The sequence below is a fragment of the Xyrauchen texanus genome, chromosome 33 (genome assembly GCF_025860055.1).
Source record: "Xyrauchen texanus isolate HMW12.3.18 chromosome 33, RBS_HiC_50CHRs, whole genome shotgun sequence".
In the NCBI taxonomy this organism is placed as follows: Eukaryota; Metazoa; Chordata; class Actinopteri; order Cypriniformes; family Catostomidae; genus Xyrauchen; species Xyrauchen texanus.
In genome coordinates this window covers 23984039-24229760 of record NC_068308.1, presented here as the reverse complement: position 1 = coordinate 24229760, position 245722 = coordinate 23984039, and the positions used below count along the sequence as shown (strand labels likewise).

Genomic DNA, 245722 nt, shown 5'->3' with positions numbered 1-245722 from the left:
CACCGCCCCCTGAGCAGGCTCCCAACAGACTCGACGGCTGCTTTCTTCAAAGCCGCCACCGCAGGCGCCACGCCCGGCCGCTCCCTTCCTGCCGGAACTCCACGCCGAGCTCTCTAAATCGTGGAACGCGCTCTCTCGGCCAGGATTCGATCCCACGCCTCCACCTCTCTCGCTTCAGTGGACGGCGCCGCCGAGAAGGGCTACTCTTCCATCCCCCGGTCGAGGATTCGGTAGCAGCACACCTTTGCCCGCCCTCCGTGAGATGGCGGTCTAAGCCAGTGCTCCCGCCTAAGGCCTGCAGAACTACTTCCGCCTGTGTTGGCCGCGCCTATTCCGCCGCCGGCCAAGCCGCATCTGCTGTGCATTCCATGGCCGTCTTGCAGATCCTCCAAGCAGACCTTCTTCGGAATGGGATGAGAAAGGCAGGCACCCAGAGGCTGTTACAGATCTAAGGAGCGCGACGGACCTCGCCCTTCAGGCCACCAAAGCTGCAGCTCAAGCCCTAGGGAAGTGCATGGCCTTGCTGACTGTAACCGAGAGACACCTGTGGCTAACGCTAGCCGACATGGGAGAAGCTGAGCGCTCCACGCTCCTCAACGCCGCTCTCTCCGTCCGGTCTCTTCGGTTCCACGGTAAGTGGCATTGTTGACCGCTTTTCGAAGTCCAGAAAGCCACCCAAGCCATGAATCTCTTCCTGCCTTCGCCAGCTAGCTCCTCTGCAGGCCGCCCACGTAACCAGCCTCCTGCACGAGCATCTTCACAGCGCCCAGCTCAACAAAGCCAGACTTCCCAGCGTCGACAGGGCGGCCACCCCAGATCGCGCTCAGACAGCCGCCGCAGACCGCCGCCCCGCGGGCCTCGGCCTAAGATTGCGCTTGAAACCTGAACAACCGAAGTCCTCCTAGCTTTGTTGAAAAACGACGGCTCAGTCCCGCCGGCCAGACCACCGTCAAAGCTTCAGCCCCTGTCAGTCCCCTTCTCTCAGGCAACTACAGTGGTAAATTCAGCAGCCAACAAGCCGGTGTTACTACCCGCTTGCTCTAGCACTCAAACGCCGCTTTTCACGGCGACACAAAAAGATCTTGTAAAGAGCAAACATGTCTTATGTGTAGAAAATGTGCCCACAATCCAGTGTTCACCCCTACACACAAGCATTACACTTCCCGTGTTCCTATCAGAGCACACTCACATAAAGCGGGCACAGCCCGCCGAAGTGTTAGAGTCAATAAACGCGCCCACGCAGCCCGCAGGCGCTGCTCCCTCTCTGCCCGCTCTGTCACACGGCCAGCAAACACCTCTCTATGTGTAAGTCCCGTGCTCGTGACTATGCTCGCAGCATCACTTACCAGATGTGACTCTTTCCCCATTCATCTCAATCGGAAGTCACTCACAGAACAGCATGTCCCTGCTGTCTGCGAGCAGTCATGCATAAGCACAATAAGCGGCCACACATTCTGTTCAGCCCGCTGTGTACGGCAATCAGGGCTGACTCGGCCATTCACCCTCTAGCGCTACGCTTCAAAGCGTGGGAAGCTATCCCAGGGATATGCAAATGGGTGTTAAGCACAATAAAACAGGGCTATTTGCTACAGTTCGATCGCCGCCTCCCCGCTTCAGGGCGTGCTCGAAACTACTGTGAACACGGAAGCAGCCTGCATGCTTCGCTCAGAAATAGCAAACCTTCTGTGCAAAAGGGCCATAGAGAGAGTGCCGCCTTCACTGAGCTGAGTCGGGGTTTTACAGCCGTTATTTTCTTGTCCCCAAGAAAGACGGCGGCCTCAGACCAATATTAGATCTCAGGGTTTTGAACAAGGTGCTTGCAAAAAGACCGCTCAAAATGCTTACAATCAGGAAACTCCTCGCGCATGTGCACCAGGGGACTGGTTTATTTCTCTCGATCTGAAAGATGCCTATTTTCAGATTCAGATAAATCCCCGTCACAGGCCATTCTTGAGATTCGCCTCGACGGTCAGGTTTATCAATACACCGTCCTTCCGCTCGGCCTGTCCTTAGCACCCGTGACTTTCACGAAGCGCATGGATGCGGCGCCGCACTCCTGCGGAGTCAGGGCTTGCGAATTCTGAACTATTTGGACGATTGGCTGATTTTGGCACAGTCATATACGGAGCTTCTGTCTCACAGGACAGTTCTCCTCAGTCATCTGAACAGTCTGGGTCTTGCAGTCAATTGGACCAAGAGCTCACTACAGCCCAGTCAGGCAATTTCCTTCCTTGGAATAGAACTAGACTCTGTGGCAATGACGGCTCGCTTATCTACACGGCGCGCGCTAGCAACTAGCCGCGTCTTTTCAGATGAACAGCCTCACGCCTCTGAAAAAATTTCAGAGAGTGTTAGGTTACATGGCCTCAGCCGCAGCAGTACTTCAGCTGGGTTTACTGTGCATGCTCCCGCTTCAGCATTGGTTAAACACCCGCGCGTCTCACCGGGCATGGGCCACAGGCCGCCAGCCGATCAGAGTGACTCAGACCTGTATATCAGCTCTGCAGCCTTGGACGGTGGCCGAATGGTATCAGCGGGGAGTGACGATGGGAGCTGTATCTCGCCGAAAGTCATCTCGACAGACGCGCCCAACACGGGTTGGGGCGCGGTCTCGCGAGGGCTTGCCGGTTTTCAGCCTATGGTCAGTTCAGGAAAAGCTCCTTCACATAAATTGTCTGGAAATGATAGCGGTCGAGTACGCCGCCGGCGCTTCCTCCCGGTCATTCAGGGTCACCACGCCCTGGTCCGCTCGGACAACAGATCTGTGGTATCCTATCTAAACCGTCAGGGTGGTGTCAGATCCAGGAACCTCTTCCATCTGACAAAACGCATACTAAGTTGGTCCCAGGGCCACCTGCGCCGCTGAGGGCGACGCACGTGCCAGGCCACCTGAACGACGGCCCAGACAGACTGTCCAGAGACAATGTTCCCCCAGGGGAATGGTCCCTGCACGCTCAAACAGTCCAGAAATTATGGCAAATATTCGGCAGAGCAGAGATAGACCTCTTCGTGTCAGAAGAGAACTCTCACTGCCCAGTATTTTTCTCAAAGCGAGGACGCAGCTGGCCCAGGACTGGCCCAACCACCCGCTTTACGCCTTCCCTCCCGCCTCGCTATTGCCACAGGTAATGCAGAGGATCAGGAAACGCGTCACTTGGTGCTCCTCATAGCCCCGCTGGGAGAATCAGACATGGTTCCCGGAGCTTACGCAGCTGTCACTGACAGCCCCGTGGCCCATCCCAGTGAGAGCAGATCTCCTCTCTCAAGCTCGCGGCACGATCTGGCATCCCCACCCAGAGCGCTGGGCGCTGCACGCTGGGTGATCAACGACTACCCGTCGCTTTGCCAGAAGGAGTAATGAACACTATCATACACGCTAGAGCCCCTTCCACGAGAAGACTCTATGCGTCCAAATGGTCGGTGTTTTCAAAATGGTGCACCGACAGAGACCTGGACCCACGGACATGTGGGGTGTCGTCACTGCTCGTGTTTTTACAAGAGCTGTTGGATAAGGGCAGATCCCCATCCACGCTCAAAGTGTATGCGTGGCGGCCGTCGCGGCGTTCGCCGAACCCCTGCATGGCCAGTCATGGGGAAAAACGAGCTGGTCATCCGCTTCCTCAGGGGAGCTAGAAGGATGAACCCCGCGCTCCCATCGGTTCCTATCTGGGATCTTTCTGTAGTTCTCGAAGCTATGAAAGCCCCCCCTTTCGAACCGCTTGAATCCGTGGATTTGAAATACCTTTCACTCAAAACCGTTTTTCTGACTGCCCTGTCATCAGTTAAACATGTGGGAGACCTTCACGCGCTGTTTGTCAGCGCTGCGTGTATGGAGTTTGGACCAAGTGACTCCAAAGTCATTTTAAAGCCTAGACACGGCTATGTCCCCAAGGTGATCGGTACTCCTTTCAGAGCACAGATTATTTCCCTATCGGCTCTGCCAGCATCCGATAGCGAACGCGACACAAATCTCCTTTGCCCAGTCAGAGCACTGAGATTGTATACTGCGCGCTCCGCCTCTTTCAGACGCGCTGAGCAGCTTTTCGTTTCGTTCGTTCAAAACTACTAGCGGTTTAATACGCTACAGCTCCCCTGGTGAGCTGCACTAATGGGACACATTCCACACAGACCGGCACCGCCGCTCTGTTTGTCCCTTCCCACTATGTGCTTATGTATCACACACACACTGACCCGCACTCTTGCCGGCCAAATATTATTTCCCCACTCACAAGGGCTCCCCCGGGTCCCCCCACCCCCCTGGGGCTCATGCAGTGGACGGCGTTGACAATGGGTTCCCGTAACGTAAGCTAGCTTACGCAATACGAGAGAACCTCTCGTAAGAGAACGTCTCGGTTACCTACGTAACCTCGGTTCTCTCTAGATGAGGGAACGAGTATTGCGTAGCTGGCCGTGCTCGCGCCACGAGCGATTTTCGCTTCATTCAATGAAAACCAGGGTTCCAGCCTACGAACTGCGCTTATATGCACCCTAGCCACGCCCATTCTGGCGGGCTTTGGGACAGTGAGTGCGCGGGCGCCTCTCATTGGGCGCGAGTTCAAGCAAGTTCGTCTATAGGCTGCAGCAGTTGCCGCAGAGCAACCAATGAGCTCGCTAGCTAGCCCGCTCAAGGTCTGCAGTTGCTGCACTGCGTTGACAAATGATACAAAATTAAGGATAATTTTTTGGCTTCAATATCTCAGAAAAGATTAATCTTTCCGTAGCGTAAGCTAGCTTACGCAATACTCGTTCCCTCATCTAGAGAGAACCTAGGTTACGTAGGTAACCGAGACGTTTCACTCCGAATTTACTGTTGTGCTCGGCCATAGTTTTCGGTCGGCTGGCTGCACTGCGAAATTGATCAAGAATTGTATGATCCGAAATTTTCTCCTGCCTGCACCAAATCTGAAGCTTTCATATGCAACGTACGTCAGAAATTACTGCAGCATGGCAACACACGTTTCCTCTCTCTTGGTCCAGCTCTTGAAAGAATACTACACATTTCAATGGTCTGCGTGCATACTTTCTTTCTCAAGAAAAATGCCCAAAGTTTCGTTTCGAAGAAACATTTTTGGATTGGCTTTGCACTCAAGTAAGCAGTCACTTTTAATCATGCAATGGAGATAGAGCAAGACCACATATCTGCCACAGAAGTGCCTTTGCACGGACCTGAGAAAAGTCTTGCAGGCCAGGCTGGAGGAATCTTTCATACTCTCAGACATTAAAACTGGATGCTGGATGCCCTGGTTGAAGCTGGTGGCATGCGAGCAGTTGATTTCTTTGTGCAGTCAGAAACTTTTATTCAGCATCATTGAATTACCTCCAAAATGTGAGCCGCTCATTGGAGAACACAGAAAAACTTGAGTGGGCCCCACTGAGAGACATCCCAGAGTGGAAAGACATTCAGAGCCGCCTTGAACAATTCTACTCCATGAATCCCCGCTCTCAGTTTGACTGACTCTTTGATTAGTGGGCTTGCATGAAATACATTGTCACTCATAGCATCACTGAGTGAAATATGTACAAGACGGCCGTGTCTGAGAGATGGACAGATGTTTTTCGTGAGCTGGAGAGCAACATCATCAACTTCAGCATTTTATGCCTGCCTGGGACATCTGCATCTGTGGAGTGTGTGTTCTCATTAATGATCGCAGCATGGACACCGGATAAATCTTTTAAACAAGCAGGAATCTGGTCACCCTATTCATTCACATATTTCAAAATATTACACTTTCATATATGTAAAATATAATTTCCTAAATGACAGTGTCATTTTATATAGCCAATATGCCTAAAATAAATGAACAATGATTGTAGAAATATTTTTTTTTGGCCATATATCTGATTTCTGTATTGGATTACATGTCTGTGTAAGTGGTTTTGTGTTTATTGTGTTGTGTTCACAGAAGTAGAATGTGGAATATTCTCAATAAGCTTTGTTAGAGAAAACAAATGTATACTTCTTGTTTGCAGTAGTCTTTAAATTAATGATTGCAAGGAAAAAAAACACCAAGGTAGGCAATTACACAAAATGTTTATTTACACAAGTTATGTCAGTAAGATGAAATAATAGACAATACAGTAACCAAACTGTATTTAAAAAAAGTAACCAAACCTTTTATGAATGAAATGTTTTCTGATTCTGAAGGATGCATTCCGCCTTGATGTGGGTTCAGAGGATCATCATCTGCAGCAGTAGCATCTTTGTCATCATCAGGACCAGCACAACACCCCTCTTCCTCCTCAGGAAGTTTAACAGATTTTCATGACTGCAATGTTGAGGAGAATTGCAGTAACCAATACAACTGCACGGCTTTTAGAGGTGTACTAGGATAGGCTGTCACCTTTCTGTTTTTTTAAATCCCCTTTTCTCCCCAATTTGGAATTCCCAATTCCCACTACTTAGTAGTTCCTCAGGGGCATGACTGAACCACTCTTCTGCAGTGGTGGCTGGATGCTGCACAGGTGTTAAGAGTTATTGGCGAAGAGGATATGCGCTGTCTCCCAACAGCCAGCTGTCCTCCTGGAAAGTTGCAGAATTGGCCCACGCAAAAGAGTCATATATGCTTCCAGGCCATTTTGCCACAATGTCATTGAAGACCCCCTGTGATCACAGACTACTTGAACATTAATGGCTGGATAGCCCTTCCTTCAAATGTACAAGGGCTCATTCACCATGGTACTTGCCACTGGAATCAGGGTGCCATTGATGATGCCAGTCACTCTTGTGATGTTGGCAATATTATGGAACTGTTGATTGGCCAGCTGCATTTCTTGAGGAGTTTTGGGGAAAGTCAGCATGGTGTCCATAAGCTGTAACAACAAAGGTGTTTCTGCTGTCACAGCCTTGTTGACCGAAGACTTGTTGAGCTCCAGGCCATCACCAACCACCTCCAACATAAAACCTCTCACATTACTCAATCAGCACTGGTGCCCCTCAGGGATGTGTGCTCTCCTCCACTGCTCTTCTCCCTGTATACAAATGACTACACCACCATTGGCCCCTCTGTCAAGCTCCTGAAGTTTGCAGACGACACTACTGTCATCAGCCTCATCCAAGATGAAGATGAGTCTGTATACAGAAGGGAGGCTCACTGGTGTAGTCAAAACAACCTGGAGCTGAAAAAGCTGGATTGATTGTGGACTTTAGGAGGAACACCCAAACATTGAACCCCCTTCTAAACAGCACTGTGGCAGCAGTGGAGTCATTTAGGTTCCTGGGCACTACCATCTCACAGGACCTGAAGTGGGAGACCCACATTGACGCCACTGTGAAAAAGGCCCAGCAGAGGTTGTACTTCCTTCTCCTGAATCCTATTACTCTGACTGCTTATAATAGTCCCATAGTGTTTGGATGGAGCTGTAAACAGGGCCTGCTGGCTAAACCATGCTATAGCAACAGATAAACAATAAAACAACAAAATGCAAAAATCTATTAAATGGATGTAAAAATAAAAAAGTAAATAAAATGACAAAGAATAGATGTGAATGTCATTATTCCAGAGGAAACTATTAATGAAAGCATAGATAATTGTGATAAATAATTTTCTTGTAAACACATCTAAAGAAGTGACATTATCTAGATTAAGTAAGTTAAAATATGTCCCCATAATTATTTAGCTCTTTGTTGATTGATTCCCAGGAATAACTCATTTACTAACAATTATTTTTGATTGCTAAGAAGCATTTTAAGTTTAATTTTAATTTGCAATATGTATCTGACTCCCATAATAACACTTAACAGCTCCATTCAGATTTTGATTCACAGATAAAGCTCAGTGGGACTGATGGGTTATTTTTAGAGGGTCTATCAGCATCCTTCGGATGTGGCTGTGGATTGACAGGACCAGTAGGATGAAGGAAGGAGGGCCTGGATCTAGACCACTCACCCTCACCCACCAACCCAGCATTCCGAGAGAGAGAGAGAGAGAGTGTGGGAGAGGCTGTTCTCACTTGCGCCCACCCCCTTTTGCTCACCCCACACTTCACATGCTTTTGACCCATGGGGTGTGTATCTGGGTTGACAGAAGCTCTGCATGCAGTCAGGGCCACTGAGGAGGACTAAAGGTCCAGGGATGGGTCAAAACTTCTGAAAGAAACCAGAAACATTTTAATAGAGACAATTTAGGACAGAGTGGTGGCAGAGGAGGTAGTGGTGACTCTTTCAGGAGGTGCACCATGGGGTTTCCGATTACAGGGAGGAGCTGAGCACCAAATGCCCCTCCAAGTGTCAAAGGTAAGGGGGCATGGGATTGGAGAGGCTACCTGGTAAAAACGGAACCATGTGTTTCATTTTAGTGACTGGTTTGTGAAGCTATTAATAGAAACACTGTCTTTTGATTGCAACTTCTAACCATGAAAGAAGACTTTAGAGGCTGCCACACGTCATTGTTCTCAACCACATCATGCTTACCAATTGTCAAAATGTGTCTATTTTGTGTTTTAGCTTTGTAAGATGCAGAAGTTTCTAAAACAACAATGAAAACAATTAATTCTATTGTAGCAGTACTGTAACATAAGAAACACCAAAATCCATGTTCCAGAATTGCTCAGAAAAGTACAAAATTATTCTTCATTTTTGAAGCCCACATCCTGAACCTGTGTAAAATAATAATTTTAGAATTAATTTTGTCAATGTCTATTAAGTTTAATGTATTCCTCACTTGTGTGTGAGCCCTTATTTAGCAGAGCAGATGGGCTTGAAGTATGTGTGTAGCACCTGATAAGTCTACTTGAGTGCAGGTGTTATTGAGGACATTTTCTGTTAAATGCTCACGTGTGCTACGTTTTTGTGTTATTCATGTGGTATGCCTTCTTGGTAAAACAAAAACATTTTCAATTAGAGGCTATTTTTAATTAAATATACATATTTATATTAAAACATATTTTTCAGGACCTGAAGAAATGCTAATTAAGATAGAAACAACACTTACATGTCTTTTATTTATTAATAAGGCCAAACATTTAAGATAAAACATACAGGCATATTATCTTTTAGACTATGGGCCCCAGATTACTTCTTTTATCTGTTGATAAATGCCTGTTCAAGAGCCATATGTCTATGTGTTGCAAGCATGCCTACTCCATAGATAAACCTGCAAGGTTTTCACAGTGCACTTCTTCACTCTTATCTAATTGACAGATTTTTGTTTGGCTTCCTATGGAATCCAGATCTTTCAAGGAAGCATTCTCACCGAGCTCTGTCTAAATTAGATGTTATTTCAGGACTTAGTAGAATTACAGCCACAGTATCCACCTATAAACACAGAATTCCACACGTGCTAAGCGACAACTGTGCAATACATTTTCCCTGATCTAAGTGCTATTTTGGATGGATGAGCTATGGCAAAGACTGTCTAGTCTGCTCTTGAATACTTTCCATCCTAATAGGACAAAGTTAGCCATCACAGAGTGATGGCCCTGGCTTTTGTAAATTCCATGAAAAATATGTTTTGTACAGCACTATAGGGAGTTTCCCTCCTTCTGTCATTACACCTAAGGTCACCTCTGCAGTTTTATTTGTTTCCATTTGCAGTGTGGCCTTTTTCCATGCCATCTCTCATTTAATTGAGCTGTTCTGATCCTGCAGGAATTCTGATTGCTACATTTAAGCAGATGGAGAATGACCTCAGTGACACTTACTGAGCTTTTAACTTGTGAAATGTTCTGGCAATCTTTTGAAAATGCTTGAAGACATAAATCGGGTTCTCATAATTGTAACCCGCACACACACATACACACACAAGATAAGACAGTCACAATGTATGTCAAAACTGCGTTTATTTGCAGGCAAACAAAAGTACAGCACGGAAAATCCAGAGGGAGAATGGTCAGGGTAGCGTAGGGTCAAAAGCCGAGGAAACAAAGTCGAGTAAGGGGCAAATCCGGGAGAGAGTGGTCAACGAGAGTGGGGAGGTCGAAGCCGGGAAACAGGATCAGAGTAGACGGGACTAGTGGGAGCAAAAGACAGGGGAACAAGGGGAGCTGGCAAGCTAAGAGGAGGACAAGAGGAGATCAAAACTAGACGAGACTAGCGTGGGAGGCAAAGACACGGGAAACTAAATACAATAACCAACAACCGTGAGACGAAAGGGTAGTGATATATATAGGGGCGAGTGCAGGTGTAAACCATGACAGGTGATGAGACGAGTGCAGGTGAAACTAATGTGCAGGAGTGCAGATGACGCGAGTGCAGGTGGTCATAATGTTCTGGGGGATTGGAAACGCGTGATAAACTCGAGGAAGGGAGATTGCCTACGAGCATGTGAGCGAGTAGGAGCAAAGTGGGTGTGAGGGCTCGAGCGAGCAAAAAGAGTGTGAAAAGCTCGAGGGGGCGGAGCGAGGGAGTGAGGTCGAGGGAGTGTGCGTGTGTGTGCTAGACGATGCGGGGAGAAGCAGAGGAGTGGGGTTCGTGACAATAATTCAGTGTATTGTTTGTAATGTAAATGTAGTTTGCCATGCAGATACTTTGAATCCTTCTGTTTCTTATATGATGTAAAGTGGGATCCAAACATCATAGACCAATTGTGAAAAACCTTAAATTTTGTACTTTTGAAATATAATACTTATTTTTCATCACAAATTATATTATCAGCAAAACAATTTGAGTGAAAGTTCCAGAATGTTTATTTATAACATAATTTGAGAAAGTCCCAAAGAGCATATTGCGTGCTTCAATGAAAGAAAGGAAATCTGACATTTTGTTAAAGGAAGGGTTCTCCCAAAAATTATCATAATTTACTCATCCTCATGCCATCCCAGATGTGTATGACTTTTTTGTAGAAAACGAAGATTTAAAGAATATCTCAGCTCTGTAGATCCACACAATGTAAGTGAATGGTGACCAAATATGAGCTCCAAGCTCCAAAAAGCAATCATATTACTTAAAAAAAAGTAATCCATATTACTCCAGTGGTAAAATCCATTTCTCCTTGGCGATCATGATTTCAAGCTTGATTACCTTTCTTGCAATATCTAGTGCTCTGTGCATGCATCAAGTGTAATCGAGCTTGAATTCATGATCATGCCTAGAGACTGCAATGGCAAGATGTAGTGTGAAAAAGGAGTTATATATTTTGGTCTGTTCTCACCCAAAATGTATTAGATTGGTTCAGAAGACATGGATTAAACCACTGGAGTCATATTGATCACTTTTATGCTGCATTTATGTGCTTTTAGGAGCTTCAAAAATTTGGTCACCATTCACTTGCATTACATGGACCTACAGAGCTGAGATATTCTTCTAAAAGTGATGAAAAACATCATACACATTTGGCATTATGGCGAGAAAATGAGAGAATTTTCATTTTTGGGTGAACTATTTCTTTAACATGGTCTCAAATTTGCTTATTTGATTAATGACTTACAAATAGTAAAACATCTTAAATATTTCTTCTTTATTTTACACCATAACTTTTCATTGTTTTACATATTTTTTAAATCCCTAAATAAAATTGTTTATTTCCAGGTTTAAATTAGATTTTGAATACCTGATTTTCAGTGTGGTCTCAGATTTTTGGAACCCACTGGGGATACACTCCATTTACTATTTTAGTACTTGTCAAAGACAGTCCACTTCTCAAAAATATGCACTCATTGAATTTTAAGCAGAACCTGTTGAGACTGAGTGACAACCTACTCATTAAAATGGCTGAGTACTTTATTTTAGGTATGTGGAGAACATATGAATTCATGGCATGCCCTGTTCAGGTCTGCCAATAAGCAATAGCTGCCCTGGCACCAGCTGTACATGTTGTTTACCATTTTGCATTCTGAGACTATTTGATCTGCAATAAAAATCAGTGGAATTTGAACAAAAATCTAATGTTCATCTGTTTTCTTCTAATTAGGAACCATATTTGAATGTTCGTATCTTTTCACCAGAGATTTTAATATATCCTATTTAAAATGACTTTTTTTTTCTTCTTCAGTTTTACAATTAAGGAAAAGCAAATCAACATGGGGATTGTAGTTCGCTGTGAACTTTGTAGCATTGTGAATTGTATTATTGTTCACAATGTGCTGCTGATAGATAATTTATGTATTTATGTATTATTATTATTTATTTTAATTAAAGGTTAAATAAGAAAAACATATTTAGAGGCGTTAATCCCATTAGCCCATTTTTGAGTGGTAATTTACCCAAATTATTTACCCAAAGACCAATTATGAAAAACAAAGTTTATGGAACCTTGTTGTTTATCAAAGCAGTTGCTTTAAAGCTTGTATCATGTTTTTTATCTGGAAGCAAGAGACAAAGCTGGGAATGTGGCCAGACTTTCAGTCTGGTATTTGTTGGCAAAGTGAGTGTTAGAACAGCACACTCATATTTGACAGATGACCTCCTCAAGTAAGGCTCTCTAGAAGATGGCATCTACAATTGGGAACAAAAGCCATATAGGCCTCTTTAAGGCCACCTCCATCTCTGTCAATTTATTATCAATGTAAGTTATTACAAATACAAAACCCACTGGGTAAGGCCTGAATGGATGCCTCAAGAGCACAACCTTTAGATTAAGTTCTGCCACTGTGTGAAAACTCGGCCAATAGCTCAGATGTAATCCATGTTTGTTTATGTACAGTCTGTGAGAGGCAGTCAGTGTTTATATTGTCTTTAGCTTGATTCTATTAATCTTTGCATGAAAAGTCCTCAAATGTGTTTTGAGACCATCAGCGAGCCACTCAGCTCACGCACTGGTTTATTAGTAACAGATGCACTGTGATCCAGTAGCACAGAGGTTGTCAGTTTTCATTCTATATATTTATAATGTGATTCTGTGGGGGAATTTGCTTGTATAGATTTAAGGAACCATTACTTGACCGAACATTGGAAACAGAAACTGTTTAAACTAACCTGACATTCATAAACGAAGCGATATAATAAATAGAACTGATGGAAGCAGATGTTTCATTGTTTGTTTAATGGTTAGTTAAGTATTATTTATTATTATTTTTCATAATTGATCATTTAGTCTATCAGAAGATGCTTTGTTTCCGTTTTTGATTACTCTGTCTCCACCTGCTGTTTTAGGTGAGAAAGTGCAGTAAGGCATGCAGGGCAGGGCTCAGAGAGACTGATGAGCTGGTGTCAATCAATGACGTCTCCTGTGGAATACTGTCTCATGCTGAAGCTATGAAACTCATCGATAGTGGCAAAGGAACCCTCCACCTGCGAATCAAAAGGTACGAGAGAGATCATTGTCATGAGGAGTTTGTAAGCATAATATTATGTCTATTAGTTTTGAAGCCATATATGTGTTAGTAGACTCCTTAAAGTTGACAAAATTACATTTTAGAAGATATATGGATAAAAAATGTACAATACTTCTCTGGGAAAACGGAACAAAAATATGCATGACTCATCTTGCAGTAAAGAGATTTTTGTCCAATCAAATGCTATGTAGGATGAGAATGTCCCCATATAAATGTTCAATAATTAGTAAAAAAATTACACAGATCCAACAATGAATCCTATGACTGAGTCATAAATACAAGTATAGGTGATATAGGTGAAATTATTATAATAAAGTAAATAAAAAAAATTTAAAACACATAAACCAACACAGATGTATACATAAATAAGATAAATAATCAAATAAATAAAATAGTTATATTTTTTATACATCATGGGTCAGGAAAGTTTTCGGCATATAAGAAAGGATATACACTTTTTATTATTAATAAATAAAAAAGCATTTATTGCTAAAATTGTGAGGGATGTGGTAAGGGACCATCCGAGTACAATTCTTGGTTTTATTTATCTTCACAGAAACTTCACCGGCTGCCGTTCCTGCTGACAAATACACATTACTGTACATTGTGTTACGCAAAGGCTCCATGTTGTTTTGTTACATGACTCTGTACAAGTTTAACCCTTTACTGACATCCCAGAGTCTTCTGAACTGAGATCAGTTGGTTTAAATAAGTTTAAATTATGCATTGCGTATAGCGAAGCCAAAATAACAGTCTACGCATGTGTACGTGGGGTCGCAGGAGGTTAAAGCTTACTGGGAAAGCCTATATGTAAATACAGGAAATAAAATAGTGCTGGTCAAGTGATTTCACAGGGTTTTTTAACATTGTACTAGAGATAATCACTATGCTTTCAATTCAGGGCCCCAGCTGCTTATCAACCATTTGTGCTTCTGGGTCGAGCCCCCTCCCCTCATATCGTTAAGGAGTACCGGGCAGCGTTGAGAACTCTGTCGCCTCCACTTACCTCTAAACCACCTGGTGTTAACAGAGCATCGCTCATGTCCGCCACTGGTGGCCTAAAGTGCCTTACGTCCCGTCCAGACAGTGAGGCGTACTATGGAGAGACAGACAGTGACGCTAATGTGGCAGCAAAAGAGAGGCAGCGAAGACAGAGACGACGAAGCCCAAGTAGCTCACCTGCCAAGTGTCCTAGCCAAGCCTCCTTGCAGGAGGAGGAGACTTCAGGAACGAGTGGCTATGAGAGTACCCAGGATGTGTGCATATACCCCCAAAACATATCTGGTCTGGATCTGATCTAGATGGAATAGGGACTCAGAAACAGCACGCAATGTCCGGGGTGGCCTGCAGAGAGGTGGTCCACCAGCCCTCGCATGCTGAGTGGTCGCACCAAGCAGGAAATTCCTCTGAGAATTCCGACCAAAGTCTAACAGGAGCTGCTGAAGTGGACAGTGCCTTCCAAGAGCCCCCCACTGTCCCACCTCCTCTGGTTTCTCCAGAACGGTTCAAAGAGGCTCTCATGCTGGCATCTCACAGACAGATGGTACCCATGGTGGATAACCCAGTGGATGAAGAACTTAGTGTCACATACATGGACAAGGCCAAGCAAGCTAGTGAGTATCATTCCTCTTTTTCAAACAGTCTACAGCACATCGGTTCGTTTGAATAACATTCATTTCACCATAAATTGCTATATTAATAAGCACGAGTTCAGATTTCCAAATCTAGCATCTCTTTCTGTTATTACCTCATGCCCTATTAAACATCTATCAATTACTTAAATGATGTCAGTGAGCTTAAACAAACATTGGTTAAAGGACTTCCTACATGTCCCCTTCTGAAGGCTTAACATGGCAGGGTAGGGGGGCTGGACAGAAGAGAGCTAAAAACTATATTTGTCCTCTGTCTCGGGCCTATAATGCTGCCCTCTCTTGCATGCTGGGAAAGGAATGTCCCCAATGTCCAGTTGCTGTCCAGTGTCAGTATCATTTCATTCTCTCTTTTTAAACTAAATGGTCAGTCATTCTACTGTGATAATATTGTAATTTTAAGGGCTACAAACTATCTGCACATTGTAACACAGAAAATTTTCTGTTAGTTTATTTTATTTTTAACCACTCTTCTCATAGCATTAAAGTCTTTTATTTTAAAGAGAACTCATTAAATATGGGTATCTACTTTCCAAGCATACAAGGTGATCTTTTACAATAAGATTACCGGTACTATTAAAGTGATTCATGCCAGATATAGATTTGACACTGATAGATAAGTAGATGCTGATTAACTGAACGCAACATTGATGTGGTGTGCTTCGCTTTTTTAGTTTTATTCAAATAATACAAATAATAATATAATATCTGTTTCTTCAGTGGGCAGTGACAAATTAGCATCTGTATGAGTAGTTAGTCCTACTAGTCAATTGGCTCTTTTGAGATGCCAAACGCCTCGCCCACGAGAGTAGGCAGCTACACTCAGGGGGAGAATAGTCTGTCAGCCTTCTGCAAGACTACTACAAGACACGCCCAATACATGGCATGCCCACAACAAGTTACGTCTCCCTTCAAATAACCAGGGAAAGGCTGGAGTCTTGCAACAGCTGGATGTCACATTTATACACGGTTTGTTGTGTTTATTTGAGGTCGCAAACAAACCCTAATCACAAAGATTATAACATTTAAAGGCTGTAAAATTATTAAATATACCGCAACTTAAAAGTTCTATTGAATACATTCATACTGCCATACCATTAGATGGCCACAGTGAGGATAAGTAAAGAGGAAAATAGGCTAACTGGTTAACTTGTGAGCTAACAGGAGAAAACAAAACAGAGTAATGTTTAATTTCACCATTTATATTTTTGGTTTAATAATATATGTGACAAATTATTTAAATAGATAGGTCACCCAAAAATTTTAATTCTCTCATCATTTACTCACCCTCATGCCATCCCTGCTGAAAAGACCAGCATTGCTGGTCATCAGATTATGTTGTGTTTTGTGTGCTGGACTGGTGCTTTTATATAGCTTAATGACCTTCAACACAAAGATGCTGGTCAGCCAACTTCACCAGCTAGGTTTTGCTGCTGAAAAGCATCACTATGCTGGTCAACCAGCTAGACCTGCACCAAACCAGCATTAACCAACTTAGACCAGCATGGGAATTGCTTGCTGGTTAAGCTGGTGTGTTTAGCAGGGATACCGAATATGTATGACTTTCTTTCATCTGCTGAACATAAACAAGGATTTTTAAAAGAATATATCAGTTCTGTAGGTCCATACAATGCAAGTGAATGGTGGCCAGAAATTTGAAGGTCCAAAAAGCACATAAAGGCAGCATAAAAATAATTCACATGACTCCAGTAGTTAAATCCATATCTTCAGAAGTGATATGATAGGTGTGGGTGAGAAACCGATCAATATTTAAGTAATTTTTTTTACTATAAATTATCCTCCCTACACAGTAGATGGCGATATGCAAATGTATTTGCAACAATGCAAATAGCCAAAAATAAAATAAGAAGAAAGTGAAAGTGTAGATTTATAGTAAAAAAAGGACTTAAATATCTGTTTTCACCCATACCTATCATATCGCTTTTGAAGAGTTAACCACTGGAGTCTATCCATTTAAAAGCTATTTTTATCTTTGTTATATTTACACAGTTAAGATAAGATGAATCATTCAGCGATCGCATAGGATTTTAATAGTTCTTTTAGCCTGTAGAATCACTTCATGATTTAAGAGACCATTACTTGAGTGGGCCTGTTGTTTAGTGGGACTTTCTTGTAGCTCCTGGCTCTAAAAACTGCGGCAGTATTTTTGACATACAGTGCCATTACATCACAGCAAGTCTAACAAATTTCTAACCAGCATGCAGCTGACGATGATGACAGGTGATCAGAATTTGCTAATCATACAGTAAATGATAATATATCAGATCTATTTGTAAAACTGTCTGAATGAGTTTGTTTTTCAGTTTGAATCATTTAGACATCTCACTTACTGACTGAATCGTTTAGAGCAGTTACCATAATAACGCCACTGTGGGATACTAAACACACACGCACACACAGCTACTCTGGCAATAAAATTTTTGTTGTACTTCTTTTTAAGATGTTTTCATTTTCTAATTAACAAGTTTTAGATCAAATTGCAGCTGACTATTTTTGTATTTATGTTTTTCTAAATGAAGTAGCTTAAATGGAGCAAGCTGCATTTACCAAGTAGGTTGTAATGTAACTTGTAGCCACTTTCTGTAAGGTGTAGCTTTCAGCTTTTAAGTTTTCGTTTAGCTGATTTAAATAGCTTTTTTATCACTTGTAGAGTAGTTGGATAGCTAGCTGTTTTTTTAAAAGCATTCTTACTGTAACACTGGATGGATTCTAATAGGCTCTATTTTGGTGAAAATGTTAAACAGGAGTGGTTTGTGTGCAGTGAAAAAGTCAGCTGGGGTTTTGTGTGCATCTTTCCATGGCTAGAGGCATTAGTTAAGTGAGGGAAGGGGTCCATGCCAGCTGCTCTTCTCTGTCTTTGTTAGTGGTGAAATAATTCAGGGCATTCAGACAGCCTTGGTAAGAAGAGGAGAAGCGTGCACACCTGTTATTGTGGCAGCGCAGTGGGAGGTCGGAAATATTAGAGACAAAATACTATGGATGTGCCGATCAGTAGCAAACCCCTAAATATATTATATAATCTCTTCGCTCTCAGAATAGATAGTGAACCAAGATTAGATAGCTTTTGGGGAGGAACTATTTCAATACAAGGTGTTCACTGTAATGTAGTTACTGGATTGTGAAACCAAGAGATTTCACATACACAGTTTTACAAGGGTTACTACTCACCCCAAAAATAAAAACACTAGAGGAGAAATTTTTAAGAATGTTGACATAGCTTTTTACCAAACAATAAAAATAAAAAGGGACTGGTGTTGTCATTTCCAAAAACATTTTCATTTTTGACCCATAGAAGAAAGTCAAATGTGTTTGCTGCAAAATTACAGTATATAAATGATGAAAGAATTTACATTTTTAAATAAACTATCCCTTTATAATTGCATATGTGAAATTTCTTGGCTTTTTGTTGTTTGATTATTAAGACTTGTTTAAAGATACCTAAATCTCAGACCACAGCGTTTGTGGAATGGTTGTGATTTGAGGTAGGGGTATTGTCATATTGGGTGTGGTGAGGTTTGATGTTTCAGCATGTTTGAAGACATATTAGCGATGTGTGAGTATTTTGTTTTCCATGACCCTACATGATGGGTCAGCCTAAGGTCCCCTGAAAGAGAGAGAGGATTGCCCAAACAGGTGGGAAATGTCTGTTAGCACTGGTCACTGACTGAAATAGTCTCAATGACATAATGGGGTTTCTATGGGCCTGTGACAACATTTTGTGGTTAGACAAAAGGGTCTTTAAAAGGCATGACCCCAGGTTTCGGACCGGTTGATTTTGCACCAATTTGGGCAGAGCACCAAAGGATTGCTGGCTGTGCTCCACTGTTGTGTTAGTGTGTATTCTGCCAGTTAGGCTGGCTTGGCAACACATTTTTTTCTCTGAACAAAATGAGGAGCCTTACATTGCCTGTAGAGGTAGAACATGAAGGACACATGTATGCAGGTAAAGACCTGAAGGCTTCTGTAGAGCTTTGAAAGACCTTTGGTTTGGATTGCCATATAGCCTACTGACAGGGAGCTCTGGGTCAGTGTTCTGGTAAATTATGATTATTGAAAATGTAGTGGCTATAATGACTATTAATGAGAAAGTTGAGCTAAGGTGATGGACTGCACAAAGGTATTATTTATAATGTTTTGGCATTACTGATGTAAATTTTGACAGTTTTTGGTTTCTATTAAATCTTGTATGGAGTTTTTTTTATGGTTGGGCATTTGATTTGCTTAAATTTTTTAAATGTTGACATTCGCACAGATATGCAGACCTTTTATCATTAGGCCTAATATACCTTATATTGTTTGGCATAACTTTGTTAAATGTAAGCCCTGAAGATTTTATGTTAGCCAGTATATTATGGTTAACCCATTTTTGTAGTATGGTCAATGATAATAGGTATTTTACATTATGCTGCACAGTTTGATCTAAACTTAATGTTATTAGACAGAATATCCCAGCAAAAAGACTTCCTTCTTAATGTAGTGTGTGTATGTTTGTGTGAGCACGGTTCTTCAGAGGTTACATTCTCAAGCTGTTAGAATGTGATGGGCTATTTTTACAGGAGGTTAAGATCAGATTTACCATGAATATTTCTGTTTCAGACATTTCAGCATCTACCCACTTCATTATAGTGTCTTATATCAGAGCTATTCAGACTCAACTAAAAATGTGTTAAGTGCCTTCCATTTATAATATCTGCAACTTGACTTATTACATTGCCAACTTATTATTAAGTTGTATGTGGTTTTATGTTTGTGTTTGCCCCTCATTGCCAAATTTACGGTTATATAAAAGTAATACGTGTCACTTTAAAGACTTGTCTAGATAACCCCTGCTAACAGGCCTGTACAGCCATGTTACAAGATGCTAAGTTTTCATTCCCTATGACTGATGATATTCCTCATGTCTCTGTGCTTAATGGAAAAGAAAATGCTGTTACCTGGTGCCAGAAATGGAGCTACTTCAATTTCCTACCATCACATCAATGTTGTGAGCCATTAGACTTTATTTAGAAGCAGTATATTAAACATTAGACCGATTGACAAATGTGCATCACCATTATGCTCGTGTGTGACCACTAAAGTGCTGACTCTTTGGTGTGGAATAAAATACAATACTGTTTATTCAAGTAAACACCTTGAAAGTATTCTCACTAATCGGTATACACACTCTCTATCTCTCCATAGAGCTTCACAGGGGTGAGAGTTTACAGGATAATCAGGTGAAGGAGGCTCGATCCAAGTGCCAAACCATTGCCTCACTCTTGACTGATGCTCCTAACCCTCACTCCAAAGGTGTGCTTATGTTTAAGAAGCGACGGCAGCGTGCCAAAAAGTACACTCTTACCTGTTTTGACAGTGTAGACGGAGAAAGCTACAGTAACACAGTGGAAGAAACTGAGGATGAAAGCTTGTTTCCTGGAAGCGAGTCTGAGCTTGACAAGGAAGTGTTTTATGCTGCTCCAGACCCTACCTGGGATAGTGGTTACCTGGACATTCTAGACAAGAGAACTTCAGCATTCATTGTGCCTGACAGATATGTGGAGACCAGCCCGGGCCTGAACGCAACCTCAGGCAAAGGAGCCAAGCTTTTTGAACAACAGAGGAAAAGATCAGAAGAACATACATCAAAACCTGTTACACCCACCTCCTTCTCCATGCCACAGCAACAAGGATACTCAACCCTGACATATACCCCAGTTACTCCAGTTACTCCCCTAACTTCTCATAATACTAGTATGGTGAACTTGGAACCATTGGTGGTGAGCAGGACAAGTGTTGTGTTATCCTCTCTGGGCCAGACGCCAATGCCATCCATGGCAGGAACATTTTTAGAGCAAGTAGACTCATCGGCTGCCAGCTCAGTGCACAACAGAACTGCCAGGCCATTTGCCCCTGGCTGTGTGAACCACAGAGCAGCAACTGCTCCGGTTGTCTTCAGGCCCAACGCTGCCAAGAAGACTGGATCCCAGGCTCTGTCCGTGGCCTTTTCCCCTGCTGGCTCGGAGAGGAAGAAAGCCATCTCTATAACATCTCTGTATATCCCTGCCAGACCAGCTACCTTTAATGGTCCTTCTATGCTTTCTCCATCATCTTTAACTTCAGGTCCATTTTCTCCTCCCCCTTTAAATGCCTCACTTTTCTCCCCAACCCATTCCAGCCCCTCTGCCCCTTTTTCTCCATCATCTTCTCATGTATCATCCTTGAATTTACCTTCTGGCATGACCCAACCTTATTCTCAATCTCAAACACAGGCAATGCCCCTCAGTCCTCCTTACCACATGGGTTCTTCACAATACCAGTCACATCTACCAGTTCATATGCCTGCACAGCCCTTCTCTCCCCCATTTGCAAATGCCCCAGCCCCTACCTCTTCCCTTGCCCCTGCTCCTGTCCCAGATCCTACCCCAGCCCTTGTCCATGCCAATGCTCCTGAAACACTAAATGTGCAATCTTCCCCACCCCACAAAGTACCTTTCAACCCATACATCTCTGTAGCAACAACTACCCCAGGAACTTTAGATGCACCAGTGGCCCAGCAGTACCCCCTCTCCAAAACCACTGATGGCATCTCTTCTCGAGAGCAGCGGGTTTCAGTACCTGCCACCCGCACTGGCATCCTGCAGGAGGCCTGTCGTCGTGGAACCAAGAAACCAATGTTCAATATTAAAGAGGAGAAGAAGCCTCCATCTTACAACCCTGAACTTCTGTCTCTAGTGCAGAACCTGGATGACAAGTTTCACTCAGGTTTTGAGGCAGGGTTTGAGTTTGGCCCTGAGGAAGATTTCCTCAATCTGGGCGCTGAGGCTTGTAACTTCATGCAGGCACAGAGAAATAGGATGCCACCTCCAGTAACTCCCAAACCAGCTCATCCAGCTCCTGAGATTTCCCAGATGCGAGGTAAAGGAGCAGAGTTGTTTGCACGTAGACAGAGCCGCATGGACCGCTTTGTGGTGGATAAACAGCCCAAGTCTCCTGCACAACCTCGTGATCCTTCACCCACACCCTCCCTCCCAACTAACTGGAAACTCTCTCCAAACATCCGAGCCCCACCACCCATTAATTATAATCCACTGCTATCACCATCATGCCCCCCAGTGGCCCAGCGTGGCAGCAAGGCCAATGATGCCTCAAAAGTTGGGGTTAAAACAGTGTCTGGTCAGCACAAACAGGGCATAAAGGCTCTTGACTTTGTGAGCAGGCAGCCATACCAGCTTAATTCCTCCTTGTTCATCTATGGCAGTGGAGTTCCTCAGTCCAACACCACTTATCAACAGCAGCAGAATGGTGTCAGCTTGACAGGCACTTCCCTAAACATGCCAAAGCAGGACAGCATGACAGGCACTTCCCTTAACATGCCAAAGCAGGTCCCTGTTAAAGCAAGCCGTGTGTACGAAATCAAACGTTCCTCCACACCCACTCCCATGTCTGCACCTACAGCCCTGACCCCTACTGTAATTTCCCCTCGCTCTGCCACCACTCTTGGCGAGCCGATGTGGTGTAGGGATGTCACTTCTCCGCCTCCTGTTGCTCCACGATCTGCAGCGCCATTCTCCCCACCACCTCCAGCCCCGACAGCAGCCCTACCCACACTTCCCAAAATGTCAACTGCCTCTGTGCTTAATTCAGTGCCTATCGCACAACCCTCTCCTATACAAGTCTACACCCCATTCCAGGCAGCCAAGCAGATTAAGAGTGCCCCTGAGCTAAATCCCCTGTCTGCTGGTATGCAGTCCTCGTTGTCTGGGAGCAGTCCAAACCTGTGGGTACCCAGACCCCGCTTCAGTACATCAAGCATAGGGCTTCAACCGAATGTGTGGAGGCCTGGTTCCATCCTTCTCTGAGAATCCATTGTGACATTTACTACCACCCAAGGCAAGAGCAATGAAGTGCTTGAGCTTGGTTCTGTTAAATTAATCTTTCTACAGTTACAGAAAAACTTCAGTCATAGAGATGTCATATATTTTGCATGTTCAAAGTTATAGCAAGTTTTTTTGCTCACTCAGTTATACAAATATTAAGAAAGAGTACGCAACAATAATATAGATAATCTCCATCTGTACATTTTACAAATGTATTATTCAATGCCTTCAAAATTTTGAGCAAGATATTTACTGTTTGTACCACTGTGCGCACAAGTTGATTCACTGTTCTATATCTGTTTGCATCTCATTTGTTTTGCACAAGATGAACATGCATGTTGAACTAACAGAAAAAAATAATTACACATCCACTACTTGTGAGAAAAGCTATATAAAATAATGGCATTAATGTCTGATAATGATCTGTTCTGATGTATTCACATGGGGCCACATGGAAGTTAAGTGAGAATGATCAATGGTGGTGTTATATTTTTCTTGGGGCCACAAAGAAGGAGTGATAAAGGGTGAGAAATTGAATTATGACAGAATCCGATTGTTACAAGATAGTGGAGGGCAGAATCATTTATGATTTGTGTACAAGTGTTATAGAATGTTCGACAGAGATGTATTTCCTAAAATGACAGAGTCTCAGCAACAAAGAGATGAAAGAGGTATACAAAGAATGTGACAGATCTTTAGAAGAATATCACAGCTCTGTAGGTCCATACAATGCAAGTGAATGGTGATTATGCCTTTGAAGCTCCAAAAATAATCCATCAGACTCCAGTGGTTTAATCAATGTCTTCTGAAGCGATCCAGTTGGTTTTGGTTGAGAACAGATCAAAATATAACTCCTTAATCACTGTACATCTTGCATTACAGTCTCTAGGTGCAATCATGACTTCAAGCTCGATTACACTCCCTAGTGCTTGACGCATGCGCAGAGCATTAGATGGCGCTATAGGAAGTGTAATCAAGCTTGAAATCGTGATCAACAAGGAACTGCTGTCATAAAAAGAGTTATATTTTGGTGCGTTCTCACCTAAATTTAAACTTTATCAGCTTTTTGAAGCTTCAAACGCCTGATCACCATTCACTTGCATTGTGTGGACCTACAGATATTCTTCAAAAATTCTTTGTCTGTGATGGAATGAGGATGAGTAAATGATGAGAGACTTTTCATTTTTGGGTGGATTAACCCTTTAAACTATCCACACTGTGGTTGGACTTCAGGCCTCTGTTTGAGAAAATGTTTGACGAGGTTAGAATGGATGCGTGATTCATGTGCTCATTTCATCCATATAATGCTGCTTATGCTGAGGCTGAGTTTGAGTGAGCATTTAGACAAGCAAGTGAACTCCACTGTGGGGAACTGTACTGGGACTTTTAAATATCACAGCTTGGAAAAAACACTTTATGTCATATTATGTAAATGTGGCATCTGACCACATTTCCTGTTCATATTGTGAATGATGCTTCTGCCAAACAAGCATGAAATCCACTTGAATCATTGTGTGAGCTGTTTAACAGCATTTGTGAAATTGCCTAGTTGAACTTTGCTTGTTTTCTGAGAAATAAAATCAATGCACTCTATATACAATATGCAATAGTGGGTGCCATTTCTCTTCTAAGGATAAGAAGGTTGATCGGATGTAAAAATATACCTGTAAAAAAACAAATAGGTAGGTTAATGACAGAGGCATTTTGAAATGTGACCTATGAAGCAAGAGATAACATTTTAAAGCAAAGATAGAGGGAAAAGCGAATCAGTGACATTTTGACTTTGGCCATTACGTAGTGTTTAACACTAAATGTTCATTTTCTTTTTAAGTGGTAATTATTTAGTAAAGGTGTTTTATATTTGCTTTACATTTTGTGAAAACATAATTAACTAATTTCAGTTAATGACACTTAATGTAGTATTAATGCTTTGGGATATTTGAGGATTGTAGTGGAATTATATACTTTAGATGCAAATGGTGAGAAAAGTACAATGGGTTTCTGGATTCTTGGGTGTGGGAAGATGAGAACTAATTTGTACTGTCTGAGACATTAATAAAGAGCAATTCAAATAAATGTAAAAATGCCAGTTGTGGAAGTTAATTTTTTGTTTCTAACATTCTATCTCATCTTTCTCTCTTGTAGTGTATTTCATAGCTCATAAATAATAATTTGCAACTATAAAAGTAACAAACAAGTTTGTCATGTCTGTTATCTTTTAAGTGCAAAAATGCTGCATCAGTAATATATTTAATTTGATATATTGTAACTCCATATGATAAACGACATGATTAAATGTACAGTATGCAGTAATCCTATTACCCACCCTGAGGGGCACTGTTGCACGATCATGGAGAATCAAGTAGCTCACACTCATTGTAATATAGGACTGAAAGAAAAGGCAGCTCTTGCTGTGTTCACACTGCCAGCTACTTTGTCACGTGGTGTGTATGGAGAGTCTAAACAGCACTGTTTTTTTTTAATTTATATTATTATTAAAATATTAGGATCACGTGAGCTCTACCATATTCTCTCATATTGGCTGTCACTCCTGAAACTCACTCTTCCTTTGCATATAATTAAGCATTTCTCTACTTTGTCACATCTCTGGACATGCCCACATCCGGTCGTCAACGGTCGCCGTCGCTCGTGTTGCCGGAAGTCGCCAGCTCTCATTGAAAATGAATGAGATGAGGTTGTTTTGTCGCTGGCAGTGTGAACGCAGCTTTAAAGAGGCTCTTAATTAAGTGTTCATAGAAAGTAACTTTTTTGTAATGTAAACTGAATCAGAAACTTTATGCCCATATTAAAGATGTAGCTATTGTGCACACTTAAATGTCTTCTGGCATGAACTCCAAAGCTTTGGCTCTGTAATCATACCTACTGTACACTCTTAAGGTGAACTGCCTCCTGACACCTCAACATGATGCTGTATTATCATATGTCACAAGGTATCAGGCGCTAACTTTAGCCACAGGTCCATGTTTCTATCAAGAGCCACATTCCTTTGCCCCCCAGACCCCCTGCTGGTGATGGCCAGTACTGCAGTTGCTCCTATTAGTGTGTTGTTAAAAATAACAAATTTTTAGCAGTGATTACAAGACAAACAGAAGGAGAAGCATTTCCTGATGGTTCCTGGATGATTAAGTACAGGGTTTTTTTAAACTCTTTTTATCAGGACCCATTTCAACTGTGTGGGGTTCCTGAGCTATATGGTTACAGTTTTTTTACGATTGTTTACACACTAAAATAAAAATTTCCACACAATTTGCTAAATTCTACTCCAATGAGCAAAACACCTCCACAGATTTGCACAACATTACACACAATGTCTGCTTCACCCTTTTTGCAAAACATTACACACAGTGATTTGTAAAACTCTAAACACATTTTCACACCTTAGACACAGATAAGGATTGTGAGGTTACTTACTTGTCATTACAAAGCACTGGATTTCCAATGACCACACTAATGAACGATTTGGATAATCACAACCACCAGGTGTGGAAGCACACATGTGCTAATTTGAAAACGCAGCACTCAGTTGTGCTATAAAAGGCAGCAGGTGAGTACACCTGTCTTCAACAAAAATGGAAGGAGTTAGAAGAAGAAGAAGAGTGAGAATGAGAGGGGGAGCTCAAAGAGGAGATGAAGGCAGTAGAGGAAGAGGAGAAGTAGGAAGAGGAGAAGGAGATAGAGAAGGAGATAGAGGAAGAGGCCTTGGTAGAAGAAGAGGAGGAGGTAGAGGAAGAGAAGTAGGTAGAGGAAGAGGAGAAGGAGATAGAGGAAGAGGTAGAGAAGGACTTGAAGGGTTGATAGAACCTGAACAAAGATGACGAGGACCAAATTTGACTCGAGAAATCCGTGCAACACTTATTGACCATGTTATCAACCATGGACTGACACTGATGGAAGCTGGACAAAGAGTTCAACCAAATCTCAGCAGAAATACTGTTGCGTCAGTAATTCGGACATTTCATAGAGAAAACAGGTAAGCTAACCACACAGTACATTGAAACTGAAGCTTGCTGTACTTGTCATCAATAATGTTTACTGTGACATTTGACCATAGGCTGCATATGTATTTTTTTTTTATATATATATATATATATATAATTACATAGGATTGAGGGTAGAAGACACCAAGGTGGAAGGGGCCCTATGTTCACTCGTGCACAAGAGGCTGCCATTGTGAACATGGTTTTGGCCAATAATTGTATCAGGCTGTGAGAAGTCCAAGCCAATATCATCAGTGATGACAATATTTTAAATAACATCCCACGAGTCTCTGTCAACATTAGGTCGAATCCTAAAGAAAAATCAAATATACATGAAGCAACTGTATCGGGTACCATTTGACAGAAATTCAGAGAGAGTGAAACATCTGCGCAATGAGTATGTGGAGGTATGTATTGTTCATCTTACTATGGTGTGGTATTGTGCACTGCTCAATGTTCTGTCACAAAAAAAAAATACTGTGCAATAGATATTGAATAGCATCTTATTGTCTTTAATGTATTTCAGAGAGTCTTGCAAATGGATGCAGCAGAAATTCAACATGAAATTATATATGTGGATGAGGCTGGATTTAACCTTGTGAAAACGAGAGGGAGAAATGTAATTGGACACAGGGCAATCACCAATGTGCCAGGGCAGCGAGGGGGTAACATCACCATTTGCGCTGCTATCACACAAAATGGGGTCCTCCACCACCATGCAAATCTGGGACCCTATAATGCAAATCGAATTCTTGCATTTCTTGACCGATTGCATGAGATTGTCACAGCATTACACCAAGTGGACCAGATGCGGTACATTGTCATTTGGGACAATGTCTCATTCCATCGGGCTGCTCTGGTCCAGAATTGGTCCCATGATCACCCTGATTTTGAAGTCTTATACCTTCCCCATACTCCCCCTTCCTGAATCCTATAGAAGAGTTTTTTTCAGCGTGGCGGTGGAAGGTATACGACCTGCGGCCCTATGACCGTTTGCCCTTCATTCAGGCCATGGAGCAGGCCTGTGATCTTATTGAAGCAGCTTCTGTGCAGGGGTGGATTCGTCACACAAGGCGATTCTTCCAATGGTGCCTTGCCAATGAAGAGAGAGCCTGTGATGTGGATGAAATCTTATGGCCTGATCCGGCCAGACGAAGAGATGAATAGTTACAGTATTCTTGTTGGTTTTACAGTCGTTTTCTGTAATTTGTTTACTTTTCTTCAGAGTCAAAGTGTATGTACTGTAATTCATGCAGTAATTTTTATTTGTCTACAGATTTTATGTTTCATTGATTTCATTGTAGGTTGATTACTGTAACTGATTATGGTAAGAAATATTGTAAGTATTGAAATAAATACTTGAAATATTCAGTCAGCAGCATCAGTGTTGTGCAGTGCATGGTCAGTTTATAGTAGGCCTATTTGTGTACATTCTCCCTATATCTCAAACTAATCATGAAGAATGTTGTGGGTTTGGAAAAAAAATTGTGACAATCTAAATTATCTCTTACATAACAATGTCTGGCCAAAAATCTAGCACATGCTATTTCCTAAAATTCGTTTTTTACAAATGTGTTTTTTATTTATCACAGCAGTGTGAAACTGGCTGCAATAGTGTCTGATCATTGAGGACTGTGTTGGTTAAATAAAAACAAATAGCCTTTTCACAAATGTGTATGTTTTGACTGAAGTGTGTGGGGGTTGTTTTTTTTTTTTGACAGAAGTACGTCATTATGCAAATTGAGTGTGGTGTTTGGATAATTGTGCTTATATTTTGAAAAAAAACCCTGGTTTTCAAAATTGCGTGTAAACAATTGAAAAGAACTGTAAAAAAAAGTTCTTGATGTTTTATTATAGGATCTTCAGATCAGTGTATTAGTTTCTGTGTTCTTTAAAGCAGAAGTAACAACATGGTGGTTTTTTTTTTTTTTTTAATTATGATTTCTGGAACTTAATATTCTCCCTTGGCATTGGACAGTTAAACCCCTTTTGTTTCTAAATGGAACCTTTAGTTTTAACACTGTAAACTACACAAAGTCCAAGTAGCTACAATTTGTGTGACATGCTGTGTGAGTAGGCTAGGTGTATGGCTAGGTGCAATGGGAAGGCCCACCTTCAGATGCATGTTTTCAAAACTATGTCTCCTTTTTTCAAAACTCTACACACAATTCCCAAAACTGCACACACAAAATGCTAAATGCCTCACATCTCCTTCAAAATGTAACACTGCATTAAAAATGCCATAAACACATGTCAGAATGAAGCAGGAAGGGGGTTCACCAGTGCTAAGCTACGCTTCATCTCTTCTCCGGGCTGGGCCTGGCCACAATACTTCATCCACATCACATGATAAGTTTTCTCTTGCCAAACATCGAGGGAAGTATCTCTTAGCATGGCGTATCCAACCTTGGACAGAGTCAACCTCTATGTTCTCACATGTGTCCTCCATTGCCTGGAGAAGCGGCATCTGGGCATAGGGTTGGCGATCATACATTTTCCAGTGCCAGGCTGAGAAGAATTCCTCTGTGGGATTTAGAAAAGGTGAATATGGGGGTAGGTACAAAATTACAAATTCTGGATGGCTGGCAAACCAGTTTTGGACCAGAACAGCTCGGTGAATACTAACATTGTCCCATATAACCACAAATCTAGAAGGCTCCTGATCTGGATCAGGGACAAGCATTGTGTAAATTGCATCCAGAAAAGTGAGCATATGGCCGGTGTTGTATGGACCCAGTGTGGCATTGTGATGGATGACCCTGTTTTGAGTGATGGCAGTACACATAGTTATATTACCCCCACGCTGTCCAGGGACATTGGTAATTGCCCTCTGTCCTATTACATTTCTTCGTGGCGCCTGGTTTTGGTGAGGTTGAAGCCAACCTCATCCACATAAATAAATTCATGGCAAATTGGGCATCCATCTCCAACACTTTCTGTAACAGACAAAATGATATACAGATGAGTAAATGTGGTATGCCTGAAATACTGGAAGTAGTGTTGCATACATACCTCTAGAAAGTCATGTTGCAGATTCTTGACTCTGTCAGAGTTTCTCTCAAATGGCACCTTGTAAAGTTGTTTCATCGTCACTTGGTGCCGTTGGAGGATGCGTTGTATGGTCGACAGGCTTACATTATTGATGTTGTTAAATATGATGTCATTACTGTATTCAAGATATGCTTTCTTATCTCTCGAATCCTAATTGCATTGTTGGCCAAAACCATATTTATAATTGCAGTCTCTTGTACATCTGTAAACAAGCGTCAGTAAATATGTGTTCAGCATAGGAACTGTAAACAATTTACAAAAAATTTTAATACAGCAAGATAACAACCTCATTCATTCAATGCAGTGCAGTAAATAAATGGCTTAGAGTTACAAATGTTTATGCAATACTATGCAGTCATACGTATTTTACAGTACATTACTGTAATGCTAAAATAGTCATTAGATAGTTGCATACCTGTTCTCATTTCTGAAGGTTCGAATTATGGAGACCACTGTAAATCGACTCAAGTTGGGCTGGACTCTCTGTCCAGCCTCTCTCATGGTCAAACCGTGGTTGATCACATGATCAACAAGTGTTGCCCTAATTTCATCAGAGATGGCTCTCCTTCCTTCTCTTCTTTGCACTTGTCCTCTTCTTCCTCTTCCTCTTCCTCCTCCTACTCCTACTCCTACTCCTCCTCTTCCAAATCTTTGTCTTTGAATTTGTCCTTGTTGTTGTCCCCTGCCTCTCCCTCCTCTTGCTCTCTGTCCATGGTTGGAATCCATTGTTCAAAACAGGTAATCTGACCTTTGACCTATTTATAGACCTATACTACAGTAAAGCAGTGATTGGTTAGTGATCAGTTAAGCAATTAGTGTTTGCACATGTGAGGAGTGTGTGTGTGTGACCTGGTGAATAAGTGTAGCATTTTGATTGGTTGTGTTTGGAAAAGGAAAGCAAGTCACTTCATGTTAGATTTTTGTGTTTTAGGTAAAGAATTGTGTGTAGTGTTTTGAAAAAAGTGTTTTATGAATTGAGTCAAAGGCTGAGAAATAGCTTATGGTTTTGGAAATTTGGTGTGTAGTTTTGCACTTTGAGTGAGAGGTTTAAAAAAATCGGTGCCGGGGGCTCCTCGGCCTGAGAGAATGAGGGAGGAATGTGGCAGGGCGGGGCCGGGTCGTGATTCCGACCCCTAATCAGGCTAATTAGCCCTCGATAGGGTTAAGGGCCGACCGAAGACGGCAGTGCAAGAGAGAGAGAGATTTACGGACAGCTGTCTGACACCTGTGTGTGTTTGTCTTTTTGGTTAAGTTTATAATTAAAATATTATTTATATTGTCAAGCCGGTTCTCGCCACCACCTTGCCCATCTGAACCCCCATTACAGACAGATTCCATTGTTGTGGTGTCTGCTGGTCTGTTCTCTTGAATTCCTATTTTTGTTGTCCCTCTTTCCTTCAGTAGACTCTGTTTGTTAACATCAGGTGTCATCTGTAATGATCAATCATCACTCAGAGAATGTACCTACTTAATTTAATTATCTGCTGTTGATTCAAAACTGCTTCAGTGTTCGTTTTTTAACACCAGCGAGTGAGATACATAAAAACACCAGCAGTGTACATTTAACACCGAGGATTTTTGTACTATGATCTAAACTGAATTCAGTTCTTACAATGATTGCATGTCTCTGATAGTTCTAAAGTGTGCAGAAGTGTGCAGAGTAGGAACAGTAATTCACTTCTTTATTAAACTCTGCACAGGTCCTCTCTTCATTGGTCTATATTTAGACCTAAAAATTATCGGCAAGAAAAGTATCTCTCTCATCATCAGCCCTGGTTTGCCCCTGAGCTCTATGTAGCATACTGAAGAAACCCCCACATAGTTATTATAACTATGGGCCCCCTTTACTGAATTATTTGATAAATTTAAACATAGATATTAATTATTTTGTTCATTGTCCCTTCGAAAATGCAAAAGTTTGATCACAGCCCCTCAGAAAAGTGTATAAAGTGGTGTTCCCTTGTTCAAGCTCACCACCTCAATGCTTCAGCCGGATATCCGAGGAATTTGCTGACCAGTTGAGCATGGTGGATTTATTTAGTTTGCGAAAACAGAAATACCCCTCTCTGCAACAAGAGACTAGTGTCTCAGACATGAGGTTGTCACTTCGATTTTTTTGTTTGAAACGGACGTTTTCTTTTTGTTCTGTTTTTTACGGTTGTGAGCATTTCTTGAATTTATTGGACAATGCTACCACCACACATACATTATCAGAAGGGCAAAAACAGCCAATGATAGAATGTTCTAAATTTAGCCTAATTTTCATGCAAATATTCGGACAATGTAAAAAATCTTTCGGCAATAACCGTAGAATAGGCTTTATTTTCTTTATGCAATATATACACTAACCGAGCACCTTATTAGGAACACCTGTACACCTATACACCTAATTATTCATGTGATTATTTAATCAGCCAATTGTGTGGTAGCAGTGCAATGGATAAAATAATTCAGATACAGTCTGGAGCTTCAGTTGATGTTCACATCAACCATCAGAATGGGGGAAAAAATGTGATCTCAGTGATTTTGACCTTTGTATGATTGCTGGTGCCTGATGGGCTGGTTTGAGTATTTCTGTAACTGCTGATCTCCTGGGATTTTCAAGCACAACAGTCTCTAGAAACACCTTGTTGATGAGAGAGGTCAACAGAGAATTGCCAGAATGGTTCGAGCTGACAGAAAGGCTATGGTGACTCAGATAACCACTCAGTTGTAGTGAGGAGAATAGCATCTCAGAATGCACAAAATGTCGAACCTTGAGGCGGATGGGCTGCAACAGCAGAAGACCATGTCGGGCACTTTATTAGGACCATAGTGTCCCTAATAAAGTGCTAAGTGAGTGTAAATGTTTTTTTTTCTTCTTTTTTTTCTCAAGTAAAATATTTTCCTTGATATGTTTCATGACAATCACGCTGTTGCTGTTTCAAACAAGCGAAACACAGGGGGCAAAGAACTATAATGCCTTTTAATGTGTATGTATAAAAATACTAATTAGATTGAATTTCTTCCCCTAGATCGCAGTGATGCCTACCTCTGGAACACCTGCTCCAACCAACAAGAGGAAGAAGCCTTCTAAAATCATCACAGACTTCTCAAATATCTCACAACATGGTCAGTGGTGTCATTTGTGTATGTTGCAGTATTTTCGAATTGCTAAAATACTTAACCCCATTCTTTGAACCAAATGCTCAGTGGCCATAACCCATTTGTCAAATCAGTCACTCTTTTGGCAAAACCTTAAACAAGTTCAGGTAGTTAGACACCATTTGCAAATCTCATCCACTCTTTTTGCAAAACTCTAAACAATTCTCACTCACTAAAAACGTGCACCGTGATGCACTTGTGTTGCAGAAGTTAAACACAACTACAACACAGTTGTCATCGTTTACACACAACGACTCAAATTGTTCACATTTGTTTCTAATGATGTGATCAAACCAGTTGTACAAAATACATGAAGCACAAAGACTTTGTTTTTGAGTGTACTGTACCGTATTTTTCATTTAGAGTCTTCTTTGGAGTTTTGCAGTGGAATACTGTATATTTACAGTATGCAAGTGCTGAATATACCGACATTCAATACTATATTACTTGCAGTACTTACAGTATACAATATATATTCACTGTAAGTTGTGATAACTTTATTTTTTGACAGTAATTGTAAAATGTGCTTACTATATACAATATAAAAAATTGTAAATACATGCCCTGAATGTTGTATTCTCCATTTTCTGATGTAGTGTATATTGAATGCTCTGTAGTGTTTATATATTGACTTGCTTGTGTGTACGATCTGAAAGCATTGTTTGATTTTGAGCACAGAATAAATTGTTTTGAGGCGATTGTTTGATATTGCCAGAAGAGTCAAGGGTTTTGTGAATGTAGTTTGAAGATTTGGTTTTGTGTTTAAAGTTGTGAGAAAATGGGTGAAGGTTTCAAGAAATGTGTCTCAGCAATTGTGAAAAACTGTAACGCACAAACACACATAGTATGAGTGCATACACACAATCGTTGAACACTCTGTTTTGATTGCCTGTTGTGACCGAATGAGTGTTGTAAAATGTCACACTTACTGTAATTACCAAATTCCTTGATGGTGTCCTCTGTCAACTTAGTGCAACTCACTGCCAGCTATTTCAAATAGTCCCCACATTTTCACAAATTTTCTTTGGGTGTAAATCCCCACTGAGAAGCAATGTTTAATTTATTGGGATTTTGAAGTAAAACCTTTTGAAAGAGAGAAATATACACACTTGTCATATTCACACCAAGAAAGAGTGGAAGGACTTTTCATTTGTAACCCCGCTTTAAAGTATGGCTAGTTCTCAATTTCTGTATAAGAATAGTCACAGTTTGAATAGTTTTTTAATGAACTGCTATTAGATTCGATGAAATGTCAAATTTATACTAGACCAGCATGTTATAATGTTCCTGTTTGTGCTGGAGTCACAGGCTATCAATTTTCACAGTTTGTGAAGGTCTTGCACTGTAATTACCCATCCTAGCTTTGATGAAAATGCTTCTGTCATGCAATGAAAACCAGTGTAATGAGTGGTTAGCCTAAGCAGCATGTGGCTGGCCAATTATTCTGCTATATAAAGCAATATCTTAAAGACATTGTCAAACTCTCTGCAGCTCTCCTCTAATGAGCAGCTCAGTGATTAGGTGGTGAGTGTGTGTGTGTGGGTTGCTATGAAGGCTGCTTGAGTCATGTAGTATACACTAGGCTTAGTCCTACTAGATTCTCCCAACTCATGTGCCTGGCAAAGTGCTCATAATGGACAGTTTGTTTACAGAACAACATTCCTGAGAGCGTTTCCGAGCCAATTACATTAACAGCACAATTATTGCCAAATAAGAAGAGCTATTAAATTTAAAGCAGTTTTATTTCTTAAAACTATTGCAGTATAGTGTGTTTCAGCAGCTTGTCACACATATGCACAGTGGGACACAGATTCATTGTGATTCATGTTCTGTTAAATAAGATTTTCCCATATGAAATCTTACAGTGAACAAGATCATTCTTGTGGTTTTAAACCTAATATATAAAATTTCAAGTTACTGTAGGAAAGGACACTTTCCATAGTTCCATGAGAAAAGTTATATTGCACATATAACACAATGCATAATGTATGTTAATTGCATACTCTTATATAATTGTAAAGGGGTTCAATGGGAAGGAGTAGGCGATAACTGGCTTGACAATGTAAATAATATTTTAATGAGAAACTTAAACAGACAAAACACACACATGACGGACATGTCCATAAACTATCTCCCTCTCTTCGCATCTCTGCCATCAGCCTTTATCCCTCTCAGAGGCTTAATTAACCTGATAAGGGACCGGGTGTGTATAATCAAGACCCGGCCCTGCCCTCCGCCCTGCCACATTCCTCTCTCGTTCTCTCAGGCTGGGGAGCCCCCCCCCACACAGTTTCCCTGGGGGAGGGCGTGCTTTAAGCCTGGTCTGGGGGGGGTACTTCATGTTACAGTGTAGTACCCCCCCCCCAAAAAAAAAACACTACAATTTAAACGAGAGGGAAAAGGCCAACGCAGAGCGGCAGTGAGAGAGAGAGAGATGAAAAAACAAAAAAAACCTACTCGTCGGTTCTCCGATACACTGTCGCATGGTCCTCGATCACTTCTCCGCCCTCTCAGGCGGACGACAGCCACTTCTCCCCGGGCGGACCGGAGTCTGACTCACGACCTCCGGCGGTCAGAACGCCCCTCCGAGTTCTCGGCGACTCGTGGGGACACTCCTCCGCCCCTGGCAGCGGCCCTACCGCTCCAGGCGGTCGGGGAACACTTCCCTCCTCCCCTCGCGGACGGCGGTCTTCCTCCGACCCCTCCGCGTTTCTGGGGGATGGCAGGTCTCTCCTCCGCCCCTGGCAGCGGCACCATCACTCCAGGCGGTCGGGGAGTCCAGTCCCCACTCGCCTTGCGGACGGCAGCCGTTCACCACATCCGGGCGGTCGGGCTACTCCCTCCCCCTGTTGGATGGCAGCGGCGCTCCCCTGGGTGTCGAGGACTCCGCGACGGGCATCCCTTTCCTTCCCGGGCTTCGGCACCAGTGTAAAGGGGTTCAATGGGAAGGAGGAGGCGAGAACTGGCTTGATGATATAAATAATATTTTAATGAGAATCTTAAACAGACAAAACACACACATGACGGACATGTCCGTAAACTGATAATTTCTATGGATTTCTTTAACATCTTCACTGATTCCACATATGACTCATATGTTTTTAAATTCATACGGACGTTTTGTGTGGGTAACAGGCCTACAGACCGAAATTGCACATGTTGTCAGCCACTGACTGTGTCTTGTGTGGCACAAAGTTTTATTCCTGCAGGGGGCGCTTGATGCTATGAAAACCGTATCCTCTATGCATTCACATTTAAATATCAGAATGTTTTATATCCATTTGGATACATATATCCATATCCATTTTACACTGGATAGTTCTTTTTTAATAAAAACTGATAATATCTGGTTATGACAGACTCACAGTCACACAATTGCAAGGTACAGTATCTCATACTAAATTATTTTCAGTGTTGATAAAGTAATATAAACAAGGACAGATGCATGATTGGGGGGGACAAATCACCCCTTCACAGCATTGGAGTGTGTCCCAGTTTCACCCCCCACCCCAATCCTATGCTTATGAAACAAAGTACATGATGGGGTGATGTACGCACTGCATTGTTCTTTATACACCCTAAGTCCCCAAAAACACACACCTACACAGACACACTGCTTAAGCAGGGCCAAGATCTGATTTACACGGTAATGCAAGCAGTGCTCAGCACAGCATACTTCACAGTGCTGTCATTTCCATCTACATTTTGTGGTAATTTTCATCAGTTTCAATTGTTGATTGTGTCTTGTTTTATGGGTGTGACAATAGTCATGAATCTTCCCTTTTCCTTCCCAATCACGGATCTTGACCAGACCAGGAAGATGAAGAGGCTGATGCCACTGAACTGAATCTGGGGACCAAAATCAAGGCCCCTAAAGATGTGATGTTGGAGGAGCTGACCCTCATGAAAAACCATGGCTCCAAAATGTTTAAGATGAGACAGCAAAGGGTGGAGAAATTCATCGTCAGTGATGAAAACTTGGTCAGCAAAAGAGGCATGACAGAGGAAATAGCACTGATAGAAAATAAAGGTTTATAGTGTGATTACATGGAACAGGGTTGGTTGAAGAAAGGGATAATGTATGGTCAGCGGGTCATTATTGCAAAATAATGGGGGGTTGTTGGCAATAATAATAGGCTGATTGTACATTATATGGCTACTTACATATAATAAAAATATATGGACATAAAATGGATAGTTGTCCCAAAAAGGAAAATTCTGTCATCTTTTACTCACACTCATGTTGTCCTAAACACATGACTTTCTTCTCTGAAACACAAAAGGAGATGTTTTAAAAATGTTCATGCTGCTGTCTTTTGTGTAGTGGATGGGGACAATAAAAAAAAAAGGTGGGGCGGGCTTAATAAAAGTAGTCCACATGACTCATGCACTATATTCCTAGTCTTCTAAATGCATATGTTAGCTTTGTCTGATACACAGGCTAACAATTAAATCCTTATTAACTGTAAATCTCCATTGGCAGCTGTGGTCGCCATTCACTTTCATTATCTGAAAAAGAGCAGCTTGTAGTAGGGTAGTACAGTATGCCATTATGAACTTGGCCAAGATACTCTATAAGCAATGGTACCAAGATTGTCTACAGTTTGTCTCTCATGCTTTTGTAGCAAAACCTCCAGAACCTGACTCCTTCTCTGGGCTGTGAGATGATGACTCCACTTGCTCCATCTCCCAAACCAGGGCCACCTCTAGGTCAGTTTATTTATTTATTTTTCTATAGCATGGGAAGTGTATTTGTCAGATCCATAAACAAATAAATTGCAATCATGCATTTTTTCTTTTTTTTGGGATCCTTTCAATGGCAGAGGAAGTAAATACTGAGGCAGAGAAGGAAAAGGGAAGGCATGAGTATGTTAAAACATATGTATCACCATGGGAACGTGCTATGAAAGATGATGAGGCTGTTAAAGAAACCTTGAAGTTGAAAATGCCATGGCCTCAGGTTTACAAGGAACTTCCTAAGTACAAGAGTTTTAACAGATATCACATCATTATTTAAAGGTACTGTAAGCAGTTTTTTCATACAATAGCACACATAAAATATCCCTACTTGACAGGCGTAACTGAATTAGGTATTATGAAATAGCACACCTGCCTTGGCTCTGTAAACAGTAAACAAAAATTAGATAAGGACCACTGTCAGATTATTAATTTATATATTTTTTACCATATAATAGCTATAAGTTTTGATTGTTGCTTTTCTTCTGATTAACTTAATAGCTCATCAACATGTTTTTAAAGCCATAAGAATGGCTTTACCCTTTGGAGGATTTGACAAGGCCTCTCACCATATGACCTTTGAGCCCCCAAAGGTCAAAGTGACAGCTGAAGAGTCACAGCCAGTGCCTGTGTTGCAGTACAACCTTTGCTGTCGACCTTCTTTCAACCGCACTCCAATCGGCTGGACATGCAGTGAGGAGCTCAGTCACATCCACATGGAGCTGGAAAAAATCCCCTTTGACCGGGAGACTGACGACCTCTGAGATATCGGCCCATCTTACGATGAACAACACAGACATGCATTCATACATGGAAAGACCAGCAAAGTCTGACCTTATGCACTCACACCTACCTGTACACCTGGCAGAGAAAGAACTATGACTTATTTATTTGCATGAGTATGGAATAACTTACAGCCGTTTGCCTTTTCCTCCTGTTGTTTTTTGTGTTGTAGTACAATAAACTTTTATCCTTAAGCAGACTATGGTCTGATTTGTCATATAACAAAGCCAAATGAACTCTATTAACAGTGTCTTTTGATTAATGATCCAGAGTTGGCATGTTCCATAGAAACAGTTCATTTGGTAAATGTAATGTTTTTAGAGAGAAAATAATTATGTTAGATAAACTATTATCTAACAAAATTGATCACTGCATGAAAAGTAGCTAGGTTTAAATTACTCCAATGTCTGCACTGGTCCTTTACAATAGTAAAAATCTATTGTAGTCAACAATTTAGTCATACAGCAATGTCATATTTTTGTAGAAAACACTAGAAATTAATAACTAATTTTAATTTGTCCCACATTTTACATACAACACTGTTACCAAACAATGCCCTCCCATATAAAACATTCCATAAATATTGTGACACACAGGAAGTGACATCATTTTGGAATTTTTTTGGTGGAAGTCCAATGAGTATTCTCATTGTATTTTCTTTATTGTCACACTTTTAGTGTTGACTGCAGTGGATTTGTTAAGCTCAACCGTTCAACCCTGACACCAGAGCTATTACCATATTCCGATATTCTTTTATCTGTGAAAAATAACTACAATCCAAAATATGGTCCAAAATTCTCAGGATGCATTTGCTTAATTTAGGCTAAATCTGTAACCTGTTACCTTTTTCTTAATGAAAAAAATCTGAAAATGTATTATATAAAACAAAGCACATGAAGCACATATAGTTGACTTTTGAAGGTCTATGAGGTAGACAAATACTTAAAGGGACAGTTCACCCAAAAATGCGAATTCTCTCATCATATACTCACTCTCATGCCATCACAGATGTGTCTGACTTTCTTTCTACTGCTGAACACAAACGAAGATTTTTGGAAGACTATCTCAGCTCTGTAGGTCCATACAATTCAAGTAAAATGTGACCAACATTTTGAAGCACCAAAAAGCACATAAAGGCAGCATTAAAGTTCATATGTCTTCAGTGTTTTAATCCATGTCTTCTGAAGAGATTAAATCGCTTTTGAGTGAGAACAGACCAAAATATAACTAATTTTCACCATAAATCTTGATATCATGATTTCAAGCTCGGCTACACTACCTAGCACCATCTTGCTCTGCATATGCATCAAGCACTAGGAAGTGTAATCGAGCTTGAAATCATAATTATGCATAGAGACTGCAATGGCAAGATGTACAGTGAAAAGGAGTTCCATTTTGGTCTGTTGTCACACAAAATGTATTAGATTGCTTCAGAAGACATGGATTAAACCACTGAAGTTTTATGGATCACCTTTATGCTGCCTTTGTGTGCTTTTTGGAGCTTCAGAATGTTGTTACCCATTCACTTGCTTTGTGAGGAACTACAGAGCTGAGATATTCTTCTAAAGTAGGTCTTCACAATGCAAGTGAATGGGTGCCAAAATTCCGATGCTCCAAAAAGCACATAAAGGTAGCATTAAAGTAATCCATATGACTGCCATGGTTTAATCCATGTCTTCAGAAGTGATATGATAGGTGTGGATGAGAAAAAGATTAATATATAAGTCCATTTTTGCTAGAAATTCTTCTCCCTTAGGTGAACTATTCCTTTAAGGTTGATATTGCCATTTCACAGATACTTTGTTGAAACGGAACAAACATTTATCACTCTGGACCCCACTCATTCAGCTCACTCTGGACCTCACTCACCCAGCCCACTACCTTTTTGAACTATTACCTTCTGTCCAACACTACAGAGTTCTGAGAACCAGAACCGTCAGTCTCAGGAACAGTTTTTTCCCTCAGGCTATCCATTTCATGAACATAAAACTGCCCTTTTATATTTATCCAACACATACCTCTTCTGCCATTACATTCCCTTGCACTGTCTATTACAGATTTGTATTTGCACTACTTATATATATAGTCTTATTGTGTATTCTATATTTTTTTTTCTATGACATTTTTATTTGTATTAAATTATTATTGTTTAAATTTTTTTTTTTATTATTTATTTTTTTTTAATTATTATTATCTCCGTCTTGTTGCTGTATTGTTTGTGCACTGGAAGCTCCTGACACCAAGACAAATCCCTTGTATGTGTAAGCATACTTGGCAATAAAGCTGATTCTGATTCTGAACTTTGTTTTTCAAGAGTTGTAAGCAAAACTGCACTTTGTGGAATCGTGGGAAGTGTCAATTATAGACCACCAGCACTAAGTTGTTTGATTTCTACTTGGATTCAGTACTTACGCTTCTATAATCCAAAATCAATTACGTAATTGTACACTGACTTACAGTATCCACTAGCTGCACTAGATGGCACCAACGAAATGAAAGAACATGGGAAAGTCGTTATCGCGAGATCGTCGTGCGTTATCGACCGCGTTATCGCGAGATCTTTATGAATTTGCTGCGGCGCTGGATGGCGCTGATGGGAGTCTGAGAGCGTGCGTTTGAGATTACAACCTTGTTCAGCTGAGCTTGGAAAGGACTCGAGACTGACAGTATCTGTGCGCTCGAGCAGTAAGGTGAGTAAGGACTCTTTAACTTGATTAACGATGGCTTCGTCAAACGAAATAGAATGTAGAGTTTCAATAAACAATAATAAGGCATTCCATCTTCTGTAAGTGCAACTTGATGAATTCCAGCAAGCTTGCATTCCAGATGTGTTGTCGGTGTGTCATGTGATGATCAGCGCGTGCGGATGGGTCTCCCTGCCTAAAGGCAAGGATGCACTAAGCTTGGAAGATTTATATGCTTTGCAAAATATGTTGACACTCTTTTCATGTAGAAGGTGTATGTGAGTGTATAGCTAACGTTGCATTTTGCATGGTCATACTCAGCATTTTTCTGAGTTTTCCTAACCTTTAGTTGAGATGGGCAGCGCACATGTCGTACTAGTTCTCGAATTATAGCATTATGATTAAGTTCGATTTTTGCATTAGGTTAGTTTAGATTAGACACAGATTAATGTTTTAATTCATATGGGAAATAAGTAGCAGTTATTTTGTGTTTGGAAAGATTTTGTTCACTTAAATGTGTTGGTTGATCTCAAACTATCCTGCAGTTAACTTACTGGACTGGACAGCACATGGTCGATATTGGTTTAGCACTGTGATTGCATGTTATATGATGAAATTCTTCTCATCACCTCAGAAGCACAGTGTATTCATCAATTGACATTTCAAAATCTAGGGAGCAGCCTATCCAGACAGCATTTTTGGCCATCACATGCAGTACAATATGTATGTCCAAAAATGCTGCACGTGCCTATTAGTTTTGAGACACAGACCAAAAACCATGAAAACCATCACCATCAGCCAGCACATGTTCCATTTACAAATTATGCACTGGAATAAATGCACCAGTAATAAAGTTAATTTGTTTAGATTTTAGAAGTCTTTACTGTTCTATTTCCTTTTAATTGTGTCCTAATACATAATCTTGTAAGATTACAAAATTCCAGTGAATTCTGTTCTGTAAATTATTGTTTCATGTTATGTAGTATTGTAAATCTCATTACATAACATTCTGATAATCAGAGCTTTTTGGGGTTTGAGCACAGTTTTGGACAAAATGCAGTAAAAACCATTAGGTCTTAAGAGGGCACTGATATGGTGCACGCTGGCTAGGGTTGAAATGTTAAGAAGTCACACACACACACACACACACACACACACACACACACACACACACACACACACACACACACACACACACACACACACACACACACACCACCTACCTATGTTGGTCTGCCTATCATTATGAGGACTTTCAATAGAATAGATTTTTATACAGTACAAACTATAGATTCTATCCCCTAAACCTAACACAACCCCTAAACCTAACCCTCTCAGAAAACTTTTTGCATTTTTACATTTTCAATAAAACATTGTTTAGTATATTTTTTAAACTATTTAAACTATGGGGACACTTGAAATGTCCTCATAAACCACATTTATAGCATAATACTCTTGTAATTACAGTTTGTAACCTAAACAGTTGTCATCGTAAACCACATAAACATGTCCACACACACACACACACACACACACACACACACACACACACACACACACACACACACACACACACACACACACACACACACACACACACACACACACATTTGTTGTGTTTCCATGTTTTATGGGGACTTTCCATAGACATAATGGTTTTTATACTGTACAAACTTTATATTCTATCCCCTAAACCTAACCCTACCCCTAAACCTAACCCTCACAGAAAACTTTCTGCATTTTTACATTTTCAAAAAACATAATTTAGTATGATTTATAAGCTGTTTTCCTCATGGGGACCGACAAAATGTCCCCACAAGGTCAAACATTTCGGGTTTTACTATCCTTATGGGGACATTTGGTCCCCACAAAGTGATAAATACATGCTCACACACACACACACACACACACACACACACACACACACACACACACACACACACACACACACACACACACACATGTTGGTCTACCTATCATTATGAGGACTTTCCATAGACATAATGACTTTTATACTGTATAAACTATAGATTCTATCCTCTAAACCTAACACAACCCCTAAACCTAACCCTCACAGAAAACATTCTGCATTTTTACATTTTCAATAAAACATTGTTTAGTATGATTTTTAAGCGATTTGAATTATGGGGACACTACAACTGTCCTCATAAATCACATTTATAGCATAATACCCTTGTAATTACTAATTTGTAACTTACAAAATTGTCCTCGTAAATCACAAAAACACGCACACACACACACACACACACACACACACACACACACACACACACAAACATACACACACATAACATAACATAACATGGTGTTGTTAGATGTACCATGAACACAACAGATGCTAATTTCAGCTGTGAGATCAGCAGTGATGTCTGATTTCAGACTTAAAGATGTTTTATTATGAGTGGACAGTAATTGATGTTACCTTTTTGGGATGAATAAACAAGATTAATGCTGAATGCTAACATATTATTTCAGATGCAGTGCCCTTTGTTTCTATTTGTTTTCCAGCTACCCACATTAAACATGTACAATTATGTCAGTGAAGGCTATCCCTGAGAAGAGCTGCTCGGGCCCGTTAAAAGGCCCCTGTGTTTTTATACACTGCATGAGTGGCCCTCATTGAGGTTATCAGTCATCATTCTGCACTCCACATAGAGAAAGTGCCACATCACGTTGGTAAAAGCTTGGGAAAATGAAATGGGGGGCTCTCTGTGGTGGTGTAACCTTTCAGTCTGATTTCATCATGCAGATCAGGTTGTAGTTCTTACACAACGTGATTGTAAAACTGTTTTAAGCTCCCTCTCGGAACGCATCTCTCTAAATGTTTACAGATACGGGTGGGGGTTTGGAAAAGTTGTAATTTTTATCAGCTTGTTTGATTATATTTCTTCTCATATGCTGAGTGGAAATGCTGTGATATTTTGCTTGGTTTTTAATGGGCAGAAGTGTAGAGATTGGTAGCACTATCAGACTCAAGATCATAATGTGCTTGTTGCTTCTGTTTAAAAGTGACCAGTGGAAAAGAGGATAGTCCCAGTCTTTTCTGCAGCACGTTTAGATGTAGTTTATCAACTGTGCCGCTCTAAAATAGATCTCATCGTACTTAAACAAATTATCAAATGTTCAGTAAGCTGAATACAAATTGCTTGATGATATACAGTTTACTGGTTTTTAAATGACTTATTAATTTTTATATAAAACTTTCTTCACATCAGTGATTGCAGCACACACGGTTTGATGTTGTCGGTTCGAGGCTGTAATAATTTACAGGAAATGCTCGTTTTGAAAGCAGTCATTTCTAATTTCTCCAGGCAAGTGTAACATAACCAAATTGACATGCACGTCATTCTCTTGCCCTTGTTTCATATGGCATAAAGTCTGTGTCAAACTGAGAAAAACAGCACTAAATCTAGACGGATGGAAATGGAGAGTGAGAGAGTGAAAGTGAGGAGGTGACACAGCATCTTGATCATAAGCGCTCACTATCTCTCTGTATTCTTTTGCCTCCACTTTTCCTTGACACCTTGCATTCTCTCTTCCCTTGTCTGCTAATGACACATTGTTGTATGAAATATTGGGTTGCCAATGCAGTTAAATGTAAAACAATAGTTGGTTACTGTCAGTGCCTTATTTAATAGAATATACTAAAAATGGGAATATGAATCATAATTCCAGATGCTCTGCTATCAATCTCTGTGAAAATTAGCCTGCAATGACATGTTGTTTTATGTATAATAATTACTTATGCCACTATGTTACTAATGTAGTAACTCTGCTACAGCTGAAATGTTGTTATTCAAAAATGCATTACTTTATAGAAAAAGTAATATAGAAATATATATAAAGAGTTATAACATTATAGGGATAACATTGTGTCACAAGGTCAGTTTTAGTGTATATGTATGAAGTTAGTTCCTTTTAGGTTTACACAGATGTTCTAGCAGAGTAACTGCTGATGCAGTTTGTCGTAACACTGGACATATACAGTGCCTAGAAAAGGATCACACCTCTTTGGAATTGTCACCTGTTTTGTCTTACAGCCTGAAATAAAAACCTATTATACGTTTTTTCCACCAGCTTTATTTATAAATGTTTTTCTTACAATGTTCAAGTAACGAAAAAAGCAACAGTTCCACAAATGTATAAAATATGAAAAACTAGAACAACAAGGTTTGAAAAGTGACCATATTTCTGGATTTAATACTATGTACAGCTACATTTTGCTTTAATGGCAGCCATCAGTCTTTTTGGATATGTCTCTATTAGCTTCGCACACCTAGATTGGGGATTATGCAACACACTTAGTTCACCTTAAATAATTGTGTAATGCAAATGTTCCTGGCTCATACACACACTGTTAATGACATGCAGTGACAAAAAGGAGACGCACACTTTATTTCTGTGGAGTAATAAAATTATGAAACAAAAGGCCCGTTTACACGACAGCGTTTTCAACTGAAAATTGTAAAACTTTTTATGCGTTTTGGCTGTTCTTTTAAAGGACAACGGTGTTTTGGGGCCTGAAAACGCAAACTTTTGAAAACGGGTTTCAAAGTGCAAGTTTTTAAAAACTATGCTGTTATCGTCTCCGTGTAAACATACAAAAACGCAAATTTGTGAAAACGATGATGTTATGCGCACGCGTATTGCGTGTTCAGTGTATAGGCATTTGCGCGTGTACAAAAAAATAGAGGTTGACCGATATATCGGTTTTGTCGATTAATCTGCACCGATAACAGATTTCTGAAACTATTGGTTATCTGCAAAAATCCACACCTATAATTTTCCCCATTGTGTCCGGTCCTGGAGCGGCTGGGAATGGCACTCTGTAATTATACAGAATGTGAGCAGCCTCTAGAGGCGAAATAAAAACTATCACTTATGCCTTGTTGTGGTTCTTTTGACATGTGAGAGGTTGTTTGCACGGAGCTGAACAATGCAGATTTAAAACACCAACAACTAAAAGGTATGTATACAGTGCATGTTGTCATATCATTATAAAGTTATTAATTTCTTGAATAGATGCTGCATTAATAGACAACAGCAGTATGTTTGCACACCAGGCTGAGAGGACGCTAACATTAAAGCTAACCTCAAGCTGTTAGAACAATGTGACAAAAGTCCTACCCCAATGTTTAAATAAAATGTATTACCATCTATTTGCATTAGTTTATATCCAGTTACGTTTATGCTTTAGCCAGCTAAGTTGTATATTTAAAGGTAGTGAGAGATTTTAGTAAAATATCTTCATGCAGTCAAGAGAAATGTATAAACAAATCAGAAACGAATCTGATTTTAATAAAAAAAATTAATAACAAGTGATGTGTGTGTGATGAGTTTCTTTGAGAATTTAAATGTGCGGAACAGCGCAAAATACAAACAAAATTATCACTGAGTCTTATAGAAAAAAAGCATAAACATAAGCAAAAGCATAAGACATTGCAATTCACTAGTTTGCCCTAGTTTCACATTAAAGACCCCTAACCAGAAGTGAAGTGGTCATTGTCTTGGTTTTAGGGTAATAAAGAGCGTTCACCTCATGCTTTTCATGAGAAGAGAAACCCTAAGGCATGTAAAAAGTGTAAAATATAAAATACAGCATGAAAAATGCTGTGTACTCACTGTTTGTTGTTAGTTGATTGTGGCAGGGCGGAGGGCGGGGGCGGGTTGTGATCGTACACACCCGGTCCCGTATTAGGCTAATCAAGCCTCCCTAGAGGGTTAAAGGTCGACTGTAGAGGATCGTGCGGGAGAGAGAGAGAACGTTGACGGACATGTCCTCCGCCCTACCACATTGATATAAATTTCAACATTTACTGAATACATTTAAAAAAAATTAAGTTATATCTCAACATTAGTTAATGCATTTACCTTATTGTAAATTGTTACTTACAGATTAAATTTTCACACATTTGACCTGTAATATTTTAATTATTTTCAGATTTCAAGTGTTGCCAGTAAAAGCACAGTGCAATATCTGTGACAAAATAATCAACATCGGGCATGAAAATCTGCTGGTAAATATACCACCAACATGGGGAGTCATCTCAAGCATAACCATCCAGCAGTTCAGTTTGGATGTATATCTTTATTTACTGTAATATTTATTAGTATATTTCATATATTAATATTTATATATTTATTTTATTTAAAAAAGTACAAAACATTTTCATGGTTCAGTCAGTACTGTTTATTTTTGTAATAAAGTTCAGTATTATTTTACTTTAAATGTTGTTTTTTCATTGAGAATCAATTTTAAAAACTATCAGCCGATTGATCGGTTATCGGCTTGTCTTCCCAACTTAGTTATCGGTATTGGCAAAATCCTATATCGGTCATCCTCTACTTTCTACATTACATTCTAAACTACAATGGCGGAATGCAGGACTATGTTTGTGCTGCTCAGACAAAATTGCTCTATGCTTTCGCCATCTTCATTGTTTGTATTCACCGCTCTGTGGAAGAATGCTTATGTGCTCAGGGGCGTAGTGTTTCTTTACAAAGTGACATCGCCAACTTCTGGCATGGCATGCATAATCCAGTGTTTTTAGGAGTTTTCGCAGATCCGTATGAACATTATTGTTTTGACAACGTTGTCATCTGTACGCAAAACTTTTCAAAAACGCAAAGGAAAAACTTTTCTGGTTTTAGTACATCGTTGCCATGTAATCGTATATCTCAAAGGTTTTGCATCATGACTAATAAGGGCTTGTGAGTAGTGGGTTTATTCAGAGCATTAAAATAAAGTGAAAGTGAAGAAATTAGGAAATAAATATTTTACTATTGCATAATATTATTTTTTTTTATTTTTTTTTTAACCTTTGTTTAACCAGGAAGTCCCTTGAGACTAAAGTCTCTTTTTCGAGGGAGACCTGGCCAAGACGGCACACCAGTTACAATTTAAATACAAAATACAACATGGTCAACAAACAAACAAGCATCACACATAGAAAGGAACAGGTCACATATGGCAGTTACATTTTTGAGTTATATGGCATTTTAACATGGTCTTAAAATCATTTAATGGGACTAGATCAGTTAGATGTAGCAAATTTTGCAAGTTATTCCAAGACCATGGCGCAAAGTAAGAGAAGGCTTTTTTCCCCAGCTCAGTAAAAACCCTTGGAACCTGGTAAGAAAGCCACCTCGTGGATCGGAGATGAAAACTGCTGGAATTTTTCATCAGGAGATTACATAGATATCCCGGCAATTTACCCAACATGGCCTTGTATAGGAAAATATGCAAATGAAGTTGTCTACGTAGACTTAATGACGACCAGCCTACCAGTTCATACAGTGTACAATGATGAGTACGGAAACCAGAGTTAGTTAAAAAACGTAGAGCACTATGATACACAGAATCTAAAGCGTGGAGAGTATTAGAGGCAGTATGCATGTAGACAACATCACCATAGTCCAAAACACTTAAAAAAGTAGCCTGCACGAGTTTTTTTCTAGCTAACAGATTAAAACAAGCCTTATTCCTAAAGTAAAACCCCAGCCTTAGTTTCAGCTTTTTTACAAGCTTTTCAACATGAACTTTAAAAGAAAGTTTGTTGTCCAGCCAAAAACCTAAATACTTATATGATGAGACATTTTCGATTAAGTCCCCAGTTAGTGTATTAATATTTATATTATCATGGGATTGGGAACGAGCCCTTGAAAACGTCATAGATTTGGTTTTCTTAGTATTTAGCACTAACTTGAGGCCATGTAATGAAGTTTGTAGCTGTTGGAAGGCTAACTGAAGGTAATTTATAGCTTGGTTCAGTGAAGGGGCAACTGAATATATCACAGTATCATCTGCATAAAGGTGTAGTTTAGCAGTTTGCACATCCTTTCCAATATTATTTATGAATATAGAAAATAAAATAGGAGCTAAAATCGAGCCTTGAGGAACACCCTTAGAAATCTCTAAAAAGTCTGATTTAAGACCATCTATAGAAACACATTGTGTTCGTTCTGTAAGATAGTTTTTGAACCAATTGATAGCTGTGTTTCCCAATCCAATGTTACTTAAGTCTATTTAGCAATAGCTCATGGTCAACAGAGTCAAAAGCTTTGGACAGATCCACAAATAAGGCAGCGCAGTGTTGTTTTTTATCCAAGGCATTTATAATGTCATTTAATAGCAACAAAGTTGCTGTAACAGTGCTGTGTCCAGCTCTAAAGCCTGACTGTACATCAGTTAAAATGTTGTGCTCTGCCAAGTATTCTTTTAATTGACAGTTTACTTGAGATTCCAACATTTTTGCAAGAATGGAGAGTTTGGAAATTGGCCTATAATTGTGAAGATCTGAGGGATCGCCACCCTTTAGCAAAGGAAGCACATAGGCTGCTTTCCATAATTTGGGAATTGAACTTGTCTGCAAACTACAATTAAAAAGGTATGCTATAGGCTTAGCTATAATTTCAGCTGCAACCTTCAGCAAGAAAGGTTCTAGATTGTCTGGTCCTGCTGATTTTTTTTGGTCAATAGCTTTAAGAGCAATACAGACATCTTCTTTTAAAATGGGTCTAAAAACAAAAGTTTCCAATGGTGCTTCAGTGCTAGAGTCAGAGCAATGATGACTTGATTTAGATTCATTGAAAATACAGCCAGCTGATACAAAGTGATTGTTAAACTGTCCAATTATATCAATTTTGTTTTTAATTTCAACTGAATTTACAAAAATGTGTTTCGGGAGACCTGAAGAAGAATTTGAACCAGACAAAGATTTTATTTGCTTCCAGAATTTGGAGGGGTTGTTAAGATTTTCAGACACATTTTTTAGATAGTAATCTGATTTTGCTTTTCTGGTCATGCTTGTGCATTTATTTCTTAAAATTCTGAAGGCAGTCCAGTCAGCAGTAGAATTTGTGGCTTGAGCTTTGCCCCATGCAACATTTCTTTCTCTGATCATAAAACTTAACTCTTCAGTAAACCATGGGTTATTCCTCCCGCTAATCCTATATTTCTTTAAAGGAGCATGCTTATTACAAATAGCTGAAAAGGCATTGTGAAAATATTCCCAGGCATGTTCCACATCAGGTATCAAACAGACAGTCTCTAAGTTACAGTTTGACAAATCATGAATAAAAGCCTGTTCATTTAAACGTTTAAAACACCTTTTAAAAACATAACGAGGATTATGTTTAGGTAGTTTTGTATCTCTTATACAAGCAATCGCACAGTGATCACTGACATCATTGCAAAAAACAGCAGTCGATGTGTATTTATGTGGTCTGTTTGTAAAAATGACATCCAACAGTGTTGATTTGCTATGATTTTTCAAGTTAATACGAGTTGGAGTGTCAATAAGTTGAGTGAGATTCAGAGAGTCAGCTAGGTCTTTAATATTCTCAGAGACAGGGGAAAGCCAATCCCAGTTTAAGTCACCCATTAGAATTAATTTGGAATCATTTAGGTTGAGTAGTATATCATAAAAAGAGGAAATAGTTTCTTTTGTGGCAGAGGGTGGCCTGTAACAGCCAACAACAGTAAGGTGTGTGTCCTTGTATAAATTTACTTTCAATGCCAGTAGATCAAATTGTTTGACTCTACTTACTGACAATGTCACTGAGCTTAAAAAATTTGATTTAACATATATAGCAACTCCGCCCCCCTTACCTGAACGATCAGCTCTGAAAATATTATAGCCATCAATAGCAATCATATTATCTGTTATTGTATGAAAATGTTATCCAAATATTATAATATATATATAAAATTTGCATTTTATTTTTTATTTAAAAAATACAAAAATATATGAGTTAAAAAAGTGTCAATTAAAAATTGACCAAAGCTAAAGTTGATCAAAAACAGAGATATTGTAAGGAAGGCAGACGAGGACTGAGGATCTACATGCAGTTTTTTAATGGAAGAACAAAAGGTGAACAGGATAACTCAAAATAACAAAACAACACAGGGAACAAATAAAACATTCACGAGGGGAAAACCAAAATATAAACAAGAGAAACATCCACGGAGGGCACGGGCAGGAATACAGTCAAGGACATACGTTACATTTAACAACTGACCCCGAATGATAAAACAATGGGGTTTAAATACACAAGGATAATGACACTCAGGTGAAAACAATCAAGCTGGCAGTGATGAGGGCAGGGAGGGCAGATGACAAGTGAGAAACACAGGGCAGACAACAATAACATCAATGATTTGTTTGACAATTAATTGTGAGCCAAATGTCATAATCTTGACAGCCTTAAGTAACGGTAGCCTATGTATATTACAATATAGTTTTTTTTTCCTTTTGGAAAATCAGCAAAACATTTGATTAAATATCCATTACGTGATGGGGTGGGCAATAATCAAAAAAATTATATATCGATTTTCTTAAAAGTTTTATTTAATAAAGACATACATGAAGATATAGGCATACATTTACATTGATTTTGACTGAAAGTGATTCAAAATATTCCGAAAAAATTATAAAATATTTTTTTATTTTAAACAATGTCCAAAGTAGCCGAATGGTCATGTCCATTGCACTGTTATGTCCATTGCAATGCATTTTTTTTTTCCAATAAATAAATAATTATTAAAATAATAATTGATTTATTTTATTTTCTATACATAATTTTTCAACCCGAGCAACCAAAAAATTTATCAGAACTTTTGCCTTCCACTGGACACTGTAAATCTTTTTGGCAACTATAGCCTTCTAGATATACATGCACTGTTGGCTATGGCATTATTTATTTAATAATTCCTGAGGGAATTTACTCAGTGTGATCGCTTTTCTCTCCACGTTTGCAGTGTTAAAGATGTGGGAAAGCTTGACGGCGTCAGCAACACTATAAAGAGCAGCGGGGCTTTTAGCAGAGGGTCCATTTCACACCACAGAGAATGCAGTGTTTTATTAACAAGCCCTACCTAATTTTTCTCGGAATGTAAAGTGCTCTCTCCCTCTGCACACGCCATGTGCACGCATCAGAAAGAGCGCTTTCATCCATGAATGGGAGAAAACGGAGTTTGACTTAATTTGGAGTTGTTCTGCATTCTGTGTTCATCTTTCTCCATGTTTGCCTCTCGCTATCAGTCTCACATGCAGCCAGGAGAAGGGTCAGGCACACAATTAGATACCGCGATAAAAATCTCTACCTGTTGACATTTTATTCCGTCCTTACAATATATATCGCCATACTGCCAAGCCCTAAGATATCGTATGTTCTGGGTTGTGTGTTGAGTTTGTTTTTCTCCAAAATATAGTGCTTCCAAAGAGTTACATTTTTGTCTCATCTGACTGACCATGGAGGATTCTGATGATATGTGGCAAAAAGTTTTATATTCAGATGAGACCTAAATCCAATAGAAAACCTGTGGATGCACATGGCAATTTCAGAAACAATGGGAGCCACCTCTTCATAAGAGACATGTAACTGCAGCTGTGCCTGTGAGAGCTAAATTTCTTTGTTATATTCATGAAGTAATAATGGTGTTCTCATAGTTTGTCTTGGCAAGCTTTCTTTGCAGAGAAGTGAGAACATATTGAGGAAAGTATGGAGAATGAACTTGGATCCTCCCCATTGTCGGCTATGTCTATTTGGAGCTGCACATAACCCACTTACTGGGAAACCACATTCTGCCTCCTTTATCAAGTTTTGAAGGAGAGACCGAGGGTGAATGTGAGAGAAAGTCAGCGATAGAGAGAGAGCAAGGGACAAGATCAGAACTCTCACACAGAGCTGTGTTGTGTAAGATCTGTTCCCTCCTCTGTCAGAGACGTCCTCATAGCATTCATCTTTCTCTTGGTGAGCCTGGGGTGGATCATGTTTGTCCCACAGTAGTCTGGCTCAGGCTTTTGGTTTGCACTGTGACTTGGTTTGCGGTTCACTACAGGAAACCAGAGGTGGTGTGACTTGACTATATGTGGTTTTGATTCTGACCGTAACCCCCAGGAGCTTTAGCCAGTTGTATCCGCTGCAGAGAAAATGGGATGGGAATAAGTAATTTTATGTGTTTGGTTCCGATTATTTAATTATTTGAAAAATTATTAAAATTTCATGAACATTCCTTACGATTCCTTTACAATTCCATTAATAATTATTTTAGTACTTTTGTGGAAGTGTATGTTTTGCGCAGTGGTGTCGCCGACACTGCAGTAGTGTAGCAAACACTGTCCAAGTATTTTAGTACATGGTTCAATCTACATTGGCAGAAGAATACATGTTATTGAATAATTAACAGAACCAAAAGTCATAGGTCAGTTCTGGATTCAAAATGAAATAGAAATTGGTTCCCATAGAGAGTCTGGTCTTTGTTTGAGGCTTGTAACTGCATCTGGTGTGTTCTTCCAGGGAGTCAAGCAGAAATGAAGGGTGCTCTTTAAGAAGTGGTGTTGAATGTATCAACAATAACAGGTCTACAGTCTGTAACAGGTAAAGTTCGGGCAAGGAGGAGGCGGGAACCGGCTGAACAGTTAACATAAAAGTTTAATGATAAACTCAACATAAAACCAACATAAACAAGCACACGGCCACATGCTTCTCTCTCTCCCTTGAACCTGCCTCTCCGGCCGGCCCTTATCTCGCTGTCCAGCTGATCAGCTGATTCAGCACTGGCCATGCTCCATCATGCCCGGCCACACCCTCCTCCTCATCACTTCCTTTTTTTGGGGGGTAGAGTATGGATTCAGTGCTGGTGGGATGTATGAACTCGCAGAAACGGAAACATATTGACTTTATCACTTTAGACAAAATCAGTTTGTGTAATATGACAAGAAAATGAGCAATTTGGCAGATAGGCCACGGAGTGAAGGGATAAATGAGGCCTATATCATTTCCCTGTTTAAATGTCACAAGCTACAGAGAAATGTGCTTCAATTGGATGCTGAGGCACAGTTCCATTAATTTTATTAATCAGTGCTTGGGTCACTTCTCTTCTCCATATACACAACATCACTGGGACCCATCATTCAGTCACATGGTTTCTCTTACCACTGCTACGCTGATGACACTCAACTCTACTTGTCTTTTAAGCCCAACGACACCATAGTGACTGCTTGAATCGCTGCCTGTCTGGCAGACATCTCGGCCTGGATGAAGTAACATCATCTGCAACTCAACCCAGCCAAGACCGAACTCCTTGTCTTTCCAGCCAACCCTGCTGTTGAACACAACATCACCGTGCAGCTGGATTCAACTACAGTATCGCCTTCCAAAACGGTCAGAAATCTAGGGGTAATCATCGATAACAAGTTAAATTTCACAGACCACATCTCAAAGACTGCAAGATCATGTAGATTTACACTCTACAATATCAGGAAAATAAGACGTTTCCTCTCTGAACATGCCACACAACTGCTTGTTCAGTCACTTGTCATAACTAGACTGGACTACTGTAACGCTCTCATTGCAGGCCTTCCTGCATGTGCAATTAGACCTCTGCAAATGATCCAGAATGTAGCAGCACGTCTGGTCTTTAATGAACCAAAGAGAGCGCATGTTACACCACTCTTTGTCTCTCTCCACTGGCTGCCAGTTGATGCATAATTAAAATGTTAAAAGTTATGATTGTTTTACTACAAACTTTGAGAATTTATATTATATTTGACTCTCCAGTGCTGGAACAGGGCTAAAACAAAGTGTGTATATAGGTCTGACTATGCAAGACTGTAGTTTGAAGTAATCACTTTTCTTTGCATGATACATTGACTGCATTTATATGATGGTTTCTTAGGTGTTAGCTAGCTAGCCAGCTTTATCAATAGCTTTTAGCTAAATTTGGTGGATGATGACTGTAGCTGGTTATAAAATAAACTGTACATTATAAATATGTTGACACAATTCAGTATTGATGTGATTCCATCATAATTGTCATTTTAATATATCAATGCGCTATTGTTTTATAATAATAGAATGTATATATATTCTATATAACCAAGTTACTTCACACTAATGAATGGGACTTTTTGCATTTTCTTGAACATTGTCTAGCATTAATTTAATGAGTTATTGCAGTTTACCTTGCTGAATAATTACAGATTAACCTTGTTTAAGACAGTTGCTGTGTAGGCAAGATCAAGTTAGCTAAAATTACACAGATCAATTCTTATGGCTTTGCTTTGCAGTTATGTAAGCTTACCTGTCCAATAAGAAGAATGCCAATTCAGGGTTGGTTTTGATCCCCAAACCCAAATTTGATTCCCAAAACTGAATGAAGGTCCCTCTAGGTATCAAATGCCCTGCCGATGTTCACTCCAGTTTTTGCTCGACCACGATCACGTTCCCTCATAGCCAGACAGGATTCAGTAGATAAATATTTTTTGTTTGTTTTTTTGGCTTACTCTGAGTTTGTGTAGGAGTCGTGGTTGTGATGTTTGCTGGATTCCATCTCTAAGATAACATTACCTAGTGTTGCAGTTTGTTTTCGCTGTTGAATAGCGGAAGAGAAGCACTGAGGCAGTGGTGCTCTGGGGATCGTGCATAAACGTCACATCTTTTGGATTTTCCCAAAATCGACCCACTCCCTTTGCATGAAAATCAGTCTACAGGCTTTAATAGGCAACCTAGGAAGTCCGGGAAGGGGTAATTTACAAGCCTTACAAGCCGTTCATACATTGGCAAAAAAAGGCAAATATTACATGAAAATTGTTACATATTGCACCTTTAATTATATTCATCCATCTACTCAACAAAATCACACACAGTAATTTCATTGTACCAAATCTTAGAAAATAAACTCACAAACCCAACAGTCATACAAACTTTTTCTAAATATTTATTTTAAAGGGTTAATCTTTTTATGTCCCAAGGGCCTTGAAAGTTCACCATGAATGCTACTAGAGGGAAATGTGACAGTCGAATGCAAATATTGGATGGTGAATAGGCAGCTTTAGGCTGTGTGGGTATTGGATAATGTTAACCAGTATCCAATTAAGTAATTCAGTTTGGTTCTATTCTGGTATACATGATCAGCCGCAACTTTAAAACCACCAGCCTAATATCGTATAGGTTCCCCTTGTGCCACCAAAACATCTCTAACCTATTGAGGCATGGACTCCACAAGACCTCTGAAGGTGTCCTGTTGTATCTACCACCAAGACGTTAGCAGAAGCTCCTTCAAGCAGCAGCAGCTCCTTCCTGTAAGTTGAGAGGTGGGGCCTCCATGGATCGGACTTGTTGGTCCAGCACATCCCATAGATGCTCAATCGGATTGAGATCTGGGGAATTTGGAGGCCAAGTCAACACCTTGAACTTTTTGTCAAGTACCTCAAACCATTCCTGAAAATGTATTACAGTGTGGTATGGCGCAATATCCAGCTGAAAGAGGCCACTGCCATCAGGTAATATCGTTGCCATGAAGGGGTGTACGTGGTCTGCAACAATCAGGGTGATACGTGTCAAAGTAATATCCACATGAATGCCAGGACCCAAGGTTTCCCAGCAGAACATTGCCCAGAGCATCACACTGCCTCTGCCGGCCTGCCTTCTTCCCATGGTGTATACTGCTGCCATCACTTCCACAGGTAAATGACGCACACATTCCCAGCTGTCCACATAATCTAAAAGAAAATGTGATTCATCAGACCAGGCCACTTTCTTCCATTTCTCCATGGTCCAGTTCTGACACTTATTGTAGGTGCTTTCGGCGGTGGACAGAGGTCAGCATCACACTCTGACCGGTCTGTGGCTATGCAGCCCCAAACGCAGCAAGCTGTGATGCACTGTGTGTTCTGACACCTTTCTAACATGGCCAGCATTAAGTTTTTTTAGCAATTTGTACTACAGTAGCTCTTCTGTGGGATCAGACCAGACGGGCTAGCCTTTGCTTGCCATGCACATCATTGAGACTTGGGTGGCCGTGACTCTGTCGCCTGTTCACTGGTTGTCTTTTCTTGGACCACTTTTGGTATGTACTAACCACTGCAAACTGGGAACACCCCACAAGATCTGCCGTTTTGGAGATGCTCTGACCCAGTTGTCTAGCCATCGCAATTTGGCCTTGGTCAAAGTTGCTCAGATCCTTACGCTTGTCCATTTTTCCTGCTTCCAACACATGAAATTCAAGAACTGACTGTTTGCTCACGACCTAATATGTCCCACCCCTTGACAGGTGCCATTGTAACGAGATAATAAATGTTATTCACTTCATCTGTCAGTGTTTTACATGTTGTGGCTGATCAGTGTGTATAATGCCTTCTTTTCACCATTTAATTAATTATAATATTCACCTCCTTATAATTATAATATTTTTTCTTGTTGAATATCTGGTTTCACTCAGAAATACATAACATTATCTAAGTAAAATGCGTTGTGAATGACATTTCACATTGACTTTAACATGACTAAATGATGGTGAATGTTTGTTCTGTTTATTCTTTCCTAAAACCCTGTGATAAGGCTGTGCCCTTGAGAGCTTCATTGCTTTCTGAAAACACTGTCTTTTCAAGGTATATTATTGCTGATTCCAATTAACTCAAATGCTGTTGCCAAAGGACATAAATATACAGTGCTTGTAATCGGCATTGTAGAAATTGTGATGGTATTGGTGGAAGAGATTACCACAGTGGGAGCTTTGTGATGGCAGCTGAACAAACATCTATCTTCAGATAGACCAAACAACTTGTGTGTACACATTAACTTCCTTTTACCTTGCAAACACATGTGATGCCAGGAGAGAGTAAAAAGTGCTTTCCATGTGAATGTTCCTGACTCTGCTGAGCAATATCGAGCATGCACTAGGTGCCTTTCAAAATAAAAGGCATATCAAAGTGATAGATAAAGATTCTTTTTTTGTGATTTATGGTAATCCTGTTGAGGGGATTGCTAAGATGATCTAATGACCTCTATTGATGTCTATTTGCTTATGGTGCTCTTGAACAAAGACCAAAGTAAGGCAAATCAGTTCACTCACCTGTAGGTAACAGGCACAATAGTTCTGCTCCCATTGGCTTCAATGGGGAAAGAATTCCATTTACACTACCAACTTTTTATGAATGTGCTGTCTTTGTTTATATTGCTGGTGCTAGACTAAATAATAGGATGCAGACGCTGCTATATCTGGATAAATATCTGGAATGAAATTGCACTTGAGCCAGCCCATTAGCGCCTTGCGCACACAATTTTTCCAAACCCACTTGCGCCTTGACTTAGCACATGCTTTCACAAAAATACCAAAACCCTGTGACTACGCCCATTGATTTGCACTTATGACATAACATTGTGCTTAGTGCTAGCACTCTTAAAATAAGGCCCAACATGGTATTAACACATTTGAAAGCAGCAATAAAATCTGAAGAAAACAGCTCCAATCATGCAAAAAACTGCATTTATCAAGGATGATCTGCATTTTGGAGTAAACAAACTCTATCAGTGAGGCGATTGGCTCTTTTAACCGAAGGCCGAGTCTTCTATTCTGACAGCCCCTATATTGAGCGTTTCAATTTCTAGTGTTCAAGTGGTCCATCTCCTCCCTCTTATTTTGTTTCAATCTTATAGTGCTCATGTTGTATATCACCAAAAATCTAAAGCAGAGGTAGCCCATCTGTAAGACCTGTGTGACATTAAATAAGTGTGATCTGCTGTGTTGCATGGAACGGTGTTTCTGCAAAGCAAGCAACAGAAAGAGAGGGCAAGAAGTCAAAAAGTGCTAGCTGGCGCAGAGCTGTGGAAGGTGTGCGTGGGGCAATGGCAGCATGCCAGGCAGGAAGAGGAGATGAACTTGGCAAGCTAGAGGAGTAACTGGAGAGAAGTGCAGACATGCAAAGGGATGAAGGCCACTATTTTGGCTGGGTAGTCAAGAACGAGGGACCAGGTGAAGTATAATGCATAGATGAGAGGATTTGTTTGTTTTTCAAACTAGGGATGTGTCATAATAGTTGACTACTCTCCCAACAACCAACTAGCTGATTAGTGAGGTTGACTAATTTACCTATATTTTTTTCTAGTATTTTTCAAGTACATTTTGCACTGTAAAACCTGCATTTTTTCCTGCATTCTGTTCCGTTTCGTTATGCTCTGTTAAGCCATTTTTGGAATGGAAGAACGCATCTTATGTTTACGTCTCCTAAGGTCACATCCACACTAATCCATATTGTTTGAAAACTCTGTTTCATTGTTTTCTAAAGTATGCAGTAGTGGAAAGCAGTTTCGAAAAGGTTTGTTACCGGTGGTGTAAAATGGCACTCTAGTGTGGATGAGAGGCATAAACATAGCGAAATTAATGCACTTCAAAGGAAAATGTATTAGTGTGGATGCGGCATAAGAAATGTTTTAGTTTAGCACAGCAAAATCACTCATCAAAGTCTAGTTCAATGTTCTCTGGTCTATGAAGGCATACACAGCAAAACCAAAAGGATGGTTGCAAAACCATCTTTGGCTGTTGCGTCTTTCTTTCTTATAAGCGTTTCTCAGATTAAGCCACGCTAGACGAACGTCTTCGTTTCCCTTTGTTTTTGTTTATTCAATGTCTCGTGCAGGAGTGCTGTTTTAGATGATGTGTTTGATTAAAAAGAACATTAATAGCATATTGAGACACCTGCTTTCTGATAAACTGTATTTGTTGTGCTGTGTCTAGCCTTTTTTAGCACAAGAATGTGATTGATCTAAAGTCATTGTATTACTGTGAGGATAAATACATTTAATTGAAATCAGATGCGTTTCTGATTGGTTGATATGTTTCTCTCAGCTACATGAAGATATTAATTTTCTTTCTCTCATCACTAGCTTTAAATATGCAACTGAGCTGGCTAACAAATGCAAAAACGTGACCAGCTGAATATAAACGAATGCTAATAGTTGCTAACAACGTGACATTTAAACATTTGGGTAGGTCTTGAATGCATTTTTGTCACATTATTCTATCTGCTTGAGGTGAGCTTTAATGTTAGCATCCTCTCAGCCTTGTCAGCAAACATAATGCTGTTCTCTACTAATGCAGCATCTAGTCAACAAATAAATTTGAACAAATTAAATGAACTTTATAATGATGTAACAACATGTACTGTATACATACCTTTTAGTTGTTGATGTTTTAAATCCGTATCTGAAATGTTCCGCTCCATACAGAGTGTAGTCTCACGTGTCAAAATAAACACCACAAGTACTGTAAACAATACTGTTTAACGACTCCTATACTGTATAATGACAGCAGACCCTTCCCAGCCACTCCAGCACCGGAAGCAGCAGGAAAGCACTATCGGTGTGGATTTTTGCCGATAACCGATAGTTCCAGAAATCTGTAATCTGTGCCGATTAATCTGCAAAACTAATATATCGGTTGACCACTACTCCACAAGTCCACTCGACAAGAGTGTTAAAAATGAACACTGAGAAGTGTTGAATTTACTCTGTGTTGTGTTGAATGTAGAATTGGCCAAACAGTTAATGAGATCATGTAGATACACTCTCTGAGTGATGCTTGATCATTGTTGATGACACCTGCTATTAACAAGCAGAGACTACTGATGGAAAGAGGAACAACAATCACCATAATGGTGACTTCAAATGAAACAATAAAATGACATAAGCATCTTTTGTACACATGAAAAACAAATTTACCTGCATTTTTTAAACATCCTCACACAACATATTTAGAGATTTTTGTCCAATAATCTATTTTATTTACAGCTGATGTACATCTCAGTAAGACAGATTGAATTGTTGTGGTGTCTGCTGGTTTTATTTCCTGTTTTGTTGTTCCTCTTTCCTTCAATAGCCTCTGCTTGTTAAACAGCAGGTATCATCACTAATGATCAATCATCACTCAGAGAGTATACCTACTTGACACCAAAAAGTGTTAATTTAACACCAGGGATTTTGCTGTGTAAGGTTACCAGACTGGTCTCCCATCTCACAGTTCTCTGATGTCCCTAATATGCTTGCACAGTACCACATCCTACTGCTACACTATGATGCTCCAAGCTCTGCACACAGTGCCAGGCATCCTTGCATGACCTAGATATGAACTCATGGCTGAATTTGTGCTATTGTTACATAAGGGAGAGGAAATTAAAAGCCTGTTGTTTCATCTTGCCTCAACCTTGGACTGGGGGGATACCGAGACCTATGTGTCTATTCAGGGAAATACAAAGCACACAACGTAGAGGAACATGTTCTTGTTTTATCCCTATTATGTGTGTAATAATCCCTATAGTCAGTGTGGTGAATGTATATTACAGGACTGCCAGGGATAAAGGTCTTCGATAAGAGATTTTCGAAATGCCCCTTTCTGCAGGTACCTCTTACAATGATGAAAATATTTCCCTTTTACCACTTGGAAACAGGCCAAGAAAATAAGACTTGACATGATATTCTCATTCCTGGTGCTGTCAGCATAATGTTTATGCTCCCTTTCTGTCTGTTCATCCCTCCCTCACTCTTGTCCTCTTTGCTTCTCTTGCTTCGCTGTCTGTGTTCATAATTTTTATTCCCATTATTGCACAGTCATTAGAAACAAATGTTTTTCCTTCTTGCATCATTAATATGGCCTTTTTTCACCATTACTTATTTCAGGACAAGCACTCCTGTTTCACAGTGCAATTTTTTCTCGACCTATCAGGCATGTAGCAGAATGGCGGCTGACAGGTGACAGACAGCTACTGTATGCTCTTATGAACTCAGCTGCTGTCTGTGAAAATCACGTCAAGGGCGCCATCTCTCATCAATATGCGTCAGCGATGACATGCTTGGACATGTATGATGGGGAAGAGCAGAAAAATTTTGGGGGGTGGGAGTTGGACTGTGTAAAGGGTTACCGACATGCTTTGAGCGCAGTCCGAGAGACGTTCTCCATTGGAGAATTACCAGTGTTCTTTCTCACACCCCATCCCTACTCTGACCTTTCCCTCTCTAATCCTGGCTGACATTTTGGGCATATGTCTGTATGTAATTGAGGCAAAAAAGTGGAAAAGGGGGGCATAAAATGCCAGCTGTTTGACTCCATCAGGCATAGAATACTGATAAAACAGGTGTTTATTCTCACTTACTCAGCTCCTTTTTCTTTGATGGGCCAAAAATGGCAGTATTGTTTACCATATTAAATCAGTTTTAGTCCTAGTAAAGTCTCCTCACACTGACATACATTCATTGCCATCTAGTGACCTAATCATTGTCGAACAAGTGCTAGTTTTTTTGCACATGTAGGTTGATTTCCCTAAAAAGTGTAAACGCAGTATAAAATCAATGCTCTGCTTGTTTGAGCATCCTGACAATTGAGTTTTCTGTGACAGCCTGGATTAATTTTCTGATTGGTCAGTTACGATGACGCTTACATTTCTGTGACACCATTGGTCGAATCAATTATATTTTCTTGTTTTATTATATTATTAACTGTACGCTATATGTAGCTTTTTAAAGTCCAATCCGTTGTCATCCACATCACTGCTGTAGCGAACGTGAATGAGTGTGCGTTCACAACCGGAGTGGTTTGAACTATTGATTTGCAACATAGTTACTACGGTTGTGACTAGCAAGTTAATTCTACAACAATGCATCATACTATGGTGGTTACGCAGTGAGTTACGTTGTTGTGTGGAAACGCAGCCCTGGTGACTTCCTTGGTGCAGCTCAGTGATGCTCATGAGGAGATTATGAATACAAAAAAAGACATGTCAGCTAGACAATGTGGAAGTTTTTTGGTTTCTTTAAGTCTGACCAACATCAGAACACCGTTGTGTGTAAGCCATCATCAGAACACCGTTGTGTGTAAGCCAACATCAGAACACCGTTGTGTGTAAGCCATCATCAAAACACCATTTTGTGTAAGCTTTAGAAAAGAAAAAAAAACATCCCGGCCAAGTACGGAAACACAAGCAACTCATTATTTCATCACTTTAACTGCTTCCACCCTTTGGAATATGCATCATGTCGTCCGCCACAACCTACATCTACCTCACCTCAACAAACAACCACAAGCAGTCCATGATGGATAGGTACTCGGCAACAATGCCTTATGAGAAATCCTCCAAACGATATTTGTAACATTTTATTTATTAAGTTCAATAGTTTCTTTAACACTTGTGTATTTAATCTTCATATAAGATATAAGAAAGAAGATATTTGTTTACATTTTACTTTGTTTTTGATTTTTTTGTTTGCATTAATAGAGTGGATACATTACAAATACAGTGGTTAAATTCAAATCTTTTTTCTACTGGTGTTTGTTTAAAAAGGTTATTAAATGTATCAATAATTATCGATACAGAATGATATGAAACATTATACTGTGATACATTTTTTAGCTGTATCGCCCAGCCTTACAATTATTTAATAATCACGACAGGCCTAACAGACAGCTATGGACCAGATGGACCAGTCCCAGTTGTTTGTGATTACAAGGACATTTTATTTAATAATTTTCTAATGATTGCATAGATGGATGTCCATTTGTATCTCAGGTACCCATCTTTGAAATTAACTGATTCAAACAAGAATACTTTTTTGTGCAGATTTGAAACCTGTAAGGCCAAAAATGTCTCAAGATTTGAATGTGGCCCAATGGAGGATTCCGCTTTTCAGACTGGAAAAAGGCATCTGTTGTTTCTCATAGGCCATGGTTATTAGCTGACAGTATTTGCCATCAAGTGTTCCTGACACAGCAATATTGACTTAACCAATACTGTGAGTTTGGGACCGGGGCATCTGTTTGTTTGAACATCGGCAAATGGGGGAATGTTCAGGAAACCTGTTCAAAAAACGGTAATTTCAACTTTAAAACCAAGATTTTTCTTTGTCTCAAAGCTTGGAAGTGAACTTAAATTAAAATGTCATGTGACATCTTGAAAATATGGCCTTATTTGTGCACCTCATCCATTTTAATCACAGGTCATGTATTGACACATATTATCTGCTGTCTTGGCACTGGGAATTCTTAGAGTGCTGTTTTTTTGTGTCTCTCCCAACGCTTGTACATATTTAACAGCTAATTGTTCCCATGGGTATGTGGCAAAAGAGAGACGTTGATGGATTAACCAACCAAAATGTTTTGAGTGCAGGTTGTCTCGGCTAATATAGCCATTATCTGTGGATGCATATCGCATATTAAGACCCTGAATGTTGGAACGAGGCCAGCATCCAGCCTGATGGAAGTAGGGAAAGGTGGAGAAGGAAGGGTGTTTTTCAGAGACAGCGAGAGACAGAAGGCTACTCTGCAGTGCAGTGGTGGGTGATGGATGAAAGGAGGGTTTGGAGGGATAGATGGCCTCCTAAGATTCTGATCTGGTCCAAATGCCCTCGGAAGATCCCTCTCGCCTGTGGTACCTTGCATTTTAATGCACTTATGCAGGCAACGAGAATGAAAATGAAGCAGTTGTCAAGTCATCTGTAAATTGCTTAATGAACTCAACAGCACCTTTTGGACTGGTCTCAAATTCATTTAAAATCTACCCACAATGTTGATTACATTGCTTGGCACAAAGACGTTAAGAGGGGGTCTTTAATTCCAAGGCTCCAATTCTCCCTGAATTTGTTCTTTAATAACTCACTGTCTGTCCTCATGTGGTCCTTTGTGGGCAGAAAGTGGTCAAGTAATTCAAGTTGAAAGGCCAAGTGTGATAGTCAGGAATTCCTTTGTTTCTCATCACTCCCTTGTTGTTTAATGCTATGAATCATTCATTGTGCCGGTCTTTGTGGTGTCACTGACCCATACCAAACCGATTTGATATCAACCATTGTTTCTATTTTTTCCCTCCATCAAAGAAGAGAGGAATTGGCTTAAAGGAACGTCTGTTTGGAAAAGTCTCTATTTGTGTTTTGAAGGATCTCTTCTGTTCTGTTTGTGCACTAAGCCATCACTGCAGAAAGGGCAGCTTTGCTTGTCACCAGCATATGTTGTGTTTTAAATGCTGATGTGCCCAGCTGGCTTTTTAGCTTAGCAAGAAAGATTTAAGTGGTCAACAAGCTTAACCAATAAGACCGTACTGGTTGACCACTATTTTTTTTGCCAGTGAAAAGTGTAGCAATGCTGGTCCCCCAGCTAGACCAACACCAAACCAACACAAAATTCTGCATTAAACAGCCTGCACCAGTATGGAAATTAGTGCTTGTCTAAGCAGGGCTAGCACCAATTACCTGACTAGTCAACTGGCTCTGCCACTAGCCAACGAGTTGGGACTCTGGAGACTAGTCGAGGATCACATGACATCAGTTGCACTTGTTCTGTATGGCAATAGCAGGTAACTAACTGTATCCCCACATATTCTTCCAACAATGCAAAAATTATATTAGCAAATATTTTTGAAATTATGCAAAAGTGATTTATCTTAGCTAGGCAGATATTCTGTACACACACACAATATCTGGCAAAGTCTGCTGTTTCTGCTTGCCGTATGGTGAGTCTTTACATAAGGTAAATATTGGCCCACCTACTAATCATTTTTACTTGTGGACTAGCAGAAAAGTAGCCTGCACAGATGAGTAGTAGTAAAATGTTGTAAAATAATTAGTCATTGACGCTGTAGTAGTCTAAGCCACTTTTCAGTAGGGAAATCTGTAAAGTCAACTCAAATGTTTTACAGGGTTCAGATTTTCCACTATTTGTCATAGCCCAGGTTAAGAGAGCCAGTGACCTTGGCTTTGATAATTTCTGTGGCTGTTCCATTAGCGCTGAACAATTAACCAAAATAAAATCGAAATCGCAGTGTGACATAATGGGGTTATCAAACCACAAGTGCTCTTCTAAATAAAAAATCTGCATGCACTGCTCGCTGTGCTTACTGTATGTGTGCAGCCCTGATTGCTGTAGTGTATTACACATACTTAAAGCACATGCAAGGCTAATGAGCTGTGCACTAGATTCACTAATTGCACATTTTCATAGTTCCAAAAGGCCTATAAAATGTACTATTCAAGTTGAAAGTAACCTTATAACACCTTGTTTTTGTGGACAGAAGAGCATTTCTCTACAGTAAAAGTTCAACTCAAAACAAAAGTCTTTCTTCAGTGTTCTGCCAAAATAAAAGCTTCCACCAAAATACAGGCATAAGGTTTTAACCCTACTGCATCATTTACTAATAATAACTTATAATTGGGCTCCAAAAAATAATGATGAAAAGTGGGATGAAAGACCTTATCACAAAGTGGAAAAACAGGTACACAGTGAACATGTGACATTAATGTGAATCTGTTTTATTCCCCTCTCTATGTTTTACTATATTTGTATTTATTTTGTTTAGTACTTTTGAAGAGAACTCAAGTGTGAACACCCTTTCTTGAACAGTATTTCTATTGGCAGTAAAGCTTGTTTGCCCATGACTTAATTTAGGTCAAAACTAAACACTTACTACCTTTTTAAATGTTAAAAATCATATCGCAGTTCAAATCTCAGTCACAATATTTTAAAAAATAGTCACAATTAGGTTTTTTTTGTCCAAACCGTTCAGCCCTATGTTCTGTCTATTTTTAAAGGACAGGCTGTTATCTCTCATTACTGTACTGCTGATTTGATATTATGTGCCAATGCCCCTTGTGGAGTGTTTAGTTTAATTTGTGCTAACTGTTTAATATAAATGTTTGGATCAGAGAGACTAGTAATTCAGATCGCTCATGAAAATCGAGATCAAAAGGGCCGCTGTTAGTCTTATGCCTCTCCCTTCATATTTGTGCCTTTGAGCTTTTTGATAATGAAGGCATTTACATGAAGTGGAAATTGTGATCTAAGATTTATTTGGTTTGAAGGTTGAAGTTCATGTCAGGTTCTGCCGAGAGATGATAAGTGGTACGGAATAAGCCTTATCAACTAAAGCATCCCTTTAAGGATATGCCTTATAATCTGGAGGAATCCCAAAGCTAAAGGGTTTATTCTCAGATTGTGTGAGAGCTGAATCTTTGAGATTCCACCTTCACCAGTTCTGCTATACCATATCTCCCAATACAGTTTACTAACCTAGAATTTTTGACTCTGATTTAAATACAGTTTAAATCTGTAAATAAACTGTAAGATTTTGAAAAAATTATAACAGAGAAACATTATGATGTCAAATAAATAAGAAATATTTAAGAATCTTGACATTTTCTTCATTACTAATCAAATTTGTGCCATTGACCATATTCATTTCTTTCTACAAAAGTGAAGTTTTTGTGATTTCCTTGCTTCCTTTGAAGCACACAAGAAGAAAACAAATTTGTATTTAAAAAAATTAAGAGCAGTCATTGGATTGTGACAAAAAACACACAGACTCACTCTGGCAGAGGTCAACACAAAAGATGATTATAAGGATAAATCTTTATGTATGAAATAATCTTTCTGCCATAATGGTTTGATGTGGTTGTATTTTGGGCCCTGGAGAAGTTTTGACATGCCTTGACATTTGTGCTTTTTTCAGTTGCTTAAAAACACATTAATGGCTAAAGTCTGATAACACTGTATTCAGCACAAACTGTGCTACAATAATATGTGAGCAACATGTGTGTACATGTTTGTATTTTTGAGACTATAACGTTTATCAATGGTTTTTGAAAAAACACAATTTTTAAGTCATTGAAATAAGGCCATATAACACATACCAAACATTTGTCCACAAGCCTTTTGAGAATTGGATTTTGTAGCCTAGAGAGCCTATTTTTGCTACAAAATGATGTGAAAAACATCCTGATCCCTCTTTCATACAAAACAATATAGTAATTTAACTTTTGTAAGACACTTTTAGTGTTAGAAAGGTCATATGCAAGGAGGCGTGAACTATAATGAATATTGATTGTAATTCACACATGAGGAGACAAAGACCCTCCCCTGGACATATCAATGAGGAATTTGAGTTAAAAGAAGTAATCTGACTATACATTTTCTTTACATAAAGACTTTACTTAATTTTAGACCTACATAACCGTTTAAAAGAAGTCTCTTCTGCTCACCAAGACTGCATTCATTTGATCCAAAATACACTAAAAACAGTGATATTTTGAACTATTTTTTACAATTTAAAAGAACAGTTTTCTATTTAAATATATTGTAAAATGCTATTTGTGATCAAAACTGAATTTACAGCATCATTACTGCAGTCTTCAGTGTCACATGATCCTTCAGAAATCATTATAATATGCTGATTTTCTAATATGGGCATATTTAAAGTGCATTTGACTAATTTAACCTAAACACATATTTGCAAGCACAATCTTTGTTGATGATAATGAGGCAGCATAAACACTAGTTAAAATATAATCTAAACATTCATATTATTTTTACATCATATTACATATCATATTTATATCATACAGCATACAATTTAAATACCTGCTTTAGCCGAAACAGCATTTAAATGTAACTAAAACTTGCTTATTAGGACACATTTCAAATTTCAATACTCTGAATCCTGGCTGGCAAGTCTGGAAACAGTCCCACTAGTAAAATATGTACATGTTTATATAAAATAGCATGTCAACTAATTAAAACTAAATGACTTACTCGTCCAAAATTGTATCCTCATCTGGATCAAGTCTCTCTTCAAAATACAAATGTTCATCGGAGTCCCGCTCTTCTTCTGAGGAAAATTGTAACTCTTCATCACTATTAGTGCTGCACGATTAATTATATCGCAATCGCGATATAAAAATAAAGATTATATGATGGCAAATGCTGCGATTTTATTAAATAAATAAAAAAGAAACACAGATCACAGCTTGGCTATATGTATTTATTTAATCAATAATTAAAGTTAATATAATACGGGAGCGTGACATGTAAATAAGCTCAAACTCCAAAACTGTCATTCTCTGTGAGGTCAGAGCTGCTTCAACCAGTCACGGAAGAGAACCAATCTGAGTGGGAGTCGAGACCGGGTGAGATTTAAAGTGCCGGCATGTGATGTTCACTCTAACACGGGATACGCTCGTCTCTCACCCGGCTGTCTGCAGCTTGCAATGTGTAGCATCATTGATGAGATCATCATAACATCAATCTTATGTGAAAAATAACATTAAAATTACAACAACAGTAAAATGTATGTGTGTGTGTGTGTGTGTGTGTGTGTGTGTATATATATATATATATATATATATATATATATATATATATATATATATATATATATATATATATATAATATATATATACAACAACAACAACAGTTTTAGTGGTTTGATTGAGTGAACCACACTTTTATATCCAGTTTATATGTTACATATATAGAGTTTATGTTACATCGTGCTTAAATGTCCCTGTTTGTTTGACAATCTTATTTTTGTGAAAATTCATATTTTCTTATTTATTTTCTTATAATTTCTATAATATTCTTATCAGAAGCAGATGGACGTCCCACCTTAGCACTCCCTGACTCGCACAGATTTTGAATATGCAGGGAACATTTAGCAGAGAGTTTAACAATCCATGATGTGCTTCGACATTCATACTGGCATACAGCTCTCCTAAAACATCAATAAGCACCTCTACTCTAAATGAAACATAGTCATTTGATGCGTGGTTATTGACTTCATTTGCAAGTTGCGCAACTCTCTAGATATATGTGAAGTGTCAGCTAAAGATTTTTTATTGCAGAACTTATATATACATACATACATACATACATACATACATAAACAATCAGGGAAATGAAGCATCTTGTTTGAGTTGAAAAATACACATTTCGGCATTATCAGTAATCTATTTGTGCATTTTCCTTGATAACCAAGCAAGTTGACTCATGATACCATTACAATCGCAATATTAACCTCAATAATCACAATATATCTTTTTTCCCTAAATCGTGCAGGCCTAATCACTATCCAGGAGTTTTCTCACTTGTGTATCATGCTGAGCCAGGAGAAACTGTACATTGCTTTGTTTGTTGCTTTGTACATTGCAGGAGAATATTTGTTTTCAATTTGAATTGTTTTATTTAAAAGTACATGACAAAGTGTTTAAGGTGTTGACTTGGCCTCCAAATTCCCCAGATCTCAATCTGATTGAGCATCTATGGGATGAGCTGGACCAACAAGTCCGATCCATGAAGGCCCCACCTCATAACTTACAGGACTTAAAGGATCTGCTGCTAACATCTTGGTGCCAGATACCACTGGACACCTTCAGAGGTCTTGTGGAGTCCATGCCTTGATGGGTCAGAGCTGTTTTGGTGGCACAAGTGGGACCTACACGATTTTAGGCAGGTGGTTTTAATGTTGTGGCTAATCTGTATATGCCACATCATTTAAAGGCTGTTGAAGGCTGTACCATTGTCAAGGCATTTATTAATTTATTTGCAAATATTTAGCAGCCCTATGTAGGCCACCTTATCTATCTAGAGCTCTTTCTCGAGATCTCTCCATGGCTTTCATGAACCCAGGCCGGCAGTAAATCTCATTCTGCCCTGCACCGCCACACTCTACCAATCAATAAAAGATTATTTCTCTCCTACTCTTGCACTGAAAATGCATTAACTAGTCCCTCATGAAGACCATTTTAAAATTTTGGCAATGCCTTTATACCATTACTGACTCCAAATCATTAGTTAGAGGATGTATTTGAATTATGAGTGGGTATGCAATTTGATGAGTATTATTGTTTTTCTGGTGACGCTGCTTTAAGCTATAGATTCTTATTGGTTCCTTTCCTTCTTGTGAGTCAGCCCATAGAAATAATTGAAAGAAAACAACAGAATGCAATGCAGTAATGAATTCAAGGGTATGTCTATGATTATCATGTACTACTGTATATCAGACCTCAGATTTTTGGTGTCATTCTCAAATAAAAAAACTGGACCGCAACAAGCATCACAAAAATCTTTCTTCATGTAGGGCTGGGCAACATATCAAATCTTCACTTTATATTTGCATTGATTTTTGCTGGTGATATTAAATTAAGTAACATTGTTATTATCAAAGTGATTTTAATACACTTTTTTTTTGCACATTTAAGTTTCCTGAAGAGCGTGCCATTTGAATAATTTTGTGACCTTTCCTTGTCTTATGGCTTACAACTATGGGAGTGTTAAGACAGAGATGCTTTAATAGTGTCTGTGATTTGAACTTCATTAGCAATAACAGCGTTAGAGTTAGTAAATTCTATTAATTTCTGTGTTCAGTTCAAACGATCCATTTTAACCTTCTGAGACCCCCGTGCGACTGCTGTGTACATTTTCCATTTCCCTTTTTGATTTGGAACTAGTAGCACCTAATAAACAAGCAAAAAACAAGTAAATAAATAATTAAAAATAACAAATATTCTAGAGGAAATAGTTTTCCTAAAAATGTATGTCCACATATATGAACAGCGTAAGTTGTGAAATGTAAAATTATATCAAGCTATATAATTCAGATTTTATTAATAATTATTTTTTTTTGTTTCCAGGAGTGTTGGTTATTCATGTTCCCTGTCACTCACTCGACGTTGTGTCGATGTAGTGACACTAGGGGTTCGCTCTTGGGAACCCCAATCACCTTTGCTTTATGCAGAAAAGGCCAATGAAAATTGCCAAGTGGTAAAGTTTGCTCGATTGAAAACATCAGTATGATTTATATTGTAGGGACCCAACATGTAAGATCTTTGTAACACTTCAACAAAAATTATCATAATTTTGGTAACATATCTTATTAAAGAGGTGATGAAATGCTATTTTGTTTTATAATTTTAAATCTTCCCTGACATCCACTGATAAGGTTAGTAAAGCTTGTTCCCCATCTGTCGCTCACTTCGATGTTGTGTCGAAGAAGCGACACTAGGGGTCTCTCTTGAGAGCCTTTTGCATCTCTGATCTATCAGAAAAGGCCAATGAGAAATTGGCAGACAGAATTTGCATGTCATACGGGTAATGGTGTCTGTACACCTATTTTTATAGCGGTCAGTTTCGCGCCAAAACAGGTGGGGTTCAAACACCATAGCCAATATTAGAATATTGTCGTTATTATAGAGAGGTTTCAAATAGGTTGTGTATGAAGGCACTCCCCATATGCGTTACAGCGCAATGTCAAGTGGACTGAGTCGTAAGGGAACTCAAACATATTATCATGGTTTTGATTCAGCAATCTTGACATCGTCCACTTATGTGAGGTAGTTTAGAATGCAAATGTCATCAGCAACAATCCTTCTTGACAATTTGGGGTAAAAAAGAAAATTGAGAGCTTATCCACGAAAGCTCTTTTTCTGTATAAGGTTCAACATAGGGTATTTGTTCAGGTTGCTCTTGGTTAACTTTTGTGGCATTGCCTGCTTTTTTAAACTAAAGCTCAAGAAAACATGAGGTTTTCTACATGCAAATGCAGCCATGAGAATTTTGTCACTCCCAAATGGGTTTTTTCATTGCACGTTCCAATTATAATTGTCACTTAAGAAGATCATGTCTTGGATTAGCTTGGGCTTTGTTTGTATAAGAATATCCACAGGCATTTATACACTAGTGACAAACATTACACTCTCTCTGTCCTACTTAAAAGAAGAAGTAAAAAAATAAATAGTAATGATTTCCCTCCCCATATTGCATTGGTGTGATGTCAGAAAGCTGCATCAGTACCATCAGGGATCAAAAGTGCAAAGGCCATCATCATATTCGTCATCACTTTGGCATTCCTCATTCGCCCATTCTCCTCTTCGTTACTGAATTTTTGCTTTGTGTGTGCAATGACGGTGCGTGCCATCCTCCTAATTAAAGGGATAGTGCATAAATGAACATTTTGTTATCATTTACTTCCTCTTATGTTATTTCAAACCCTTATGACTTCTTTGGAACACAAATAAGACACCATATGTAGAATGTTTGCCTAACATTTCGTTTTGTGATCCACAGGAGAAAGTCATGCTGGTTTGGAACAACATGAGAGGAAGTAAATACATTTTGGGGGAACTATGCCTTTAAAAGAGGCTTTCTCCATCTCTAGCTCAGATTCAGATCACTCCCTTTAACATAGATGGTGCAGAGCCTCAGTGATGGTTGCTGCAGAGCAACGAGATGCATGTGGAAGTCTTTATCGGATCAGTTGATTGGCAGTTCATCAGAGTGCTGCAGCCTTTTGCAGTAACTCATAGCCGCACATTTCGTCCTCATTCTCCTACCGCCTCTCTCTGTCTGATACAGCTCTCAAGCAGGCGCAATGTGTTCTTCAGTTTGCCTGTAGGGGATAGACCTGCATAGAGAGAGAGAGGGTTTCCTGGGTGTGATAAATTCCTGCTGCTTTTTGCCTGTTCACTGAAATGTGGGTTATGTAGAGTACATTTTCTGCCAGTGGGAGACACATTTTTTCTACCTTAAATCTCCTCAATGCACTTATTAATTAAATTCATTTTGGGGTTATTCAGCATGAACTGAATAGCAGCACGCACGCACGCACGCACGCACGCACGCTGCACGAGAGTTTGTTTGTGGCCTGCTTAGCACTGCTTATTCTCATACGTTCAACGTTATAGTCATCGTTCATAGTTATATCCTTTGTCATTTTACCGCGTCGTTCATAGTTATATCCTTTGACATTTTACCGCGTTTCAGATTCTTCCGCTTTTTCTCCCGTTTCATCTGCGTGTATTTTACCGGTTGCTGCTGACACCTAGCTAGAGTCTGTGTTTGTAGCCTTTAATCCTTAAACATCTGCCATTTTTAAGCACGCATCAGGTCTTCCCGTATTATTCTCTTATCGGGATTCAACTGCGCGCATATTCCACCTGTATCCGCGTTCTATTTTTAACGCGGTTAAACTGCGTGCATTTTTTCAGCGCGCACCCGTTTTTTCTCCTCTGCGGTACACAGGTTATTGCATTGATCTCAAAGCACCGCTTATCAGAACAACCACCACCAACAACAAACCATTTTGTGAGGGATTCAAATCAATCTCAAAACCCTCACAGCTCAGGAACAACGAACAATTTGCGGTAAGTCATGGCATCGGCTCATGTTATTTGTTCATGCATTGCATGTCATATGTTTAAAATAGCCTCCTCCGTCAGCAGTGAGGGATTCACTTATGATAAATGTAAGGAATTAGTCAGGCTGACGGAGAAGGTTAATGAGTTAGAGACTCGCATCCGAACGCTAGTAGAGGTCAGTGAGAAAGAGAAGCCGTTAGATACTGTTTCGGATGCGGGCAGTACAGAGAGCAACACACACACTTTGGTTCCGGTTATAGAGCCCCTGCAGCAGGGCATTTGGGTGACCTCTCGGCGGCATAATCGTTCAGCAAAGAGACACCACTCTCCCGCTCCTGTTAGGGTTTCCAATAAATTCTCCCCACTCAGTGATACACCCACTGAGAATCATATTGAAAGAGCCCTTGTTATCAGTGATTCTATTGTAAGGAACGTGGAAATAGAGACTCCAGCCACTATTGTTAATTGCATTTCGGGGGCCAGAGCGTCTGACATCAAATCAAATTTACAAGTGCTGGCTAATGCTAAATGTAGATTTTCTAAAATTGTTATCCATGTCGGCTCTAACGATGTCCGGCTTCGCCAGTCGAGATCACTAAAGATAATGTTAAAGAGGAGTGCAAATTTGCAAAAACGATGTCAGACACTGTAATATGCTCTGGTCCCCTCCCTGCTCGTCGTGGTGACGAGGTTTATAGTAGATTAGTGTCACTGAATGGCTGGATGTCTGAGTGGTGTCTGCAGAATAAAATAGGATTTATAGACAATTGGAAAAGTTTTTGGGGTAGACCTGACCTGCTAAAGAGAGACGGACTCCATCCCTCCAGGGAAGGTGCCGCTCTCCTCTCTAGTAATTTGGCTCATAGACTTAATAATGATATTAATTGACTAAATGGGGCCCAGGTCAGGAAGCAGACAAACTGGTTAATCCGAACGTCTGCTAGCTGCCTTGAGACGTCACACAGGTCACATAAACTACAACACATAGAGACTGTATCACCTAGATATCTCATAGAGACTGTGTCTGTTCCCGAACTACCAAACACAAAACCCTCACTAAATCATTTAGAAAAAATTTGATTAAGGTCAAACTTGAACAAAACAAACAAATTAAAAATGTACATCATATAAAAATAGGGCTACTAAACATTAGATATCTTTCTACCAAAGCACTAATTGTCAATGAAATGATTACAGATCATAGATTGGATGCGCTCTGTTTAACTGAAACCTGGCTTAAACCGGATGAATATATTAGTTTAAATGAATCTACTCCCCCAGGTTATTGTTATAAACATGAGCCTCGTCTGAAGGGTCGAGGAGGAGGTGTTACTACAATTTACAGTGAAGTTTTTGGTGTTACTCGGAGGACAGGATATAAATGTAAGTCTTTTGAACTAATAATGCTTAAGGTGACACCGTGAAATACAAATATAAATAAAAAATATCTGTCGTCCTTTACCCTTGCTACAGTGTATAGATCACCCGGGCCTTATTCAGATTTCCTTAGTGAATTTGCAAATTTTTTATCAGATCTTGTAGTTACTGTAGATAGAGCCTTAATTGTTGGTGACTTCAACATTCATATAGATAATGAAAATGATACATTGGGATTAGCATTTATCGATATTCTCAACTCTCTTGGAGTCAGACAAAATGTAACAGGACCAACTCATTGCCATAATCATACGCTAGATTTAATTCTTTCATATGGAGTTGATGTTGATAATATAGAAATTCTGCAACAGAGCGATGACATCTCGGATCATTACCTCGTCTCTTGCATGCTGCAATCAGCTAATGTTACTCAATCTACACCACGCTATCGTTCAGGTAGAACCATTCTTTCGACCACTAAAGATAGCTTCACTAATACTCTTCCAGATCTATCTCATCAAGTCAAGTCAAGTCAAGTGGTTTTTATTGTCGTTTCAACCATATACAGTTAGTACAGTACACAGCAAAACGAGACAACGTTCCTCCAGGACCATGGTGCTACATAAAAACAACAAAGGACCAACACAGGACCACATGAGACAACACAACGAAATAAAATACCTATATAAAAAACCTATATATACCTATATAAAGTGCACGTGCAAACATGTGCAAAAAGTACGGGACAGTACAACAAATTTCTGACAATGAACAGGACAATAGACAGTGCAGCGCCGACCAGTACTCAGTAGTGCAAAAGATGACAGTTTCTAAAAATGTAAACATAACATACTATGAGATAGTGTTCTATGCACATAGCAGTTATTGAGGTAGCAGACAGTTATAAAGTGACAGTAATTAAAGTGCAACTCAGGACACGTGTGTGTCAAACCAGTCTCTGAGGTATTGAGGAGTCTGATGGCTTGGGGAAGAAGCTGTTACACAGTCTGGCCGTGAGGGCCCGAATGCTTCGGTACCTCTTGCCAGACGGGAGGAGGGTAAAGAGTTTGTGTGAGGGGTGTGTGGGGTCAGTCCACAATGCTGGTTGCTTTATGGATACAGTGTTTTTGTAAATGTCTTTGATGGAGGGAAGAGAGACCCCAATGATCTTCTCAGCTGTCCTCACTATCCTCTGCAGGGCTTTGCGGTCCGAAACGGTGCAAGTCCCAAACCAGGCAGTGATGCAGCTGCTCAGGAAGCTCTCAATAGTCCCTCTATAGAATGTAGTGAGGATGGGGGTTGGGAGATGTGCTTTCCTCAGCCTTCGAAGAAAGTAGAGACGCTGCTGGGCTTTCTTGGTGATAGAGCTGGTGTTGAGGGACCAGGTGAGGTTCTCTGCCAAGTGAACACCAAGGAATTTGGTGCTTTTGACAATTTCCACAGAGGAGCCGTCGATGTTCAGCGGAGTGTGTTCACCTTGTGCTCTCCTAAAGTCAACAACCATCTCTTTTGTTTTGTCGACATTCAGGGACAGGTTGTTGGCTCTACATCAGTTCGTCAGCCGCTGCACCTCTCTGTATGCTGACTCATCGTTCTTGCTGATGAGACCCACCACGGTCGTGTCATCGGCGAACTTGATGATGTGATTCGAGCTGTGCATTGTTGCACAGTCGTGAGTCAGCAGAGTGAACAGCAGTGGACTGAGCACACAGCCCTGGGGGGCCCCAGTGCTCAGTGTGGTGGTGGTGGAGATGCTGTTCTCGATCCGGACTGACTGAGGTCTCCCAGTCAGGAAGTCCAGGATCCAGTTGCAGAGGGAGGTGTCCAGGCCCAGCAGGTTCAGATTTCCAATCAGGTGCTGGGGAATGATTGTGTTGAATGCTGAGCTGAAATCTATGAACAGCATTCGAACGTATGAGTCCTTATTGTCTAGGTGGGTGAGGGCCAGATGGAGGGTTGTGGTGATGGCATTGTCCGTTGAACGGTTTGAACGATACGCAATCTGCAGTGGGTCTAGTGAGGGGGGCAGCTGGGTCTTAATCTGCCTCATGACGAGCCTCTCGAAGCACTTCATGATGATGGGTGTAAGTGCGACGGGACGGTAGTCGTTGAGGCAGGACACTGAAGACTTCTTTGGCATGGGGATGATGGTGGTGGCCTTGAAGCACGTTGGAACGACGGCGCTGCTCAGAGAGATGTTGAAGATGTCGGTAAGAACATCTGCTAGCTGGTCTGCACATCCTCTGAGCATTCTGCCAGGAATGTTGTCTGGTCCAGCAGCCTTCCGTGGGTTGACTCTACGTAGAGTTTTCCTCACATCTGCCGTGGTAGATATACTCATATACTCAATAAACCCCAAAGCCCAGAAGAACTTGATGAAATAACAAAAAATTTAAATGCAGTCTTCTCTAGCACCCTTGATGTTGTCGCCCCACTTCGAAATAAGCCCTGCACCATGGTACAATGATCACACTCATGCTCTCAAGAGAGCAGCTTGGAAAATGGAGCGCATGTGGAAAAATACAAAATTAGAAGTATTTCAGGGTGCATGGAAGGATAGTGTCTGTAGCTACAAACACGCACTCAATGCTGCCAGGTCAGCATATTTTAGTAAACTCATAGAAAATAACCACAACATTCCTAGATGTTTATTCAGTACTGTGGCTAAATTGGTTAGGAATAAAGCCTCAACTGAACCAGATATTACGTCACAGCTCAAGAGTAATGACTTCATGAATTTCTTCACAGATAAAATTGAAATAATCAGAAATAAAATTGGAATTATGCAATCATCTGTCATAGCACCCCAGAAAACAATAAATAATAATTTCCCTCATGTGCAACTTCAATCCTTCGCTATCATAGGTCATGAAGAGCTAACAAAACTTATCGAAACATCAAAAGCCACAACTTGTTTGTTAGATCCTATACCAATTAAGCTCTTAAAAGAGGTATCTCCTGTAATATCAGAACCTCTTCTTAATATCATTAACTCCTCGCTATGCTTAGGACGTGTCCCAAGAAACTTTAAAATGGCAATTATCAAACTGCTAATTAAGAAGCCACAACTTAATCCTGGAGAACTTGCTTATTATAGACCGATTTCAAATCTCCCGTTTATGTCAAAAATACTAGAAAAGGTAGTATCCTCCCAAATATGTTCATTTCTACAGAGAAATAGTATATATGAAGAATTTCAATCAGGATTTAGGCCTCATCACAGTACAGAGACTGCACTTATCAGAGTTACAAATGACTTGCTCTTATCATCTGATCGCGGCTGCATTTCTCTTCTAGTGCTTTTAGATCTTAGTGCTGCATTCGACACGATAGATCACGACATTCTCTTGAATAGGCTAGAGAATTATGTTGGAATTTGTGGAGTGGCATTAGCATGGTTTAGGTCATATTTAGCAGACCGCTACCACATTGTCTATGTAAATGAGGAACTGTCAAACCAAACAAAAGTAAAATGTGGAGTGCCACAGGGATCAGTTTTAGGGCCTCTGCTTTTCTCCATGTATATGCTTCCCCTGGGAGATATTATCAGGAATCGTGGAATACGTTTCCACTGCTATGCTTACGATACACAACTTATATTTCTTCAAAACCTGATGAGATTTCACAATTCTCAAAATTAGCAGAGTGTATTAATGAAATAAAAGATTGGATGGCCAGAAATTTCCTTCTACTCAATTCTGACAAAACAGAGGTTCTAATTATTGGATCAAAAAACTCTCAAAATAAGCCACTAAAATATAATTTGTCTCTAGATGGATGTACTGTTACATCATCTTCAACAGCGAAGAACTTAGGTGTTATGTTTGATACCAATCCGTCCTTTGAAAATCAAATTACAAATGTTTGTAGAACAGCATTCTTCCACCTAAGAAATATTGCTAAATTAAGGCATATGCTCTCGGTTGCTGATGCTGAAGAACTAATTCATGCGTTCATGACCTCAAGACTAGATTATTGTAATGCATTACTGGGAGGATGTCCAGCAAGATCAATAAATAAACTTCAATTGGTTCAAAATGCAGCAGCCAGAGTGCTGACGAGAACCAAGAAATATGATCATATTAGCCCCATTTTATCATCATTACATTGGCTACCTGTTAAATTCCGTATTGATTTTAAAATTCTGTTAACTACGTACAAAGCTTTGAATGGTCTAGCTCCGCAGTACTTAAGTGATCTTCTACCACGCTATATTCCAACACATTCATTAAGATCGCAAAATTCTGGCCTATTAATAGTTCCTAGAATATCAAAATCCACTAAAGGAGGAAGATCCTTTTCATATTTGGCTCCTAAACTATGGAATAGTCTCCCAAACACTATTCGAGATGCAGACACACTCTCTCAGTTTAAGTCTAGACTAAAGACTCATCTATTTAGCCAGGCATACACCTAATTTATCCTCCAACCCACAATTAGGCTGCTTTAGTTGGGTCTGCCGGAACCAGAAACCAGAAACATTGAGCATGATCTCTTACTCTGCAATAAATTAAATGGCATCTACGCTTACATCTTTTTATTTGTTTCCCTGTCTCAACCTCGGGACTCCTATCCTGAGGTCACCAGAACCGGCTGGATCCAGCACCATTCCTGCTTCATGTTGGACTCCACTGCTACATGTCGCAGAATGATGATGACTAAATGCAGCCGGTGCCAGCCAAACATCACTTCAATCTATTATGACGGACTTCAGAGGATGAAATGATGCCAACTCCAACCTGCATCACCTCGGTCTATAGATGGACTACGATCTTGAAATGGAATGCATAGGCTAACTATTGCCAACAAAAGCCTTCATCAGCCAATTAACAAGGACAATTGCATCTATGTGAACTTCTGCAATTAATCAAGATGGACTTCAAAGACTTTGGTCATTAATCTTACAGTTCAAACACAATCGATGTTTAATCACTGACCCTTAACACTTAGTTTAATAATTTTAAACCATGATTTTAACTATACATAATTAATATTTACATTACATTCAAAATGTTAGCCAGAGGGAACTGGCCCCCACAGTGAGTCTGGTTTCTCCCAAGGTTATTTTTCTCCATTAATCAACATCTTATGGAGTTTTGTGTTCCTTGCCACAGTCGCCTACAGCTTGCTCACTGGGGTTATTAATACAATTATCATTTAATTAGTTTTAAACACTATTAAAAATCGTATTTTGTCGAAATTACACAATGATGATTAATCGACTTTATAGACATTACAGTTTTATCGTCTGTTAATGCTGATATTCTGTAAAGCTGCTTTGAAACGATGTGTGTTGTGAAAAGCCCTATACAAATAAAATTGACTTGACTTGACTTGAACTGGTTTAGGAAAATACATTGCCTAAATGCAGTTAAATAAAAGCTGTCTGATCTTTGGTGGAAATTTTGTGGATTAGAAACGTGTTGAATATAACACCATTAAATCTCAGCCTTAAAGGTTTCCCTAACAAAAAACTGTTAAGTATAGTAATAGGACTAAATGAGTATAGAAATTTGGTGTAGGGCAAGACTACCGCATGGCTTATTTTCTGATCCCAAGTAGTATTTAGACACTTATGTATGCTAAAAAATGCATGAATTTAGACTCACAGTTGCACTCACAATCACAGTTGCAATAAAACCACAATATGAGCATATTCATTTTAATATAAAAATATTTTTTTAACTCTGAATCCTGCAATGTTTATTTCGCCATTCTGATTGTTGCACATCATTTGGACAGTGACAAGATCTTACTAATAAGAATGCAATGCACAGAAAATGAAGAGAGTATTATATAAATTGGGAAGGTGAATATAGAATAAAGAAAAACAAAAAACAAGGCATAAAGAAATAACACTATTATCTATAACTTTTGCAAAAATGTGTTTTTGAAAACTTTTTTGAAGAGGCCCTATTATGATTTTTTCTTTCCTTTAGTGGTAATATAGCTGTTTGTGCATGTAAAAGGTCTGCAAAGTTACAAAGCACTCTCTCCCACAGAAAACACTGCTCCTGAACTGCTTGAAATGCCTGAAATGCCTGAAATGCCTGGTTTGCAGTCTAGCAATTACTTCTGTGACTTAGCTATGTCACTATGTAACACATTTGCATAATGCCCGCCAAAAGGCTACTTTGGATATGGTATGGGGTGTTACATTTCTGACACATGCTCTAAGCAGTTGACCAGTCACTACAGACTTGGCCAGCTGACCACTCAGAGCAGACTGGGCTTTTCACAACACAGGAGCTAAGATGCTGCAGCAATGTACAGTGTGAGAAAAATTTTGTGTTTTTTTAACATTAAAGTGTATAAACCTATTCTAGTAGACCCCCAAAATAAAATGTTGAACCTGTAAATGAGCATAATGTTGGCTCTTTAATGTAACATTAAAAGAATGTTCTGGGTTCAATACAAGTTAAGCTCAATCGACAGCATTTGTGGCATAATATTCATTACCACAAAAATGTATTTTGACTCGTCCCTCCTTTTCTTTAAAAAATGCAAAAATCTTGGTTCCAGAGTGGCACTTATAAGTGGCACTTACAGGCAACGGAGCAAACATCGGAACATCTAAACATCAAAACAGTGAAACAACGACCGACAAGGGAATGGAGGAACAGCGGGGATTAAATACACAGAGACATAATGAAAACAAACGACAATCAGGTGCGAACAATGACAGAATGATGAGGGCCGGGAAACATGGGAATTGTAGTGCAAAACAATAGACACGAGAAACACGGGGTAGACAACCAGGGATTGTAACACACCTATGCCTGCAAAGCGCCGCTACCTGGCACATGAGCCCAAAGCTCCTGTCCATGGCCTGTAGGCTTACGTCGTCCCTGACGGCCAGAGCCTGTGGTGCCACCAGACAAGCCGCCTCCGCCCTGCACTCCATGGCTCCCCTGCAAGTACACCAAGCCAAGACTCGGAAAGAACTGCTCGAGGGTTGTTCCGCCTCGGGATTGATGCAGGAGCTGCGCTCGGTGACTGACCTTGCCCTCCGGGAAACGAAGGTCACGGAGCGGTCCCTCGGGCAGACAATGTCCACTTTGTTGGTCCAGGAGCACCATCTGTGTCTTAACCTGGTCGAGATGCGCGAAGCGCCCCTGAGACGGGCGACCCAGAGACGTGAGGATCCACTGCCTTGGAGCTGGTAAGCAGACCACTCCATTCCCTGTTGGAGGGCCGGGAGGAGAATCTTTTGTTTCCTTTTCATTTTGTTTTGCTGCACGCAACAGTAGCTGAAGTACCCAAACATTCATCAAAAGAGCAGTTTCCTCAGTCCCTGGGTCACATCACCGGTGTGTACGGACATCACCCGACCATTGTTTTCTATATCTCTTTGGCAAGTCCAGTGCCTGGCAGCAGTATCCCTGCCCCTGCGCACCAAGCTGTGGCACAAACATACTCAAACCCGGACGGCTTCGACGGACCGCTGAGACGAAGCACTTTGATGTCTCTCGACTCAGCACCGCAACAGGGCTCAAACCCCGTCAATATGGCCTCCGTGGCTCCACCCGCCACGCGGCCCCTGGTCCCTCTCGCCCGGAGCTTGGACACGTGGCTCGCGCTTTCCAACCTGTCGCGATGACTGACCTGGACCGTTCAACTCGGCTATGTGATTCAGTTCACCAGACGCCCGCCCAGGTTTACCGCCGTCCACTTCACCACAGTGAAGGGCGAGAACGCAGCCACATTGCACATGGAAATTGCCACCCTTCTGTGGAAGCATAAAATAGAGCCTGTCCCTCCAGCCGAGATGAAGAAAGGGTTTTAAAGCCCCTACTTCATTGTACCGATAAAAGGCGGTGGGTTGCGGCCAATCTTGGACTTACAATTTCTGAACCGGGCTTTACACATGCATTCTAGCAAGCGCCCGGCATCAAGATTGGTTAGCGGCAGTAGACCTGAAGGATGCGTACTTCCACATCTCGATCTGTCTGATCTTTCGCCGCCTTTTCAGCCCTTGGAATGACTTCTACAGGCAGGGGTTCCCCTGGCAGGTCTTCAGGCATGTAGTGGTTACAAACAATGCCTCCATGACAGGCTGGGGCATTGTGTGCAACAAGCACACAGCTGCCGGCTCCTGGACGGGCCCATGGCTACGTTGGCATATGAACTGCCTCGAATTGTTGACAGTACTGCTTGTCCTGCAGAGGTTCCTGGCGTTGATCCAGGGCAAGCACATGTTGGTTCGAGCAGACAACACGGCGACGGTAGCATTTATCAAATGCCAAGGCGGGTTACGCTCCCCTCGCATGTCACAACTCACCCGCCATCTCCTCCTCTGGAGTCAGCAGCACCTCAAGTTGCTGCGAGCCACTCACATCCTGGGCGACAGGTCACCCGCATAGGAGAGTGGAGATGCCACCCTCAGGTGGTTCAGCTAATCTGGAGTCGATACGGTCAGGCACAGGCAGACCTGTTCATCCTAGTGGCTCCCTACTGGCCCACCCAGACTTGGTTCTCGGACATCACGCTCCTCACTTCAGCCCCTCCCTGGCAGATTCCCCTGAGGAAGGACCTTCTTTCAAAGCTATGGGGCACCATCTGTCACCCGTGACCAGACTTCTGGAACCTCCATGTCTGGCCCCTGGATGGGATGTGGAAAACCTCAGTGGCCTACCACCTGCCGTGGTAGACACCATCACTCAAGCTAGGGCCCCCTCTACAAGGCAGCTGTATGCCTTGAAGTGGTGTCTGTTCGCTAAGTGGTGTTCTTCCCGACACTGTCGGCTCAGTGCTTTTCTTTCTGCAGGAGAGGTTGGAGGGACGGCTGTCCCCCTCCACCTTGAAGGTGTATCTAGCTGCCATAGCTGCACACCATGACACAGTGGATTGCAAGTCCTTAGGGAAGCACAACCTGATTATCAGGTTCCTGAGAGTAGCCAGGAGGTTGAATCCCTCAAGGCCATGCCTCGTGCCCTCATGGGACCTCTCCATATTCCTGCAAGGCCGGCGACAGGCTCCGTTCGAGCCCTTATAGTCAGTAGAGCTTAAGGCACTCTCCTTGAAGACTGCCCTCCTGACGGCGCTCACCTCCATCAAAGGGGTTGGGGACCTGCTAGCGTTCTCTTTCAGTGAAACTACTCTCATGTGATCCTGAGACCCCGACCAGGCTATGTGCCCAAGGTTCCCATGACCATTTTCATGAAGCGCTGCCCCAGGAGGAGGCAGACCCAGCCTTAGCGTTGCTGTGTCCGGTGCACACTTTACACATCTATTTGGATCGCATGCAGAGCTTTAAGAACTCCAGGCGCTAGGAAGTGTAATTGAGCTTGAAATCATGATTACCAAGGAGACTGCAAATGTCAAGATTTATAGTGAAAATTGAGTTACATTTTGGTCTGTTCTCAACCAAAAACTATTGGATCGCTGAAGATATTTAAAGTGTTATGGATTACTTTTATGCTGCCTTTATGTGCTTTTTGGATCTTCAAAGTGTTGGACCCCAAATTCTTGCATTCTATGGACCTACAGAGCTGAGATATTCTTCCAAAAACCTTGGTTTGTGTTCTGCAGAAAAATGAAAGTCATGCATATCTGGGTTGGCATCAGTGTGAGTAAATGATAAAAGAATTAAAATTTTTGGGAGAACTACTCCTTATTCCTATTATATATAATATATATATTATACTAGACTGCTTTCTGTACCATATTTTGACTCTCAGTGGGTGGCAGGTGTTTTAGTATAATATCAACCAAACCCTAGAATTCACAACCACCGTATCTCATCCATCTCCACCTTTAAAGAAGTGTGTAATTTTTTCAATGTTAAATAATTGATAACTGTAAAATTGCTCTCAACAGGTGATTTGAATTCAGACTGTTTTGAAATTTATACTTCACCTTCTGTTTGAAATTGCATGTGTAAATTAATCCCCTTTGAATCACTGCTGCTAAAAAACATAAAGCTAATATAAAGCTAAAGAAGAAAAATACATCTAGATAAAATAGTCAACCTCACTAAAAGATTAACCAGTTGTTGGACAAACACTTGTTTATACTGACCAATATCTAATACACACACATAAATATATCAGCAGCTTTAGTCAGTTGACAGTCACACAACATTCTGCACAGTGGCTAACATAAAATCCTGCCCTAATACGGCTCTAAATGAAGGGGAATAATGTCATCACTCTGGATGATTATGTTTGTGTTTTGAGGACAATTTCACTTTGGGTTGTTCAAAAGCTGGTTTAGAACCATCTGTTCTTATGAGGTTATTTATTTTGCTTGTGTGGGTGTTTGATAGTGTGTGACAGTGAATGTGACTATGTTCTCTTTGGGTTGATCCCACTCCAATCCACTCCAGGCTCTTTGTGAGATTTGTTTGTGTCCTTATGTCCTGGAGTGTTTATATGGTTGAGCACAGTGTGCAGTTACACTGTTTGCACTTTTCCAACTTGCTTTGTGCCACTAAGAAGCTATTATGTGAGTGGTATCAAAATACAAGTTCTATGTGACACTCGCTCTCTGTTTCATTAAACTGACATAGCTGAAAGTCCTCACTAGTCTCTTTAGCTTCTATCCATCATCCCTTGTGTTTTTGTGTCCTCTCTGAAGTGCCTGGTCCTGAGGCGACACTGGGGCGCTCCGATATTTAACGTGTCTGCCTTCACATGGTGTCTCTGAAGAAGACCAGAAGAAATGTCCTCGCTAATTTTCTCTTCTCCGGGAGGATTAGAATCAGCGTAATAGTTAGGCTCAAATGGTAAGAGGTGTTTGCAAGTTTAATACCACCCCCCACCATGGTCACAGAGACAGTTTGCAGTTTTCTAGAAAATTAACCTATGAATGACTTACACACTCACAGAGAACTCTATTAGGAACACTATGGTTCTAATAAAGTGCCTGATGTGGTCTTTTGCTGTTGTAGCCCATCCGCCTCAAGTTTTGACATGTTGTGCATTCTGAGATGCTATTTGGCTCACTACAATTGAACAGAGTGTTTATCTGAGTTAACAGAGCCTTTCTGTTAGCCCGAACAAGTATGGCCATTCTCCATTGACCTCTCATCAACAAGACGTTTCCGATCACAGAACTGCCGCTCAGTGGATGTTTGTTGTTTTTGGCTCTCTTCTAAGTAAACTCTAGAGAATGTTGTGGGTGAAATACCCGGGAGATCAGCAGTTACAGAAATAATCAAACCACCCACTTTGTATTGACTATTTTTGCCAACATTGTGTTTGCTATGTATTTTTTTGTATAGTAGAGGACTGCTCTGTTACCAACATGCAAACGTCAAACTCTATTGAAATCAGTTGTAAGTTGAGCCTCAAGTGCAGAGCAATATTAGGACATGTACACACTGCAAAGTGGGAGTGAATCCCTTACATTTTTATTCCATGTGTGCACGGTACAGCACTGACTGCCGCAATTTAGATGATGGACAGGTTATAACCATAGCAGCGCTGCAGCTTCTCACTCCTGTGAAGCATGAATGCCTCCAGTTTAACCCGTTTTGTGTTCGCTGTTTTTGAGCAAAGAGATTATTCACCACAGATATACAGTATTATCATCTGACAATGTTTCGTTAATTGCTATCAACTGAATTGCTGTGTTTTATGTGCGTCTAAATGCCTGTTGTTAAACAGCGCTTGCTTGCTCTGGACTTTATTGTACTGGTTACCCCGAGACCGCTGGACTGATGAGAGAAACTACAGATGAGAGAGAAACTGAATTATATTAATGAATGAAGAAACATACCTCGATTTGTGTGATTTGCACCAGTAGAAGGTGGACACATCTCACACATGCTATTAATCTTATCATTAACAACTAGTTTTTTCAAATTGTGTGTGAACAGAACAGGATTAAACACTTAACAGTGAACTGCAGTTTAGCTGCAGTATGTACGTGGCCTTAGTGTGACATGGAGTTACTGCCTATGAAGAGCATTCCAAATCGGTCACTCATGAAGTTCATTACACCCATTTACATTACAATGCTGCCTATAAGGCAAGCTACCTTTTGTAGACTGTAGGCAGCAAGGCAGCTCACTTGGTTCTGGAGCTTAGCTTATGTTCAGAGAGAAAAGGGTTGAGAACGAGAGAGCGACAGAGAGCTAAAATTTGAAGAGACTTGAGCACACAGTCTGTTGCAAGTGCTCGCTCTCTGCATGTGTGTATATCCCCTGAAGCCCACTCTACTAGGCAAAATGAAATTGAATGACAACAAAGCCTTTAAAAGGTCCCTTGAAATGAAACGGCTTGGCTGGCTCTTAAACTCTTCAGTGCTGACGGCTCTTATGCTGGCAAGGTTTTATGCGTGCTCTCTCGCCCACGCCTCCTTTGCGTAACAGCAATTCTCCTGGCTCTGTAACAAGCGGAGGAGAGGAGAGTCCCACTTGTGAACAGCAGAGAACATTTGCAGCTTCCAGCACTCTCATCCAGTGCCTTATTTTGCTGCCAGTCTGTGTTCCCTTAGACACATTCTCGGATACTGTTGTACTGGATGCAGCCTGACAGTTCCACGCAGTGTAACTCCTTGCCTCCTGTTGTGACTGGAGGCAAGGAGAGGAAGAGCTGCAGTCACGCAAGCCCTATCAGCAGGAGGCAAAAATGGGTGTGAGGTGACACAAGTGGCAACATGCAGACAGATGTCAGTCTCTCTGCAGGCTCAAGGTGCCAGTCTATGTCAGAAATGCTGTTTTCAGATGTAGCATTGCAACCAGGCTCAGGAAATGCTTCAGCCCTCTGTGTAATCATTTCATTTTAACTGATTACACCTATCCCCTTTACCTGCGTGTGACCTTATTGCTAACATTCTAGCTTACAGTTCTGAGACGAAATTATTCTTCATGCCTGAGCTGATGACTTGTGCTCTTTTTATTGCCTTTTCGTCAGGGCTGGGATGTGGAATGGACTTCCATTTTCTCTGTGGAATGAAGGCATGAAGCATTACATTCATACTACATAACAGTATGACATATCGAACTATCTCATGGGACTGGATATCACCAAGTACTTCACAATAAGATACAAAAGGGTTGCAAGATCTTGATTGTAATTGCTGTTATTCATTTCGATTTACATTTAATATGGAATTTTTTATTTAATCCTACATAAGGTGTATGTGACCTCTTTTTGATTACATTTTGTAAATTTCATAATCTTCAGTTTACGTTTTGCTCCACTGAAACAGTTTGTGTGCTCCCACTTCAGCTCAATAGGTGGTGGTACTGCACCATAAACTCGATTGCCAACCACCAATAAACAGAGGAGAAACAGTGATGCTAATTTCATGACTGTGACTCAGTTAGCTAGTTGTGTGCATAAGTTTTTGTTTTTAGCCAGACATACCTGATCCGATCATCTGGATGTAGAACACAGGATAAATATAAAAAATGACTAAAAATTTTGTCATTGATAACCCCCCAATCTATATTGGTTTATCGCCCAGCCCTTCTTTAAAGGTAGCTTACCTTCTTGGGTTTACTTGTAAACAAACAAGTTAGTTTAAATTAATTCTTGAGGTCTAACAAACGTCTAGGTTACTATTGTAACCTCCGTTCCCTGATGGAGGGAACAAGACGTTGTGTCGAAGAAGCGACACTAGGGGGTTTCTCTTGAGAGCCTTGCGCATCTCTGAACCTGAGAAAAGGCCAATGAGACAGAATTAGCATGTTCCGCCCCGGACATACAGGTATAAAGGGAGGGAAATGTGTCTGTCCATTCAGGTTTTTGCCCTGAGGAGTCGATGATGAGGTTCAGCCATAACAGTGGCTCGGTTCAGCGTCATGGCCGGGAGGACACAACAATAGTAACCTAGACGTTCCCCGTCTGTCGCTCACTTTGACGTTGTGTCCATGGCATGCAAGGCGGAAGCGGCCTGTCCGGCGGCACTGTAGGCTTTGGAGGTCAGTGACGACGTCATCCTACAGGCCTTGGAGGGGAGCACCGGGCGTTCTTCAGTTTATTGCAATGCATCATGCAAAGTTCTCAAGACACAAGAACATGTCTTATGTAAATGTTCCCTAAAAAATGTGTCCATCTGGGTTGGGAGAACCCCAAACCAGCCTAATTATACTGGCCTTCCTTCAGACCAATTAGTTTACTGGTAGTTCATGCAACCCACCAAATAGTTAATTTTAAAAATATGTAATTTAGCACATCCCTAATTTTAATATTAAAAAAACTCAACAAAGTTCTATAGGCCAACTGCTAAATAAATAGTCTTCTCATAAAATGAGCAAATGCTCAAGTGGTTGCGCTATACATCCTCTGAAAGTTGTGTAATTCTGTCAGAAGTGATGGTTTAAGTCAGCGTCTGACAGTGTAAATGGTAGGATGATCTTTAGGGCTTCTGAGGGCTCCTAAGAGCATTCGTGGTGGAGTCAAGTCTCCAGTGCCAGCACTATAAAATGTTCTGTTAATAGCTGTGGCTTTGTAATGCTACGTTCACACCGGACGCGAATAGCGCGTCAGGCGCGAGTGATTTCAATGTTAAGTCAATGCAAAGACGCGTTACGCGCGTAAAAAATTCCTGCGGCGCGAATGAGGCGTAGAGCGCGGCGCGGTAGACGCGAATACGCCTCATTCGTGCGTCAAGTTCGCGCGAATTGCGCGAATTGAGCGTCTGGCGCTACGCGTGCTACGCCGCGAATGGTGCATTTTGTGCATTCACGCCGTTTGACGCGAATTCGCGTCTGCCGCCCGAGTTGAAAAATCTGAACTTTGGCGTCAATTCGCGCGCGTTAACCAATCAGGAGCCTAGCTGCCTGCTGCCCTCCTTCCTCTTCTCCTATGCCATTCCCTGTGGCTCTTCCACCTTCCAAGCGAGGTCCTTTTTGTTCCTGTCTCTTAATGTAAATAGTTTGCACATATTGTTCATTTTTTTTTCAGTTCATATTGTTATTTTATATGTTTTGCCTAAATAATTTTTTTTACGTTTTGCCTAAATATGTTTTTTAATGTTATACCTAAAATTACTTCATATGTTTGGCCTCAATAAATTATTTTGTAATATGACTAAATGCCTGGTGTGGTTCTAATGCACAAACAAAGCAAATCTTTTATCACATAACTTGATTTCAATATATGAGACATTTTGATTTTGTATTGATTGCTATTTATTCCATATCTAAATCTAGATTATATGAAACATTATTATTGTAATGTAAAGACAACCAACATTAGTGTCTGGACAGTGTTGAATAAGGAAAAAAACACAGGACAGGTTAATTACTTTTTGAGGCTGGCTCCATTTATCATCAAAACAAAAATAAATAAATAATTTAACCTGATATACTACCATGGAAAACCTGACGTTTTTAAAAAGTCTCAACTTAATAAATGTGCATGTTGTGGACCTGACATCCTGGAACTGGGGCTGACAACCTGGGAAAAAAAAAATATATATATAATAATAATGGACTATTTTTAGATAGTTTAGCTCTTTATAGGTTTGTGGGTGGCTCTTAAAAGAGCCGTTGTGGGGAAGTCATGAGGAGGACTTCAAACGCTACTCCGTCGGCTGCCATGGTACTGCTCCCTCCGCCGAGAAGTGTGCCATGAAGACATCCCTCACCCGGAGTGCCTCTCTGGAGGAGTTGTTGGCCGCAACCCGACCCAGACCTGGCAGTGGCTCCTCTCCAGCATGTCCCGCGCCTGGCTCTGGAGAGGCGGTAATTGAAGACACGCCAGTCATCAGTGGTGGGCACAGCCATGTACTCCTCCACAAGACAGTCCCAGATTGCAGTCACAACCTGGTGGACGATCTGGCTCACTGTTGAGACACCAACCCTGAAGCTGGACGCTATGGTCCTGAATGAGTCCCCTGTGGCAAGAAACCTAGAAAATATTTTTATAAGTACACTTGTAGTTACATATTCAACTATATACAATAACCAGTCTGTTTTACTTTAATGCACCATATTTGTTTGTTTGCTAGCAATTTTGCAAGCAATTTAACAAAGTTTTGAATCTTCAAAACAAAAGGGTATATGTGTATATGGTTTAAATCACTAGTGTGCCAATAACCAACTGATTATCAAAAGAAAGAGTAACGTTACTACAATTGCTTACAGATAGAGACATGACAGTATCATTTTTAGGTTATAGCAGTTAACCGAGTAACGTTATCACTAGAAAGAGCACTACATATTGCTTACAGATAGAGACATTATCACGTCTGCCAAAATAATATTTTATTTTTTTGGTTAACGTTACAGCAGTTAACTGAGTATCACTAGAAAGAGCACCAACAGTGGTATCCGTACCACACAGTTTGAAAAACATTGCTAGCATAGCGTAAATTAACATATATTTAATATACTGTATTTAACATTTTATATACATTTACTAACCGAAGACAGATGGACAGGCGCTCCGCAGCTGGGATAGAGCGCCTGTATCCTCGCTCCGATGCGGGACAACAGGTCATCAAACTGGGCGCGGGACAAGCGGAAGTACCGCTGAAAGCGGCCGTCATCCAGGCGCAGCTCCTGGAGCAAATGATGAAATTCGCCGAACTGGGAACGCCTCCGGAGGGTCTGGTGGACCCAAGTACGGCGACGACGACCCATACGCCGCTGTTCTGCTCTCCAGAGCAAATACAGAGCGGTGACTCTCTCCACGAATGCTCGATCAACATCAGCCATCTTGTAAAAAGATGGCCGTCAACGGATTTCGCCTCTGACGCGCGTCACGCGCGTAAATTTCGCTTCAAACTTTTGTTTTTTACACGCGTCAATGATTCAAAGTGGTCAAGCGTATAACTAGACGCGGTAGGCGCGAATTTGACGCGCTATTCGCGTCCGGTGTGAACGCAGCATAAGAGTCTGTGCCACACTCTTACATTGTATCATCCTGACAAATAGTCTTCCGCAGCAGACGGTTTCTGTCTGCCTCCAAATAATGTGTGTGTGTCCTTTGTAATTACTGTGTAGTGGCTGTACCTTCTTTGTGTGTACACATGTTTTTTTCATGATAAACCCTTTCACAGTTCAAATGAAAGAGACAGATGAAAGATCTTCCAGGAATTATGAATCAGCAACAAACGGGGCGAATTCACTAAACAGTTGTGCCATTTTTGAGCTATTTCAACGCAGCCACCTACCTCTTTTTCCACGAACCATTAACCATCAAATTTAACCAGGTGCCAAATGCACTAAAATAGCACTGTGCAATGAGTATTTGAGTCAAGTCTCTTTCTGTGTAAATTAAGCTTATTACAGATTGCGTCTTATTTGCAAAACTCAACACTTACACAATTAACACCCAGGGAAAGCAGGCAATAAACAGAATTTTGATTAAAAGAGGTGCTTGTATAAATTATATAGTCATCAAATTATGTTTAAAATCATTCAAACTTGGTAAATATCCTGAAATGCGGTATAGTCAAGCATTTTTAGGTGCCTGGATCGCAGTAGTGGAGTGATTCTGTACAGTCCCAGTAAAATATGCCAGATCATGTTGTCTGCTGCACTCCCACAACCCAGCACACAGAACCAACCTGCAAGACTGGAAATTGTGCCATACAAAAAAGTTAAACCCATAGTTCATGTGGAAACCTTTGCTCCATGACCTGATTTGCCTAATTTCTTAAAAACGTTGCAGAAATGCATGCAAATAAACGCCGCAATTCCATTTTAGTGACTTGCCCCTGAGCCTGTCTCTCTCTGTTTTTCACATTTTCTCAGTCTGGAAATTGCTGCTGTACAGTTCTGCCCTACAAAGGCAAAACGCTGTAACATCATGTTTGGTCAAAAATGAGTTAATGTCATTTTTGGGGTATTCAAGACCTCCTTTATCATGTGAATAAATATTGTGAGTCAATTTGATTGTTTTAACGAGAAATTAAAGGGCTATGACAACCGTAACATCCAAAACCATACGAGAAACCACAGCAGAACGCCGTAACAGTTGTTATGGCTCTTAGCCTTTGTTCCGGCACGCTTAAGTTGAGTTAAGGTGTTCTGACTTTGTTTCGCCTGGCATCAAGAGAGATGTTACGGTGCCGCTGTGATGTTACTGTACTCTGGCTTTGTCATACTGTCAAAGATTACCGCTCTTTTATTGTCAACAAACCGCGCAACATACACACGACACATCTTTGAAATAAAGTGTAGACTGCCGACTGCTTGTTTGTGTTATTACTCTGTGATAGGGCGATGGTTCAGATCTGTCAATGTCAGTGACAGCCCGGAGCTTGCTAAATTTAAACTGTGTCACGTAAATTAGCGCTAACGTTGACGCTGACACTCGCCTCACATCAGATGCTGAAAACCAAATATTAAATACAGAGGCATCCTACCTTTCCATGCAATCCGATATAATCCATAGAAGATATAATCCATAGCAATGCACGTCATCTGCTGTATCCACAACAATCCATACGTGTTTGAGCCATATTTCCTTCTTGCAGGTGTTCACGTCAGATTTTACAGCTGGTTATCGCTAACGTCCGTACAAAGTAGGCTAACCTAAATAGCAAAAGTAATTCCAACTTTTTTTCGGTATACTCTGTCTATATTATCTCAGAATTAAAAAGTAGTAATCCAAGTCGAATTCGTTGACTGAGCATCTTGAGCAGTTTGATGGTCCTTAACCCTTAACCCTTTAACTTTCACCCCTCCCCCTTTTTTCGCATAGACATGAAAATCACTATCCAAACTTAAATGGTTGTATTTCAAGAATGCTTTGTCATATATACCTATGGACAAGTTGTGTTCCAAATTTTAGGTTGATATCTCAAAAAATTAGCTTTCAGTAAGATTTTATTTGGGCGCAGTAAAAAACTTGGAATGAGCAGTCTCTAATCTCTAATGTATTGGTCCAATGTTTAATTAATTATTACTCTATATCTTGCATTTAAATACATATACCTTTGTATTCAATTATAATTAAATTATCTTTATTGTGAAAATATTTATTGTATTTATTCATACTGTACATAATGTACTGCAAAGTAACTTATCTTTTATACTGTTTAACTGTGTTAGTGTTGCCGCACTATCCTGATCATTATAGCACTAAATAGGAACAACCAAAGGTCTTCTATATAATTTAAAACAAATACCATGATGACTAGACCTTGGTTAGGTGTTCTTATAATGGATGTAAGTAAGTAAATATTGATTATATGTCAGTTACGGCCTTTTGCCTTTGCATGACTCCTGATTTTTGGCACATGATACAAAGGCAGGGTACAGTAACTGCCAAACAAGGGTCAAAGTTCAATTTTGAGCTCAAGATTTTTTGCATACAAACATTTCTTCAGTATAGCAACTAGTTGTGAAATTTTGGGAGTCCTACCTATAATACTTTTGTCTGGACAAAACAGAAACTTTAAAGTCATTTTTCTCAGTTTCACACTCTAGTGAGTTAAGGTCTTTTGCTTTTGCAGGGCAGAGTAAAAAACATGATTATAATTTTTTTTTTGCCCTTTATATCAAAGTCCTGTTTGCTCTGTGAAATGGGATAAGCACAATCCTAGTGGACCTTTATAAGGAGGCCGAGTAGAGGTGAAGAGATCATAATTGGTTATACATGTTCGCTCTTCATTCATTCTCTCTCTATCTCTCTCTCTCTCTCTCTCTCTCTCTCTCTCTCTCTCTCTCTCTCTCACTCACTCACTTGCCCCTCTTTGTAGAATCCCAGTGCCCTCTGTGTGGTTGCCAAGATATCTCCACGGCTGCGGATTCTGGCATTGTGGCTCTGGAACTGCGCCATTTAATGAAATTAAAAGGGGATTTAGGGAGGTGTGTGTATATGTGGGTGTTTGTTTGTGTGTGTGTTGGGGGAATTGGTGGCCAGCAAAAATGTAAGTTCTGGAGGCAGGGCTTTGCAGTTGCTGCACAGTGCAATAGAGTGTTATGTAACGTGTTTACTAACACACTAGCCAGGAGGCGATTACTTCCCACAGTTCATCCTGACCTGGTCTGATTGATATCGGCTTGCGATTGGTGCTCAGCTTCAGGTTGTTGCTGGGTTAATGAAATGGCACACTTCATGGGTAAAATTGTATGTTGTAACACCGCTACAACCATACACATTCAGATGAACATATTTGGACATTGAATCAAGACTTATATTTTTTTTTTAGCATCCTGCCCATAGCATTACATTTTTAAAATGGCTTGTCAAGTTAAAAATAGATTCATTGATTAAAAAACACTTTTTTGGTAATTCTGTTTTATAGTGTCCATGTTACATACTGTATATTACATGTTACTAAAAGTAATTACTTTAATAATAATACTAACAATGTGTAATTACAAGTAGCTCCACAAAATAGTTAAACAGTATGTACAAGTAGAGCATTAGTTAAACTAATTGCTTACTTATATAAATAAGCAGTAACATGAACACTGTAAAACAAAATGTGACCAAATTTGTTTATCAATATAGTTAAATGATATGACAATTAATTAATCAAAATAATCGAACATATCGATACTTGCTTAAAAAGGGCTCATAAATAAAGATGTAATAATAATAATTGTAAATAGACTATATATATATATATATATATATATATATATATATATATATAGATAGATAGATAGATAGTATATATATATATATATATATATATATATATATATATATATATATATATATATATATATATATATATATTAGGGCTGCAACTAACGACTATTTTAATAGTCGACTAGTCACCGACTATTGAAACGATTAGTCGACTAATCGAAAAATTATTAATTTTTTTTTACATTTAGCATGAGATTGCTTTAATTCTGTGGAAAATGATAGTAAACACAAGAAAGAAGGGGGTACTTCAATGAAAAATGCATATTTTATTGAACTTTGCTGCTGACAGGCCGATTCATACTAAAAGTAAATAAAAATGCCCTGTCTAAAACCAATTAGGCACAGTGCTAGGTCAGTATAGACATAAATAATACATAAATAAAGAAACTCTATCATTTTTATAAAGGACAGGCACATTTGTTTTATAAGAAAAAATAAATTAAAATCAAGTAAACATTTTCTTCCTGTAAACCAGGGGCAGGCACATTGGCAGCAATAAAACAGTAAACAAAAATATTAAGTGCATTTTGTGAGATACATTCAGTGGTCAATCTGTTGCAAAAGAACTTTACAACTCGTCTCAACATTATGAAATCTTAACGGTTTTAAAATAAGCTTTCAGAGTCGTCTGAATTTAAGTTGTAAACATGGACTGTGTGATACTACCTGGACACAAACCTGTCATGGTGGACAGACCGAGTTTAAAATCAACATGAGGCTCAGGCTATGTCGTTCAGTTTATTCATATTAAGGAAAGTCAGCATATCCACATGGTCTCGTGTGAGACTTGCTCTCTTCTGGGAGCAGATATTTCCTGCTGCTGAGAAGATTCGCTCTGCAGGGGTGGATGTTGCAGGAATGCACAGAAGAGATCTTGCTAGGTTTGACAGTGTGGGAAAACGCCCCTCATTTTCGCTCCACCAGCTGAGAGGGTCTTCTTTTTTGGCTATTGGTGGCTCTGTGAAGAACATCTGAACTTCCCTCCTCACCATTTGGATTTTTTTGTCCTCCTGGGTTTCCTCCTCTTCCTCACTCAGACTGTCAGTGTCAGACTGAAGCAGGTTATCCAGCGCTGACTTTCCCCCTGGGATATGACCCCTCTTCTTCTGCTGTAGCTCCTCAGGGTCATCATGTAGCCCAGTCTTGGCCTTTGCTTCTTTGATAGCAAGAACTTCAACTGTACTTTGCACCCTTGTGCCATCTTCAAGTGAGATAAACTTCAGCTTTCTGAATCTTGGGTCGATGGCAGCTGCAAGAACAAGTGGGTTGTCTCTCTCTGCAGACACAGTGTTAAGATTCTCCCATCTCTCACTTATTCCTTTTCCTGCAATGGTTTGAAAGGCTTTTCCTGAGCTTGTCTCAAACTGGGTTTGCTGTATGGACCGTTGCAGCCCTTTGACCAGCTTTGGAAGACATGAAGCAGTAGCATACTCCTGCCCACTGAGGAAAACGGTAGCACATTCAAAAGGCCCTAACCCTTGCACCAGCTCTTCAAGTAGTACCCACTGCTCTGGTTTCAGGTCAAAGTAGTGCTTGCCTCTTGGTGTTACCTCAGGGTCTGAGAGAGTTGCAGTGACTGGCCAGCGCTGCTCCAGGAGTCTTGATACCATGTAATAGGTACTATTCCATCGCGTACTGACGTCCTGGATCAGCTTGTGCTCTGTGGTGTACATTTGCTGCTGCTTCTTCTTCAGTTTTGAATTTGCCAGCTCACTTCTCCTAAAGTGCTCAACTAGGTTTCTTGCAGCACCAGTAGCTTTGTTGATGCTGGGCTCTTTGAGGGCACTGTTGATGATAAGATGGTGGGTGTGGCCAGCACAGCGGACTGAAGACCAACCGTGCTTTTCTTCCAGGAGTCGAGCTGCCGCCACCATGTTAGACCCGTTATCATGTACTATTGCTTTAATTTTGCTAGGCAAGATGTCAAATTTCTCTATCACCTCTTCCATCCATATCATGATGTTCGCAGCAGTATGCCTCTCCTCCAGGGGTAGAGTGGCAAGGTTCAATGTCTTCATTTGCCAGTCTTTGGTGATGAAATGACACGAAACTCCAAGATATGCCTCTGTGGCACGGCTGGTCCAAACATCACTTGTCAGTGTGATGGAGCTGTTTACCTCTTTTAGGATCTGCTTTACCTTTAAACACAAAATTTGATTTTTGAAAATATTTAACATGCAAAAACCTACATGTCAACAGAAACTATTCAACATACAAGTTTTACATTTTTAATAATTGCAGCTACTATGATTTTACCAAAACAAAGTTATGTATTTCAGCTATTTTAATATATATATATATATATATATATATATATATATATATATATATATATATATATATAAAATTGCTTTTAAATTAAATTTGTGATTTTTTTATTTTATTTTATGAAATATGTCTGACTGTGTGTGCATTCTAAACAATTACCTTCAGAAACGTTGTACTGTATTTCTGCTCCATCAAGTGGGTGAAATGGGTTCTGGATGGCAGGATGTAGTCTGGATTGAACTGGGCTATCATTTGTTGAAACCCAGCACCATCGACCATGGAGAGCGGCCTCACATCATAGATCAGCATCTGCAATACTGACTCAGAGAGGGCATTCGCCTGTTGTGGGGTGCACGTCTGATTCTTTTGCAGAAAGGGGTCCATGGTGGCTCTCTTCTTCAGACTGCATGCATTTAATTTAAAATACTTTTGTCAGGCACAGTCGGGCATAACGTTAAATCCTTTTTTTTCTTTTTTTACCGAAAATACGCTTATAAAATGTACAATGTATATCCAAAACAAAACGTATTAGCTTCCATGTTATTTAAATCTTACCGAGGCGAGTCAAACTCCGTTTCATTCAACTGTCCGACGTGCTTTCTCTTTAAATGTTCGTGCATCACCGAGGTGCTGCCGTGATACGTAAGGACTGCTTTGCAAACCATGCAGGTAATCTTTTTATTCGCCGTATCCAGGCTAAAATGCTCCCAAACTTTAGATGTTTTGGTGCAGCGCAGCTGCTGCGTTGGACCCCGCCATTTCTGTATGTTATCACTCAGCAGAGAAGCTAATGCGCATGTGCGACTCTCGGCAGAGATTGTAATGAAGAGAGGTGCCTCGGTCGGAAAAAAACATGTCTGGCGACAACTTCGACAATGAAATTCATTGTCGACTATTTCTATTATCGATTTTTGTCGACAACGTCGACTAATCGTTGCAGCCCTTATATATATATATATATATATATATATATATATATATATATATATATATATATATATTTTTTTTCATATAATTCTTAGTCATAACCTTATTATGTTAGACTGCAGATTTTAAATGTTTATATCTTCTGAAAACTAATTTGGTACATTTTTAAAAGTACACTAGCTTGTAGATTTCCTTAAGGCTAAAATGGCTAAAAGCAGCAAAAATCTAATTTTGATTTCACAGGGTCTTTAAAAACACATCTCATGACCCCTACCTATAGTTGCATTCCATTGCGCTCCGTCTTGTTTTTGAGGCAAGATTGCTTTTTATGTATATACCCCATGAGAAAGAAACATGTCCAATCTGGCTCAGGTAAACCTGAAACCAGCGTAATTGTACTAAGCTTCCTTAAGAACAATTAGTTAACTAGCCATTCAGACAGCCCACCGACTAGTCTATGTTAAAAATTATGCTTTGCACAACCCTAGTCTCCTTTAGATGAGTTAGTATGTGCAGTATTGGGCTCTCTCTCATTAGTTCATACTATTTCTCTCTCTGGCCCTCTCTCTTTAATTGCTGGCTCTGTTTTGCTGTGCTCTGCAGTGCATTATGTAAATGCATAAACCCTTTGGTGCAATGATTATACAGTGCCAGCTAGTGTATGACAGTATCGGCCAGGGCATTGATAAGCACAGTGCTTGGGGGTGGACTGTGCTGTTGTCATAGCAGCACGTGTCTAACTATTGCACCCAGAGCATGTGCTTCTGTGGTCATCTGACCCCATCCATGTATAATTCCTTCAGTGACCTCAGCAGTTCTGCCCACTAAGAATGGCAAAACAGGTCACATGTATGTACATATGTAACTGGATATCATGCCTAAATTCGCTCTCTTCGGATGAGATGTTAAACCGAGGTCCTGACCCTCTGTGGTCATTAAAAATCAATAGGTTACTCATGTAACCCCGGTTCTCTGAAACATCGAGTGGAGAGATCCATCTATGAGAAGGGCATCCGTACCTGACCTCTGCAGAAGCATCCAATTGCACCAAGTCTGGCTAGACAGACAGAAGCACGTGACCTATGCTCGGTAAGGACCCACCCCCTTACCTAAGAGCATATAATGACCTGCATGCGCTGCTGCTCCTCAGTAAGTATATTCGCTTCTTGTGCAGCAAGCGGGGCAAGCTTGGTGGTTCTCTCCACTCGAACCGGGTTTACGTGAGTAACCTATTGTTCTCTTTCATCATCTCATGTTTGAGATCCACCTATGGGAGACATGGACAGCTCCCAGATTGCACAATACACTCACAGTGAGTTCCTACAAGCCAGTTAATGGAACGGTCGCTCCACGGTTGCCCCTGAAGCACACAAGTGAGAACTTTGTACAGGTAGAGCATAAATAACATGTTAGTGGCACAAAAATAAAAATCAGCCCAGCAGCATACAGTAAAGACAACACCCAGGCAGGAATGTTAATGCATGCTTGGTGACATGAATGTGCACAGCCAACCGGCCCATTACCCCTTTTTCTTAATTATATATATCTATATATAAAGAAAAGGAGCTAACAGGGAAGGGGCTATGAAGAACCCACCCCCAAGACAGAATGAGCTACCTGGGTCCTGGTAACATCCAGCCGGTAGTAACGTACAAAAGTATGGGGAGAAGCCCAGCTGGCAGCAGAACAGATGTCCTGCAATGAAATTCCCCTGAACAGAGCCCAAGAGGCGGCCATGCCCCTCGTGGAGTGGGCTCTGATGCCTTCTGGAGGCAGCACTCCCCTAGATTCATAAGCCAAAATTATAGCTTCCACAAGCCAAGGCGTTGTTTAGAAATGGGATTCCCCAAGTGAGGGGGGCCCAAGAGATAAAGAGCTGATTACTCTTCCGAAAAGCACTGGTCCTATCCAAGTAATCCCGCAGGGCACGGACCGGACACAGACCATTCAGCCTCTGATCCTCCGCAGATGAAAAAGGAGGAGGGTGACAAGCGGAAAGCTCCATTACCTCACACTAGAATGCTGGGAAGCATTTTGGCATAAAGGACGGGTTAGGCTTAAGGAAAACCTTATCTCCACCAAGAGAGAATTTAGTACATGCAGGTCACTGACATGTTTAGCTGATGCTAAGGCCAGGAGCAACGCTGTCTTGAAAGACAGCAATTTTAGGGAAATGCTTCCCAGGGGCTCAAAAGGCGGCTGACATAAAGCCTCCAGCACCATGGAGAGGTCCCAGGTAGACCTTAATAGTGGAAAAAGACCTGCCTTTATCCATAAGGTCTTTTAAAAACACAAAATATCAGAAACTGAACACTGATATGATGTGGAACCAAGACCATCACACCACCCTTCAAACACTTGCCACTTAGAGTCATATAGGGACCTTGTGGAGGAGGCCCTAGCATTCTTTATAGTGGCAACCACCCGTGGGGGAAGCCCCATCAAGCTTATATTTGTCCTCTCACGGGCCAAGCCCAAAGAGCCACCCTGTCTGGGTGTGGGTGATATATCTCCCTGTTCACCTGAGACAACAGGTCTGTGCGTAGAGGGAGGGGCCACGGTTGGGCATGCAGAAGAGTAATTATCTCTGCCAGCCATGGTGCCTTGGGCCATCTGGGTGCTATCAAAATGAGGGACAGGCCCTGCTCTCTCACCCTGGCCAGGGTAGGTGTTAACAGGCACAGGGGAGGAAATACGTAGAGCAGCACTTTGGGCCAAGGGTGGTGGCGCGTCCTCGTCATTTAGCGAGAAGAACATAGGACAATGGGAGTTTTCGCGCGAGGCAAAGAGATCTACATTCGCCTGTCCGAATCTTTCCCACAACATGCCCACTATCTGGGGGTGGAGTCGCTAGTCTCCGTAGAGTGGGTTCCCCCCTCGACAGAAGGTCCGCGCCACTGTTCAAAATGTCTGGAACATGGGTCGCGCGTAATGACAGGAAGTGCCGCCTGCTCCACACTAAAAGCCTGTGAGCTAGGGCATGAAGCTTGAGCGAGTGCATGTCGCCCTGGTGATTGATGTGTGCCACTACTGTGGTATGGTCACAGCAAACGAGCACATGATGTCCCTGCAAGTGAGGCAGAAAATGATTCAGAGCTTTCCATACAGTCATGAGCTCCAAATAATTTATGTTCACTCGGCCACAAACCATTCACCGTCCTGCCCTCCTGAGTGGCTCCCCACCCTGTTAAGGACGCATCTGTCGTTACCACTTTTCGCAACATAACAGCCCCGAGAGGGGTCCCATGTGTGTAAATGTCTGCACTCCTCCAGTGGTGCAAGGATGCTCTGCACGAGCGTGTCACTGTGACAGAGCGACAGAGATTGCTTAATGGGCTGAAGTGGAGGGATAAAACCCACTTCATGAATGCCCTCATTCGCAGAAGGCCCAAAGGCAAAACCTGAATAGCTGATGCCATAAGACCCTGTAATATGAGACATGTGCGATATGGCACTTTCGTCCCCTCCTTGAATCGTGATAGACAATTCATTAGAGAGCAAACGCGTTCTTGTGAAAGCCGCGCGTGCATGGAGATTGAATTCAGCTCCAGACCCAGGAATATAACACTCTGGGCAGGTGTAAAATTGCTCTTGTTCACATTCACTCTGAACCCGAGTGATGTGATGTGCGTGAGCACACGGCGAGTGTCTTGCACCACTTTCTCCCTGGAATTGGCTATGATTAACCAATCGTCTATGTATGTTAGGATCCTTAGACCCGTTATTCTCAGCGGCTCTAAGCCCACCTCCGCACATAGACAGAACACCCTTGGACTCAGCGAGAGGCCGAAAGGGAGGACTGTAAATTCATAGCATATGCCCTGATAGGCAAAACAAATAAATTTTCTGTGCAAGGGTAGATGCTGATGTGGAAAAAAAGCATCTTTCAGATCGAGTCGTTCTGATAAATTGAGCGTGCGAGTGTGCCGTGTGTTAACATTCTAAAATTGTATTTCCTCAAATGTTTGTTTAACACTCTGAGATCCTTAATAGGACGGAGAGAGCCGTCCTTCTTTGGAACTAGGAAATAACGGGAGTAAAACCCCTGATTGCATTGATCTAGGGGTACTACTTGAATCGCCCCCTTCGCGAGGAGGGAGGAGATTTCTTCTTTCAGAATGTGAGCAGCGCTCTTCTCTGTGTGAGAAAAGATAATGCTGCCGAAAGGCAGGGGTTTCCTGTCAAACTTGAGTCTGTACCCATTCATTATGGTTCGAATCACCCACTCGGGAGCTGTCTCTAGTTGCTGCCCCATGTCGACCAGGAGTTCAGCCTGGTATGCAGAGAGAAGGGAGGAGACGTTGAGGGCCCTGACAGCCAAGGCCGAGGCTTTGAAAGAGGCCTGGTGTATGGAGGCAGAAAATCAGTCCATTTTGTTGGGGAGAACAGGCTTTGGGGGGGCAAGTAGGCCACCTTGAAAGGGATTAAGGTGTCTGGCGATAGAGGGCTCGATGGCGGGGGGGTTACCCATGCCAATGGCCATCATATCCTTCACTTCGAGGCCCGCGAGACCGTGCTTGAGGTCGAGCGGGTCCCCCCAAAAATACCTCATATGCTTTGCGCATACACGGAGGACAGGGAGAAGTTGTTTTCTCGGGTCGGGAGGGGGTTCCAGGAGTTTCCCGTCGTACACGTCCCTCTCTTGGTCAGTGGCACTTTGTAGGGCTGGCCATTCGATATTGAGGCAAGCAGCCGCTCGCTCACAAACCTCGATGAGGACGGACTGGGGGAGGGCCGCGGGGGCGTTAGCCTGGGAGTAATGGAAGACGGGATGGTCTCCTCATCCTCCAAACCCTCGAGAAGGCCTGCATCATCTTCGTCACCAGAACCAGCCGGTTCATTGGCGAATGAGGGGTCCCCTGAGAGAATGACCTCAGGGACCACCGGGTTATTTTGATCGGCCCAGCTAAGAGAGGCTGCGCCCCGGGAGGGACCCAGGAGTGTGTCATCATCACCATTTCTAATTATCCCCTTTCATGAATTGGCTCTATCACACCACTCTCTCCTCTCCACTAATAGCTGGAATAGTACTAGTGCACTATGGCTGCCGTCGCATCATCCAGGTGGATGCTGCACACTAGTGGTGGTTGAGGAGAGTCCCCTGTTCACTGGGTAAAGCCCTTTGAGTATAGTGTCAGAAAGCACTGTAGAAATGTAACGTTCATTCACGCAGAGCTGACCTTTATTAAAGGGATAGTTTATCACAAAAATGAAAACTTACCCTCAAGCAGGGCTGCACAATTAATCGAAAAACGAATTGCTATTACGATTACGGCATTCGATTTAAGTCTGCTCCTGTTGTGTCTATGGTTTCTATTTACAACATGTTTTTGAAGTGATTGAGTATTCTAACCAATCACTAACATGTCTGTTGAGCAATTAAATGACAATGGCCAATCAGAGCCACTTAAATTTGTCCTCCGTCCTATCAATAATGACAGCTGATCCTAATGCACAAGTTTTAAACCATCTGAATGCCCTGATGCTTGTTCGTGTGCCACCTTTGCGGTAAGCTGTAAAAGAAATAATCTGTAGAGCAAGAGCAAAAAGCACTTTGGTGTTATTTTGGATTCATTGCATATTACTCTGACCCTCCTAAATGGATCTAGCAGCATTCTTTGTCCAGTTGAGCCAAGCAAACTTACCAATTAGAGAATACTCTCGTCAGTTTAGCACCTTTGCCAGATACACAGGATTTGCCGATTCCCACTTGAAGTCCATGTATCAGCACGAGTGGAAGGAACTGTCAGAGACCGGTGACTACACGTGTGAAGAATATGTGTTAATTTTAGAGATGTTCACTTCAGAGAAACCTCATAAAGAGCCAGCGTCCACGCCTGCCGCGGCCAACGAGCAGAGGCCCACGCCTGCCACATCCATCCCAGAGCCAGAGTTGCTAACTACGGCCATCCAGAGGAGGAGAAGAAGAAAGGCTTCTGTTCCCCGCATCTCCGCCCCCAGAGTCTTCCGCGTCTCTGCCCACAGAGTCTTCCGCGTCTCCGCCCCAGAGTCTTCCGCGTCTCCGCCCCAAGAGTCTTCCGTGTCTCCGCCCCAAGAGTCTTCCACGTCTCTACCTCTTGAGACTATTCCGCCCACGGATCCGCCCCCAGAGACTCCTCCTTACCAGTGCCTCCTGACCCTGTCTTGGCCCTGCGGCCACCTCCCAGGTTGCCTGACCCAGTCCCTGACCCAGTCCCTGTCCTGCGGCCGCCTCCCAGGCCTCCCAGCTATCCCTGGATCTGCTCCGGTCCCCTTGGTCATCCGGCCGTCCCCCAGACCTGCTCTGGTCCCCCAGGTCTCCCGGCCCTCCGCGTGTTCTACTCTGGTCTCCTTGGTCCTCCCTCCCTCCAGCCCCGCCTCGGTCTCAAACCTCCCTGTCTTCACTATGTTCCTCTGATCTCCTCGCGCCTTGAACTACCTGATTGCCCCTTGTGCCACCCTACCACCTATTTTCCCCCACAATCCATGGACAATTATTTTTTTTTTGTGGAGTGTCTCTATCACATATTCCCTGTTTTTTGTTTTGACTTATGTTGAAATTCTTGTTTGGTTCCTGTTTCCTGTTAGATTTGTAGACCTTTGTATTTTCATTTTATGATTGGTTTTCCCCTGATTGTTTCCACAGGTGTTTCTCGTTCCCTTGTGTATTTATGCCCTTGTTTTCCTTGTTTCCTTTGTCAGTCTTTGCATGTATCGTTTAATGCTCTGTGCTTTGTTACCCGTGTTTTGGTTTATAATATTCTGAGTTAGTTTGTTTATTCTTTGTTTAATAAAGCTGCATTTAGATCATCATTCCTCGCCTGCCTCGTCACACTTGTTTTCAGTTAAAAGTAGGAATATATATGTTAACTGCATGTCTTAATGAATGATGCAATAACACTTAAGTTGTGATATGTTTGTGGAGGTTTTTATTGTTATATAAATACATTTGCAGATAATCATAAAAATTGTGAAATCGTGATTTTTTTTTTATCAGACAATATTCGTCAAAAATTCACATTGTGACATCCCTAGTCAGAGAGAATCGTCACTACCAGCATCACTGGATTTGCGATACAGGGCATCAACCCGCTAGTTTTAAAGTTAGCTACAGCAATAGCAGTATCCATTGTTCACGTGACTTTCGAATTGTAAAAAGAAATGGCTGCACTGGTGCAGATGTTCCTCTGTGCAACCACTTAGGCCAAAAACTATCATGAACAAGATCACCATTGAAGATCTAACGGGATGAATGGTCCCGTCTCGCCACCAAAGGGGTTACTGAACGCAGTAAGTAACCTGGTCAATTTAAATCGTTTGAATGTTAAATATGTCATATTATTTACTGTACGTGGACTTATAATTTAAGCAGTAATTTATCAATAATTTAATGTAATCTATTCCATAGATATCCATTTAAAATCATTTTTATTTGGCCTAACATTAAGAAACATTATTACAATATTTAATGCTTAAAAGATGCTTAAAAGAAACTGGAGCACAGCTCATATCCACCATTGAAATCTATACTGAAATCTCATTCTGGTGCTACCAATGACTGGAGAATCACATTAATTTCTGTGTGTAAACAAACCATGAAAATGTGAGATGTTGCTGTGGTGATGACCAGCAGGTTGAAGCACCTAACATCACTGTGGATTTACGTTTGAGTATTCAGAACATTTCAGCGTGGATTGCTTGTGAAACAGTCACAATGTGTTTCGAGCTGTTATTGGAAAGATGGGGCAGTTAAAATTGGACTATTGGATGAAAAACCATAAGTAACCAGTTTCATTCACTTATGTTTTTTAAATGTCATGACTCTTTGATAGTTTATGCTACGCTTGATTGAACAGTTTGATTCATTCAGATGAAATGTGTTGGGTGTACATTATGTGTTAACACAAACATTTTGTTTTATAATGTTGTGTGGAGTTTGTTCATTTTCTTTGGATTGAGTTTAAAATATGGAATGCATGATGTTAGACAATCACAAGTGTGGGCCTTTACATTGAAGTGGCAGATGACTTAAAACTGAGCGTTTCAGACCTAGGGCCAGAGACAGGGTGGAAAATAATTATATATGACTACATTATGAATGTTTTGGTACAAAAAACTTTACTAACATTATAAGTGGACCTCAGGGATGATAGTAAAATTATATATATATATAATGATATATATATATATATATATAGTAAAGAGTAGCCTACTGTATGTCATGACCCATTTAATGTTATTTGCATTGGTGCTATTTGAGTGTATTTCTATTATTAAAGTGCAGAAGGCTTTGTTTGAAAAATGTTAATTAAGCATTATTGTTATATATTCTTTCCTAAGAAGTACAGGAAAAAAAGTATATTGTAAAACAGTTAAAGGATGGGCAAGGAGGAGGCGAGAACCGGCTTGTCAACATAAATTATATTTAATGAGAACTTAAACCAAAAGCATAAACGGACATGCCCGTAATTCTCTCTCTCTCGAACCAGCGTCACCGGCCGCCTTTATCCCTCGCGCACCTCACCAGGCCGTTTGGGGACCGGGCGCGCGATATTCCGCCCCGGCCCCTCCCCCCTCTGCTCCACACTCCTCCCGGCGTTATCTCAGGCCGGGGTGCCACCGGCATGACGTACCCCCCATCCCTGGGGCAGGGTGTATCTTGCATCCCGCATGGTCATCCCCGCCTTCCTCGCCCTGGGAGGAGACAGGAGGGGAAGAAAACAACAACAAAAAAATAGGCGAGGGAAAAGGCCAACACGGTGCGAAAGAGAGAGAGAGGAGAGAGAGAAAAAGCTCACTCACCGGTTCTCTGATGTACCGTCGCGTGGTCCTCGAACACTCCTCCACACTCAGGCGGACGACAGCCGCTCCAACCCCGGGCGAACCGGAGTGAAACCTTCGACCCCCAGCGGGCAGAACACGCCTCTGCTTTTCTGGCAGCAAATGGGGACACTCCTCTGCCCCTGGCAGCGGCTCTACCGCTCCGGGCGGTCGGAGAGTTTCTTCCCTCCTCCCCTCGCGGACGGCGGTCTCCCTCGACCCCTCCGTGTCTCTGGGGACGGCAGGGCACTCCTCCGCCCCCGGCAGCGGCTCCCTCGCTCCAGGCGGTCAGGTTATCCAGTCCTCACTTGCTCCGCGGACGACGGCTGTACCCCGCATCCGGGCGGTCGGGCTACTCCGTCACCCGGCAGATGGCAGCGGCGCTCCCCAGGGTGGACGGCAGTGTCGAGGACTCTGCGACGGGCATCCCTCCTCCTTCCCTGGCTTCGGCACCAATGTAAAACAGTTAAAGAATGGGCAAAGAGGAGGCGAGAACCAGCTTGACAACATAAATGATATTTAATGAGAACTTAAACCAAAAGCATAAACGGACATGCCCGTAATTCTCTGTCTCTCGAACCATCGTCACTGGCCGCCTTTATCCCCCGCGCACCTCACCAGGCCGATTGGGGACCGGGCGCGCGATATTCTGCCCCGGCCCCGCCCCCCTCCGCTCCACATATATATAGAGTCAAATTTCAGCACTTTCAAAATCTGTGATAAATTTTGAATAACTATGGAAATGTATGCAATTAATAGTGATCAAAAAATGTAATGGACTGACAGCACTAAAAAAAGTGCCAGTGTCACCATTTCTTTTTATGCATCTTTTGTATTTTTAGAAGAAAGAAAAGGATACAGGTTTGGAAAGACATGAGGGTGAGTTATAAGACTTTTCTTTTTTTGGGTGAACTATCACTTTAAAAAGAGCAGCAAATATGTCTTTCTTTGACCCAAAGTAACACATGCCTTAGGTCTGTCATACTCTTGCCTCATCTTCCACATCAGAACAGCTTCACCATGCCTGTGCCTTAAAAGAACAGGACACACACACTCTGCAAGGCTTCGCTCAGGCTCCATGTGTACAGAGTGTATGTTTTTTGCATGAACTTGGGTGTGTATTTATATAGTAGTGGGGATAGGACATTTGGTCAGCACACCGCTGCCATGAAACTTTGCAGGTGAGCTCTGTAATGCAAGCTGGGTCTCTGCAATACGGCTTCAGCCTCATAATAACCACAGACCGGGATGCATTTGTGGACAGGCTATGGATTAATGTTGTCAGTTAGATCATTGTTTGGTTCTCAAGTCTTTAGAAAAGCTGTATGGTATCCAGATAAATTTCCCTGGTAAGTGGCTCTGACTTGAGCTTCTTAATATAAAGGGGCGTGAGTGTGTGTGGCAATAAACTAAAGCCTATTGGCTATTTTTTTAAATTGAATGAGTCGATATGTCCCACCCCCAATTCCTGTTTCAGTTGGAAATACATCAAAACACAAAATCGAACCGCGCTTGTCAAGGTACTTAACGGGTACTTTAAGGACATTTTCAAAATTTAAATGATTTTTTGGTTTTTGTTTTTCAGAGCAGCTGGGCTGAGAGGAGAAATTCTAGTCAGGTGACTCCATGGTCAAGAGCAGTCAGTGGGGAAGTGGACACAGTGGCGTGAGGACATTGTCTCGGACCACAGCTACAGACACACACCCACTATAACACACTCGCACACACTTCAACAGGCACGCAGTTTGTTTTAACCAGGCCAATCATTGCATTTTACCCCGCTTCATTGTCTCAGTTGTGGGGAACCATTTAGTCGTGGCATCCAGACATTTGTGAGAGAATCACTGTCCTTTTTACACCTGTTATCAAGTTATTGTACATTCCATAATTAGATATTTTTTTGTTTATCATATTTTTTTTAGTTTTTTCCTAGAAGCCTAACTGACCAAACTCCCACCCGAGATCCACACACCCCTCTCTCATGGGAGTAACATAGAGACCAGCCTAGCACAGACTCTCTCTCTCTCTCTCTCTCTCTCTCTCTCTCTCTCTCACACACACACACAAACATCTGCACCTTGTTCAGGATGCCCTCCTCCTCCAGCGTGATTAGCTGTGGAGGGATGTGGCTCTTGTGGTGATTGGAGGGGGGAGTGGAGTTGAGCTGGCCTCATGTCGTGGAAGAGAAACTACTTTGCGTCAGGCAGCAGTGGGCTGCAGGGGATGTTTACCCCTCGCACCATGACCTCCATCGCTCCCAGCAAAGGCCTGAGCAATGAGCCGGGTCAGAACAGCTGCTTCTTGAACAGCGCACTACAGGTAGGACTACAATTTAAACGAGAATGTGTGAGTATCATATTCACTAAAGAGCTGTTCAGTTAGTAGTACTGACTGAATTGGCATTATGAAGACATGGGAAAGTTCTGGAATTTCCAATGGGGTTTTATATGAACAGGTTTAGATTTCAAGTTTTGCTCTACATTCATACCTTCATACATTGATTCATACCTCAAATGTGAATTTTGAAGTCGCTGTGTTTTAAAACTTTGCTTAAAGCTGTTTTATAAGGACTGCAGCAAGAGTTTACATGCTTTACAAATCCGACAACCATTGAAGTCCTTATTTAGCAACTTGTTAGCAAATTAAATTTTTTAAAAAGACAGTGGCTTCGAAATCCACATTTGAGCTATTGGGCTTAGTGGTTCTGAGTTCGGTTAGGAACAGTTCCTGTAGTATTTTCACTTGAGCATTGTTCAGCACGGGATGATTTGACAAATTTCTTGGCACGTTAGCTGACCGTGCTTAGCCGTGCTGATGGAATGGCTTTAATACTTGGCTACTCATGATTGTCAATTTGTCAACACCAAGTTAACTAATTTGTTTTTAAATAGCTTGCATAGCATTCAATGGTGAGGCTTATACAATTTTATAAAATAATAGTGTATACTTGGTGTATCTTCATGATTTGATGATGAACACTTTTTCCATAGGGAAATTGATCATTAACAATAACCTATAAACCATTAAAGATAGACCTACTGTGAGCTCAGAGGTTGTTAATTGATGATTTATGCGTCTGCTAAAGCCATTAGTTCACATTATTTTAACTTCATTTTAATAGCAGTTCATAGCTTAGAACTCTTTTATTAAGTACTTTATGAAATCTTTATGGAAAGAAAATATATGGAAAAAATACTGTCGGAAGCAAGACTGCTGAAATAGTGTGCGAGCATTAGCGCTATATTTGTGTCAAGGGCATAGGTGCTAACTATGTAGTTCCAAATTAGTTATTTATAGGGCATTCCAAATCAGTTACATGGCAGACCACTAAGCTTTTGAAACAGATCTTATGTTTTACTTTACCACACAGAACAAATGTGATTGCTCCCAGAAATGTTTTTGCACAGTTAAAGTAATGTTTAATCCATTGGGCTGGCTGCAGAGTTCATGCAGAGTGTAATGTTTTGTCTGGATATCTCTGGATTTCTCTATTTCTCTCCTCTCTTTTTCATACTATATCTGATTTCACTGTTCGGATCTGATCAACTGAGTTTAGCAGAGATTTATCTGGGTCTTCCTTGGAGGCTGTCCTCACTAACACAAATCTGTCTGGCCAAGCCCCCCCACCACCACATACATATTTTCATAATCACGGTTGTTTAGTCGTTAGAACAGTCGATTAGACAGCTCTGTATAATTAGGCTTGAAGGTCATGTCCACCTAAACCTGATCGGATGTATTTTTGGCATTTGACGTGTTCTTGTGTTAAAAAACAGCGAGATGGAGTGAAACAGAATGTAACGGAATATAAAAAAATTAAAAAATTTTAAAAGTTTAACTACTTTTAACTTAATTCACTGTTAAAATATGTGACATTAATGGTGTGAGAAAAAACAGCCTGAAATGTGACGCGGTGACCAAAGATGCCTGTCTGCATGTGTAATGTACATAGTCTTGTCCCAGGACCCAAATATTACACTTACAAAGCCGTATAAAATGGTGTATATAATATCTGTTGATTTATACCATTTTTTATGACTAAATTAATTATATTATAGACAAACTCCTACTGGAATCAGTTTTATTCCTTTAAGGACTTTAAAACATTTGAACTGAAATTAAACATTTGAACATTCACACTCTCAACTTATACCTCAACTTTAAATAAACAAAACCTATGTTGAAACTGAAACTAAATTATATCCAGTTTGTATTGGAAAGCATCATATTTTGCAACACCTACAAACATGGAAAACATAGTTTCTGCCAAAAATAGCATATTAAATAAAAAATATAAATAAAAATAATACATAAAACTTATGGCAACTTATTAGTCAGGAAAAAAACATTATATAAAGATTCTGAAAGCCTTAAACACAGTTTGAGGGTGTTACCAGTGGCGTAGCCAAGGGTGGGCCGGAAATTAGACCCAGGCCATAGAGATTATTCTTTGACTTCATATATATTTATAAATAGTTGTGAAAGAACTGTTTGAATGCAGCCCTTCTCTGTTGTTAAGGATATTTTTGTTAAAAAAAAATTGGGCAAAATTGTTTTTACATTTTTTATTGAGACCCACCCAAAAGTAATTTCCTGGCTATGGCCTTTTTTAAGTTTAACAGTCTGGTAACAATAATTGTGGTTACTATGCTATTTTGGCAGAAACGTTGTGATTACTGTTGTAAACTCCGTTCCCCGAGGGAAGGAACGAGATGTTGTATCGAATGAAGTGACACAAGGGGTCTTCCTGGGACGCCAAACGTACCTCTGAACCTGAGAAAAGACCAATGTCAAGTTGGCAGACAGAATTTGCACTGGACATACGTGTATAAAGGGAAGCGGGGCAGCGATTGCCAGTCAGGATTTTGCACTGAGGAGCCGAAAGTAAGGTACGGCCGTTTACAGTGGTAGGTCTAGTGCTGTGGCAGGAGGGACACAACGTCTCGTTCCTTCCCTCGGCAAACGGAGGTTACAACAGTAACCACGACGTTCCCCTTCTATCACTCACACAAGGGGTCCCATCTAAAAACGCTATGCACTGACCGTGTTACGTGAACTGTCGAGACAGGTGCAAGCAGGCTACTGCGTGCTAGAGGCAACTGTGTCAGCTGCACATAGCCCTCCCCAACTCCCCAAAGAGATGTCACATACAGACCTTAGGTTCCCCGCACCCCTGAGGGGGGTAACAGGTGCTACATGACTAGCATGGGAGCAAGCCCGGCAGCCGCTGACTTTTCTCTCACTATGTCTCTCACATAGGATGTGAAGTGGCTGAGGCTATCTTAACACTATGAAACGCGGCAGGGAAGCCGGTCTTAACCGGTCCTATTCTTTCAGGGGAAAAAGACCCTGTGGAGGCCACATCCTGCCCAGTCTAGGGGGAGGTAACATGTGGCAAATACACCACGAGGGTTTTGAAGCCGTACGTGAAAAATTACGCGGTGGTAGGTCCAGCCTAATGAGGGGGGGACTCTACTGCATGGCGACCGGGGCAGCGGGGCTGCCCAAGGGAAACGCGGGTCAGCCAACAAGGGGACCGCACCGTGAGAAATACATCACGGGGAGTTTGCCGTGGAGCCCAACCCCATCACAGAGCACCTGTGACTCTTAGTGGGCCTGGCTGCGAATTGCTCCGCTGAATTCGCGGCCAGAAGGCTAGGGAGGAGGGATGTTCTTGGGAGGAAGCGACACTTAGTGGCTATCCTGGGATAGAAGGCACACTGGATCAACTTGGTGAAGAGTGCTGTGTGCAAGCGGAACACCCGGTCAGTTGTGCCGCGTTACTGAGTTCTATCGGCTCAGACCTGACAAAACACGGGACGAGACCGACTCAACCCTGAGATTGTAAAATCTGGCAAAGGTATTGGGTGTTGCCCAGCCCGCTGCTCTGCAGATGTCTGCTAAGGAGGTGCCATGGGCCAGTGCCCACGAGGATACCACACTTCTTGTAGTGTGCTCGAACCCGCAAGGGGGCGGGCACAGCCTGGGTGTGATAAGCTAAGGAAATAGCATCAACGACCCAGTGAGCTAACCTCTGTTTGGAGATGGCGTTCCCTTTCCGCCATCCGCCGAAGCAGACAAAGGATTGCTCAGAACATCTAGAGCTCTGCTTGCAGTCCAAATAGATACGCAAAGCACGTACCGGACACAGCAGGCTGGCTGGGTCTGCCTCCTCCCGGGGCAGCTTGCTTGCAGGTTCACGACCTGGTCCCTGAATGGGGAACCTTGGGCACGTAGCCCGGTCGTGGCCTCAGGATAACGTGAGAATGTGCCGGACCGAACTCCAGGCAGGTGTCGCTGATAGAGAACGTATGCAGGTCCCCAACCCTCTTGACCCCCCTTTACAGAAGATCAGGCATTAACAGACGATAAAACTGTAATGTCTATAATGTTGATGAATCATCATTGTGTAATTAGATAAAATATGATTGTTTATTGTGTTTAAAAATATGTAATTAAATAATAATTGTATTAATAACCTCAGTAAGCAAGCTGAAAACGACTGTGGCATGGAACACAAAACTCAATAATATTGTAACGTTTGTGTGGGAAGCAGGAGCAGGCAGACAGGTGGATCAGATCCAAACGCAGTTTTATTAAGGCATTAACAAAATAAACAAACACAGGAGCAAATCAAAGGTCCACGATGGGAAAAAGCAAACTAAGGTGGAGAAACATGAATAAAGAACAAAAGCGAGGGTAACGAGCACAGACATGGGCGACGAACAGAAAACGTCAACGCACGACAACGGGAAGGGAAAACAGCGGGGTTTAAATAAAGAGACACGGTAATGACAAAATGACAGACAGGTGCGGACAATAACACACTGACAGGGCCGGAAACGACGGGAAGAAGGGAAGTGTAGTTTTCACAAAGACAGTGAAACACGGGCGGACAACAAGGAAGACATGACAGGGAGCGAGATTGGCAAAACGGCAAACATGGGGCGGACAACATGGGAACGTGACATGGAACGTGATCGGCAAAACCGATCGACACGAAACATGGTGTGGACGACAGGAAACATGGTGCGGACAACACGAAACCGTGACAAATATGTTGATTAATGGAGAAAAATAACCTTGGGAGAAACCAGACTCACTGTGGGGGCCAGTTCCCCTCTGGCTAACATCATGAATATAATGTAAATATTACTTATGTATAATTAAGTCATGGTTTAAAATTATTAAACTAAGTAAGTGTTAAGGGTCAGTGTTTAAACATCGATTTTGTTTGAACTGTAAGATTAATGACCAATGTCTTTGAAGTCCATCCTGGATTAACTGCAGAAGTTCACATAGATGCAATTGTCCTTGTTAATTGGCTAATGAAGGCTTTTGCTGGCAATTGTTAGTCTGTGCATTCCATTTCAAGATCATAGTCCATCAATAGACCGAGGTGATGCAGGCAGAGATCAGGGATGTGAAACGCAGTTCAACCTGGCCGGTAATTTCGGTGAGGTTTGGTGTTGTCCATTCTAAATCCAAGGTTCAGACATCCCTTCCCTTTATACCCGTATGTCTTGGGCGGGGCATGCAAATTCTGTCTGCCAACTTGACATTGGCCTTTTTTCAGGTTCAGAGGTACGTTTGGCATCCCAGGAAGACCCCTTATGTCACTTCATTCGACACAATGTTGAGTGAGTGACAGAAGGGGAACTATGGTTACCATGGTAAATGGTGCATTCATTCATGAATAAAAGCTTCAACAGAACAGACAAGATCAATAAATTAGTAGTGTTCAATCATTTAGGATTGGACTTTGAACATATCGAGTGAACCGTTGACCGCATCACCTCAGCAATTGACAGAGCCTCCACCTCACTTGATATCATGGAGAGAGAGAGAGAGAGAGAGAGAGAGAGAGGAGAGAGAGAGAGAGCGCATCTATCAAATGATATTGCAGAGTGATGCCATCACAAGAAAACCGCTGAAAGTCCCGGCCAGTGTGGAAGAGTAGATTTAACAGAGAGCATTTGCTCTAAGAGATTTCTGTTCCTCTTCTTGCCACTTTAGAGGAATCCTTAATAATCACTTTATAGGCGCTGTTACAGCACTCGACAGGGATGAGGAAGCACAATTATGCTCGAGGGTGTTTTTTTCCTTTTTCCTTTTTGTTCAGTCAAAACTTACTTGAAAGAGCTGAAAAATCATGAAATCTGTGAAGTCAAATTAATTTAGTATCAGACGTTAGTCTGGAATTCTCTAAAGAATCTTGCTGCCATGCTTCCTGAGTACGGCAATGTAAATGGGTTCAAGGGATAGTTCATTCATTCAGTCATTATGTACTCACCTTTGTGTTGCTCTAAACCCATATTTCTTTCTTTCTTGTTATGGTACAAAAAGGGAGAAATTTTAAAAAATAAAAACAATTTAGGTGAACTATCCCTTTTACACATGCCCCTGTCGGGTGCCTTCGTCAAAAGCCAAAAGTCCAGCCCAACAAATCAATAGGTTACTATCGTAACCCCGGTTCTCTGAAACATCGAGTGGAGAGATCCACCTATGGGAAGGGCATCTGCACCTGACCTCTGCAGAAGCATCCAATTGCACCAAGTCTGGCCTGACAGACAGAAGCGCGTGTCCAATGCTCGGTAAGGGACCCGCCCCTTACCAAGTGCATAAAACACTCGTACGCGCTATCTTACCTCAGTGAGCATATTCGCTTCTCATGCAGCAAGCGGGGCAAGCTTGGTGGATCTCTCCACTCGATGTTTCAGAGAACCGGGGTTACGATAGTAACCTATTGTTCTCTTTCATCATCTCGTGTTCGAGATCTACCTATGGGAGATATGGACAGCTCCCCGATTGCCCAATATACACAATACACAATGAGGCCCTGAAAGCCAGAGGACGGTCACCTCGAAAGGCGGTGCATGACACGTCACACGGAAACCACCCCACAAAGTGAGGAAGCCACTTTAGCAACAAAGAATAGCATATGGTAACATGCATTCGTGAATAAACCTGACCGCACTCTCATGGTGAATATATGGTGGCAGGTGTAGAGTAGAAACATGCTTAGTGACTTTAAAGTGCTGGACTAGGCAGCCCAGACTTAAGGAGGGGTGGAGGGCCTAAGAGCACAAAGCTACAAAGAGCCGACACCCGTGACAGAATGAGCTACCGGGGTTCTGGTGACATCTAGCCGGTAGTATCTGGCAAACGTATGGGGAGAGGCCCAGCTTGCAGCGGCACATATGTCCTGCAAAGAGACTCCCTTAAATAGAGCCCAAGAGGCAGCCATACCTCTAGTGGAGTGAGCTCTGATGCCCTCTGGGGGCTGCACTCCCTTTGATTCATATGCCAAAGATATAGCTTCCACAAGCCAATGAGAAAGGCATTGCTTGGAAATGGGGTTCCCTGAGTGCGGGGGGCCCCAAGAGATGAAAAGCTGGTCGCTTTTCTAAACGAGCTGGTCCTGTCTAAGTATGCCCGCAGGGCACGTACAGGACACAAAGCGTTCAACCTCTGATCCTCTGTGGAGGAGAAAGGAGCTGGGTGGAACGCGGAGAGCTCAATCACCTCACACGTGAATGCCGGGAAGCATTTTGGCATAAAGGCCGGGTTGGGCCTGAGAAAAACCTTATCTCCACTGAGAGAGAATTTAGTGCACGAGGGATGAACAGAGAGTGCATGCATATCACTGACCCGCTTGGCAGATGCCAAGGCCAAGAGCAAAGCTGTCTTGAAAGACAAATTCTTCAGGGAAATACTCCCCAGGGGCTCAAACGGCTGTTGAGACATTGCGTCCAGCACCATGGAGAGGTCCCATTCAGGAACGAATCTCCTGGGGACTGGAAGAGAGCGGTGTGAGCCCTTCATAAACCTACGAATAAGGGGGTGTTGCCCCACCATAGCGCTGTCGAACCCCACATGACATGCAGCGATAGCCGCTAAATAGACCTTAATAGTGGAAAAGGATCTTCCCTTGTCCATAAGGTCCTGCAAAAAGCATAAGATGTCGGTGATTGAGCACTGATATGACGTTACCTGTCGCCCTTCACACCACTCTTCGAACACACGCCACTTACAGTCGTAAAGAGACCGTGTCGAAGAGGCTCTGGCACACTGAATGGTGGCCACAACACGTTGGGGGAGCCCCAATGTGTTTAAGTTGGCCATCTCACGGGCCAGGCCCAGAGGGCCACCCTGTCCGGGTGTGGGTGATAAATTTCCCTGTTCGCTTGAGACAAAAGGTCTGTGCGAAGTGGGAGGGGCCATGGCTGGGCATACAGCAGAGGGATAACCTCTGAGAGCCACGGCGCCTTGGGCCACCTGGGAGCTATCAAAATCATGGTCAAGCTCTGTTCCCTCACCCTGGCCAGAGACGGCATTATGAGGCAAAGGGGAGGAAATGCATAAAGCAGCACGTTGGGCCATGGGTGGGCCAGTGCGTCCACGCCGAGGGGGGCGTCTTCGTCCCGTAGCGAGAAGAACATAGGACAATGGCCGTTTTCGCGCGAGGCGAAGAGATCTACGGTTGGCTGTCCGAACCTCCTCCACAGTAGACACACTATCTGAGGATGGAGGCGCCAGTCTCCGTAGAGCGGGTTTCCCCTTGACAAGAGGTCTGCGCCCCTGTTCAGTATGCCCGGGACATGGGTCGCCCGTAACGACAGGAAGTGCCGCCTGCTCCATACTAACAGCCTGTGAGCGAGAGCATGCAGCTTGGAGGAGCGCATCCCCCCTGGCGGTTGATATATGCTACAGCTGTCGTGTTGTCGCAGCGCACCAGCACATGATGCCCCTGCACGCGGGGCAGAAAGTGATTCAGAGCCTTCCACACAGTGAGGAGCTCTAAATAATTTATATGGGCTGAGTGAAGTGTGCTTGGTCACACACCATTCACTGTTCTGCCCTCTTGCGTGGCTCCCCATCCTGTTAAGGACGCGTCTGTCGTCACTACTTTCCGCAGCATAATCGCCCCGAGAGGGGTCCCATGCGCGTAGAACTCTGCGTTCCTCCAGTGGCGCAGCGCTGCTGTGCACGAGCACGTCACTGTGACAGAGCGGCGGAGATCGCTTAAAGGGCTGAGATGAAGAGTTAAAACCCACTTCATGAACGCCCTCATTCTCAGAAGGCCCAAAGGCAGGACATGTATAGCCGCAGCCATAAGACCCTGTAGCCTGAGACATGCGCGATAAAGTATTCTCGTTCCTTCTTTGAATTGTGAGAGGCAATTCATTAAGGAGAGAACAGCTCTTGTGAGAGACGCGCGCGCATTGTAACCGAATTCAGCTCCAGGCCCAGAAAAGTAACTCTCTGCGCGGGAGTGAAATTGCTGTTGCTCACGTTCACTCTGAAGCCGAGCGCTGTGATGTGAGCGAGCACACGGACAGTGTTTTGCAATACGATCTCTATCGAATCGGCTATAATCAGCCAATCGTCTATGTAAGTCAGGATTTTGAGCCCCGCTATTCTCAGCGGGGCTAACCCTGCTTCCGCACACGTACAAAACACTCTTGGACTGAGTGCTAGGCCAAATGGAAGCACTGTAAATTCGTAACATATGCCTTGGAAGAAACTTCCTGTGTGGCGGGTAAATGTTGATGTGGAAAAACGCATCTTTCAGATCGATTGACGTTAACCAATCGCTCTGTTTTATTGCACGAGAGAGAACGTTGTGGGTTAACATTCTGAAATTGTATTTCCTTAAATGTTTGTTCAACACTCTGAGATCCAGAATAGGACAAAGTGAACCGTCCTTTTTTGGAATCAGGAAATAACGGGAGTAAAAACCCTGTTGACATTGATGCGGAGGCACCGCTCGCACCGCCCCCTTCTCGAGAAGAGAAGAGATCTCGTCTTTCAGAATGTGCACGGAGCTCTCTTCTGTGTGAGAAAAGATAACTCCGCTGAAACGTGGGGGTTTCCTGGCAAACTGAAGTCTGTAGCCCTTCGAAATGGTGCGAATCACCCATTCTGGGGCAGACACAGACTGCCAGGCTGTCACGTGTGACGTGAGAGAGCCCACACTCCGGCGAGTTGCCTAGGGCAGGCAATACAACCGGATTGTTCATTTGTGATACAATGGCGCCATCTAGTGGACAACTTAGGGGCGACATGTAGAATTTCAGATGAACAACAGTACTTGGCAGAGCTTTCGCTCTCAGTGTTTGATATTTTTGTTGTTCTTGTTTTTTTGTTATTTTTGAAACACACACAGGGAATTGAACGTTTATTGAATGTGTGTGAAGTGGTTTGTGCAAACTGTGAAGAGACTGTGGTTGAGCACTTTTCAGCAGTGGTAGGGCACTCTTGGACAGTGAACTTCCCCCCAGTTCTGGAACTGGAAGCTGGGAGGGGAATTCTTTTATGGACCACACCTGAACTTGTGACATGTCCATATTGAACTGGGGTTGGGCACCCGAACGAGGGAAAAGGGGCCCTCGAGCTGAGGACTTCCTCCTTTTGGGTCAAGGGGGGGAAAAACTCAAGCTTGTGTCCACTGGGCTGGTCGCCTGAAAACCTGGACCGAGAAGCCCCTGGAGCTGAGCATCAGGTAGGCCTCTTCCTCTTCCCGTCCGACGGGGTAGAGTGGGTGGGCTTTTTCGCTGCAGCCGCCGTGAAGGATGTCTTACCCCAGGGCTTATGAGGATGGTTGGGCTGCTGTCTAGGCTGCTGGCTGGGTGGCCTGCTGCGAGCCTTAGGCCTGGCTGTGTTATGGTACGGCCGTCCTGTGGCTGGGGCCTGAGGGGGCCGTGCGGAGGGCTGGTGTGGAGTGGCCTTTCTAGGCAGGCACAGTTTAAACGCCTCATTCTCCTTCTTCTTATCATCGCACCGCTGTTGCATAAGTGCAACAGCAGGGCCAAAAAGAGCCTGGCCTGGTTCCACTGGGGCTCCTGCTATGCATCTATTCTCGCTGTCAGGCAGACCAGAGAGATTGAGCCAGAGGGCCCGTTCCCCCACAACACATAGGGCCATGGAGCGTCCGCTGGCTTGGATGGCCTAGCGGGCGTTACGAAGGACCAGGTCATTCATGGTAATGATCTCCTTCCACAGCGTCGGCGATGGCACGCCTTTCTCCAAATGTGTACTCATGTCCTCCAACAGCTCGGCCTGGTAGGCCGAGAGGAGGGAGGAAACATTTAGAGCCCGTACCGCGAGAGCCGAGGCCTTGTACGAGGCCTGGAAGACAGATGCTGAGAAGCGGTCCATCTTATTAGGGAGAACTGGCTTAGGAGGGGCCAGTAACCCTCCCTGCGAGGGGTTAAGGTGTCTTACGATCGAGGGCTCGATGGTGGGAGGGTCGCCCATGCCACACGCTGCCATATCCTTAACCTCCAGACCCGCTAAGCCATGCTTAAGATCTAGCGGGTCCTTCCAATAGTGTCGCATGTGCTTAGCGCACGCAGGGAGTACAGGCATGAGCTGCTTCCTAGGACCGGGAGGGGGACCTAGGAGTTTGCCGTCATACACATCCCTCTCTTGGTCGGCGGCGTTCTGGAGGGCCGGCCATTCAATGCCGAGACGAGCGGCCGCTCGCTCACACACCTCGAGAAGGACCGCGTGCGGCAGTGTAGCCGAGCCGCTAACCCGGGGAGCTTGGGCAGATGGGGTGGTTTCCTCGTCGTCCGAGCCCTCAAGTATAGCAGGGTCCTTGTCCTCACCTGAGCCGGGCGGCTCGTAGTCGAACGAGGAAATACCGGGAAGGATTTCCTCGAGTAGGCCCTCGTTAGACTGGTCAGCCCAACTGAGAGCAGGCATGCTCTGGGAAGTCCCCGGAGCTGTAACGCTTTCACCTACTCCAGCGTCCGAGTCGTAATGTTCGTCCGTGCTTTGGGAGGATGCAACTTTGAGTCTTCGTCGAAGAAGCTTCCTAGGCAGGGTGAGGCAATGGGTGCAGTTCTCAGGAAGTGAAAGCGCTTCCTGCGCGTGTCTTAGTCCCATGCACACCACGCAGAAGGGATGGGCATCCCTCGCGGCAATGAGTGAACCGCAGGCGGCAGGGCATGCACGCGACTGCACGTCCGGTGAGTTAGTGGGACCGGAGAGCTTGTGATCCATCGGAGAGGTGAAAGCTGAGAAACAGGCGGGCAGCCTGAGCAAATCCAGGTAGCGAGCGTGGGTGGCTTGCAACCCGAAATAATCGCAACTAAACGCAACCGTCTGACAATCACGCCTGGCGGAGGCTGATCGAATGGATATTTCCTCCTGTTGACTGTGGTGAAGTCAGCGAAAACCGTAGAGCTGCGAAGCAAAGAGGTCGCGAGAAGTGAATAACAACTGAGGTAAGATAGCGCATACAAGTGTTTTATGCACTTGGTAAGGGGCGGGTCCCTTACCGAGCATTGGACACGTGCTTCTGTCTGTCAGGCCAGACTTGGTGCAATTGGATGCTTCTGCAGAGGTCAGGTGCGGATGCCCTTCCCATAGGTGGATCTCGAACATGAGATGATGAAAGAGAACTGTCAAAACTGAGGCCAAATATGAGCTCAATGATGGATGCAATCAGTTTTAGCCAGATCATGCCAGCAAGGTTCGGGCATCATCTCAAAATAGAGAATTATTAATAGCTAATGAAAAGTTCAATTTGGCTATTATACTAATCCTGAGGTTGGAGCATAGTGCAGGAAAGAGGCTCAGGTAAATGAGTTCTGTGAAAATGGCACCTGCTAGGGGAGCACTTTGTACTTTTTTCTGTGTTTCCTCTTTGATCCTCACAAGATATGATGAAAGAAGAATTAAGTCTTCTGTCCTGTAATACAGGTTGCTCTAAGACCTCAGAGGCTATCATTAATAGCAGTTTGGAAAGGGTCTCCTCCAGAGACTCCTCCAGAGATTAGGAGTTTATTTTAAGCTTGGAATTTGAGTTCTACATTTCCCCTTCATGCTCATTCTCATCACACAACGTCTTAAGTAACTCGAAAGCCTCTTCATTTATCAAGATGTTTTTTTTTTTGCTCTGAAATCTTGAACAGCTTTAATCAAGAGCTGAGGGTGCATTTTACTATATCCTGATTTAACCTCACTGAAATAATTAATATGCTTTCTAATGACATACTTTTTATAAAGTGTCTAATCATCATATAAATTGTTTTCTTTTCATGAAGTGCCTAATTATATCTATTTAAAATAGATATAATTATATATTTTAAAGCGTGTAATTGTTAGATGTTAAAATACTTTATTCTGTCCCATCTTATTACACTGATATAAGTGAACCAATTGTAGATTAATTTACCCAAAAGGTGAAAAAATTTTATTTGTAGACAGCCTGTTTGTTTGAATATTTAATGGATAGATGGGGCATCATAATAAAATATATGTTTAGTCTTAACAAGCCTCTAGCATAACCTGACCCATTAGTTTAGCTTGGTGTTTTCTTGAGGAGAGCAATAAGCTGCTGTCCACTTTAAGCCTCATCAGAACTCATTTGTATAAACAGTCTGTGCTTGAATGAAGTTGGGCCAAGACTACTGCCGGTAATGATTGTGGTCCATACCAGGCCACCATTGTCTCCCCTCTGGCTGAGTCACACGGCTTCCCTTCCTTCATTAATTTTTCCTCTTCCAGCCAGCTTGATCAAATCCAGATTTTATTGTGATTGCGGCACTTAAAAAGCCATTTTTCAGCTGTCTTCTAACACCAGCAATGAAGGCAATTATTACTGATAGAAATGCATTTAGACAAAAAAGAAGAAATAGAAGACAGAAAGAAACTAATGAGGGATAGCAGGGTTTCTTTTAGTCCTCAAAAAGCCTCATTAGCATAATCACTATCTATTTTCTTACTGAAACTTACAGGGTAATGTGGCTTGTCTTTCTTTCTTGCTTTCTCACATTCTTTCTTTCTTTTATCTATACAGTATATCATCACTTCTGCATAATGCTAGTTGGGCTGTGCAAAGTACAAAGAAAAGGATTTTTATTTGTAAAATAGTTTAATTATGAAAGAAAACAACTAATCTTGGTTTGCTATAACCCTCTAGGGTCTGAGGGTGTTTTGGGCCCTGGAGAAGTTTTGACATGCCTTGACATTTGAGCTTTTTTCAGTTGCTTAAAAACGTATTAATGGCTAAAGTCATACTGGGCTACAATAATATGTGAGCAACGTGTGTACATGTTTGTATTTTTTAGAAAATAATGTTTATGCATGGTTTTTGAAAAATCATTGAAAAAAGGCCATATAACACATACTAAACATTTGTCCACAAGACTTTTGAGAACTTGATCTTGCCTAGAGTTTTTGCTACAAAATGATGTGAAAACCATCCTGATCACTCATTCATACAAAACAATTTAGTCATTTAACTTTTGTAAGACACTTTTAGTGTTAGAAAGGTCATATGCGAGGAGGCGTGAATTATCATGAATATTGATGTAATTCACACCTGAGGAGACAAAGACCCCTCCCCTGGGCCTATCAATGAGGAATGTGACAGAAATAGAATGAATGTAAGGAGACTTAATGATCAAAATCAAGTTGCAAGTAAAAAGAAGTAATCTGACTATATTATATTACTATACTATATTATGCTACTACAATAAAGTTGCAACTTGTATATTATACAACAATATAATAACATCTAAGAAACCTGAACTGAGTAGTTGGCACAAATGCTCAATTTACATGTTTTACTTTTAGAGACACCGGATTGATTCTGGTCTGTGTTGTACCCTGATCCCAATACCCCACTAACAAATAAATGCCACAAAGTGACATGATACCATGGTAGAACCATGTTTTTGACATTTACCATGATATTCTTTTAAGTACCTTGGAGTACCAATTAAATACATGAATATGGTAATCATTTAGTAGCAGGATAGATGTATGTCCACAATACTTTTTTTGTGGGCCTTTCTCCCTTATAATTTCCTGCCCCTTTATTCTGTCTCTATCAACACAAAATGGCAAGCCACTTAAAAAAGCCCTCAAATACAATTTGAGATAAATTTAGGACCATTTCTTGTTGTTTTGATCACTTTAAAGATAATAGAATGTACAATCCAGTTCCCACTTTTATAAATATTGTACCTCCAACCATGTTTTATATCTATAGGAGTTGTATCTTTTCATAAAGAACACTTAACAAGCCTGTAATATTTTCCTTGGCTTGTTTCAATTTCAATCAGCTCAATTTTACTTTACAAATGGAAAAGAGTTAATTTGTACCACTCCTTTTACAACTCTCTCAAAATGACAGAGTGTCTGTCATATTAATTACTGCCCCAAGGGCAGAAGCAAGAATATCGAAGAATTGAGAATGTGGCACGGAAGCTTGTTTAGGTTGCATATGCTTGGAGACCCTCCTACACTGAGGGCCATGAAAAGATCCTCTTCATCTCACTCTCATTTTCTCGACTATGGCCAATTTCTTATAGCTTTATTTGTCTTCTGTGCCTGTTCCAAGCCTTTACAAATTATCTTCTGGAAGCTGCCACGCTCACTTGAGTTTTTTGTGTTCTAATAGAGATAGATGAATGAAGTAACTTTGCAGATCTTTGACTTGGCATATTAAGGTAGTCACTGGGTTTCTTGCACTGTCTCTGCTGAGTTATCTTTTCAGGATTCCCAGTCATGGAAAACCAGGCAATATCAGGGAAATTTTCACATCTGGAAAAGCAGTATATATATATATATCATGTATATACAGTATATCATGTATACAGTAGGGCTGTCAATCAATTGCAATTTTCAAACAAATTAATCATATGATGTGCTGATTAATTAATCGAATTGGGTCATACTTGTGAAAAGTGCCTAAATACAGACTTAACAACTCATCTACTCCAACGCCACCACTTTTAGTCATGTACGAATCCAAATGAACATTAAATGATCTGTGAGTGAGCTTGTTTATAAAAACCACTCATCTTGGTTATGTTAAAGCTGCACCTCTTTGCCTACCACCTGTGTTGTTTATTGAGAATTTGTTGACTAATGGTCTGAAAAGTTGCTATGGATAATATAAAATGAGCAATAGCTAGTAGTAGGCACATCAAATATTCATGAAATATGCTTGTTACTGTGTTATTGTAATCATTATTTATTTTTGAAGCAATGTAAAAATTAATAAACAACTCATGTTGTTTCATACCTGTATGGCTTTCTGTCTTCAGTGGGAAACAAAAAGAGAATTATAGAGAATGAGAGCTTCAATTCCCCTTTGCTTGCATTGCATGATTTTTTAATATATTGAAAGTGAAAGAGGACTGGGGCTGTCAATCCCTAACATGTTGCCTACTCTCTCCTTTTGTGTTCTACGGAAGACAGTCAAATGGGTTTGAATGAGATGATGGTGAATACACCTGAGCTCCTGTCCCAGTATGGGGCATAGTTAGCACAAGTACTGGGCTGGCAGTTAGTTTCTCCGCAAACTCATCTGCCCCAGGGCTAGGATGAAATCAACCAGGGAACACATTTGTGAACACTACTGGGAATCACCAATGCACATTTTCAGCTCAAGGGAGGTGAAAGGTGCTAGGCGCAAGCAATATACCCGGACTTACCCTTTCGTTCCTGCTAAGACATGGGACGAGACCGGCTCAACCTGGAGATTGTAGAATCTGGCAAAGTTGTTGGGTGTAGCCCAGTCCGCTGCTCTGCAAATGTCAGCTAGAGAGGCGCCACTGGTCAGAGCCCAGGAGGCCGCCACACTCCTGGTGGAATGGCTCGTAGTCCTGCAGGGGGTGGCACGTGCTGAGCCTGGTAGGCAACATCTATGGCGTCGATGTTCCAGTGGGCGATCCTCTGTTTGGAGACAGCGCTTCCTTTCCACTGCCCACCAAAGCAGACAAAGAGCTACTCAGAGATCCTAAAGCTCTGTGTGCAATTCAAATAGATGTGTATAGCGCACACTAGACACAGCTAAGCTCTTTTCCCAGTTGACCCGAAGCGCTAGCCAGCTGAGGTGCACGAACACCAGGTCCCTGTGTGCACACAACACATCCCAAGAGTGAGCTAGGATTAGCCAGTCGTTGAAGTAGTTGAGAATGCAGATGCCCACTTCCCTTACCGGGGCAAGGACAGCCTCTGCGACCTTTGTGAAGACGCGAGGGGACAAGGACAGGCCAAAAGGAAGGACTTTGTGGGAAAGCATGTCTGTCATCTCAGCGTCCGCCTGTGACTGGGCGACCACACCCGAGGGGGGAAGCCCAGCAGAGGTTTCCGTGTCAGACAAGACGAGCCCGCTCTCCGATGCTGCGCTTGAGAGCTCATTGCCTTCACGGGCACCGAATAAGAGGTCGAACTTGCCCTGGGACGAGCCGGCGCACTCATCCGAATGCCTAACCGGAGCAAACGAGCGTGCCGGGGAATGGGAGGCCCGCGGGGACTTAACCGGTGGAGGTGGTCCCATTGTGGTCCCCAAATCGTCTTGAAAACGACGTTGCTGATGTGTGCCGCTCTTTTAGAATATACTCTTTTTGTGAGGGAAAACACACTCTTAGAATATACTCTGAGATCTGCTGAAGCATCCAGGGGCAATCTCTGCAGTGCACCCATGCAGAGAGGGGAGAAAGCCTCTGTAATGCGCCGTAAGGATCCAGCAGAGGTGAGGGATGGAAATCGCTCATCTCAGCTTGAACCATTGAGCGTTCGGCTCCGAAGAGAAAATCTGATGAGCAGTATGCACATCTCCTCCTTTATACCCATATGTCTGGGGGAGGGGCATGCAAATACCACTCGCCAATTCCCATTGGCCATTTATCAAAGATCAGAGGTGTCTCGGGCTCTCAAGATTGACCCCTAGTGTCACTACATCGACACAACTTTGAGTGAGTGACAAAGTTCTGCAAGGGCAAGCAAGGCAGAACACAAGAGCACAGAGCTCTTTGAGGACAGTGCTTTGAGGAAACCAAGCCAGGCTTAAGAGCTGCAGAGACTAGCAGCAAATCTGCCCTGAGACTGAACTGACAATCACATAATGCTGCCATGGGGCTTTGGGAAAAAGAGAAAGAGCAAAGAGCTCAGGCTTGACTCTCTGTGGGTATGTGGAAACATGTTTTTATAAGTGTGTTGGTCAGGTTTTATCTACATTGTGGGGACCCAATGTAAAAACAGGATAGTATAACTTACATTGTGGTGAGAAATCAATGGCAAACAACTTAATAATCATACTAAAATATGTCTTTAAGAAAATATAAAAATGCAGAAGGGTTCCTATGAGCATTAGGTAAAGGTATAGGGATAGAAAATATAATTAACATGAGTAATATAAGTAATAACAACTTTTTTCAAATTGAACCTATACCAAAATCTGGTCTCACAGACCAGTGGTTCTTAGCTGGTTTTGGTTAGGGACCCAGATTTTACATTTGACATCAAGTGTCGACCCACCATAGTGAAAAACATAAGCTGTTTTTAATATCTCCTGAGCCGCATTTTATTTTATCTTACGTACTTGTGTTAATGGTTTTCTAGAATAAGGGCATGTATGAAGTGACATTATTTTTGTTGTTGAGGTCCAAATCCCTTCATGAACTTGCCCTTATATTAACAGTGCAATGAGCACAGGTAAGACCATATACATCTCCTGATTACTGTGATTAGGTCAATGTTGCAATGTAGTCTTTCTATAATAATAACCATATTAAATGATAGTGTTTATAAAGGAATAGTAGCCAAAACAGATTTTGACTAAAATTGGAACTGTTGTAATAAAATTGAGGTCTAGATAACTCATAGATTATTTAAAATGAAACTACATTTTGTAAAATATCAGTTACTATTACTACTGTAAAATCGTGAAACAGTTTTGTAAGGGTGATGTGTAATTTAAAAAGAACTTTATTTTGGTGCATATAGCACAGTGTTTCGCTTTTTCCCTTTGTGCTGTTTAGCATGTCGGGTCTGTCTACTGTTTGAGTTGACTTTCTGAATAGCGCTTTAAACTAGATAATTCTCACTATTCAAATGTGTCACATAATTTTTGAGGTCTGTTCACTGCAACATTGAGAGAAGCCTGGTTGATGCGCATGTGCACACCAAAGAGCAGGGCAGATCATGTCAATGTTGATGAAGTTACTACATTTTAGCCCGTTGCTCCTATAAGGCCACGAGAGTTAAGGAGCTATCAGGTTTGAAAAGCTGAAAAAAAAATTTGGAGACATGTGAGCTGGGTGGCACTTTTCAAGTGCAAGTGCTTTAGGTATCAAAAAAGTTATTCTTCAGGATAAATTGTGCTTATTTAACAATACTTGTATATATTCATTTTGTCAAAGGAAAATGTCAACATGGTAGTGGATGTAGTACTTTATTTAGGATAGTTCCCCCAAAAATAAAATTCTGTCATAATTTACTTGCCCACATGTTGTTTCAAACCCATATTTCTTTTTAGTAATTTCTTCATCAAAATCAGTACATACCTTGAAAGTACGGAAATGTGGATAGAGCCGCAATGACCAAAGGTGCTTGAGGATTTAATGCACTGTGTGATAGTGTATTATTTACAATGCAATGAGTTGTGGAATGGCTGTTATATGGTCACAATCCCCACAACATATAACAAGCACAACCTCCCAGGCTCAGCATGGCATTCCTGCAATGTTATCAGATAGAACTGATTTCCACACAAAGTGAGATTTAGCAGTTTTTCTGCATTGTTGTCTTTTTTTGGTCGGTTTGCTGAAGAACAATGCTGATCTGTTATGTTTGTGTGGTCTGTGTGTGTATACACCCAGTTTTGGATGATGATGATGTTATGGTTTTATACTCGGGCCCACTTGGCAGTGCTGGAAGTATTTGGAATGGATAAAGCTTTGATCATTGCTGAAGTGTGTGTTTGTGTGTATGAATTCAGGTCCAGATGGTTGGTTGTGTGTAAAGGTGCAGTCTCGCTGTTTGTTCTGTTTTAATTCTGTGGGTTCTTTATGTCTCGCTTTATATGATGAGTGCGAATTGTGCTCGGGGTGGGTGAACTCCAAACAACTCTTAATTGCAATTTGTATGGCCTGTTTGGTCAATTCATCGCTTCATATTTCCACAGCGATCTCTCCCTCTGCACTCCCCATGCACTCTCATTCTTACACATTTCCATTTCTCTCTCTCTCCCTCTCCCTCTATCTACCCCCCCCCCCCCCCACTCTCTCCCTCAGTTTTGTCCTCATCTGCAATCGCACCTCACTCACTTGCTCTCACTCCCAGACACTTTGAGTCATCACACTTCATTTCTCACTTCCATCACTGTGTGTTCTACACCATCCTACAAACTTCTTCCACTCCGTCTCCCACCTTCTCCCTGACTTCTCATTCTACTGGGAGCCTGTGATCTGAAGCTGGGACAGCTTCTTTAAAGTGCTGGATTCCTGGTCTGCTGATAGGATTAAGTGAAGTGGACAGCTGGCAGGCAATCAATGTCCAGAGAGGCAGCCAGGACTGGCTCATATTTATTGAGAGGATTGAAAGATTGCACAGATATTGGCCAATAGCTGAAGGATGGGGCCAGGAAAGCCTCTGTGCTGTTTTGTGTAATGTGAAAATCTGCCCCGAGGGTGAGTGAGATGGGGTGTGAATTCTGGATGAGTTAAGGGGACGTGTCTGTGTGGGTTTTTTTGGCTTAAAGGAGGGATGATATAGATATTCTTTAGGTTTAACTTGTTGTTGGTATAGTGATTTGCTGACTGTAAATCAGGTGAAGTGCCAAGGGAGTTTATGTTGGTAATATTGGTGGGCTGCTGTGCTAAAAATCTTTCACGTTGTCCTCTTACATGGATGTTCTTGTTGAAATGCTACAGCAGAGGGGTAATCAACTCCGATCCTGCAGAGTTTAGGTGTGGTCACCCTAGACTTTTACAATTTCCTTTCATTTCTACACAGGAAACGCAGACGTTTCGTCTTCTGCAATGTATACATTTTAAGTTTGTTGAGCTGTGATTTTCTGTAGATTAAATATTTGCGGCTCATAATTTTGAGTTCTCAAGTTTCTGATGTGATGTTGGAAGGGGTATGTTGTCATGAAAACGTATGTAAAAAATGCAATGATTTTGCAACATTATCCCATTTTCAGTGCTTTATTTCAATAATTTCAATATTTAAGGTATTACAGATCTTGTAGTCAATTATTATAAAGCTAATAACTCACCCTTCACAGGATGTTTTATGCAAATAGTTTAATTATTGAAAACATTTTTATAATTATTAAACATTTGATAGATGCCATGCATTAATTCCATGATATTTAGTTCATGTAAATGTGATACAGGTGTATTCATTTATGATTATTCACTGGCACAACAAAAAAGATTTAGCCAATGTTTGTTGTGTTTTCTTTTAGTTTTGCTATCTTCCTTGTTTAGTTTCCGACTTAAATGTGTGACATGTTAAAATAACAAATTCCCAGCTCGGACGTAGGATTTTATTAGGTGAGCACTTGACCTCAATTGACCTCTTGGCTCATGACAAAGTATACAACTTTCAAACCTCCATGGGTATATTTTAACAGTAATTTCGAAGTAATGCCTGTGACCACAAAATTAAAGAAGCAAATCAAGGTGTTCAGGATTGCCTGAAATTGACAGGCAGGTGTGTAAGTGCAAGTTTGGAACTTAACTCTGTAAGACAGTGACCCTCCAGAAGCAGAGTTGAAAATCCCTGACCTACTGACTATTCAGTGTACACTTGGCAGTTTGATTACACACTTATTTGATTTGCTCTTATCCCTTAATCTTTCTATTTTCCTGTCCACAGGTCCTTTGGCATCTTGACATCTTTCGCAGAAGCTTCAGGCAGCTGAACACTCACAAGTGCATGGAGGACTCCTGCATCTTCTGCGCACTGAAGGTGAGTGTTATCAGGTGCATTCTGCAACATGGTCCAATAGAGCTGCTCCATTTGCAATGGAATCCACAAAGCCCGGAAGAAAATGGGTTGCCTCTGCAATTACACATCACTCGTCGAGCATTTAAAGTTGATATGTGCTTGACAAACGATGATTAATTCAGACAGACCATGTTCCTGCATCTTAAGAAAAAGCTTGATGCAACCATACGAATGGGACAGAATTCAGGTGTATCAAGACATGTTTTATAGAAGATTAAGTTATTTTAACTTGACATGGACTCTTAAAAAGGCAGTGCTCATGTGTGCGACTCTGAAAAAACAGTGCATGTTTACGTGGGAAAGCAGCATAGATAGACATCAGGGGCATGTACAGACTTTTTTGACTGTGGTGGCCCAAGTGGGGCACTTACTTATGCAGGGGTGGCATGAAGTACGAGCGTGCAAACACATACGCATCTGAATAGCATTAATTAGGGCCCAGGCACTGAAAGTGCAAGGCCATTTCGTTATTCTAAAGAGTTTTATTATTAGGGTCCAAGCACTGAAAGTGCAAAGAAGAAGAGTGCTGGGTTCATTCCCCAAATAGCAAGCGGGGATGATTGACAAATGTTCCTATCATTAAAAAGAGACTGAAAATCGACAGCAACACAAAATTCCGCTTGATCCCCCTTCCACTCCCACCAACTTAATGATTTATTAAGTGAGGACAGTACAGAAGTCACGGTACTTCTAACTCCTTAAGGTTGTAGGATTATCCATGAACAAAGCTATCAAATTAACACAACACATTCCACAGATCAGAGAGATCCCCCACCGAGCCATTAGAGAGCCATGAAAACTCATCCATGACACCTAAATTGCTCTAGGAGACCATCTATTCCATGATGTTTAATCTCAAATTAGGGTTTGTAATGACAGAGTTTACCAATAAAGAAGATCCTTCTTTGTTCCACAAACTTAAACCCTTGGTAAGACCAAATGGCCAAGTAACACCGTGTGACCTTAAATGCATAAATCCTTGCCCAAATCAGGAAATGGAGACTCGTGAAGACAGTCCCAAGGCCCGAAATCAACATGGACCTAAAACATTTCTCCCCTCTGCACATTCCAAGGACATTCTCTCTTAACTCAGCAGAGACCGCATGGACCCACAGAATATACGCCATATCTAGCATTGCTAGATAATTCTAATAATGACTCTATGGCCTGTGATCAGTTTTATAGCTGGCAAATTAATTATTATAGCCTGATGTACCTTTTTAAAATATGTGTAGTGATTTGTAATTACTTCTAACAAACAGATCGATGATTATAATTGTGACAGAGCAGAGGGCGGGACCGGGTCGTGATTTTACACACCTGTCCCCTTATCAGGCTAATCAAGCCTCCGAGAGGGATAAAGGCCGACTGCATACGGTGGTGCGACAGAGAGAGAACGTTTACGGGCAGCTGTCCATCCTATATTTGTGTTTGTGTCTTTTGGTTTATTTCTTCATTAAACTATTATTTATATTGTCAAGCCGGTTCTCGCCACTTCCTTACCCTTGTTTGCTTTACACTGGTGCCGAAAACCCGGGATGGAGGAGGGATACGCCGTAGTGGAGTTCTCGCCACTACCATCCACCCCAATGGAGCAGCCACGGCCATCTGCCGGGGGACGGAGGAGCCCGGCCGCCTGGAAGCGGAGGAATGGCCACCGACCACGAGGGGAGAAGGGGCTCCTAACCGACCACCTGGAGTGGTCAGGACCGCTGCCAGGGGTGGAGGAGACCCCTACCAGCCGCTGAAATGTGGCGGGGTCTATGACCGCGAGCGGAGAGGGGCTCAATGCTGACCGCCTGGAGCGGGAGAACCACTGCCAGGGGCAGGGGAGACACCTTCTGTTTCCCAGGGTCTGGAAGACTGCCTCCGATAGACGACAACCTCTAACGGCTGTCGTCCGTTAGAGGTTAAAGGAGTGGCCAAGGACCAAGCTATGGTGTATCGGAGAACTGGCACGTAAGTGTTTTTTTTTCTTTCTCTTTCTCTCTCCTCTCTCTCTCCCACTGCTCCATGTTGAATTTTTCTTCTCTTTTAAATTTTACTGTTTTGTTTTTGTTGGGGCGGATACTGCACTGTTACAGGGAGTACACCCCTATTTTTCATTATTGTTTCCCTCCCCCTGTCATAATTTTAATTATGTTTAATTCATTTGAATTAATCATAATTCCCTTATTAAAGCTAATTCCTTACAATAGAAATTGTGGGCGGATACAATGAGATTTTAATGGTGGAGAATTTTATTCAGACAAATAATCGAGTTATTTGTAATTTATTTGATTTATAATGTTTTTTGAATGCGACTAATTCCATTATAAATGGCCTTATATAATAATGTACAATAAGGACAGCTTAATTTAATTCCTAGCTCACACATACTGTTCCTACATATAATGTTGAAGATATGCTGGCACTTTAATCCGTACTGTGTACATCTACTTCAACCAAATTTCCTACAAGGTTAACGGTTTGGGTGGGTGTGGAAAACTGAAATATTGAATAGAAATTAATCCTCTGGATTTGACATGATCGCATGGATTATCTTAAAGTTCTCCATCATTCATGGTTATAAGAGGAAGACATCAGTCAGCCTTGCAAATTATAAAATGCTCAAGCAATGCTGAACAATAAAAATGTAAATTGCAAAATGGCTTAGTGATTATGAAAGTGCTGTGATTTAAATAATTATTTTGATGCGCTGCATGTTCCAGAGTGAAGAGTTTCAGAATTGTTCAGGCTAACAAACGTTTTCCATGGTTTTACCAGGAAGTGTTTTTTTGTTTGAGTGTTTTTTTGTTTGAGTTTTTTGGCAGTATGAAGAAATTAAAGACAGACATACAGTAAATATGAGTATTGTCCTAGTTTTGGTTAGAATATGACCAGTGTTTACTCTAAAATACTGCCTTAAAAGGAATAGTACAAAGGTGTGTGTGTGTGAGTGCAGACATGCTAAACTTTGGAAAATATTTAACGGCTGCACTGAACATGCCAATGCGACAGGCTGCATCAGACTGCACATACCCTTCCCCAACGCCCCATAAATTAGTCCTAACCTTTTGGTTCTCGGCACCCCGAAGCGACGTGCCAAGCATAGGAGCAAGCCACGCCAGCTGTGCCTTTTTTCTCTCTATGTTTCTCGCATAGAGTTAAAGTGGCTGGGGCCATCTTAACACTATCACACGCATTGGGGAAGGCATCCTATTCTTTCTGGGGGAAAAGACCCCGCGGAGACCACACCTGCCAGGGCTAGGGGAGGTAAAGATTGGCGAAATACATCACATGAGTTTTCAAGCCACATGTGGGAATGGCGCAGTGGTAGATCCTACCTGCTGAGAGGGAGGAGTTGCTACATCACGGCGACCGGGGGGCAGCGGGGACTGCCCAAAGGAGACGCGGGTCTGCTCGAAAGGGACCGTACTGCTGAAAATACACACAGGGGATTAATCCACACAGGGGCCCATCCTGTGGAGCACCTATTCCAGTACAGAGTAGTTTCAGTACCCGTAGTGGGTCTGGTCAGGGAATTCCTCCACTGAATTTGTGGACCAGAGGGCTAGGGAGGATTCATCCAGGTAGCCGAGTTAGTGGGGGTCTCCTGGTATAAGAGCACATGTGATCACCTCAGTGGAGGGGAAAGCGGTACACCCAGTCAGTTGTTTCTGTGTTACCGAGTTCTACTGGCTCGGACCTGAGAGAACACAGAATGAAACCGACTCATCCCTGAGATTGTAAAATCTCATAAAGGTATTGGGTTAGTGCCCGCTGCTCTGCATATGTCTGATATGGAGGTACCGTTGGCGAGTGCCCATGAGGATGCCACACTTCTCGTCGAGTGTGCTCGAACCTGCAAGGGGGCACGGCCTGGGTGTGATAGGCCAATGCTATGGCGCCAACAACCCAATGGGAAAGCCTCTGTTTTGAGGCTTTCCCATTGGGGAAAACCCTCTTGATGGAAGCGAGCACGATCAGGAGGGCCGGCTTCAAGGAGAGGGCCTCGAGCTCGACTGATTCTAGCGGCTTGAAGGGGGGTATCTGGAGGCCCAAGAGAACCACTGAGAGATCCCAGGAGGGGAACAGGCTTTGCCGGGGAAGGTTCAACCTCCGGGCGCCTTTAAGGAACCTGATAATTAAGTTGTGCTTACCCAAGGACTTTCCGTCCACTGCGTCGTGGTGGGCCACGATAGCTCCCCTCCAACCTCTCCTGCAGAAATGAGAGTACTGACCCGACTGCGCACCTCTGCGGGTCTTTGGACTGGGAACAAGCACCACTTCAGGGCGTAAAGTTGCCTGGTAGAGGGAGCTCTGGTTTGGTTGATTGTTTCTATGATGGCAGGTGGTAGGCCACTTAGATCTTCCACATCCCGGCCAGGGGCCAGACGTGGAGGTTCCAGAGGTCTGGGCCCGGATGCCAGAGTGTGCCCCATCCCTGAGAAAGAAGGCTCTTCCTCAGGGGAATTCGCCAGGGAGGGGCTGTCGTGAAGATCACGATCCGAGAACCAAGTCCAAGTGGGCCAGTAGGGGGAGACTTGTTCCTCGTCCTCCCTGACCTTGCACAGCACCCGTGCAAGAAGAATCACTGGTGGAAATACGTATTTGTGCATCCCCCGGGGCCAGCTGTGTGCCAAAACATCTGTCCAGAGGGGATCCTCCGTTAGGGAGTACCAGAGCGGGCAGTGGGTTTCTGTGCTTTGCAGAACCGTTCCAAACCAACTGGACCAACTGGGGGTGTAGCCTCCACTCTCTTTTGAGCATACCTTGTCGCGAAAGCACATCCACTGCCATGTTGAGGTCACTGCTGGCTCCAAAAGAGGAGATGGTGGGCGAGTTATGACATATAACGGGCGCATACGCCACCTTGGCCATTTATGTACGCTACCATTGCGGTGCTGTCTGAACGGATCAAGATGTGCTTGCCCCGAATTAGCGGGAGGCACTACAAGAAATACAGCCAGCAACTCTAGGCAGTTGAAGTGACAATGCAGCGGGGGCCCTTTCCAGGAGCAATGGCTGCGTGCGCCCGTTGCACATGGCGCCTTAACCCTGTTTGCAGGCATCTGTGGTGACCAGAACGCGTCGGGACACCTGCTGTAAAGGGACACTTGTCCGCAGAAAACAGAGGTCTGTCCAAGGGTTGAAAGTCTGGTGGCAGGCGGGGGTGATGAACACATGGTGCAAAAGTGTTTCCCGAGGCTCTGGTGGTGAGAGAAGACTTGAAGCACTTACCTTGCTCCGCACACCCAGAAGGTGGCGGGTTAGTGACTGAGGAGGAGGTCCCATGAAGGCATCCTCTGGACTAGTCAGAACCAGCCAGCCAGGGTCCGGAGGTGGTGGGTCTGCGTCCGGCGTTTTGGGACTGTTTAGGTGTGGCATCGGTATGTCGTGAGAATGGCATTTGCAGTCCAGTTGACCCAGAGAAATAGGATATGCCTCTTTTATTGAGAATGTGGGTACCGCAGCCCAAAGGGAGTGCAGCAAAGAAAACAAACTGAACTGAGGATTCTCCTCCTGGCCCTCCACTGGGGGACGGAGTGGTCTGCTTACCAGCACCGGAGCAAACGTCTCGTTCCCTGGGTCGTCCGTCTCAGGAACGCTTGGGAGCCTTCCGGGTCCTGGAGAACGTTAGAGAGACGGGGGGCGTGCGGATCCTGCGGGGCGCTTGATGCTGGGGCTGAGAGCTGGGCCCAGGTGTAGGTGGAGCTGCGCATTTTCTGGAAGCCGCAGGAGGACCCCCTCTGCAAGCAGACGCCGCATGGCCCGTGCTAGTGGCGAGGTGGGGCATGATGTGAGAAATGGCCTCCGTCTGTTTCTTCACCGCTGAGAACTGCTGGGTGAAGTCCTTGACGGTGTCGCCGAAGATGCCGAACTGGGAGACGGGGGCATTGAGGAAGCGTGCCTTGTCCACATCCCGTATCTCGACCAGGTTCAGTCACAGATGTCGTTCCTGAATTACGAGGGTGGCCATCGCCTGCCCGAGTGTCCATGCTGTGACTTTCATGGCCCTGAGGGCGAGGTCGGTTGCTAAACGCAGTTCCTGAAACACGTCAGGGTCAGGACTACCCAAGTGCAGATCTTTGAGTGCCTTGGCCTGGTGAACTTGCAGGAGAGCCATGGCATGCAAGGTGGAAGCGGCCTGTCTGGCGGCACTGTAGTTTTTTGAGGTCAGTGGCGACGTCATCCTACCGGCCTTGGAGGCAATGGCTCTGTCCACATGGGGGCGGTCCAAGTACCTGTTGGCCGCTCCGCCGTCAATTGGGTAGGGGCATGGCTGTGAATGGCGCCCAGACCCGAGGAACCAGTCATCTAGCCGTGAAGGCTGTGGGGAGGACGGAGAAAAGAAATTCCTGTAATTCCTGTATTTGTTGCCACAACATAACTTTGGAACAGTGCCAGTCCATTACGACATTATGGCAACATCGAGGAACAATAGTTGATTACCAGTTGGTAATCTTTGCTTTTAATGATTATTCTATAGGCGAACATGCAGTAGTGTAAGTTTGTCCATACAGGTGCATTAGCGGAGGTTACAACTGCGCATGTCTATTTGGTGCTTTATTTTCTTTGCCAAAGTGTATGATCCAGATACATTATTAAACTAGAGATGAACCACGAAGCAAATGCTTACAGAACTATGGGTGGTGAACCATGCGTTTTGGTTATTTACAGAGAACCGTTACACCCCTAATAGATAGATAGATAGATAGATAGATATATAGATACTGTAGATATAGATAGATAGATTCACCTATATATTATATTATGTATACATTTATTTTAACAAATACCATCAAATATATTTACTTACATAAAAGCTTATCCTGTATTATACACTTACGTTAAAAATAACTGGCATAATGTTAGTGGACATTTCAGGTGAATAAAGCTGCTAAATAATGACAGATTCAAAAATATGAACAGAACATCAACTAGAAGGTAATAATGTTACTTATTCTGATGTGGTTGTTGCATTTTCATCAGTGGACCCTCAGAATGAAATGCATGCTGTTTTTTTCTTCAATCATTGGATTGGATCATAAGCAGAGAACATGAAACTTAAGTACTCTTGCTCACATGTTGCATGTTTTAAAAATACACAATAACATTTTTAAAGTTTTCACTGTAATGTTCTAATTGCAAAATAGACTTTAAGCTTTAATTTGATACCAAGTTTGTGAACATTGATGAAGTCTTTGATATAAAACAAAGCATTTGTTTTATAGCCACATTCAAACGACCAACAGTGACAGATAACAGGTTTAAAATGGGCATGTAAGACCTACAGTCATCACAATTGGTATGTATATAGTTCTCATCAAGCCGGACAACTTTCAGAATTATTAGCTCTGCCCAACATGAAGTCATCCATTTTGGATTTTTTAAATATGGCATTCTCTGAACTTTTAATATTCCTCCTAGTTGATTCTATCACCACATTTAGACAACATTATGCCAAGATATTGAAGATACTAAATTGTGAACAGATTTTTAAATGCTTGCCATAGCGAGGCATTAAATTAATGGCAAAAAAATGGGAAACAAGCAGTGTCTCATATTTTCTGTGTGCAATGTGTGATGTATGTTGGGGGCTAATCAAATAGATTTTTACTATTTTGGGTTACGGACATAGCGCCACCACCGGGCAGGCAGCTGAAAGTGTGGCTTTTACAAGAGACTTTAAAATAGTTCTCTTATATTTACCCAAATTGCTTCAAAATTGTTTAGAATAATGTCAAATGTCAAATGCATGTGTCCACCTTGCTTTTTTTCCCAAAAGCCAACAGGTGGAAATGGACCCATGGTGCTTGGGCCCGTCATTGCTGCTTGCAGTTATATTTTACTATTTGTCTCCACTACCCATATCTATTTTAATTACTAACATTACAGTGTCTTACATTCCAGGTGGAGCAACTAGGTCTGCCACATCACTATCCCCACGTGACATGCTGGCACTGCTGGATGGTTCTCATTGTCAATATTGTTTTTTGACACTGAGAGTGGCTGATTTGGCACACCTGAAGCAATACAGGGATTTTAGAAGTTGTATAAATTTATTTGTATGTCAAATTAGTCCTATTTAGCATAGACTTTGCCATGAATGACAGTATAAGCCACTGTATATAAGTATAGCAAAAGTGAAACATCCCCATCCCAATCAAAGCATATAAAGTTTTAAAGAAGGCAAATGCATACATACCCTGATATGCAGTTGGAGCTGAAGGGCCTTCATCGCCAATATCCTTGTCTGAGTCTACAAAAACACATAAATTGTCATCAGAATGATAATAATATCAGCCTTTTTCTAAGAAGGCTAAGTGGTATGTTACCCAACCATATGACTAAAATGAAATGAGTATTGCACTTTTACACATAAAATTTACTTGTTTCAACTTTAGTTTCAATGTCTGGCAATTAACCACAATATCATTGATATTACCAATGTAAAGTACTTACTAAAGTGAAATCTGGAACTATCAGGATTTCACATACCCATGTGTACAGCTAAAGCTGGAGGCTCCTGCTGTACCTCCCTTCCAGTGTCAAGCTGGCTCTCATCCTCTGACTGTCTAGCACTGCTGGCCGCTCTGTCCTGCTCTGCTGATTTGGATTACTTTCTTTTGAAGAATTCCTGAATGTTATAATTTCTTTTCATACTGTAATAGTCGCATGACGCATCTCACTTTATATCTTGCACAATACATTTAATTATGTATGCATAAATGAATGTGACATGCAAAACTAACGCCTGATATACACTATTGCTTTTTTTTCCATTTGTGGGTCAGACAGGGTGGGTGTGTAAGCAATCATACCAGTTATTCATTGTGTCAAATGACACAGCTAGCATTAGCATTGTTGATAATAACCAAACAATGATGACAGGTTTGCTAGCAAGCATCATGGAAATAAAGATGAGGGAAACTTTTTAGCTTACTACAGCTAAAACATTTTTAACCACTGGCACAGTATGTGTAGGAGTAGGAGTGACAAGTAAGTAGCAACTAGCAAGATAAGACCAGGTGTAACAAATGTAGCCTGGAATCCTGGAGACTTCTTGACGTATAGTTGACCAACCGCTCTTCTTCTTCTTCTGTTGATTTATTGGCAGCTGGTACTCAACGATAACCACCCCACAGGCTAGACACTACTCTGGCACATTACTGCTGCTCAGGTTTAAGACTGAATTGCACCTATAAATGAAAGGTTGGTTACTCGTCATACAGTTCAAATTAAAGGCCCGCCAGATAATGATCATAGTTTAGGATAACGGGATGGCACCTGGGGTGGCCAATCAGATTCCAGGTGTAGCCTGTGCCACCCCAGGCCACTCCCTGGACATGCCCCTGATGGACATAAAGTAATAACGCGTTCTATATAAACGGCCCCCTGACTCATCGGATGCCCGTTGTAGTTATTATGAAGTCATTTGTTAGCAATTTGCTTTTTTTTAAGGATATAACTGATTCAAAATTCACGTTTGAGGTATGACTGTGTATAGAACAAGATGGGAAGCCTCCTTAAGTAATGTTAAGCACACAACTTATGTTACTCAAAGAACCGCCATTGCAGATTCATGAAGAGAACTCATGGCGAATCAGCCTTCTGTGTTATTCTACAAATTGACGTCATGATAGAACAGCTCTAATGGAATATGGGCATGCCAGATAAGGACAGGGATGCTTACTGTGAGTGTGGGCTTCTCAGAAAGATGGCTAGATGGTACTGGAATCTCCTAGAGTGCCCAGGGTGCACTAATAATGATCCAAAAAGGTGAGTGTAGAGTTGGCTTCTTGGACTAATTGACTTCTTTGCTGACCTTACTGTAGCACAGGAGTAGAATTTAAATGAGCTCCTCAACATCAAGAGCTCTAGCTCTTTCTATTTTTGAGGAAGTCTTTTTAATATCCTGCCCGGCAGCTAGTGATAGGGGGAGGAGGAGAGGGAAAAGCAACTTGGGTCTCTTTTGAAATAACAAGCAAAGGCCTCTTTCTCAAACAATATCCTGTTCTCCAGTCGTCCCCCAAGCTAAAAGTAGCTGTGCTATTTGAAGGTGCCACATAAGGGTGTAAAACTGACATATAGCTTTAAGAGGTTCCTGTTTATGTTAAAAGAAATCTGCACCATCTGGATTATACTTTTTTGCTTTTTATATTTGTTTCCAAAAATACCATCGCTTCTTGTTAGCTTCATTTTTGCTGGAGAGAAAAGGAAATGTACAAATAATCTGGTGTACAGAGCCTGGTGGTTTGAGAGATTTGTTTCATAGTTTGTGTCTGGCTTATCTTATTTTGGTGCTTATTGATTTACCTCTTTATTACGTGTCGAGGCATTTTTTCTCTCTCTAAACTAAATACCTGGTTTCTTCTGCCGATGCAAGCACAAGCCCTGCTCCATTGTTTCCACGCCTATCCGTTACCTTGGCTAAACTGTGCTCTGATGGCCCCATGTCACAGCTATATGATGTTATAAAGGCAGTTTGTACCCCTTGCTCTTGGTTTTCTAGGAGTTGATTGTCTCCGAGTTGTGAGATTTGACTTTGGTGGCTATTTGACTCTGCTTACTGCAGTTTTGTCCTGTGTATGGTGTTGCAGAATTGTGCTGTCTTACAAACAAAATGCCCAATGGTGCTGAATCGTTAATGTATTTCTCAGATAGATGGAAGATAGATAAATGGATAGATGGATGGATGGATTGATAAGGCTACAGGATAGATGGATGGATGGATAGATAGATAGATGAATAGAAGGAGGAGGCGAGAACCGGCTTAACAATATATATCATATTTAATTAAATAAAAAGACACACACAAACACATATAGGGCAGCTGCCCGTAATTCTCTCTCTCTTGAACTGTCGTCACCGTCTGCCTTTATCCCTCAGGTGCCCCATCAGGCCGATTGGGGACCGGGCGTGCATCATTCGAGCCCGGCCCCGCACTCCTCCGCTCTACAGATGGATAAGGCTCAAAATAGATAGATAGATAAATGATAGATAGACTGTATGCTTGAAGACTGTTTCATTGTGTATGTGTGAGTGGCTTGCCTTGGAGTTTTATGGATTACTGGAGGTGTTTGCTCTTGTTTGCATAATGTGCGACATCTTGGCTTTATGAATCTCATTACTATGACTGTATGTGCTTCTGCTGTTTTCTTTGGGCCACTTTGTTGGAATGAAACACAAATGAGCCTGCATGAAATCAATTGCAGTGTGATTGAAATGTGGTCTATTTCTCGCTGTTAATAAAGTGTGTGTAGTGCTGAGGCAGCAGAAATCGCATGGCTGTGGTAACATAGAATTGTACCATGAAGATCCTCTCATATATTTGCCAGGATTTATGACTGTTTACCAGTATCTGTTCATTATGTCCTTCTCCTGATCTATTCTTTCGTCGTTAGCTCCTTTTCCATACACTGTTTAACCAAAGAACAGTAGGGCAAAGCAATTGATATAATCCAGATGATGCCTTTAGAACAAAACTGCAGAAATGACTTCGGTGCCAAGTCGATCAATTTAGCCAGTATGACAAACATATTTTCTCTTTTTAGTAGTTGCTTTACCAGTCTTTCTACAGTATCAGGTGTAAAAAGTATGGACTCAATTCTCTACCCACATGTTTGACTACTTTCAAATGGTCAAGTGATTGTATGTTCTGTTACAAGGGCTTGTGTCACCATAATATCACTGTGTGTGTGAATGGTCAAATGCACTTTGTCAAAAAGCTTGCCATAGCAAGGTATTAATGTAAATAAGTTATGTCTCAAGTGAATGTAGCCAGGTGTAGGACTGAACAATTTATCGAAATAAAAGTAGTGTGATTATGAAACCGCAAAGTCTGTGATTTAATTACATAAATAAATAGTCTGCACACACTGTTCGCTGCACTTACCAGATGTTCACAGCTCTGATCTCTGTAGTGGATCTCTGTAGTGTTCCTCAAAGCACACGTGAGGCTATTGAGCAGAGCATGTTTAATTTACAGCACTCTAGGTTCACTAATTGCACATTTGTGTAACTCCAAATATGCTTGACTCTTGAAAATTATTATCCAGATTGAAAGTAACCAGGTTTTTGTGGACAGAATAGTGGATGAGAGCATTTTTCTGCATTAAAAGGCCATTGTCAACTCTACTACAAAATTGGTTCCTTCGGTGTGCTGCCAGAATAAAAGCTTACAATGTGTCAGGGTTTTTCCAGCATAGAGAATTACTAGGCGGCTAACACTAACAAAATTTGCTCTGGATTGTCATTTGTAACTACAAATCTCTGCAATAATAATAAAATAATTCCATTGTCGAATTGTCGCTTGATGTCATTTAACATAACTTGAAATCATATAAAACTATAATGATGACATAATGATGAGAGGAGAGGAGTGCTGCAGCTCGAGTGTCTGATAGAAACACAGATCACAGCGTGGTGACATATCTTTATTTCATCCATAATTAAAGTTCATATAATATGGGAGTGTGCCATGTAAATAAACACAAACTCCAAAACTGTCATTCTCTGTGCGGTCAGAGCCGCTTCAACCAGAGACCCAATCTGAGCTGGAGTAGAGACCGGGAGAGATTTAAAGTTCCTCCGGCTGATACATACTCTAACACGGAGATGCTCATCTCTCACCCCCTCTGTCTATATACAGTATATATGTATATATATTGGTTTTGGATAGACAAGATTGACAAATGCTTATCAATAATACTCTTATGGCTACAATTTTTACAGAGTTCAGTGACTAAAATGTCAATGACAAAATTTTACTAAAATATGACAAAAATGTAAACTGTTTTTATTGACTAAAACTACATTAAAAATCCCAGACTTTGTCAACTAAAACTTGACAAAAAATAAAATAAAAATAGGATAAGGTTGACTAAATATGTTAAAAACTAAAAAGGACATTTGATACAGGATTAAGACTAAGACTAAATAAAAAAAACAGCTGACAAAATTAACACTAGTATTCAGTTGCCAGGTCAGTAGTAGTGTATTAAAGCAAATCCAACGTTAATGTGTTTTTACGTCAGTTTTGATCAGCATGGTACCACCTCCACCTCATATTGAGCCAGAAGAAACCTTGTTGATACAATGTGAAGATGACGTGATTCTGTTTTTTTTTTCCTCTCTATGTTTGACAGTATTTATTTATTTATTTTGGTTCTTTTTAAAAGGGCTAAAGTGTGAACATATTTTTTTTTTTGGCAGTAGAGCATGTTAGCCCATTACTTAATTTTGTCCCTGACCAAAACTTATTTTAATGTTAATAAGTATGTTGCACTTTAAAAAGCAGTCGCTTTTTTTTATTTATTTTTTATTATTATTATTGCAATTCGATTTTTGGATATTGAATCTCTCTCTGTATCTATCTGTGTACATGCAGCCTAACAGATCTACTTTCTATTAAGTTTTAAATATTAATTAAACAACAATATTGATAATAAAAAGAGAAACCACTCACTGCTCTTAATGTATTTCTTAGTTATGTTACTGTTTACTTGAATAATTACTTAAAGGATTTATATTATATATATATATATATATATATATATATATATATATATATATATATATATATATATATATATATACCGTAATTTCGGACTATTGAGCGCACCTGAATATAAGCCGCACCCACTGATTTTTAAATAAAATATTATTTTGAACATAAATAAGCCGCACCTGTCTATAAGCCGCAGGTGCCTACCGGTACATTGAAACAAATGAACTTTACTCAGGCTTTAACGAAACACGGCTTGTAACAAAAATAAATAGGCTTTAACGAAACACGGTGTGGCAGCGGGGGCGTGGTCAAGCGCCCGGGCGCTTACACCTGAGCTAAATTATGTCTAACACCGGTGTCTAATTTCAGTAAGCATGGGGAGAGCGGCATAAAAAGGCAGCAGCCACAGAGCTGAGAGAGTGACACACGTCAGTCTAGTGTTGGCGCATAGAAGAATTGAGAAACTTTATAAAATTGATTGTAAACATTGCTGTGGCCTTAAGCCTTACCTGGAACGTCAAGTGCCCTGCTGAAAACTGTCACACTGGTGCCCGTGTGACAGTTTTCCCAAGAAGGACACGTGAAGCAGGGCACTTGAAATTAGACACCGGTGTTAGACATAATTTAGCGCAGGTGTAAGCGCCCTTACAGCTTTTCTCTCCCGGACGGGTGCTTGACCACGCCCCCGTTGCCACACACGGCTTGTAATAAAACATTTGCATTAAACAGTAGCCTACCAAGAAAGTCATTGTTCACTATCTTCCTCGTCCTGTGCACTGAAACCACTGAAGTCATCTCCTTCGGTGTCGGAGTTGAATAGCCTCAGATTTAGTTGTCTTTTTGCACTGAGTCAATTCCTCACGCTGCTGTTTCCAACGTCTTATCATCGACTCATTAAGACCAAGCTCCCGTGCAGCAGCCAGATCAATCGCCTTCAACTTGAAAGCAGCATCATATGCGTTTCTCCATGTCTTGGTGAGGGTGACAAAATTACTACCGTAATCAGAATGATGGGAAGTTTGAGCGCGCTCGATTTAATCTAAACAGTAAACAAAAAAAGTTGTTTTGACCTTAACCCGTTCGGCAATTTCAATTGGTCTAATGAAAGCTTCACGCCGCCAAAAAACTGAGCAGAACGTCACAGAATGTTTTTTTTATTTTTTTTTGTATATATAAAATTTGAAAGCGGGAAAAATCCATATATTAGCAGCGTCATTGTATAAGCCACGAGGTTCAAAGCGTGGGAAAAAAGTTGCGGCTTATAGTCCGGAAATTACGGTATATATATATATTCTTCCACCAAAGCCTTTGCTGACTGGTGGGGTGAGTCCTCATACAGCTCTGCCTGTCTATTGCCATGAATGGCATGCGTTATGTCACCTCTCTCATTTCTAATGGAGGAACGTTAGTGACACCCCATCGGTTCAGAGAGTTCCTCACGCATGCTGCCCGCCAGTCGCCTGCTTTCAAGCCATGTTATTGAAATTTAATGATCTAACACTACTAATGATCGCTGAAATATGCCCCCACTACACTGCCCTTTTCTGCAAACCGCAGATATTTTCCCAAATGTGTTTATTTGAAAGCGTTCTCACTACAGGAAATATCAAGTTCATTTACTGAGATGTAAATTAATGGAGAGGTATGAAAATAAAAAAAGCACATCGATTTCAAATTATGCAACACTTGGTCCAGATTATCTACTGATTGGCTCTTTTGATTTTATTGCATTTTCCATTTGCCACCTTTTTTTTTGTTTTACTTTTTTTTGGCCATTTAAAATAGTTTTGTCTGTCTGAGACAGTGACATTTTTTATTTAAATGCACACCAGACATTCTAAGTATTGCATTGCAACTATTTTAACAAAAAAATCTATACTGCTTATTTGGAACATTGTGAATTTAAAATAAATCAAATTCATTGCAACATGATCCTTAAAAGAGAATATGAATTGGCTGAGAAGTAAGACAGATTAGACAGAGACCAGGTAAAGATTCACATAAATAAAAAAGAAACCATGGAAACAAAGCAGGAAAATTATTTGTTCTTGATTAGTGCACCCAAAAAAGATGTTTGGCAGTATAAATGTCGCAGTCTGTATTTGGAACAACATGAGGGCGAGGAAGGCTGCTTTCCCACTAGCACTTTTGGTGCACACCCAGGTTTGTTTGACATAAAAGTTCGATTTGTTTTTTGCTTGAAAAGGTGGTCTGGGGTACGGTTCATGTTGAACTGATACTGATCACTGCTGATATGAAAAAATGCATTTGTCCTAAATCGAGGAAGTAAACTGCTGTTGATTATGTCAAATTTGTGCCTTTGCAGGCTTGTGATTGCATTTATTATGATCAAATGCATTTCTCATACCTGCTTGTCTAATCAGAGATCACAAATAAATTGCCTTCATAGAACAGCTCACATTCTTCACATATTTGCACATTCAATATGTGCATGTAAAGTCATTTTTGGGAGAACAATACCTTTAAACTAAAACAAACAAACAAAAAAGCAAGAAACACCAGACATTTATCAGACAATAGCATGCTCTCTTCAAAATCATTTCCACAATACCTCAAACGGAACAGCAATGCTAAAAATGTAGTCCGTCTGTGTTAAATAAATACCTTGAATGATATGGCAGTAGGGGTGGTAATCTATAGACACTTCACAATTCAGTTTTCGATTGTGTTGATTTTAGTGCTCTGCCATTGTATTGAAAAGGCGGACCGTAATATTCATTAAAACATCTCTTTTTGTTTTAATAAAAGGAAAATTATAAGAAAGAAAATTAATGGGTTTTAAACAACATGAGGGTGAGTAAATTTTTGTGTGAGTTATTCCTTTAACTTTTGAATGATTTTTATGTGAATCAACCCAGAATCATTGAATCAATCTGCGTATCAAATTTCTTTTTCTCTCATTCCTTTTTGGCAATATTGTAACATCTTATGCCTATAGTTTTTGGATAACAGAGAGGTTTTGCACATCATAGGGGCAGCAGTGTGACATTGGGTGGAGAGGGTCACCTCACTGTCACCTCACGAGGTGTGATAGTGCCATACGTTTTGTGACCTCTACTGAACATCAGCCCAGCTAAGAAACTGCAGCAATGGGAGGGACACATACACATAAATGCATACAAAAGAAATGCAAAGTCACAATCATTCACTTTTGAAGCTTCTTTTATAGAAACTCCAGTGTGAATATAGTGACACCTTTGTGTTTGTGTGGCTTTATGAAGTGCAAGCTATATAGTGATTAAGTTAAACAAATATACAAACTCATAATCAGCATGAGATTCCATCCCTCTGCGATTTAAAAACACAACCCGAGGAGTGTTTCATATTGATATATTTTTTGCATCACAAGATTGCTCTCCCCTGTGAGAGTGTGTGTGTGTGTTTGTGTGTGTTTGTGTGTATGTGTGTGTGTGTGTGTGTTCATGTGTGTGTGTTCTCATTGCCCTTGTGGGTTTTGAGCATTGCAGATGATATGTGTCACTGTTGACGACTGTGAGTGGAGGTTAATGTCTCATTTCACAGGCTATGCCTAAGGTCTCATAGCTGACAACAGAATCTCTGGTGGATTGACTCTGTGTGTGTGTGTATGCATACATATGACTGGACTTGCATGTCTTGAGTACAATCAGTCCATTGAGTTCCATGTCATTGTATGAATGAACTGAGAAAAAAGTCAATCTGCTCTATTGGTGGCACACTCTTCAAAATTTCACCTGTAAGGATGTGCAAAACTACATATTGACTAGTTGGGTTGCCTGAATGACTTGTTGACTAACTGGCCTTAAAGAAGCCCTGTACAATAAGGCTCGTTTTGGTTAATCTCACAATAATAGTGGCGGCAGTGGCACAGTTGGTAGAGTGGGTTGTCCATTAATCGCAGCGTTGGCAGTTCGATTCCTGGCCAACACGACTCCACATGCCGAAGCGTCCTTGGGCAAGACACTGAACCCCAAGTTTCTCACAATAGCAGGTGAGTGCCTTGCATGGCAGCTCTGCTGTGAATGGGTGAATGAGACGTAGTGTAAAGCGCTTTGAATACCGCTAAGGTTAAAAAGGTGCTATATAATTGTAGACCATTTAATAGTAAATTTTTTACATTATATGCCCTGTTAAATTATACATTTTATATCGACTTGAGCCTAGCACAAACTCTGCCTTTTGTATTCGGTCGCAGTGTTGCGAACACTAGATGGCTAGGTTTATCAACTGCACATCCATTCGTCCCCGACTGAAGACCTGTTTACATCGGATATTCATTTACAAACTCAATCAAATAGCAACGGGACAGTTTATTTGTGATAACATGTCAGCAAACAACATGAAATAAGGGCTCACATCAGTTTATTGCAATGATCTGCACAGAACAGAAGAAAAATATAGCTTAATGAAGAGACAGCGGGTAGGGAAACGTTAGTGTTGTATTATGTTTTTTAATTATTATTTGTCCTCTGCTTCTCAATGCATTGCTCATGCTCTCTCTCTCTCTCTGTATTTCAATGGCTTTTGCTAATTTTCTGTCTCTCACTTTTGGAGAAGTTTTGAAATCCGTTGTAGCATCTGCGACTATAGGCATGTTGCAGAAGTACGCAAACTACACAATAGGTTATGCGATCTGAGAATTCATTTTGCGGACCAGTCACAGACTAAAAAAATCAAAGGAGATGAGCTTGCGCATAGTTACCATGATTGTTCTCTCTTTGAAGTGCCCTGTGAAGGTGTAATTTGTGTATTTGTAACACAGACATACTGGAAGAATCTATTTCTAGAAAACATTTCTCAACCGCATTGCTGCATCTTCTCCTGGAAGAGACAGAATTCATTTTAAATGTGTATATGTTCTGAAAGTAAATTTTGTCAACATTTCAAAGTAAACTAGCATATACAGTATATGTAAAGCTGAAAGACCTGGACAAAAAGCAACAAACCTTTAATTCCTTACGATTGATGTCCCTGAGCATATGTGAGTGTGTATCACCAAGGAGAGCAGAACAAAACTGCAGTTAGGTTGGGCTCTGATTGCCGGAGTGATATATTTGCTGCGTACACACACCAGACTTCCATTTGGACCTTATCTATCCTGGGGGTTTTTTTCAGCCAAGAGAGAGACAGGGTGTAAGAGGACATTTAAATATGTCTTTAGGTGAAAATGACTCCAGGCTCTTAACTGGGCTGAGCGGTGTGTGATTAGAGCAGTTGAAATGATGCAGTGGCTGAATTTTCCACTCATTGAGTTTCCTCGGTGGGGTACATAACCCTCTACCTCTGTCCCTCCCACGCTTTCTTTTTTGCACTCACTCCATCCTCTCTCTCCTTGGCGCAGTGCAGTCAGCACACCGCATTACCTGTGCTAGCGCCACCGGCCTGTCCCGCTCAGGGGAAAACCCCCCATCCCACCTTCATACGGGGGCTGCCTTGGGCGGTGTGCCCATTGCATATATGAGGTTCAAAACTGCAGTGTGTGTGTGTGTGTGTGCAGCTGCAGTGAATATTTGTCTTTAGTATAGCCAACAACACTTGTTTTGCCCGAGTCCATTTGTTGTGCTTATCAGAATGTCCTCTGGTGAGAGCACATTGTGTTGCATTCATTGTTCATTGGGTTCAGTAACAGTGCCAATGCTGATGGACAGGAGAATGGATTGCACTGCAGATTTTTAAATCACAGCATTTGTTTGAATATTCTCTGTTAATGAGCTCAGTATCTCAGGGAGAGATTTTTCAGTAAGTGCTACACAGAAAAGCTTGTCCTATTTAATGGGTACAGCGAGACTCCATTTCACAAAATTTGACAGTATATTGTAAAGAAGTTGGCATAAATCTCTGTTTGAATGACTGTTGCAAAACTAATGAGCTGCCTATGGTAGGTAGCATTTATGGGCATCAGAGAAACATACACTTTTTCAAAAACCCAGTGAGATGCCTACCTAGATAGCATTTTTGGGCATCATAAGCCATCTTTACACTGCAAAGGTGGCTCAGAAGCTGCATCTGAAGTGCCATTTAGGTGTATTTAAACAGACTGATAATTGCTTTTCAGAGGTGGCATAAATGCATTTACACAGCCATTGAAATTGCATAAATAATATTACAAGATTATTTTTTTAAATATACAATTATGAATATATAGAAATATGAAATTATACTTCGAAATTTAACAAAATTATGAAATAGATGATTGATCACGATGACAAGAAAGCAGAGGGTGGGCCAAAGCAGGCATAATTTAGTCTGGCTTTTTTGCAGCATTTCGTCTTTACACAGAATTTTGAGCAGGCACAGAGCAGCCTTAATTAGACTGTGTAAAGACAGATATAAATACATACAGTAAAACTGTTCATTGTATTTTAAAACCTGCAGTTGTGAACTGGCTACCTATAAAGAATTTTTGGCAATCATAGGCACGTTAGACAGAATTTTGGGGCATAATAGACACATTCGGGCATTCTCTATTTAAAAACCTAGTGAGCCTGTGTACTTATTAATTTTTGTCTACTATAATAATTTTTGGGCATCATAAACACAAATGAATGCATACTATGTCTCAAAACCTAGTGAGCTGCCTACTTGGACTGTATTTTTTTGGCATCATTGGATACGTTCAAAACCCATTGAACTGCATACCAACATAACAATTTCTAAGATTATTAGATATATTCAGATTCAGCCAATGTGTTTGTTGTGTGATTTGAAATAACATAGAATTTGTGGCAATTGTGTCAATTCGAATCTGTTACTGGTTATTTAGTAGTGTGTCATTGCATAAGGGAGCTCTCTTCTCCTCTTTGTGTGCATTTTCTAGACCGTGAGCATGCAGACTGACAAAAGCTGTTATGTGCTCTGCCGTGACTGTTACGTCAGTTTTGCATGCTTACTTTGGGCTGCTGTTTGTGTTTTCAGAGCATCTTTGCCCAGTTCCAGTTCAGCAGTGAGAAGGTGCTCCCATCAGATGCCCTGCGCAGCGCTCTGGCCAAAACCTTCCAAGACGAGCAGCGCTTTCAGCTAGGCATCATGGACGACGCAGCCGAGTGTTTCGTAAGACTTTATTTTTATCCTTATCTCACCATTTTCATGTTTTCCCCTCATAAGTTACTTTTCTGTTTTTGCTGACACTATGATAAGCTCTACGTATCTGATTTCCTCTCTGCCTTTCTCTCTATCTCCTTTGTTCTTTGTTTCTATGCTCTTCAGGCATTTCCTCCTCTAACCTCTGCTGAATCCTTCTTTCACCTCTCTCTCCTCACCTAACCTCTCCTTTTCCTCTCCTCTGCTGGATTTTGTCAACCTTGAAGTTAGATTCTAGAAATGTTATGTGAGGTTTTGCAGCTTGTGCATATCCTTGTGTAGTTTGAAGAGTGGTAGAAATAGAACCATCTAAGCTACACATAGAAAATTGCTGTGAAGAGAGTAGCGAGACAGCTGAGGTTTGACAACTTCTTGTAATGTTTATATATTACTCTGTAGCAACACAGAAAAAGTTGTGTTTCAGTAATGTCTCTGTCAAGACATGTTGATGTGTTTTTGATAAGTACATTTGATTCAAAATGGCTTGCTAATAACATTCCCTCAGAATTTAATTTAACTTAACATCAAACAGATGCTGTGAGCAGATTATAGAGGTATTGATCTATATTTAACTTGAAAGTGATGGATGGTTGTTGGAAAATAAAATTATGGATTGCTTTTGTCTGCCATGTAGCATGATCTTGAGCCACTTCTCTTTTGTTTTGTTACCTTTCTTCAGCTCTGTTTGAAAATCGCCGACATGAAGGCTGTTCCCAGCAGCAAAATCACTAGCTGCCTTGTATGAGACCTCATTTTATCATGTTTATTGTCTATTCTTCACAGATCCAACCAGTCCAAGAATGCATTGCAACTAAGCTCAGTGAAAATTTCTATTTAAGATTGCGAATGGAGGGAATTATTAATTTGTCATTTATTAAAGCTTAAGTGTGAAACTTCATGCCACCTGCACCATTGAATGGAATTGCAAAAATAAACATCAAACAGCCTTACGAATATGTTAAGTTACTGTTTACAAACAAATGCTAGGCTCCTGCACTTCCAGGTTCTTTTGGCACCACTGAAAAGAAGTAATTTCATTGGTCCACAAATTTTTGCCTTAAATTTATGTTCAAAATTGTTGTTTGTGGGGTTAAAACACCCCGTTCTTTTTTTTTCCTTTTCTCCCCAATTTGGAATGCCCAATTCCTAATGCACTATAAGTCCTTGTGGTGGCGTAGTGACGGGAGGACGAATCTCAGTTGCCTCCATGTCTGAGAGCATCAGTCCGCGCATCTTATCACGTGGCTTGTTGAGTGCATTACAGAGGAGACGTAGTGCTTGTGGAGACCCACGCTATTCTCAGCACGTGCCCCACCGAGAGGGAAAACCACACATTATAGCGACCACAAGGAGGTTACCCCATGTGACTCTACCCTGCCTAGCAACCCGGGCCAATTTGGTTGCTTTGGAGACCTGACTGGAGTCCCTCGGCACGCCCTGGATTCAATCTCATGACTCCAGAGGTGGTAGTCAGCGTTAGTACTAGCTGAGCTACCCAGACCCCTAAATACCCCATTCTTTAAATTTCTATCAGTATCTTTGGATCATTCCATCAGTATGTTTGGATCTGGATTAACTCAGGGTTTTACTTGAATTATCATATTTTATGGATCATGGTCTTCGTTATCAGTTTTGCTCTTATAAGACCAATATCCTCCGCAGCTGCCTTTGGTTGTTTTGAACTTTACATGAAGGAATCATTTAAATTCCATAGTGAAAAATTCCCTTCGAGCCACTAGAATCAGTCAAGCTTGAGGCCCTCTCCTTGAAGATGGCCCACCTGATCACACTCGCTTCCATCAAGAGGGTTGGGGACCTGCAAGCATTCTCTGTCAGCGGCACCTGCCTGGAGTTCGGTCCGACAGACACTCATGTCGTCATAGGACCACGACCGGGCTACGTGCTCAAGGTTCCTACGACCCTCTTCAGGGACCAAGTAGTGAACCTGCAAGCTCTGCCCCTGGAGGAGGCAGACCCAGCCTTTTCTTTGCTGTGTCCAGTATGTGCCCTGCGTACTTATGTAGACCGCTCTCAGAGCTTTAGACGTTCTGAGCAGCTCTTTGTCTGCTTTGGTGGACAGCAGAAAGGGAATGCAGTCTGCAAACAGAGGCTTTCCCACTGGGTTGTTGATGCCATAGCATTGTCCTATCACACCCAGACCATGCCCGCCCCCTTTCAGGTTTGAGCACACTCGACAAGAAGTATGGCATTCTCATGGGCACTGGCCAATGGCATCTCCCTAGCAGACATATGCAGAGCATCGGGCTGGGCAACACCCAATACCTTTATGAATACCTTCATCCCATGTTCTCTCAGTTTCGAGCCGGTAGAACTCAGTAATGCAGAACAACTGACCAGGTTGATACCGCTTGCACCGCTGGCAAAATACCTGATGCAGCCTGTCGCTTTAGCACACAACTGCCTGCCCACACCTGCGTCAGCAGTGCACGTACATGGTTCAGCACATGGTGTGATTAAATATGGACCTCTAGTGTCACTTCTTCAACACAACATCGAAGTGAGCGACAGACAGGGAACGTATAGGTTACTTTTGTAACCTCCGTTCCCTGATGGAGGGAACGAGACGTTGTGTCCTCCCGGAACCGAGCCGAGCTGAACCGAGCCACTGTTATGGCCGAACCTCATTCTCGGCTCCTCAGGTCGAAAACCTGAATGGACAGACGCATAATTCCCTCCCTTTATACCCATATGTCCGGGGGCAGGACATGCAAATTCTGTCTGCCAATTTCTCAATGGCCTTTTCTCAAGTTCAGAGATGCGCAAGGCTCTCAAGAGAGACCCCTAATGTTGCTTCTTCGACATGTCTCGTTCCCCCCATCAGGGAACAGAGGTTACAATAGTAACCTAGACATTCTTGCATTCAGAAAAAGCTAGACGTGTGCAATGGAATGGAACAAAATGCATGAAGTTGACAGTGTCTTGAAAATGCATCACTCATCTGGCATATGTACATTGTATGTAGACATGCAGTTAAAAAATAATGCCAGTGAAATGTAAGAACACAATCTGTGTGTACACCCCCTTGTAATGCAGTTACCTATGTAAACAGAATAGCAGCTCACTAGGTTATGGAATAGAGCTGTTGTGTTTTAGTGGGTGTGTAGATTTATGGCTGTAAAGGCTGTATTGGCTTGTGGCCGTATGAGTTGGTAGGCAAATCGACTGGCCCTGCTGTTGCTATATGAGCTTGGATCGGATCATTAGGGATGTGGAAGTTTTCTATAAGGTCATCCCCTACTCCCAAACCCACTCCTCTAATCCCCAGACATGATTATTCTGCTGGAACTGATTAAGCACCATAGATTGCATTTATCTCATATTTTTATCCTTAAAGGGCACACTGCCTGAGCATCAATACAGATAATTGCTTTTACGCAAATAAGCAATTGAACAATCATTCAAGGGCAAGCAACTGAGTTGTCCAATCAAGATAGCTCGCTGTGAGACCCTGTAATTGGCTCCATTTTACAGTTTTTTCTAATCGCTATGACAGTTTTTTCAATACATTTAACAAGTTTCCTAAACTCTTAACGCACCAATACACCTAAAACACACAATTGGCAAAACGGTTAATTTCATGCTCAAAATTACACATTGTAAACTAAACTCCAAAACTAATTTTCAAAATACAATAATACACTAACACAATACACTATGTCTAACAAAACACTGCAAACATGTTTCAAAATCTAATAATTATTCAAAACACTAACACATGTTCTCTTCCAACAGGAACATTTAGTCAATCATAACACAATGACAAAAAACACTATGATCAGCTGAAATTACAGAAACTGCATTATTTTATGTGTCAGGTCTGCCCTTATACAATAGACAGTATATTGTATTGATCATAGATTGTGTTTTGCACTGTAGTTTCTTTTGATGCCTCTCTACATTTTTGTTTTGTTGGGTTTAGTAAATGCATGCATTTTGTTTCTTTTGCTGCAGAACTTCAATACAAAAAATGAATGACCATCTCAGAGTAGCTTTATAGAATGTACAGTTTCTGAAAAAAAAAAGACAGAGACAGAATTGCTGCAGTAAAGACTTTATTTGCAAAAGGACATTGCTGCAAGATATACAAACAGAAAAAGCACTGGAATAATAATTTAAAAAACAAAGTAATCTTCATATCTTCCCGGTCTTCTGCATTTGGCCACATGTTCTCATCCACATCACACCTGATATCTTCTCTGGCAAGGCATCGTGGGAAGAATCTTTTGGCATGCCTTATCCACCCCTGGCAGTGTTCAGCTGTGATGTCTTGGCATGCAGCATCCATTGCATCCAGGAGGGACATTTGGTCATGTGGACGATGGTCAAAAACCTTCCATCTCCAGGCTGAGAAAAACTCCTCAATGGGGTTGAGGAAAGGGGAGTAAGGGGCAAGGAAATGGGACATCATCCTTGGATGGGCGTCAAACCAGGCTGTGACTGCACGGGAATGGTGGAATGCCACATTGTCCCATATGATCACATATATTGGCAAGTGGTCTCCCACCTGTCCCCTTTCTACCTCTGGCACCAGTCTTTCGTGCAGGTCTTCTAAAAACAGGAGAAGGCGGTCTGTGTTGTAGGGGCCAATCTCACATTTATGCAGGAGTGCACCGTTGTTGGAGATTGCGGCGCACATGGTAATGTTGGCTCCTCTCTGGCCCGGCACGGTAACTGTGGCCCTTTTGCCAATTATGTTTCTCCCACGGCGACGCCTTTTTGCTAAGTTGAAGCCAGCCTCGTCAACATAAATAATTTCATGTGGGACTTGATTGGCCTCCAACTCCATGACTCTCTGAAAGTAATTAGACACAGTGTATGTAAATGCTTTGCTGTATATCTACTGTATGTCCTAATGTACTCCAGGTTTATAGAGTAGTTTACTGCAAAACACACTGTGTATAGTACAGTAATGACTGTATTGCATAACCTTACCTGGACGTATTGGTGACGGAGTTCTTTGATGCACTCACTGTTCCTTTCAAAAGGAACTTTTTATAGTTGTTTCATTCGAACTCTGTGTTTAGCTAGAGTCCGAGAAATGGATGTTATGCTGATTTCTGCAATGTTCCCAAAGACAAGGTTGTCCTCTACAACTCTGGACTGAATGTCCTTCAGTTTTATTTCATTGTCAGCAATCACCATGTTGACAATAGCAAGTTCCTGTTCTTCATTCAGGAGCTTTCCTCTGCCCCCTGAGGGAGGTAGACGTTGAATCCTTAGAGGGACAAAATGCAGTTACATTTTAGAGACCGGAGGCATACAGTCACTCTAATAAATGGTAAAATTATTTACACTTTGCTGTAGGAGAAGCAATATCCTACCTGTTGGTTTCTCTGAAAATACGGACAATGGATGCCACTGTGTCCCGGCTGAGATTTGGCTGTACTCGTTCACCAGCTACTGTGTATGATAGCCCGTGGTTTATGACATGGTCAATGATAGTAGCTCTTATTTGATCAGTTACCCTAGCTCTGGTCCTTCTTTGAGCGCCACCACGCATTCTAACTACTCTACCTTGACCCACTCCTCTCCCTTGCCCTTGCCCTTGCCCCACTCCTCTCCCTTGTCCTTGCCCTTGCCCCACGCCTCTCCCTCTACCTTGCCCCACTCCTCTCCCTTGCCCTTGCCCTTGCCCCACTCCTTTCCCTTGTCCTTGCCCCACTCCTCTCCCTTGTCCTGGTACTCGTCTTCCTCTCCCTCGTGCAGGCATTTCTTTCTTTCTTTCTTTCTTTCTTTTTTTGTGTTGCTCTATATTGTTCCTTTTCCACACAAGATCAGCCCAAAGAGTCCTCTTTTAAAACATATGATCATGCAATTGAAAGAACCTCAACATCTGAGTGTGCTTCCTAGATGGGAATCAGCTGTGATTTATATATTTGCATAACTTCAATAAGCTGTTTCTCATTAGCAATGGAATAAGATACAGGGAATATATTTGTGTTTCAATTCACAATATGAACAGCTGTTCACTTTGACTTTAGCCTACATAAGTTATGTTTAGAACATGATGTTATCTGTTCTGACATACAGTGTGAAAGCATTTGTAAATTTGACTGTAAAATTACATTGTTTTGGTCTTGGTTGAGCTTGTGTGTAAAAGAAGTTCAAGCATTTTAAATTTGTGTTAATTGTATGCATTTTGTGTTAAAGCAACAAGAAATGTGTTAATAGTATAGCTTACACAGACGGATGTAGTGCTAACTGTGTTAAGAGTTTTGGAAAATTGTTAAAAGTATTGAAAAATCTGTCATAGCAATCGTAAAAAACTGTAAATACCCATTTATATACAGACGGTACCGTCTATGTCAGGGCTTTTTTACCATAGATTTGTGAATGCAGCTGTGCATACTCATAAGGTCACAAAAGACAGCATCATCAAAGTGTTATTTAGTTCAATTATCACCTCGTCTGCATTTCAGTGACAAAGGACTGTTTCGGTCTCAGACTCATTATTTTTAGCAAAGCATCTGTTGAATGAATCTGCCATGATTTCTCCATTTGACTGCTGCATTTATGAGGCAGCGGCTGGCACAGGGCCAAACCACTCATCGTGCCATCCCTCTCTGCTTTTAGACACCAACCCCTCTCCTCACATGCACCAGACGACAGACTGCACATTAGTGAAATGCCAACTCTTAATTTCTGCCTCTCTCCGCTTCACATCTGCACCGCTGCATAAATAGCTGCGTAACTATCCAAACAGGAAATGAGAAGCTCCATACACTAATGATTTGTTTTGTGATTCTCAATGAGAAGTGTCTTACAGCAAGCGTGAGATGGGATATTTCTTTTTTAGGGTGAGAGAATATTTTGAATGCAATATGTGAGAGACCGAGAGGAATGTGTGGAATTCTGCGTAACTGAGCCCAGTTTACTCCCTTTGAGTGAGTAGTTATATGCAGGGAGGGAACATATTAAACTTTTTGCCACACTTTTCAAGGGCAGGTGAATTGAAAATAAAGTGCCAGGCATGCATATTTATTACTAGCCATAAAGTTCTATTTTGCATAATTTTTATTTAGAAATATTATTTTGGTCAATGCATATTTGTGGCCAACACAGAATATCATTGTTACCATACTTTGTATAAGCCATTCATTATGTGAAATGCTACTTCTCATAAATACATGAATGCATTGATTTTTGGTGGCTTAAAGCCAAAAATGAAATTCTTGTCAGTCATAGAGTGGTGGAGTGGTGGTGGTGTAGTGGGCTAAAGCACATGACTTGTAATCAGAAGGTTGCTGGTTCAATCCCCAAGCGTCATAGAGTGGTGGAGTGGTGGTGGTGTAGTGGGCTAAAGCACATAACTTGTAATCAGAAGGTTGCTGGTTCAATCCCCACAGCCACCACCATTGTTTCCTTGAGCAAGGCACTTAACTCCAGGTTGTTCCAGGGGGATTGTCCATGTAATAAGTGCACTGTAAGTCGCTTTGGATAAAAATGTCTGTTAAATGCATAGATGTAAATGTAGATGTAAATCTACTCACCCTCATGTTTTTCCAAACCTGTATTTATTCCTAATTTTATTTCTACATTCGAACACAAAAGAAAAAATGCTAGCGAATATTCCGGTCCGTCTTTTTAATAAAATAGCAGTTGATAGGAAAAGTTTTAAAAAGGACCCAAAATTATCATTAACCCTTAAAGCTTTGATGGGCCCACCAAGAACAAAATAATTATAACAATTTTATCCAACAAAATATAGGTATCATTTTAAAGCTTAGAATCTGTACTTTACATTGCATGTAACCAATATGACCAAAACTGAACAAATGCTTTGAAATTGGCAGAAAAATCAGAAGTGTTCCGTTTTTATAATTTATTCATAATTTTGCACTCACATTTTATTGTAATCAGTAAAAACATCAAGCTGGTCAAAAAGCCATGTGTCATATGTTATTAGAAAGCTCTCAATACAGCCAACGATTTGTTTTACACAGACAAAAATACAGCGGGTAATAGCTAAGTATGTCTTTGACGTACTTGTTACATGTAAACAGGTGTTGCTCATTTGCTATTTTTCTTAAAACTTCACGAAAGTAAACAGAACATAAAATATCACATATCATTTCTTAAGAGGAGGTGATTGTCTTTTAAATGAGCCAACACCCAATGTAATCAAATGCATAGATCATTTGATAATCCACACAAAGAACAATGTGCACACAGCACATAATGTGCAATCTGGCTAAAAACAAGTTAGCTTTCCTGGATCAGATGACTACATTGGAAATGATGTACTACGTTGTCCAGCGTCATGGAACACTAACCCAATCGTATTAGGATTCAGATCGCTGCAACCAGAGGTGGAAGTCATCCAAATATGGGCTGAGGGGACCATTTACTCTAATTACATATGGCCACCAGGAGATGGCACCGAGTACATAATACAGACTCAATGATGGCTCAGATGACACAGAATTGAACTGAATGAGATCTTGTCACTCATGCCTTCATGCTTTGAAAAGAGAGCATACTTTTAGTCATTGTTGTGTAATTTGTTCTTATGTACAATTATTATGTTTTATTTGTTTGGAGAGGCTTTAGGACACTTGGAGATGCTTTGGACACTAGGATCAATTGTATTTGCAATGCTATAACTTTTGATTGCTTTGTCGTATCAACACAAATTTTAACTCAGTTATAGGTGACATGATTGGGAACAAAACAAAGCAGTTTTTGTCAGAGCTACCTTATTTAATGTAAAATCAGAAAAGTAATTGAAAAAGTAAATTTTTGGCTCAAGTTCTGAGAGTCTCAGAATGTATAATAATTATAATATAATATTATATGTATTATAATTATACATTATTATACATAATTTTAAATGTTTTCTTTAAAATGAAACAAAACACTTGGTCCTCGTTTTTTTATAAGCCTTTTAATTTGAGTATACCCCTGAAACAGGAAATCTTTAAAAACTCATAGCTTAAAGGGTTATAGAAGTCGATGGGACTTATGTGTCACATTTTAAGTGTTCTGACAGCATACAATAGGTTTTTGGTGAGAAACAAACTGAAAGTAAATTTAAGTATATAAACACACACATATTTCATCCATCATTATTGTATTAGTCACTTTAGTAGAGTACTTTATTTCAATTTTCATTTGCTCACATGTCAGATTGCATCAGTTAAAAAAACAAAACGATATTCAGACTATTGTTCTTGCAAGTTAAGCCATGCATTTTGTTGCAATTCCTAGTAAAGTTACCAACCAAATGGCCAGTTTACTCGACAATGCCAAATTTTATATGCATTTGGCATTGGTCAGTCTAAATTTTGGATCCTGGTTATATGGTGTGTTGCAGGCATGGTCCGTGCCTGTTAACGTGATGAAAGGAATAGAATGGGTGAAGAAGGTGGAAATGATTTATGGTGTTTTTCACATTGCTTACCCTCTCTCTCTCTCTCTCTCTCTCTCTCTCTCTCTCTCTCTCTCTCTCGCTCTCTATCTTTCTAACTCTCTTTCTCTATCTTTCTAACTCTCTCTGTCTCTCTTTCTCTCTCTCTCTCTCTCGCTCTCTCTCTCTCTCCCTCATTCACTCTGTATTCATTTGTCAAGAACTTAGTGTGATCAATTGATTTCAAATTTGTTCAGCCAGGGAATCAAAAGGACTCTTATGAAAAATAGATGTGTTCTTATCACTTGATCTGATTAACGTAAAGTGAGTGCTGACAAAGAATAATTAATTTAAGAGCCGGACCACACAACTCTTTCTCGCTCATACACTTACACAAACTCACAAAAATGTCTGACTTTTTAAAGGGTTTGTTCAAACAAAAATTACAATTCTGTCATGATTTGCCCTCCAAAGCAATACAGCTTTCTTTTGTTGAACACAAAAGTAGAATATTAGTAGTTTGCTTTAGCGGCTCTCTTTTTTTATATAACAAATGTGAATGTGGACCAGGGGCTTTTAGAACATTTAGATAGTATAACACATTGAACAGATTTTAGCCTTTATTTCTAATTAAAAATTAAATGCAAGCGGTCAGTGGATTGCTATAATCGCTGGATCCGCACGAGAGTGATAGAGCAACTTCAAAGTAAAAGCACTTACAGTTTTTCTCGATTGCTAAGACACATTTCTTGAAAGCTGCTCTCCTTTTCTCTAAACTGTGAACACAAAACCCAATTTTCAAGCTACATTCACAAAACCTCAGACTCTTCTTGCAAAACCAAACTTTCACCTCAAAACAGTTCAATCTGTGCTCAAAACTGAATTATGTTGTCAAATCGTGCCCCGAGTCAATCAAAATTAAAAACACTACTGAAAAGTCACTAAACACTACGTAGAAAAATAGAAAACACAATGCTCAGGACATGAAGCTGGAGAAATAAATGTTTATTGTTCACTGTAGGCTAAATGCATGTTGCAAAACAGAAAAAACCTGTGCATTTAGCACTTGTACAAAAAGACAAAACAGAAATCTTGTGCATTTACACGTAGCACTTGTAAAAACAAACAGAAATCTTATGCGTTTGCCACTTGTGTACAGTAAGCCCATGTAAAAATAAAGTACAAAAATATACAAATAAGTGCATTACTCAGCCACAGCATCATGTCTCCGTACTGGGTCAGGCCACAGGACTTCATCCACATCACAGGCCACATTTTGTCTGGCCAGGCAACGGGGGAAAAAAACCCTGCCATGCCGTATCCAGGCTTGGCATGCCTCCACACCTATGTCACCACAGGCAAGTCCCATGGCTTGCAGGAGATTTACCCTGGTGTAAGGTTGGTGTTCATATACCTTCCACCGCCATGAGGAGAAGAATTCCTCAATGGGGTTTAGGAAAGGGGAGTACGGTGGAAGGCAAAGATTGATAAAACCTTGGTTCATATTGAACCACTCTCTAACCTGGAGGGCTCTGTGAAAACTCACATTGTCCCAAACAACAACATAGATGGGATGCTCATCCTGCTGCCCTAACAGAGCATCTCGCATGTGATTGAGGGAAATGAGGAGCTGGTGAGTGTTGTAGGGCCCCAGGTTGGCATGATGGTGGACAACCCCATGATTGCTGATGGCAGCACATAATGTGACATTGCCACCACGCTGCCCAGGAACACCAACAATGGCCCGATGGCCAATCACATTACTGCCTCTCCTTCTCCTTTTGGTGAGATTAAACCCAGCTTCATCCATGTAGATTTATTCATGGGGTCTTTCCATTGCATCCAGATGAAAAACCCTCGGTAGAAATAGATATAGTTTTGTAAGTGATACGGAAAAAGTGATTTAGGCCACTACAGTAAATCACTACTTAGAGTAATCAACATTGAATGTGTCTGGATATATGCCAACCTTTACATACTGGATCTTTGCTCTTTAACTGTGTCTGAGTTGCGATCAAAGAGCACTATGTATAGCTGTTTCATGCGCAGTCTGTTGCGCTTGAGGACACGATCAACAGTAGAGAGGCTGACACTGTTGATACCCTCAAAATTTACATGGTCCTCAATGATCTTCTGCTGAATTTCACTCAGTTTAATGGCATTGTTCTCACGGACCATATCAACAATTAGGGTCTCTTGGTATGGGGAGAACTTACCTGTCCTCCCACCCCCATGTGGCAGTCTTTCAATTCTACAAAAAGAGAACATGGAGTTACAAAAAATATACATGGAATACTGGGCCTACAAACAGTTAGACCAACCCTCCATTACAATACTACAGTACATTGGTACAGTGATGTACTGAAACATATATTTACTTACAGTATACTGTGGTACAGTATATAGTATGTCATACAGTAATTGCTGTCAACATTTACATACTGTACTATAATGTCAAAAAAAGGTAATTACCTGTTCTCTTCTCTAAATCTTTGGATTATGGTAAACACAGTGAATCTACTGATGTTTGGTTGTACCCTTTGTCCAGCCTCCCTCATGCTCATACCATGGACAAGAACATGGTCAATCACAGTAGCTCTGATTTCATCAGATATTACTGTTCTTTGTCTTCGCTGACCACCTCGACCACCTCGACCTCCTCTCACACGAACTCTTCCTCTCAGATTTCTATCCATTGTAGGGCCTCACAAACCAGTGCTCTCTGAACTGGCTTACTGTATATGTTCCCTCACATCATTAGCCAAAAGTGTGATCAATTTTGAGTTGTTGTGTTCAACTGGTGACAACTGTGCTTTAATTGTGTTTGACTTTTGTCACCTGTGCTCACCATTATGCAGTATGGGTGCATCACAATGAAAATGTGTTGGCAAGTTGTGTCTAAACAGGTGAAAAGTGCTTATGGTTTTGCCAAAAGAGTGATTGATTCAATCAGTGGGTTCAGGCAACTGAGCATTTGGTTCAGACAATAGGGTTTAGTGTTTTAGCAATTGAGAAAAACTGTAACATGCGCTTTAAGTAAATGTCATATTCACTGTTCACTAAATGTACAATTAGTTTGACTCTTGTCTTTTTGTGAGAAAATGCAATCGCATATAGTCCATATTTTCTGGACTACCATGTACACTGTTAGTCAAGTCAAGTCAAGTCATTTTATTTGTATAGCACATTTAACCGAACAACAGTTGACCCAAAGTGCTTCACAGGTTAAAACAGGAAAGGCAAAAACAATATGCCTTGACAAATTCATAAAAATGAGTACAGGACTCCTTAAATACATTCAAAAAAATTCTACCTAATAATGTAATACACTTTCTTTGTACAAACAATTACTATTTTTTTTTTACAAATTAGAAGTATAAACTGAAACCAGATGTGCTATCTATGTGTTACGAATGCAGACAGCAAAGGCAGACGAGGAGAGCGGATCTAAGTGCAGCTTACTTTATTATTACAAATACAAAAACACAACACCGAAAACAATGGATCCAGCGGTTCTGCGAGCAAGCTGCATTTGGATCCTCAACCTTCGTCTGCCTTCGTTGTCTGCAATTCGTGACAGACTCTAACCGTCCAGTGGAGGACCACATCCGTGATTTCCTCGCGATTGCGAGTGCCACCGAATTCCCTGACTCCGACCTGGTGGTGTTTTTTCAGGCCAACCTGGATTGTGCGCTCCAGGAGCGGCTGGACGCTCCTCGAGTTCATTGAAGAGACTCTGCTGGTCTGCGCTTCACCGTTCACTGTGGGCGTCATCGAGGAGAACCCTGCCACTCCTCCCACAGTGGTAACCCTCCATTCGCCCGTGGTTCGTCCCTTCACGCCTGCCTTGGTCAGCGAGCCAGCGCGGCCCTCTTCATCTGCCCGGAGGAGGGAGAGAAGACGGGCTTCCGCCTTCCGGCCCACGCCTGCCCCGGTCTTTCGTTGAATGTTTGTTAATGTAGTTAGCCTGGTCTGTGTTCCCTGCCCTAGTTCTCTGTTCATGTTTATTTACCCATTTAGGGTTTTCCTTTGTGTTTTGTTTATAATAAAGAAAGCTGCATTTGGATCCTCAACCTTCGTCTGCCTTCGTTGTCTGCAATTTGTGACACTATGTACCATCTAAATCACACAACATGTAATTTTGAAAGATTTATTTTCTGTGAAATGCAGTAGTAAATATAATGCTTATGTTTGAGTAAATATAATGCTAAATAACAATTTATTCAGCCAATTTTAGCCAATTCATGTATATGTAATTTACTATTAGATTAAATAGTTTGATATATCGACACTATACCTGTTCTCTGGATATCGGCATCGGCCATTAAAAAACCCATATCGGCCGACCTATAGTCACAATTCACTTTTATTAATGAAAATAAGAGCGGCTTGGACATTTGGCTATAAATAACTCCTTTTGTAAACCATGGAAGAAAGAAAGTCATAGATATTACAAAAGACATGAGGTTGAGTAAATAATGACATCATTTTCATTTTGGGTGGACTATTCCTTTTGTGGTCAACCATCGGACCAGATGATATTCCATGAGCCAGTTTATGGCAGAGCCCCTCTCTAACTGTCAAGGCAAAGAATAGTGTCTCCATTTTGATTGGATCGTGTCAGGACCTACACAAACAAATGCCAAGCACAGACTTCAGATAAGCTGCTCGGACAACTGCCAGACACCCCTCACAAGTCAGGATAGACCTTCCAACAAGTTGGAAAAGATATCTCTTTGGCCCATGAGCGGTTTCTTTGCAACCTCTTAAACCCCCATCCTAAGGCAAGAGTTGAGAAGGAACCTTAAAATGCTTCAAGACCTCACAAAGCAGCATTAACTTACCATGTGGCAAAAGCTGAAAAGAAGCCACAAAGACAAATCTTAGCTCTCTGCTAATACGGACACCAAATGCAACATATCTACTCCATGTTTGATCACAGACTGTTTATGGAAATTGCAGTTGTTCAATTATACAATAGTTCACACAATCTGAACTAACAATGTATAGATGAGACTTTAAAGACATTGTTCTTACTATGTACTTTAAAATATACAAATGAACCACACAAGAAGGGAGGGTGAGCCACACTGTGTGGGCCCCCTCTGATCTCAGCAAGAAATTTTTACCCTGAAATAGGAAGGCGCCAAACTGAAATCTCCTCCTCATCAGGAAAGTATAAAGCATCCTTACAACAGCCACATCTTTGTTCTGGTCTCACTCCATGAGAGAGAGGAGAACAGATCATCCAACATTCTTAGTCTCATCTGAGGGATAGTATAAGACAGAATTGTTTATTGGAGGGAGATCAAAGGACGTGTAAACCAATACACAAACATGCTCAGTTTAGCCACACATGCATTTCCTGTAAGTGAGCCAGCCTGTCTGTGTGTTCTCTTTAGGAGAACCTCCTGATGCGGATCCACTTTCACATCTCGGATGAGACTAAGGAGGACATCTGCACGGCCAAGCACTGCATCCCACATCAGAAATTTGCCATGACACTTTTCGAACAGGTTGGTGGTAAAGATTACATGGGTCCTGTTATGAACTGTGTTTGAACAGGAGCCAAAGTGAGCCACTGCTCAGTAAAAAATGGAAAGTATGCTTAAGTAAGGGTGTCAAATTGAAGTTAATTTTGATATTCAACCATCTTTTTAAATGTTTATATTACCTTACAAATTTCTGTGATTTTAACAAAAAATATGGAATGTTTTAGAGTGAGATAAACCAACTTATACCACCAAACACCACTAAATTAAAGGGATAGTTCACTCAAAAGGGACATTTCTCACACAATTTACTCACTTTCATGACATCCCAGATGTGGTTGACTCTACTGCTGAACACAAAAAAAGGTTTTTAGAAGAATATCTCAGCTCTGTAGGTCCTTTTAATGCAAGTGAATAATGAACACATTTGAAGCTCCAAACATCATATAACGGCATCACAAAATCAGTCCATAAGACCCCAGTGGCTTAATATATGTATTCTGAAGCAATACATTCACTTTGGGTGAGAAACATATAAATATGTCAATACTTTTTTATATTAATCTCCACTTTCACTTTCAGAATGTGAAAGTAGAGATTTAAAGTAAAAAAAAATGATATCTACTAAATATTGATCTTATAGATTACTTTTATGCTGCCTTTATGTGACTTTTGGAGCTTGAAAGTTCTGGTCACCATTCAGTTGCATTATATGGACCTACAGAGTTGAGATATTCTTCTTAAAATATTCATTTGTTTTCAGCAGAAAGTCATACTCAGTTTGGGATGGCATGCCATGAGGGTGAGTAAAGGATGAGAGTATTTATAGTTTTGTGTGAACTATCCCTTTAATTAAACTAGTTGCTTATACAATGTTTGTGCTGTTGTTTTTCCACCAAAATGTCACTTCCTAGAGGATGATGTCATCAAGGAATTAGATTTTGTTACAGGGATTTTAACTAGTATAGGAACAGTAGAGAAAGTGAAATTGAGGATAAAAAAAAATTGCCATGTGCAATTTTCACGTGTTTGTCTTAATTTTACATTTAAGGCAGTGTCCAGTTTATTTATTTGTGTGCTTTTTCATTTTTCCAGTGTGTTTGTAATAATTGTGGAGCCACGTCGGACCCTCTTCCCTTCATTCAAATGGTTCACTACATCTCCACCACCTCTCTCTGGTAAGTGGAGAACCATGATTATATACCAACAGAATGTGGTCTACATAAACACACATACATATGCTCTTAGCAAGTAATTGAGTTGTCATTTAGCAGACGCTTTTATCCGAAGTGACACTTATTAAAAGAACTAGCCTGGAGCAAATTGGGATTTTATATTGCTCCAGGCAGATATTATGGGCAATATTAAGTGTAATACTGTGTAAAGGCACAGCGGTGAAAACACATGAGAGTTCAAACCTACAACCTTTCGGCTAATTCCTCAGATCTTAAACCACTGTGCCATATCACTGCCAACTACTATACCCGTAACCCCACACTTCACTGGGTTTGGTTCAGTTTGCTTGTGCTGCAAAAAGGATGGATTCTTGCACCATTAAGAATGATCTATTGGGACTTAGGGCTGTGCGTGAGCGTGTGTATGGCACTTAAGTGGCAGAAACGGACGATTGTGGCTCTTTTGTCACCCTGATGTTGAGTGACAGTTTCAATTTACACAGACTGGAAACCAAAGGTAAGCAAGTCTTCCTCAGTGTATATCAGGTGAGTGAGCTACCAGCTCCAGCTGAATACTAAAGCAGACCTGCCAGGCTGGAATGAGGCTCTATATCACAGGTTATATTAGCTGTCATCGCACATATCAGACCTGTGAGAGCCATCTGGTAGATCTGTGTTCAGGAAATGTGTTCCCCTCATCCCACCCTTCAGGTGCATAGATCACACATGTGCACCCTTCTTCCTCTCTGCCATATTTCAACTCTTTTCCTCTCCCTTCTTGCTATCCATCCTTGTTCTACTATACTTCCACATATAAATAAATGTCCCACATATTTGCATACACAAAAATGTTCACACACTTTCACCCCCCTCCTCAAGAATATTCTTCACTGCTATAATTCATTCTGAGAGCTCCACATCCCCACTGCAGGTTAGGCCATAATAAAACCATTTCTCCAATGATAAAGTGGACCACTCAGGAAGAATCGCTGTTAGCCTGTTCATCACCTGACATTTTCATTGTGATTCAAGATTTGACTCCTTTGTTTTATGATGCATGTTGAATTATGCTCAGTAAATGTCTTAGTTTGTTATTTTATTAGCTCACTTAGCTGCCCTTGTGCTGGTACAAAATCACTAAGCATGTAGGTCAGGGTCTTTATCAAAACAGAGGCATTTTTCTCAGAATGACAAGTTAGATTTTAGAATCCAATGAAGTGCACTCATATATCTGTTGTGACAGGCCAATGAAAATAACTAGTCATGCATCACATGATCACGCTTGTGCTTTTTTTAAACATGGTGAAAGCAGGTGGAAAAATTGTACTGTCCACAAACTACATCCAAGTGTAGCTGTGTGACATTGTCTTTGTATAGTAAACCGTAATCTGCTAATATATTTGCAGTTGCGCAAAAGTGGCAGTAAATTGAATTGCATTCACAAAAATTGCATTGCGTTCAAAAACATGTTAGAGGCCATTCACACTGAATGCAGATGCATTTCTCGTTTTTAACAGTTGAGTAGGTGTAACCAAGGTTACTAATGCTCATATCAAACCTATGAGGAAAAAAAATTAAATAAATTTAGATTTACATATAAATATTTTATTACTTTATTTTAATGTTTAAGATATTAAATATTGCTGAAGAAATAACAGTAAATGTAACAAACTATAATTATTATTTTTTTGAACAATTAGGATTAGCTCCGCCCTTAGTGGGTTGTGTCTTTACTACCGCGGCTTAGAGAAGTGAGCAGTCTCGTCATGAAAAAAGTGAAATAGCCGCTGGAGCAGTGACGCTCGTCATTTTGCAGTTGTAAAGTTAAGAATGATTAAACGAGAAGTTGGGATGATTCATCCGTTGAAAACTGCGTGAAACAGATTTTCCTTGATCCATTGGAGATTATTCCTACTCCTAATCAATTTATTCTTGGTTGGGTTTTTTTTTCCTTTCTTTTCCCCTTTTCTATTTTGTTGTTCTCTGTCGCTCGATACCCCTCTTTGAAACTGAAAGTGGAAGTTCTTGGAGTTCTGAGTTAGAACTGTTTCTGCTATCAACGAGGAGTGCTCAACATGGGTGGAAACTGGTGAGCCAACCTGGTTTTTCCTGAACTTGGACAACATTTCTTGTTTCATCGAAGTGGTAGGACCATATGTATAAATTTTCCCCCTTCCTTGGACATTGTCGCAACTGTGAACAGGAGCTATTTTTTCCCTTTTCATTTTGGAGTATATCAAATAAAAATACTTACCATTTTAGTTAAAATCCTGTCTTCTGTGATTATTTCCCTTGTCTCGCTGTAATATTGGCTCAAGAGCGAACGTGGTCTTCTGATCGTGGTCTTTCTAAGACATTAGAAAGTGGTTCATATTTAAACTGTAGGACACATGCTACATATGGTTTTAACTTGGCACGGTGTCTAAAACATGCTGCTCTCCTGCACAAATAAGGAAAATGCCATCCCAGCAAAATCAAAAAGCAAAATAGCAAGACGTAGCGCAGCAGTCAAAGACGTCCATATACTATAGTCCATAGTAAAACAATTGAAAAACACTGCAGATGGATGCAAAAGTGCATTAGATGTGAACAGCCTCTCAGAAGCAAACCACACTGCATGTTATTTGGAGATGGGAGTTCACTGGATGTTCTCTCAACTGCCCTAAAACTAAGCGTCACTTAAAGGCTGACAGAAACTATAAAATATTGGGACATTACTTTTTTTTTGTACCGTTTATTACAATGATTGTGGGAAAGGAGAAATTAACATCTCGACCCAATGATTGGTTTTCTGGACAACTAGTCAACTTCAAGTATTTAGTATTTCAACTTAAGTAAAAAATATTTTTACTCTGAATAGTAATTCAACTTTTCACACATAACTTTTTGGCACTGAAACATGCACACACTCATATACAAGCAGTCTCTGCCTTTGTCTTTCTCTTTTATGGACACACTCTCACGGCGCAGTAAATTGTGTGCATTGCCACGTGGCCATGTGGCAGTAAATGATTGTTTACAATCAATCATTTACAATCATTTTAAATACAATGTGTTCCCTTGCTCCTGGATACCTGTACCCATGTACAGCTTTTAATTGTCACATCAGCTTTAGTATGAAACACACTCTGAGTGGGGAGACGAGTCCACATGCAAAAACAAACACACACACTCAAAGAGAAAACAAAGTCTTTACACAATATGCTCAGAATCCTAACTCTGTGTTTTCCGTCCAAAAACAAAGCTGCTAAAGCAGCCACTCACATATAACAGAAAACAATCAAACTCATAGGCCTGGACACTGGGATTAGTTTTTTTCTCTCTTTTGTAAAACAGATTGGACAGGTTTATTTTCAATGCAGGGTTTACATTTATCATTCTGAAAGGATTGATTTACAATCCTACTCAATAAACTACTCATCTACTGAAGCATGGCTCTTTTGGGATTCTTTCAAATTAAATGCATGTAAAAAATATGTTATCATGTACATAATTTAATTAAAGTTTTGTTTTCATTGTTTACCAACTAAGATTCACATTAAATTCTATTGGTAATTTAGTCAAGATACCCACATACTTTTAAGTTTTCTTTTAACATGCCTAATTTTTAAACAAAATGTACTACAAAGGATATTGGCAACCCATGGGTGAAAATAGGATACGTAGTGGAAGATAATTAATTAAGCAATCTCACACTTTTTTCTTTCATATTTTCTTTTTTTTTTTTTAAATGCACTTACTGAGCACTTTATTAGAAACACATGTACACCTACTTATTCATGCAATTATCTAATCAGCCAATCATCTGGCAACAGTACAATGCATAAAATCACGCAGATACAGGTCAGGAGCTTCAGTTAATATTCACATCAACAATCAGAATGGGGAAAAAAATATATGATCTCATTGATTTTGTCTGTGGCATGACTGTTGGTGCCAGATGGGCTGGTTTGAGTAATTCTGTAACTGCTGATCTCCTGGTATTTTCACGCACAACTGTCTCTATAGTTTACTCAGAATGGTACCAAAAAAAAAGAGCAAAAAACATCCAGTAAATGGCAGTTTTGTGGATGGAAAATCCTTGTTGATAAGAAAGGTCAAAAGAGAATGGCCAGACTGGTTCGAGCTGACAGAAAGGCTACAGTAACTCAGATAACCACTCTGTACAAGTGTAGTGAGCAGAATAGCATCTCAAATGCACAACATGTCGAAACCTGAGGCACTTTATTAGGACCATAGTGTTCTTTATAATGTGCTCAGTGAGTGTACAATAGTTCTTTGAACAAGAAGTTAATGAGTAACTTACATGACATTTAAGACACAATTTCTAAAATTCTAGAGACCTAAATCTCTAAATTGCATTCCAATCTCACATATAAAAGTCACCTCAGATATTGAACCAGTATTGCAAAAATTGCTGAGCAATGTGATAATTAACTATTTCAAATATAAATGTTTAAACCAGTAGCATTTGATGCCATATATCATGTTATAGGAGATTGAAAATGCTGAGAAATAGCTCCTCTTGCAATTGAAGTGATGGAGGTGTGAAAGATGGATTGCATTATGCATATACATATTAAGTGATGTGGACAGCAGAATGGAGCAGAACATTTTTCTATAACATCACACTATTCATAAATCACCCATAAATCATGCAAATTGTCCATATTGTCATCATGTTTAACCCTGAGAATGATAATATTCCTATGATTAATGCTTTTGGTAGCGTCAGAGAATATAGATCAATGGAAATGCAGTGAAAAAAAAAAAGATGGCCACCCTCCTAACAGTGTTGAATGTGTGATGATCTTTAATCTGATATTAGCAACACTGCATGCAAAACTCTTTGAAGAGCAGTTCAAGGTCAAAGTAGACATTTGAATACCTTAAAGATGTGTGATTGATAAATAAACAGACCAATTTTTTGACAGAAGAACAGTGTTACACTTTTCAGGGAAATCAATGTACCAATAGCTTACTTAAATTTAACTTTCTATCTTAAAGGAATAGTTTTCCCCAAAATTAAAATCTGTCATAATTTACTCACTCTTGTGTTGTTTTACACCCATATGACTTTCTTCTGTGAAACACAGAAGGAAGAATGTTCAGTCTCAGTCAACATTCACTTTCATGAAAAATAAAAAAGATACAGTAAAATTGAATGGTGACTGTGGTCATTGAAACTAGTAATTTTAACAACATGAGGGTGAGAAAATGACAGAACATTAGTTTTGTGGTAAACTATCCCTTTTAGCTGTGAAAGAAGAATGTTGAAGTACAAAAAGACAAGTTTGTTTACCTATAGAAAAGTAGGAAATGTAATGGTAACACTTTACATTAAGATTCCATTCATTAACATAAGTTAATGCATTAGGTATCATGAACGAATAGTAAACAATATATTTATACAACATGTATTAGTCTTTTTAATGTTAGTTAATAAAAAGACAATTGTTCATTGTTAGTTCATGTTAGTTTATAGTTCATTAACTATTGTTAACATATACAACTGTGGATATTAATAATGTATTACTGTATGCTGAAATTAACCTTAACAAAGGTTAATAAATGCTGTAAAAGTATTGTAACTAATGTTGTTAACCAGTGTTAACAAATTGAACCTTTTTGTAAAGTTTTACCAATGTAATCTTCAGTGTGATCATCATTTTCTTCTAAATCTCACCGAAAGTAAGTGATACAGAGAGAGAAAGAATCTGTCTCTCTGACTTATCTAAATCAGTTCTAGGTTGTCTTTAGCCCTTAAGGGGCTGTCTCAGCACATTTCCTCCTCATGAGAACATGCTGACAGACGGTTCATGGCTGCAGATATGCTGCATGTCAAATGGATGCAATCACGCTTAGCTTAAGGAAACATTAGCCAATAAAGTACACTGATTTCTTTGCAAGCCTATGGCTCCTGTCCTGAAGAACATCATGCGGAGAGAGAAAGAGTGCTGCTACATTAGATTCTCGTGTCTTCAAGGGAATAGTAATCTACTGAAGACAAATAAGATTTGGTCTTTATGTTGACTTTGTGTGGTTTTCAATCATGTTTTATTCCTTTGACTGGACTGTGTTTAGTAACCCTTTAGAATAAGAGTGAATTGACTGCAGAATTTGTAAGTTAGTTTAATAAAGAGAGATTTTTAAACTTAAGAGAAAAACAAATCAGATATTTAGTCTGGGCCAATGATAATTATATAATTGAGAAGTCAATTTACAAAACTATAATGTATGCAGTGACTGACCAGTTGCATCAAAGTATTTCAGAGAGCCTTGAACAAATACATGAAAAGGACAGGTTTTATTTGCTCCTAGCCCCGTTAATTTATGATCCTGGCTGTTATTACATGTAATAACACTGTAATAGAGTTGTAATAGTAAAATCCATGACCATTTTTCTTCATACATTTGTTTTATGGTGTGCATGTAACACTAAGGTTTATTGCAATATGTTCAGCAGAATGTATGTAAAATAATATTTCCAGAAGTGTTAACACTGGTGCTTGAGGACACGTCTGTCTCTTGTTCCCTCTGCTGCAGTAACCAAGCTGTGCGAATGCTGGAATGTAAAGAGAAGCCCACACCCGACATGTTCGGAGAGCTTATTCGCAATGCCAGCACCATGGGTGACCTGCGAAACTGTCCGGTGAGCATGTGCACAAATGCTTAATCTCTTATTTTTATGCTATTTTATAAAACAATTGGAGATGGTATTTTTTTTTTATTCTATTGGAAAATGCTATCATATTATACTTACCTTTTTGTTCCAAACTCATATGAATTTTTTTTCTTATGAGGAACACAAAAAGAATACATTTTATACATTTTCTAGTCCATCTTTTTAAAACAATGGCAGTTGATGGGGACTTTCTTTAAAGTTTAGAAAAACATCCAGAAGTATCATAGAATTACTCCATGGTCATTGTGCTTCATATTCCATGTCTTTTGAAGGCATACAATATTTTTTTTTTGTCTGTGTTTTGCATGAGAAAGGAAATCAGGTTTTGAACGAACTGAGGGTACATGAGTAAATTATGACAGCATTTTGAATGTGTGAAATATTATTTTAAATGTTGTTGTTAATTTAAATGTCCTTAGCAATCATGCAAGCATTCATGAATAAATCTGAAGTAAAAGACAAAATGTTATGCCTACATTGTTACCCACTCAATACTCTGTTTCACTTTGAAATGTCAGTATGAAAGTTTAATGCATTGTTTGTTTTTTTTTGTGATTAACATTTTGTATTGATTCATATATTAAACAAAGATCCATCCGACTTCCATCCCCTTAAAACAATTTTTCTGGTGATCGTGACACTGGTTAGGATCCGATTTTTTTATGTGTTTATTCCCAATATTGATGACCGCCCTAAAATACAGAGTCTGGGGCAAAATTTAATTTGAGTGCCCAATACGTCACACAGAAAACGCTCAAACTTCAACCAAAATTCCTGGATCTTAACCCTCTGGGGTCGACGGACGCGCGGGCGCATCCTGCTGGATATCTTCATCATTTCAGCGAAAACAACATAAAATACTCATTTTGGGGCATACAGATAAGTGTAAGACATCATTAGAGACCATAAAGGGTCTACATTGATTTGTGTATACTCACAATAACGCCCCCAACAGTGAGGATTGATGTAAACAATTAATTCACTTTACTTCTCATTTGCAACGATACACAGGCGAGGAAACTTCTGGATAGTAAGGAAGAGTTAACATTTTCCTCAGAAGAAGAGCGGGACTCCGAAGAACATTTGTATTTTGAAGAGAGACTTGATCCAGCTGAGGATACAATTTCGGATGAGTAAGTAATTTAGTTTTCATTAGCTGACATGCTATTTTATATAAACATGTACATATTTTACTAGTGGGACTGTTTCCAGACTTGCTAGCCAGGATTCAGAGTATTGACATTTGAAATATGTCCTAATAAGCAAGTTTTAGTTACATTTAAATGCTATTTTGTCTAAAGCAGATATTTAAATTGTATGCTTAGAATATGATATGTAATATGATATAAAATTATATGAATGTTTAGAATATATTTGATCTAGTGTTTATGCTGCCTCATTATCATCAATGCTTGTGCTTGCAAATATGTGTTCAAGTTAAATGAGTAAAATGCACTTTAAATATGCCCATATTAGAAAATCAGCGTATTATAATGATTTCTGATGGATCTTGTGACACTGAAGACTGCAGTAATGATGCTGAAAATTCAGCTTTGATCACAAATTGCATTTTGCAATATATTCAAATAGAAAACTGTTATTTTAAATTGAAAAATTAGTTCACACAATGTTTTTACTGTATTTTGGATCAAATAAATGCAGTCTTGGTGAGCAGAAGAGACTTCTTCTAAAACTTTTAAACGGTAGTGTAGGTATAAAATTAAGTAAAGTCTTTATGTAAAGAAAATGTGTAGTCAAATGACTTCTTTTAACTTAAAACTTGATTTAGATCATTAAGTCTCCTCACATTCATTCTCTTTCTGTCACATTCCTCATTGATAGGACCAGGGGAGGGTCTTTTGTGTCCTCAGGTGTGAAATACCTCAATATTCATGATAGATCACGCCTCCTCGCATATGACATTTCTAACACTAAAAGTGTCTTACAAAAGTTAAAGTTGTTTTGTATGAATAAGTGATCAGGATGGTTTTTACATCATTTTGTAGCAAAAACTCTAGGCTACAAGATCCAGTTCTCAAAAATCTTGTGGACAAATGTTTAGTATGTGTTATATGGACTTATTTCAATGACTTAAAAATTTGTTTTTCAAAAGCCATGCATAATCTTTATTTTCTCAAAAATACAAACATGTACACACATGTTGCTCACATATTATTGTGTGCTGAATACAGTGTTATCAGACTTTAGCCATTAATATGTTTTTAAGCAACTGAAAAAAGCACAAATGTCAAGGCATGTCAAAACTTCTCCAGGGCCCAAAACACCCTCAGACCCCAGAGGGTTAACACACCACCAAAAAACATAGGTTGTGTCTCCATCTTCTGTTTGGCATCGCCAACAGCTGGGTGTGTCTTTAAGACCAAGTCTATACAATCTAGAGGGTGTCCAATAGAAACAATGTAAAATCTTGAATTACATAAGGTGCACCCTTGCATCTCTAGATGCAGACTTTATGTTTTTTAGAATCCTAGCCCACACTCACTCCTCCAATACAATAAAGTTTAAATCTTTCTCTCATAATCTCTTGATAGAAGTTAAAGCTCCATCCCCCAGACTCTAAATTAGCAGGGAGTAATACACTGATAACTCATGACCAAAATCAGTAATCACTACTCCCAAAGTATCTGCCTCTTTAGTACAGAGTAGGTAGCACAGCTGTAAATACCTATAGAACTGAGATCTGGGAATCCCAAAATGTTGAACAAAATTTTCAGAGTATCTCAACACTCAACTCTCATATAGGTCACTGAGTGTAGTTACCTCCCTCACAATCCACTTTGACCAGCAGAAAGGGGACTTATTAATACATACTTGAACCTGGTTCAGCTATATGCTCAAGGCAACATTTAAATAAATGTCTGAATTAAACACTTTTGTCCATACCAAGTGCAAATGCGAGATAATGGGGTGTAACTTAACTTCTCTGATTAGTTTAATAGAAAGGCTTTGCAATAGCAAAATAGGGGTAAGAACTTCCTGTTCATTACAAAACCAGGGAGGGGCTCTCTCAGGTGGAAGTGAACAATGATCCAAATATCTGAGACTAAATACATAATAATAAAACAAAATCTTGGGTAGGCTTAGACCACCTTTTCAATCGGCCTCTGCAGCTTACTGAAATGTAATCTGGGACATTTATCATTCCAAATTAATGACTTCACTATGCTATCAAATTGCTTGAAATAAGAGAGGGTTCAGCTATAGGGAGAGACTGTAGCAGATAGTTGAATTTTGGAATACAATTCATTTTAATAACATTAACCTTCCCAATCATAGATAAATGTAATGAAGCCCACCTGCCCACATCGCTTGTAAAATGTTTTATTAAAGGGTCCAAATGAACTTTAACTAAATCACACAAATTTGCTGGGAATAAAATACCCAAATACTTAATGCCCTGTTTGGGCCACTAGAAGGCACCTGGATGAAAATACCTTTGTCTCTGACAGGTAGTACGCTGTCAGAGACAAAGCTTCAAATTTAGACCAATTAACTCTGTATCCCGAGAACTTAGAAAAGTAATGAATAATCCTGTGGAGGCATGGCACAGATCTAGTAGGGTCGGAGACGAATAATAAAATATCATCTGCGTAAAGCAAAAGCTTATGCGCCACACCTCCCGCCACCACCCCGGGAAAATCATCCTCTTTTCTTCTCATGGCTGGTAATAGTTCCAGGGCAAAACAGAACAATAATGTGGAAAGAGGGTAATCCTGCCAGGTGCCCCTATCCAGAGTAAAATAATCTGAAATTAATCCATTCATTTGTACTACCCTACCGGGAGTCTATGAAGTAACTTAATCCCACCAATAAAAGTATTCCTGAACCCATACATTTCCAAAATCTTAAAAAGATTATCCCATTTTTCCATATCAAACGCCTTTTCGGCATCAAGTGAGATGGCAGCGACCAGAGTCTGATAATTCGCCACTGACCACATGAGATTGATATGGCCCAGAATAAACCCCACCTGATATATACAGTGCATCCATAAAGAATTCACAGTTCTTCACTTTTTCCACATTTTGTTATGTTACAGCCTTATTCCAAAATGGGTTAAATTAATTATTTTACTCAAAATTCTACAAACAATACCCCATAATGACAAAGTGAAAGAAGTTTGTTTGAAATCTTTGCAAATGTATTAAAAATAAAAAAACGAAACGAAAAAATCATATGTACATAAGTATTCACAGCCTTTGCCATGACACTCATAATTGAGCTCAGGTGCATCCTGTTTCCACTGATCATCCTTGAGATGATCATTTCTACAACTTAATTGGAGTCCACCTGTGGTAAATTCAGTTGATTGGACATGATTTGAAAAGGCACATACCTGTCTATATAAGGTCCCACAGTTGACAGTAAACATGTCAGAGCACAAACCAAGCCATGAAGTCCAAGGAATTTTCTGTAGACCTCCGAGACAGGATTGTATTGAGGCACAGATCTGGGGAAGGGTACAGAAAAATGTCTGCAGCATTGAAGGTCCCAGTGAGCACAGTGGCCTCCATCATTCATAAATGGAAGAAGTTTGGAACCATCATGACTCTTCCTAGAGCTGGCCGCCCGGTCAAACTGAGCAATTAGTCACGAAGGTGACCAAGAACCCGATGGGCATTCTGACAGAGCGCCAGCATTTCTCTGTGGAGAGAGGAGAACCTTCCAGACTAACAACCATCTCTGCAGCACTCCACCAATCAGGCCTGTATGGTAGAGTGGCCAGACTCTACCCTACTCAGTAAAAGGCACACGAGAGCCCGCCTGGAGTTTGCTAAAAGGCACCTGAAGGACTCTCAGACAGTGAGAAACAAAATTCTCTGTTCTGATGAAACTCTTTGGCCTGAATGTCTGGAGGAAACCAGGCACCGCTCATCACCTGGCCAATACCATCCCTACAGTGAAGCATGGTAGTGGCAGCATCATGCTGTGGGGATGTTTTTCAGCAGCAGGAACTGGGAGACTAGTCAGGATCGAGGGAAAGATGAATGCAGCAATGTACAGAGACATCCTGGATGAAAACCTGGTCCAGAGCGCTCTGGACCTCAGACTGAAGGTTCATCTTCCAACAGGACAACTACCCTAAGCACACAGCCAAGATAACAAAGGAGTTGCTATGGGACAACTCTGTGAATGTCCTTGAATGGCCTAGTCAGAGCACAGACTTGAACCTGATTGAACATCTCTGGAAATATGGCTGTGCACCGACGCTCCCATCCAACCTGATGGAGCTTTAGATGTCCTGCAAAGAAGAATTTGAGAAACTGCCCAAAAATAGATGTGCCAAGCTTGTAGCATCATACACAAAAAGACTTGAGGCTGTAACTGGTGCCAAAGGTGCTTCAACACAGTATTGAGCAAAGGCTGTGAATACTTATGTACATGTGATTTTTTTTGTTTAATATTTGAGATACATTTGCAAAGATTTCAAACTAACTTCTTTAAAAAAACAAAATTATTAAGTCATTGAAATAAGGCCATATAACATACTAAACATTCGTCCACAAGACTTTTGAGAACTGGATCTTTTAGCCTAGAGTTTTTGCTACAAAATGATGTGAAAACCATCCTGATCACTCATTCATACAAAACAATATAGTAATTTAACTTTTGTAAGACACTTTTAGTGTTAGAATGGTCATATGTGAGGAGTCGTGAACTATCATGAATATTGATGTGATTCACACCTGAGGAGCCAATGACCCCCTCCCCTGGGCCTATCAATGAGGAATGTGACAGAAAGAGAATAAATGTGAGGATACTTAATGATCAAAATCAAGTTTTACGTTAAAATAAGTCATTTGACTATACATTTTCTTTACTTAAAGACTTTATTTTAAAATGTTAGACCTACACTACCGTTAAAAAGTTTTAGAAGAAGTCTCTTCTGCTCACCAAGACTGCATTTATTTGATACAAAATACATTAAAAACAGTGATATTGTGAACCCTTTTTACAATTTAAAAGAACAGTTTTCTATTTGAATATATTGTAAAATGCAATTTGTGATCAGTGTCACATGATCCTTCAGAATTCATTTTAATATGCTGATTTTCTAATATGGGCATATTTAAAGTGCATTTTACTCATTTACACCTGAACAGATATTTGCAAGCACAAGCTTTGTTGATGATAATGAGGCAGCATAAACACGTTAAAATATAATCTAAACATTCATATTATTTTTATATCATATTACATATCATATTTATATCATACAGCATACCATTTAAATACCTGCTTTAGCCAAAACAAATGTAACTAAACCTTGCTTATTAGGAGTAATATTTCAAATTTCAATAATCTGAATCCTGGCTGACAAGCCTGGAAACAGTCCCACTAGTAAAATTTGTACATGTTTATTTAAAATAGCATGTCAACTAATGTAAGTAAAACTAAATGACTTCATCTGAAATTATATCCTCGGCTGGATCAAGTCACTCTTCAAAATGCTAACGTTCATCGGAGTCCCGCTCTTCTTCTGAGGAAAATGTTAACTCTTCGTCACTATCCAGGAGTTTCCTCACCTGTGTATCATGTCATCTTCTAAACGCGCTAAAAAGTGAATGAACTTGATGCTTTTTAAGGCACAGTTGTGGGCTTTTACCATTTGCATAGATCGTCTTAGCACATTACCGTATCAATAGCTCCCTTTGCCTGATGGTGTGATCACATTATGGTTAATTAGCTGAGCCAGGAGAAATTGTACTTCGCTTTGTTTCATACAGATTACATTGCAGAAGAATTTTTGTTTTAAATTTGAATTGTTTTATTTAAAAGTAGACATTTTAAGCTTTCTTTAGACATATGTTTCATGTTGCTGTGATAAGCATTCACGGAGTTTGTTCATTTTTGTGACGTGTTTCAGAAATATGCTCGCTGAGACAAAGACGTCTGAAAGCGCACCCTTTTTATTTTCTTTGTTTTACAAAAGCACAAGTTTTTGTTGTTATTGTGAGTGTACACAAATAAAAGTAGACCCTTTATAGTCTCTAATGATGTCTTACACTTATCTGTATGCTCCAAAATGATGGATTATTTTACGTTGTTTCCACTGTAATGACGAAAAATCCAGCAGGACTTTCCGGCGTGTCCGTCGACCCCAGAGAGTTAAGGATTTTGCAGAAGGGATAAATGAAAGCGCCAACTATTCTAGTCATTTTCTCCATATGTGGCAACACCTCTAAACTCACCAGGGTGTGATCTGAGACTAAAATGTTTCTAATTGAGCAATCAACAGATGAATTGAGGGACTTCATATATATATATATATATATATATATATATATATATAAATCTATTCTAGAATAAATCTTATGGACTGATGAAAAAAATGTATAGTCCCTTCCAGATGGGTTAAAAAGTCTCTATATACAGTGGGTACTGAAAGTATTCAGACCCCCTTAAATTTTTCACTCTTTGTTATATTGCAGCCATTTGCTAAAATCATTTAAGTTATTTTTTTTTCCTCATTATTGTACACACAGCACCCCATATTGACAGAAAAACACAGAATTGTTGACATTTTTGCACATTTATTAAAAAAGAAAAACTGAAATATCACATGGTCCTAAGTATTCAGACCCTTTGCTGTGACACTCATATATTTAACTCAGGTGCTGTCCATTTCTTCTGATCATCCTTGAGATGGTTCTACACCTTCAATTGAGTCCAGCTGTGTTTGATTATACTGATTGGACTTGATTAGGAAAGCCACACACCTGTCTATATAAGACCTTACATCTCTCAGTGCATGTCAGAGCAAATGAGAATCATGAGGTCAAAGGAACTGCCTGAAGAGCTCAGAGACAGAATTGTGGCAAGGCACAGATCTGGCCAAGGTTACAAAAAAATGTCTGCTGCCCTTAAGGTTCATAAGATCACAGTGGCCTCCATAATCCTTAAATGGAAGACGTTTGGGATGACCAGAACCCTTCCTAGAGCTGGCCGTCTGGCCAAACTGAGCCATCGGGGGAGAAGAGCCTTGGTGAGAGAGGTAAAGAAGAACCCAGAGATCACTGTGGCTGAGCTCCAGAGATGCAGTCAGGAGATGGGAGAAAGTTGTAGTAAGTCAACCATCACTGCAGCCATCCACCAGTCGGGGCTTTATGGCAGAGTGGCCCGACGGAAGCCTCTCCTCTGTGCAAGGCACATGAAAGCCCGCATGGAGTTTGCTAAAAAACACCTGAAGGACTCCAAGATGGTGATAAATAAGATTCTCTGGTCTGATGAGACCAAGATAGAACTTTTTGGCCTTAATTCTAAGCGGTATGTGTGGAGAAAACCAGGAAATGCTCATCACCTGTCCAATACAGTCTCAACAGTGAAGCATGGTGGTGGCAGCATCATGCTGTGGGTTTTTTTTTCAGCTGCAGGGACAGGACGACTGGTTGCAATCGAGGTAAAGATGAATGCGGCCAAGTACAGGGATATCCTGGATGAAAACCTTCTCCAGAGTGCTCTGGGCCGAAGGTTCACCTTCCAACAAGACAATGACCCTAAGCACACCACTAAAATAACGAAGGAGTGGCTTCACAACAACTCCGTGACTGTTCTTGAATGGCCCAGCCAGAGCCCTGACTTAAACCCAATTGAGCATCTCTGGAGAGACCTGAAAATGGCTGTCCACCAACGTTTACCATCCAACCTGACAGAACTGGAGAGGATCTGCAAGGAGGAATGGCAGAGGATACCCAAATCCAGATGTGAAAAACTTGTTGCATCTTTCCTAAAAAGACTCATGGCTGTATTAGATCAAAAGGGTGCTTCTACTAAATACTGAACAAAGGGTCTGAATACTTAGGACCATGTGAAATTTCAGTTTTTCTTTTTTAATAAATGTGCAAAAATGTCAACAATTCTGTGTTTTTCTGTCAATATGGGGTGCTGTGTGTACAATAATGAGAAAAAAATGTGGTTTAATGATTTTAGCAAATGGCTGCAATACAACGAAGAGTGAAAAATTTAAGGGGGTCTGAAAACTTTCCTTACCCAATGTATATGAACAAGATTTTTACACATCCTGTAATGCGTCAATGTTGCTCTAGGGATCTTACACACTTTTTCTTCACTATGATCAAGGACTGAGTCCATCAAAAGATTAAAGTCTCCTCCCAATATTATATCATGAGGGGTTCCAGCAGCTTGCAACATCCCTTCAAGATCTATAAAAATTACCTGAGCATCTACGTTAGGTGTAAATATTAGCCAAAATAAGGCTTTGCCCCTGAATTTCTGCTAAAACAATAATGACTCTTCCTAGTTTATCTTTAATCTGTTTGAGACATTTGAATTGCAGAGGCTTACTTATCAGTGTAATGACTCCCCTGCTCTTACTTCAGCCAGCACTAAAGAAAACATTTCCACTCCATATCTTCCAAGATTTTTCAGCTTCCTTCAGGGAAAAATGCATTTCTTGAAGAAACACTATATTATATTTCTTATGCTTAAGAAGAGAAATAAACTTCCTTCTCTTTATGGGGTTCCCCTACCCATTCATATTCCATGTGGAGAGAGACAATCCACTCTTTTTGACACATTATAAAATATAGATTGTGTGTCAAAACCAAAATTATAAAAACACATTCCAACATTAGTGCAACATTCAAACCTCAAACTTCCCCCCGAACCAAGCAAACAGAAAAAAAGAAACACGTGCACATTAACCCCATGCACGACGGCACCAACTGGCGTCCATCACTCTAAACCAGGGTTCCTCAATAGGCGGAGAGACAAATGTTTAGCAAGCACTAAAGACCTGTTCACACAAAATCCTTGACAATTTTCTGAGACAAACTTCCAATGAAAGGTCTATACACAGAGGACGTAAAAAATGAAAAGGAAAAGCAATATCACCCCTGTACATTAGGTGACACTGTTGCTGTTCTACAAACATTTATATCAACCAGTCTCCTGCCCAGCTGTCAGTGCTAGAGATGAATATATTGAATGCTGTTAAAGCATTTATTTACCTAATTTGGCATAACTGTTTCATAAAGTTCTTTCCATGGTGTTAATGCATTCTGAGGAGTATATAATCTGTGTTATTATGCGAGTGAGATGAGCAAAGAGCACTGTTGCATAAATATACTGTACGTTCTATTTATATTTGCACTTGTATTTTGCAACGAGTAAATTCCAAACGGACTCCCGAAGCAACTACTCTTTTTTTTATTTTTTATAATGCCTGGATCATATAACACAAGGTACTGTGATACAAATACACGTGGAGTACTGCACAATACGTTTTTTTTATTTTTATTTATGCATAGCCTAATATTCCAAATAATTTAAAAGGCTCACTGGTTTTTCTTTATTGAAATTATTGCAATAGTTTGTTATATTATCCTTAAGAACAATAATAATATTAATGCTAATAGGTCTAATAATTGAATCTGTATTTAGAGACAGTGCAGTTGATTCACATGGAGGACATGGAGATCCAGATTCTTCATTATAGTTTTTTCTTCTTCTTTTTCCAGCAGGCAAAGTTGTGTAGTTTTGTGTATCTATATACAAACAAAATGTTCATAATTGTTTGAATAAATAAAACAGGCTACTAATACTGGGAAAAATAACTAATAAAATAATAATTAAAAAAAATTAATAATATAAACAACAATATTAGTAGTAATAAGCAGCAGCACAATGACTTTTTTATTACATCAAGGAACATGGCCCTTGACTTTGTATTGTTGACAGAATTTGGCTCTTGGTGAAAACTAATTGGGGAACCCTGCTCTAAACTAAGACATTCCATATACGCCTATGAGAGCCCCCACAACAACTTTGCCATCGGATTTCCCAAGTCTGGTGTTTCTATAAAACATTTTTGAGACTCCAGCCAATAGGTGGAATAAACACAAAGAATGTGTTGATTCATCCACATAACTGTCCCAAAGGGTGCTCAGTTTCCTCGGACAGTCAAATTAATGTTCAGTGAGCTGGCCTATTTGGCTGCTTCATGAGTGCAGCAAATGACCTAATCACTCCAATGACTTTCCAGAAATACTCTACAAAACAAATTCCAGCCACTAGGTGGAACCAGCACAAAAATAAACTAAAAAGGTGCTCAGTTTCCTCGGACAGTCAAGTGGATGTTCAGTGAGTCGGTCCATTCGGCTGCAATGTAATTACCACAAAATGACTTACTCATTAATAGCTCATTAGCTTTATGGAGGACATCACTTGCAGGGGACATGTGAATGTTTTACGGCCATCCTTAGCATCTGTTCTCAATTTGGCCAGGAATATTAGTGCAAAAGCGACCTTACGTTGATGTAAGAGTTTCTTGTATTTCTTGAATCAATCACGTTTCTCTCTTGTCGAATTCACAAAGTCTGGGAACAAGAAAATGCTGGTTCTTCCAAGAAAGCCTTACTTTACTCCTCGCCTTGCCTAACATGAGATCTATATCGGATGATCTCAGAAATTTGTCCGAAATGTGTCTCCCTCAATGGATTGCCAGCCCGGAACCCAGCTCGATTTCCATCTTATAGCCTGTTATGTCAAGCAGACACGGAGAGAGCCTGTCCAGGAATTTCGTCATATCCTGACCCTCTTCAGCCTCAGGAATTCAAACAATATGGATGAAATTCCACCGGCAACGGTTCTCCAAGTCCTCCAACTTCTCCCAGACACACTCCAAATCCACCTTAGTCGCTTGCGGTTTAGCAGATAATTCCCTCTCCGATGACTCCAGATAATCGATCCGTTTCACAACATTCCCCACTCTTGTAACCACCTCAGTGAATTTCGTCTCCATGACAGTGCTCGATCTACGTATTACAGCAAGATCCTCCAAGTCAGCATGGCCGAACATGTTCAACATTTCTCGCTGAAATTCCTTTGTTTCTCTGACCAAATCTACTCCTTGACTCGGGGCCTGCTCGGGAGCATCAGCTTGAGCAGGTAAGTGTCTTTTAACGTTGCCAGAGCAGGAGGATTTTGAATTCTTTGACATATTGTCAATAGTTATGGAACAGAGTGTATCAAATCTCACTGGTTTATAACATTTACGTATAGTGTTAAAACTAGCAAAGTGTGCAGAGCTCGCCGTTCACACGTCCGAAACTCGCATGGCGTCACGTGACTCCTCCAGTTTAATCCATTGTTAAATCCATTAATGCAATTTCAGAATGTCGTTAAATTCAGATTGTGTGTATGTTGTGTGTGTACATGCCTTGTATGTTTAACTTGAGTTTGCCCGAATTTAGATTTTCACCCCAGTAATTAAAAGAAAAGTTTTAAGCTACACACACAGACAAGCTCAAGACTGTCTGTTCTTAGCCTGAGAGAGGCAGCTTGTTCCAGCACTATTTTTTCCTCACTGTTACACTCCACTATGCAGAAATAGACACACACACACACACACTCCGTCCTTACACACCAGATGCTGATCAGCTTTTACGGCACACTGCAGACCCTCACCCTCACCACAGAAGGTGGCTAATTCCATCAACTGAAACATATTGTAGCTTCATTCCATGTGGTTACAGAGACATCTGTGTCAGCAGCTTTGGAATCTTCTCCGTATCTGATAAGTAAGATGAATCCAAATCACGTTGAGGCAAAATCCATTACCTTATTTTCAGAGATTTTTGTGTTGATTCACTGAAATGGCTTTATTGAAATGAAAAAGAGCACAGCTCTTTAACTTCACTGCTCTTTAAAGCTTAGTTGTCTGGCCTGATAGCATGTGTTTGTCTGAATTCCATGCGCTCGGCAGGACAGACTGCGGAGCTGAGGCTGACAATGATCTCTAATGGCACACTTGTGTGTCTGTCCCAGATCTCAGCAGTCTTACCACTGCTGTCTGTTCATTGGCTGGCTGCACTGTGTGTGTTTGTGTATGTCTGCAATGGAGTGACTAAGAGAGAGAGAGAGAAAGAGACTGGGCTCACAGCCAGCCTGGTGCCACCCTACTCTCTTTCTCCCTGCCATAATGTCAGTGCCTGGCTAGGTTTTTTTACCCTGGTGGCAGGGGTCAGGCTGGCTGTGGTGCTCGTCGCCAGTACTTTTCTCCACCTGTTTCCATATGCTGCTGCCAATGTGCTCGTGGAGGGTGGTGACTCAACGAGCTCAGCTAGAACATTGGGTGCAGAACATAAGGTCCTGCTGGACTGTGAAGCTCTGTTTTAAGCACTCCTATCATCTTCTCCTCACCTTTTCTCACACACATGTACATGTGATTGAGATGCCCTGTAAATAGCCCACATAGAATTTTCACAAAATTAATTCGCAAACTTTTACACATCCCCCACTCCTTACGTGTTTTTTTAGTAAATATTTTGTCTTATTAGTTGGACAAATTCATAGAGAGTCAGGGAAAGTATTGGAAATTTGGTAACACTTTTCAATAAAGTTATATGTGTTAACATTAGTTATGCATTTGGTATCATGCACTAATTATAAACAATTATTTTATATTTTCAGCATTTATTAATCTTGATTAATGTTATTTGATCAAAATACGATAATGCATTCGTTGTTTGTATAAGTTCATATTGCATTAACTAATGTTAACACATACAGTACAACTTTCATGGTTAATTATGTATATGTAGAAATGTACCACAATTAATAAATACTGTAAATGTTTTGTTCACTGTTATTTCATGATTATAAATGTAGTTAATGAATTTAACAAATACAACCTTTTTATAAATTTGACAGAAATGTATATAGTGAATCTATGATTTTTTATTGTGCTCAACTCAATTATTTATTCATTTTTATTTTTAAAAATAATTTGTGATGGCAATGTTTTTAAATCTTAGTAACACTTTATTTTAGGGGTCAGAAATTAATGACTAGTAATTGTAGTTGTAATTGGCTAGTTACAGACTTGTTTAGAATTATAAGGCCTTTGTTCGCTGATTTCTTACCCTTGGATAATAGCTTCTTTACATTTCTTTTTTCCTAACAATGAACTTATTAGGTAAAAACAGATACTTTTGTTGCTTTGTGTAAATAGCAACTAAAAGCATCTTCTTTGCACTAAGTGCAAATAGTGTTAGATTCTATTTGCACCCCTACTTAAATACTACCTTACAGTATAGACACCATACACAAAACCCTAAACCTAACCCTAACCTTCCCTGCTTTGTTGAAATACTAGATGCATTCTACATGTATTTTATACTTATAAGAAGCACATTCACACAGAGTACTGAGAACCTATAAAGTATGTCATTTGCATCATACTAGCTACTGATATGTTTTGTTTTTAGCTAATAAATTCATTGTTATGACAAAAGCAAATGTACAATAAATGGGATATAAAGCAATAATAAAAAATCAGTCAATAAAGGCTTGGTAAATACTTTAATATGCCAAACAAATCCATAACTAATCACTTACAAGTGTATTTATTAGTCATAAATTACTGTCTAATTTCTGATCCCTAAAATAAAGTGTTACCAAACTCTTTATTCAGTAATCGTGAATGACTGAAAAAGTCATGGAAATTTGCTGGTCAAGAGTTGTGGGAACCCTGGATAAGTGTGTCTGTTAAATTTCATTTAATACATTTTATCAAATCTAAATCCATTCCTAGAATTCCACAAAGATTCACCCAAAAATTATCACAGAAAATATAAATAAAGTCTGATATTTGTATCTCTTTTTTTGCATCCCAGAGTAACTGTGGAGAGATGTTGCGAATCAGACGTGTTTTGATGAACTGCCCGGAGATCATCAGCATCGGCCTGGTGTGGGACTCGGACCATTCTGATCTGGCTGAAGACGTCATCCACAGCCTGGGGACGTGCCTGCGGCTGGGTGATGTAAGACTCATACACGGAAAATACACTCCCACTGTTCTTTTTCATCGTCACCTCAACACAGTAACCTTGAGCTTCTAGCTCCCTCTCTTTTTTTTATGCAGTCTAGAAGAAAAGAAAGAAACAAAGTGTAATCTTTGTGACACTAGATATCCTTGGCCTCACTAAGTGTAAGAGCGTTCACGCATTATTTAAAAAGACCTTTTTCTAAGATCGTTTGTGGACTCTGAGTCCCAGTTATACGATGTTCAAAAATTTAATCGGAATTTAGTTATTGAACAGTTTAACTGTTAACATGCGTCTGCAGATTTATTTGTTTACATTAATCATACTTTTTTTTTTGACTGTAAATTGTTTTAAATTTGTACAAATTGTTTTTCATTTGAAAGGTCTAGGACTCAAGCTTTGACTTTTGACCAATGTATGCAAAATCACAAAGGGAGTTCATACTTGTATTATGAAATACTGTCGACTAAATTACCTTGACGTCACACAGCTGGCAAGTGCACTTTCAGGTTCTTTTGAGCTGCAGCTTTCAGTGGTGGATATGGGTAGTGCTGCTGTTTTAATAATCTATTTAGCATTATATAATCTAATAATGTTTGTTTATGTTAATAAACATTATTTAAAGGCTTATCTATCGTTTATAGGGAAGAAATATATGTTGGTTCTTTTTTATCTATCTACAAAACCAGTTTTAAACAAGCGTGCTTGAACGTAGCGCTGCAACAGCTGGCTGATCACATCACAGACAAAGAACAACTCACAGACTCACTTATTCTTTGAGATTTTAACAAAGCAAATTCAAACAGCACATTACATGCCCTACCAGAGACAGAAATATACTGGACCACTGCTACACAACATTATAGGATCACTGTCTGGTTCATCTTCTTCCAACCTACAGGCAGAAACTAAAATCAGCTAAACCTTTAGTAAGGAATGTAAAGACTTGGACCAATGAAGCAGAGCTAGAACTACAAGCCTGTTTTGACTCCACTGATTGGAATGTTTTTGAAGCTGCAGACACCAATCTGTACAAGCTCATAGATACTGTGACATCATATATCAGTTTTCTGTGAGGATATGTGAATTCCTACCAGAACTTATTTAACATACAGCAATGACAAACCATGGTATGCAGCAAAACTCAGGCAGTTTCGGAACACACATTTAGATTGAACAAGCTACTTAACGCATTCAGAATAAATGCAAAGACAAATTTTTGAATTGTTAAATAATTTTCTATTTGCATATACATTTAAAAACAGCCAGTACACCCTGCGGTGGTGGACAGAGAGCAGTTTGTCCCGTTAAATATTACATGGTTGTCTTATTCATATAAGATCCTTATTAGATCATATTTGGCCTCATTTCTTTCACAGCGGTTTTGTTTTGGAAATTAAAATCAGTTGTTTGTGATCAGAGTTGTTCAAATCTACCAACAGCAGCTGTGGGGCAATTGTGTCTTATTACAGATGACATGATCACAATGTTGGTGATCCATGAAGTATCATAATTTAAGTACAATTCTGACTTTGTCCTGATTCACTGATCCTGATGAAAATTTGAGAAGCCAAAAAATCCAATAATCTTTTGGAAACTGGGTGTTTCATCTCCACAAACAGCAATAATTTAATAGAAACACCCATTGAAAGGATTCCTGGGGTGCCAAAAAACCTGGAAGTGACACTGGCCAATTATAATTAAAAAAGACAAATATCCAATCAAGTCTATTTTTCATGGCAAGGATTTGTTCCCCATGGTTTCAGTAAACACCATCCATTAGAACTTTTAGTCCAAAAATACATTTAAACAAATATTGATGGATTCTCACTTGTTTACTTGATGTCTCTTTAGAGAAAATTTATATTTATGCAATTTCTTATAATCTTTTAAGTCAAGACACTCTCTGCAAATGCTAAAGGGTCAATATTTAGTCAATTGAATAAACTCCTCACTGTAACCTAGTATGAGTGGCTTCAAAACAGCAAACTTTACATCTGATTGGCCATCACTGCCATTTCTCCCTTTATTTCCTCTGCCCTCCAGCTGTTCTACCGTGTTACAGATGAGCGGGCCAAGCAATCAGAGCTCTACCTTGTGGGCATGGTGTGCTACTACGGCAAGCATTACTCCACCTTCTTCTTCCAGACCAAGATACGCAAGTGGATGTACTTTGATGACGCACAAGTGAAGGAGGTAATGACACACTCTACTTTCAGGCAGCTGGTTGTAGCATTTATAATTGTGTAATGAAAAGCTGACAAGAAGCTGGGTTTTAAACTGGATTTGCTAAACTCTCACAGATCGGTCCCAAGTGGAAGGACGTGGTGTCACGATGTATAAAGGGCCACTACCAGCCACTCCTGCTGCTGTACGCTGACCCCCGGGGGACACCCGTGTCATCACAGGACACACTGGCTGCACAGCTTGACCTGCACCACAGCAGCAAGGCCGGATATGACAGCGAAGACTCTGGTGAGGCAAAGAGGAGTTAAACATAAATGAATATGTACATCTTATACTGTATCCTCTAAAATTCCTAGAATCAGTCTGTTTTTAAGTGATAGTTCAGCCAAAAATTAAAAATGATATTCTGTCATCATTTGCTCATGTTGTTCCAAATGTGTATGACTCACTTCTGTGAAACACAAAAGGAGATTTTAGGAAGGTTTTGTACCTATGTCACCATTCACTTTTTTCTGTATAATGAATGTGAATGGTGACTGAGGCTGTCGTTCTGTCTTAAGTCTTCTTTTGTGTTCCATTGATTGAATGGTAAGTAGGACATGAATGTTTTTTTTAATAATTTTTTTTTAATGTGAAAATACCTTTTCCTATCCCAGCTTAATGTGAGAAATTCATAGGTTGAGTACTGTTAACAGAGTATTTGTTTTAGCCAGCAACATTGGCTCAACCAAAGGTATGAGTTTGGAGCTGGATTGCCTGTTTGTCTTACCAATGGTAGATGGGTGGAGTGTTTAATAAACCGTTTGAAAAACAGTAATTTATTTTGGCAATTTCATTTGGTGTTGTAGTGGTACAGAAATTACTCCCTTCACCTTTAACAAATGGGCTTTGACCAGTTGCAGTTGGCACGGTATGACTAACTTCCACTAAGTCTGAATGGCCTCTGCTGTTGTTGTTTTTGTTGTTGTCAGGGAGGGAGCCCTCAATTTCAAGTGACACACGCACAGACTCTTCCACAGACAGTTACAGCTACAAGCACTCTCGATCACACCATGAGTCCATGGCCTCCCATTTCTCTTCTGACTCTCAGGGAACTGTGGTGTGTAATCAGGTCAGCAGAAGTTCCAAGAACAGCATGGACACTGCAGGTATTTTAGTACAAACACACTTTAAAAAAAACATATATTTGCACTGTATGTGAGATAGATAAATCACCCAAAAATAAAAATTCTCTCATCATTTACTCAAACTCATGTCATTCTAAACCCCTATGAATAAGGAGGCTGGGTCTGTCAAGTTCCAAAATTACAGAAATGCTCCTTAAATGCATCAAATTCCAAAGCCAGAATTACAAAATGAAAAATACTTCACTTTTAATTACAGATTATTCCTCTCACAAAGTTATCGAATTGCTTTAAAAGATTTGGACTATTGCAGACAAATCAAAAGTTCACAGACCCAGTTGCCATTTACTTTCATAATACGTAAAAAGCGGGATTTTCTCCCAAAATTCCTATTTGTGTTGCATGGAGAGAAATTCAAATGGGTTTGAAACAACATGAGGATGAGTAAATGATGACAGAAATTAATTTTTTTGTGAACTACCCCTTTAATAAAGAGTCTGTTTTTTTATTTCTTTAGAGGAGCTGCTTAAAGAGCAGGCCACCATGCAGAGACTCTCTTCTAGCCATCTGCAGGACTATAAAGAGACTGTGAATACAATTCACAGCAGACCTCTCTCATCATCCTCTAGTTCTGGGGTGGGCGGCTCAGAGGCTGGGGCGCGGGCGAGGGACTGGGAAGACGAGAGCACCAGCAGCGAGTCCAAGTCCAGCTCCAGTGGAGGGCGCTATAGACCAACATGGAGACCCAGAAGAGAGGCCCTGAACATTGACAGCATCTTTAGCCAGGACAGACATCGGCCGGGTGGCTATGTCACACTCGGGCCGTCCCCGCTTCCGGAAGACGTGGTGTCCCCAATGCAGGGAGAGCTAACTTCAGGGGCCACTGCAGATGGGTTGAGCACAGCAGCAACAGAGAAAGACAACATAATCGATGACAAGCAGGGTTTATTGGAGACAGGGGTGGAGCGTCTACCAATCCCACCCCTTTTAAGAGGCATAGAGCACCAACCTCGGCTGATCCAGAGGATGGAGAGTGGATACGAAAGCAGCGAGAGAAACAGCAACAGCCCCATCAGCATGGACATGCCACTCAGCGATAACCCAATCACCAGTGTTCACAGGTGACACGACAACCTGCCCAAACTGACCTCAGCTCATGTATATGAAGACCACCATCACCATTAGGCCTGGGAAAATAGCTAAAATGTTATATCAAAATATTTTATATAAATATATTAAATCAAGATATATTTCTGCTCTGAAATGACTTACATTTTGTTTGTTTTTTAATGAGAGGAACCATCATTTAAAACGTTTAAAGAAATGTATTAAAATAAAAATGTGGTTAAAATAATCAAGGCATGTTTTTCCACTAAATTAGCAAAAGTAAAAATAAAAAACATTTAGTATAAATAATATTTTTATGCACCATGTAACAATACATAGTGGTAAACAGCAGCTTTTATACATGCACATACATTTTTGACTTAAACAATTTAAAGCATGTTAAATTCCAGAAGGAAAAGTTATATTTATTATATTTATTTATTTAAATATACCAATATAACAATACATAGTGATAAACAGCAATATTTACCTAAATACTATATATTGTTTCACTAAAACATTGCAAAGCATGAAAAATTTCACTTTAAATTCTATGCTAATTTTTAAGTGCACCAACTGAATATTGAAACTGATAGTTCAAATGAACTGATGAGGTTTGTGGAATTAATAAAACTTCCCAACTCTAGTAGAGATGTTTCAAAGGTTTAAATTATAGACACTATTAAAGTATCTCTATCTTTGTGCTCTCTTATTCATGAGTGGTGACACAAAGCCTAATGGCAAGGTCTTTAGGAATCTTAATGGCCAAATAAAAACAGCATTAAAATCATTGTAACATTCATGATGTTGATTGATTTTATATTGCAAATAAAATAATTTTGCATATATCGTTAGTGTTCAATATAGTATATTACCCAGCCCTTTTCCTCATATGCCTTAAAGGGATAGTTCACCCAAAAAAGATAATTCTGTGATAATTTAGTCAACCATATGTTGTTGCAAACCTGTATTTCCTTTTTCAGTGGAACAAAAAAGGAAATGTTATGTTATGATGTTAGTCTCAGTCACCATTCAATTTAATTGCATCTGTTTTTCATACAATGAATGTGGATAGTGTCTGATGTCATTCTGCTTGATATCTTCTTTTATGTTCCACTAATGAAAGAAAGTCAAATCAGTTTGGAACAACAAGATGCTGTGTAAATGACAGAATTTTCATTTTTGGGTGAGCTATCCCTTTAAATTTGTAATATAGAAACACAGACACTGGGAATGATATTCATTGTCATTGTAATGACAGCTGCTCTCTTTTGCCTCAGGGGTAGTGGCAGTAAGAGGCCTGTAACTTCAGGACCCTCCTGGCGCACAGTGCCCAAGTCCAAAAGCAGCAGTGCCATCCTGCAAGACCTCAAATCCCCTACATGGAGCAGTGCTTCACTCAGTTTGGGTGAGTCACAAGCGGACTGTGGCCGTATGCATCTTGCTACTAGATGTTCCTGGCAAAGGTTTAACTGGGACATGAATGTTATTGTTACTTATTTATGCCTTTGCGTGTATATCTGCATAGGAGAGGGTCGCAGTGAGCTAGATGAGTTGCAGGAGGAAGTTGCACGCAGAGCCAGGCAGCAGGAGCTGCAGAGGAAGAAAGAGAAGGAGAGAGAAGTAGCCCAGGGCTTCAACCCCAGACCCAGCAAGTTCATGGACCTGGATGAACTTCAGCACCAGGGTAAATGCCACACAGAGCCGTACATATAAAGAGAGATGAAATGCAGATGAAACTGAAATTAATTAAGCTGGTGCATTAGATAGTGGGTCAACATGCAGAAACCAGCGTAAGTCAAGCTGGTTAGGCTGGTCTGTTTTGGTGGTTTTAGAGGCGTTTGGCCACTTTTTAGGTGGTCAGGTTAGGAAATTGGCTGGCTGACCAGCTCAAGCCAAGCTTGGCCAAATTGGGAGACCAGCTAGACCAGCATAAACCAGCAAACCACCTTAGCCTTTATCAAGAATAATTTGAAAGTAAAAGATTCTTCTATGTTCTCTTCCAACCCTATATCTAATATGATGTAACAGTATCTTTAAATTAGAAATGAATGAATATGCGAAGTATCACTGTAGATGGGAGCCATAGGTTACAGCTCACAAAAACACAGACTGAAAATAATATATTAAAATCCTGTATTATATCTCATTTTAAATCAGTGTTTACCCTAGTCGGGGTGCATGGTGTGTGTATGCATATGTGTCTAATTGTGTTTTTGAGTTGTGTTGGTGACACACATTCGACTGTGTGCACTTATACGTATCAGTGGACGTTTCCATTTCTGTGAGTGATGTGTTCCCGGGGACACGTGGTGGCTCCTGTGAGCAGTGTTTGTGCGAGTTCTCAGAGGCCTGGCCTTGGTGTTTTAATTGCAGGGAAGGGGGGCAGTTTCGAACGCTGCCTGGCGGAGGCTGACTCTCTGTTAGAGCAGTCGCTGCACCTGGAGCAGGCTGGGGACACAGCTACAGCCTTGGCGCTCTCCCATCACGCTGTGTGTAAGTAATTCTAACCTGCTTCTGCTTGCTACGCCCAACTCCTACGCTACCTGCTTGGGTAACCATCACTTACCCTGTAATGCACTTTCTTGTCCATTTGGTAAGAAAGCTTCTCCAAAGAGCATTAATGTCTCAGTAAATGTCCATGCAACACAAACACAAACTCCCCAACACTGCCTTCCCTTTCTGCAGCATTCTGTGTGTGTGTGTGTGTGTGTGTGTGTGTGTGTGTGTGTGTGTGTGTGTGTGTGTGTGTGTGTGTGTGTGTGTGTGTGTGTGTGTGTGTGTGTGTTTGAGCATGTGCATTTGCTTCATACGCATCTGTTCTGTTTCTCTCCTTCCTAACTGAGGTGATTCATCTCTATACACTGAGAAAAATAGTTGCTTTCAATTAAATGTCCTTTAAACACTCTTAATATCCTTTAAACAATATAAAAGTGTGCAAGATAGTAAAACTTGTTTTCTGAGAATATGTTGTGAAAGAAGTTTATTGTTCTTACTCCATTGGCAAATAGGTTTGTTTGGTTTAGGCACAAGACAGTAAATTGTATTAAATTTATGCTTAAAACAAGTAAAAAAATATTTGCCTATGGTGTAAGAAAAATAAACTTAATTCAGGGTATATTCCCTGAAAACATATCTTACACAATTTTGCTTTTCAAGTAAATTTATCTTGTGTTAAGGATATTTTTAAGGGAAAACAAAGCAAAAATACTAGTTTTTCTTGCGGTTCGTTTTTATTAGTGATATGAACTTAGTCACCACTTTAATTTATACTCTGCCTATTGATTTTTAATACTGCTGATCGTGCCGTGCTTTTGTCAAGCATACAGCTTTGGCCGGTTGAGAGCCCCAATCTGTTCCAGACATAGGCTGAAACTATTTTAATCCACTTTTTTTCCAAACATCTCATTATGAGTGTGAACTATATATTGAAATCCCTTTTGAATGGGCCTTACCCAAAATTGCATGCTAACCGTTAATGCTTAGATCCAAATCCATTCTAGATTGAGCAGCATAATATTCCCGACCCCTGTAAATCCCTTTTGGAGGAAGGATCGCATTGTGATTCCGCTGAGCTGCCATGTGGGGATAGTGCAGCACAATCCTTCCTAAATCTCTCACTATTCTCCAAATAAAAAAAGAAAAGTGATGGCTGTGTATCTCGTATTTACCTGGAACAACTGTTACAGCATTTTTGTCCAAACTGATGGCATACCTGCTTGAATGATTTATGAGCAGAAAACAATTTCAGCCATTCAAAACTCCACAAAGCTATTTATACTGCTTGCAAACTGCTATCCAGGTCAGTGTCACTCTGCTTACAATGTGCGTGTGCCATACTGTATGTGTGTGCATGTCTGAATGTTTGCAGCACAGTATTAATATATGTAAAGGGAAGACAGCTTTTGTAAATATTACCACTCTTCAGATCCCTGTAGCCCTTCCACTGTATTGCTGAGACAGATCTGATTGCCTTTGGCCCAAAGCACATGCACATTCTCATCACTCAAACTCAAACACATTGATCACTCAAACTTCACAGGTTCCCAAAAGTCCAGTAGCAGCATCTAAGATCACAATTTCAGTGTAGGGCTGGGTGATATACAGAATGTTCACAATATATTCACTGTGGTATTTCTGGCAATATAAAATTAAGCAGCATTGTGGATATCACAATAATTTTAATGCATTTCTATTTGGTTCATAAAGTAATAGTTCACCCAAAAATGTAAATTCTCTCATCATTTACTCACCCTTATGCCATCCCAGATATGTATGACCGATGTGTTTGACTTTGCTGAACACAATCAAAGATTTTTGGAAGAATATCTAAGCTCTGTAAGTCCTTACAATATAAGTTAACGGGTACCAGAAGTAGAGGCTCCAAAAACACATCAATGCAGCATAAAAGTACTCCATAAGATTCCAGTGGTTAAATTTAAGTCTTCAGAAGAGAGAAGTGTGGCTGAGTAACAGATCAATATTTAAGGTCTTTTTTACTGTCAATCTCCACTTTCACATATGTCTTCTTTTGTTTTTGCCAATTCACATTATTCGTGCATATCGCCTCCTGTTGGGCAGGGAGGAGAATGTATAGGAAAAAAGGAGTTAAAAATATGAAAAGTCTGTTTCTCTGCAACACCTAGAGTATCGCTTCTGAAGATATGTATTTAACTACAGGTGTCTTATGGGTTACTTGTGTGCTGCATTTATGTGCTTTTTGAAACTTTAAAATGTTGGTACCCATACACTTGCATTGTATGGACCTCCATTTTCAGATATTCTTCTAAACATTTTCTGTCTTTGTTTGTGTTCAGCAGAAGTCATATACTCATATAGTGAAAATATGTGGAAAACATGCCTAGATTATTATTATTTTTGTACTTTATTTACTTACATTAAATATTTTAAAAGTGTACTTTGCAACAGTGGCTGTTTGGATAAAATGGTGGTTCCATTTCAGAGCTATACATACATATCGTATTGAAAAAATAAAATATAAAGATATACAGTATATAAAATAGTTAAATATCGAAATAAAATATATCTGTATCACCCAGCCCTACTTCAGTATATAGATGAACAATTTCTAGTTTCCTTGGCCACTAGCCTGCAATGCATCATTAGTTTTGTCTTTCCCTTGCTCGGTGCATTGTGCATCTACATGTGCATTCCTCTGTCAGCATTTGTGTTTGTCCTGGCTGTCACTCTTGCTTCCTGTGTCTTCAGTCTGTGATGTGCTGTCCTAAACTTCGCTCCTTTGCTTTTCCTAAAATGCCATCAGCTCCTTTTCAGCTCACTCAATCCAAAGCACATAATCAGCAGTTAATGCTAGCTCTGGCGCAGCTGGTGTTGACAGAGGTAAATGTTCTGAAAATAGCATTTTTATGATAGGCAAAATTAATTCTTAACCAGATATAAATGAAGCAGTTTCAAGGTAACCATGGTAACATTTAACCTACCATTTGGTTTTCCATGTAACAGCCATGGACAGGAGAACAACCAAATCATTACTTTGAAGGTAATGAGCAGTTAATTGGTGTGATCTGTGATAGATCTCTATATGTTCTATTTAGAATGTATTGTGAAGAAAGCTTAAAAGCTCAATCACATTTTTTATGGTTTCTCTTTTGTCGTTCAACAGAGCAGCCCTGTGCTTCTACATATTATGATCTTTCTAAACTCTGTTTAACATGTCACTCATTGTGCACAGGAACTATGTTCAGTAAGCAAAAAAACGCAGTTTCAGATAATGTGTTTGTACATAAGAGATTTGACAATTATGAAACCAGGGTCAGAAATCAATGGGGGCTTAGGGCAAAAACAACACCAAAGGTGAGAAACATGCCACAAATTTCAAATTGTCTGGGCAAAAACGGCAGTTTAATTAATTTATATATATATAAATACGTTTTTTGATGAGAGAGGTCAACAGAGAATGGCCAGACTGGTTCGAACCGATGAAGTCTACGGTAACTTAGATAACCACTCTGTACAATTGTGGTGAGAATAATAGCATCTCAGAATGCTATTCTGAGATGCAGGTTGGCGCAGTTTTGGCTGCACGAAGGGGACCTACATAATATTAGGCTGTTGTGGCAGATTGGTGTTTATATATACACTCACTGACCTCTTTATTAGCTACAACTGCACGTACTTTTGATCTGACTATATAATCCGTCAGTAGTGTTGCAGCAGTGCAATGCATAAAAACATGCAGATATGATGGAGTGAACGAGATGTTGTGTCAAGTGAGGTGACACTAGGGGACTTTCTTGAAGGCCTTGTTTACCTCTGAACTTGAGGAAAGGGCAATGAGAGTTTGGCAGACAGAATTTGCATGTCCCTCCCCCGGACATACAGGTATAAAGGGAGGGAATCATGCCTCTGTTCATTCAGGTTCTGCACTGAGGAGCCGAGAATAAGGTTCAGCCATTGCAATGGCTCGGTTCAGCGTCGTGGCCAGGGAGAAAACAACGTCTCGTTCCCTCCATCAGGGAATGGCGGTTACAACAGCAACCCACATGAGGGGTCCCTATTCAGTCACGCCATGCACTGAACCGTGTACTTGCGCTGCTGATGCAGGTGCGGGCAGGCAGTTGCATGCCAAAGCAACAGGTTGCGTCAGACTGCACGTACTCTTCCCTAACGCCCCATAAAATCATCATAAACATTTTAGGTTCCTGGCATACCGAAGGGGGGAACAAAGTATAGAGTTAAAGCAGCTGGTGCCATCTTAACGCTGTCACAAGCATCGGGGAAGGCATTCTTTTCAAACTCCTATTCTTTCAGAGGGAAAAGACCCCATGGAGACCACCACCTGCCCAGGTATAGAGTGGCAAAATACATCACATGGGTTTTCAGGCCACATGTGGAAATGGCGCGGTGGTAGATCCTACCTGCTTAGAGGGAGGAGTTGCTACAAACACGGCGACCAGGGAATAGCGGGGACTGCCCTAGGGAGAAGCGGGTCCGCCCGTAGGGGTCCATACCGCTGAAAATACACACAAGGAGATTAGTCCACAAGAGCCCATCCTGTGAAGCACCTATTCCTACAGAGTAATTTTAGTACCCATAGTGTGTCTGGTCGAGGAATTCCTCTGCTGAATTTGCAGACCAGAGGGCTAGGGAGGAAGAACACCCAGGGAGTGCAAATCTAGTGGACTCTCCTGGGGGAAAAGAGTGCACGTGATCAACTCAGTGGAGGGGAAGGGCGCTATGTGCAAGCAGAACACCCGGTCAGACGTTCCACATTCCCGATTTCTACGTGCTCGGACCTGAGAGAACACGGGACGAGACAGACTCAACCCTGAGATTGTAAAATCTTGTAAAGGTATTGGGTGTTGCCCAGCCCGCTGCTCTGCAGATGTCTGCTAGGGAGGTGCCTTTGGCCACTGCCCACGAGGATGCCACAGTTCTCGTCAAGTGTGCTCGAACCCGAAAGGGGTGTGATAGACCAAAGCGATGGCATCAACAACCCAGTGGGAAAGCCTCTGCTTGGAGACCTTCCGCCTTGGCAATTTATGTACGCTATTGTAGCGGTGCTGTCTGAGTGAATCAAGACGTGCTTGCCCTGTATTAGCAGGAAAAAACTCTGCAGGGCAAGGATTACAGCCAGCAATTTTAAGCAGTTGATGTGCCAACCCAGCCGGGACCCCGTCCAGGAGCCGGCGGCTGCATGCCCATTGCACACGGCGCCCCAACCCTGTTTTGAGGCGTCTGTGGTGACAAGAATGCGTCGGGACACCTGCTGTAGGGGGACTCATGTCTGCAGAAAACAGAGGTCTGTCCAGTGGTTGAAAATCCAGTGGCATCTCCGGACTCAAGTCTGAAGCCGGACTCAAATGCATCAACCCAGTGGCACGACCACCGCGGAGGATGCCATATGCCCCAGGAGCCTCTGGAATTGTTTAAGAGGAACCGCTGTGCCTGGCTTGAATAAGGTGAGGCATTTCATCACCGACTGCGTGCACTCGTTGGTGAGTCATTGTGTCTGAGTCTAACTCCATGCCAAGAAAAGAGATGCTCGGAACCGGGGCGAGCTTGCTCTTTTCCCAGTTGACCTGAAGCCCTAGACGGCTGAGGTGCCTGAGCACCTGGTCCCTGTGAGCGCACAGTGACTCGCAAGAGTGGGCTAAGATGAATCAGTTGTCAAGATAATTGAGTATGCGGATGTCCACTTCCCTTAGCGGGGCAAGTGCTGCCTCTGCGACCTTCGTGAAGACGCGAGGGGACAGGGACATGCCGAAGGGGAGGATACTAATACGCCCAGGCGTCGAACGCGAACTGTAGGAAGGGTCGGTGTCGAGGCAAGATAGAGACGTGGAAGTACGTGTCCTTCAGGTCTACCGCTGCGAACCAATCTTGATGCCAGACGCAAGTTAGAATGTGTCTTTGCATGAGCATTTGAACGGGAGTTTGTGCAAGGCCCAGTTGAAGACTCGCAAGTCCAAGATAGGTACGATGAAGTAAGGGCTGTAGAAACCCTTCTTCATCTCGACTGGAGGGACAGGCTCTATCGCATCTTTGACTAAGAGGGTCGCGATCTCTGAATGTAGGGTGTTGGTGTCTTTGCCGTGCACTGAGGTAAAGCGTATGCTGGCAAAAGGGAGCGGAGGCCTAGCGAACTGAATCACATAGCCGAGTTGGATGGTCCTGGCCATCCAGCGTGACGGGTTGGGAAGTGAGAGCTACGCATCCAAGCTCCGTGCTAGGGGCACTAAGGGGATGTACGTTTTTGCGTCAGATGCCGAGAGATTAAACAGACTGGCCGGGAGGCGAGCCGCGCTCACCTTGAGCTCGGATGGAAGTCAAATCACCTCCATCACCAGCCGGGTTGTCCTCAATCCTGTGGGAAGGAGCAGCGGTGGTGTGGCATTCCTCTTTAAGAAGGAAAGCCGCGACCGCAACGTTGCCATGGTTAGGTTCTCGCAGTGAGAACACGAACCATCCACAAATGCCGCCTCAGTGTGATTGCGGGCCAGACACACGAAGCAGCGTCTGTGACCATCAGGATCGGAGAGAAATCGACCACATCTAGGAACTACACAGGGGCGGAAGGGCAGCTTTATAAAGACGCGTCCTGAAAAGGATGCTCAACGGCAGCTGTGTATTGCTCTTTTAGAGAAAATAAACTCTTTTATCAAATTGTCTCTTTTAGCAGCGTTGTGGAAGCGCAAAGCTGAAGGGCAAAGCTGCACGGCAAAGCTGCACTGCCGTGCAGAGAAGAAGAAAGCAGCTGATATGTGCCATAGATCCAACAGCATAAGCTCTGCAGAGGTAAGTGGAACAGTAAGTGATCTCAGCTCGCTGATCGCTCAACCGCACGGCTCCGAAAAAAGAATCTGAATGAACAGAGGCATGATTCCCTCCCTTTATACCCGTATGTCCGGGGGAGGGACATGCAAATTCTGTCTGCCAAATTCTCATTGGCCTTTTCTCAAGTTCAGATGTAAACAAGGCCTTCAAGAAAGTTGCCTAGTGTCACTTTACTCAACACAACGTCGAAGTGAGTGACAGACAGGGAATCCGAGATATCATGCACTATCTGCACTTTGATGACAAGAACACGAGAGCTACCCACCTTGTGTCAGATAGATTTGCCATGATATCTGATATATTTGTGAAAAATGTGTGAAAAACAGCATTGATTCATACATGCACGGTAAGAACATAACAGTTGATGAACAACTGTTCCCTAAGCGCACTGTCATTTCCGGCCGCTGATGTTGAAACAAAATACATGCTGAACGCCAATATTTACAATTTACCAAAAGGCCAGAAACGCGCTAACAATTTAAAGTTTCGCCTCCTTTTTACAGTTGTTTTTTCAAGTTCAATAATTGGTCAAAGTGCAGCCTCTCTCCTGTCTTTATTGTAAACTACACACACAAAACAACGACACTTATACACCAAGTGCTGTTTTCACAATGGAGTCAATGTGTGTCTCCCACTTCAGGTCCTGTGAGACGGTAGTTCCCAGGAACCTGAATGCCCAAATTAGCATTCCATTCGTGTGTGTGTGTTGGAGAGGGGGTTGGGATGTTGGAAATGTATATGGTGGAGTTACACAGTTCAAAATACTGATTCAATAGCATAGTTGGCATTAAAATATCCTGAATGCTGTTTGGCTTAAACTCTGCATATCAGATCACCTCAATGCTTTCAAATTGCAAACCATATGGATGAGTGAAAAGCCACATTTTTATGTAATCTTAACCTCTGAAATGTACTGGTTATTTTTGGGCAAATTGCTTTTCTCACAATTTTTATAACACGAGCAGTCAAACATAAATACATTCGCCTATAGCTTTTTTCACACATCACCAAATTCAAACTAATGAATCATGAATCGAAATATGAGGTCAATTTGCAAATACTAAGCTGATAATTATGCGTACACATTTTACATTTTAAATTAAAAAAATTATCCGCTCATCGATATTTAGACCTCTTGGCGTAGAAACACGGAAGTGGACTCTTCCAGCTACAGGCCTTAAATCACAACGTAATTTATGCCAAACGAGAACAAAATTTTACAAACTAAATATAGGAGCATATCCTAAAATAAATATAAGACAATGTTACCTGGACAAATGGATCAGGATCAACCGTAGATAGAATGTCGATAAATTCAGTCTTTAAGCATTTATAGGCCAACTGCTGCCTAACTCGCAGTGCCATTTTTAAGACCAATCCATTGGCTACGTGCAAGAGGCGCCATCTAGCGATCATTATGTGTCAGTAGCAGTGTCCCTTTCTGAAGACTAGGCAGTCTTCTGACCCCTTAAATCGCGCTAAGAGTAGGTTACAGTGGCTCCACGCTTCTAGTGTTAAAGACTGGAAAAACATAGCCTGGTCTGATGAATCTTGATTTCTGCTGAGGTACACAGAGGTAGGCCCTTTGCAGCCTCAGCTTTCTGTTCTTGGCAGACGGAAGTGGAATCTGACGTAGTCTTCTACTGTTGCAGCCCATCTGCCTGAGCCTTTTTGTCAGCTCGAACCAGTCTTGCAATTCTCTGTTGACCTCTCTCATCAACAAGGCATTTCTATCTGCAGAACTGCTGCTCACTGGATGTTTTTTGTTTTTGGCACTATTCTAAGTAATTTATAGAGATGGTTGTGTGTGAAAATCTAAGGAGATTAGCGGTTACATAAATACTCAAACCAGCCCTTCTGGCACAAATAATCATGCCATGGTTGAAATCACTGATATCGCATTTTTCTCATTCTGATGGTTGATGTGAAAATTCACTGAAGCTCCTGACCCATATGTGCTTGAGTTTATGCATTGCATAACTTCCAAATGATTGGCTGATTAGGTAATCGCATGAATAAGGAGGTATCTTCTATCTATCTATAATCTATCTATAAATACCTATAAATATAGTAATATTCTTTTCTAAGTCTAATTCTAACTAATGGATGAGAATGCATTTTAGTACATTTAAATGATAGTTCACCTAAAACATTTTTTAAATTCTGTTTCTTACTCACCCTTATGTTGTCCCATTTTGTGACAACTTTGTTTACATTTTTTACGAGTTTTATGAGTTAGACCTCACTCTGGGGTGAAGCGTAGGATACTTCCCGCCCTCACCTCTCTCCTTATTTTCTGTTTCACTACTTTGTCGTTTCCATACCAAAGAAATGGTCCGCATGCCGGCCCCTCATAACTCAGCTCTTTCTTTTTTCTTTTCTGCATTTTCTTTCCTTTCCCTTTTTGTTGTTCTTTTGCATTATAGCTAAACTAAGATTTTCCATGCATGAGGGCAGTGCTAACACTCATAGCAGGACTATGGCTGCTGACACCAAGCTGCAAAAATGCATGAGGAGAGCACGGGGCCTACAGCAGCGCATGCAACAACAACAACAAGAGCAGCAGCAAGAGCCCAGCCAGCCAAAGGGGCTCACCAGGTACCTGTACTCTCACACTGTGTCCCACTTAACTGTTTGTTTAGATAAGTACTGTCACTGACCCCTGTGTCTACGCATTGTGTACTCAAGAGAGATTACAATTAAGTTTGATTTTTATTTAGTGGTGAGGAGAAAAGTTCTGTGGATGTGTTTTCTCTGTGACTCAAGTGCCAGCCTGAAACATCATTAAAGACCCCAAAAGGTTTTCTGTCCTATGCCGATAAGTTTCCTATTAAAAAATTTAGTTTTAAGGAACATATCCAAAGCATTGTCCTTTTAAAAAAAAACAATAGCCTGTAGTTAAATCACAGCCGTGAACAATGATTTGCTACTTGCTGGTCAGTTGTAGGGACATTCGCATTCTAGAGAGGATTTGATTGGATAAAAATCAGTTTAGTGCAAGATGAGTCATCAATATTTTTGGTCCATGTTCCTGGGAAAAAAAGTATTTACATTTTAAATGTTTATATCTGTTATAAGTGATTTTTGAGAACATAAAGGAGTATATTAGAGTATTAAACTGTCAGGCATTATCAGTTAATCACATAAAATTTGCTGTAATGCCACTTCATATGTCTCTCTCAAAGAGCTGGGGTTGCTTTGGGTTTTGTTTTTGTTTCTGGAGCTTTTTTATTTAAAATCACACAGCAGTCATGACAGGTGTTAAAGATTTCTGATAAGCCCAAAAAGCAAAGGTCAGTCATCCATGTCATTAGCAAAGCCAAACAAGCAGGTGGCTAAGCACTGATATCACATGCGCAACTTTCAGCACACCATTTTACTAATAAAGTTGTCTTCCAGGACAATGCAACAGTGACTGCAGTGGTGTCTCCCATGAATTGCGGTTGTTTTGTTTGTTTTATCATGTCCTCTGCTCTCTCTTTCCCTGCCATTGATTAAAGGCGTTGATGTGATATATTGCCGGACCTGGTCAAAGCCCCTTGGGTAATTACCCGATGTAGTGCTTGTGGAAGTATTTACAGTAAATGAGCACTCTAGCACATGAATCAGGGATGTTTACCCCCTCTGTACTAAAATTCTAAAGTTAATTTCCCTCTTTGATACAGGATAGAGCATAGGTCTCAGCTGCATTGCTTTTGGATTTTACATTGAACATCATGCTGACCCAACACAGTAAATAAATCTTTTATCATACACAAGACGACATATATATTTTTTTTTAAATCAAGTAGTGAAATTTACCAAGAGGGTACGTGGTACGGTCTGCCAAGTGGGGGACAAAAAGGCTGGGTCTGCATCCTCCCGGGGCAGCGCTTGCAGGTTCACTACTTGGTCCCTGAAGGGGGTTGTAGGAACCTTGGGCACGTAGCCCGGTCGAGGTCTTAGGAAGACTTGGATGTCTGCCGGACCGAACTGCAGGCAAGTGTTGCTGACAGAGAATGCTTGGAAGTCCCCAACCTCTTGATGGAAGCGAGCACGATCAGAAGGGCCATCTTCAAGGAGAGGGCTCTGAGCTTGACTGATTCTAGCGGCTCGAAGGGGGGTCTCTAGAGGCCTGAAAGGACCACGGAGAGATCCCATGAGGGGAACAGGCATGGCCTGGGAGGGTTCAGCCTCCAGGCACTTCTAAGGAACCTGATGATCAGGTCATGCTTCCATAAGGACTTACCGTCCACTGTGTCATGGTGAGTCATGATCCCCCTCCACCACTTCAAGGTGGAGGGGGACAGCCTCCCCTCCAGCCTCTCCTGCAGAAATGAGAGCACTGACCCGACTGCGCATCTCTGCGGGTCTTCAGATCAGGAAGAACACCAAAGGAGGAGATGGAGGGCGACTTGCGACATATGACAAGAGCGCACGCCGCCTTGGTGATTTATGTGCGCTATCGTGGTGGTGCTGTCTGAACGGATCAAGACTTGCCCCGAAGTAGCGGGAGAAACCTCTGCAGGGCAAGAAATACATCCAGTAACTCTAGGCAGTTGATGTGCCAACGCAACTTGGGTCCAACCCCGTTTGGAGGTATCTGCATTGGTGTGCAGAGAAGGAGAAAGTCGCTGATACGTGCCGTAGATCCAACAGCAAACGCTATGCAGTGGTGAGTGGAACAGAAGTGATCTCAGCTCACTGATCGCACAACCGCCTTGCTCCAAAGAAAAAAACAGATGCATGATTACCTCCTTTTATACTCGTATGTCCGGGGGAGGGACATGCAAATTCTGTCTGCCAATTTCTCATTGGCCTTTTTTCAAGTTCAGAGGTAACCGAGGCCTTCAAGAAAGACCCCTAGTGTCGCTTCATTTGACACAACCTCAAGTATGCGACAGAAGGGAAATGTGCTTTGCTTTGTAGGAGGTAAATGTAGATAGCAAGCAGGTTTCCCTTCTGGAGCAGAGCCAACTTTCATTCTCATGCTCTAGAGATCTGGGGAGCTTTTGGGCGTATTTATGGCTGCTGTAACTCTGTTTTATGCGACAACTATGAAAATTATGTCAAGGTTGCGTAGTGCATCAGCTGTGGAAAGCACGTGGGGAGTTTGAGTGTTTGTGTATGTGTGTGTGCATTGTATGAGAAGTAGCTCATGAATAGTGATGCGAAGGACACAGGTCTCCTTGAGTTTGGTACTTGGCTGCATCATAACTTTATGAGAGTGCCTTATGTGAAAATGTGCAAGGACGTGTTTCATGCAACAAACCTATTTTCAGGTGGGATTGTACATTTGAAATTGTGAATGAATATTGTTTTGGCCCTTTCTTGGGTTATTTTTTGTGATTAGTTCAAGTATTTTAATACTCAAGCACTATTTTTTTTACAGTATATGTTTTGTTATCCTTAAAGAATGAATATGAATAATGCAGTATAAAATTGTGGCAGGGCAGAGGGCGGGGCTGGGTCGTGATCCTACGCACCCGGTCCCGTATTAGGCTAATCAAGCCTCCGAGGTATAAAGGTCGACTGCAGGGTGTCGTGCGGGAGAGAGAGATCGTTAGCGAACATGTCCGTCGTGTGTGTTTATGTTGTCTTTTAAGTTTCTCATTAAAATATTATTTCCATTGAAAAGCCGGTTCTCAGCTTGTGCATGGAGCAAGGCTTGGAAGCGTTGTTCTTGCTCCTGGCGAACCTCCAAGAGGGCATGGTGTTGTGTCTGCTGGATGTGGGTGAGGGCGTTGATGACTTCGGCCAGCAGTGAAGACTCCATACCTTTACACTGGTGCTGAAGCCCGGGAAGGAGGAGGGATACGCCGTAGTAGAGTTCTCGCCACTACTACCGTCCACACCAACGGAGCAGCCGCGGCCATCTGCTGGGGGATGAGGAGCCCAGCCGCCTGAACGAGGACGATGGCCGCCGACCGCGAGGGGAGAAGGGGCTCCTAGCTGACCGCCTGGAGCGGTCAGGGCCGCTGCCAGGGGCGCAGGAGTTGCCTACCAGCCGCTGAAATGCGGCGGGGTTTAAGACCGGCGACTGCGAGCGGGGAGGGGCTCACTGGCGACCGCCTGGAGCGAGAGGACCGCTGCCAGGGGCGGGGGAGACCCCTTCTGTTCCCCGAGAATGCGGCGGGGTGTTCCGTCCGCCAGGGGCTGGAGGACTGCCTCGGATCCGCCCGGAGAGGCGCGGCTGTCGTCTGATAAAGGGTGGAGGAGTGGCCGAGGAACAAGCTGCGGCGTATCGGAGAACTGGCGAGTAAGAGTTTTTTTTTTTTCATCTCTCTCTCCTCTCTCTCTCACTGTCGCTCTGCGTTGGCCTTTATCCTCTTTTAAATTTTACAGTTTTTTGGGGGGTACTACACTGTTACAGGAAGTACCCCCCATTTTAATTATTTCTGTTTCCCTCCCCTTGTCCCCTCCCTCGTCCAGGTAGATGGGGATGACCTGCCGGCAGACCAGGGAAGGGGGGGGGCGGGGGTGTACATCAGGCCGGGGGCTCCCCAGCCTTAGAGAACAAGGGAGGAATGTGGCAGGGCGGGGCCGGGTCGTGATCCTATGCACCCGGTCCCGTATTAGGCTAATCAAGCCTCCGAGGTATAAAGGTCTAATGCAGGGTGTCGTGCGGGAGAGAGAGATCGTTAGCGGACATGTCCGTCATGTGTGTGTTTATGCTATCTTTTAAGTTTCTCATTAAAATATTATTTCCATTGAAAAGCCGGTTCTCGCCTCCTCCTTTCCATTTACCTTTACAAAAATGTACAGTACTTTAAATTTATGTATTTGATGTATGACATTTCATAAAATGCGTGTATGTTCAGTCTTCATACGTTGCACCTGTCGACATGCAACAAGGAAATGATGGCAGCAAGTTATGTTCTTCAATATAAAATTGGTTAGATTTCCTGTAAATAAAATAAAAACTTCCACTTCATTGCACTAAATACTAAACAACTAATTTCAGAGTCTATTGTTCCTATAAACTCGTATTCTATTGGCCCCTTTTAAGGACAGAATCTAACAATGAATAAAGTTACATTTAAACTACTTATATTTATGTGAAAGTATTTTCCATTTTTCTTTATTTTCTCTTTTTTCTTATTTTAATAGATTGTACTAACAGGAAACAAATAATTTATTTTTGCTTCTATTCACATTAACAGTATTTGTGTCCTACAAGTATTAAATGTAGTGGTTTTGGCCTGTATGAAGATGAAAGTACGATTCTTTTTTATGTCTTATTGTAATAATTTACATTGAAAAATGGGGCTAATTGACAAAGAAAAGATGCAGGATTATCTGTCTTGTACAGTATGAATTTAACTGAGTAATAATGTTGGATGTGACTGATTGAGACTGAGATTCTAACTAATCTAAAATCCTTCTCTTCTCCCACTCTTCTTGTCTCTTCAGTGAACAACTTGGCCCGGTCCAAGTACTGTTGACAGACAATCAGAAAGAGGTCTGGGAGACCAATCAGGATACTGTGCTTGGCCCACCCTCTCCTCAACATATGAAAACACCCTCTTCTTGTACAAACTCCCCATCTCAACCCAACAGCTGCCCAATATTGAGCAATGCTCGGCCTGCCTCTTCTCAGCCACAACCCCAAGATCCCAATGAAGGTAGCAACTGGTCAATGCAGAATGAGGATGAATGGGGTGGCATCAGATTATCAGATGTTCTCCAGGCATCAGGTGTTCATATCAGGCCCATTCGCAAGCATCTGGCCATATCTCTGCCTTCTTTGCCTCTTGACTTCTGGGGTGTATTGGGTGAGGATGAAGAGGTCTCCAGCCATCAGCATCCTCAAAATTTGAGCTCTCAGTCTTCATCCCCAAATCCACCCTTGTGGAAAGGCACTGCAGGTAATCCAGACTGGATACACCAAACCAGCAGGACCACGAGTCCACTTCCCATACCCCCTCATGCTGAGGAGAAGGACCAGATGCTCAGACAAGCCCCCATATGGCAGCCCCTATGCACAGCTTCCCAGCCACGCTCACCGGTCCTGTCTCATTCCAGTTCCAGACTGACCCCTTTTGTTGCTGCTCGTCATTGGTCCTCCTGGAGCCTAGACCGCCCTGATGCTGTCGTAACACCCTATGAGACACCTCCTGACCAGAACCACCGGACCGGAACCCTCTCTCAACTCACACCGGGAGGGCACCTGCCTCTTCACAGTCCCATGAGCACCAGAAAAAAGAGTGCCCCAAGCACGGAGCTGGAACCCACAGAGGCTGAGGACCAGGAAATTTCTGAACTAGACTCGCTCTACCAAGCCAGTCTCCAGGCTGGCCCCAGTCCTTGCCGTGCCCTGCATGGTAACAGCTCACTTGGGAGACTAGGTAAATTAATCTGTGATAAAGAGCATGATGTGTGATGTGATTTTAGAAAGAAAATGTTATTTGTTAAACCTGATTTCCTTGAACAGTACCTCCTGCTGCACGGAAGTTACACACTGGAGTGGGACGCTCTAGGACCCCCACAGCTGAGCTTGAAAGAACAGCTTATGGACCACCAGGTTGTTACAGCCCCGCTGGATACATTAACATGGTAAGATTGAGCAGGTTCTGACCTATTCTGTGGACTTTTTTCCCACAGGTTTCCCATGAAAAACCTGGAAATGTCAGGGAAGCCTCTTTAAAAGTAATTACTAGTTATACTAGTTATGCTCTGAAATATTTCATCTGCTGGAAACTGCTCTTTTTTCAAGTGCAATCTCTAAAAAAAAAAAAAATTCAAAACTCTCACCCAGTAATCTCCTCAGAAAACTATGGAAAAGTCATGGAAAAGTCATGAAATATATTGGTCAAAATGTCTGGGAACCATTTTTGAATTTTATGCACTGATTCTGGGGGAATCAGTTTTAAACATGGTAAAATGTGTTGTTTAAAAGAGCTGAGAGTACTGCACTCCTTTTGATAGCTGAAAGCATTTTCAAATGAGCTAAATATCTTCAAACAGACATTCTATAGAACAGACAATGTGTGTGTAGAATGTTGTGAATGATGGACATTCGAATTCTGTGGAAATCTGTAGAGTTCTGCATGCACAGATTGGGCCTAGATACTGTATGAGACATATAAGTAGGCCTATATAGCATTCCTAACTATACTGTAGGTTTGTTTGCATACCTCTCTGTCATTGTTCCCTGTTAAACTATCTATTTCCTTTCTCAGTGGTTTTGCTGGAGTGTGGCTCATTAGACATTTCTGTGAGTTTATTGTAACATGTAATTTGTTGAAGTATGTTGAAGAAGCATATGAAGATCAGCCACTTGCTTTCACCCATTGCTTACAGGCATTATCATGGAGTCTATATCCTTCAGCTTTTCCCACCACCCACATGTGCACAATCATTTGAGCCATTTAGAGGTTACCCAAAATGTCTAAATAAGATAGGTTGTATTTGAATACTTAATTTGTTTATTATTTGATAGTTCTTTGATGAGGGGTGACAGTCTCCTTGCTTTGTTTTTATTATGTCTGGTTTCTCCCTACATCAGTGCATGTTTTTTAAACAGTCCCAAAATCTGTTAGCAAATGTTGACTTTGTTTGGGTGTTGTGTCTGGTATAATTCAGCCACAGTGCAAAATGTTATTTGGGTAGTTGAGGCAGGTTAATTAGATGCAGGTTAAATTGTATGTTTACTGTCCTTTAACTGGTCACCATATATTCTTAATTTACTAGTTAATTTTAAATGGTCCTGCAATGTGACAGATTTATTTATATGAGTACAAATATTCCATGTATGTGAGGTCATTAAGATGCCTGTGTAATAATTACAAAGCAAATTAGCATAATGCTGTTTAAAATAGAGTTAGATGGAGTGTACCATGTCAACTGTACAACTGATAGCTGCAGTAACTGTTTGGTCATTGCAGCCCCTGTCAGTGGCCAATCAAGTGCTACAGTCAGGAGATGAAGACCAGTATGATGTGGATCACCTGCGTCGCATTGCCCGCAGCCTCAGTGGAACCGTCATCGGGCGACACCAGAACCGTCTTGCTGTCTCCCAAAGCTTTGTAAGTATCTCACATATAAATTAGATTGCACTCTTCAACACATTGATACTTGCAATACAAAATCTCTTCACATGCACTAATCTACCAGCCATTGGAGTCTATAAGGAATTCCACCCACCTATCATTATCATAATTGCTGTACCTTTAAGCAGTTGTTTATTTAATCTGAGGAGCTAACCAGTGGCTAAGATATATTAAAATCAGTGAAGTGGTTGGGTTAGTGGCTGCTGGCACTCAAGAGTCTGATAGAGGGGGAGGAATCAGATATCTGCCCCAGAAACCTAATAAAAGTGCTTTCACCTAAGCAAAAGGCTAACTACTCCCACTTTAGCCTGACCTATGTGTGCAGCCTGTCCCTTGTCAATCACTGCTGAGCTTTAGGTAATTTTATCTACACACTTATTTCAAAGAATAAGCTAAAAGCTCCAATTCCTGCTATTTTAGTAATTCAGGTTTACAATTGTGCAGAATTAGCTGCATTATTAGCAAAAACATTAGCAAAAAAAATTTTTTTTGTGAGGCTTGCTTCTGTTTCACAAAGTTGTTCAATTTTATTAACTGATTAGTTCAGTGACCCCTTCTGGAAATGTCACTAGGTGGCGACAAATGAGCATCCTATGTACTATGAGGGAGTCAGTGAATCATTTTGAGTCATTCATGACCGAAATCTACCAAGAGACTTTATAGTGTTTAAGCATTAAAAGAACAAATCAGATCCATAATTTTCCTTCAGTCTGAGCATTATTTTTCATCTAAAAAGACAACAATGATAGTCTAATAATAGTGAGTTTCAATAATGTACCTTCTCCTTTTTTTAAACTTGCATGGCCACAAATCTACTGACTTTAATACAAGAATTATAAACACAAAGCAGATCTACGGTATCATTTTCCTACAGTATCCTATTTAAACTGCTGAGCATGGCTTTTATCAGAAAAGACCACAATAATAGACAAATAATAATAATTCTGAGTTTCAATAATGTTCTTTCATCATTGTAAAGTACATTTCACAGTTGAGAGTTGAGTCGAGGCGTCAACACTCCTTTCAAAGCCAGCGTCAAGTGCCGCATTGCCCTCCACATGACAAGAGTTGCAGAAAGCATCACAGAGGGGCAATTTTACGAGATTGCCACGTACAAAAGTGGGAGGTGTGCTCATTAAACTTGCAGAAAAAAAGCTTGCAGTTGCTTTGATAGTAGAGAGTAATAAAAGGACTCGTTTATGTTTAGGTCTAAGCGTTTTCTTGGTAAATTTAAATTAGCTAATTAACTGGGGTCTCTGATATTCGTAAACGATAAGGTAATATTTAATTAAAAGAAATGATGAGACATTCAATGTCTCTTCACAAATTTGGACAGTTTTTAAATATTTCTTGTTTGCTTAGTACTCTCAAAGACATTATTGGTGAAGCAAAAACGTGTGTGAAAAACACTTTGGTGTAAAGTGGTGTCACTTCATAGACTTCAGTCATGTGAAAGACCCTTAACGCGTATAAATATCAGTCACTTTTGCACATTAATCATTGCTATTCACAATCACATAAGTGACCGATTATGGTATCAAAATTATTTGTTTTTTGTTTGGGTCCCTGTATGTTTTTTTTCATGCATTTATTTATTTTGTGGCATTTGATAATTTTCCACCTCACACCTAACAATCTTTCACAGCACACTAATGTGCCAAGGCACAGTGGTGGGGAAACACTGCTGTAAGCAACTGTATTGTCACATGATGTCCTCGTACACCTACACATGCAAGGACACACATACTGTACACTTGCACAACTTGTCATCGTCTTTCTGAGCCATACTGCCATCCTGTGTCCACATGTTGTAACTGTCACTGCATTTGAAAAGAGGCCTGGGGCTTCATAAAACGTGTATAAATCCTCACTTATTTAAGGTGGCATCACTCAAGTCATGAGAAAGTCAGCGTGTGCTGGCGTACTTGTTCATGAGAACATACAAGTTGTATGCAATAACATTTTTGAATGCTTTTCACTTGCTGAACATTTTAATGTCAGCTTCTTAAAAAAATTATATAAAAATCTTAAAACCGACATATTTCTGCCAATAATAATGCAACTTGTTCTGCATTTTTAACATAGAATCAAATCCACAGAATTTCAGATCAAATATGATCATATGCATTTTATAAATGAGGCCCTTGATTCTTTTCATACCTAGTCTTACTTTTAATGCATCAGGGTTTTCTCTTCCATGCGTGTGCTATTTAACCCCATATTTTCCTCCCTCCCTATCTTCCCCTCTGTTTTCTCTTTTTCTCTCTTTTTACAATTTGCTTGTGTTTTCTTTGCCTTGTACATATGTGTGTATACCCTGTCCATAAAGCTGGGGGGCAGCATGGTTACATCATATCACAGCTCCATGCACTAACCTTGTTGCCTTAAATTTCCATCGTCTTAATCAGAACTTCATCTGCTCCAACCCAGCTGTCTTCATCTCCTTTCATTACCTTAGTCCCTTTCTCAGCAGCCTGAGCCTTGTGGAGAGTCCCCAGGTAAAGCTTCCTCTCATTGCCCTCTTCCATGACAACCTACTCCTTTCAGAAGATCATTGTGTTACATTTCTTCCTGTTTACGCTTTCATATTCCTTCCATTGCATTGCATTTGATCTTAATTATAGAAGCCCCCTCCTAAACAGTGTGTATTCCGCAACATATATGTCATCACGTCATTTTTTTGTGTCCTTGCTGCTGTTGAAGAAGCTCCTCTTTCATTGTTGTTTTTCTTTATTATTTTTTATTGGTCTTGATCCTGTCCTTCACACTCCATCCTACCCCACTGCAGGATACGTCTAGAGGTTCTCCAAGTTTCTGGCTGTGTTTGACCGGTGTCAAGCTCTCTCCAGTGGGCAGCACTACAGTCCAGCACTGAGGTGCCACAGATGTCTTTAAGGACAGCCCAACCGCTGGGACCATCCTCCATTGCTCAGTTGGCTTTGGACACAACCAGGGAGAATATGGTCCTCCAGCCCTGGAAGTTCTCCACAGATGCATCTGTTCTCCGGGATACCATTTCTGCAGACCAAATTCCATGTTCCCCTTGTTTTTTTTTTGGAGTTCTGGTAGGAGCACATCTCTTATCCAGGCCTGATGCCCACCTCAATCACCCTGCACTTTGTATTGTTCCTGGTACAATTACTTCTAGACTTCCATTACCTTGTTCTAGTCCTGCACAGCAGTAGATCTTTCCATGCAATAGCTCCCCAAAATTCACTCCACAGCATGAAGGGAAAATAATACTGAAACAAACTTTTTTAGTATTGTTTTTCATTTATTATGAGGTGGGTGTACAGCACTGGGATGGCGTTACACTGTGGGTATCTCTCTGGGGCTAAGGTGTGTGTGTGTGTGTGTGTGTGTATTACTTATCTGCGGTCAGCCCTGCAGCATGCAATGATAGGAGTGTGGGGTTCAGACTCACACCTCCCACAGTGAGCCATCAAATCAGGGCACTTAATGAAATGCTTTTTACCGAAACATTCAGTTATTTGCAGAGGAGAAGCAGACCTCAATGCTGCACTTAATGGTAAATGTGTGTGTATGTAAGCGTGTGCGCATGTGTATGTGAAAATTCAATTAGGTTTTTAATCTGTAATTTTGTCTCATTTTCCAGTAGAAATATTTAAACATCTTTAAAACCTAACCCTAACTAGCTCTAACCCTATTTACTGAAAGGCATAACTGTGTAATGTTAAGACTTGTTTACAGAGAATTTATCTTAGATTTTTTTTCCCCCTAAACAAATTGGCAATTTGGTTATTGTTTTAAGCATAAATGTAACAAAAATGAATGATGTTTATGCTAAAAAATTTGGATAAAAAACAGTATGGTGAAAAAAAAATTTAATTCAAGGTATATTCTCTGAAAATAAGTCTTATTATCTTACGCAATAAATTAATCTTGTTTTAAGCATGTTTTGAAATTTTTTACTAGAAAACAAGGCATAAGTACTGATTAAGAAAATGTTTTATTGCATGTGTGTGGGAGGAAAGGAGAGGGGCTTATTATAACTTCACCCTCTTCATATGTTGAAAAATACACAGACTCTTCCTCCTCGCCTATCCTGCAGATGCAAAACCATACCAGCCAACATATCGGAATTACCAAAACGTCCAACTGTCTAACATTACTTGGCTGAATGTTGTCTTCTCCCCAATTCTCCTGCAAAACAACTTTTGGGTTAATGTAATCTAGATGCTAAGTATGTATACCTGTAAAACATGAAGAGAGAAGATATGTTTTATATGATGTTATCTCTCAGATCTGGTGCTTTTTCTCGGAGTAGGCATGTAAATCTGCGGCCCTGGCATGGAGAGTGGACAGAACTTTTTTCTTCTAACCTTTTTCTTATACTTCTCTGATACGGGCATTCCCTGTAGCACACAGTTGTTTTGTGTCTCGTGTTACAGGCAAAGACTGTACATGTTTGATTGAACGTACACTAATAAATTAAGTTATTGTTTAAATAAAGCATACAAACTGAAATCTTAAGAAATATACAGAGGAATGGAGATACTACGTAATGACGTTATGGAATGTTAATCAATTCTAGTAGTAATAATTATTATCTGCATTAAGACAAGTATAGTACACTTCAGAAGTGTAAAGCTGGAGAAAAACGGCTATTTTAATTCCATTGACAGTTCTCCCATTTATACAGGGAGATATGCCAAGTTAAGCTTCCTTTTTATTTTATAGCTATGAGTCTGGTACAAGCATTCTAAAGGCAATGGGTGGAAAATCAGGCTTGTAATAGTAAAGAGAACTCATCCCATTTGTTGTTTGCAGAATCTATGTTGTTCCTAGATTTTACTTTAAAGCAATGCCGCTGAAGAATGTTTGGCCCTGATGACTTAGAAACATTCAAATATGGATAGCATAAAGCTAACACAAAGCACTACTGGTATTTTTGGAAATTGTAATAATAAATGGGGACTTGAGTAAAGAATGCTTTCGTACTGCAAATGAAATAAATGTGATAAGATTTGTTGGATTTATTAACGAAGACCTGATACTGATCAACAAATGTTTAATATCACATTATAGTATGATTAATGCAGTATTTAACTTTTCCATTCTAATCATATTGTGCTGATGTGCATTATATATATTTTTTTCATTAAAAGCCTTTTATGTGCACTAAAATGAAACTCGTTATCAAAGAAATCACTTTAAAGAGTTGTAGAATAGATCATATTTACCTTTGTCTTAACCAAAGATTGGCTCTTACACAAAGATACTGTATATGCTTGTTTTTATTTTTACTTCATTGGTCATTTGTTTTAGTTTTTTCCTTTAAAGGATGGTTAAGAATGTAGCAAAGGTGGTGTATGAGTATGCTATGCAAAATGCTCTCCCTGAACTACCAGCAAAGAGTCAGATGGGACAAACCCAAATATTTTTCTTCTTTTTTTCCTATGTAAGGAGGAATTAAATGATTTCCTGCTGAATTGTTGAATCTTTACTTATTAAAGTCTGTACAGTTAACAGCATCTGAATGCGAGTTGTAGCAAATGGGAGATGGATTTCTCAAAGATGAAATGGTATTTCAGGGGTTTTCCTTTTTGGGATTCATTTGTAAATGCTTGAGGTTGAGTGAACTTGCATTTTTGCAATAAAGTTATTACCGATGCACTACATCAGGGGGCGCTGCACAAATGCCCGCACTGTGTCTGAGTGATTTTTGTCCCCTCAAAGGAATCATATCAGGTCAGTATCAAATTGAATTATACTGTATGCTATAACTTATAAAAATAGACAAATGTACTCAACATAAAAGAAGTTAATACATTAATTTCTAATACTTAAGAAAGGATACATTGATTTAAGCACTTACTACCTGTATCGTAACTTTTCACATTTATAGAGTGCAGTTAGGAACAGTGAAGTACAGAAGAGCTGCTTGAACATAACATCTGTGTGGCTGGAACTGTTCACTGCAGCTATCCATTAGCCAGGTGGTTATAATAACACTGAAGACAGAGGTCTCACTCAGCTTTTGGTCACTAGATTTACAAAATGCTAAATATTACATAACTCAAACTCTGCCTTCCAAAACTTAAAATCCTGTCCAGTGCAAACGATTCCATGTCAAATCTAAAAAGGAACTTGGAGGAGTGCTTGTACTGTGCGTTTTCTTAATTGCATATCTTACACACATTTATTAATTATTATTTGAATAATCACTCTGTGTGTCAAATAAAAACATGTGTCTTTGGAAGGGTTGTTACCATCAAAATGCACAAATACACAATTTCATATTCACTATTTAATCCACACATACAGTAAATGTTGAACCGAATGGATTAGTGTGGTAACGTTAGTTTTAGTTTTGCGAATTGCTTTTATACTCTGCTTAAAAAAAAAAGATTAATGCACTTTTGCTTTTGAAACCTTCACTAATTATTGATTCTGGAAATCTGGACCAAGAAATTAAAACCTGGAGGTAAAAAACTAAATTTGTTACATGACCCTTTCATTGTCTTTTTTATATCACTCAGTAACAGATAAATAGCAAAACATCAGTTCTATTATTTTTATTTATTACGTTTTCTTAAATGCAGTTAAGCAATATTATGTAAAAATGATATTGATTATCCTACTCAAATGCATGTGACATCAAATAAACAAGGGTTAGGTCAGAGGTAATCCAAAAGTAATTGGATTAGATTATTTGACAATTATAATCCAAGAGATTACGTTGTTAATTACAATTTTAGTCATATAATTTGTAATCAGTATTTGATTGCAATTCAAATGTAATCTACCAACCACTGATCATAATTTATTTTAATTATTTAAATATGTACATGTAAAAGCAAATCTTTGATAAAAGTATGTTAACATGCCAAAAAAAGATGTGGAAATCCTGTAATTAAAAGTTGGACAAAATCTTCTGCCATTTTCCAGTGGACATTTTTAATAATAGGATCAAATGGGCAGACTCGTCTTGATCCGTTCAGACAGCACCACGACGGTAGCGTGTGCTCTCATCATATGTCACAACTCTCCCGCCATCTCCTCCTTTGGAGTCAGCAGCGACTCAGGTCGCTGCACGCCATTCATATCACAAGCATTCTCAACACGTCGTCACAGGTCTCGCACAGTGGAGAGTGGACCCCAGGTGGTCCAGCTGATTTGGGTCCCGTTCGGCATGGCACAGGTAGACCGGTTCACTCAAGAGACCTCCTACTGCCCACTCTGGTACACCCTAACGGGGGCCCCCATCGGGACAGACACGCTGGCACACAGCTGGCCCCGGGGGCTGCACAAGTCCCCCAGTGAGTCTACTTGCACGGGTGCTGTGCAAGATCAGGGAGGAAGAGGGACAAGTCATTCTGGTGGCCCCCTACTGGCTCAATCGGATTTCGTGCTCCTCGCGGCAGCCCCTCCCTGGCGAATTCCCCTGAGCAAGGACCTTCCTTCTCAAGGACGGGGCGCCAGAACTCCCTCTACCAGGCAACGTTACGCCTTGAAGTGGCGCTTGTTCGTGAATTAGTGCTCTTCTTGGTCTGAAGTCCCACAGAGGTGAGCAGTCGGTTCAGTGCTCTCATTTCTGTGTGAGAAGTTGGAGGGGAGGCTGTCCCCCTCCACCTTGAAGGTGTATGTAGCCGCTATCGCGGCCCACCACGACGCAGTGGACGGCAAGTCCTTGGGTAAGCACGACTTGATTATCAGGTTCCTTAGATGTGCCCGGAGGTTGAACCCTCCCCGGCCAAGCCTGTTCCCCTCCTGGGATCTCTCAGTGGTCCTCTCGGGCCTCCAGAGACCCCCCCTTTGAGCCGCTAGATTCAGTCGAGCTCAATGCCCTCTCCCTGAAGACGGCCCTCCTGATCGCACTCGTTTCCATCAAGAGGGTTGGGGACCTGCAAGCATTCTCTGTCGGCGACACTTGCCTGGAGTTCGGTCCGGAAGACACTCACGTCGTCCTAAGTCCGTGACCGGGCTACGTGCCCAAGGTTCCTACATCTCCCTTCAGAGACCAGGTGGTGAACCTGCAAGTGCTGCCCCGGGAGGAGGCAGACCCAGCCCTTTTGTTGCTGTGTCCAGTAATTGCCCTGCAGACCATGCCCTGTGAACCGCACACAGAGATTTAGACGTTTTAAGCAGCTCTTTGTCTGCTTTGGTGGACAGCGGAAAGGGAACATGCTTTTGGGAAATGCACCCAGTCCAACATAATTTACTTTTAAGGTAACCTGCATTAGACATTATGGTAGGTTGACATTTGTTCATTGTGTGAAGTAGCAATTTACTGTAATAGGCTACAGTACATATGACTTGTCAAAGAGTAAAAATGAAATAATTTATTGATATTTTATAAGCTGCATGGCTGTCAATTTAAGAATTAGTGGGATTAATAATAAAAATAAAACAATATCGGGGTCTGGGTAGCTGTCACGATCCCCTGTTGTCTGCCCCGTGTTTTTCATGTCACCGTCACGATTGTTCCCGGTCCTTCACACTGTCACGATTCCTTGGCCGTCTGTCCCGTGTTTTTCATGTCACCGTCATGATTGTTCCCGGTTCTCTACACTCTGTCATTGTTTGCACCTGAATGTAGTTTGTTATCTTCCTGTGTCTGTGTATATAACCCTGTTTGTTTCTCCATTCCCCTGTCGGTCTTTGATGTATGTGAACGCCTGTTATCCGTGCTCTCTGTCTTTTTTTATCCCCCGGTTAACCCTTTGTATGCCCTCCGTGTTTTGTTTTACTTTTTCCCATCGTGGATGTTTCCTTTGTTCGTGATTTCTTTTCGTGTTGCCCTGTTATTCAATAAAGCTCCGCTGCAATTAGATCCTCGTCCCGTGTCTGCCTTCACCTACAATCCTGACAGTAGCTTATTGAGTATTGACACTGACTACCACCCCTGGAGTCACGAGTATGAATCCAGGGCATGCTGAGTGACTCCAGACAGGTCTCCTACACAAAATTGGCCCGGTTGTTAGGGAGGGTAGAGTCACATGGGGTAACCTCCTCATGGTCGCAATTAGGGATTCTTGCTCTCAATGGGATGCGTGGTAATTTGTGCATGGATCGTGGAGAGTAGCATAAGCCTCCACATGCTGTAAGTCTCCATGGTTTCATGCACAGAGAGCCATGTAATAAGATGCGCAGATTGACGGTCTCTGAAGCGGAGGCAATTGAGACCTGTCCTCCCCCAGCCGGATTTGAGGTGAGTAACCGCGCCACCACGAGGACCTACTACTGTAATTAGTGGGAATTTAGCATTCCATATTGGGAGAAAAGGGGATTAAAAAAAAAACGTATGTGATAAAAAAAATGAAGGGAAATAATCTTACCTGACATGGATGTAAATTTTCCTACCATCCAATTTTCTGAATTCATTTTTTATTTGTATAGTACTTTTCACAACACACATTGTTTCAAATCAGCTTTACTGAAAATCATGCTTTAACAGACAATGAAACTGTAATATCTATGAAGTCAGAGTTATCATTGTGTAATTTTATTAAATATGATTATAAATTGTGTATAAAAACAAATCATTCAATAATTAAATAATAGCATTTAGAACCCCATTGAGCAAGCTGAAGGCGACTGTTGCAAGGAACACAAAACTCCATAAGATGTTGGTTAATGGAGAAAAATAACCTTGGAAGAAACCAGGCTCATTGTTGGGGCCAGTTCACCTCTGGCTAAACAGCATGAATATAATGCCAATATTAGTTATTTGTGTGCAGTGCAAGTTCTGGTTTAAAATTTGTATACTAAGTAAGTGTTAATGTCCAGTGTTTTAAGCATTTTGTATGAAATGTAAGACTAATGTCTTTGAAGTCCATCTTGTATTAACTGCAGAAGCTCACATAGATGCATTGTCCTTTCTTGGATGGCTGATGAAGGCTTTTGTTGGCAATTAATTGATAGACTATGTATTCCATTTCAAGAGTGTAGTCCATCAATAGACAGTGGTGATACAGGCAGAGATCAATGAGGTGCATCACAGTTCAATTGACAGGTCATTTTGGTGAGGTTTGTTGTGGTCCAAGTCCAAGGTTCAGACAATTGCACATTAAGTATCCCATGTCTTATATTTGGAGTTGGCATCAGTTCATCCTCTGAAGTCCATCGTAAAAGACCGAAGTTATGTCTGGCTAGCACCGGCTGATGTTTGTCATCATCATTCAATGTTATGTAGCAGTGGAGTCCGACACCAAGCAAGAACGGAGATGGATCTAGCCAGATCTGGTCTTGAGAGCATGAGTGTGATCATTGCACCATGGTGTGGGTCTTTTTTCTTTAATTGAAGGTGGGCAACACTATCAAAAGTGCAAGAGAAGACTGTATTTGTAGTTTCTGTAATTAAATCAAGTTCTTCTAGACTTTTTGGTAAGTGAGTATGTGACATAATTCTGGAAGATTATTATTGAAGCTATCTTTAGTGGTTGAAAGAATAGTTCTTCCTGAACTATAGTGTGGTGTAGATTGAGTAAAATTAGCTGATCTTAGAAAACAAGAGACGATGTAAAGATCTGAGATGTCATCGCTCTGTGGTTGAATTTCTATAGTATCAACATCAACACCATATGACAGAATTAAATCTAGTGTATGATTATGGCAATGAGTTTTTTCCGGTCACATTTTGTCTGACTCAAAGAGAGTTGATAATATCAATAAATGTTAATCCCAATTTGTCATTTTCGTTATCTATGTGTTTATCTACTGGTTTAAGCCAGATTTCATTTAAGCAAAGCACATCCAAACCATGATCTGTAATAATTTCATTTACAATTAGTGCTTTGGTTGAAAGAGATCTAATGTTTAGTAGCCCTACCTTTATATGATGTTTATCTTAATTTTTATTTTTATTTTTTCCAAGTTTGACCTTAATAAAATTTTTTTCTATATTAATTAGTTAGGGGATTGTGTTTTGTAGTTCGGGGAACGGACAGAGTCTCTATATGATATCTAGGTGATACAGTCTCTATGTGTTGTAGTTTATGTGACCTGTGTGACATCTCAAGGCAGCTAGTAGACTTCCAGATTAACCAGTATGTCTGCTCACTGACCTGGGCCCCAGTTAGTCAAATATTATCACTATTAAGATTATGAGCCAAATTACTAGAGAGGAGAGCAACACCTTCCCTGGAGGGATGGAGCCGTCTCTCTTTAGCAGGTCAGGTCTACCCCAAAAACTCTTCCAGTTGTCTGTAAATCCTATGCTACTCTCTGGACACCACTTGACACTAATCTACTACAGGTGAAACTCGAAAAATTAGAATAACGTGCAAAAGTTCATTAATTTCAGTAATTCAACTTAAAAGGTGAAACTAATATATTATATAGACTCATTACAAGCAAAGTAAGATATTTCAAGCCTTTATTTGATATAATTTTGATGATTATGGCTTACAGCTTATGAAAACCCCAAATTCAGAATTTCAGAAAATTAGAATATTACATGAAATCAATAAAAAAAAAAGGATTTTAAATACAGAAATGTCAGCCCTCTGAAAAGTATAATCATGCATATGTACTCAGTACTTGGTTTGGGCCCCTTTTGCATTAATTACTGCCTCAATGTGGCGTGGCATGGATGCTATCAGCCTGTGGCACTGCTGAGGTGTTATGGAAGACCAAGATGCTTCAATAGCGGCCTTCAGCTCTTCTGCATTGTTTGGTCTCATGTCTCTCATCTTTCTCTTGGAAATGCCCCATAGATTCTCTATGGGGTTCAGGTCAGGCGAGTTTGCTGGCCAATCAAGCACAGTAATACCATGGTCATTGAACCAGGTTTTGGTACTTTTTGCAGTGTGGGCAGGTGCCAAGTCCTGCTGGAAAATGAAGTCAGCATCTCCATAAAGCTTGTCTGCTGAAGGAAGCATGAAGTGCTCTAAAATGTCCCGGTAGACGGCTGCGTTGACTCTGGACTTAATAAAGCACAGTGGACCAACACCAGCCGATGACATGGCTCCCCAAACCAACACAGACTGTGGAAACTTCACACTAGACTTCAAGCATCTTGGACTGTGTGCCTCTCCATTCTGCCTCCAGACTCTGGGACCTTGGTTTCCAAATGAGATGCAAAATTTGCTCTCATCAGAAAAGAGGATTTTGGACCACTGAGCAACAGACCAGTTCTTTTTTTCTTTAGCCCAGGTAAGACGTTTGACATTTGAAGCCCATGTCCAGGACCCGTCTGTGTGTGGTGGCTCTTGATGCAGTAACTCCAGCCTCAGTCCACTCCTTGTGAAGCTCCCCACACATTTGAATGGCCTTTTCCTGACAATCCTCTCCAGGCTACGGTCATCCCTGCTGCTTGTGCACCTTTTTCTTCCACACTTTTCCCTTCCACTTAACTTTCTATTAATGTGCTTTGATACAGCACTTTAAGAACATCCAACTTCTTTTGCAATTACCTTTTGAGGCTTTCCCTCCTTGTGGAGGGTGTCAATGATGGTTTTCTGCACAACTGTCAGGTCAGCAGTCTTCCCCATGATTGTGAATTCAACTGAACCAGACTGAGAGACCATTTAAAGGCTCAGGAACCCTTTGCAGGTGTTTAGCTGATTAGAGTGTGACACTTTGAGCCTACAATACTGAACCTTTTCACAATATTCTAATTTTCTGAGATTCTGAATTTGGGGTTTTCATAAGCTGTAAGCCATAATCATCAAAATTATATCAAATAAAGGCTTGAAATATCTTACTTTGCTTGTAATGAGTCTATATAATATATTAGTTTCACCTTTTAAGTTGAATTACTGAAATTAATGAACTTTTGCACGATATTCTAATTTTTCGAGTTTCACCTGTATAAACCTCGTCACCACGATGAGCAGGGAGGGTGTCAGAGCATATTACGGTGTCTGACATCATTTTTGCAAGTTCACACACCCCTTTAACATTATATTTAGTGATCTCCAACTGGTGAAGCTGGACAAAATTAGTGCCAACATGAACATTTTAGAAAATCTACATTCAACATTAGCCAGCACTTGTAAATTTGATCTGAAGTCAGATGTGCAAACCTCGGAAATGCATTTAACAATGGTGGCTTTAGTCTAGAATCACCTATGACCAAGTCTCTTTCAAAATTATTCTCAGTGGATGTATCACTGAGTGCAGAGAATCAATTTGAAACCATAACAGGAACGGGAGTGTGGTGTTGCTTTATTGAGCGAATATGCCACCGAGACATCAAACGCCCTGCTGCGGGGGTCTACAGCCAGGACCAAAGTGTGTGTGTTAGCTTAGTTGGTACTGGATCTAACATACATGTTGTGGCTTTTGATTTTTTTATACGTTTTGTTAGCTCTTCATGAACTACGACAGCAAAGGATTGAAGTTGCTCATGAGGAAATTTATGAGACACTGTTTTCTTAGTAGAGAAATGTCCGGGCATGTCCGTCATTGATATATGCGATTGATTGTGATTGATTATTTTCCGTATTGTGCATTTAATCAAACTGCTGTTATTTCCTCTTCTGTTGTGTTCTCTTATGTTCTCATTCTCTATCTTTTTCTTTCACATTAAGCCAAATATGTTCTCAAAGAAAGCTGAGCTGAAAAGACTTTCTGCTCCGATCCCTTCCATTGTTGTGGCATCAGAGTCCAGTCCTGCCCACTTCTCAGTAGGGCACATTGGCTGTTCCTCCAGACAGCTAACAGGTGGTTTGGTTGAGGTAACCTTTGTCACTGTAGAAGCTCCTGGCATTGACTGAACTTAAGCTGCACTACCCTGTATTACCACTGACATTTGCTCTACTTCAAGACACCTTCTCAACAGATTTAACAACCCTTCCTCCTTTTTGTCTACTCGTATTTACACATGGCTCAAAAACTGAACCTGCATGTAGTAACAACACTCTGATATCCGCAATATAGCTGTGCTGGTTTTAGTGGGGTTTATGCACTTGCCAGCTGGTCAGGTTTTGAGACAATCTGGCCAACCAGCACCAGTTTGGTCAGGACACCATTTAGACTACCTAAAGACCAGCTTGGTTGGGTTGGGAGACCAGCTACTTTAATTGATAGAATTCACAGCCCGCGGACGGGCCCTTAAATGTACAAAATAAAAGTATGCGATAAACAAAACTGCTGTGTGTTACATTGGTACACATGCCACATATCTTTGGAAAGCTACATTTCTTGATTTTCTATTGATATAAACCATTTTAAGATACAATCACAACAGCAGGTACAATCTATATCTTTGTCAGACCACCAACATATAAACAACCAATAACAAAATTTAGGCAACTCACCTATGAAGCATCATAGTATTCCACTGATCCATAACTTCCCGACAAAAACGGTGTTGTTTCATTGTCAAATGTCCAAATGATCAAATCAAGTAAAATGTTTAGTCCAAATCACATTATTACATCAATAAATATCCACAGACTCTTGTTGCATCATTTCAAAGCACCTGGCAGCTGTACCTAAACTTTCACATATTATCGGTAATAACTTCAGTTCAGATGTAAACATTTCCTATATCCGGTATCAAAATGGAAGCACGCACTCTGACCTTTCGATTGACACCTCATTTGACCCAATAGGAGCTTCCATGTCCTGTCCAAAGCCTTCAATACCCAACCACAGTCTGTGTCGAATGTAAGGGCATACCCACTTTCCTTTGTTTACTGATCAAACCAATTACATCGAAGAGTGGAAATGACTGACGCATCGTATAGCCAATGAAATTCTGAAAACAGTGATATGTGGCTTTAGTGGGACGATTAGAGCATGGTTCTGTAATGTGTGTGCGCAAAATTGCCTTGCCATTACCCAGTGTTTTGTGCGTCTGTGCGTAAAACCATTGGAGTGTTGTTTTGGAACTGTTTACACATTTGGCGATTTAAATATGGTGAAACGGACGCGAAAAACAGGATTTTCACCCCAGGATGTGATATAAGAAGGTTAAATTAAGAGTTTGGAGATGAAATTTCTGAAAACAATACGGATAATTCGGAGGCAGAGGAAATGTTTATGGAGAGATGAGACATTGCTCTGGACAAGTAAGTGTTTTCTTGTGTTTTATAACATATATTACTGTATATTCCGCATAAATAAGCTTTAGTGTGAATAATGAATACACATTTTGTAATTACCCTTTGTCGTGTGTTTCCTCAGTGAGTGTTTGAACCGTTTGTGCGTGTTTTTTGTATTTGTTTGTGTGTGTGTGAGGTTTTAGTTCATTGTTTGTTTCAGATCTGTTGACATGCTATATAGATGTTTTGTATATTTACTGTAAATATGTATATATATATATATATATATATATATATATATATATATATATATATATATATATATAAATGGACGCTGAAATATATATATAAATAAATCAATAAATATAAGTTGAAAATAAGAATATATGTTGTGTTTGAGAGTCTATTTGTTACAATGCGGGAGGTGGGGAGGGGTAGGCCCATCTATTTGTTACAATGCTGAATTCATGGGGGAGGTGTAGGCCCATCTATCTGTTCCATAGTACACTGGCAAAGTATACAGTATTTACAGTAAATATACATACAATAATACATATTTACACAGTCGAAAAGAAAAACTATATATATATATATATATATAGAATACAGAAAAGATGGAAAAGTTGTGTCTAGCTTTGTAAATTACATTTATTTATTCTCACTGAATCAGATAGCGATTGGGAGCCGGATGCGGTCCACATAAAGTGGAGCAGCAGGACAGCACCTCATCAAGAGAGGAGGGCTTTCAGAGAGACCCTTGCTGAGGAGCTGGCAGAGTTGGGGTCTCACTCCACAGCCAGACCCGTATCTCCTGCTCCACGAAGAGCACATCACCAAATCTTGCACCGCTGGTCGTCTGAAGTGCAGGCAGTGTCATGCAAAGACACCAGTGAAGTACTCTTCCTGTGATGTGCCTTTGTGCTTTGTACCCAAATGTGACTGCTACAATGACTGGCATGTTGCTAGATACATGTACAATTTTATAATGGTTTGTAAATACTTTGTGTAAAAATTCATGTAAATAGTTTGTTGTGTATTTTTTATATAAACAAATTGTCCACCATAGCACTAGTTTTGACTCTTTTATATGCACAACATTTAGTTTCAAGAAGGGAAAAGGCACTCTAATGTGTTTATGCATCAGTTACTCTGTGTCAGCAAACCTAATAGTGGATCTGGAAATGGAATATGATAGCTCTAAGTGTCATCTTTCATTAGAGCCCAAAATTATGACTGTACGTTGAAGCGTTCAAAAGTAGTAGCCTTTTTGTCCTAGGTTACCAAAGGGTCCTTTTGGAGTATCCAAAAGGCACTTTTGTAAAACGCCTGGGTATACCCTTAGAAAAACATGTGTAAAATATTCATTTTTTATGGTATTGTTATAACATTTGAACTTGGACTAGGTAAGGCTTCGTGCTGTGATCCCATTGTGTTCTCAAGCTAATAGCTACAAGTTATAGTCATCTGCAGGCATCTGTATGCAAAAAAAAAATTTCAGGAGGAAAAACAAACTTCTATTTCATTGTGTTCAAACTTGTATTACTCAAAATCAGTAGCACTTACAGTAATTCTGACTACTGGGGAAAAAACTTCAGAGTGTCCCCTTTCAAATGTGACCAAAACCATGCATGTACTCCAAACAGTTCAAGAACAGCTTTAAATTTACTTTGGGTATGCCTTGATTAGGCATTTTAGGCTAATTTTACAGGATTGGGAAGAGACCAACTTAGACTGGTTTTTTTCAGCAGGGTTTTTTTTTTACAAGAAAGTAGGGTCAGTTGGGTTTAGTGTAGTTTACTTTGTTGTCCAGCCAAGGTTCAAGCTTCTTTCAGCGATGCAGAGATGATCATCTACTCTCAAGGAAGGGATGACCCTTGGCCACCTAGAAGATGTATGTGAGCCAAGCAAAGCTGTCTGCCTATGGTTCTGCAGGGGAAATGTGCAATCCACATTTCAGTTGTAGAACTGGCACTGCTCTGAATATGTGATACAACACAGGCTGACTCTTAAGTGATTTTTTTCATCCAGGGTTTGTCGTAGGTTGTGCTGTAGGCCATATGAATAAACAGTTCCCTGCGTAAGCACAAGATTAAAAGCAACAAATAAGTATGTATGTATATATATATATATATATATATATATATTTTTATTTTTTTTCTTTAAAGGTGAAGTATGTAATGTCTGTCCCACTGGTGCCATCAAATGGAATTGCAAAAATAATAATGACAACACTTTTAGAAAATACTCACCTTATCAATTGGTGTTTATTATTTATCATTGTTTTGAAAGTGCCATGGAGCTGCATTGTTTACACTTTGGGGGCCTATAAATGGCTTATTGTAAAGTTGTCTATATTTTACTTTACTGGGAGAAAGTATTTTAATATAGAAGAAATTACACACTATCATAATAAAAAATAGGTTTCTTTGATAAATATTTTTGGTTTTAAAATGTTCTTTATTTTCTATGCATGCTAAAATAGCATCAAAAACCCTATACTTGTGAAAGCTTTCCTCCTTAATTCAAATGACTGATCTCAGAGCCTATGGCCCTAATAAACTGTACCTTTTGTACTTTTGCCTTTTTCAGTGGATTGTAGAGATGCTTTAGTGGGATTAATGTGGCAGCATCTGGGATTCCATAGGTATTAGAGGAGAGCGCTTTTAACAAAATTAGTTTTTGGGGAAGTGCTCAGCCGTTTGATGGGCTCTTCATTCACTAGAAAGTTCAATTGCTTTCACCAGCTATTGCATCCTCAAAGTTACATGCAAGCCCTTAGATAATGGTCTCCAAAGCAACTCAAGTGCTCTCTCAGTCTCTCCTGAGAGGTACGTTTACCTTTCTCTTCTGAGATAAATATATTTGATTCATAGTTTGTGTAAAGGCCTTTACAGTTATCAAGCAGGTTAAAAGTGTGTTATGCGGACTTGACCGTGATTTTTGTTTCCTGGACGCTGTCATGGTGACTTAATCAAGTGTTATATGAATGATACGTTTATGTATCAGTGATTGTGAAAGGCATTGGTTGTACATTTTATCTGTGATTGTATTGTCACTTCTTCACATTGTCCATTCCTCTCGTTTTCTTGACTTCATCTCAAATGTTTCTTCACATTCTTATTTATGCATACAGTATGTGCACAGAAGAGGTCATTTGGTATGTTTGTGTGTGTCTTTGTCTCTTTGTGTGTGATGGTGTCTTGTAGTCTGCATTCCAATTCATCCCAAATGTGTTGAATGGGTTTTAGGTCTACGCTTTGTGCAAGCAGACAATTCTCTTATAAGAAGCATTAAGATTAGTCTTCAGTAGTGTTACTGGAATAGCCAAACCCGTTAAATAGAAGGGGGTGTCCACATGCGTTTGGCCATATAATGGTAGTTTATTGCTTCCCATCTTATAGTGACGGGGAAGAAAAGCTTCACAGAAGAAAAGAAAAATCATAAACATAATAATTCCTAACATAAAAACAAATGTTCCACAAAGTATCAATTAACAACTCTATAACTAAAACTTTTCAACCTGTAGTGGCTCCAAAAGTGTAAGTAAGTTTTGTGAACCAAAGCGTGCATAGCACATCAGTTCTGCAGTATTAGGGGCTAGACAACAATCCATACAGTAAACATCTCAGCACCACTCTAAAAGAGCTACTTTTGCCAAATATATCTGATATAGCACAGCTCCCTCCCTGAGACAGATATTATTATATGAGCTTGCACATGTTTGCTGGTTAAGTGGCACAGATTAGATGGTAACAATTGGCTGCTATGCACAACGCTGCTGTCTTTTTGCACCTCAGGACACAGTAAGACCCCATTCAACAGCCTAGCCATAGCATGAATACTTAACTCCTTTTGCCTCCACTCATATCCATTTAATTCTCTTCCATTCAACTACTTATCATATAAAGTGGCAAATGCAATTTTGTTATAAACGTTTTGTGTTCTTTTGAAGTTTTGTGGTCTTTTATTTATTTTTCTAATTAAAACTTTAACATTTTATGAACCAGATTTTCAAATTATTCTGTTAATGAGAAAGTAAAATGAAAATGATGATTTTCATGATGATTAAAATGGGTGGAGCTAGACAATTTTTTATGGGGTGGCAAGGGGGTGGTATGAAGACTATGAGGGGTGGCAACATTAAAGCAAGCGCCATGCATATTTCTTATGGATTAAGGTATCCAACATGTACTAGTTCATTAATTAGAGTCACTATCAAATTACAAGTGCATTTCCACATCAACCACATAGTAACCATTTTGATACTGATTTACCAACATTAATATATATATATATATATATATATATACACTGACCTAAAGGATTATTAGGAACACCATACTAATACTGTGTTTGACCCCCTTTCACCTTCTGAACTGCCTTAATTCTACGTGGCATTGATTCAACAAGGTGCTGAAAGCATTCTTTAGAAATGTTGGCCCATATTGATAGGATAGCATCTTGCAGTTGATGGAGATTTGTGGGCTGCACATCCAGGGCACTGAGCTCCTGTTCCACCACATCCCAAAGATGCTCTATTGGGTTGAGATCTGGTGACTGTGGGGGCCATTTTAGTACAGTGAACTCATTGTCATGTTCAAGAAACCAATTTGAAATGATTCGAGCTTTGTGACATGGTGCATTATCCTGCTGGAAGTAGCCATCAGAGGATGGGTACATGGTGGCCATAAAGGGATGGACATGGTCAGAAACAATGCTCAGGTAGGCCGTGGCATTTAAATGATCCCAATTGGCACTAAGGGGCCTAAAGTGTGCCAAGAAAACATCCCCCACACCATTACACCACCACCACCAGCCTACACAGTGGTAACAAGGCATGATGGATCCATGTTCTCATTCTGTTTACGCCAAATTCTGACTCTACCATCTGAATGTCTGAAATACTCAGACCGGCCCGTCTGGCACCAACAACCATGCCACGCTCAAAATTGCTTAAATCACCTTTCTTTCCCATTCTGACATTCAGTTTGGAGTTCAGGAGATTGTCTTGACCAGGACCACACCCCTAAATGCATTGAAGCAACTGCCATGTGATTGGTTGATTAGATAATTGCATTAATGAGAAATTGAACAGGTGTTCCTAATAATCCTTTAGGTGAGTGTATATATAGGCATAATCAAAAAAATAAGTAACAATATGTATATCTCCAGAGCACCAAGACTTTGTCTATTAAACACATCAAAAAATTCTAATGTTCTTAAGCTTCACATATAACCAGCAATCTGGACTAAACGTCACCACCTTTAAGTGTACCCATGAATGGAAAATGCATACACATCCCATGTTATTCTGCTAATAAGGTCCTGAAGGCCTATCATCTTTTTGTTAATTTTAGCTTTCAAATGGATTATTCCAGATGTTACAAAGTTAGGTCTTTATATACATAAACTGTTCAGAAAATTGCACTCTGGGGGGCACTGCTGCAAAACTCATGAATATTAATTATGCTATGCAGAGTAAAAGATTCTTTTAAATTACCTGTTTTGATAAACTGTCATTCTTAATGACCGATTCAAGCACCCAAATAAATATTTCACATAATATGGTAATTTCATTTCTACATCTGCAACTATCAGTCTTGGGATTTTGTTAGTCAGTAGATGAATACAGAGATCAGCACTTTGATTAAAAACATGACTAATTGATCTAGTGGTAACTTTCTGGAGTCTGTTGGGAAGATACTTAGATAAATACATGTGCCAATATAAATAGGATATATTTATGCAGCAGTGCTCTTTACTTGTCTGACTAGCATTAAAAAACACAGATTATATACAGTACTCCTCAAAATGCATAAAAAGCATGGCAAGAACATGAAACAGTTATGCCGAATTAGGTAAATAAATACTTTAACAGCGTTTTTTAGATTAATCTCTAACAGTTGAAGAGTGTGGACAGGAGACTGGTATAACAAAAGTGCTACTATGGAAGTAAATTTATGACTAAAGTCTTTGAAGCATAAAAGCATGTTGAATTGCTCTAATCAAAAAATAAATGCATTGTATTATCAGTTCTTGCATTTAAATGTGTTGCATTTACAGTGTTTGCTTTTTGGGAGGCTGATATTTAACATTGTTGTATTTGTAAGCATTGAATATTTTGTTTGAAAGCATTTCACAAATAATTTCATTATTAAAAATTCAACAATAAATATTCACATGTCAAAGTTCATTTCCAAAATATTAATCAGATAGAACCCATTCTATTTAGCTTAATGAAATTCACTTCCTCAAATTCAGTGGTCCAAATTCGGTTTGAAATTCAAACTTCTACATCTGGGAACTGCAGGAAAAGCAGCAAAGTACCAATGCACAATCTCTAGTGTTGAGCTAGAGTCCACCTTAGTCAAGTCTGAGTCAAGACCGAGTCTTTAAACAATCGAGTCCGAGTCCAAAAGGGGCAGAGTCAGATTCAAGACAGAGTCCAGGCCGAGTTGAGTCGAGTCTGAATGAACCTGTTCAAGAATCTGGATTAAAATTTTAACCTTAAACTCAAGATCAAAATTTAATTTTAAGCTTATTTTAACCTTCACAACTATGAAAAACATTTAATGTAATTAATTAAATACATTTATTGTGTTTAATACATTTAATAAATGGCAATATTAAAACTTAAAAAATATTGTTATACACCAGTACTACACTTCACACTTTTCAGTCCTCCTGCTTTGTCTAGGTGTAGCCTACCAAGATAAAGAAAAACGTCAAGATAACATGTTTGACAAACTCACCTTGGGCTGATGTTTCATTCATTTCACATTATATTTAGTATGGCTAATAGGTGAATAGAGACTTCTCCCCTCACTTGTGCTCTTCGTTGTATTTTCTTACTTTTTTGCCATTGAAAAGTAAGTGCCAGCTTTACAGGTAACACACAGAGGTTGAGCTACAATTATGTGATGGACTGCATTGTACAATTTCCATCATGGTCTATTTCATCTGTCATATTATTTTAAAAGTCTCTGATAGTTAGTACATTTTATTTTGTCTCAGTAATCAATATTTTCAGTTAGAAATGTCTTTGCATAGTAAGTGTGAGTCCGTGCCTGAACTCGAGTACCCCAACTCTAACAATTTCCAACTGATGCTATTAGTTCTCACCAGTAGGTTTGCAATGCAATCAGGTTTTGACTGCTGAAGACCAAAGCTACAGGTAGAGAGAACAGCTGTGTTCGTTTTGAGAGTTTGTTGTTCAAAATTGTTTATGGGTAGAAAATAGATAAATATTTGATTTGCACATCTGTGTGGGCATGAAATGCGCCACCGATTGGTCAATCCACGTCATCAACAGTTCCTCAATGTCGTGCAACAGAATAATTATCCACTTTACTCATCTTTAATTGCAACTACATATTATCTCTCTCTCATCAAACAACCAGACTAAGGAATGCCTGTGTCACAAACCATACTAGTCAGGGAAGGGTCTAGACAGGGATTCATGCCAAATGTCTTCTGCATAGGCATGGGTTCTGCAACCTACTTGTGCCAGAGAAATAGTAGTTGTCTGTTTTAGAAATAGCTTATTGATGTCCCTCGCATCTGCATTCAAAATCTATTTATCTATCTATCAGCTATCAAAATCTCTATCAAAATGTGTGGTGAAGCTGCGCACCCAGCGCGACCCACTAGACCATTGTAGTGAAGCACAGACCAGTGTGTGGAATGCAATGCCTTTTAAAAAAAAATTATAAAAAGTTTGCAGATACATTCCCCAGGTTATTACATAACTCAGATGTCAGATGTGTATTACATATAATATAGTAGGGTGACCAGTCCCGAATTGGAAACCTTTTTGTCTCATTTAATTTATTTGTTCATGGCTGGGTTTCCTGAGGCACTATGTAGAAAGTTAGTACCACTAAAGTAGTACTAGTCTCTATTTTGCACTTCCCAAAAAGTAGTAACGCTATCGAAGTAGTAACGTAAAAACTTTGTAAATTAATGAGGGCTTTGAACCACTCCAAAGTCATAAGTGCAACTTAAATGTATCTTACTCACGTGTTTCACAATTTATCAGAGAATAAGGAACATTTCATAACTTGTATTGATATATTTGGATCATTGGAAAGCCATAGCCTGAAACAAGACTTTGGGTGTGCCAAGGGAAAACTATGTGCAAGAACTGAAGCACAATAAAGTGATATTTTTTGTAACTTTAACAACAATTGCCACAAGATAGCACAGAATACAATGCTTAAGGGAAAGCCTTTTGTTTTGGGTACACACGCAAATATACTGTTGTCAGCGCTCTGAGAGCGGTTCACGTTAGAGGTCCACCATTTTTAAGTCAGTTATTCTAGTAGCACTTTGAGTTCGGGTTTGTAATTTATGAAAAATATACAGTCCTTCTGAACTAGTTTTGCCAACATGCTCTCACTCACATCCGCGCAAACGGATGTGTTAGAGGCCGTTCACAGCGAATGTGTTTTTGCCTGCGTCTAATCTGTTTTACCTGCTGCACCATGTTTCGTTATTTATTCATTGTCTCACGCAGGACCGGCACATTTGTAGACTCTGTTTCAAGTTACAAAGATCTTCAGGTCTCAAAAACGCAAGTCGAGACACCTGCGTTCTGTTTCATTCGTTGTGCTGCATCTTGCATTGTTTTAGATATCACAAAGATTTATCTTTCTGAACAAGTTCAGGTTGCAAAGAAGTGACAGTTACAATGTTTTACTAGATTTTTCTGCACGAAGTAAAGTTTAAGCATTTGATAAAAGGTAATGTTTTTTTAATTTTCTCCTTCTGCTCTAGTGTGCTGAGTGGCTGCAGCGCCTTGTTACAATACTGCGAATGTTGCCTACGATGCTTGCATAAAATACTGCCTTTTGCAACTTGTTGAACAATACACTGCAGCCTCCATGTGAAAAAGTAAATAAGGCAGAAATCTATTACTATTGTATGCAACAAATCCTCAAAGGTATAAAAACAATACTGTATCATATTATAATTACTAACTGGACAACAATAAATAATTGTTGGGTTATAATATTAATGAATGTCAACTGAATTCCAAAATGTTAGTTCCCTGTCTGTCACTCACTTGACGATGTGTCGATTGAAATGACACAAGGGGCTTCTTTTAGGAGCCACGGTTACCTCTGATGTTGAGAAAAGGCCAATGAGAAATTGGCAAACAGAATTTGCATGTCCCTCCCCCAGACATATGAGTATTAAAGGAGGGAATCGTGTATCTGTTAGTTAGATTCTTCTCGCAACAGCTTGCTTTGCACCTGCATCAGCAGTTCACGAAACACGGTTCAGTGTCGTTGTGTTATTGAATGGGACCCCTCGTGTCACTTCAATCGACACAACGCCGAGTGATTGACAGATGGGGAGCGTCTAGGTTACTATTGTAACCCCCGTTCCCTGATGGAGGGAACGAGATGTTGTGTTCCCCTTGCCCCGTCACTGTACCAAACCGCTGTAACGGCCTAACCTTATTCTCGGCTCCTCAGAATAAAACCTAACTAACAGATGCACGATTCCCTCCTTTTATACCCGTATGTCCGGGGTAGGGACATGCAAATTCTGTTCACCAATTTCTCATTGGCCTTTTCTCAAAATCAGAGGTAACCATGGCTCCCGAAAGAAGACCCTAGTGTCACTTCAATTGACACAATGTCTCCCTACCTCCATCGGGGAACAGGGGTTACAATTCTGCCCTACAAAGCAAAAAGGCAGTAACTACGCAGAGTGCAGAACTGAGAAAAATGACTTTAAAGTTATCCTGTCATCCAGCCTAAGTAGTTGTAGGTAGATTATTGTAGGTAGATATGTGGCTGTTTTGTTACTTTATATTAGCTTATTCTTTGTACATATCAATCCTCAAATTTAATTTGATATTTTACCCCTATTTTGCAGTTACTGTATTCTTGCTTTGTATTACTTACCAAAAACGTGGCACCATACCAAGGAAAAAGGCGGTAACTATAGATTCTCCAAAAACTATTTTGCCACAACTTGGGCTCTGGGTGTGTTATACACTGTATTTGAAATAATTGGAACCATTTGTTTTCCTGAACATGGATATACCAAACCCAAACTAATTTGACCATTTTAGGTCAATATTTTCCACCCAGAAGCTGTTCTGATGCTGAAACGGCTGCTTAAAGTCTCACATTGCTAAGCTGTGTCAAGGCCCAAATTGGGAAAATTTATTTTGAATAGGACCACATGCTTTTCTAGTTATTGAATATTTTTCCACCGCTGGTTGGATTATAACTTTGTGACATGAACAACAAAATGATGACATGGCATCGGCGATGATGTGAAGTTACAGAGGATAAAGTTACAGCTAGGAGCAGGGAGGATCAGGGGCAGGTAAGCAAAGCTATTTAAAACATCGCCTGTCAATTAGCATAATGCTATCTGAATGGACCTCTGAGAGGAAGTCCCGCCCTGGTGGCTGACAGGTGTTTATATTGTGATAGCCTAGCCTCTAAATGTTTCATCTGTCACTGTTACTTACCATTCTCCGGGTATTTTCTTTTCAGTGCAAAATTTGTGTGAAGATAGAAGTGTGAAATCGCAAATGTTAAAACGTCCCGTGAGGATGCCGCGAAGTCAGCTGTGTGTGTTCACCATGGAAACAGTAACTTCACTGCGCAGCAACACGGTTATTTTTTGTTAGGTAAAACATAACAAGAATACAGTAATGGATGTTACTGTACTCTTGCTTTGTTTCACTAGGGCTTTTTGCAGTTACTGTACAAACGACTACCATTTTTCTCCAAAACGACACACATTTGAGATAAGATGTTTTGTCACATAACAAAGGATGCCTTGAATGTCATGAAAATGATAATAACTCATTTTTGACCAAAAATGCAGTTACTGCCTTTTTGTTTTGTAGGGCAGAATAGTATCCTAGACGTTATTGAATTAGTAGGTTTTGCACACCCTGTTTATTAAAAAAATTAAAAGTGTTTTGTAAAAATTTATTTTATTAAACATTTAGAATGTTCTTGCTACAATGGCTACAATGAATTTAAAATTATTATTTAAAATTTTATGGAATTTTTTTAAGCAAAACTTTTCAAAATTGAGGCCTGGTCTGTTGCTTGGGGTCTCAGAAATCGGAAACATGCCCCTGCGAGGCCCTAGGCAAAATGTCTTTTGGAGGCCCCTGAATGTTTTTTATTATTATTATTATTTCATGTGGCATAACATACAAAATAGTTGTAGCTCATTCAAATAATCACTTTATATTTAAAGCAGTACTCTTAACTGTTTTATTTTTAAATTTATTGCATGCTTTGGCAAATCTAATCAAAAGTCAAATAGTTTCCGACTAGTTCTTCCACAGAGGTGCTCATTGTTATAGCCTTCTAAACAACACTTTGTTATCTGATAAAGTGATACAAACCTGTGCACCTCATTAGAGCTGCCAGCCAATCAGAATGGATTTTCTGACAGCTCTTGCAATTTATGCTCCAATTTACATCATGCTTACTGAATGGTCTGTGACAATTTCATGCTGTCTGAGACTGAAACTAACCCTTAGCATTGACCAAATTACCTTCAAACATTCTTGACTTAATTGTTTAGTGTTTTACAAGTACAGAAACTAAAACATATAGAGTGCAAAATAATCAATCCCATAACCATACCACATTTTGAAATAATGATGGCATACTTATACTCCTATTAATATTCATGTTCACATAAATTCTAGCCATTTCTGAAAATCCAGCACACTAAAGAAATAGGCATTTTCCTATTTCCTGCTTTATTAAACACTACAAGAATAAATACAAACATAAATATTTTTATTAGCATTCATTATACTTTATTTACGTTATTATATTAATTATACATTATTTGTCAACTACTAATATGAATAGTCTATTAGAGGAACACGTGGTGTTTCTACAAGAAACATGTTGAATTCAGTGTTACTTTGTCAAAGCTCCTCATCTTTAAGCTTGTTCTCTTCAAGTCAAGCATCTAGTTAAAGGACATGCATGACTTGTCGGGAAAACAGAATCATATTTAGCATTTTATTTGATCGCCTCTCAATTTCTCCTGCTCTTTTTTGGCATACAGCTCATCAAATTATGGATTGCATCTCTTGAGCACAGCTGCATGATACAGCGCAGAGGGAACCATACCTCCAGAAGATGTGTCCGATGTGCATTTTGCAAGTTCTTTGTTGCAGCGCTTTCAGTAGTAGTACCACACATGTTGTGTAGCATTGCTGTTACCGTTATCACTTTTGGGAATAAAGAGCAGATCTCCCTTGATTGGTGAATGTCCCTAAAGCATAGCTTCCACACGTCTCCTTATTTTGTGCTCCGCCATAATACGGTGAACTTCGTTATATTCAATGCTTGTTGTCATTAGCAGGACCATACACCGGGTCTATGCTGTCTTCACTGATCCTGGAAGCTTTAATCTCGACCCACAGAGCAAATTTTGAAAACGAAATATTAAAATGCATGACATGATGAATGAAGCAGTGATTGTGTTAAATAAATATATTGTTCTGCATAAAAGACTGCAAAACAAAATGCAATCAGCCTATGCGGTGAATTAAGTTTTTTTTTTTAATTATTTATTTAAATTAAGTACAGTACATTTAAGAAAATATTTGAGAAAAATTAGCTTAAATTACAATAATTTTTAAAGTTATGCACAAATAATGAAGTTGCAATGGCCAGCAGCACTATACAGCACATTTCAGCACTTCATGTTTATGGACAGCAGCTCTCTTAAGTAACATTTAAAGCTTGTCCTTGCATGTTTATGTTAAAAGCAGTTTGGGGAAACGCATGTAAAAAATAACAAACCTTAAAAAAACGCTCTTAACTGCTAATATTGATCATTATTGGGAAAGGAGGCCCTGGAGTAATTGTACAGAACTAAGAGCATCTTAATAGACAAGGAGTTTCCCAATAATGTTGCAACTTAAGCTTTAACGATCATCTTAACTAACTTTTATAATGGAATTTTCCCAGAGTATGTAGCTCGCTCATTAAAAATTAAAAATAGTTTCTGAAGCTGTCCAGTCCAAAGGTGCTGTAGATCAATTTTGCTGTATGTCCAGGCATTTGTCTTCTCAAAATGAAAATAAGGTGGAAGTACTGACAAACATGCAGTTGTTTGTAACCTTGTCCTGGCGCCGAAATGTATTACCTAACTATTACAGAATTTAATTTAAGAAATAACAAACAACACTTTGTTATCTGATAAAGTGATAAAGCTTTAGATTTAGTAAGACGGAGTTTCAGATGTATTGATGCTTAATCATAGAGATTAAAGAAAGTGATGCAATAAATGCATGTAACGTGCAATGTGAATCATAAGGGGCTCTCACAGATTTTTGGTTGCAAGTTTTTTGGCTGGAAACTGAACACGTGCACACAGAACAGGATTAAAATGACATCAGTATTGAACTACTCATAGACCTGTCTAAATATTAATAGATCATCTAGTTAGAGTTCACTTGTAGCCTTTCTGCCACTGTGCATCAAGTTATTTGTTACTGCACTGTAAAAAGACTATATACGAGCCGATTTGAAACGTCCATTGGAGGAAGGAGGAAGAGGAGGAGGAAGAGAGGGAATCTCTTTTTGCACATTCTCAATCTAATCTCCTCTGTTAATCATATTTAAATGATTTATTTCATGTTTAAACTGTGTGGTCATATTACTCACATGTCTTCTTAAATAATCTGTTTAATAAGAACATATAATCTTTCTATTGCCATTACAATTATGCTTATCAAAGAAGGCTAATATTAAATTATACTGTATTACGTGTCTTGTTATTTAGATCATGTCACATGTTCAGATTCTATTTGGTTATTATGTAATAACCTGGGCAACTTATCCGCAATCTTTTTATAAACATTTTTAAAAGCCAGTGCATTCCACACACCGGTCTGCACTTTACTACAAGTGTCCAGTGGGTGGCGCTGGGCAAGCAGCTTTGCCAAACCTTTTGATCGAGATTTTGATAGCTGACAGATAGATAAAACAGGCTGTGTGTCTAGGAAGTAGGCTAATTCATTTTGCATGCAGATGCAAGGGACAACAATAGGCTATTTCTAAAACAGACAACTAATATTTCTCTGGCTCACCTAGGATGCAGAACTCATGCTTAAGCAGAAGTTTGTTGGCACGAAGCCCTATATATACACTCACCTAAAGGATTATTAGGAACACCTGTTCAATTTCTCATTAATGCAATTATCTAATCAACCAATCACATGGCAGTTGCTTCAATGCATTTAGGGGTGTGGTCCTGGTCAAGACAATCTCCTGAACTCCAAACTGAATGTCAGAATGGGAAAGAAAGGTGATTTAAGCATTTTTGAGCGTGGCATGGTTGTTGGTGCCAGACGGGCCGGTCTGAGTATTTCACAATCTGCTCAGTTACTGGGATTTTCACGCACAACCATTTCTAGGGTTTACAAAGAATGGTGTGAAAAGGGAAAAACATCCAGTATGCGGCAGTCCTGTGGGCGAAAATGCCTTGTTGATGCTAGAGGTCAGAGGAGAATGGGCCGACTGATTTAAGCTGATAGAAGAGCAACTTTGCCTGAAATAACCACTCGTTACAACCGAGGTATGCAGCAAAGCATTTGTGAAGCCACAACACGCACAACCTTGAGGCGGATGGGCTACAACAGCAGAAGACCCCACCGGGTACCACTCATCTCCACTACAAATAGGAAAAAGAGGCTACAATTTGCAAGAGCTCACCAAAATTGGACAGTTGAAGACTGGAAAAATGTTGCCTGGTCTGATGAGTCTCGATATCTGTTGAGACATTCAGATGGTAGAGTCAGAATTTGGCATAAACAGAATGAGAACATGGATCCATCATGCCTTGTTACCACTGTGCAGGCTGGTGGTGGTGGTGTAATGGTGTGGGGGATGTTTTCTTGGCACACTTTAGGTCCCTTAGTGCCAGTTGGGCATCGTTTAAATGCCACAGCCTACCTGAGCACTGTTTCTGACCATGTCCATCCCTTTATGGCCACCATGTACCCATCCTCTGATGGCTACTTCCAGCAGGATAATGCACCATGCCACAAAGCTCGAATCATTTCAAATTGGTTTCTTGAACATGACAGTGAGTTCACTGTACTAAAATGGCCCCCACAGTCACCAGATCTCAACCCAATAGAGCATCTTTGGGATGTGGTGGAACGGGAGCTTCGTGCCCTGGATGTGCATCCCACAAATCTCCATCAACTGCAAGATGCTATCCTATCAATATTGGCCAACATTTCTAAAGAATGCTTTCAGCACCTTGTTGAATCAATGCCACGTAGAATTAAGGCAGTTCTGAAGGCGAAAGGGGGTCAAACACAGTATTAGTATGGTGTTCCTAATAATCCTTTAGGTCAGTGTATATATATGTGCATGTAGCCAAGTGGTTATAAAGCCATTTTTTGTATTACAAAAAAATTTGGTGTGGCGCTTTTAAGAAATCCTCATTCTGTGTGGTGAGATTTCTCTCTGGCAAGCAGTGCGCATGTGTGAGAGGCTGTTAGAGAGTAATATATGGCGCAGCTACTGTGAGATCTTCGGGTTAAAAAGTGGTAAATATCATCTTTTGGCTAAATTTAAATTTTTTTTTAGTAAAGATGCACTATTTAGTTCATGTGTTAGTCTAAAATAAGATGTTTGATATGTAATTTGACTAGATGCACCTAGTTCGCATGTGTAATTATTGGACCAAGTGGTGAAGCTAAAAGGGTTTAGGTATGATCTGTGTTGTTTTTTAACTGGTATCCTAATTTGATTAATTTTTATACTTTATTATGGATTGTATAGGGAATTAACTGGTATTGTTATTCAGTTTTGTTTCAAGAAAGATACACCCGTATTTTGTTTAATGTAATACATTTTTTATTAGAGCTTTTTTAAAACAGCAGTGAGTAAATTATCCTCAAGAAAAAGAGTGTTAGTTTCATTGTAAGTTCAAACACTCACACACACACACACACATGCACACACGCACACACACATACTCAAAACAGTGATTCCATACATTCAACCTCAGAGTCCTCTGTGAAAGAGAAGAAAAATAAGAGGAACAAAAGGAAGAAGAAGCAAAGCAAGAGAAAAAAAAAAGGGGGATTGTTGTCATGACTATATCATTTAAAATGAAAAGTTGACAATGTTTGATTTAAATTAAAAAGTGTTGTAAATCTGTTTTTAAATAAGTTGTTTGTAAAATAAAGGCTATGACGTAAAGGATATTGTATTTTGTGTATGTATATTTATTGCACTTACTGTACCCTATAACTACACAGAACAAGGGGGTAACAAGCACCACTTTAAATTACTGCACACCGATGTTGAACTTACTCTGTAACTACGTGAAACAAGGGGGTAACAAGCTCCACTTTAAATTGCAGCCCACAAATGTTGCACTTACTCTGTAACTACGTGAAACAAGGGGGTAACAAGCTTCACTTTAAATTACAGCCCGCAAATGTTGCACTTACTCTGTAACTACGTGAAACAAGGGGGTAACAAGCTCCACTTTAAATTACAGCCCGCAAATGTTGCACTTACTCTGTAACTATGTGAAACAAGGGGGTAACAAGCACCACTTTAAATTACAGCCCGCAGTTGTTGTTGTACTTACTCTGTAACTACGTGAAACAAGGGAGTAACAAGCACCACTTCAATTTACAGCCCGCAAATGTTGCACTTACCCTATAACTACATGGAACAAGGGGGTAACAAGCACCACTTCAATTTACAGCCTGCAAATGTTGCACTTACCCTATAACTACATGGAACAAGGGGGTAACAAGTTGGACTTACACTGTAACAACACGGGACAATTGTAATTGCCTTGTTTTCGGTAGTTGCCTTGCCTAGTTTTAATTTTGCTTGATGACCCAACTAAAATCTCAACTTTTTGCTATAAAAGGGGGGGAGGGGTTGTTGGTGTATCTCGCAGCTGAGCTGAACTGTATGCAATACACTTACATAATGTAAGTAGCCTACATTGCGAATTCTAAATAAAATCATAGCAGAAATGTATTAACTAATTTCCCTAGATTTCAGCTTTTGTTGTTCAGTAATTTCCATTATGAATCCTGTAATAATATAATATGTACCCCGTGGTTAAAAAAAAAAACCTAGGCCTGTGTATATATATGTAATAATAATATAATACATATGTATTATTACAAAAGGTACGCAGTGTATGTTCTTGCCAAATTGCTTGCAAACATAAGGTTGTTGTTTAGCCATATATTATGTGGTCATACATACCACATAATATATATAATATATAATATTACAATAGTTACCCCTTAGTTATAAAATACTTACAGTATAAATTATTTGTAATTTTACATGTTGTTTAGCATTATAGGT

General features: G+C 40.6%; 4 protein-coding genes across 6 annotated transcripts; 3 read left to right on the top strand and 1 right to left on the bottom strand.

The window, feature by feature from the left end:
• The first annotated feature begins 7851 nt into the window (after positions 1-7851).
• LOC127626680 (synaptopodin 2-like protein) lies at positions 7852-24790 on the top strand. The gene is given in 6 exon segments (XM_052102657.1): positions 7852-8004; positions 8126-8233; positions 13028-13179; positions 14111-14493; positions 14496-14822; positions 20061-24790. Coding segments are annotated over 6 exon segments (3780 nt in total). The 3' UTR covers positions 22718-24790.
• An 8017-nt stretch (positions 24791-32807) lies between these two features.
• myoz1b (myozenin 1b) lies at positions 32808-38429 on the top strand. The gene is given in 5 exon segments (XM_052102239.1): positions 32808-32895; positions 36740-36909; positions 37554-37638; positions 37752-37947; positions 38195-38429. Coding segments are annotated over 5 exon segments (774 nt in total).
• A 2632-nt stretch (positions 38430-41061) lies between these two features.
• On the top strand, positions 41062-219035 carry usp54b (ubiquitin specific peptidase 54b). 3 transcript variants are annotated; one of them, XR_007968524.1, is made up of 21 exons: positions 41062-41138; positions 109342-110075; positions 131391-131483; positions 151933-152067; positions 166867-166980; positions 168052-168134; positions 174678-174783; positions 189477-189623; positions 191673-191822; positions 191930-192101; positions 192785-192961; positions 193455-194058; positions 195325-195452; positions 195573-195731; positions 196421-196540; positions 205789-205960; positions 210755-211689; positions 211776-211897; positions 213229-213369; positions 215723-215891; positions 216182-219035. XR_007968524.1 is itself a non-coding variant. In XM_052103413.1 (20 exons), the coding sequence occupies exons 2-20, from the start codon at positions 109929-109931 to the stop codon at positions 216266-216268; spliced, it is 3792 nt and encodes a 1263-aa protein (XP_051959373.1). In that variant the 5' UTR covers positions 41062-41138; positions 109342-109928; the 3' UTR covers positions 216269-219035. The 3 variants fall into 3 exon arrangements, 2 of the variants coding, with proteins under 2 accessions (XP_051959373.1, XP_051959374.1); XM_052103413.1 differs by lacking the exon at positions 215723-215891; XM_052103414.1 differs by lacking the exons at positions 196421-196540; positions 215723-215891.
• LOC127626679 (E3 SUMO-protein ligase ZBED1-like) lies at positions 96482-98414 on the bottom strand. The gene is made up of 2 exons (XM_052102655.1): positions 98190-98414; positions 96482-97900 (listed from the first exon to the last, which is right to left on the bottom strand). The coding sequence occupies exons 1-2, from the start codon at positions 98412-98414 to the stop codon at positions 96482-96484; spliced, it is 1644 nt and encodes a 547-aa protein (XP_051958615.1).
• Positions 219036-245722: the final 26687 nt, after the last annotated feature.

Excerpts from the sequence above, each read along its gene's own strand:
- LOC127626679 (XM_052102655.1), bottom strand. The coding sequence starts at position 98,414 with ATGGACCCCTTTCTGCAAAAGAATCAGACGTGCACCCCACAACAGGCG. Across the intron at positions 97,901-98,189 it reads ACAGTACAACGTTTCTGAAG|GTAAAGCAGATCCTAAAAGA; the intron begins GTAATTGTTTAG and ends TTGTGTTTAAAG.
- usp54b (XM_052103413.1), top strand. The coding sequence starts at position 109,929 with ATGTCGTGGAAGAGAAACTACTTTGCGTCAGGCAGCAGTGGGCTGCAG. Across the intron at positions 152,068-166,866 it reads ACGACGCAGCCGAGTGTTTC|GAGAACCTCCTGATGCGGAT; the intron begins GTAAGACTTTAT and ends TGTTCTCTTTAG. Across the intron at positions 174,784-189,476 it reads GTGACCTGCGAAACTGTCCG|AGTAACTGTGGAGAGATGTT; the intron begins GTGAGCATGTGC and ends TTTGCATCCCAG.